At 43.0% G+C, this 288,358-nt stretch overlaps 3 protein-coding genes and 2 long non-coding RNA genes across 12 annotated transcripts; 3 read left to right on the top strand and 2 right to left on the bottom strand.

Annotated features, from left to right (window-relative positions):
* Nucleotides 1-53,976: 53,976 nt before the first annotated feature.
* On the bottom strand, nt 53,977-106,987 carry LOC308581589 (uncharacterized protein). The gene is made up of 11 exons (XM_081184222.1): nt 106,874-106,987; nt 103,927-104,086; nt 101,426-101,517; nt 97,558-97,790; nt 89,846-90,082; nt 88,006-88,083; nt 86,055-86,268; nt 79,848-80,056; nt 77,177-77,249; nt 67,013-67,130; nt 53,977-54,938 (listed from the first exon to the last, which is right to left on the bottom strand). Exons 1-11 carry the CDS (start codon nt 106,887-106,889, stop codon nt 54,743-54,745), a joined length of 1,626 nt encoding a protein of 541 aa, XP_081040348.1. The 5' UTR covers nt 106,890-106,987; the 3' UTR covers nt 53,977-54,742.
* LOC308581751 lies at nt 80,063-85,442 on the top strand. Its single transcript, XR_014005247.1, has 2 exons — nt 80,063-85,022; nt 85,197-85,442. It is a non-coding gene; the product is annotated as an uncharacterized lncRNA (long non-coding RNA).
* A 2,323-nt stretch (nt 106,988-109,310) lies between the features above and the next one.
* LOC308581606 (2-epi-5-epi-valiolone synthase-like) lies at nt 109,311-120,212 on the top strand. The gene is made up of 5 exons (XM_081184269.1): nt 109,311-109,615; nt 112,587-113,220; nt 114,786-115,019; nt 116,632-116,884; nt 118,885-120,212. Exons 1-5 carry the CDS (start codon nt 109,449-109,451, stop codon nt 118,965-118,967), a joined length of 1,371 nt encoding a protein of 456 aa, XP_081040395.1. The 5' UTR covers nt 109,311-109,448; the 3' UTR covers nt 118,968-120,212.
* A 5,830-nt stretch (nt 120,213-126,042) lies between these two features.
* Nucleotides 126,043-267,077, bottom strand: MITF (melanocyte inducing transcription factor). Of its 8 annotated transcripts, none has more exons than XM_081184223.1 (10): nt 266,801-267,077; nt 175,207-175,453; nt 146,427-146,654; nt 142,348-142,434; nt 141,280-141,375; nt 138,397-138,514; nt 136,485-136,559; nt 134,841-134,916; nt 133,290-133,437; nt 126,043-130,828 (listed from the first exon to the last, which is right to left on the bottom strand). In XM_081184223.1, the coding sequence occupies exons 1-10, from the start codon at nt 266,902-266,904 to the stop codon at nt 130,424-130,426; spliced, it is 1,584 nt and encodes a 527-aa protein (XP_081040349.1). In that variant the 5' UTR covers nt 266,905-267,077; the 3' UTR covers nt 126,043-130,423. The 8 variants fall into 8 exon arrangements, with proteins under 8 accessions (XP_081040349.1, XP_081040351.1, XP_081040350.1 ...); XM_081184225.1 differs by having other exon boundaries at nt 136,485-136,541; XM_081184224.1 differs by having other exon boundaries at nt 175,207-175,450; nt 266,801-267,076.
* LOC308582525 lies at nt 182,955-193,886 on the top strand. The gene is made up of 3 exons (XR_014005732.1): nt 182,955-183,597; nt 186,347-186,395; nt 192,404-193,886. It is a non-coding gene; the product is annotated as an uncharacterized lncRNA (long non-coding RNA).
* Nucleotides 267,078-288,358: the final 21,281 nt, after the last annotated feature.

Genomic DNA, 288,358 nt, shown 5'->3' with positions numbered 1-288,358 from the left:
AAACAGCGTTTTAAGATCATTGTGTATGAGTCAGATGTGCTAGGGCGGGGGAATGGCCTCCTCAGAAATGGATTCTTAAAGTGACTTTTGCCGAACTTCCTTTGTTTGTGTGAATGTTCTACTCAGTTACAAAGAGCTCTGGGGAAGACTGACAGCCTGTCCTTCTTAACTGCAGTGCTTTTGGAACAAGCCAGAGGGATATTTCTGGCAATGTCCACACTACAGATAATCACACCTTCTCTAGAAAAAAATCCAATCTCTGGTTCCCTTTGGTTTCATCTGCAAGTTGAAGCTAGCAACAAAATATGTCTACAGTAGTACCTCGGGTTACATACGCTTCAGGTTACATACGCTTCAGGTTACAGACTCCTCCTCCTCCTCTGAGCTCTCTGCTCTCCTACTTTCAATGCTCACCAGATTCTGGGAGGGGGGGTCTGGAATGCTTTCTAAAGACATTGTGTCTGTCAGCTGTCCCCCCTCTGGTGATTCTTCTTCCTCCTCTCCCATTATTTCTCAGCTTTTCCCCTCATCTGCCTCTAAGCTGTGATCTCCCTCAAACCCCTGTTGTAATTCTGAACTGTCTTCTTCTTCTCTGGAAAGGTCAGGCTGGGGAGGCTGTCTCCACCATTCCTCCTCTGCCCAGTCCCTGACAATTATGGACGATATTTGATATAGATATGGAGCCTATCTCATAGATTTAAAATTTGATTGTCCCACACTTGTTTGTTGTTGGTATTGTTCTATTTGTTTTACTTTTCTGTACCCTAAACTTGATGTTAAGAAAAAGGATTGACTCCACCCACCCATTCTTCTTTATTTACATCACTAGTGAATGTTTTTAATCCCAAAACTATGAATGGGAGTGGGCCTCACTCACAACTCTCTGACACAAGGGTAACCAATGTAGTGTTGGAATCTCCACTCAGCCAAGCTGATAAGGCCTCATCTTCCTCCGAGCTGAGCCTTTGAAATCGCCTCCAATGTGTTTAATGACCTTGAGCCTTTGATGAGGCTCCAAGGCACATTCTTCCTTTCAGCAGAGTTCCCAGGACAGGGAAGAGATGAGAGGTTTGGGCTACATTGCAAAGAGTTTTATTTCTAAGCTACACAGTCAGAAAAGACACCCTCTCTCTATGAAAGTAGAGAGCAACCGAACAAAGGAACAAAGGAAACAGGAAACCACCAACATCACATCCCGTCACATCCCATCTCCTTTCCTGTGAGACTGGAAGGTCTCTGGAATGTAAACAGAGTCCTGTGACTCCAAGCAGCTGCTCAGTGGCCAAACAGAAACTAACATGTAGTACTCTCCAGATGTTTTGGACTACAAGTCCACAGCCAGCATGGTCAATGGTCATGGCCAGTGTAGTTCAAAATATATTGAAAGACACCTATCCCAGCTCTGAAGCATCTGAAATGTTCACATTTTGAAAGGGTATTTTAGACTAACGGCATAGTTTTAATCTGTCTAGGTTAAAGGGAACTCAAGGATTTACTTATGAAGAGATGAGCACAGGTTTGCAGTGTTAGTGAGGAAGGAGAAGTTATATGATAGATGCTTTGGCAAAACAACATGTCCCCATACTCATTTGAAGTGTTCACAATACAAATGGAGATGCGATTTTGTAAGCAAACAAGAAAAATTACCATAGGCAACAATAGAAAGATATTCACAATGAATATCCCTCCCTAACTTTGCTGTGCATTTTCCCACTTAGAAATAGAAATGATGGAAGGGGAGAGAGCAGCAGATATTATTAGATCAACTGCATAAAAAGGATTCCATTAGTATATCGCAGATGAGAAATGAAAGGATTTACATCCAATATTAGTATCATAAAATTGTGCAGTTAAAGTAACATCCACTTTGGAAGAGGCTAAGAATTGTTAACAACAGTGCAGGAAAACAGCTGTAATTTTTGTTTATACTTTCAAAACTCATGCTTCATTGCGTGCCGAATTTATCCCTTTGTGGCTGAAAATACTTGTATTTTGTATTGAAAGCTAAGCAATTTGTGCACAGCTGCCTTACGGTAAACTCCTTTGTTCATTTCTGTTCCAGTGAATTATCATTGTCCCCCTCTTTTTTATTTGAGTAAATATAGATGTTCCAAATAAACTATAAAGCTGCAAATCCACCTACCTTGGAATGAGCACAATGGGACTTACTACTAAGTAGGCATGCATAGGATTGCATTGCTTCTCCTAAATTAAAATCAGTACTAGGCTCCAATCCATTTACTTCACAACATTGCATAAAAGTGAATAATAGCAAGTAAATACATCTTTAGTTAATAAATTTGAGGTTACACCATGTGACTTAGTGGAGTATGATGAGGTATATGGATAACTATCATATATAATTACAGCAACACCACTTTCTCTCAGTATCTCCCCACACAGTCTGGTCCTGCTTTAAGGCATTTGCCATAGCGTGATAAAGAGAATGTCATTCCCCCCTCATATTTTTTTTAAAGAAGAAAGTCAACAAAAGGGAGGTGAAGGGGACCAGATTTATATGAATCCTGCAGTCTTTGATACCACCCTAGCCAGTGGCTACACTATTGTGGTGACATGGAGACCTGGATATCCAAAATATCGGCCCCTCCTCAGAAACTGGAAGAAATATCTCCCATTGTGACTGCTGAAGAGTTACACTCAGAGTGAATCAGATAAGTGTTGGAGATCAATGAGACTGAGGGTATGTTCTGTCATATGTGGTGGACCTGTAAAAGGGTAAAAGAGTACTGGAAAATAATGCATAATGAATTGGGGGAAAAAAATGTTTTAAAGTACTTTTCAAAACAACAACAACAGAGTCCTTTTTGTTGGGGATAATTCAGACGGAAATTCCCAGGTGTCAGAAAAGGTTATTTATGTATGCCACTACTGCAGCTTGTGTTTTGTTAGCCCAGTGTCAGGAATGAGCCAGCTCCAAGCGAAGGATTGCAGCCAACAGCAGAAAGTAGCCAGGAACAGAGAGTCTTCAGAAAGGTCATCTTGAGTAGTGATGCCGGAGGCTTCTTAGAGCCGTCTGGAGAAATTTGTTTGTTTTTGCAATAAATCCTCCTTTTTAATACCTACTGTGTTATCAAGCTGGGAACCTGGACTCCTGACACCCAAAAATGAAAAACGAGTGAAGTCCCAACTAAAGAAGAATGTCAACGTAAACTGATGGAATATGCACATCTTGCAGACCTAGCATATAAAATAAGAGAACAAGAAGAACATACATTTGAAGAAGATTGGAAAATGTTTGTTGAATATATGGAGGAAAATTGTGTATACAGTCATACCTCCTATTACGTTTGCTTCAGGTTAAATCTTTTCAGGTGGCGTCCCGCAGTGACCCGGAAGTACCAGAAAGGGTTACTTCCGGATTTCGCCACTTGCGCACGCACAGATGCTCAAAATGACGGTATGTGCATGAGCAGAAGCAGCAAATCGCAACCCGCGCACGCGCAGACGCGGGTTGCTTTCTGCTCATGTTGTGAACTTTGCTCCGGAATGGATCCCGTTCACAACCAGAGGTACCACTGTATTTGAAAACGTGGCAAGCATTAAGATAAACTCAACAGTGTAAATAAGTTTGGGTGGATGTAATAATGGAATTCTGAATGGTTTAGTTTATATAAAATATGCAGGCATTTATGTTATGCAAAATAAACCATGGAAAGAGAAGAAGAGAAGTCATTGTTTAAATGAACATTCTAAAATGTAAAACAGAAAATTTAATAAAAATTATCTATATACAGTGGTACCTCGGGTTAAGTACTTAATTTGTTCCGGAGGTCCATTCTTAACCTGAAACTGTTCTTAACCTGAAGCACCACTTTAGCTAATGGGGCCTCCTGCTGCCGCCGCGCCGCGAGAGCCCGATTTCTGTTCTTATCCTGAAGCAAAGTTCTTAACCTGAAGCACTATTTCTGGGTTAGCGGAGTGTGTAACCTGAAGCGTATGTAACCTGAAGCGTATGTAACCCGAGGTACCACTGTGTATATATATATATAGAGATAGAGAGAGAGAGGGAGAGAGAGAGAGTGTTATGCTCAAGGTCCAAGAAGCAGAAGACGCTTTGAGATTTTGGTGGAAATGGTGCAGAAAGGTGAGGAAGATATTAATCCCTTAGGGATCAATTATTGGACTGTGTGTGTAAACACAGTAAATAGGGATGTGCGTGTGATTGGTGTGAATGAGTGTGAACATAGGAGTGTGTAAATAGGGTGTATCGGGAATGTAGAAATGGGTGGGAAATAGGGATACAGTGTTGATACATAATGGGAAAAGCAAGATATTTCTCAAATTCTCATGGATGCCTACCTGTCTCTGTCCTATTTCTCAACTTGTTAAATTGTGTGCCCCCATAATCCTAAGGACACTTCATTGAACCTAATGAAACGAAATATGTTGCACAAGTGCAGAAAAATCACTGGTAGGATGAAATTTACCCCAGGCTGTCCACAAGAGACCAAAAGACTAAATAACTGACAGAAATCTGACTTCATTTTATAGAAATGAGTAGGCTGTTCTTCACAGGTTTCATCTTGTGAATCAAATGTGCCTTTTCTTATGATATAACCACCACTTATAATTCCACATTTGAATCCGGACTTCTATTATTAAAAGAGAGTTTCTTGTAACCAATACACATCATAAAGCCATTATCAAGTGACAAGGGAACTGGAAAGATCCAGCTACTTTCCAAACGTATATGCGCAAGGTATATTTTTAGCTACATTAAGCCAGCCATATGCAGTTCCACACACTTATGCAATTCCAACATAAAAAAGTAATCCATAATATTCCAGAGGAACAAATCCAATTCTTAGCCGCATACATTTTCATACAAGTCCGTCAAAACCCATTCCAAAATCCTCTCCATCTCTTTGACAGCTAGTGTTGGAGCAAAAGACCGGAGTCCTCTTAAATGGTCGTTGAGCTTCCAGAGACTTTAAATCTAATAGTCCATAGCCTAGCACTGATCCACAAGCACTGAAGTCATGCAAAAAGTATTCTACCTTTATGAAAGATATACTATGCAGAGTTTAGCGTGGAACACAGTATAGTCCAAATCGATTTCCACCCCTCTAACGGATTCCAGCTGGGGGGAAAATCACATTGGTAGCCTTTTTTCAGTCATCTTACAGGTTGGTACCTATTCAGCTGACAGGGGTGTTACTTTTGTATTAAGCAGATGGAAATGATCGCAGTTGTGGGAGCTATTTTCGAAGGTCTGCAAAACAGGAAAAGATTTGTATCTTTTTCAAAGACCAGCTGTCTCAAAATGCAAGACTCAAAACATAGCAAGCCTCATAAAAGATAGCACTACTACGGTGTCCATTGCAGCAGTTGGTGGTATATATATTTCTCCTTTTGGGGTCTGTCTGTGGTGGTTAGATCTATGTTAAGGGCTGCTTTATGACCTGAATACCTCATACTGTGCTACTTTTTAAATTCCAATAGGCTTTATCCAACAAAGTCATTTCATAAGCGGAACAACATCTGGCGGCCCCTCCATCTTTTTCATGTAATGCCCACCCCCCACATTCGTTCTGGGGGTTTGGCAGGATCCAATAGCAGCTTTGGTGGAGGTGGGGGGCACCTTGGGAAAAGAGCGAGAGGACGTTCTATTGCATGAGCAGAAGTTACTCTGCTCATGCAATAATTTCATTGGATAAATTGTTGCATTGTGTATTTCACTCTTATTTGTAAATTGATTTATTTGTGTAAAATGACCAAGAAGCTTGATAAATTGGGTCCTCCTCACAGAGGGCACGTTGACATCATCAGAACTGACCTCACTGTTGGGTGGGTGGGAGTAATTGGATAGCCACAAGAACCCGATTGGAGGTCCCTCAGTTGTTGGGCAGATCAAGCCAATGGGAATTTTGTGTATTAACCAAGGGATCTTTATATACCGCTGCACGTTGTGTTGAGCTTCCTCTTTTCGCTTTGTGCACCCGCCCACCCTTCCCTATATTTAGGGTCTTGCTTTGACCTTGCTTTGCTGTCATGGGTCGTCTGCTTTTGGGGCAGGGGCCCGGTAGGAATTTTCCCATTTGGCTGATTGGCTGGTGCCATTTGGGTTTAGAAAATCGTCACAACTTTGTAAGGTTTGGCAGTTAGGCATTGGTTAAATGGTGGTGTGGAGGGGAGGTCGGAGAACCAGACCCCTCCAGTGGCAAAAGGTATTCTATTAAAGGAATCCAGGGACTCGCCATGCTTTCGTCAGCCCCTTTCTGAGGGGTAGGACCACACAAGAGTCCCTGGGAGCATTTTGGGGTGAGCTTGAGTCACGTGCCTCTACCAATGCTCCCCCATGGTGTTTTCCTGTACTGACGATATGGTGGGGCCCAGTCGTCAGTGCTACACCCTGCTGAGGTCAGGAGCAGCCTAGTCGAACTGATGCCTAAACAAACCACTCACTATCTGTAATCAATAAAGTTGTGGCCAAAATTATGCCAATAACCTAAAACTAAATTCTGTGTCATGTGTGTAATTTATTTATGTGGTAGCTCCTGGGGGTCTTCACATGCGAATAGTAAAGGTGGAATACAGAAGCCGTATTCTGTTTGTAGACCATCAGAAGGCAATCGTTTCTGCAGAGCAGCTTTTCCCAACTTGGTGCCCTCCATATATTTTGGACTACGGCTCTCATCAGCCTCAGCCAATACAGATATTGGGGACTGCAGGAGCCAGGAGTGGAAGAAGAAGTCCCATCCCCTGGATATCACCCAAAACGTCTACTGCTCAGCAATGGTACATTAATGCCATGAACAAGATGCCAGCCACCCAGACAAGTGCAGAGCCACCATTTCCCATTTACCCCTGATATAAGGAGAGAGACTGGCATGTAAGCTAAACTAAATGTATTTTTTATATAATTATCCTGTTAACATTGGAGGCTGTCCATTCTTTCACAAGTGGGAGATTGGAATAACCTCAAAAGTGTGGTTTTGGGAGTAGAAACAGCTCTCTTTTCTACCTGTAGCCTGTACTACAGGCAGCCGTCAGGATCATATTCCTAACACCTGAGATCTGGCTCCCCACAGCTACCTAACTTCACATCTTGTTTCTGCAAGGCTAGAGCTGTAAAAGGGAACCCTTTCGTCTCATTTTATTTAATTCTTCTAATTCATTTTGCATGTGTTTGGGAATGAGCACAACTGCTAACGAGCAGTGCTTGGTAAAAGGCATGCTTGCCTCTCTCTCGCACTTTTCTGTTTCTCCAAGGAACTTTTCTAAGCTTTGGAGCATAAAGACAATCTTTACTATATGGGGAAAGTCACCTTTCACACGAGCCACCTTTCCCTATTTAACAGCTATTTAGGCCCCCAATCAAAGTCCCAGCATTAGGTCATTCTCTCTCACTTGTTCCGTCATTTCTAGCTTTACACTTTAGCAGTTTTAAACCGAACTTGCTGATTGAGTTGGGTTTTTAGGGTAAACTATAGTAATATTGGAACTCTGGCACTTGTAAATTCCCCTTTAAAAATACAGGTGACCATGCTAATGCCTACTGTGCTATCAATAAATCCATTGTATGTTGGTCCTGAACTTGTTCTAGGAATCTGAGATGGTCCCCGTGCCTATGGCAACAATAAAAAACTAGGAAGATACAGCTGCTAAGAGCGAGATTTTGGAAATATGTAGAAAGTGCAGACAAAGAAAGATGGTATTGACCAAGTATGGACAGGCACTGGCCATAGTGAGAAACTGACCTATAAACACACACACACACACACACACACACACACACACACAAAACTATTCGGCAAAACTATTTTTCATGCCAATGCTGAACACATCTGTGTGATCCCAGTAAAATGGACCAGCATCTGGAACTTGTAACTGCCTCTCAGTACCACTAAATATGTTCATCTGAAAGACCTCCAAATATCTGGGTACAAAGATAAAAGCAGGCTCATGAATTCTCACTCATACTCCAACCTGGTACCCTCTAGATGTTCTGGACTACAACTTCCATCTTTTACTGACTCTTGGCCATGTTGACTACATCTGATGGGAGTTGTAGTCTTGAGGGGCAGCCGGTTAGGGATGGCTGCATTAGAGTATTAGCTTACTTATTTGATTCATTTCTAGACCACTCGTCGGTTAAGTGGTTTACAAATTTGTTAAAAATACAAAATACAACAGGGAAGGATTAAAAATATTACCAACAACAAAAAAGCCAACCTAAATGCCATCATGGGCACAAGCATCATAAAATAAATATAAAGCAAGCAAAATAAATTAGTGCAAGAAATTAGAAAGCACCAAAAATAGGAAGGTGTGTTGTTAGGTACTTAAAAGTATTGTGAGGCACACCTGTAACAACAACAAAAATTGAATGTGCTAATTTATATGCCTATAAGTTTTGCCAGCTATCTTTGTATTTATTCACAGCTGGGCCAAATTAGGGGAGTTTCACTGGTAATTTGGTTGACAACAGTAAACATCTAGCTCATGTGTGCTATGGGAATTGAAATCAAGAGACAAGTTTGAGATATTGCATCTTCCCAGATGGCTAGCTAACATTAGCATCATTTCTGAAGTAAATGTAACATATTGCTATGATTTCTTGCATCCTAAAACTTCACTTCAGTATCCACTTGTATAGAGCTAGTTTTATGCAAACTGAGATGGAAATTTCATTGGATTATTCTTCCTTTGCAGGAGGGGTGGGAAGGAAAATTCAGCTCATTTGGGGAAGGAGGATAAATATTGCAAAGTGTTTAAGGGGCAGTGCCATTCATCTTAGTGGATTTTGTTGTTGTTTTTATGGTTGAGTATGAGACCCTATTGCATCTAAATGGGTTTTAAACTGGTCTAAAGTCTTGGTGTCAATGCACACTCAGTACAGAGGATAGAGACCAAACTTTTCTTGCCAATACAGTCTCCCTGCTCTCCACTCAGAAATATATTGATGTTCAGTGTTGGCACCTCTCTAAGTTGTCAAAACATGATAGGCCCTGCCAGAACATTAGTAACATATTCTAGATCTTCTATACATCCATCTTAAGAAAAGCAACAACATGTCACCACTATGCCAACTGCAGGCTATACCAGCGTTGACGTATTAGTCTGCTCACCAGTGATTGTTATAAATACAAGACAGCCGCTAGATTTATGCTGATACTACAACAATGGGGAAACATGAAGATGACTGTATTCTTTTTGATACAGGCAGTCAGGGTCATATTTTTTTAAGAGTATTTCCAGGAAGCTCAGGAAAGTGCTGACCCACTGGTGCAAATAGGGCTTGTCAAGAAGCCAACTCAGACCTTAGCTTGTAACATCCTTCTACATAAAATATCATGTAAGATAAACCCCATAACAGCCAGTCTAGCATTTGCCCCCAATCTTTAAGTGAGTCTTTAAATCACACAAAGTTTTAAATCAGGAGTGGGCTCCCCCACCCCTTTATAGATATAAGAAAAGCTAACAGGTCAAGCAGAAATCACAACTCGCTATAGGAATGGCGCCATGGCATTTGCAGGCCATTGTTTTGCACAGATCCTGACATAATAATAAAAAAATGACGCAGTGAAATAAACAGGAATTCTTATCATTTGTCCTTCTGGGGAAAAGGGCCTGTAAAAAAAAAACACAGTGGTACCTCGGGTTAAGTACTTAATTCGTTCCAGAGGTCCATTCTTAACCTGAAACTGTTCTTAACCTGAAGCACCACTTTAGCTAATGGGGCCTCCCACTGCTGCCGCGCCACCAAAGCATGATTTCTGTTCTCATCCTGAAGCAAAGTTCTTAACCTGAAGCACTATTTCTGGGTTAGCGGAGTCTGTAACCTGAAGTGTATGTAACCTGAGGTACCACTGTATGGAGTAAAGCTATGACAGTCTTTGAGGGAGAAAGTAAGCCTTGGATTGTAGAGTTACTGAGTACGTTCAGTTGAATCCAACCAAGCCATTCTACTTGTGCAACAGAATTTCACCTTTTGCTCCTCTGCCTGATCCCTTTCTTCCTCCTTCCCAATCAAATCTTCCCACCCAATCAATCTAAAGGTTGTAGGAAACACCAGATCAGATCTGGGTTTGTGGGATGCACAGAAAGAAAAAAGAGATGTCATCCCGTTCATGCAATGGCTTTGTATTCTCAAACTTCCAGCGAACCAATTTAAAAAGTTAGCAGCCACAATAAAGAGACTGTTGCAAACAGAGGCATGTGGCACATCTGTGTAGGGGATGTGACATTTGAACAGCCACCCTACCTCCCACAGCATGCACCAATTACATGGAGAGCCTCTAAACCACAACTACATGCTTATGACAGCTCCTGGGACTAGCGTAAAGAGTAAGGAGTAATCTAGTTGATGAATCTTGGTAAGGAACACTGGATTATTGTGTATTTGATAAGCAATAATGGCCCAGAGATCTTAGAGTGGGCATACTTGCACTATCCTTTGTAGCAGTTACAAAAGTGCCTGAAATACATCTAAGTACCTTTCAAAATGCTGCAGCTCCCACGTTGAGCTGCCGTTTTCAACAACCATAATTACCATAACCATTAAAATCTACCGTGTTTTAAGAAAGGGGAAATACAAAATATGCACCCTGAACTGAACAGCTGACTTGATCTCCAGTCATTGCACAGAGATTTTGTTCCTCAAGTGCTCAAAGTGGCTGGTTTCAATAGCTAACATTTTAATCGAAAGCTCTGATTATCCATAGTCCCTCTCCAAAAATCTCTGTTATCTAATAAAACATGAAACTGTGAAGGTTGGCCTAAAATAAGCCCAGTAACCCTGCAGCAATAAACAGATGCCATTTGTGCTCCTTTTCATGGAATGAACAGGGTATGATTATGACGTTAAAAATAAATTTGTGTTCCCCTTTCCTTCAGATGGATGCAGGTGGAACTATAAAACCTTTCTTATATGAGTCAGAGAACCACGGCTGGCAGGGCTAATGGCACAACTTTAAAAATAGAGCAGTAATTAAATGAAATAACAACTAGAGAGAGAAAAATGTCTTTCTTTTTCCAGAAACTGGTCCAATGGCTATTGCTTGAAATTAATTAAAAATATTTTACCTGGACCTCTATCATAAATGCACTTAATGAAAAGTTGGCTGAAACTACCCAAGAACAAACTACCAGAAAGTCTGTTTAGTAAATTCAGTTCCTGAATGAGAACCAACTAAATCGGTGTTATATGTTTCCTCATAGATACTGGATTCTTTAGGCTGAAATTCTGTACTTATGTAAGTCAATGGCACTTAACTTCTCAGGAGGTATGTCTAGGACTGCACTGTTAAGCTGCACAAGATTTGTGTGGAAAAGCGGGTAAATGAAGACACTCAATGATTCATCTTAGAGCAGAAATCATTTGCCGCAGGACACAAGAGGCAGCACAATGCAGGGATGTGTAACTTGTGTACATATGAGCCCGTTCTCCAACTGTCGGATTGGTTTGCACTGCTTGTGTGAGTGGAAGTGACTCCATTGATCGCTATCAGGGCTTTCCATGCAACTAAGGGCTTCCACTCAACCTTACCTTCTAGGCATGGGTCCAAGCAATTTCCCCCTTCCCCTGCTCCTTTCCCAGGGAAAGCCTGCTCTTTTTGTGCTAAATTGGAGCAAACATCAATCCAGAGAAAGCGAGAGCCAGTGTGGTGTAGTGGTTAAGAGCAGTAGACTCGTAATCTGGTGAACCGGGTTCGCATCCCTGCTCCTCCTAGTGCCACTGTATTCTGCTCTGGTCAGACCACACCTGGAGTACTGTGTCCAGTTCTGGGCACCACAATTCAAGAAGGACACTGACAAACTGGAACGTGTCCAGAGGAGGGCAACCAAAATGGTCAAAGGCCTGGAAACGATGCCTTATGAGGAACGGCTAAGGGAGCTGGGCATGTTTAGCCTGGAGAAGAGGAGGTTAAGGGGTGATATGATAGCCATGTTCAAATATATAAAAGGATGTCACATAGAGGAGGGAGAAAGGTTGTTTTCTGCTGCTCCAGAGAAGCGGACACGGAGCAATGGATCCAAACTACAAGAAAGAAGATTCCACCTAAACATTAGGAAGAACTTCCTGACAGTAAGAGCTGTTCGACAGTGGAATTTGCTGCCAAGGAGTGTGGTGGAGTCTCCTACTTTGGAGGTCTTTAAGCAGAGGCTTGACAACCATATGTCAGGAGTGCTCTGATGGTGTTTCCTGCTTGGCAGGGGGTTGGACTCGATGGCCCTTGTGGTCTCTTCCAACTCTATGATTCTATGATTCTATGATTCTATGATTCCTCCACATGCAGCTGCTGGGTGACCTTGGGCTAGTCACACTTCTCTGAAGTCTCTCAGCCCCACTCACCTCACAGAGTCTTTGTTGTGGGGGAGGAAGGGAAAGGAGAATGTTAGCCGCTTTGAGACTCCTTCGGGTAGTGATAAAGCGGGATATCAAATCCAAACTCTTCTCTTTTTCTTCAAATTGCTGTTTGCTCCAATTGGGCACTAAAGAGCAGTTTTCCCTAGAGAACAGCCATGGAGCCACTGTGGATAAGCCCTACATTTTATTCAGAGCAGGGACGTGGGTGGCACTGTGGTCTAAAACACCATGCCTTTTGGGCTTGCTGATCAGAAGGTCGGCCATTCGAATTCCCATGACAGATTGCTCTGTCCCAGCTTCTGCCAACCCAGCAGTTCAAAAGCACATCAGTGTGAGTAGATAAATAGGTACCGCTATGGCAGGAAGGTAAACAGCATTTCCGTGCGCTCTGGTTTCTATCACGCTGTTCCATTGCGTCAGAAGCAATTTACTCATGCTGGCCACATGACCCAGAAACTATCTGTAGACAAACGCCAGCTGCCTCAACCTGAAAGTGAGATGAGCAGTGCAACCCCATAGTCACCTTTGACTGGACTTAACTGTCCCGGCGTCCTTTAACTTTTTAAATCTTTATTCAGAACAAACCCACTGAAATGAATGAACACGACTAAGGGTGTGTTCACATTACAGTTTACTGCGTCTCCAGTGCACTTCCACCACTTAGGTTCACAAGATGTTAGCCTCAACCCATTTGTATCCTGTAGCTTTTTGAGAAATACTCCTCTTTGAACCTTTCCCTCTCAAACCAGCTTCCATCTAATACGCTGTGGTTCAACTGTGGTGTGAGCAGTTCAGGCAGCATTTGAACACGTGCAGGTGACGGCCCATGCACAGATGAAAGCTTCACTGGAGGAAATACTGGGTGCTTGTGTGCATTAGCCTTTGTAAGGGTTTTATGATAACCGCAGTTTGTTTAACAAGAAGCTTCATGAACATGTTGAGAACAGGCCCCCTCCTTCCTGTAACATTTACCAAATTACTTCGACCAAAATCACCTGCCAACAGGCAAGCGATGTTATTTTTCATCCTGCCACTTTGCGCACAAAGAAAGGGCAAGGAGCTTTTGAAAAAAAGCCTTTTTTGAAATGTAACCCACTCAGGCTACAATCCTATTCATGTTTGCAGGTGAGTTAGAGCCACTGAAACCAAGTCTTTCTTCTGAACAAGCACGTTGACGATCAGCTAGCTGTCAGGATGTATTATGATTATAGAATCATAGAATCATAGAATCATAGAGTTGGAAGAGACCACAAGGGCCATCGAGTCCAACCCCCTGCCAAGCAGGAAACACCATCAGAGCACTCCTGACATATGGTTGTCAAGCCTCTGCTTAAAGACCTCCAAAGAAGGAGACTCCACCACACTCCTTCTTATTATTACCTATAGAACATTGTGGTATCATCATGCACAAGCAAAACATCTGTGTGAGATAGTTTGAGCGACTGAGGGACTGGTCCTGACAGGAAGCAGTTTTCTTGAGGTCTAGAGCAGATGCCTATCCCATCTCCTGAAAACTGATCTTCTTGATGGGACGTTTTAGTGACTGAACCTGAGACCTCCTGCATGCAAAGTGTGGGCTCTGCCACACTCCCAGCACACAGAACTGCACTGCACAGGTATGAAATACAGCTGTCACAGCCAAACACAACAGACAGCTTTCATCTAGTCTGCCATCGCTTGGAACGCTTCCCCATAGAGGTGCATTACATGCTCATCAGTCAAGTCACACTGAGTGATGTACACATATGTGTCTGAAACTGGCTCCCATTCCCAGCCATGAGCTTTAGCCCTTCGCCTTCCTGACGACATGACGTGTTGCAAAGCATTCATTTCAATCCCCTCTAATAAGCTGGATACTACATGGGATTTTATTTACGGAAGTTTACTGCTCGAGGTAATGAGGGGTGAAATAAAAATCTATTGACTGTGGCTCATGAACAATATGAGCGCAGCCATTTTTATCGTTGACTTTACTACAGATGAAAAACTCATTGATTATCACTTTATTGTTTATTGTTAGTGCTTGTACTTAAGGCGCCTGAATCCTTGCACAGAAGTATCATAAATAATAGCACGGCTGTTGTGGATCCGGGATATAACTTGGACCATAATGTTTAGTGTGAGTAGTAAAATATTGCTAAGATGATGTGGGGGTGGTGGTGTGAGGGAGAAGGAAGGAAGGGGTGAGCCCCCTCCCTTTAAGGGGAGCCATTTCTTCCTGCAGGACATTAATGGCAGATGCAAATTAAAAGACCACACTCTTTTATAGAGAAAAATCACGCTCGTTCCATCATTGTCAATGACAGGTTTTTCAGTGCTCTATCACGAATCAATTTTAGCTTTAGATGGTCAACATAAGCACTACAGAAACCAAATGGGAGAGGGATTTGGGGGTGTGCATTTCAGATGATATATTACATTTTATATGGAAAGTTGAATGTTCTTTTTCCAACCTATTTCATTAAAGGAAAGTAATTAGTGAGGCATCATGGTATTTGACCCCATGTAGATTATCTAAGATGTTTAGGGTGCAAGTGATTGGTAATGCAGGTGCAGACAAAAAAACAGGGACATGTACAATCACAGAGAATAAACACAGAAAAAGCTCTCAGTCTCTACCCAAAGACCTTTTCAGGTGAGGACACCCAGAGGAGGGCTCCAGTGGTAAATTAAGCAGCTCAGCATATTCACACACATATATATACAAGCTCATGGAAAGGAGACCGCAGCTTCAATCCACCATTTAATTCCAACATTTTATCTGGCAAGAGTCTTTTAAGAATTGTTGCCCTTCCTTGAACTCACCAAGAAGCTATTTAGGGCAACAAGATGAAATCTCCTAGAATCATTTTAAAAGGAGGCTAGCTATAAAAAGAATGCAAGGCATCATTCCAAGCTCAGAGTGTGCATTGTTGTCTATAAAGGAAGCTATGTCTCCTGCACATAAGGCCCAGTGGCATAGTGGGGGGGGGGAGCATGGGGGCCGTAGCTCTGGGCTCACAATCGGGGGGGGGGGCATGAAACCAGGCACACACACACACACACCACCGCAAAGACCCCTCTCACGCCTTGCCTGTGGTGGGGGGTGGGGAGCACAGAGGTTGAAGATCACCCTCTGCATGTCCTGCCCCTGCCTGGCATGCTCTCCTTTGCCAGGGTCAGTCCTGACTCAGGGACAGAGAGAGGCTGTGGCATGTGAGGAAACTCTTGCTTCCTCTGGCGGAGAGAGGGAAGTGGGCAGCAATGCTGGACTCTCCTAAACTGGGGTGCCAGTGCCGCAGCAGACTCCCTCTTTGTCCGGCCCCCTTTGGGGGGGCACCCTGCACACCTGACCCAGGCACTATTTAGATACGCTCCGCCACTGACTAAGCCAAACTATGGCTTCATTCCTGGTAGTTCAGCAAGGGAAGGGTGAGTGAACAAGCCACAAATTTCTGACTATGCTTGCTTGTTTATTCTTAGCCACAGTTCGGCTTTCTGGCATGTGAGAACAAGGCCAGAGATAGATACAGATATATATATCTGTCATATATATGTGTGTGTGTGTGTGTCTAGCATGTCTGCCCATCCACCATTTTAATTAATTCACTTTGGGTGCAGCCCAGCCAGACTGAAGCACTTGTAGGTCCTCCACGATTAACCCTTCCATTGAAACCAATGGGACCTAAATGTTTACGTTTGTCTAGATCATGCCCCATTTGTAGAGAAACACCTATGCTTCATTTTAGCCGCTATGATTATGTCATGCAACTAGATTTTAGCTGAAAGTTAACACCGCTGGCTTTTTACAGAGTTTGGGATGGGTCATAAATTCGAATCAAAAGTCAACTCGCACTGTATTTCAAGGGTTACATCATAAGAAACTAACCAGTTCATTTCTGATGAGTGGTAAATAAAATATTTCCAACATCTGCACAAAACATGTCTATACTCATTAGTTCCATTTTCCCAATTAAACTCAGCTTTTAGTGGTCAGAAGGCGTAGATCTCAGTCAATTCACTGATTTGGTTACAAAAATAATGAAACCCCCAGTAGTCTACTCAGGCATTTTACTTTGAGCACGGAAGCATTTAAAATATCAAGTTATCCCAGTATTTAATGCATACAACTTGTTTCCAGAGGTTTAAAGAATGTCATAATCAGCCAACACACCACAACTGTTCTTAAATGTATTATTCAGTGTAAGTTTGATGTTTTCTGAACCTGAACTGTTTTCTATGTAGCCAAAGTCAATAACCTATCTAATCAAAGCCCTGCAAAGCAATAAGAACCTCTAGGTTTCTGCTCCTATTAAATGCAGCCCACTCTAGCCCCACTTTTCCAAAACTATCTTAACTCTAAATTTATTAGCCTGCTCTGCCAAGGTTACTTTTAAGCTGGCATGAATGCTGTATACTGCCAGCATTTTGTTACGGAGTAAATTATATTCTGCAATTATCAGAATGAGTGAGCCAAAGCTATAATGGAAGGCACAAAGCAGGAGTGGCCCCAGGCTGGATCATCCATAGGTGCATTTCCCACCACAAACTTGATAACAATGTGCCACAAGCAGAGAAGAAAGCACTGATCTGCCTGCAAAGGAACAACTGTTAAACGTATAGAAGAACAACTCTTGCTGTGGAAGAATCAGCATGGCTTCTCCAAAGGGGAGTCCTGCCTTGCTAACCTTGTAGAATTCTCTGAACATGTCACCAAAACATGTTAGCTGGAGTCATCTGATATACATTATATATTTGGACTTCCCAAATGCTTAAAACAAGGTGCCTAACTGAAGTCTTCAGGGTGAATAATCATTGGGTAAGAAATAAAGGCCTCTTATATGGTTAAAGAACAGGAAACAGAGATTAGGGATCATAGCTCTTTCTCACAATGGAGAGGAGTAAGCAGTGTTGTCCCCAAAGGATTTAACTTAGTGCTATTTCACTTATTTGTGCCTTATCTGAAATTCTGGATACTGCAGGAGCCAAGTTTACACATAACACCAAATTATTCTGGATGGTGAAAACTCAAGCAGTATTTGACGAGTTCCAAAAGGACCTCTCCAAAATGGAAGAACGGGCAGCAAATGGTACTTCCTGAAACAATATGCAAACCAAAATGCAGCTGTCCTTCTAAATTTACACTTCACTTAATTTTGTCAGTGTCGTTCTCCAACCCAAAAATGTGCACAGAATGCAGGTATTTGAGGAAAGCCTGCATAAAAATGCCTATATTAGTGAAAATAGCATTGAAAATTATAATAGGAAAAAGTACTAGAAATGTACATGAAAATGCTGGTGGGTTTTCATGAGGACACACATACAGTGGCCAGTATTCCATAAATGCATTAGATTATTGATTAGTAGCTCTCCTAAAATACATTAATTTTATCATTGTGATGATTGACTAAATTCTATCAGACCAGGTTTTTTAAAAGTTATGGAAGTTCACCCTTCCTTCCTTCCTTCCTTCCTTCCTTCCTTCCTTCCTTCCTTCTTTTGCAATACAGACCTTAGGAGCAGTCAATAACTTTAATACCACTTCCAGATCTGTGTTTGGTACTAGATTCATTTAAATATAACCCAACAGGATAGTTTGAGAATCTTGTTTATAGGCTTCCTGGAGGCACCTAACTGGCTCCTGTCAGACTTGAATGCTGGACTAGAGGGGCTCTTAGCCTTCCTAAAGTTTCAGTCGAGATGGAGCCATTGGATTAATTGAAAGGGTGATTCTTTCAGTTTGACTAGACTTGTCACATAAAGGGGAAATGAATATCGGCATTTGATCATTCCTTAATTCTACATTAAAATGACAATAATCTTACAGGCATTTTAAAATCAACAAATAAGAGATTCAGCCATTCTTCCATATGTTTAGTTCTGAACCATGAAAAAATCATTCTCACCGTAAAGAGATCAGTGAGCATTATGTATTCCTATGATATTTTAATCAGTTTCATGCCAAACCTAGTGAATTCTCATAATATTGTAAACCTCCTATAATCTCATTAAATCAGTGACCCTGAAACTGTAAGATACACACACACACACACACACACACACACACACACACAGAGCTTATCATCAGAGACAGGTTTATAAGCCTCAAATTGTATAAATTTACCTTTCCTCTGAAAAATCAATTGCACTGCATTCGTATAAACACAGCATGAGTCTTCTTTAGCTTTTTCCAGCTGGTCCTATTTACTAAGCATGACACAACACATTTCTCCTTGTTCAGACTCTCATTTGCTTCTTGAAAAAAGAACTTTCTTTGAATGTGTTCTTTTCTAAGCTCCAGCAGTATTGTATATTCATGATCCCATAGTCCAAAAATCAATAGTTTCTGTGGCTCCTACTAACTTGAAGTGATTCTTCAAACCCAGGGATAAGAGCAATATTAGCAGATTCTTAAATGAATTCCACCTCTGTACCCATGAAGTGCAACACCCAGATTTTAAAGATCAAAGAGCTACACAGCAGGGATGTAGCCTTTGCTTATTCCTTTGGTACAGACATTCCTTGTCTGAGTGCTAATTTCTGTTTATCTGAAAGAATGGCTGATGAAACGCACTAGATGGAGTATTTCCAGTAAATAAAACTTAACATGGTTTAAGCAAGTGCTTTATTTCCTTGACTCCAAATGAATACCACAGTTTGTGTGTTGGGTAATTTAAAACTACGCACATTGCAAGCAAACACTATTAATGTCAATTATATCCACTATGTCTCTCTAGGCAAAAGAACTAAACCCTGCATAAATCCAGAGTGGAGTCCCTAAGATAGTTGGATGACATCTTGTACGCCTCCTTCTGGCAAGCCTGCAGCAAAGCTGGTGTGAAATGTATTGCTCTGCTTTCCTTTGGACCACACTAGCAAGGCTTTTGAATTATGGTGCTGGAGGAGACTCTTGAGATACTCTTGAGAGTCCCATAGATCAAACCTATGCCAAGAGGGGGGTTTTGTGGTCTGGGCAGTCAAGGACCTCTGTACACACTGTCCAGGCCTGTGCTCTTGCAAGGTCACTGCTGATAGCACAACAGTTTGACTTCACAGTGCACACTGTTGTTTCTCGAGACAGATGGATGCCAACAACATTTAGGAAAGCGTCTATAGGATTGCAGCCTAAGAATCTTAGAATCATAGAATCATAGAATCATAGAGTTGGAAGAGACCACAAGGGCCATCGAGTCCAACCCCCTGCCAAGCAGGAAACACCATCAGAGCACTCCTGACATATGGTTGTCAAGCCTCTGCTTAAAGACCTCCAAAGTAGGAGACTCCACCACACTCCTTGGCAGCAAATTCCACTGTCGAACAGCTCTTACTGTCAGGAAGTTCTTCCTAATGTTTAGGTGGAATCTTCTTTCTTGTAGTTTGGATCCATTGCTCCGTGTCCGCTTCTCTGGAGCAGCAGAAAACAACCTTTCTCCCTCCTCTATGTGACATCCTTTTATATATTTGAACATGGCTATCATATCACCCCTTAACCTCCTCTTCTCCAGGCTAAACATGCCCAGCTCCCTTAGCCGTTCCTCATAAGGCATCGTTTCCAGGCCTTTGACCATTTTGGTTGCCCTCCTCTGGACACGTTCCAGTTTGTCAGTGTCCTTCTTGAATTGTGGTGCCCAGAACTGGACACAGTACTCCAGGTGTGGTCTGACCAGAGCAGAATACAGTGGCACTATTACTTCCCTTGATCTAGATGCTATACTCCTATTGATGCAGCCCAGAATTGCATTGGCTTTTTTAGCTGCCGCGTCACACTGTTGGCTCATGTCAAGTTTGTGGTCAACCAAGACTCCTAGATCCTTTTCACATGTACTGCTCTCAAGCCAGGTGTCACCCATCTTGTATTTGTGCCTCTCATTTTTTTTGCCCAAGTGCAATACTTTACATTTCTCCCTGTTAAAATTCATTTTGTTTGTTTTTGCCCAGTTCTCTAATCTGTCAAGGTCGTTTTGAAGTGTGATCCTGTCCTCTGGGGTGTTAGCCACCCCTCCCAGTTTGGTGTCATCTGCAAATTTGATCAGGATGCCCTTGAGTCCATCATCCAAGTCGTTGATAAAGATGTTAAATAAGACCGGGCCCAAGACAGAACCCTGTGGCACCCCACTAGTCACTCTTCTCCAGGATGAAGAGGAACCATTGATGAGCACCCTTTGGGTTCGGTCAGCCAGCCAGTTACAAATCCACTGAGTGGTAGCAGAGTCAAGACCGCATTTTACCAGCTTCTTTACAAGAATATCATGGGGCACCTTGTCAAATGCCTTACTGAAATCAAGGTAGGCTATATCCACTGAGTTCCCTTCATCTACCAGGCTTGTAATTCTGTCAAAAAATGAGATCAGGTTAGTCTGACATGACTTATTTTTCAGAAATCCATGCTGACTATTGGTGATCACAGCATTCCTTTCTAGGTGCTCACAGACTGTTTGCTTAATGATCTGCTCCAGAATCTTCCCTGCTATTGATGTCAGACTGACTGGGCGGTAATTATTTGGGTCCTCTCTTTTCCCCTTTTTGAAAATAGGGACAACATTTGCCCTCCTCCAGTCTGCCGGGACTTCGCCTGTTCTCCAGGATTTCTCGAAGATGACTGCCAGTGGTTCTGAGATCACATCTGCCAGTTCTTTTAATACTCTTGGATGCAGTTCATCTGGCCCTGGAGACTTGAATACATCTAAACTAGCCAAATATTCTTGTACTGTCTCCTTAGTTATTCTGGGCTGTGTTTCCTTTGCTGAATCATTTGCTCCAAATTCTTCAGGTCGGGCATTGTTTTCTTTATCGGAGAAGACTGAGGCAAAGAAGGCATTGAGGAGTTCAGCCCTTTCTGTGTCCCCTGTTTGCATTTCACCATCTTCTCCTCTGAGTGACCCCACTGTTTCTTTGTTCTTCCTTTTGCTACGAACATACCCATAAAAGCCTTTTTTGTTGCTTTTAACCTCTCTAGCAAGCCTGAGTTCATTCTGTGCTTTAGCTTTTCTGACTTTGTGTCTACACGTGCTGGCTATTTGTTTGAATTCCTCTTTGGTGGTTTCCCCCCTTTTCCATTTTTTGTACACATCCTTTTTTAATCTTAATTCAGTTAAAAGTTCTTTAGATAGCCACCCTGGCTTCTTTAGGCACCTTCCATGTTTCCGTCTCATTGGTATTGCCTGACGTTGTGCTTTTACTATCTCCCTCTTAACAAACTCCCAGCCATCATGAACTCCCTTTCCTTTTAGTATTGCTGTCCATGGGATCTCACCCAGCACTTCCCTAAGTTTTATGAAGTCGGCTTTCTTAAAGTCAAGAAATTGAGTCCTAGTATGCTTGGCTGCTCCTTTCCGCTGTATAGTAAACTTCAGAAGAGCATGATCACTCGCGCCTAATGATCCTTCCACTTCTACCCCACTAACCAGGTCATCAACATTGGTTAGGACCAGATCTAAAATGGCTGTTCCTCTTGTTGCTTCTCCCACTTTCTGGACAATGAAGTTGTCTGCAAGGCCAGTGAGGAATCTGTTTGACCTTATGCTCTTGGCTGAGTTTGACGTCCAACAAATATCCGGGTAATTGAAGTCCCCCATTACTACTATCTCCCTTCCTTTTGCATGCTTGGCCATCTGTTCCAGGAAGGCATCATCTATGTCCTCCGTTTGGCTTGGGGTTCTATAGTAAACTCCCACAATGAGGTCTCTGTTATTCTTCTCTCCCTTAATTTTGACCCAAATGCTCTCACATTGGCTTTGAGGTTCTAAATCTTGGATCTCTTCACAGGTATACACATCCCTGACATATAACGCCACTCCTCCTCCTTTCTTGTCTGGTCTGTTTCTCTGAAATAGATTGTATCCCCCCATTATTACATTCCAATCGTAGGACTTATCCCACCAGGTTTCAGTGATGCCTATTATGTCATATTTAGTTTGCTGTACCAAGAGCTCAAGCTCATCTTGTTTATTTCCCATGCTTTGCGCATTAGTGTACAGACATTGAAGTCCATTAATCATTCCCCCGTGTCTCTTATTTAAGGATTTTTTCCTCCCACCACTAGGTCCGCGTGCTGTTTGCTCCATTTGGTCTATGACATTTGGATGATCATCTTCATTAATTGATAGACTCCTACCTTCAGGAGCACTGTCTCCCTCCCCCACATTAGTCAGTTTAAAGCCCTCCTGATGAGGTTTCTGAGATTTTTGGCAAAAACATTCCTCCCAACCGTTGTGAGGTGCAGCCCATCACTTGCCAGAAGTCCATCTTCAAGAAACTGCAGTCCGTGATCTAAGAATCCAAACCGTTCCTGTTTACACCATTTGCGAAGCCAGCTGTTCACTTCCACTATTTTCCCCTCTCTCCCTGGGCCACGTCGTTCAACTGGGAGGACAGACGAGATGACAATTTGTGCATTTAGTTGCTTCAATTTCCTGCCGAGAGCCTCGTAGTCTCTTTTGATCTTCTGGAGGCTATTGCTTGCAGTGTCATTGGTTCCCACATGAACCAAGAGGAAGGGGTATTTGTCAGTGGGTTTTATGATTCCTTGCAGTCGTTCAGTTACATCTTGGATCTTAGCCCCGGGGAGACAGCACACTTCCCGAGACATCTTGTCAGGCCCACAGATCACTGCTTCTGTTCCCCTCAGTAGGGAATCCCCTATCACCACTACACGCCTCCTCTTGGGTTTGGTCAGGGTTCTTCCGTGAGCTGTCCGTTCCAAGGTCGCCTGCACATTCCCTGAGGACTGACTTTGCTGCTCGTCTTCATATACCTGATCGACTGTAATGAGGGAGAGATCCTCAAATGGAGTCTGCTCTTCGTCTTCCATGCTAGGGGAGAGGACCTCAAAGCGATTGTGTATTTCTAAACAATCAGAGTGAACCCTGGGCCTCCTACTTCTTTGAGTCACGTTTCTCCATATATCTGGCTCCTGTGTTGATGAACTAGCCTCCTTCTCAGGGGAGTCCCCTGTCTCCTCCTTGGTGGGGACGGTGTGCTCTGTTGCTTCCATCTTAATAGGAGGCACACATTGGGCTGGTTCACAAAATGATGTGTCAACCATGGAACAAAACACAATGTTATTAAGCCAAAGAATTTCAATAAATTGGTAAGAGAAGATACCTCAAGCAATCTCTCAGAAAACTGAAGGAGACTGATTTCTCAAAATGCATTTTTATAGCATCTATTTGTACAGCTAACTTTTTGCAAGAGGTGACCTGTTCCTTTGCAGTTCTTCATTCTCTTTTGTCAGTATGAGGGTGGAGTAACATCACGCTGGCTAGGTCTGATGGGACTTGGAGTCCAACAGCAGCCAGATGTCTGTGCAATGTATTCCAACACTCCCTGGGGTTAGATTCACCCCAAGAAAAATGCTAATGAGACAGCCAAAGGTGTGTGCATGTGAGAGGTCACAGCCCTCATTATGTCAGTTATGCTTTCTGGAATTGGAGACTAGAGAATGGCAAAGGCTGCCCCTAGATTCTGTGTTACTTACCTTTTCCACTGCATTTTATTAGAGTTCTTAATGATGCATGTTTATGGTTGCTCCTGTCATTTATCATGTATTCTGTGGTTAAACATATGTAAGCTGAACATAACAGCAAAGCAGACATTGATGCAGGATCGTCTTCTGAAAGCATTGCTCTTGAACTGTCTACAGGTCTCAAGATTAAGTGTGAAATCTGACAGGGAGTATACATATTAAGAGTACATGTTGACAGAGTGATTTGGTTGATAGTTTTAACAGTAACACATCAATTACATTTCCATATTATGCCCCCTTGCAGCATAGCTTATTGGTGTTTGCATTTCACATCTTACATGGGCACACTTTTTCCTCAGCGCAGGATGCAACAGGCACTATTTTCCCCCTCATGGGTTCGCAATTGACTCCTAACTAGGTGACTGAGGTAGGGGCAATGCTAGCTCAAGAGGTGAGGGGCCTCCCAGTAAAATGCTTTTTGGTGGGCCCTCTGGTCAGTTGGCCCTTTGATTATGACCCTACATGGTGCCAGTGGTGGATGGCTGGGAAGCTGCCATTTTGAATTTTCCTCAGTGCCCGGTATATCCTTTTGAAAAATTTAAAAGGCCCACCCCCACCACCCCAGCAAAGGACATCAGTGCCAGTGGGCCATACTGGGATGCTGGAGCCCTGGCAGCTGCCCAAGCTTGTTTGGTGCTGATGAGTTGTGACTCTCCTTAGAGCTGATGGTGCCATTCTTCTCCAGGCACTTTCCAACTAAGCAGAATAGGTTGTAGCAAATATCCCCAGAGTTACTTTCACAGAGTCCAGAACGGTGCATGTGAGTGGGGGAATTTAGAGTATGACTAAAAGGAGGGGACATGGTCTCCTCTTGTCCTGACTCGTTTTATATTATGAAATATGTTGTTCTTGTATTGTGGCATGCTAGCTGCCTTGAGAAAGTAGGTGGGAATTAAGTTTTTAAAATAAATAATAAGAGGGAAAGACCAATCCAACACTTCCTTTTGGGAATGGAAGAATATGTTCATTGTCATTGGGCAATTTCTTGGCAACTCGTTATACCTTAACATAGAGAGTTAATGGAGCAAGTTTTATCTGATATTATTTCTTTTTAAAAGATAAAGGTCTTAAACATTAAACCTTCAGCCAAAGACCTGTCTCTTAATCAAATGAAGTTGCTGCTCCAGCTATGGGTTTATGTTCTTTAGAAGGATTCCAGATTGCATGTTGTTTTTATAGTCTACCTGCATAACTACCTCCTACAGTATTTAAATTTTGTAATTTTCCGCTCCTAATGCTACCTAAATGCACACAGAACACTTTACATGTATCCATTTAATATCACAATTACGTCTCATTTAAATATCTGTTTTTCAATAGCTTATTACTTGTAAATGTTTTTCAACAGATAAATGCTTAAATTTCATTTGATGCGGTTTTTTAAAAAGATTTTACAGAGGAAAATGATTAATGGTCCAGGAAGATGTATTTATGCTATCTGTTTATCTGCTTCACCCAGATATATCAGTGTTTTGAAAACTAAAGTACTTACATGCCGTTGCTTTTTATAGATGTTGGATTTTTAAGGCTTTAACAATATTGTTCATGTGAAACAAATTCCCTCTTTATTGCCAGTGATAAAACAAACATGACATATAAGATATGCATCATGTGTTAATGCAGAATTGTTTTTCCTCCTAAAAACTATTTCATATCCTTTAAAACAAAAACAAAACAAAAAAAGCAGGGAGATGGGACGGGATCTCCATTTCCCATTAGATTTCTGCCAGTTCAAAAAATACGAGAGGGGAAAGGATGGGAAATGGTGGTAATTACTGTGGCAATGCATACAACTATTATTAGGGCGTCCCACCACCTTCCCCTGCTCCAAATTAAGGTTTTCATGGTGAAAATGTTGTCTGAGCATGTGGCCATGAATTTAGCTGCCTCTTCATCATAAATATTTTCAGTTTTTGTTGAACAAGGTCGCATTCACACCGTATATCTAAAGAATTCTTGTACTGCTTCAACAGACACTGCACCATGCAAAGAATGCTGGGAACTGTTGCTAAGGAAGCTGAGAATTATTAGGAGACCCTCCTCATGACTTATGGACTCAATTCAAGGTGTTGTTTTAAGACTCTGTGGCACTCCAGATGTTGCTGGACTACAAGCTTACTTGGCTGCTAATATCTCCTTCATTGGCTCCTTCTGTTGGCATGGGGCCTTTTCAATTGTGGCACCTCGGTTCTGGAACATTCTCTCCAGGGAACAGCATGCACTATTAGTTTATATCTTGCTTTCTTTGTATGCTAGGTGGGTCTTTTTCTTTGCCCGTCCCTGCCTGATTCTACCTCTGGCCCAGCTATGTTTACTTCCAGCTCAGGTGGAGGTGGAGCAAGGACAGAGATCAGGCCCGCTTGTCACAGGCCCATCACACAGACGTTTCATGTTTCGGCTAGTTCTATAAAAGGCTCTGGTAAACTCATCTTAATATTTATTTAATAATGAAGATTTGAGTGTGTGGATATATCTTAAAAAAATAAAATACCGACTGGTGAAAACTTAAGATTTTATCAGTCCTATCAAAATGGATCTGGATGAGCCACCTTAATCACTAGGAACATTAATATGCATCTTATTTCATGTGATACCCATGATTAAGAGAAGAAAGAGGAATGCTTGATTGGAAGATAGGCCTTGCTAGCTCCCCTACAAGCCAATTTGACTACAGCAGAGCTAATTAAAGATGTCTCCTGTATATAAAATATATCATCTCCAGATAACAGCATATTGCTAAATTTTTCATCTTATTAAAAGCTTACATTAAGGTTTTCCCAACATAAATTTTGACCATGGACAGGTGCTATTTGAGGAGCCTGACAATGGGGATAACTTAGATTAGGTTGACACTGCCAAGAGATGTATCACCCACAGCTGTCTTAAAGGGAAGAAGGATGAGGAATCCATTCTCCATTATTGCCTAATGCTGATGGGCTGACATTATCTCCAGAAAGCTGCTCTTCCTTTCTCCCCTCTCTTTCGGGCAATTGCGCATACTACTCTAAGCCTAAGAGCTCTTTCCATTTTGGATTTGATGGAGAGGCATGGGCTCTCTGGAATAACACTCATGCCTCAAGGAGCGAGGCAATGTCACCTCTGGAGATGAAACATGCCACTCTTTACACCCAGTCGCAAATGCACATGTTGCTTAAAAGCAATAGGGAGGCGAAGCAATGGAGATTTACCCACCTCTTCGTCCCTATTAATTCATTCCTTAATTAAGCTGAACAGAAACGAGAGTTGGACGAAAACAGAAGGGCAAGGTTAGGCATCGTGTCTTTGACCTGATGCAAAATGTATTAGTTTTGATATGCGTTCTGGCTTTATGTGGGTTTGATGCTCCCAGTGTATGTCACAAGGATGGAGGAGGGGACAGTAATAAGCCATAAAATACATTATGGGCTTCGGGGTCCCCATTCTTCAACTCTTTTATGTGGAAGAAGACCCCTTCCAATGGGGAGTGGAAGAAGAGCCCACCTGGGTTATCTAATCCCAAAGACTGATTGCCACAGTTGCCAACTGGCTGGTGTTCCTCTGATGGTAGGACTCCAATAGCAATAGGATAAAGGGTGGGAGGTAGGCCATACCAGGGGCATGCAGGAAGAACCAGCTTCACAAATATAAGATGGGGAGGGGGACAGGTACCTGGCTTATTAATAGTACATGTGAAAGTGATCTAGGGGTCTTAATAGAGCACAAGCTGAACATGAGTCAACAGTGTGGTGCAGCAGCAAAAAAGTGAATGCTATTCTAGGCTGCATCAACAGACATCTAGCATCCAGATCAAGGGAAGTAACAGTACTGCTCTATTCTGCCTTGGTCAGACCACACCTGGAATACCATGTCCAGTTCTGGACACCACAATTTAAGAAGGATATTGACAAGCAGGAATGTGTGCAACCAAGATGATAGAAGGTCTGGAAACCAAGCCTTATGAGGAGCACTTGAAGGAGCTGGGTATGTTTAGCCTGGAAAAGAGGACACTGAGAGGAGATATGACAGCCCTCTTCAAATATATCAAGGGCTCTCACATGGAAGATGGAGCATGCTTGTTTTCTCCTGCTCCAGCGGGTAGGACCCAAACCAATGCCTTCAAATTACAAGAAAGGAGATTCTGACTAAACATCAGAAAGAACTTTCTGACAGTAAGAGCTATTTGACAGTAGAACAGACTCCCTGGGAAGGCTGTGAACTCTCCTTCCTTGGAGGCTTTTTTTAGCAGTTTGGATGGTCATCTGTCATGGATGCCTTAGCTGAGATTCCTGCCTTGCAGGGGGTTGGACTAGATGGCCCTTGGGGTTCCTTCCAACTCTGGAATAAGTCTACAGTTCTATGACCAGCCCTTCTGTTCCCTCAACACTCTCCCAGAGCAGTGGAAGGAACTATGCCAGTGTTGGAGCTGGCATAATTTCCCTCACAGTGGGAGCAATGGAAACAATAGGTTTCTAGAAAGACAAACAGGCACAAAAGGCCATATAAAAAAGGAAATCCAATAAATAAATATGGATGGCTGAACTACTGATGAGGTATTTTATGTTCAGCATTTACACTTGATACTGACATCAGGCAGGCACATTCACTGTACTCTTTTTCGTGCCTGCTAAAAACATTTTTTTTTTGTTTAGACAAGCCTACCCAGTTATGTAGATTGTTGGCATCTGTTTTAATTTGTTTTTAGATTAGCACTGATTTTAATTATATTTGCATGTTTTAAATAGCTGTTTTTACTGACAATCTTATTATTTTATTCTTGTAGTAAACAGCTTTGAAAGTGTGTGTGTTTTTAAAAATAATAATCAATATATAAATTGATTGAAATAAAATAAATATTTCTGGGACACACAAAGCATTAGAGTAAGAGGTCGCAGTAGTTTCGTGTTGCTTGGTATTGTGTGAATCATTTTACTATAGGCAGTCAAACTTGATCAGACAAATCCCAAGTAACAGTATAATCACATCCGCAGTTTTACACTTTCAGACAAGCTTTTAAGTTTGTATGCATAACGTTTGAAGTGGCTAGATGTTCTTTGACTGAGATTTATGGGTGGTGGGTGGGTCGGTGGACAAGCAGCAACTATTTGAATATTCAAGAGAGAGGAAAATACTTTTTTTGGCACCTGATAAAGCTGGGGTCCCATACATTAATAGGGAATCTGCCATTGACATCAGCACTGGCATTGACATTGTAAGGTTTCTCAGCATTAGACATTTGATTGACATTGTGACGGCTCATTCAAAGCGCAGACAATGCGAGCGCAACCGTATTAAGTTCTTTTCTTGACTTATATAACAGCTTTTTCAGAAACGTTTTTCTCTTCTTCGTAAAATTCCCAGTGACATCCCAAGGGCAATTGTATTGATAGAGCAATGCATCTCTTACAATGCCAGGATATGCAATGTTTGTTAGGGAACTAGGGAGGGGGGTAGGGTACATCTTCTGTTGCTATTAGTACTATCAATCATCAGTATCATATAGAGCCTATATCAGACTTCCCCAACCTGGTGCTCCGCTTGTGTTTTGGACTACAAAGCCCGTCATCTCATGCTGGCTGACAGCAGTTGAATTCAAAACCTCCAAAGGACACCCAGGGAAGGCTGCTCTGTAAAGAGAGAGGCTCCGAACTCTCAAACTCTGTAGAGAGAGAGGCTCTCAAACCGTAAAATCAAATTCATTCAGATACATTCAAACTCCTACACATTGCCCCAATGATAGAAGAGAAACAGGAAGTAGTTGTGTTGATGCACCAGTACAGTAGCTCTTCACAGATACCATACCAATCCTGCTAATTGTGTGGACCAACATTTACTGAAACAGAGCCCCGTGGTTTGCTGGAGAATGGTGCTATGACTTAGGGAGCTATGAGTTTGCAACTGTTTCTGCGGGGAACCACTTTTGCTTTCAGCTCAGTATGGTAGATGGACTTCCAAGAATGGGGGGGGGGAAAATCCATTCACTATAAGTTGGGGGTATCTATCTAAGACATTACCCTCAACCAAGGTTTCAAACACTTTCCTCCAATAGTAAACAATTACTTATTAACCTCTCAGGAACAGAATGGGACAGAATTGAAGCTTTGGGGAAAATGTTAAGCGCATTGCGTGGGATCCAGCTTCATCGGAAACCACTGGTTTTTAATTGGAAGTAGATCATCCCCTTTGTTCTTAATTCAAAAGAGAAATGGATCCTCTCTCAAACCAGCACAAAGCCATCCACGGGCTTGATCACGCAAGCAGTTATCCACCCATCACCCCGAATAGCATTGAAAACAAACAAGCAAATTCAAATACTTTAAAAAATATTCACCCAGATATGAGGCCATACATATACTAGCCAGTTGGGGGAAAGGCTCTACGCGTGGGTGTTGTGTGCAATGCAGTCACTCAGTAGCCAATGTATAACCCTGTAAATAAACTAGCCAAAACGCCATGGCATAGGGAGCAGCGGACAGTGAATTTAATCCAGTGCCTCTTCCCAAACAAATGCACTGTGGGACTGGAGCCAAAATTGGACCAGTACAAATGTTTGGATCCAAACTGGAGAAAGGCAGATAAGAAGAGCTTCTCTATTCTGCAAAATGTAGAATCAGGCCTTTAGGGTTGTGGTGCTTACAGCTTGGAATTCCCTCCCCTTAAATGTTCACTGTCTCTGTTGTCTTTTCAGCACCTCCTGAGGAATTTCCTCTTCCAACGAGTGCAGTTTCCCCCAGTCTGCATCTACGCTGAACTGGCTCGTAGGGGTTTTAGTTGTTTTTATTATTTGTGTGCTTGGCATACAGTGGTACCTCGGGTTACATACGCTTCAGGTTACATTCGCTTCAGGTTACAGACTCCGCTAACCCAGAAATAATACCTCAGGTTAAGAACTTTGCTTCAGGATGAGAACAGAAATCGTGCTCCGGCGGCGCGGCAGCAGCAGGAGGCCCCATTAGCTAAAGTGGTGCTTCAGGTTAAGAACAGTTTCAGGTTAAGAACGGACCTCCGGAACAAATTAAGGACTTAACCCGAGGTACCACTGTCATTAATTAATTAATATTTATAATACTAACCCTGCTAGTTTCAAGTAGAAATGGATGAGCTTGCCCTTACTAGTGTCAGATCAACTTGGAAATGAGACAAGCTACCCCCCCCTTGCCTCGAATCAGAAACAACCCATTTTCGGACAAGTCAAGACAATGTGGGGAACATAGGTTCATCCCCTCCCAGCCCCCACAACCCCCCAAACATCTTCACCCTTGAAAATTTACCAAGTGGTGAGGGGAGCAGCAGCGGTGGATAGAAAGAGGTAAAGAAGGAAGCTCATTCTCTTTCCCCTCCCTCTCAGGTGGCCTGGCACAAAAGAGGATTGGACTAATTCATGCAGGACAAGGCAACCAATGGCTGCTAGCCACAATGACTATATTCTACCTCCAATGTCAAAGGCAGTATGGTTCTGAATACCAGCTGGACTGGAGCAGAGTGGAGAGTGCTGTTGTGCTGAGCTCCTGTTTTCGGGCTTTCCTTAGCCATCTGGTTGGCACACTGGAGAGCCAGTGTGGTGTAGTGGCTAAGAGCAGTAGTCTTGTAATCTGGTGAACCGGGTTCACTTCCCCGCTCCTCCACATGCAGCTGCTGGGTGACCTTGGGCTAGTCACACTTCTCTGAAGTCTCCCAGTCTCACTCACCTCACAGAGTGTTTGTTGTGGGGGAGGAAGGGAAAGGAGAATGTTAGCCGCTTTGAGACTCCTTAGGGTAGTGATAAAGCGCGATATCAAATCCAAACTCTTCTTCTACTGTGAGAACAGGATACTGGCCTAAATGGGTCATTGGCCTGATCCAGAAAGGCTCTTGTGCTCTTATGAACCAGTGGTCTGATTGGGCAGCTTCCAATATTCCTGTGCAATTATTCCTGTGAAACACATGTGTCTGCATCCGAAGGATCAGTAGGGGCACAGTTTAATAGATAGATACCAAGAACAAAGGGTAGAGGGCAATTTGAAATCATTTTCGTTTTTTCCGAAAGGGTTCTTATCGTTGGGAAGGGAAGTAAGAGCTACTTCAGTCTGGCCGCAAAAGTAAGTGACACTGATGCTGAGGTGACATAAACATGAAGATAAAGAAAGCATTAAGTAGATTCTGAACTGGGTTAAAAAGTATTAGTCCTTTTTAAGATAAATATATTACTGTTAGCAACTCAAAGACGAAAGATGTGCAACTCTGTTTTAACCACAGAAATAGCTTGTTTTTAAAAGCAATATCTGGATTACAATTCAAATTAACTTTGTAGGGAAAAAAACCTATAGGATTCCTCGCCCCCGCCCCAGTACATAACGGTATCTGTTTTTCTGTGTTGTAAATAGAATTTATTTTGCACTTTCCCACTTCAAATGAACAGTTGTAAGTTTATTTTTAAACAAAGGAATAGAATAAACATTGGTCTTCTACATTTCCATTCAGGATCCTTTTATCACGTACAGTTATTGTCTAAAGCTTACGTTTGTTAGAAATAGTCTCCTCAGTGTTTAATTGTTTAATTTCCTATAAAGAGAGGTGCCCGGGCTCCTTTTGACCCATTTCATGGTTCATTTAATTGGGGGGGGGGGATTTTTAAAAGGTAAAGGTCCCCTGGACGGTTAAGTCCAGTCAAAGGCAACTATGGGGTTGCAGCACTGATCTCGCTTTTAGGCTGAGGGAGCTGGCGTTTGTCCACAGACAGCTTTCTGGGTCATGTGGCCAGCATGACTAAATTGTTTCTGGTGCAATGGAACACTGTGACGGAAACCAGAGTGCACGGAAACGCCATTTAACTTCCTGCCACAGCGGTACCTATTTATCTACTTGCACTGGCATGCTTTTGAACTGCTAGATTGGCAGGAGCTGGGACAGACCAACAGGAGCTCACCCCGTCGCGGGGATTCGAACTGCCAGCCTTCTGATCGGCAAGCCCAAGAGGCTCAGTGGTTTAGAGGTGAAACAGCTTGTGCACTTTAGAAGGGAGGGTCCCTGACCATGGAGTGGGTGGTTATGGCTTTCTCTGAATTAAGTGGGGCTTAATCCCAGGCAAATTGGTACAGGATTGCAAAGTAAATCTCAGGTCACACATGCCCAGCCAACCCAGCTCGAGATTTTCAAAGGACCACTGACTAGCATATTTCACTTTCCCAGTTATCACTCTCAAATGTCTGTGGCTCCAGACCATTCTACAGACCCTGAAAGTCACTCAGCACATACCTTGTCTGAATGTTTAGTGCTTCTTTCTTCGTTTGTTTTAATCCCAGGCTCATATACTTCTGCATGCTTTGGAAATTCCCAAATTGTACAGAATCCACGACCTAGTTTTGCGGCGGTGCATTTCGCTGGTACTGAAACACCCAAGTTCAGTCTTAAAAGGGATTTTGAGGGTGGACTGAGTCAGAATACGAATCAATGAAAATGCACTTTCTTCAGTTCTAGCTTCCCCACGGCTACTATATGTCATTCTACAGGTTTCATCAGGATAACAAAGAGGCAGCTTATTCATTAACATTTTAGCATAATAGGCCAATTTGCTGTCCATCACAGCATGGCTAGCCTGTATAATCAATACTGCACATTGTGTAATGATAATGAAGGCTAAAGGAAAATGCTAAAACATTTTAATGGGATGGTTTGGTGAAAAGTGCCAGTCAACCCTTTCAATATATGTTACTGGTGAGTTCAGAGATATTAGGCAGAGAGAAGGCCTAATACATGATATATCCATTTTGGCTTACCTGAGACATCCATTCTTATGTATGCCTTTCCTGCTAAAGTGTGGCTTCCCCCCAAATATATGGTAAAGCCAGGGCTTTAGAATGCTCCATATGTTCTTATATCATCTATCAATCTAAAACTTTTCTTGATTAGCCCTGGGTTCAAAGACCAGCCCGGGCACCTCACATTTCTGTGAGGTGTTCAGACTTGGATTTTGGTGAGTCTGCCGAGTAACAGGCAGCTGCATAATTGTGGGTCAGTTATGAAGAACGTCTCTCTCTTTGTGCACCTAAGGACTGAATATGGTACACAGATGATATAATTAGCGGGGTGTCAGTAATAGTAGCAGTAATCAGTGCTTTTTTCTAAAAAAATGTTTAGGGGTACTCTCATTTTGACTCAAGAAAAACCCCATTTTATGATTCAAATTGGGGAAAATAAATACAGTAAATGGACAAAAGTACAAAGAACATGCATTACCTCATATTGCACAGCTGACAGCTCACAGTAACTTCCACATTGCCATGAGGTTACACCATACATCCACATTCCACACTGCTTCACACATTAAACGCTCGCTTCCATCTGAGGCTCAGGAAACACCTGGATATGAAATGAAGCCGCCATTGGAGGTGGTAACAATGAAACTGACAATTCACCATGCTATTCAGTGGAACCAACGATTCACCATGCTAGAGAAGAAACTATTTTTTTTAAAAAAAATCTCCTGTTAGATTCACAAAATGTTTAGGGGTATGTGTACCTCTGCGTCCCACCAGAAGAAAACCACTGGCAGGAATGTATTTATTTCCTGCCTTTCACCATAAGGTCCCCTTGTTGAATGTCTAAGAGCACATTCAGTGTGACATATTCAACTAACATTTACTCAGGGGAGACCCATTTACATTAATAGCCACGACTCACTTAGGTCCATCAAATTCAGTGGCTTAATTCTGAGTAAAAGGTAGTGGATACAAACCAAGGTTTTCAACAGCTACTAGCCATGATGGCTATATTCTCCCCTTACTGAGAGCCAGTGTGGTGTGGTGGTTAAGAGAGGTAGACTCATAATCTGGTGAACCGGGTTCGCTTCCCATGCAGCTGCTGGGTGACCCTGGGCTAGTCACCCTTCTCTGAAGTCTCTCAGCCCCACTCACCTCACAAAGTGTTTGTTGTGGGGGAGGAAGGGAAAGGAGATTGTTAGCCGCTTTGAGACTCCTTCGGGTAGTGATAAAGTGGGACATCAAATGCAAACTCTTCTTCTTCTACTGTCGGAGGAGATGCGCCTTTGACTGTCAGTTGTTTTGAATCACAAGTAGGGAGAGCACTGATGCACTTGTGTCCCTCTTGCAGGCTGTCAGAGGCATCTGCTTGGCCACTGGGAGAACATGATGCTAGACTACAGAGTTCCTTGGCTTGATCCAGCAGAGTTTGTCTTATGTTTTTCAAAGGTGGAATCATGATCACACCTCTTTTGAAACAACCTCATTAGCTCCCTGTTCACTTCCAAATATTTTGCTGGAGCAATTACCAATTGGCCGTTGCAGGGTGGGATATGCATTTAAGAGGAATGCAAAATGCCAACAGGATACTAGATGCTGTCCAATATGTGCATGTCAGTGCGTGTGTTTTGGTGTGGCTCATTGCACATTGTAAGCAGTTATGGAGAAAACATCTTCCCATTGGTCCCGAGTAGGAACATGCAAGGGGGAGCTGCTTAACTTGTCCTAAACGTTTATGGGCTGTTAATCAGGGTTGAAAAAGGTGACAGGAGGAGCACATTTCCAAGTGTGCATTTGTTTGTCAATAAGGCTTCATGTGCTATCAGTAACCTCTTGGTCATGCTGCTCATTCTGTCGATATTTCATAGCGGCGTAATGGTATTATATGACTGACTAATGGGAATGGCCATTAACGGCACTGATGCAGCTTGAAAATAGCAATCTATATTTTATGGACCGGAAAGAGCCCAAACCTTTACCTTAGACCTCAGTGAGAGTAACAGAGAGTGATAATATGAATGAAATGTGTGTCCTCGCATCCCCCAGGTAGCTCGTAATCAAAACCAGCTTTATTTCATTTGCAGACTTACACAACACTGTGTGTGTGTGTGTGTGAGAGAGAGAGAGAGAGAGAGAGAGAGATTTTTGCTAAAGGAGCATGGAAGCAAATGATTGACACATCTTTTTCTGCTTTTGAGAAACTCGCCCTTTAGTGGAAGGGAGAGGATGGGGTCTTCCTGGGAGCCAGTGAGGAGAGGTACATGAGAGGACCCTTGCTGAACATCAGATATGGAAAACGTCCCTGGCATCTGTTTAAAAGTATGCTGGAAAAGACCTGAGCCTTAAAGAGTTCATACAGCAGGACGATGCAGCCTGCCACAGAAGCCCACAGAGTGAGACAGGCCAGAGTTGCAGAACTGCAGAGCTGGTCAGTTTGCTTCAACAAGGTCTGGGGTCCAAAGGAGGCCTTTTACGCTACCAGACCCTACAAGTGTGCTTATTTTCCAGGGACATCCCTGATTTAAAGAAGCTGTCCCGGTTTCTGACTTGATCCTGGGATGTCCTGCTTTTTCCTTAGGATGTCCCTATTTTCATCGGAGAAATATTAGAAGGTATAGTAGGATGTCCCTATTTTCCTCAGAGAAATTTTGGAGGGTGTGCAGTTATCTGACCCCTGAGCCATCTGAAGGCAATCCTGTACAGTGTAGCAAAGTTTAACGTTTTATTATGTTTTTATATATGTTGGAAGCTGGCCAGTGTGACTGATGCAACCCAGTAAGATGTGCGGGGTATAAATAGAAAAATTATCATTATGGAATGGGACGTCCCTCTTTTCATCAGATAAATGTTGGAGGGTATACGCTACTCAGCCCAGCTGCCACATTGTCTTTCCTGGACAATGGTGAGCTCAAAGAGCTAGCCTCCTAGTCTGGAGCAGGAAGTGACTTTCTAGGGGTTGTTGAACCAATACGCTTCCCAGCAGTTGAGTCACCATTGCTGGTGCTTCTAGGCTTCTGCTCTGTGTCAACCTTCCCAATTTCTTTCTCGTCCCTCTTACCGTCCCATTAAGCTACTGTGATCCATCACCCGGGAAGCTAGTGTAGTGAACCACTTTTGTCTGGAGCTTAGCATTCTGTCTGTTAGTTTTCCCCCTGGCATGTTGCCTTTATTGGTGACCTGGCAATGAGGAGATCTCCATGTGAAGGTCTCTTGGTGATCTGTCTCAGTGTCAGGGCTTTTGTCTTGCTCTGACCCTCCAGAGACCTTCACTGTGCATCCTTCTTATGTGGCTGGGCCCGCCTCATCTAGGTCAGAGTCAAAACTGCTGCTCAAGCTGGAGGGGTGTGTGTGTGTGTGTGTGTGTGTGTGTGTGTGTGTGTGTTGTGATGCTGCCAACATGGGTAGGCAGCACTGGTCAAGATGCACTTATAGCTGGCCTCAGTGTATGGCAACTTAATTTGTGCCTTGTAGCAGTTATGAGTGCATTTTCCTCACTAACTATGGCTAGTTTTCCTTAGAGGTGGGTTGTTGTTGTCTTTTAAAGGCCTTATTTTAATTTCCTTTGCCAGAAGAATGTTCAGTCTTCCTCTGTGGTCTTTTTTCCAGCTGCGATCACTTCCAGAGGTTTGGAGGGTGACTCTCAAAAAAGTTTTCTGCAGTAATAATAAATAATAATATTTTTTTATTTATACCCCACCCTTCCCGGTTCAGGAAACCAGGCTCAGGGCAGCTAACAACAAATTTAAAACACTTAATTAATGCTATAAAAAACCCAGCATAAAATATGGTATAAAGCGTAAATAACAATAAAATCAAGAATAAAAAGTCAATTATTTCCTTGGTTGTGAAGCATCCTCCTTAGTCCCCAGGCACATTTGCCTAGCTCAGGAGAAGAATTTATTCCTTAACGTGATTGCCAGTGAGCAGATCTGCAGATCTCTATTTAAGACAAAATGCCTTTAGATAATAGACAGGTATCAGAGGCAAGCAAACCCTTAGAAGTGGCATCCTGTAAACCAGAGGAATGCCTCGTCTCAGAAAGCGCCCACAGGTTTTCATTCATTTATTGGATTCAAATAATTAACCATTTAAAATATCTGTTTCCTGATTCATCGGGGTTAGATTTTACGGCAAACCAAATGCTTTTAATAAAATAACCATCTAAAGTAGCCCTACTGGAAAGTCTCTGGCAGGCCTAGCTAATGTGGGGCCTTCAAGAGATTCCATTCCAGTTCAGTTCAATTGATGTATCCCTTCACATTGCCAGGCATCTCAAAGTGATTTATATATGCTATGTGTAACGATACCATTCAAAACAGAATATAAAACAAAAGTACATTAAAACAAAACATATATACTATAAGTATTTATCTCTATGGAAGAATCACCAGTGACATAACATGACTACTCTTCTTACCCAATGTTGTTGTTTAGTCGTTTAGTCGTGTCTGACTCTTTGTGACCCCATGGACCAGAGCACGCCAGGCACTCCTGTCTTCCACTGCCTCCCGCAGTTTGGTCAAACTCATGCTGGTAGCTTCAAAGACACTATCCAACCATCTCTTCCTCTGTTGTCCCCTTCTCCTTGTGCCCTCCCTCTTTCCCAACATCATGGTCTTTTCCAGGGAGTCTTCTCTTCTCATGAGGTGGCCAAAGTATTGGAGCCTCAGCTTCACGATCTGCCCTTCCAGTGAGCACTCAGGGCTGATTTCCTTAAGAATGGATAGGTTTGATCATCTTGCAGTCCATGGGACTCTCAAGAGTCTCCTCCAGCACCAGAATTCAAAAGCATCAATTCTTCGGCAATCAGCCTTCTTTATGGTCCAGCTTTCCTACCCAATAAGCTTTCCTACCCAATAAGGAACACCAAAACTAAGGATGGACTCCCGCTCCCATCAGCCTCAGCCACCATGACCAATGGTTAGGGATGATGGGAGCTGGAGTCCAACATATCTGGAGAGATGCAGCTCCCCCCCACCCCCGTGACAGAAAATAGCAAAACCATGAACTGAAAGCCATTATCTGATACCGAGAACAGATAATGATTTTCACGAACTGTGAAACTTTACTTATGAAATGTGGCTGGATATTTCCCTCCTCCCCCTCGTTCCTCTTTACTCCAGATTCCCAACTCCCATCAGCCCTGACCAGTATCAGATAAGGCTTTTTGGACCCTAAGTGGATTGACTTCATCGTTACACCCATTTCTGCCCAGTTTTGTACATGGAATCAACTATAAGCCTTCCCCCCGCCCCACTACCACGAGCGAGATATGAGAGCCTGGTTGTTAAAGAACTGAGCATTTCATATCACTTAATGATATCATTTAGCTCAGAAGAAAGCTAATTTTGGACAGTAAGTGGATTGACTGACCAATTTGTGTTTTAAGATGATAATTCCCCCACGTACTGCACTTCAACGCGCTCCACGGAGAACCGCTTAACACATTCTGACACTCGGCGGAACAGCTCTGCCTTCCGCGACGAGTGTGGCGGAGATGCAGGGAAGAGTTAAAAGTGAAGCCTCTGCCTATTTGAACTGTTTTCTCAGCGCTGCGTGTACACAGATACACTTTTGATGTGTTAACTAGAAAATCTGACGGAAGAAGAACAAAGCAGCTGTCACTGAAAGGAAGACGCTGATGAAGAACCACACAGCCTTTTATTGAAGAACTGTCAAGATTGATCCTGCAGCACTCAGTTTGTCTGTAGTATTTATCAAAGACCCAGATCAGATGAAGGAAATTAAAAAAAAACAACAACCTCTCTCCACTGGACAGTTATTAATGGTATCTCAGATTGCGTTGCATTTAAAATGTCTAGGGAGGGGTGGCTGTATTTTCCTTTTTCTTCTTTGAGGGTTGGAATATGTGCACAACAAAGCATAAACAAATAGCTTTTCATAACTGAGCAAATTACTTAAGGGTGAATTCATGCCTTTTAAATGGATGATTATCCTTTTCTGGATCCCACATCCATGCTAGCTTCTATACCAGCTGATTCACTTATTTATATCGCAGCAGCTCCTGGAACAGGGTGGATGTGTCACTCTGTAATTTACTCTTCAGCTTCTCACCATGGATTAAAAACAACAACAAAAAAACAACAAAAAAACAAATAGTGATGCCTCATTTGTTTATTGGGGTGTGTGGTGTGTTAGAGGAGGGGCAGTAACTCTTGTGAGGGATCTGTCATGTTCCTTCTGGGTAGTTAACCCACCTTTGGTCCCTACCCTGCACTCAGTTCTCACCAGTGGTACATAGAACCTGTCAGCGTGTCACAGAGGCCACATCCCAGAAAAGGGCTTCGATTGGTTGGCTAAACCCAGTGAGGGTAGCCGATGGGCCTTAAATCATTGGTGAGTTAGAGACTTGTCTATCGCCTGCATGCGAGGACAAGTTCCAACAGACTGAGGGGACGAGGCTGATAGTGGGTCCAAGGGTCAAGCAGGCAGCTTCTGCATGTGCTGTTGAGGGAAATGAGGGCTCCCCAATCTGGGAAGGTAGTCCATGAAGGAGAAAGAAAACCTCACTGCATCTACTGCCTTGTAGCTATACAGTGGTACCTTGGGTTAAGTATGTTTCCGAGCACAATTCAAAGTGTTGGTGCTGACCTTTAAAGCCCTAAACGGCCTCGGTCCAGTATATCTGAAGGAGCGTCTCCACCCCCATCATTCTGCCCGGACACTGAGGTCCAGCTCCGAGGGCCTTCTGGCAGTTACCTCACTGCGAGAGGCCAAGTTACAGGGAACCAGGCAGAGGGCCTTCTCGGTAGTGGCGCCCGCCCTGTGGAACGCCCTCCCATCAGATGTCAAAGCGATAAACAACTACCTGGCATTCAGAAGACATCTGAAGGCAGCCCTGTTCAGGGAAGTTTTTAATATGTGACATTTTAGTGTATTTTTAATCTTTGTTGGAAGCCGCCCAGAGTGGCTGGGGAAACCCAGCCAGATGGGCGGGGTACAAATAATAAATTATTATTATTATTATTATTATTATTATTATTATTATTATTATTATTATTATTTCATTCTGAAGGTTTGTTCTTAACCTGAAACTGTTCTTAACCTGAAGCACCACTTTAGTTAACGGGGCCTCCTGCTGCTGCTGCGCCGCCAGAGCACAATTTCTGTTCTCATCCTGAAGCAAAGTTCTTAACCCGAGGTAATATTTCTGGGTTAGCAGAGTCTGTAACCTGAAGCGTATGTAACCTGAAGCGTATGTAACCCGAGGTACCACTGTACTCATTTGTGAGGAAGGCTTTCAAAGTAAACCCTGAGGAACAATCCATATTCACTACCTTTCAGGACATCTTTGGGAGAAGAAAAGGCCAAGGAGTCAAATCCAGAGTGGAGCCCCTAAGGCAGTTGGATGGCACCTTGTACGCCTCCTTCCGGCAACTCCTGCAGCCAAGCTGGTGGCAAACCTATTGCTCCGCTTTCCTTTGGACCACATCAGTGAGGCCGAGGGCGGGGTCGTCTTGTCATCTGGGCAGCCCAGGATTTCCATAGACACTGTCCAGGCTTGTGCCCTAGAAAGGTCACTTCAGTGCTGCAATGGTAGCAAAATCAATGCGAGAGACAGCACAATATTGAATTCCAGCCTGTATCTACTGTATTTTTCTGTGTATAAGACGCCCCCCATGTATAAGACGACCCCTATTTTTTTTAACCCAAACTTAAAAAATTAAGTTGTTTAGCTTTAGGGGTGGGGGTGGAAAGGTCACTTCCACCAATTGCTCACCCGCCTGCCTGCCACTGCCGATTGCTTGCCACAGCCACTGCTGATCGTATACATCTCCACAGCCGCCAATTGTCTGCCTGCTCACCGCCACCAACAGCCCACCCGCCCACTTGCTGCAGCTGCTAATTGCCTGCCTGCCTGCCTGCCTCACCACAGCCGCCAATCACCTGCCCAATTGCCACAGCCACAGCCAATCAGCAGCAGGCCTTGCCGCAGCCACCAATCACCCACCCACTCGCCGCTGCCAATCTCCTGCTTGCTCCCATTAATCACACGTCTCCCCTCTGCATTCACTATCTGTGTATAAGACGACACCCAATTTTCGCCTTTTTTTTTTAAAGCAAATACGGTATATTGATACTTAAACAAAGGTCTCACTGAGTTCATTGCAGCCTACTGCCATGTAAGTTTGCATAGGATAGCAGTCCAAGGCTGCAATTGTATACCCATTTAACTGAAAGTAAGTCTTGGTGAACTCAGGTGGACCTACCTGCAAGTACACATGGGTAGGATCATACTGTTGGTGTCTATTCTTGCTTGACAATGCAAACATTTCCTCTTTGCCAGGTCTCAGAAAACTGATAGAAGCCCTTTGTGGGAAATGAAACTGGCTGAACTACAAACTACTGTTTTATCCATCACTACCTGCTGTAGTGCATTGGCCTCTAGAGCAAGGATGGGAAACCTGCGGTCCTCCTGATGTTGCTGGACTACAACTCCCATCATCCCTCACTGTTGGCCATGCTGGCTGAGACTGATGTTAGTTGGAGTCCAACAGTATCTCGGCAGCCAGTCACAGGCCCTCTGCTTGGAGAGTGGCTTTTATTGCTTGCCTACCATAAATGTAAGTGATCCTTCAGCTATTATTATTATTATTATTATTATTATTATTATTATTATTATTATTATTATTATCTTCTGTTTTGCTTATGGCATTTCTTGCTGAAATTGTTTTAAATATGTCTTATTGCTGGCACATATTGTTGTCTGTACTTCTCCATAGACTGCTGCTTTTTTAATTGTATTTATTATCATTCTAAGCTGCCTTGAAGGCAAAGTGTAAAAATGTTTTTAGTAAATAAATATGTCCAGAGGGAGTGAGGTTAGTGCAATTATTATGCCTGTTTTTGATTGGATCGGTTTCCAAGTAAACAACAAATAGATATCGGGAAAACGGTTCAGTTTGAGGAAACAGTAACACTGGGGGTAGCTTGTATTAGGCTGTTCATCTCTTCTAAGAAATAGGCTGACACTTAGCAGGCACTGACATCGCACAGGAGTTTAGAATACGAAATATAAGCCATTTTCATCTTGCCACTGTTCTGAGCAGGGTTGGAAACATATTGCCCCCAAGCCATATGAACCTGTTTCTTCTTTTCCTTTCATGGTGATTGGAACCTCTTGAGCAGAACCTCAGCTCATGCATGAACTCAGGCCTCCCATCATTAATATACAGTGCAAATCCAGACTGGTTTAGAGGATGTTCATGGAAGTTACTTAGGCAATGTACGTGAGGTACTCTTGAGAGTTTGGGAGAACTTCCCCATGACTATCACATGCTATCAGCACAGTCCTACACATGTCTATTCAGAAGGGAGTCCTATTAACTTCAAAAAGTAAGTGTGTATAGCCGGGGTAAAAAAAAACAACCTAAGATCATGGCCACTGGTCCCATCACCTCCTGGCAAATAGAAGGGGAAGAAATGGAGGCAGTGAGAGATTTTACTTTCTTGGGCTCCATGATCACTGCAGATGGTGACAGCAGTCACAAAATTAAAAGACACCTGCTCCTTGGGAGAAAGGTGATGGCAAACCTAGACAGGATCATTAAAAGCAGAGACATCACCTTACCAACAAAGGTCCGTGTAGTTAAAGCCATGGTTTTCCCAGTAGTGATGTATGGAAGTGAGAGCTGGACCATAAAGAAGGCTGAGCGCCGAAGAATTGATGCTTTTGAATTATGGTGCTGGAGGAGACTCTTGAGAGTCCCATGGACTGCAAGAAGATCAAACGTATCCATTCTTAAGGAAATCAGCCCTGAGTGCTCACTGGAAGGACAGATCCTGAAGCTGAGGCTCCAATATTTTGGCCACCTCATGAGAAGAGAAGACTCCCTGGAAAAGACCCTGATGTTGGGAAAGATGGGGGGCACAAGGAGAAGGGGATGACAGAGGACGAGATGGTTGGACAGTGTTCTCGAAGCTACAAACATGAGTCTGACCAAACTGCGGGAGGTAGTGGAAGATAGGAGTGCCTGGCGTGCTCTGGTCCATGGGGTCACAAAGAGTCGGACACGACTAAACAACAACAATAGCCGGGGTCACCTGCAGGTGAATATATATGAGCCCGGCAATACCTTCTCTGGCACCCTCAAGGTCTCCTTCCTCGGTAAAATTAGGCTTGAAAGAAGCCTTCCATTGCAGCCAGCAGAAAAGGTGGTGTTGTGCAGATGGCACCCACTACCTTTTCTCCAATATGTTGTTGTGTCCACGAGTCCAAAGAGGCCAAAGCGTTATCGTTTGTTTTGGACAATAATTTCTCAGTTTAGAGAACAAAAACCATTCAGTGAGAACACAGTCTTTCTGTTTCTGTGAATATTTCCGTTGGCCTTTGTAGTGAGACGCTTTTGCCAAAGGGGCTGCATTTTCTTGTCGGGAGAACTTTCTACACTAGCTTACAGAGCTCCTCTTTGGGGTTTCCTTTCTACCTTTTAATACACTTTCATAACAAAATACAAGCGGTCATTCAAACAGGTTTATTCATGGGCAATGCTCATTCATCTGCCAGCAACCAGAAAGAAGCAACACTGCTTTCTCCATTCAGAGAATGAATACGAAAAGGCCGCCAGCTTTCAGGGGAAGTTTGGTGGAAAGCACATTGTGGCTAGGAAGAGGTATCCTTTTCTTTCATGTAAATAAATAGATCACTTTACAGCAGATTTTTTTAAAATAGAGAAATGAATGCAGCCTATTCCAGGGCACTTTATTCAGTTCAAGAGTAAAATGTAAGCAGGCTGAAAAGAGAAGGGGTGGGGACAGAATGTTCATTTTCAAAAAAAGAAATAAAGAAAGATTGATACACAGGAGACAAATTTACATATAAATACTCTATTTTTAAGATAGAGAGAAAAGTCAACTACTAATAGGACGTTGTCTTGCACTGATTCAAACTGTCGGTCCACCTAGCTCAGTACTGGCAGCAGTATCCAATGGTTTTTAGGCAAGGGAGATTCCCAGCCCTACCTGCAGATGCTGGGGATTGAACCAGTGTTCCTCTAAATGTAAAGGAGATGATGGTGGCCCAAGACATTTTGACACCTGAGGCAAACCACACAATGGTGTGTCCTCCCGCCTTGACAAGGGACAGAGGGCTGAGTGAAGATCTACATTGGGAACAAGGGTGGGGAAATCAATTTAGCCTTTCCCAGCAGCTGAAGTGGGAATAAGAGAGCCATCGTGGAAGGATGGAAGAGATCCTCTCTAAATCACACCAGGCAGTTGCGAAGCCTAGGAGAGCCCAGTGTATTCCCTGAGAGGCTGCTGTAGAGGTGGAATTGGTAGGAGGCTGCCAAGGAGAAGGCAGATCCAGCCTCCAAGGAGCATGTCACAGCCATCGAGACCACTGTAGCAGCAGCAGCAACAACAACAGCAGTGTGCAGTGCATTCCGATCTGCTGACCCTGTGGATACTGCTGCCTGAAGTGGTCGCCTCAACTTACCTCATGAGTGGGCCGGCCCTGAAAGAAGGAGGCCTGCCACTGAGCTATGGCCTTTCCCCATGTAAAATGTAGATAATAATGATAATCTCCAGACGGCCTTCAGTTTCTCTGCAGCGAGTGCATCATGGTGAAGGAAGAACTTTTTACAGATCCCCTTGCAGAATATGTGCCTTTGGAGCAAGTGACAGGATACCAAAGCAAGGAAAGAAGGCTCCCAGAAGCCTGTTTTCATGGAAATTTACTACAATGGGAAATTTGGCACAGATTTGAAAAATGGCTCTTCCCTCCCCCATTATTATTATTATTATTTGTGAAAGATGCAGATTTTGAAATGTTCACATTTGGACTATAGATTTTGTTTTTGGAGAATTCACTGAAATGAATGCTTAAATCTTACTTAGTTTAAATAAAGTTTAGGTCTTTATTTAGTCTTATTTAGTTTTTAGGTAACACTATCAGGCACCGGCTCCCAACGACAATACACAACATTGTTCTTAAAATTCTAACATTATATAACCGAGACTTTTTATTGCAGCACAATACTAGTCCTCCTAAATAACTTGCAGACTGTGGGTTATATCAATGTTAGTCTTACTCAGCGCAGCAGACTCATTGAAAGTAATGGACATGACTAACTCAAGTCCATTAAGTTTGATGGGTTTGCAATGAGTCAGGCTTAGTTGGATGGATGCAGCCCCGTGAGCACGATCCATTCCTGACTGGGCTCAGTTCTGCTGGCCCTTGAATCATTTACACAACCGCACGTTGGTCATTGTTTGTAATGGGGTGCCCCTATTTGGGGAGAGCTGGCTGCAGTTAGCATCAGTCCTGTTTGGAGAGTAGGATCATGGTGAAAACGGCAGAAAAGCGAATGGATATCTCAGTTGACATCTTTTAATGAAGCAGAAATATAGAGGGCAATTTCAAAACAATGTAGAAAGTAAGCTGTAGTTCTGTATCACCCATTGATAAGAAGAGCCTGCTGGATTAGACCAATAGCCCAGGCATGCCAACTTGAAGAAAATATGGGGGGGCACAGCTAAGCCCTGCCCTGCATAATCAATCACATTGTGGGGCTCACCCCACACCATCTGAATGGCAATGCCCACCAGTTTTGTGGGGGGGGGGTCAGCCCCCTCCAATATTTATTGGGGGGGGCTGGAGACACCTCAGCCCCTAGGAGTTGGCTCCTCTACAATAGCCCATCTAGTCCAGAATCCTATTCTCACAGGGGGCATCTTGTTTTTTAAGCTGTATTTCAATCAATTGTTTTTATATTTGGTGTTAGCCACCCTGAGCCCGGTCTTGGCTGGGGAGGGAGGGGTATAAATAAAATTAATTAATTATTTATTTATTTATTTATTTATTTATTTATTTATTTATTTATTTTTATTCAGAAGCATAACTGCTTTCAACCGTGGAGGCAGAGCAGCACAGGGAAATGGAGAAAACAGGTTGTGTGGTGGCAGTAAATATATATTTAAATAAGTGATTGTATTTTTCTTTTAAACTGTTTTTAAGTAAGAAAAATCCGGTGATTGTTTACGGAAACAAATATTTCACCTTTAAAAATGAAGTAGAGGGACTAAGTGATAAGATCTGGAACACAGTTTGCTTCTGCACGGCATTTCTGTTTGTGAAGGATTAAACTAACAAGAAGTGCGCTGTTCATAATGTCTCTCCACTCTAGGCTTAATTACACCCAATACTGAATTTTTGTTTTGTTTTTCAAAGTACGTTTTCCCTGTTCCCTGGAAAGAATCGCTCGAGGACTAAGATAAGCAATCATTTAACATAATTATTCAAGCCACTAATTGTACTTAGCAGAACAAACTTTGTAGAGTTGGCCAAGGCCCCTTCTAGGCTCAATCCCACAAAAAATTAGTTGTGCTTAAGTTAAGACCTAACAAGACGAGTTTCCCTGTCAACTCCATTGTTGCCTAATTGACTCCCTTAAATAAAAGGCTGGAACCTTTGCTTCCTAGCTAATCGGGAACCAGAATACTGTATGTGAATCAGCAGCTGGCTAGCTTACACCCGTCATACCTCAACAGGATATGAAAACACGGGTTTCAACAGAGACAGAAACCCGTATCCACCCAAGAGGGATATTTCTGCAGGACCGTTTGCCTTCCAACATTATGGCACCATGCTACAACATCTCAGAGCAATGAGTCCCACAGATCAGTTTGTGCACTGTTTGGGAACAAAATGTGTATGGATTAAGTATAATGAGTGCTTTCTAACTGGGAGCTAGAGACAGTGTAATTACTTCTTCATATGAAGATATGTATAAAGGAGTCTAAAATGTTCCTTTCAGTTCTTTTCTAACAAAACATTGTTTTAATCAGAAGTGTAATAAAAGCATTCTGAACAGTCCCTAGCAAATAATCTCACTTCCACATCAATATATCATTTGTGCCACAGTTTATACATCTGTATTTCCTCAAAGTTTCTAAAAAAAAAGCCCACTTGTTTTTTTAAAAAATTACAACAGGGTTTTTTGGTTTTTTATTAAAGTGTGGAAAAATTACATATTTGCAAGTTTAATAGCTCCTCTAGAAACGGTTAGAGCCTATCAAACAACATGCCCAGCCCCGCCAATACGGTTAATGAGAATTGTAAAACCACATGGCGCATATATGTAGCTCAAATAATATAGGAATTGTAAAGGATAAATTTGAACTCCTCAGAAAAAAATTGCAGACAATGGTTGAAAGGATACACCAGGAGTTTTGATGCAGGAGAGGACATGGCAACTGGGAAAGCACAGGTAAGTTTCTTTTTCTTTTCTTTTTTAATACTGTTTTTATTTACTTTCATGGTACGGAAGATAAATTCTGAGAAAACCATTGTTACAACAGTAAACGACAAATAACTTGTCCTGATAAAATTACACAATTATCACGCCATGTGTTAAAGTTTCATTTGATTACTCTAACAGTGGTTCTCAACCTGTGGGTCCCCAGATGTTGTTGGACTACAACTCCCATCATCCCTGAGCTCTGGCCTTGCTAGCTAGGGGTGATGGGAGTTGTAGATCAACAACATCTGGGGACCCACAGGTTGAGAAAGGCTGCAAGAGATCACGCCACATTTTCCCATGAGTGCTGAGCGGATTCCTGCCACAGTCTGAACAATGTGTGTATTCAATCAACATTTGCCATATGTTATAAAAGGAATATGGATTGTGTTTGCCCTTTGCCGCTCTCACCTGGCATGTTCGTTTCTCAGCCAGTGCTATCGACCATACTCTGCTATACCAGGAATCAATGTTCAGCCCATCACTGGTTTTCCAACATCTGGCCAGGTAGGTTTCTGAAAGGTAGATTCCCACAACCAGATCCCTATGACTTGCACTCATTTATTTTGGTAAGCCCTTGCTATCTCAAGGTGTTAGCATGCATATGCTCCAACTGTCCTGATCTACCAGGAATGTGCTCTGCTTCATGGTTCCTATTGCTATGAATCTGTTTTTGCTCTTGGGTTGTTAACATGGGTTGCTAGAGTCTTCATGTTTTGCATTTCAGGCCTTTTCCCCTGGGTCTCTAGCACGTTGGCATCAAGGTGGAAGGTAGGATACCCACTTAGGCATCTGCAAAAGAGAAGGTGGCAAAGGAAGCCAGAGATTTGACTAGGATTTGCACCCACTGATTTATGACTGCACATGCAAATTCAGAAATAATTATAATTTAGTTTGAAATGTGATACATCTCAACACAGTCTGAAAGGCCTGCTTAGCCTGCTCTTCAGGTTCCAACTGCAAGACCGCTGCTCTTTTTCCTCCTTATGGCTCTTTATCTTTGAGCTGGAATTGGGCAGGGCAGCCCTTCAAACATAGTGCATCAGATGTCGTTGCACTACAATGCCCATCATCCCCAGACAGTTTAGCCAGTGGGTCATGGACGATGGGAGTTGTAGTCCAACATCTGGGGAGCCAACATCAAGGGACACTGAAACAGAGGATTCCTTCAAATAGAGGACTAAGACACATGGCTACTCTAGTCCACAGGTTGCACTCTGTCTGAGTCCTGGAGCTGGCACTGTTTTGAGCTGTCTGTGATTGCCAGTTTGATGGTGGCAAGTATCGCTCAGAAAAAGGACACAGAAGTGAGTGCTTAACTTGACATAGTTCAGTGGCAAAGCATCTGTCTCCAGCTTCTTTCAAGCTTCTGCTTGAACCCCGGCCAGCCTTACATGGAGTCAGACCATTGTCTCATATAGCTCAGTATTGTCTTCTCTGACTGGCAGTGGTTCTCCAGGGTTTCATGCAGAAGCTTTTCACAGACGTAGCTAGAGACACAATCAGCCATAAGGGAAATGACCTGTGCACTTGATTGTGGTATTATTGCCCATACAGTTCAATACCTTGGCATTGAAAGCAATGGCCAAGTCTGAGCCCTGATGCAAATTAAGGCCTGCCTTTCTGTAAAGGGACGTGGGTGGTGCTTCGGTCTAAAGCATTGAGCCTCTTGGGCTTGCCAATCAGAAGGTCGGTGGTTCGAATCCATGCGACATGGTGAGCTCCCACTGCTCTGTCCCAGCTCCTGCCAACCTAGCAGTTTGAAAGCATGCAATTGCAAGTAGATAAATAGGAATCACTGCAGCAGGAAGGTAAACAGCATTTCCGTGCTCTCTGGTTTCCATCACAGTGTTCTATTGCTCCAGAAGCGATTTAGTCATGCTGGCCACGTGACCCGGAAAGCTGTCTGTGGACAAACGCCGGCTCCCTCGGCCTGAAAGCGAGATGAGCACCACACCCCATAGTTACCTTTGACTGGACTTCACCGTCCAGGGGTCCTTTACCTTTTACCTTTTCCTTCTCGCTGAGCTCTTGCTCCCTTCAGGATGCTCACCACCAGCACCACCCAGTCACTGAGAAGCCTTTTATGTGGGATGGGAACAAGCACTCCATTTGCACAAACTCTTCAAACATCAGGGGTTAACGGAAAGGGCTTCCAAATTGAAGGAGGAAACAGATATGTTGGAAGCAGCAAAGGTCCTTCGTGGAAATGGGTGTGTGTGTGTGTGTTCCAAAAGTACCATTACAGGCTGACTTTCCTTCGTGATGCAGCTTGAGTGAGAAGAGGTCATCTGGCCTCGTATCTCCCCTACTGGGGAAGGACTGTGGTGGAATCGTTTTAGATTTTCCCTTCGGATGCCAAACAGGCCCTAACGCTGTGTACACCCTGCCAAAGGCCTCCTTCTGCCCATTCCCTTCTCTGCCGCGATCTTAAAGAGGTTACTCTCTTATTCTTACAGAACAAGCTAAAACAAGAAAAGTGGAATTTATCCATATTAAACATTAGCTTGGCCCATTTCCTCTCAGGTTTGCACACACGTATATCTACACCAGATCTCAGTGTGTCTAAAATGGCTGGAAATCGTGCTTGCGTGCCCGCTTAGCACAAGGGATAGGAGTCCTGGATCACAGAACATCACCCAGGATGCTGACTGCCATCTAAGGTGTCAGCTTGACACTTGTTTTTAAATGTGGCCATTGATGGATGGATGATCTGGGTATGAAGCAAATATCCTCCTTTTCTCTCTCTAAGGCAGGCGTAAGTTCAAATCCCACTTTCATGTCAAGTTTACGGATACAGCTCTTTACATATGCAAGGAGGCTGCTTTCCCCCCTACCCCCTACCCTTAAATCTAATGTTATGCTTCTGAATACAGAATTTACCTAAGTAAATAATTATTTTTAAACCTAAGATTTAGGCAGCATTAGGATTTGATGTTATGCTAATGTTTGACAATTACTAAATGTGGGTATCAGGCAGTATTTTTTTTAAAGTTTAATTTAAAGCAATTTGACATGGAAAGGTTATTACTTTAGTTGCCAATAAAAGCTGTACTTTTAACATAAGTGTACACTAGACCCTAGGGTATGTGACTATTATCTTTTCTGCAATTATGTGGTGTTCTACATAAATGCTAAAAAAAAAATTAGAAATATCAAAAGTATGAACTTAGATACAATATAAAAAAAAAGTTGAATAGATAAAACCAGAAAGCAAGTTGACATGAACATAGACAGGTTGAGGTTTCCCCCTAGAGGTAATATTTGGAAAATCCTGTAGCATTTCGGTTAATACATGAATTCAGATTTTAAAATTGGCAAAAACATAAACTCTGGTCAGAGTATTGCTTTGTCTTGTAGATTCGTAAAAATAAACAAACTGTGAAATACGGATGAATCTGTCATGTAGGCATCCTGATATCTGTAATCAAGTAATTTCCTTTCAGCAACCCAGAGTAAGGCAATCCTTTACATTTTACCACATCCCCTCTCAGTTTTACTGGACAACCAACTTGGCGAAGAGCTCTGATGAACTCAAAAACTTGCTCACTTTTTTGGTGGCATTTTTGCGGCCTTAGATTGATTCTTCTTGTATCAACGCGATGTGTAAATTTTGCTGGCATCCCACTAAAGCAGGGCTTTTTTCCATCTGGAACTCAGTCCTGGCACCTCTCTGGTGGGCACCATTGCCATTATAAGAGAACAAGGGTTCATGGTGAGTTCCAGCACCATCCAGCCTTAGGTGAGATGGGTGGTGACTGAGACAGAAACTTCTTGGTTGTGACACCCAGCTTCTGATATTCCTTCTGGGACTGCTCACCTGGCACCTATATAGATGTCTTTTCAATGCCAGGCAAAGGGTTCTTTATTTCCCATGACATCTTTAACACTGAATTGCACTGTTTTGTTTCTGTTGTTTTGCCTGCTGCTATTGACTGTTGTATTATTTTAGCTTGCTCTGGGGACTAGGAAGGGTAAAGGTCGTTGTGGAAGAGGAGACAGGCCTTCCCAGGATCCTGAGCTTCAATCACCTCACTCTTGCTCGCATCCAGTTGAACAAGAGCGCTCACCTTTGCAAGTGAATTCATGTGACATCCCTAAAACACTGATCTCAAATGACTTGGACAGGGGTCGGGAAAAACTTACATCAGGTATCTGTGGAGTAAGTGGACAAATCCTGCAAAGGACTGGTAGCTGGTTAAAGAACAGTAAGCAGAGAGTAGAATTAAATAGTGAGATGCTGGCTCAACCCTTGGTGCTAGATGACAGCCTTTACTGTGAAGGGACAAAGGGAAAATCCCCCTGCCAAAGCAATGCCCCTTTAGCCTTCTTAAATAAGTAGTTGTGGTTGTGGTATGTGAAGAAAGGAATTCTACTCCCTCCCCAATGCTTGATTACAATGAACCACCTTTAACATTTTAATGCCTGGTTTGGGGATTATTATTTTTTTGGAACAACTTGGTGTCATCAGCAATAACTCCATATTATTAACACCAGTCCAAAAGGAATCAATCCCAGTGCAGAGCTTTGGAGAACCCTGCTTCGTACATCCCTCCATTACAAGAACTGATTATTTTCCAGGCTACTCTGACATATTGGTGAGGGTATGCCCCTCTCCTGTACCCATGAGGTTGATCCTTTACACCAAGGTTTATGATCTATAAGCCACGATTTGGGGATTTGGAAGCCCCTTAGTTCTACTTAGTTCAGAAAATGCTGTGGTGTTACAGACCTGTTGGCATATTTATAGCTCAAGGAGCTAGTCCAAAAGATTACTAACCAATACCACTTTACCCGCCATTACTATGAAGAAGTATATACTCAAACGATATTGTTGGTGGAGGAAGGGAGAAGCACCATTGATTTGAACAGGAGGACTAAATTATATGGTCTTATGACTACAATGTGATTCATATCATAATTTTGCCCCAGATGTTTCCAGTTTGAAAGTCGGATAAGTCATTATTGGACATAAAAGGTTGGTTCGCAGTCTGCTTACTCCATAGTCTTTCCACTAGGTCTGGAAAAAAATAAGGCTTTTTTTCTTATTATTATGCCAATTGCAAATGGTGGCTTATGTTTCAAATTAGCTGAAGTTTGTTATTTTTCCCTCTTAGGTAGGGTCTAAAACAAGCTGTTCACAAGAGGTCCAGCCACAGTATACAAGTCCCCCTAGAATTAGTTGGAAGAACTCCTGATGAGTTCACTCCTGTTTGTACATTAACCTTGGGATGAAAGGCCAGCCACAGTCATGTGAGAATCAAACCAAGTTTTCCAAAGCATGACACAATTTGATGGAAGTGTACAGGGCTCACAGAAAAATGTTTTGTGAGCCCAGAAAAACAATGAGAAAGCTTTACGTTTTTAATGGTTCCACTTGAAGAATTACTAAGAGGTTGTTGACTCCAGAGGCCACACTGTAATGTTTGGAAGAAGAAACAGGTCAGGGAAGGAAGAACAGCCAACTCAGCTTGTGATGGGCAGTAGAAAGTCATGAAGGTGGGTGGAAAATTAGGCTAAGAATACAGCTCATCTGCCCCGCTCCATATCAGTATTTGCTGAGAGCAAAAGTTAGTATCCCAGATGAATGTTGGTGTTTGCATAGGACTGCATCCATAGATTTGTCAGATATACAACACTTTATGCAAAGAAAATATAAACTCCACATTTATAGCAGTAAAGGGCAATGGAAGGGCAACTGTGCCCTGCAGATGGACAGCTTTCCCCACCATTTCAAGAGCTGTTGCCAGCCTACAGGTGCATCACAAGTAAGGATGCTTGAGGAATTCGACCTTGCAATGCAATCGTTCTCATCCTCACTTCCTGGCCTGAAATCCGGACTAGAAATTAGTTTATCCCCCAGCTATCAGCCTTCCTAAATATTTTGCTGCAGTTCTCAGCACACCTGCAAAAATCAGAGCTACACTTTAAAATGTGTGTTTTGAGAGACACTATGTTTAAAAATGTGTATTTAAAATGCAAACTTTGTGCAGTTTTTTAAAATGGGATGCATGTCAACCCTGGGCAAGAAGACAGAAGACAGCACACAGTTCTTCCACTGCCTATCTCTGCATTATGGTGCAAGGGAAAGTGTGCCACTGCTTACAAAATGTGGTCTGAGCATGGAGCACCACCAGAGCAAATAACAAACGACAATATCAAAAATGAATAAGGTAAAGAGATTTTAATTTTGTAGTGCAGAATGCAATCCCAACACCTTTTAGAGCAATTGCTGGAATCATTTCCATTTAAAGCTGGGGGTGGGCGGGGGCTACAACACAAACCGACAAACATTGACTGTCAATCCTCAGTTTACTTTCTCAAGACAAAATCCTGCTGCAAGAATAACTTAGCATTTCAAGCATTTCTCTTCCCACCCCCTGTGCAATTCCCCCCCCCCATATTTGACATTACAGCTGCAGTAGAAGTATCAACAAATTTTCTTGATTAATTGAAGCAGTAATTTAGCAAAGATTCAAACACAACATTCAAGCTGGCAACAGGACGTCTTCTCTGTTGGCTAAAATATAGGATCCTACTTTATTTTTCTTTTTTTCAGTACAAAATTATTTGCATAGTGGCAATCTGTTTACTCCACTGAACTGAATGTGTCGATAGAGGGGAAAACAGTGTGTGTGTGTGTTTGTGTGTGTGTACTAGTATAGCATTCAGTCTAGGGCAGATTATTTTTTTTAAATAAGCAAACCTCTACATGCTGACTTTTGTTAAGACAAGAGCTGCTGTAGATTGGGTCTAAAATAGCAGTTTGGAAATTAAAAGCTCTATTTTTTGGAGGAAGGAATTAATGGACAATGTCAAGAGAGAAGCTGAACACTCGTAACTCGTGAGGAACTGCAATGTGATCAGGGGAGTCTTTCCTGTGTGCCTGTCATTCCTCTGTATGCACTGAAAGAGCGTTTCCATTCCTTTTCTACCATAAGCTTTGCCCTCCTTCAATGACTAAGTTGTGGCCAGTCATATAATCTGAAGCTTCAGATGCCAAGTATACGACGGCAGCTTGCAAGTCTGTCACTCGAGCCAGCCTTCCGGCTGGGATGTCCGTGAGCCAGCACTGCACAAGAGGTTTCAGCTCCTCAGAATGGATGAGCGGTGTTTCGACAATCCCTCTGTATAAACATATAAGACACAAACCGGCTTGTTATGGCTTCTTTCTTTCTTTCTTTCTTTCTTTCTTTCTTTCTTTCTTTCTTTCTTTCTTTTGCAGCACAAAATTGCAACAATACAAAAATAGCCCTGGGGGTACTTTTCAAACAAAGGATGAGAAAGATTCCAAACCTCCCTGGCTAAAAGCCACCAGAAACTTCAAACATGATTCCCGTTAAATGTCTTTCTAATATAGTTTTTATGTATCATCATTGTCTCCTTCATTTATTTCCACATTAGCGATACATTATTTAGCATAACGTCCCAATTGAAAGATTTGCCTCACAAACAATCACATCATCTAAATTGAAAGTGACTTGCGAGCGTTTACCTACAAATAGATTTTTTGGAACTGGACATAGCAATTATTCTATTCATTAGGAGACACTGCGAAAGGGGGTCTACAATATGTTCAGCGAATGCAGGCGGTTCACGTGCTATCATTTCAAGAGGAAGGCATAACCATTATTTCTTTCTTTTCTAATTTTAGAATAAAAGTTCACCTTCACTAGGACTTTTCCCGAAAAGAAAATGTGAGTTAGTAAAAAGCTTGAAGGAACTGGCTCCTAATATCTTCCAGCTTAGACACCTTCTCTGCAATATGACAGAGAATTTATCAGGAAATGTTTGCATATATATATATCCCCAAAAATATATATGAATGAGAGGCAAAGAATCCACAGCACTCCATAAACATTTGGTGGGTGTTTAGGGCTTTAACAATAACTGATTTGTCACCCTCCTCCTTAGCAACATATTTGTATTTTGAGAAATGTTATAATTCTCTCCCCCCCCCCCCAGTCCCTGTATAAATATATTTACATAACTGGGCCTAACAAGAAATTACATTTAACTTCTCAGAAATGACAATAACTAAAACCTGAGCTGCCAATTCCACTTCATTAGTGTGGTAGAAATGCATTCCAAATGTTAATAAAAATTCCAACATGCTGATAAATTAGTGCTTCTAAGGAACATGTGACACCTTGGTTAACATATTCAACCTCAATTATATTTCTCTTCAGCACCCTGTTATCTGGAACCTTTGCTGGCAATCAGAGGTGCTGTTTTTCAGCGGCCAATTTTCTAGATAATGTAGCTTATCAACACTGTGGGTAAACTTGCCAATGAAATCAGACTGCACTGAACCACACACGCGCTAATTGCATCTCTTTTTTATGCATATTTACAGACTGTCACTTCAAAGAAATCAGTGGCCCATTGAGGCAGCCAGTTAGCTGGAAGAATTGCCTCTTGCAAATGAAAATTAGCAAACAAGCTAGTGATAAATATGAAATGAACAAAGTCTCGAAATGCCGTTTTGTTCTCAAACTTCATCCTCATCCCAATTTATGCTTCCAAAGAAACAGGGTTTAGAAACACTGAATTCTGGGAACGAGAAACCCCCGCCTTGTACTTTTGTTTTAAAAGAAACTCTTGCGATATTGTTTAATGGATGTGGTTCAGACTTTGCTCTCTTTCTCATATACATGTTTTAATTTTTTTGCTTAACCGGGGCACTCTTCCACAACCCGACTTTCTTTTCAGTCTGAAACTGACAATAAACAGGATAGCTATTCAGAAATAATACCACACAAGGGCAACACGGTTGACCTCTGGCGCTATCCTGCATTCCAAAGTAATATTCTAATCACAATATTATTTTCCCTAAGTAGTTCCCTATCCCAGTCTTCTCAACCCCTTGACTCGAGCACATGTTTTCTACGAAAACAATTTGATTTTTCAGTTGCAAAAGAATAGCAACAGGCTTATCATTTACTGTTACTCAACAACATTTCCCCCCATATTTATTAGACACATGCACACACACACAAAATATGAAACAATACTAGGCTTGGATCACACTGATAATAATGAGAATAACAACAATAATAATTATCAGAATGTGCTAGGTGCTCTAGGGGTAGTGACGGATGATCCAAAGAAGGCCAGCCATTTTATTTTATTTTACTTTTAGTAGACATTTGGAGACTGGGGGGTGGGGGTGGGGGCGGAACACCAATCCCATTTTTTCAAGCATTTCCTGTGAATCTCTGATTACAATTCAGTGCCAGTTTTATTTGCAAATGTTAGCAGGGTGTGGCCTTAGGCTTCATGCTACATCATTTTATTTTCTATTCATTAGAAACTAGATAAACAGTCTGGCTTTGATCATTTAAACCAGATCCAAGCAACATCTCTTTCTATGTGGAGATATATTAAATAACCAATTGTGTAACAAATAGATAGATTACTCAGTTTCTTTACCTTTTCACTATACAAAAGGTTTTTTAAAAAATAAAATAAATGAATGGGTTTATTCAAATGAAGAATAACCACACAGAGATATTTGGTGGGGTATATATGTGTGCAGTGATGCAGTTTGGTAATTTTAGACTCTGGAATCAAGGGGAAGAGCTCCTATTAATTCTGCTGAGTATGGCCCTGAACGTCTGCCTGAAAGTCCAATGGCACCCTTGCTGGGGGGAGAGGCACAGTCATCTCCGACAAGTCTGTCTACCCAGCAGTATGTATAGTGGGGAGAAGGGAGAGCAAGCTTAGCTTCTCCCCACAACAAACAATACTGAGCAGGAGGTTTCTGCAGTAAGATCTTTGCAATTCTCCACTAGGGAACAAAATAGGATGAAGTAGGACTGCTTGAATGAACCTTTCCACCTCTCTCCATTTAACAGGCTAAAAGGATCGTCAAACCTATCCATTATAGTCCTCTAAATTTCTCCTTTTCCAATCTTAAATTCAGTTCTCCACATTTCCACAAGGTTTTGTTTTTTTAAAAAAAATCCTCATGAACGTTCATCAGCATTTTAGTGTGAATTATTCCCAATAAACACATTTTTTTTGTATGCAGTTTTGAAAAACGTACACATTTTTGCAAGCAGTTCTTCTTATTATACTGCCTTTTAATGCGTTGTTTTCACTGCTATATGCATTTTTAGAATAGAATATCAATATTTATTGTTTGGTTGTCGAACTGCCTCACAAAATTCAGACAAGCGTGCTTTTTGAAGGATAGCTGTGTTTGGTTCACACATTGGTTCAAAATATGTGGGTTAAAATATGTGGATTTCTTAGTAAAATAAACACAAAATTCAATTTCGTCCTTAATAGCGGGACAACAACCAGCTTTCTGAAAGGAAGGCCTCGGAACCCCTCCTGAACATATAGAAGTCCTGTGGATAGCGCTGCAGCCAATGCCTCCAGGCAAATAAAACCCAGCAAAACTGAAATTTCTGAAGTTAATTACGATATTCATAAATTATAGAGCACAGTACCACATAGTAGAACTTAGGCCTTTCGTTTAATTATGCTGGCGGTGGGAGGAAATTGAACGTTTTATTCTAAAGACAGCATAATTTAGGACGGTTCTGGTTTGGAAAAATAAGCAAACGAGAAAAATAATAACAACAACAACATAGTGGCTTGTAAGCACGCTTTTGGGTTCTTATACAAATATTAGATATGCCCCAGTATACAGCACATCTTCTGGGAGAGGCTCGGTGCCAAGATGGGCAATTTAATGCTGGAGATGGAAAAACCCTTTTAGGCAAATGTGCGTTGGCTCTTAACCATTCTGAGCGGTGACAAGTGCCAAGGCGTTAATTCTCTGCCTCATCTGGAATGCAATGCTGTTGCATAACAATGGCTTATCACACTATCTAGGTTCCCTTCACGGGAGATGCAGAACTGACATTTCGCTGCTGATGGCGGGTTGATTTAAGACTCAAGTAGCCCCCAAACGATCCCACACTTTATGCCAGTGGATATGTTGGTCTTTGAGTGCCCTGTTTATCAGCTGCTCCCTTAGAATGGTTGCAAGAATTCTTCTCCCAAAGTGTGTGCATTTGTGTGTTTTGGAGAAAGGGGTTTCCATCTGTGTATAAGTTGATTTCTTTCAGATGAGTTATTAATTTGAATGATTTAAGTACACTTCAATTACTCAGGAAGTGTTTAATCAGTAAAACCCACTTAATTGGGACATCTCCCAAGAAACTACATGAAAGCCCAGAGATATTTAAGAGCAACTGCTGTTGCTTAATGGGGATGGTAATACTGGTTAATTGGGATGCCTTTAAGTGATAGGGCTTTGCTTGGTTCTTCCCTCTGGTGTCCTTTTATGCCAGTTCCATATACAGTGGAACCTTGGTTCCCGAACTTAATCCATTCCGGGAGTCTGTTTGATTCCCGAAACAGTTCAGGAACCATGGCGCGGCTTCTGATTGGCTGCAGCAGCTTTTTTGCAGCCAATCAGAAGCCAGCCGTTCGGCTTCCAAAGAACATTCAAAAACCGGAACAATTACTTCTGGTTTTCGTTTGTTTGGGAGCAGAGGTTCCATTGTAGGCACAAAAACTTATTGCCCGTCCCCCGTCAGTGTGAAGATGCTTCATCCTACCCTGAAAACTTTAGCATTCCAGATCTATTGCTGATTTTGTTGATCCAGATTGGAGAGCAGTGTTTGGATTGCTAGAATAATCGTTCGCAATCCAGCTGTTCTCAGTTGGCCTTGTCATTCACATGTTAACACAAGAACCGAAGGTGCGCTTCCAAAGGAAGCTTCAGCTGTATTTATGTATGTACCTAACCACATCAGCAAGGGATCTTTATGCACAGAAGTGGAAGGAGGAAAGAATACCCTCAAAGGAAGAATGGCTGATAAAAATCATGGAATATGCAGAGATGGCAAAACTGACGGCTCTGATAAGAGACGCATTTAGAATCTTTCAAGGAGGACTATAAACTTTTTCTATATATTTTTTAAAAAATTTCCATATGTGAAGTCCACAGCAGGGTTTGAAGTTTAAGAAAATAAATAGAATATACTAAGATACCTGTTAAAGAGGAAGAAACTGTATATGATGGATTTTTAAGACGCAATCGTAAATAATTGTGATTATACAAATTGAGGATGGGTGAGTATTTTGGAATAAGCATTATAACTGCTGAGTGATAAAAATGTAAGTTTGAATCTTGAAATAAAAGAAAAAGAAAGTGTAAAAAAAGAGAGAGAGCTGTAGGGGCACTGAACATTATGGTGTGGTTGAATTCCCTTTGGACATGATCATGGGCTAACTGTGGTGAGAAAAAAGCAGCAGATGTTACCAACCATGGAGACCACAGTCAGTGGTTCACAAGAGCACAGAAGCTGGTTTGATCACAGAACCATAGTGAGGAAATGCGGTTGGTTTCCTGGAAGTGTGATTGAGTGGGCAGCCTCCATAACATGCATTCCTTCTACAAAGTTATTCATGCCCACAAACCAATCTCCTTCCAACTCCCAAACCCAGATTTCTCTCAGACCAGGAATGGGAGACTTGTATCCCTGCAGATGTTGTTGGACTACCACGGCCATCGTACCTGACCACTTGCCATGCTGATGGGAGTTGGAGTCCAAACCAACATCTGGAGAGCCCCTGGCTCAAATTTTCTGGGTTCTGAAGCTAACTGCCTAGCCCAAACAAAAACCGCACAATATCCTCTTTATGCCACATTCACCCACCCTTCTGGGGAGCCTAGGAAACCCAAATTCAAAGTGTTGGTGCTGACCTTTAAAGTCCTAAATGGCTTCGGCCCTGTATAACTGAAGGAATGTTTCCACCCTCATTTTTAAGCCCGGACACCGAGGTCCAGCTCCAAGGGCCTTCTGACGGTGCTCTCATTGCAAGAAGTGAGGTTACAGGGAACCAGGCAAAGGGCCTTCTCAGTAGTGGCACCCTCCCTGTGGAACGCCTTCCCATCCAATGTCAAACTGATCAGCAACTACACAACTGACCCATCTGAAGCAGCCCTGTATCAGGAAGTTTTTAATGTTTTGATGTGCTTTTGATTATGTTGGAAGCTGCCCAGAGTGGTTATAAGTGATTAATCCTCCTCCTCATCACCCTGGTCATTTAGTTTGGGAGGCCCTATTGTTGTAAAAGTGACCCCATGATTTCCTCTTTATCAGCCTGTCCAGTCTTCCCTCATCCCTGCACTATATCTACCACTAATTGTGTGTTGTATATTAGGACATTTCTGTTGTTTTATGCATAACTGGAAACAAAACATAAATGCACAAGCAGATATGCATTAGTTAAGATATATGCATTAGCACTATCATACTGCAATAATTCTGGCAATTAGATATTACTAAAGGAAGCCTTAGGCACCGACACAGCTATAAATATGGATTCTCTTGTAAAAAATTTAGTTCAGGAACGCATTTCCTTGTGGAGCTGGAGCCTGTATACTTCTTGCTAAAACCCTGTATAGCTTTAAAAAAATGTAACACATAGGGAATAGTGCATGCGGGGCTCATGTATTCACTTAGATAATACAAAACTGTGAAACATGTCAAAGCTTCTGCCAATATAGCTATTACAGTCAAGGTAAAAGAGCGAATCACTTCAAAGTGCTTGTTGTTGTTGTTTAGTCGTGTCCAACTCTTCGTGATCCTATGGACCAGAGCACGCCAGGCACTCCTGGCTTCCACTGCCTCCCACGGTTCGGTCAAACTCATGCTGGTAGCTTCGAGAACACTGTCCAACCATCTCGTCCTCTGTCGTCCCCTTCTCCTTGTGCCCTCCATCTTTCCCAACATCAGGGTCTTTTCCAGGGAGTCTTCTCTTCTCATGAGGTAGCCAAAGTATTGGAGCCTCAGCTTCAGGATCTGTCCTTCCAGTGAGCACTCAGGGCTGATTTTCTTAAGAATGGATAGGTTTGATCTTCTTGCAGTCCATGGGACTCTCAAGAGTCTCCTCCAGCACCATAATTCAAAAGCATCAATTCTTCGGCGATCAACCTTCTTTATGGTCCAGCTCTCACTTCCATACATCACTACTGGGAAAACCATAGCTTTAACTATACGGACCTTTGTCAGCAAGGTGATGTCTCTGCTTTTTAAGATGCTGCCTAGGTTTGTCATCGCTTTTCTCCCAAGAAGCAGGCATCTTTTAATTTCATGACTGCTGTCACCATCTGCAGTGATCATGGAGCCCAAGAAAGTAAAATCTCTCACTGCCTCTATTTCTTCCCCTTCTAATTGCCAGGAGGTGATGGGACCCCTGGCCATGATCTTAGTTTTTTTGTTGTTGAGCTTCAGACCATATTTTGCGCTCTCCTCTTTCACCCTTATTAAGAGGTTCTTTAATTCTTCCTCACTTTCTGGCATCAAAGTTGTGTCATCTGCATATCTGAGGGTGCTTATTGCCTGGTAAATAATGGAGGCCCATCAACAGGAACACAACAATCTTTTTTTTTAAAAAAAAAATACAGGTAGGCATGTTGGCCCATATGTAAAATTCCAAAACTCATCTTAGGGTGACACCTTTATTAGACCAGATGGCAACAACTGTGCAAGCTTTTGAGTTTGACAGGTCTCTTAATCAGGCTAGATGGCAAACAGAGCACTTGGGGTGGTGGTGGTGGGGATACAACAGGAGATCACAGACGTTCCATGAGGTTCTTTTGGACCTTTGTGCTTATCAGGTTAAACCTAGGCTCTGCTGGCATAAGGGGTTCACCTGGTGGGGCAGAGCTGCAATACTAGCTTTCCCACAGAAGAGTCGCTGTGACTTACTGGGAGGGAAGGGTGGTGCTTAGGGTGTATGGGTGCACTGGTGCGAGTGTAGTTCAGCTCCTCCAGTGTGCTTGCACAGCACCGGCCTCCATAATGCCTTGCCCCCTCTTCTGATGAGCGTCAGAGACTCCACTGATAAGAAATCAGGTACATGGGGTATCCCTGCCACCTAAATCCACCTCCATCCTGAGGTGGAACATGCAGGTTCCTAGATAGGTGGAAAACATGACTCAAGAAAAACTGGATGGTCTTCATATCAGCAAAAGTGGACATTAATTTTAAGTGGTGTGCTAAGCCAAAAAGAAATTGTCAGAAGCCAAACTGGATGGCTTCTCCGAGCCTTTGTAGAGAAGGTTTCCTCAGAAGTAAAACCCTCCTTCTCTAGTTTAGGATTCTGCTGTTGAACACCTCACTTCAGTTGTTGTTTTTTTCCAAGTCACATAAAGGTGGCCATGTTGACCTATAGGAAAATTCCCGAATTTGCAAATGTTTGGTCCTAGTTGATATTCTTTCTGTCTCCTAGTATCCGGATAATATTAGCACAGAGATGGAAAGAAGACACAGTGCCTACCAGAGAAGAATGGCAGATTAAGCTGATGGGACTGTGCAGAAATGGCAAAACTGACCGGAAGAATTAGGAATCAGGAAGACCAACATTTTAAGAAGGAATGGGGAAACTATATAATTTACCTTTAAAATCACTGCAAGCTATTAAAATTATTAGTAGGATTGGAATGATGCTTGTAGTTAAATGTTAGACTTTGGTTGTAATGGAGATTTAATACAATTGTATTAACAGAAAAGATGCAGGAGAAAAAATTAACATAAGGACCCACAAAGGGGAGGGGGGAAGTCTATGGGAATTTATGGGGGGGGGGAATATTTATTTGCTTGAAGGTTGTTTGTAAATTTGAAATATGTTCATAGAGACCAAGCGGGGTTTCTAACAGGTAGACAAATGTGGTGGGAATGTAAATGCATTAAAAATATTGGGAAATGATATACTATGAATTGAAAAAAATGTTTAAAATGAATTTTGTCAAACACCCTGAAGCCTTTTTGTTAGGTATCTCAAATCAAGAGCTACCAAAAGGAAAATGGACATTATTTATGTATGCTACAACAGCGGCAAGAATCTTGATTGCACAGTATTGGAAGATGGAAGGAATACCATCAAAAGAACAATGGCAAGAAAAGCTGATGAGCTATGCAGAACTGGCTAAGCTAACAGACAAACTATGAGAGGACAAAAAGGACTTCAGAAGAGTCTGGGAACCATTTACAGTTTACTTGCAGAAACAATAGAATGGACTGGATTCACTGGCAGGATTTGAATAAACTTTCACAACTTTCTTTGAGTAACAGATATTTTAGAGAAATGATAAGGGATTTTATTTTTGTGTAGGAAAAGCAGGATACGATAAATAAAACTAAATAACTCAGCAGAGGGGGAGTGGAGGGAAGACCAGAGGAGGGGAGGGAGAATAATTGTAAATAACATGATGAATTAATTGTTATAAAATTCAATAAATATTCGGGGGAGAATGAAAATAAAAGAATTTTTTTAAAAAGATATTCTTTCTGTCTCACCGCTATATTTTGAAGTAGGGGGTTGTTCTGTAGCTCCTTGTGCTATTATTTGTATTCATGTTGGCTACATTGTTTGATCTTATAGTTTATTATGTTTCTGATACACTGTATTAGATGCTGTGAAGGCCTCTGAGTGGGGTAAGTGGCCCAAAATTATGCAGGCAAATCAATAAAAAATAATCAGGCCTTGTTTTGAAGTAGTACCAGGCAGAGGGCCTTCTCGGTAGTGGCGCCCGCCCTGTGGAACACCCTCCCATCAGATGTCAAGGAAATAGACAACTATCTGACTTTTAGAAGACATCTGAAGGCAGCCCTGTTTAGGGAAGTTTTTAATGTCTGAAGTTTCATTCTGTTTTTAGTCCTCTGTTGGGAGCCACCCAGAGTGGCTGGAAAAACCCAGCCAGATGGGCAGGGTATAAATAAATAATATATATGCAGGTTTTGGTGTTTTCGGGTATCTTCCCGTGTAAGAGTTGGGGTGTCTAGGCGACGTTTCGACGAGGTCTCACTCGTCATCTTCAGGCTGGTGCTTTCGGTTTCTTGTTACTAGAACAGAGCAGGATCTCAGTGTTTGAGTTCAGATCCTGCTCTGTTCTAGTAACAAGAAGCCGAAAGCACCAGCCTGAAGATGACGAGTGAGACCTCGTCGAAACGTCGCCTAGACACCCCAACTCTTACACGGGAAGATACCCGAAAACACCAAAACCTGCATTCCTGTACCCGTGAAAATCTACGAAAGCAAATAATATATATATATATATATATATATATATATATATATATATATATAGCTGACACTTACTCTGAAGATCCACTGCTCACATTTCACAGTCAAGAGCCCACTTCCCTTTAAAGAGAAGTACATCTTTCCTCACTGAATAGGATGAAAAATTTAGGTTGCATATTTTCATCCTGTTGTGTCTGATGGGACTGTGTGTCTGTGGGGCCTTAATGGTGCTAGTCTATACATTTCCTTCTTCTTTTTTTATTAACATAATTGTAACATATTCTTCTTATTATTGCTTTTTGCCCAAATTCAGTAGCAATGGTTGTTATTCATCAGAATCAACTAGCATCTATTTTTACTTCTACATGTTCTAGATTCAAGGCAATACCAGTGTTGTGTAAGTCTAAGTAGCCATGATTTGTCTAGACGTCACTTCAGGGGCAGTGAGGGACTTGCAAGATAATACTAATACCTCTCAATATCCATGGATGAAGCTTTACTGGATGGTTATTTCAACTACTGTGCTGGGGTCTGAGACAAGCCTTCTGCAATGTGTGTGTGTGCGTAAGAAAGTAAGGTGGTTGCCAATTTGAAGTTGGTGAAGCAAAGAGATGTGTGTGGCCAGGAGCATTGTTTGGGTGCAGTTGCTCTCTTTGGAGCCCAGGGAGTCCATTAGAAAGTTAGTGTGCAGTGTAATGATCAGTGCCTTGGCCTTAGACTAGGAAAGACCCAAGTTCAAATCCCAACTCAGCTGCAAAGCTGGCTGGATAACTTTCAGCCAGTCCTGTGGAGTCAGCTACATTACTCATGGTGCAACGCTATAACTGTGTTATAAACATGCAACACCAGATGGCACCGTAGAGCCCAAAACTTTGCCTATGCGATTTTCCATAGAATTCCCCCCCCCCTTTCATTATAACTTGTGCTTTTTTCTGGGGGGGGGGTACACAGAGGTATACATACCCCTAAACATTTGTGAATCTTTGTAATTTTGTCCATTTACTGTATTTATTTTTCCTGATTCAAACTATAAAATGGTGGTTTTCTTGAGTCAAAATGAGAGCACCCTTAAACATTTTTTTTAGAAAAAAGCACTGGTTATAACCATTTAATTTCTGACTTATTTATAGCAGGGCTCCCCCCCCCATGTGTAGATCCAGCCACAGTCTCTCAGCCTAATCTAGCTGACGGAGATGTTGGGAGAATAAAAGGCAGACAGTGGATGCTGCCTTGGGGGGTCAGTCCAAGACTTTTTTCCTGCCTCAGGCAAAGGAGAAGATGTTGCCCCTCCCACTCCAAAAATATCTAGAAGCCCACCAGATTCACAGTTGAATTTTACTTTACACTGATGACAAGACAATGTCCTCCAACATACTGGAGGGCTACAGGGGGAGCTTAGGGGGAGCCCAGGGCACGTAGTGCGACACACACAGCTCAGGTACTCAGTGTGGAAAAGAAATGTGTGCGCACGCACACACACGCACACGCACGCACACACACACACACACACATGCACACACACACACACACACACACACATGCACACAAGTCTTGTATATTTCCTTTTCAGAAATTCCCACCTTTAAGCCTTCAACAATTAGGTAATATGCAATTGATAATGAATATATTTCATAAAAAACAAAAATTATACCAAGCTGACTTATAATTGCTACCGCCGAATGGAATTTCAATGATAGTAGTATAATGACGCCCCTTTTAAAGTGCCTGTATATTTGTCTGAGGTAAAAAGAAGGGTGAGGGGGGGACTGGAAGGGGGGGTAAGTATTGTCTGTTAAGTGTCAAACGCCTTTTCTTTCACCACAGATGACTTGGACAGTAACAAGGAAATATTTCACCTGGGAAAGAAATGTTAAAAACAACCCTTCACAAAATTAGAAAACCTGTTATCAAATGGCATAATCTTTTCAAAAATCCCAGAACATATACAGCAATAGAGATGACTTTTTGCTACACACTTGGCATTTGTGTTATGCTTGAGAGTATTCCCCCCCCCTTATTTAAGGAACTGAAGTTTCGCTAGCTAACAACTTTGCTTTCTTACATTTTCTTAACTTGAGAACTTCATTACATTCATGCCTTATTTCCTCCACCGCCCCCCCCCCAAAAACCCCTACATGTTACTTACGGAGAAATGCAGTTCACTCTCACTCCTCTATCAATCCACTCCGTCCCCAACGTCTGAGTTAACTTTACAACCCCGGCTTTCGAAGCATTGTAAGCTAATTGCTTCTGTGGGTGAGGAACTGGGTGGTTGGGAAGGGAGAGAGATAGAAATTTAATTATTACTTCCCAACAGAGAAAGAGTAAATAAAAACTGAAACAGTTATTTGTAGAGGTTTGGCAAACAGGCAGGCATACCTTTTCATTGTATTATCCTGACTTTTGGATCAACATATGGAAAACGGAACAACTGCAAACAGACCCCCATAAGTATCTACATTTTAGTGTTACATATAGCAAACCTATATGCTATTTAAAAGAAACTGTCACAGTAAGACTTATTATTCCCATGTAAGTGTGTGTATCATATGCCAGCCTAAAACTTATTATACCTGCAGATGCTTATTAAAATTAAAACTCAAACTATAAAAAGGCAAACAAGCACAAAGTTATAGAGCATGGGTAGGCAAACTAAAGCCTGGGGTCTGGATCTGGCCCCATCGCCTTCTAAATCCGACCCGTGGATGGTCTGGGAGTCAGCATGTTTTTACATCAGTAGAATGTGCCCTTTTATTTAAAACACATCTCTGGGTTATTTTGGGGGCATAGGAATTGGTTCATTTTCCCCCCTTCAAAATATAGTCTGGCCCACCACATGGTCTGAGGGACAGTGGACCAGCCCCCTGCTGAAAAGCTTTGCTGACCCCTGTTATAGAAGATCAGACATTTAAGCAGATATTGGTACACTTCTGTCCCGGAAACGCCAATCTCTCAAAGCAACTTGACTGGGTGGATGCTTTGGATGGGTGTGGGGGGGGGGGAATGCACACATGTCACATGTCAGTCAGAAACTAAAATGATCAGCTTTGTTAATTATAACGTTCACGCTTACAAGCGACTTTGGTATATTCTCCTCCTCCTTGCCCCTTTCCTTAAGCTGATATACCTGCAAAAAGACAGCTTATTTTTAGCAACCAAACCATTCTCGTGACATTTTAAAACAGAGTTTAGGCCCCACCAGGCAGTATCTATGAATTGATTTCAGAATGTATTTCAATTAATTGATTGAGATTTTATGTAAACTGTGTTACTTTTATTGTTGTTAGCCACTCTGAGCCCGGCTTCGGCTGGGAAGGGCAGGATATAAATAATTTATTATTATTATTATTATTATTATTATTATTATTATTATTATTATTATTATTAATATTTTTCCCTGAGAGGGAAATAGGACCATATTATAGGTCAATTTCATAATTAACATGAATTTGTTGACAAGGATGTATTTTAGACCCATTTTTTTGTAATGCACATACAGAACTTTTCAAAGTTCAGACCATCATCCCACCCAGAAATACCCTTTTTAGTAATCTATTCTTCATCAGGGCTATTTTTATTCCCTTCCCCTCAATTTTATTCTGGCGTTCATTCATTTGCTTCAGTATTTCCATGCTGACTTTTTAGGGCCAAGCCCTTGCAAGGCAACTTAAATAAAACTGTCATAAAAATCATTAAGAACAGTGGCTTAAAACAGCAGTGTTTTGAATAATACACAGGTGAGCAACATATCATTGCAACTCAGCTAAAACAATTAAATCAGTTTCAGAATGGCAACAAGTATAAGACATATTTTTGTTTAATTGTTCTTTCGATAATTATTGGGGTGGGTGCAATTCTGCCACAGATCACAAGTCTGTGGAGTTTAACCATAATCTCCAATAGTGCTCAACCAGATCCTTGCATCACTACATTCCCCAGAAGTTCCATATCAGGCCACGAAACACTCTTGCAAATTTTCTTTTTTCAGTTTTTCTTTTTTTAATTACAGTAATAATAATATGCTTAAATGGTTGGAAGTGTGGTAAGATTTAGGATTTTTTATTTCTAGAAAGAATAAGAAAATACAAATAAAAAGAAAACAAAAAAGCCCCAGAAATCAAGAGTTAAATTATTACTGCATGTCAGAGTGGTTTTCATTTAATTGGGAGCAGTCCTATAACAAAGTCAGGAGAATTTGACCAAATAAACTAACTTAGTAAAACAACATTTTAAAAGGCTGTAGCAGATTTATCCTTCCAATTCATGTATTTTGCTTGCCTGCCTGCTTTCTCGCCGGTTTCTTAAAATCAACACGGTGGAAAAGAACGTTTTTGTTGAATTGTACAAAAGCATGTAAAAACATACCACATCTTGAAATCACTTAAATAGACATAAGACTGTAATCCTAGCCAGCCGTTGCCTCCCTTTTTCCACTGCATAATAAAACTTGATTAATAACGATTTTTAAAAAAGAATCCCTTTGCTTTACAACAGAGAAATCATTTTTACAGACCCAACATATTTATTCAATAAGCTTTCATTACAAATATTTTCCCTCTTTTTGCTGTTGTTTGGTCTGGCATACCGGCAAGCAGCACTCCATGTGGGCTGGAGAAGAGGAGAGGAATCTAATTTCTTGATTAATTACTCTACTCAAGATCCAAGTTACATACAACTTTGGTAGTTAACCCCATCGCCCTTGCAAAAGTAGCACCTGCTAAAGTTTCCAAATATGCCTGTTTATGATAAATTACTGCATGTTTGCTTAAAGGGGCCAAACACTTTTGCATCTTTCCCATCTGAGAGTCTTTGTTTCCAGAAAAGCAGAAACTTATTTATTTATTCAGGCAGTTCTCTGACCTCTAATTCTGAACAGACCTATCAGGTGGCTTCCTGCAGTGCTTATCATACATTTTATAGGAGAAACTTTTGTGACTTCTTCCTACTTCATCCCACCCTTGACAGCATAAAAGTTTGTTATAGAGATGAACAAATTTGTCAATTTCCATTTCTCATGTTTTCAGTCTTAAGTTCATTCTCTTTCCCACATTTCTGCATCACTTTGCTTATTCATTTATTTTTAGATCCTCATTCAATAGCATTCTATGAATATACACATTTCTGTAGGTAATTTTGCCTGACATTTTTGCAAGCAATCTCCCCTGATATAATGCATTCTATATGTTCTTTTCAGCAACATACACATTTTTTGCACACATTACTTGTCTGGAAAACCGCGTTGCAAAATTCAGAGACGTGCAAATTTCGAAGGACGGTTTTGTTTCCGTTCGTGTAGCATTTTAGAAATTGCAAATTTGGGAGGTTTGCTCTTACACCGCATCAATTATTATCGGTGATACAGTCGGGGGGGGGGAGCTATGAAAGGAAATCTCTCCTTGTTGAGTGAGATTGTGTGTATGCTTCAAGCTGAGCAGCTTGCAGAACGAAACTGCAAATTGGGAAGAAGGACCATGCAGAAGGTCCCAAATCCTATCTCCAGTCGAAAGGATCAGATAGCAGGTAAAGCGAAAGAATTCTGCCTGAGGTCCTGGAGAACCACAACAGCAACAAGAAGAAGAGTTTGGATTTGATATCTCGCTTTATCACTACCCTAAGGAGTCTCAAAGCAGCTAACATTCTCCTTTCCTTTCCTCCCCTACAACAAACACTCTGTGAGGTGAGTGGGGCCGAGAGACTTCAGAGAAGTGTGACTAGCCCAAGGTCACCCAGCAGCTGCATGTGGAGGAGTGGGGAATCGAACCCCGTTCACCAGATTACGAGTCCACCGCTCTTAACCACTACAACACACTGGCTCCAACTTGTCAGAGTGGTCAGTACTTTCATAGACAGCCAGCTAATATGATCCGATCTAAGGCAGCCTACTTTTTGGGAAACAGCCATGCTTAAGTCATTCTCACTATTTCTGATGCTTGTGCTGGGAGTGCCGTTTATATAGCCCAAATGAACATAAAAGAAGGAGGTACCAGGAGACTTGGAGGAATCTTGAGGTTTAGGGGGAGGAAAAGTCCTCATGGCGGGAACATCCTGAAACATCCCAATGAGGATTGAATTTAGGGGTGGAACTTTCCAAAAATCTCAATGTTATGATTGTCTGCATGGATTCTTTTCTTAATTCTCATCTCACAGCTTGATCTCAATTACAAGGGAATTATTCCTCCCTGGGTCCTTTAAAAATACAAACATTATATGCATTATTATGTGTATCATTATAAATATAATGTTACACACATATTTCATACATATACCACCCCGGTTTTCCTAAAGTAACCAGCACATAAATAAATATATACAACAATGCCTATAAAAATACTTAAGGATTAATTCCTTAACGCTGCAGAAATATAATACCACATGTGGTTTGACTATTTCATACTTTTTATACTCTCTGCAGGTACCCGTATTAAACTGTCTTAGATGCCTCCTAGAAAACTTTTTTATTTGAAGAAGCCTACCCAAATACATAATTTAGACTTGTATTTTAACGTATGCTATTTTACCTATGTGTTACTGCTAATGGTTTTATGCATTTAGAGGGTTGTTTTTGTTTTAATTAAGTGTCTTACAAATCTTTCCTAATAAACAAATAAATATGAGATGTAGTTAGCATATAAAGGTAAAGGGACCCCTGACCATAGTTAGCATATAATTCCCCATATAATGTGCCAGAGTGGCTGGGGCAACCCAGTCAGATGGGTGGGGGTAAAAACAAAAACATAAGAATAAGAATATTTAAATAGTCAGACTTCAAAAACAAACAAAGAAACCGACAGTTTGCAGGTGGCTCAGACATAAGCAGGCACTCTGTGCAAGAGGCAGTCCAATGTGGGCAAAGCTCACCAAATCCCATATGTAAGGGCATAAAGCAAGCCAATGTAAGTTAAGCCAGTGTAAAGATACACCAGATATACCAAACCCTGTTCAGCAGTGGAACACCTGCTGCTCTGCCTAAGCCTGGCAGAGGGAAAACAAGCCTTATTAAAGCCGTGTTTGTTGGTGGTCATGTGACCAAGGAGAAAGTACCCCCATGGCCCACGAACAGCCCCTTTTAGGGACTTAACACCAGGCTCAACTAAGCCAGATTTGGCTCACCTGGGATGAGCCCGTGATGCTGTCATATCGTTGGCTGAGCTGGAGTTGGGGACCGTGCCGGTTTCAGGTGCGATCTTGCCTGTTTGGGGTGAGATCTCTCCCCAAATCACACGGGAGCTCATGCACTCTGCAAGCTCCCGTGCAATGATGACGAGATCTTGCCCGAAATCAGCACCAATGTCGGTGTCGCTTCTCCGCCTCATCCTAAGGCCTACCTACAGCGTTGCCTCCTCAAGGGTTTCCGCTGCTTGAGGCATTGGCCTCACTATTCCTAATGGGTGGGCCGGCCCTGGACTTCAAGCTGGCTGAGCCAGGGAACAGAAAACGAAGGGAATGAAAGGGAGAGGATGGAATCCTGACCTCTACACTCCACACAGCAACACTTGTGGCATACTACATGCATTTCTGAGTAGTATTTTGTCAGGGTTGATATCTGAGAACCCACTCTTGCAGAGATATGACATTAAGAAGATAAGAAAAGCCTTGTGGGATCAGGCCAAAGGCCCGTCTAGTTCAGCATCTAGATCCCTATAGGATGCCCCCAAGCACTGGTGGAGGAAGAGGAGTGCGGGGGAGCGCACCGCCCCCAGCAGCGCAATCCCGGTGGGGCGCCAACGTGGCTGTCCCCCACCCGCACTGGGCGCTATGCCCCCGCAGGTGGCGTGCCACACCCCCAGGACTCATGTCACACTCCTGCAGGCGGCGTATCACGCCCCCAGGATGTGCACCACGCCCCCTGGACGCGCACCAGCCCCACCCCACCCCACCTGCTCTCCGCCCCCCGGTGCCAGAGCATGAAGCTCCGCCACTGCCCCCAAGCAGGACCCAAAGGCTTGAATTTATTGCAGACTTGAATTGCTGTTTGTTTTCCAGCCGAACAGTGAACCCGTTTCCAGTGCTGATCTTTTCAGTGCTGCAAATTTAGGCAGAAGTGTACTTTTAAATTAAACATTTCAGAGCAGAGTTGAAAAGAGATCAATGAATCACAGTGCTGAAAATGCCCTTCTCACGCTTTTAATATTATTAACAGGATCTCTAATCCAGTCGTATTATGGCAACAATGATATCAGGAAATTGTTTCTGGAAATGATTTTTCAGCAGCAGTGGATTACTCTGAACATGTCGGTTCAGCTCAGAGGAGTGCCGCTTTGCCTCTTTCGTGAAAAATAATAGTGTTTGAAAACATCTCTCTATTACCCTAATCTGTTTTGCCTTCCCAGAATTCCTGATAGCTGTCTTGAAATAGTTGAAGGGGAGCTAGTATAGAAGATGGAGTGTGTTTGCTCTCGCTTGCTCCAAAGGACCAATGGGTGGAGGAGGCAGCGATGGCCAACGATGGACAAATTCATGAAGGATGGGACTATCAGTGACTATTAACTATGATGGCAAGGCTCTACCTCCAGAGCTCGAGGCAGCTTGGGCCCTGCTTTTGGGTTTCCCACAGGCATCTGGGTGGGCACTGGGAGAACAGGAGGCTGAATTAGAAGGGCCGCTGGCCTGATCCTGCTGGTTCCTCCTATGTTTGTGGGTTCTCCCAAAAGTAAGAGTGGGAACACAGTGCCTTGGGAGATGATGGGCTCTCCTTCACTGGCGGCACTTAAGCAGAAGTTGGATGACCATCCTACTGTGGACCATGTAACTGCATTGCTGATCCTGCAGGATGTTGGAACCGATGACAGTACAAGATCCCTTTCAACTCTATAATCATTACTTTAATTCCTGCAGACATTGGTGCAGGGAAGAGACTGTGCTAGACCATCAAGGGGTCATGTTTTATACCTGCCCTGCCCCTACCCTCTTCCTGAGACGCTTACAAGGAGGAACTGCTCCCTAAGGATTTACTCCTGCTCTCTCTGACATGTTTGTGGGGACTGGCCTTTGCCAGGACCATGGATTTATTTGGACTTTAGTCTTTTTTTAAAAAAAGAAACATAAAAAAGGTTTGCATTTTGTTGTCTTAAACTTTTGAAGAGTATATTTTCCCTATTGGAATTTTATTCTCGTGTGTGAACCTTTGTGAGCTGCCTTGGGAACCTTTTTGGCTGAAAGGTGGCATGGAAACCAGCCCTAACTATCACAATCCCATTAATTCAAATAGGACTTCTACAAAAGCCATATTCAAATCTGGTGCACTGTAGACCTCAGCCTTCGCTTTCCACCACGTGTTCTGGGTCAGGTATTGGAGAGATCACCGTTTATTGTACATTACCACTGAACAATAAACAATACAGGGAATGCATTTATTTATTTTTTTACTTTAATTCCTACAGGACTTGTTATTGTCCTAAACTGAGACCAGTATTTTCCTCCCCTTATTAAAAAAATAATAATCTTATTTTTTTTTGTTTGCAGAGAATGCCTTCCACTTGGGCAAGAGCGACATCTCTGGTATTAAAAACCGTAAGAGAAACAGCTGGTAAAAGCACTTGAAAAAAAAATTAACAGCAACATTATAAATGCATTTCCCCCCCTGAAGAAACAGTTAAAGTTACTAAGTAATAAACTGAACAGAATGTCATAGAATGTCAAACTGGGCACAGTAAAAATAAATGTTATTCCCAAGGAAAATAAAAAGACTGCATATTTATGTAACATTCAGCAGATGGACATGATATTAATATCGAGCTTTTCAGTTGCACTTCTATAGCTACTGGATTTCTCTCTCTCTCTCTCTCTCTTTCTTTTTTTTGCCTAACTTGGCAGCCCACAGGCACCATTTGATTTTTGGATTTGGACAATCCTGCAACAGATGTCCAGACCAATAAAACAAATTCCTAAAGGGCTACGCTTAATTTGTGTAATTGATCAATTTTTGTTACATGGGCCTCAGTTCACCAGCATGTAACTGCCTTCCAGATTAGCTCTGCAGTTGGGATTTCGTTCCATATGTTGCAATAGTTTATTGGCTCCTTGACGACGTGGCTGATACAACAGCGCAAGTGGGGAGACACCTGTTGGCAAGAAGCATCAAATAGAACAATTGGTATTAGAGCAGAGGCAAGAGAGCCCAGCTGGCACACTAGGGTACACTCACAGGCATGGGCCCAAGGCTGGGAGCGGAAAGGTCATTGCCAATAACAAACAAAGACCATCTTCCAAGGCCAAATGGGCCTGGATAGACAAGGCAAGAGGGCAGAGGGTGGGTACAGACATGGGTGTGAATCAGCAGAGGCAAGTGTGGCCCAATTTGGCTCTAAGAGGTAAAGCTGAGGTGGCTCTGATGCACAGCCTGCACACGTCACACCTGGAATAAGGCAGGAGGCTGCCGTATGATGAGTCAGACCACTGGGTCCATCTAGCTCAATATTGTCCACATTGATTGGCAGAGACTCTACTGGGTTTCAGGCAGGGGATAGTCCCAGCCTTGCCTGGGGATATCGGGGATCGAACCTGGTACCTACTGAATGCAAAATGTCCTGTCACTGAACCACGGCTCTTCTCCTTCTGGAACCAGGAGCTGGTCTAAGGATGCATCAAATTGTCTGAGCAGTTCAAAGGACGATGCTGGAGACCAGTCAGAGCTCAATTTCCATATACAGTGGTACCTCGGGTTAAGTACTTAATTCGTTCTGGAGGTCCGTTCTTAACCTGAAACTGTTCTTAACCTGAAGCATCACTTTAGCTAATGGGGCCTCCTGCTGCCACCGCGCCGCCGGAGCCCGATTCCTGTTCTCGTTCTGAAGCAAAGTTCTTAACCTGAAACACTATTTCTGGGTTAGCAGAGTGTGTAACCTGAAGAGTATGTAACCTGAAGAGTATGTAACCAGAGGTACCACTGTACAAGGTGGCTCTCCACCTGCAGTATTTCGGGGCTGTTCTCCCCAGAGAGCCAGTGTGGTGTAGTGGTTAAGAGCGGTAGTCACGTAATCTGGGAAACCGGGTTCGTGTCTCCGCTCCTCCACCTGCAGCTGCTGGGTGACCTTGGGCCAGTCACACTTCTGTGAAGTCTCTCAGCCCCACTCACCTCACAGAGTGTTTGTTGTGGGGGAGGAAGGGAAAGGAGAATGTTAGCCGCTTTGAGACTCCTGAAAGGGAGTGAAAGGCGGGATATCAAATCCAAACTCTTCTTCTTCTTCCACTATATAGAATGCAGTGGTAGAACTATGGATTCCACCATGTCAGCCTTAAGGTGGGCGTTAAAGAAGTATTATTATTATTATTATTATTATTATTATTATTATTATTATTATTATTATTATTATTACAGTCGTACCTTGGTTGATGAACGCCTTGCTAGTCGAATGTTTTGGCTCCCGAACACTGCAAACCTGGAAGTGAGTGTTCCGGTTTGCGAACATTCTTTGGAACCAAAACATCTGAAGCGGGTTCCAATTGGCTGCAGGAGCTTCCTGCAGCCAATCGGAAGCCGCACCTTGGTTTCTGAATGTTTTTGAAGTTGAACGGACTTCCAGAACAGATTCCATTCAACTTCTGAGGTATGACCGTATTATGTATTTAATTTATATACTACCCTCAAGTTCTCGAGGCGATTCACAAGATAAAAAGGCAGGATAGAAGCACAAAAGAGGTAGTTGAAACAAAACAAAACAAAACAATAACCCCATGCTTGTATGACTTCACTTCTTATACTGCATAAAAAACTCTCCAAGTGCCATGAAAACAGCACATTAGGCAGAACTCTACACTGTTATGCTCATTCCATACTCTTGCAGGAAGCTTCTCACATGGGATAACTTTTTTTTTTTACTAAAAACAACAACTATACCTATCCTACCTGCAGCCTCAAGTGCTGCTGTTCAGAATCCTACCATTTACCACATCATTCTGCATAATGGGTAGATTGGCTGTGAGCTTCCCGGGTGCATCGTGAGGTGGAAACATCCACCAACCAAGGCAAGGGACTTGAGTTCCGGTCCTGTATATAAATGGCGAAAGGATTAACACGCCTTTCACTCTGAGGGTGAATGTAGATTACACCCAACACCTTTCTTACATAATAAAATGTGTCCGCTTCAGAGGGCTTTAACCCCACCTCCTTATAGGAGTAATAAGTGCTCTAAAATGGAGAGGACAGATAAATGTTGAAAAATGATATCAATAAAATTTTTGTAGTACATTTTCCCTAATACAAAATGTCAGTGATTTACTTCTGCGCAATACAGGTTTAATTGATTCAAATAGCATCGGCAGTAATTAAAATATGGATTCTGAAGCACAACTGTTAGCTCTCATCACTCACCTATTAAACTTGCCATAGATGCTGTGTTAATTATCTTCCCATATCCTTGATTCAGCATAATGCGGCCTGCAGCCTGTGATAGAAATTAAAGGAAAGACCAGTGACCCCTTTTGTGATTCCGCTAATAATGACATGATAATAAATTAGTACTCACTTTTCAGAAGAGTTTATGTGCTAACTAATTTTCCCCTTCTCTAAAGTGCTTGATGTAAAAACTTGATATGGGGGAAATGGTTAATGCGGGAAAGTTTACGTAACCATTTTACTGCACTCCCAAAGTGTGGCTCCCAAAAGCCATCAGCAAATTTGGAGTCTCTGCTTTAAGTCCTTAGAGCCGATGCTGAAAATACGGGGCCTCTTTTAAAGGACTGACCCTGTATTAGCTTGAGTTTTTGTATCATTAGTAAATGCATGATGAATGAAGCACCCCCCCCAAAAAAAAAATCTGTACCCATTGCATTGGTTGCAAGCCCAATTCAACTTGCTGGTTTTGACTTTAAAAACCCGAAATGTTTGTAGGCCACATGATTTGAAGGGCCACCCGCCCCTTTTCAGGCGGCTGTAGAACTACCTTCTCATTGAGCTGTGAATGGTCTCATTCCCAAGTGTTAAATGGATGTCTAAAATACACCTCTTTAAATCTGCCTTTTATAATTAAAGCCTTTCAAAAGAGCTGGCCCTAAAGGGAGAGTTTTTGAGTTCTGATATTGATGTTTGGCTGTTCTTTTAAATTGTGCTAAAATGATTGTCTGCCACATTGCTGCCACTGATGCTTAAGTTTTATATTTTGCTATATTGAATTCAATATTCTCATGGATTTAGGAAAGAGAAATCAAGAAAAGCCATAATTTAATTTAATTTTGAAGTGTTTATCACCCACTCTTCAATGAATGTTTTCAATCTCTGAATGAGAGTTCCACGGCAATTCCTTACATGTCTAGTCCTTGCTTTCTATGTTTGTAGCTTGGACTGTAGATCTTAAAACCTCTAGAAGCTGAGCCATAGCAGTGGGATGTTCTGTTACTGGTCTGTGCTTCTGTACGCTTCTGCTCTAGTGGATAAAATATGGTGACGCCTAGGTGGCTGGTCTGATCCAATAAGATGATTGCGATATTACTGAATGCTAACAAGAGGCGATTACAGACGGAAGTTTATTGTGGAATCGGCGCCGTTCTTGCATTGTCCACATGACATCATAATCACAATGCCAGCCTGATATTTTATTTGTTTAACATTTAATCTAGAGTTCTTCTTTGAAAAACTGGTAAGTAACAATAGAGCAGTTTTTGGGTGGTGACATTTTGGTGAGTGGTCTCTATAGTCACATCCGTATTTTTGCTTGTGCCTCACCTGAGCACAGCCAGCCATTTTGTTTTTAGTGACCCAAATGATGCAAGCATAACTCCCTCCACCAATTGCCACATACCAAAGGCATTTCAGAGTTTCAACCACTCAGACAGGAGGAGCTATTCTATCAAAATCTCAGCACATTGAGAGAGACTATGTTGCATATTGTGGTCAATATCCAATTCTGTCAGCTCACAGATTTCTGGCTGTACAACAGAATCTACTTTCCCTCCCTCTCCCTCAATCATCCTATAAATCTGTTCTGGGGGTTACTGCAACCCTCCAGAGCGAATCTGGAGAGGATGAAGGGCACACGAGGAGAGCTGTCCCTTATGGGGGTCAACCTTGCAACCTTGATGTTATCAGTACCATGCTCTAACCAACTTAAGCTATCCTTGTGTTAATACAAGGTAACAGCCTGTAGCTGTGGTACATACATCAGGACCTTTAAAAAAAAATTAAGTCAGAGGCCTTGTGCAAGACCTATTTTATCAGAATTTCAATCCAGCTAAATATCAGACTTGTGCAAGATCTCTCTTTCCTCCTTTCCCTAGCCTTTGACACTTGAGGAGCCTATTTTTATGACCTGCCCTATTCCTGTGACTGTAATTTGTTACAAACAGTTTTTATTGTTATTTTAAAAATTGTTTTAAACTACCCTGAGACCTTAGGGCATGTAACAAATCAAATAAATTAATTACTAAAAAAAAAAGTGTGTTGTCTTTTAATTAAACCCCTAAAAAATAGCACAACCATCCATTGTGCCCATTGAGAAACCTGATAATTAATGGGTGGTGATGTTTCTCTTGGGCTCTTTTGCACACTTCCTGCACAGACAGATATAAAAATTGCCTGCACATCTGCAGATCAGGAAAGTAGTGTATAGTGGAAAGATAAGCAGTTGCTATTGAGGGGAAGTTTCAGAACACAAATCACAGAAACATTCCACCAAGGATCACCCATGGAAACAGCATTATAGCCATGCAAAGCAGATGGCCCTGTGCTTGTGTGTGTGTGTGTGTGTGTGTGTGTGTGTGTGTGTGTGTGTGTGAGAGAGAGAGAGAGAGAGAGAGAGAGAGAGAGAGAAGGCCCTCACATGTCAATTGTGCACAAAGAAAAATTGAGATCCGGGCAACTCAATTACAAGATATACCGTAACTTCCATCAAGAAACGCCTTAGTAAATATAGTTTTGGCAAATTATTATTGCTAGAACCTTGTAAAGTAGTCAGGATAGTGCTAGCAAATGTCTGATAAATATTGTTTTGAACGCTTAAAAATGGGAAACATGTTTTATGTAAAGCATTGCAGGGTCCAATACTCACCTGGCAACACAAAAACAAGCCTCGCAAATTCACATTGAAAGTTTTGTCCCATTCTTCCAGGGAGGTAGCTTCACTTGGTGAATTCATGTTGATCCCTGCATTGTTACATGCAATATGGACTGTGCCCCACTTATCTACGATCGTACCAAGCATCCTCTGCACATCTTCCGGTCTGCTTATGTCTGCTGCTATAGCAATGCTTTTTATCCCTAAATGAAGAAGCAAAACAAACAGAAAACATCTGACTTGCTTGCGGTTTTGTTGATGTTGTCATTGGTTTGCTCTTTCAACCCTCTTAATTACTGTGTGTCATTGCAATTAATACAGTAGTGGTAATAATTTGCAGATGCATAATTTTCAAAGAAGCAAAACCATTTTCAACTGTGTACACTGGTACCTCGGGTTAAGAACTTAATTCATTCTGGAGGTCTGTTCTTAACCTGAAACTGTTCTTAACCTGAGGTACCACTTTAGCTAATGGGGCCTCCCGCTGCCGCCGTGCGATTTCTGTTCTCATCCTGAAGCAAAGTTCTTAACCCAAGGTACTATTTCTGAGTTAGCGGAGTCTGTAACCTCAAACGTTTGTAACCTGAGGTACCACTGTATGTGGTTTTTTTTAAAGTAACATTTCAAAAGGGCTAAGCACAATCAACCCCTTGCAAGGCTTTTGGATTTTGGCCGAAGCTTTGAATACCCCGCCATCTACTGGCAAAGGATTTCAACTGCAACTCTTCTACTGAAACGTTTGAGATGCTGCTGTCGGTTGTTGAAATCTTTATTTGCGTCTCCTTCTCACCCCTCTTCAATTTTAGAATGCAATTCACTGTATTTGGTGGGTGGGGTGGGGTTGTCTCTTGGCTGCAAATATATCTGAGAATGCCAGTACCCACAGCTGCCTCAGGAACCAGAGCTATGGACACTGCGATTCCAGAAGGAGACTCACAGCTTTCAGGTTCTGTGTTCGAGGGAAGAAGTTTGGGGAATGCCATTCAGATTGTCCATTTGCACTTATTTCAATTTATTAGAAACAAGGTTGGAGGCCTGAACTTCCCTTATGTCTTGAAAACTGCAATGTGGGAAGTGACCTTTACTTTTTCTTAGGGTACTTTTGCAACGTAGTTGGACAAGGGTCAGATTAATTGGCCCACCCTTCAGCCAGGAATTACATTTGGCAGTTGCTGCTCTCTGCTCATGCTATGCTGCTTTTTGCAGGCTCAGTCTGGGAAATGCCTTTCGCGTGATTGGGGATGGTGAAATCTGACGATTTCAGCCTCCCTCTATTTCTGCACTGCAAAATTCAGAGAAGTGTGAATGTCAAAGAATGGCTGTGTTTCGGTTTGTGGATTTTGTAGGTCCATATTTACATGTGAACTGAATCTCCCCTGTCCCTCACACGCCCCTTTTCTGACAGTAAACAAAGAAGACAGCTACTTCCCCAAGGTATTTGCTTTATTTCACTTCCTAACTTCCAGGTATGTGTAAATGCACCTAACAACTATGAATATGGTTGGGTACTGTTGCCGCCAAACGCAGACCCCACCATGATTTATTGAGGTAATGTTGTATTGGGGCATTAACTGCTTGCTGAATCCACAGTCAATCCTGGCTGAGCTCCTTACTCACCTGTCAGTAATGCTCAAACCCTTCTCTTTATCATCTACGATTGACCCTTGTGAAAAATGGGCCCCACAAGGTAGTTGCAAGAACGAAATTAGGTAAGGATTTTAAAAGTGCATCTCAAAAGTGCCCTATAGTTGATCATAATTTTGCTGGTTGCATATTGTGCCCATTCTAGGGTCAGCCAGCTAAGTCGGGCTCTGAGATCATTAAACTGGCTCATTCTTATCAAACTGTAACAAGCAGATAGCTGCTCCAGGATTTTAAAAGAAGAGATTGGGAAGCCCGGGTTTCCTCGCTTCCTGATCGACACAGGCCTGGGCAGCTGATCCAATGGCCAACTACAACACATTTCAACACTGAGCTAGTTAAACTAAAGCAGGGCTTATAAGGGTGAAATGCTCACATTTTGCTAATAATAATAATAATAAGAAAAATAATAATATTTCTTCACATATTCCTACATGAAACAAATCTCTACAGAGAGTTAGAAAAAATAAAAGAGTGGGGATGAATGGGAAAGAGAAAGAGAAAGAAAACACAGGTACAGAGCAATAGTATTGAAAGTGTAACTGATTAAATAAATAAAATGTAAACATAATTATAACGTAACAACAACCACACCATCAAAGCTAAATTGAATATTGTATTGAAACATCTTGTATAGAACCATTTTCCAATACATTTATCATTATGTTGGCCTCTAGATTAAGGTGGAAAAAACTGTCAGTTTTGGTTTCACTCAGTTTCTCATTTTGCCCCTTCAATTCTCCACATTTCCACATCTGTTTGTGAATATATATACTTTTCCCCTCAAGGAAATCCATAACTGCTTTAGAGTATGTTTCTCCTAATATATGCATTTTTGTATGCAGCTTTGCCTAATATACATATTTTTGAAAAGCAAATTCCCTACTGCTATAATGCATGTTTGTTATTTTTACTAGATGCACATTTTTATCCGCACTTTACCCTAATATAAGCATTATTTGGCTGCAGATTTGCTCTGCAGAATTTGGAGAAGTGCACTTTTTGAAGGATCTTCGTAATATTATATTACATGTTTCCCAAAGCCAATCTACCCCACAAGGCAGAGAGAGAAGGTAGGGACCACACTGGAATGGGAAAACAAGCCTTTTGCCTTGTGATAGGGAAGAATAACCATCCTCTCTATGTCTTCTCTAAAGTAAGCCCTGCTGAATTGAATGGGGCTGACTCCCAAGTAAGTCTGAATCAGATTGCTGTCCTAAATCCTTATTCACTTGTATTGATTTCATCTGAAGACATTTACGTATTTGAAACCAAACTTAAACCAAGTTCAACTGCTGGTTCATCTGGCCCAATCCTTTCCAACTCCGTTTGGCAGCAGCTCTCTAGCTCAGGCTTCCTCAACCTCGGCCCTCCAGATGTTTTGGACTACAATTCCCATCATCCCTGACCACTGGTCCTGTTAGCTAGGGATCATGGGAGTTGTAGGCCAAAACATCTGGAGGGCCGCAGGTTGAGGATGCCTGATTTAACTGGAGGAGTCAAGGACTAACCCTGGGATAGCTATCAAGCAATGCTCTTTCACTAGCTATGGGAGCAAAGGAGCTCGGGTTCATCAAGGTCTTCTTGCAGAGTTTTCCTTGCAAAGGAGCTCAAGTCTTGCACAAATGTCTGCCTTCACCCAACAGTGCAGCTTCTCAGGTGCTCATTTTCATGAGCAAGCAAATGATTGGGGAGATGGCTTTAATGACATTGCTTTTAAAGCCTGAATGAAGATGGTGTTGACTGGGCTAGGGGTGTGGGAAGAGAGGCAAGGTCAGACTGAATTTCAAAGCCAGAGGCTCTCTCTTGCTATCAGGTGTCCTCTCAGTATGAGAGAGATGGCAGGTCTGGATCCCATGGAAGCAACCTGATTTATTAATGCCCCCCTAGTGGAGCTGAGCCAGCATTTTTGATCCGGCAACCATTTTACCGTGTGCGATGCGCCCGTAACAATTTGCACATGAAGGTAATAAAGAGCCCTGGATGGCGTTTGATCAGAACTGGCCCTAATTTGTTGTGGCTATGCGGATGTGTTCTCTGGTAGCATAAAGAGCAGGGAGAGCAATAGCTGCTGTTTGGCTCCACTTTGTTAGGGAAAAATCTTAAATGCCACAGCTGACACATGATTTATTGTATGGAACACCTTCTTTTGCTGGCTGATTGATGTGTATTATATAGAACCGGTTAACAAAAGATTGCTCTCCTCTGTTCCCGTCAGTCATGCCTCATTGTATGTTATTTTTCCTTCAAGTACCCCAATGAAGAATTCTATATAGGGTAATTTGCTTTCCTGGTTGAATCATCTCTGCTAGGCAACAAGGATCCGGCTAAGCTAAGTTAGTCCTTGTTTACCAACAAAGAGTTGAGGCAGTAGCTTTAAAAAACTTGCTTTATTGTTCAAAACAATCCCTTTGGACGGAATATCTCTTAAGCCGCAGGTCACACACACCCGCCCAAATGTAGGGATTCACCCGCCACCCCCAGTCTCTCACCTGCAAGGTGAGTGCCATCGCTTTATGTAGCCTTAGAGAAATCTGACTGTTTGCAGCAGGACAGAAAATCTTTGGGATAAGAACCTGTAACTGAGGGTATGAGGAAGCCAAAAAAATAGCCCAATGAGGACTGAACAATCTCAGTGGCCACAATATATCGACTAGCTGTTGGAGAGAGCAAAAGGAAGTTGGGGAAACGGAATGGATTCGACTGGAGTGGCTGGCACGCTGACCGGCAACCCTCTGCGCTGCAACATTTTGTTGCAGTGTCCCACTTGTGAACATCCCACCTCTGACCTTTCCATTGCTGTTCTAAGAAGAAACATATGCAACGCCTTTGTACAACAGCCATGCTTGGGAACTGAAATATGTAAACTGGCCAAATGACACTGAGAAAGCTCGAGGCGGCAGACGGCAAGAGCAGAATCGTTGCATCCCAGACTAAGGATGTTACTGGCAATTGCTGGTCTGTGCTAACAAATGTTCTAGCCAAAGACAATGAGAGGTTTGTCAAGGCAAGCAATGCCTGCTGGGCTGCCTTTGCTTTGCTGGGTTGCACAAGGTCCATACAATTGCATTTACAGGAACCAGCGCTGACGGCAAATGTTGATGTCCAGGTACACGCTAAAAAGTCAGAGTTGTGTAAAAGATGCTGCGTTGGATTTGGGTCAGTGACTTTTGGCACTCGCTGTTTCATATGCTATTCTCCCTCGCAGGGCTGTTTTGAGGACGAAATAGTGGGGAGCAATGTATGCTAGCCAGAGCTCCTTGGAGAAAGAATTGAGTAGAAAAGTAAAGTAATATATAAATAAAGTGCATAATTGTTCTGAATGGTGTCCAGAACATTGGGGGCGTAGAAGATTATACTGTCTATCCAGCTCAGTATAATTAACACTGACTGGCAGCAGTTGTCCAGGGCTTCAGGCACAGATCTCTGTCTGGAGATGCCTAGTGTGCAACTGGGTAAATTTAGATCCTGGATTTAATCGTCTTCTGCTCCTGCTCTTTGGGTGGCCCCTCAGTTGTGAACATAGCTGTCAACCTCCCCTTTTTTTGTGGGAAACTCCCTTATTCCAGCACCGTTTCCCGCTGCTTACCGCTGCTATCCTGGATTGTTAGATATCCCATAGACTGTCCCCGGGACAGGTGAGGCTGCTGATCCCTTATTTTCAAATCTGAAAGTTGACAGCTATGATTGTGAAACACACAGCATTTCCCTTCCTCCTACCATGCTTTACAACTACTTCTAGATGTCCAGATACATTAGAACAGGGTTTCCCAAACCTGAGTCTCCAGTTGTTTTTTGGACTACAAATCCCATCATCCCTAGCTAGAAGGACCAGTGGTCAGGAGTGATGGGAATTGTAGTCCCAAAACAGCTGGAGACCCAAGTTTGGGAAACCCTGTGTTAGAACAACTACAGCAACAAAAGACAAGCCTGTTTGTTTGTTTGTTTGTTTGTTTGTTTGTTTGTTTGTTTTTAAAAAGTTACTCTGAACATGTGTTGTTTCACATTTTAAGCTCGCTTCAATCTTAGCACCGTAAAGAGTTTGTTTCTACTGTCCTGGTGCTAAGAACGTACTTGCTTGGAATAGGCACTATTCCAAGGAAAGGATGATCCATATTTTTAACAGGAAAAATATATTAAAGTGAGCCTATATACCCAATTACATAGCTGGGCCCCTGCTTTTTATTAAATTTGCGCACTGCCCTTCACCCGCAGATTCCAGGAGGGTTTGCAAGATAAAATTACAGTATAAACAAACCAATAATTCCCCCTCCCACAACACATTTAAAAGGCCATTGGATGTCAATCAGCCAAAGGCCTGGGTGAAGAGGAATATTTTCACCTGGTGCCTAAAGGTGTATAATGAAGGCACCAGCCAAACCTCCCTGTTTGCTGTTGCCTTCTGCATCTGCTGTTTCTGGGTGCCATTGGCTAGGGACCATAGGATAGGGACCTTGCCCCCAACCCAGCCCTAGCTGCACCACTGGAGACACCAAGGATTGAGCCTGGAACTTCAGCACAAAAAGCAGATGTTCTCCTGTTGCTATCTGTGTTTCATACCTTTGAGCCTCAGCTCACATGCTACTGCCTCTGCTTTGGCAAGCACCAGGTCCGCCACAGCTACTTTCGCCCCTGCTTCCCCCAGCGCATGGCAAAAGGCTCGGCCGATCCCCTGGCCTCCTCCGGTGACATAGGCGACTTTGCCGTCCAGCTGCAGGCGGTCGAGGATGCGGCGGCCACGGTGGCCCCAAAACACGTCGTCTTTCACAACGCCCTTTTGTAACCAAAACAGAGGAGTTCGCTGAGGCACGAAGGAAGCAAGCGTGACATGTAAAGATGAGCCGACACACTCTCACTTTCAAGAGCTTGCGATCAGGAAGCTCGGCAAGCCTTTCACCGTTAATGTGTGTATACATAGTGCCCCCATATGGATAAGACATGGATTTCTAGCATGGACATTTTTCCATGCTTAGAAAGAGTTGTATTTGCTGCTGCAAGCTTTAGGAAGGATTCAGCCAGTCCAACCCCCAGGAAGCGTAATCAGAATTAGCTCAACAATTGCAATGGATAATCAACATTTAAATTAGGAGGAGGACTGTGCCTTTCTCCCAAACTTTATGCACTTGCTCAAGCTTTTTTTTCTTTACAAAGTTGTTATTGCACTTCACCAGATCTTAACCTATTACAGGAATTGCAAGATTGGATTCCAAATATCATTGAATTTATCCATGGCAAGTCTGTGTTTATGTGCAAGTTGTTCATATGTTGCAAATTTGTGTAAGTCTTCAATCCAATCGTAGAAGGGAGCCACATTTTTACTTTTCCAATTCATCAGTATCAGTCTTTTTGCCGTGGTAAGGGCACAGAGAGTCCAGTCATATTGTCCTTTTGTAAGGTTCCATGTGCTGGGCATATAATTCAAAAGGATATTTTGCTCTGTAAGTGCAAGGTTGTTCTGTACAGTTCTGTTGATAGTTTCCATCAGTGCTTTTTTCCCCTGGGGGGACTCAGGGGGACGCATACCCCTAACCATTTTGTGAATCTTTGTATTTTGTCCATTTACTGTATTTATTTTTCCCGACTTGAACTATAAAACGGTGATTTTCTTGAGTCAAAATGAGAGTACCCCTAAACATTTTTTTAGGGGGGGGAAGCACTGGTTTCCGTTACCTTCTGCCCAGAATCTTTCAATATATGCACACACACAACTTGTATGCATCGGTTGACAACATTTTTGACGCAGTGGGCACATTTCGAGTTTTGAGAAAGTGCCTTGAATGCCAGTCCCAGAATCATAGAATTGTAGAGTTAGAAGGGACCTCGAGGGAAAGCTAGTTGAACCCCCTGCAATAGAGGAATCTCAACATACGGTTGGTTCCTCCCCTCCAACCAATCTGAAAACATGCCAGACCTGGCTTGGCTTTGCAAATATGCTAGCAGTTTTATAAGGGAACACGGGCAGGAGCTCACTGTTGCAACCACAGAGGTGTGCCAAAACAGCTGCAACTTCACTACTGCCCTTCCCCAGTTCTAACTAGCTGCAGCAATGCCGCTGTTAGGAGGCAGACTCCTTAGTGCTACCCCATCACATGTATGACTACTGCTCAAGATAATATGGCGCTATCGTGATTAGTGGCCAGTGGCCACTGGGTACTCAGGACTGTGTGGCTCAGGATTGCTGGTTAGGAAGTTTGACTTTATTTCCTTAGTGTAGATTCATGTTTTGTTTTATTTGTTTATTAAAAAAAAATATTTATATGCCACTATATCACAACACTATCAAAATTCTTTTAGGATTATAGACATATATAATAAAAAATACAAATTAAAAATCAGAGGCCATCAACTGGGGGAGCAAAGTTCTGACTGGGAGGGATGCAAATGTGTGAGGCCAACCTTACTGGCAAGTCAATGGCGTGAGGGGAGAAACGGGCCAGATGTTTTTTTGTTTCTTTCTTTCAAGTTTGAAATGCACACAAATTCCTTTAGAGAGAGAGAGGCAAATACATACTCCTAGGTTAGTCTCCTCATCGGCACATATCCGACTCCTTTGGAGAAGAATCAAGCCACCTTCCACAGGGAGGACCACCTTGATAAATGAAAACACACTTCATGAAACATTTCAGATAAAACCTCATCCATTCACTTTGACCCCAGTCATGGCAACTATTTCAGAGAGGAGTGTCAAAAACATTCGCAATGCCCCTTCCTCTCCCAGTAACAGGGGTCCTTCCCTCCCGCCGTGGTCTCAGAAAACACTTGTTACTTCATCAAACCACCTTTAGATACAGCAACGTCAGTTTTGAAAGGGATCAGTGGAAGGTTTTCTTCTATCTTGGTGGCAGAAACTAGTGTGTTTGCTGCTGGTCTGAACTGGGTCTGTGGTCTTGGAATGCAAGACTTCACAGTTGCCTGGCTTCTCTCAGCTTGAAGAGGGAACATAGAAGTGAGTGGGGAGAAGAAGCCAGTATGGGCCTGGAGACCTAGGAGTAAGCAGGGCTCTCCTAAAGCTGTGCATGTTTGAGTTTACCTGAAGTGTCTGGAGTCTAAGGCAGGCAGTCCTGCTGGGCAACAGCACACCTGTGTCTGCTCTTGACTTGAGACAGAGAGCACCCTTCCTTCCCTATCTTCCTTCCTTCCCTATTTCACACCTGTGAACAGTGTGGAAGGATGCCCAGTGACAGCATGAGGGACATTCCCTCAGTGATGAGTGAGGAATTCGCTCGATTTCTTTGCCAGACTTACCCTTTCTCTCAAATTCGTCTTTTGCCCAGAAGCACCAGCATTAGACCCTGTCTGTGTCAGACTCAAGGAAAAACCCTGGGACCCACCAGAAACCCAATACAATTTCACAGGCCTATAACTATCTGATATGTAGGAAAGCCAGATTGACAGCTTCATCTCATTAGTGCCACACTAAGAAACTTACAGTGAAAAGCTACAGTGATAACTTTTATCTGATTTCATCTAGTCTCCCCCTGCCCAATGAGGCAGGCATCTCAGCTATCTTGAAACTTGTGGATCCGGCAGAGAGAGAAAATAAGCAGCTCTTAATGTATTTATTATTTAGTTTTACAGTGAATCCCACCAGAGGTTTCCTACCACTCTTTTTTTTACACACACACACACACACACACACACACACACACACACACACACAGAGAGAGAGAGAGAGAGAGAGAGAGAGAGAGAGAGAGAGAGAGAGAGAGAGAGAGAGAGTCTTATACAGAGGCACCTTGGGTTATGAACTCAATTCATTCCGGAGGACCGTTCTTAACCTGAAACTGTTCTTAACCTGAGGTACCACTTTAGCTAATGGGGCCTCCCTCTGCCGCTGTGTGATTTCTGTTCTCATCCTGAGGTAAAGTTCTTAACCCGAGGTACTACTTCTGGGTTAGTGGAGTTTGTAACCCGAAGTGTCTGTAACCCAAGGTGTTTGTAATCCGAGATTCCATTGTAACAGCAAAAGAGAGCAGCAGGCGTACTTTGAATAAGCACTAAAAGTACCAAACATACTTTTAAAACTAGAACACATATACCGAATCAAAAGGCCCGGGCAAATAAATTTGTTTTTACCTGGCACCAAGGCACCAGGCAGAGCGTTTCAGAGTCAGGGGTGGGGGGAGAGAGACAAACAAAGAAGGCTCAGTCCTCAGTCACCACCCACCTCACCTTAATGTGATTATAATATATTCCTATTAGCGAGGGAAGCTTATATAAAGATAATCAGTATGTTTATGTCAAATGGAAGGGAGCAAGCAGAAGCGCCTAAACAAACATAGCACTTCCACCCCGAAACATGCAGAAAGCTATTATAATATTGATGTCACCCTTAATTGTATCGCACTAACCTGCTCCGTGTGAGGATCTGAATTAATTACTTGATTCAGTTTTTTGACACCTAATACATTTTCATCTGCCGTATTCTCCAGGTAGGCCTCTCCTTTCATGAGGGCGTTCTCTATGCAGAGCGTCCCATCCATCCTCAGCAAATGGTTCTCCATGACAAAGCGATAGTACTCTGCAGGGTTCCTTTGATCGGCATCAATAAAGACTATATCAAAATCTTTCCCCACGGCTGCTAACTCCTGGAATCAAAAATATTATAACCATGTCAAAGGAAACATCATAGCTATGTGTTATTTGGCCCCGAGGCCAAAACAAGTCAGGTGTCCTTGCTTTTAAACAAGCAAATGTCTTGCCTGCTTGCTTTTAAAAAAATACATAATAAAATCCAGCTGCCAGATAGTTCTGGTCAGGTCTAGACATGTTCTTACAACTCTCACTTTGTGGCTCAACATGACCTGAGCTAGCATTTCTAAGCTTTGCAAACTTAATACACAGTGGGCTTCACCCTGCACTGCTAGTTGACAATGGCTGGCAGTGGCTGGTGCAAAGACAAGAACGGCGCTCAAGCTGGTATTGCAGAGACACCTAAGGAAAAGAGACCTGCCGTGCTTTGAGAATTCAAATGGGAATCTGGACATCGCCCAACAGCCCAATCAGACACTTTCAAACATGGCTATCTGGTTTCCTTTAAAACGAACAGACAAAGGATGGATTCTAAGGGAAGGCACTTCAAACCCACTGGCACACAATCCAAATAACTTTTCCGTACTAGTCGCCGGCCATGACAAATCTGAATAAAAAAACAAATACACATAAAGGGATGCGGTGCCGCAAATAATAGTCTCTATTTAGATCTCTGCATCTCCCTTACAGTTCAATGATGCTGTGTTGTCCAGGGTCTTCTTTCTGATCTTTTTGGCTGCCAGAGGAAAAAAGGGTGACTTTATGAGTCAATGAAGCGTTTACATCGCTAAGAAGCCACAGGACCTTCTCTGCTGTGGGGAGAGACATCTTTCCTGTACAGATGGCAGGGTGAGAAATCACCTCCTGGGTCCAATGTATAGCGGGCAGTATAGTAAATAGGGCAAGAGGCCCTCCACCTGCGGTTGCCCACATATAGAGAGTCTGTCTTCATACGGCGCTGGTACACCTTGGTGATTTCCAGTGATGCACCTTGTTCTTGACCTAAATGAGGTTGCAATTCTTCTACACTGTGGAATATATAGGATATGGCACAGGTAGCCAAGAAAGTGCACTACAGATGTTGTTGAGCTATAGGTCCAATCAGCTATGGCCAATACTCAGGGATGATGCGAGTTGCACCTCATTGGCTACCCCAGGGGCACCTAATATACCTGGGGGGAAGCTCACGGCCCTTTCACTGTATGTGGACATCTACTCTTGTTGCTTCTGGATGCTATTCTATTGAGTACAGTTTATATTCACTGGCAAAGCTAAATCTCGGGGGAAGCTAGAGAGGGAATGCAATTTCTAGTAATAACAGCTCACAACAGTGAATACTATCCACTTATCCCCACAATTTCCAGCTATTTTGGACTCCTTTCTGAATTAACCTTTCATATCAAAAGGAGCAATTCTGCACACTAGAGACTCCGACACAATTTCATGCATAATTTATTCACTCAGCTCAACATTAAACGTGGAGTCCTTGACTTTGTCAAGGTGGATTCTGTTGGCAGACTTCACAAGCAGCCAAACAGGGGGAAATGAGATCTGCGCTTCAACCTCTTCACCTAGCCTGTCGAAGAAACGAGAGGAGGGGATGACAAAGGCAGCAAAGTCCCTCGCGCACGTCCACAGCGGCGCTGCAATTACCAGCAGCTTTTGCAAATGCGTCCTTATTACTTCCCGGTATTATCTGGTTAAGGCTTTCAAACGGAGCGATCTGAAACTGCGCCTCCATCAAAATAATAATAAGCCTGGAGGGCATGAGGGAAAAGTTCCAAACCCGCTAGATAAATAAATAACATGTTACAACGGTGCCTTACACGATGGGAACCCTGTGGCATGGCACCAGGACGATAATGTATGGTTTCTGCCATAATCAACATGAGGGGTATCAAACACTCAAAATGTTGAGTGGTTGTTGTTGTTGTTGTTGTTGTGTTTATTCTCATTATCCTTTTATTATGAGGCAATTGTCTCCCTTTATGGGCGAGGAATTAAGATACAAGGCAAAGGAAACGCAAGACCCCTGTGGCCACCACAGGATATCAAGAGTCTGGCTATATCAGCAGCTCCTTTAACATGGCCTGGGTGTCTTAAAGAGAAAGGAGAGCATTCACGGAAGGCCGTCGCATATGTTCTGCCCGGCATCCAAGCAAGCAGAGAAAGCCTGTGCAGCAGGAGGCTACGGGATAATTTTGCTTGGCAGCTGTTCAGAACAGCATCTGCAAAGGGATTGGGGAACGTGCGAGAGTAGGTCCGCCCTGTGTGCACAACCATCTGCTAATTCCCTGCCTTGTGTACCCAAATCCCTACTGGGGCACCTAGGCAACCTGTGGGCTGCCCTATCCTTCAGTCTATGATCTGCGGCATGAATTAGAGCTTGCCTCCTTTGACCTTCTGCAAAGCATATCCGCACAGGAAATCTTTGGCTTTAGCTTATTGGCGCGTCCCTGCGAGACAATGAAAAGCTCCACGTAGCCAAGTCTCATATGAGAAGAAGAAGAGTTTGGATTTGATATCCCGCCTTTCACTCCCTTTCAGGAGTCTCAAAGCGGCTAACATTCTCCTTTCCCTTCCTCCCCCACAACAAACACTCTGTGAGGTGAGTGGGGCTGAGAGACTTCACAGAAGTGTGACTGGCCCAAGGTCACCCAGCAGCTGCATGTGGAGGAGCGGAGACACGAACCCGGTTTCCCAGATTATAAGCTCATATAAGCTCAACAGGGGCTGGCCCGAAACATTTTGATGCCTAAGGCAGCAAAGGAGAAGACAGTGCCCTCTCCTATTCCAGGTACAGAAACCGACCAGACTGGCAGGTGAATCTTGCTTTAACGCTGGAAATGGGAAAGCATCTTCCTAGCTCCCCGGGGGGATGACACGTCTCTTCCTTCTGCACCATGCCATCTTTTATACACAGCCAGTGTGGTGTAGTGGTTAGTGTCTCGGACTAGAACCTAGCAGACTAGGGTTCAAATCCCCACTCAGACTCCTTAGGCCAGTCACTGCCTCTCAACCTAGCCTACCTTCCAGGGTTGTCAACCTGAAGACTGGTGGTTCGAGCCCCCACAGCGATGCATGTGGGCAGGATTCCTGCATTGCAGGAGGTTGGACTAGATGTCCCTTGGGGTCCCTTCCAACTCATCAATTCCATGATTCTATGAATCATTGGAGAAAAATGTGGGGGTAGAAGTGAAATAAATAAATACTAGTGGCTTTCTTTGAACACTACTTTCTTATTCCCCATTTAGTAAAGCCATCTTGCATAGGGTTGCCATGTGTCCTCTTTTTCCAGGATACGTCCTCTTTCTCAGGGGGGGGGGGGGAATTACGACAAATTGCATTTATTTGCTTTAAATGGCCACCATGGCGTCCTCTTTTTTTGCTCTTGTTTCTAGAGTCTAGAAACAAACATGGCCTTATCTCAGGCACCATAGCACTGTTTGGGCAGAGGGCCATGTTGAACTCCTTAGAAAAATGCTGAACTCCATAGTAGGGGAACACCCTTATGAGCCAGCCTACTGTCACAAAAGGGTGAGCAAGAAGTCTTTTGCAGGCTGGATGTTGAGCAAAGCATGGGAGAGGGGGGAGGAACTGCCTTGGTGCTAAAGCCATGAAATCTGTGTTGGAAGACTGTGGCCAATTTCAGTCAGAGTCTCCCATTACTATTACACAGGTGGCTACTCCACACTGCAGGGGCCTGATCTGGTCCTCCCAAGATCTCACCAATTTTGGCCAAAAGCATAGGCCCCAACTCCTAGGGGATGAGGTCCCTTTCTCTCCCCCCCCCATAAAATATTTGAGGGGGCTGCTGCCCCAAGTTGATGGGCATTGCCATTCAAATGGTGTGTGAGGGCTACATCTTGTGATTGATTATGCAAGGCAGGGCTTACATGGGCCTCCTCAATATTTTATTCAAATTGACACCCTTGAACAAAAGGGGGGGAGTATAAGAGACATAACACCGGGATGAGTGGAGCTCCGAAGCCCGGCAGAGATGCAGATGGATCCCTCCCATCAGATAAATTATTTAATAAGTAGAGATAAGGCAGCCACCCTGATCTGCATGGAACAGCTGAGGAGGGGGGACTGCGCACCTCTCTCCCCCCTCTCTCTCTCCAGTTCTTGGCTGCCAAATACTGTGCTTAGTGCTGTGCTGACCCATAACTGCAAATGCTACTATTCCCACTTAATAAGCATCGAAAGCATGCCAAGTTATGTACCATCCTCTTATGCCATGCCTTTGTGCTTTCATAGGATCCCTTCCACTTCAACCAAAGCTTTAGCTTGACAAATCTTAGTGCCAGGGTGTTGAGAGCCTTAGCAGAAGTGGTGAGATCTCCATATCCGCCTATGCGCCCAGCACTATATGCTTCTTCTATTTGATCAATTAATATCTTGCCCTTCCTCCTAAAGAAGCCCAGGGTAGCAAAATAATAATAATTCTAAACATCTAAAAATAATTCCTTGTATTAACTTTTTAAAAAGCTATAAGCACCAAAAAAAACAAGCAGCAAGACAACTGTGTGTTAATGATCCTAGAAAGAGATCTTGAACAAGCTGGCCAGAGCAGTCGCCTAAAATGGACAGGCCCATACAAGAGCTTCCAGGTGCTTCTTATTTTGGGGGCTGAGCAACAGAAGGAGAGAGAAGGCTCCTGCTCTTGGTTCCAGTCCTAGTGTGGCCATGGCAGGCAGTTCTCTTGAAGGAGTCTTCTATTTAAAGTGTTGCCTAGCCCAAGTCCAGTTTAAAGGTAAAGAACTCTAAGAGGCCTTTTGCAGTTGCCCCAAAACAGTCAGCACACCTCAGCAGGCTGAAGAGGCCACCTGCGTCACCTGTTCACAGACCTTCCCACTATGGCGAGGAAATCGCAGGAGCTATTTCTAAATTTGCACATTAGCATATACACAAAATTTATGCAAACTGTACCCAATTTTTTATGCGATGGGTAAGTGTCCGCCCTGGAGTTGCCTCAGTTTTGCTTTAACGTCCCAGGCCTCATTTGCCTCTATGTGATGAATTATTTTTCAGTCTTTTGGCTTTGTCATCTTAAACAACCCTCCCCTCCCCTCCACACACACGCACACACAAACTGGCAAGGAACAAATCTGGCAAGCAGGCAGAACACATAAGGCACCTCCATATGGCACTTATTTGAGAAGATGGCTCTACACACACTCTCTCTCTCTTCACTCTCTGAGAGCAACTCCATCCCTCATTCAGTATTGTGATCTTCTTGGCCCATCTAACCAGAGTGCTTACTGCAGCTCATCTTCAGTCTGAAGAAGCCCTTTTCTCCCTTGAATGGGCGCACCTTCAGGCACCAGGAAACCTCTCTGCACTAGAGAGGATGTGCTTGCTCCAATGCATACAGATTAGTAAACCCTGTGTTTGTGGGAGTTTCAGTGCTTTAATGATCATGAATGAAAGCTAACCACAGATATGGGATAAGCCAGAAAGGGGCAATAGGAGGACAGGGAATGTTGTCTCTAATGCTACATCAATCCGATCCAATGCACAGCTACTAACAAGGAGATCCTATGAACATTCTGCTGAATTTCTACACGAAGAGGGTTGCCACCTGAAAGGATGTGGCTGCAGCCTCTCCCCGCTGCCCAACCACATGAAAGGTGGTTCAGATCCCAGCAAGGTCCACTACCACAAGACCTTCAAAAGCTCAGATGTAATCGATGTCCAAGGTGGAACCAATCACAACAAGAGCTCAAAAGTGGGCAAGAATATTTTCAGTTGATCAGTGTGTGTATGTGTGTGTGTGTGTGTGTTTGTGTGTGTGTGTGTGTGTGTGTGTGTGTGTGTGAGAGAGAGAGAGAGAGAGAGAGAGAGAGAGAGAGAGAGAGAGAGATTCCTGAATGCAATACAGTGGTACCTCGGGTTAAGTACTTAATTCGTTCCAGAGATCCGTTCTTAACCTTAAACTGTTCTTAACCTGAAGCACCACTTTAGCTAATGGGGCCTCCTGCTGCCGCCGCACCGCTGGAGCACAATTTCTGTTCTCATCCTGAAGCAAAGTTCTTAACCTGAAACACTATTTCTGGGTTAGTGGAGTCTGTAACCTGAAGCGTATGTAACCTGAAGTGTATGTAACCTGAGGTACCACTGTATGTTTGGTGGACAATGACCACCATGGGTAAGACATGTGGTTAAATATGTATTCCTCTTTTGGCATTTCCCGGTCTCTCTCTCTTCCCACCCTCCATCTTTGGGAGCCTCTGTTCCCTCATTCTGGATGTTCAGGGCTGAGAGAAAAGCAGCTGTGCTAAATGTGCTACAAAGAGTTGTGACTCTTTCCAACTTAACCCCACATTGGAGGTATTGAAAACGTGCTGCCTTCTGGCCGTGTTTGACAATCTAGATCACTTAGCCTTTCGCAAGGGCTGTTTACAGCACGCCATTGGAAAATCAACCGCAGCGCTCTCCTTTAAAGGTTCCATTTTCATGTCTTCGCTCCCATCCAGGACCCTTCTTTAATCTTCACACTGCATGTACTCTGCTTGCCTCTAGATATTTTTATTCACAGTCAGTTACACTGAATGAGCACTAGAGAGCAACAGCAATTCAATTAATTTCACACTCTTTGCAGGGAGCCAAAAGGATTTTTAAAACCTTGCACCATTGCAGGTGATCTGTAACGTTCTCTCCCCACACCCCCACACCGCTAAGTGTATCTGCCAAAATCATTGTATCGAGGTGTACATATTTATTTCCTGTTAAGCACACAGCGACAAAAGAGTCTGAGAAACTTGCAACCGTTTAACTGAGAACCAAAGGGAAGGCAGCAGAAATAATGCAAAAGAAGGCTGCAGTGAGGAAGAGCAGGAAGAGCATATAAGGAACTCAGTTAGCCCTAACTAAAGCCCAGCCGGGTAGTGAAATGTTGGGCCTTTTTCAAGCTGCATCGTTGACTGGGAGGCCTGATCTCTAGCAAGCCCACCAGAACAACTTTATATCCTCCTCCTGAACTCCCATATTTCTATGTACGGTGGTACTCAAGAGTTCAGATTTAAGGCAAGCAGCATGGGGAAATCTGAGGACTGGGGGGAAAGCAAATAGCATCCTTTTCCTTTCGACTCTCAAACCTCCCTCCCTGTGTAGCACAGATAGGTGACCTTTACAACCACAAAATGTGCATCTTTCTGATCCTAATTCTACTCCAGGTTAGTATGAAGGTCAAGGTCTAGAAGGCCAATTTCCTCCCCTGCATTTTATGTAAATCACCTGGAGGCTCATGAGCAAGATGATTAATACATACATTTTCCCCCTCCCCTGCCCAGATAAGACCCTCAGTATTTTGCAGCAGTATTCTGCACCAGGCAACTTGTTAATTGCAAGGGTGGGGTAATCTTATGAGCCTAGTCTAATTTGTATGACCTTCGTTCATGGAGTCAATCTTCGGTGGGTCTAATGAAGCAGCAAGGGAATTTAGAATACAGGTGTATGTGAAGTTTTGCAATAATTAACAGTGTTTGTCACTTAGATTCAACAAACAGTTCTTAAAGCAAAACCGTACCTCCAAGGAGTCCATTATTGGTCCTATTTGTGCCCTCATTTTGTTGCCATGAGCTGAGAAATCTAAGGCCTCCTGGCTGGATTCTCCAAAATGGGGCTGTATGGCACATATGGTCATGCTGCTATCTTCTGGCACCAGTTCAGCCATAGCCAAAATGGATGGGACTTTTAGCCTTCCTATTATCAAAATCGTTTTGGCTCCTGTCATACGCACCAGCATCCTGTGAAGTTGCCCTGGGCAGAAAGGAAAACAGGATGCAAATACATCACATTTCTACCATTTTGATTTCACATACACAAGTACCACTGGCAATGTCCAAAGCATGAGACTTTTCTATTTATACAAACTGACTAGAAGCTGCCTGGGGGGGGAAAGCTGTGATTCTTAGATTGGCAATTTCCATGAAAACAAAACACTCTTCTAGCCCTTGCAGTGGAGGTCTTGGGGAATATTGTGGGATGTGTGTTTAGTATCTGAAAAAGGCTTTAAAATGGTTCAGGTCTGTGTAGGGCTTTCACAGATATTGCTTTGCGGTGAGCAACTTGTGACCTCTGTTGTAAATTTCTAATATCGGATTGTTTTGTTATGTTACATTTTGTCGTTGTGCTTCCGCAGCTTATAGAGACCCCAACATAAGTTATAAATTATGGCTCCCAGGGAGTTTTTTTGTGGGGGAGAAGCCATGTCTGTTAAACATGGTATTCCTGTCGATCTACAGTGTAGCTGGGGCCAGAGTTTCACTCAAGACGTACTCAAATGGCAAGCGAAGGTACAAGAACATTTCAGAATTGGGACTATAACCACAAAGTGACAGCATCAACATGGAGCTTCAGGAAGTAACAGGCAATCATTTAAAATGTTAAAAGCCTTTTTGATAAATGCCAGCTAGCATTGTTCTAAAGCAGGGCCTGAACTGCTAAATATTTGAATATTAGCCCCTGTGAAAAAGGCTTCAAGATGTTTCACATATCATGTTCCTGGGACATGTTAAGTCGGTGGGGGGTTTGAGAATCACGAGATTACCTTGCATTTGCTCTTAAAGTCATTATCCCCAGACAGCAACATCATTTAAGAGATTTATCATCGCTGCTGCCCTTTGAACAATGTATTCCTGCTATACGTTTCCAGGGCACTTTGTTTCGATGATGTATTACTCAAAAGATGGCAACATCTGGGATGCACGAACCTGGCGATTTAGCGTAATAACTTCACAGAGGAGCAAAGGCACCGAGTGTTGAAATAATCTGAAATGGACCAGTATTCATCCCTGACAAATCATCCTCTATAAAAACACCCAGATTTTTGCAGGAATAAAAATTTGACTCCTCCTTCATTAATTTAATATCCTTACTGCCAGCAAAATAAGTAAAGATGGCTTGAGGGGGAAAGGCTGTTCACTCATATCAAATGCTTGGACTGTGCATTCTTCAGGAACGGAATAGGTTGCTACTGGTGTGATGGCAACAATGGGTTGGATCCAATGTTAATCCTACTCAGAGTAGACACATTAAAATTAATGGACACGAGTAACCTAGGCCCATTAAAACTTCGTTGTATGCAACCCTATATCTCCACATCTTTATCTCCCATTTGCATGATTTTGAATTTATACATGGAAGCTTGTTGAAGCTTGTCTTCAGCCTGCGGGTGTGCACACCTATTATGTTTTATCTCTTTGTGGGGCACAAAAAAATTAGAGTACCTATGAACTGTAATAGATTGCAAGCCCTCCTCTGAGACTGCATACTTATAATTTTCAGCGTGTTGATGCAAATCATGGAAATATCTGTGGGAAAGTACCGGTACCTCTTTTCTAAAATGGAAGTATGACTGCTACTACGTAGAATATGCAACCATTACAGGTTGTAGGATCTGTGGCGGAGCTACCTGCTCCGGCACCAGGAGCGGCATACATCCAGGGGCGTGGCTGGCGTGCGTCCCAGAGGGTGTGGCGCGCCGCCCACGGGGGTGTGGCACGTGTCAGGCATGAGTGTGGCAAGCGGTGTGCATCCCGGGGCATGAGCGGCAAGCATCCCGGGGGCGGGGGCGGCTGTGATGTCACCCCCCGTGATGGCACCCGGGGCAGACTGTTCCCCCCACCCCCACCTTCGTCTGCCAGTGTGTAGGATTGCCTCCTTTTGTGGCAAGGATAGGAAGGGAGGAGAAAGAGAACTGTGGACTCAATTGTACAAAAACTGTGGTTTCTGCTGTGTATGATCCATACAACTGACCGCCTTCAAAACTGCTGTTTAGATGTTGCCATAAGCAGTACCCAGAATGCTCAGTTGGCAAGCGTGCTTTTCACCAGCTTTAGTTCACCATTTTTACGCTTTTTTAAATAGAAACAAGTTAGTACAAGTAAGTCATGATTTGGTGACATCCACTAGACACTTTAGTAACACACTTTAGGCAGGGTGTGGCTTTCAATGGGACTACAGCTGCCAGGTGGCTAACTGTGCAAACCAAATGCTTCTTTTACATGCGCTGGCTTCTAGTTGGTTTCTGGACCCAATTCAAAGTACAGTGGTACCTTGGGTTAAAAATGCTTCGGGTTACAAACGCTTCGGGTTATAAACTCCTCTAACCCAGAAGTAGTATTTCGGGTTACAAACTTTGCCCCAGGATGAGAATGGAAATTGCACGCCAGTGGCGCGCCAGCAGTGGGAGGCCCCATTAGTGAAAGAGCGCCTCAGGTTAAGAACGGTTTCGGGCTAAGAACGGACCTCCGGAATGAATTAAGTTCGTAACCCAAGGTACCACTGTACTGGTTTTCACAAAAAGTTTCAGACTAAAACTCCCATCACCCCCAGCCAGCATGGGGGTGGATGGGAATTATAGTCCCATAAATCTGGAGGGCACCAAGTTGGAGAAGGTTGTCATAAGTGGTCTAGGTCTGGGATACACTAAGGACCATTTTCTTCCAAATGGACCTTCCCACACATTGAGATTTTTCTTAAATTCCCTGCTCCATTTATCCCATTTTTTTATGAAGAGGGTAGGGCTTTCTCTATTGTGCTTTATTGATTCTGCTGTGTGTGCTTGATGTTGGTGCTGTGTTTATTTGTTTTAGTTTTTATTGTGTATTATAATGTGAAATGTTTTTTTCAATATTAGCCAGCTAACTTATAGAATCCATAAAATGGAAAGGCAGGATATCAATATTTTAACAAATGAATGAATGAATCAGGCAGGCAGGCAGGCAGGCAGTCAACATTCACAACATTTTTGAATAAAAATGTACTGGGGGAAAAAAACATTCACAACATTCACTAGATGATGAAGAAGAAGAGTTTGGATTTGATATCCCGCCTTTCACTCCCTTTAAGGAGTCTCAAAGCGGCTAACATTCTCCTTTCCCTTCCTCCCCCACAACAAACACTCTGTGAGGTGAGTGGGGCTGAGAGACTTCAGAGAAGTGTGACTGGCCCAAGGTCACCCAGCAGCTGCATGTGGAGGAGCGGAGACGCGAACCCGGTTCCCCAGATTACGAGACTACCGCTCTTAACCACTACACCACACTGGCTCTCTAGATGTCTGCAACATTCCACAAGAAATAGTTGTTGCAGCCTATACACTACATGATATTGTAATAAATACAAACTACCCTGGCATAAAGCTAGTCTACTCTTGGGTATAAATAAATAGTGCAAAATTATAAAACATGTGATCACATATCTATGCTTGCAGGTATGCATCTCATGGTTCCTTGGTTCTACCCAGGATTTGGAAATCCATATATGCTTTGTGAGTAAACATATAGGATTAGATGAAGCCTTTGTTGAGGTATGCCAAATTTTACCTGCATGCAAAGCCTAAACTCCATCATCAATGTGCAAAACATAGTTATTTCATAATGCAAAAGACTCACCTTCTGCATAGTTTGAGAGCTGCTCTTCATTAGTCTTGACCTTCATTTCACTGAATTGGACATTCAAAAGGCAATCCTTGGATGATGTTGTCCTAATAAATGGAAAAATAAGAAAAGGACCAACTCATTGGAAACAGATTTTTTTTGTACCCCTTTCTAAGAAATCCTTAGGCTATGACCCTAGTGTTTAAAAAAATCAATTTGCTACCTCAATATATCTTGATGAACACAAGCTTAGCTTGCTTTAGATAAATTTGTGAAGGACAGATCTCTTCATGGATACTTCTGGTTTTCAGGTGCCAGGAGCAACTAATAGAACAGGTGTGAGGAACCTTTGAGTCTCCAGATGTTGCTGAACATCCATCATCCCTGGCCATTGGCTATGCTTGCAAGGGCTGGTGGGAGTTGTAGTTCAGCAACATCTGGAGGGCCAAAGACTTCCCACTCCTGTAATAGAAGATGGCCATGATCTTCAAGTCCTACTTCTAGGTGGCTTCTCAGAGCCACCTAGTTTGCTGTTGTTGAGCAATAATACGTTGTTGCATGGAACTCTGGCCTGATCCAGCAAGGCACTGCTTATATGACTATGGCCACCCATGTATAAGAATAGTCATTGTCCAGGCACAACAGACATCAGAATGATGAACCCCCAAAGAAACTGTAAGCTCTAGATCAGTGGTTTGTACATTTCGGTGGGATCACCCTGCTGAAGCAGAGCATTGAGGAACCATCTTGTGTAGTTGGTCGTTTTTGGCCACCTAATTGGCAATGCTTGACAATTTTACATGCATTTATTCCACACTGAGCTAGTGTGGTGTCATGGTTAGAGTGCTGGCCTGCATCCCTGACTAACCTAACTCACAGGGTTGTGGTGGGGAATAAATGAGGAGGGGAAGAACCATGTACACCACCTTGAGCACCTCAGAGAAAAAAGGCTAGGCATAAATGCAATCAATTAATCAATCAATGTAGATAATTAGTATCACTCTATGCAGCTGTTTTTTAAGGGGGTCGCAACATCAGCTGCAATGTTCGAATAGCCAAGCATTCCTCCTCCTTTCAAAGAAATGAGATCTCTCTCCGTGGAAGAAAGCAGAACCCCAGAAGGCTTAGGTATGAATACCTCCAGGCCAGCATTTGAAATAGACATCATCTGTTCCTGCTCTGCTCCCCACACAGTCTTCCATAATATAAGAAAAAATTCATAACCCATAACAGATATGCTCAGCTACTCCAAGACTGGAAGAGTAAGACATTTTGGGTAACCTCTTTGCTGCCCCTCGCCAGTGCTTGAACAACTTTAATAAGATAATGTATAGCTATTATCACCAGCAAGCGTTAGTCAGACAACTACCGACTATTATTTCAGCAACAGAACCAACACTCAGTTTTCCTATAACCTACAGACTGGAACAGTTTACACATTGGTAGCTCCTAAGAAATGAACAAACTTTTTTCTCTTCCCCCCATAGCAGAATATATGCTGATAAATGGGAACTACTTAGCAACCCAGGTATTATTGTTATAGCCGAGAAAGGAATAATGACAGTCCCAGTCAGGCTGCTGAATTAATGATACCTAAAATTAGCTTAATTAATTAGTTTAGTTACTAAAGCAATTTAGTTAGCAGATTAATTAATGCTCGCAGAGTAAGTTATTTGAAGACCCAAGCTCTGGTGCATCTAAAAGCACAATCTTAGAAGTGTCTAAGTGTTTAATGGAGTTTTATTCCCAAGATAAGGCTGAAATCCTAACCCCATGTATCTGGGAGTAAGCCTGATTCAATAGGTTACAATTGCAACCTGTGTAATATTGTAGCCTAAAATAATTGAATAACTGGAGTGGGCCCACATCTACTGCGTATTTGTTTTGCATACTTTTTCAAAGACTGAAATAAGAGCCATGCTTCACCCATTAAACTTTCTGATCTCCATCTTTTCCTGATCTCCATTGCTTGGCTTGAGAGGCACGTGAGTAACAATTTTACTTGCATGTCTTATTATTTGCATCGTTATATGATACGAGTTGGTTTAAGTTTGTCATTATGAGCTCCCCTAAATAATTCTTGCTTGAGCTGAGGAATATAACTGCCCTCTCAATGCTGCAATTTGGCATGGGAGGGAAGCTGTAATATCCCAAATAGTTTCTTTTGTTCCTTCAGACACAAACAGACATGTACACAAACACACCAGCCTTTTACTAGGGGTAGGTCAGAAGTGTCGCTCTCACCAAACTCTGATTCTTCTCTCGTTGCAAAACAATCCCAACAGAGACTATCAAGAAAACATTTTCTAACAATTAGATTCCATGAAGAGAAATCACCTAACCATCATGGGCCATTAAGAAATATTAATTTTTTTGTCCAGATTTCCATCAAAACATTTGTGATAATCCCACTCATGGCAGTAACAATAGACTGAACTATACATTCACAATGTAGAGAAGGTAGCACAAGATAATTTGACGCACTTTCTGTCACAGCCAGATGATAAATGTGTTACCTGTTAGAACTTGCCTCTCTTGTCAGGTAAAGGTCCAAGCCTCCTGCTGCATCAAGAGCTTTCTGCAGGTAACATCCTAGCTCTTCAGGAATTCCAGGGCGACCATGTGCTATCTCTCTCGCTTTCTTGAGGTTCTCAACTATAGACCCAATGGATAATTCTAAAACAAAAGACCGAAGGCAAGAGGTTTTAAAATGAAATTCTGCGAGAGATCTCCATTGCTCAGGCACCTACGGGTGATGGTGATGAAGACGGAAAACTTGGTGTGATTTTTGAAGGAAAAAATAGATTTGTAGAAAGGAGTTGGCAAAACAATATGGGTTTACCTATTGCAGATTGACATTTTCTAAGTTTCAGTTAAAAAAAGGAAAGAAGAACGGGGACAAAAGTGTTTCCTTTAAAATCAGTGATTTACATAATTTACCTACAAAAGCACAGCTAATTGCTAACCGTGCCTTGCTGCCCATGAATTATGGCCTTGGCATCTGTAGTTTTATAACCCAACTCCACCCTTATGGGTTATAACACCAAATGCAGGTCTCTAACATGGTGTGGGAATGATGACTGTCAAGCATCATGCTTGACTGCATAATAAGATCAGAAGTGAACATGGCATTTATATATTCAATATGGCATTCATAATGGATATTACACGTGCAGAAGTCAATAGGGCACCACATCCTAACACTAGGCAACAACGATGCGTTTCTTTATGCAAGCCCATAAACATGAGCCACTGAGGCATCCCCAGACAACGTGTTCAAATGGGACCTTATCTAGACAAGAATTTATGCAAACATTTGTTAATATATCTATTAACAAGCCCTGAAAGCTCCATTATCAGGTGCATTCAGTTGTTTTGAGAGGGGAGATCATGTCTAGCTTGTTTCAGAAGACAGCTCTTTTGCAATAACTAGGAGCATCTTGGAAGTAGGAAGCTATTATTCAAACAAGAGTGACACAATCATGCAATAAACGTTAGCAATTCAGATTTCTGACAGTACATGGAATATAAAGCATGAATGTATAATATTCATACCCCCAGAGCAATGAAGACTAGAGGACATTCTAAGAGAAAACAATGTTTTATTACAAATCTTTTAGGCGGCAATGTTTTATCAGCAATCTTTGTCACAAAGTCATATTTCCCCAACATGAAATATTTCTTGCAAAAAACCCCAAGGTGCATTTATTTTTAGTATTAAAGGTAAAGGACCCCTGACAGTTAAGTCCAGTTGCGAATGACGCTGGGGTTGCGGCGCTCATCTCACTTTACTGGCCAAAGGAGCCGACGTTTGTCCGCAGACAATTTTTCTGGGTCATGTGGTCAGCATGACTAAGCCGCTTCCGGCGAAATCAGAGCAGTGCATGGAAATGCCATTTACCTTCCCACCGGAGTGGTACCTATTTACTGTTGTTAGCCGCTCTGAGCCCAGCTTCGGCTGGGGAGGGTGGGATATAAATAAATTATTATTATTATTTTTATTATTATTATTATTATTATTATTATTATTATTATTTACTTGCACTGGTGGGATGCGGGTGTCGCTGTGGTGTAAACCACAGAGCCTAGGGCTTGCCGAGCGGAAGGTCGGTGGTTCGAATCCCCGTGACGGGGTGAGCTCCCGTTGTTCGGTCCCAGCTCCTGCCCACCTAGCAGTTCGAAAGCATGAAGTGCAAGTAGATAAATAGGTACCGCTCTGGCAGGAAGGTAAGCGGCGTTTCCGTGCACTGCTCTGGTTCGCCAGAAGCGGCTTAGTTATGCTGGCCACATGACCCGGAAGCTGTACACCAGCTCCCTCGGCCAATAAAGCAAGATGAGCGCTGCAACCCCAGAGTCGTCCGCGACTGGATCTAATGGTCAGGGGTACCTTTACCTTTACCTTTACTTGCACTGGTATGCTTTCAAACTGTTAGGTTGGCAGGAACTGAGACAGAACAACGGGAGCTCACCCCATGGCAGGGGTTTGAACCGCCAACCTTCTGATCAGCAAGCCCAAGAGGCTCAGTGGTTTACACCACAGCGCCACCAGCATCCCTATTAACAAGGTACTAAGGACCCAAATAGGCAAACGTGGGTCAGGTCAGCCTCATGCCCCCCTGCCCGCCCCCTGAAGGTCTCAGTAATACAGACTTAGGCTGCTGCTTCATCCACAACCAAATTGTGGATGACTGATGTTTTATTATGGGATGACCTAGTGTTCAGGATCAGCACACACATATCCCATATACAATGGTCTATTGATGTTCTAATTTCTAATTTCTTTTTTTTATTTTCCCTTGCTTTAAACTTTTTATGATTTATTGTCTGGTTTTATGTTTTCATGTAGTTGTAAATTGCTGTGATACCTTTTTTATGATAAAGTGGAATTTGGATAAATAAAACACAATTAGGAAGGCTAACATAAGAGCCTAAATCTTGTTGGGTGGGAGAAGGACCAGAAAAGGGCAATAGCTTCCAAATGTCTAAAGCCCCTCTCCTTACATAACTAGTCTTACCTCCAATATCATACATCCCTCTAGAAGCCTCAATGAACCAAGAATTACTTTTTCCCCTTTTGATCACCCAGGTACTTGTCAGGCCCTGCCTTACCTAAAACAACCAACAACTAGATCAAAGTCTGTGACTGCAAATAACGGTTAAAAGACGGACTAATAACAACTGTTGGAAATCATGCCCAGGGAAAAGGCACCATTACCAATACACTCATCTCCTCCCAGTCCACAACTCCATCCTTTCCCACCGCTCCTGGACAGAGAAACAAAACAAAACAAAACAAAACAAAACAACAAGGCTTCAAATAAAATAAACAGTTCAACCAAGGTAACGTGTCACAACAAAATGTCTTCTCCCGCCCCCTTTCGTGATGCAGACCCAACTTTGAGGTTGAAAGACACCTCTCAAAAAGAAAAAAAAGTGAAACACAAGGAAGTTGCTCAGAAGTACCTGCAAAGTGTGGCATTGTGGTACCCTTCACCCAGGCTTCTGGAGATGTTGCGGCTGATTGTACGAGATCGGTTTTGCAGAGCTGGGGAGGGGTGCATATCTTTTTGTCCACGTGACGGGCAGGGCCAATTATGCCAGCACGTTGGAGCCTGTGGGCCCTCTTACAGAACGACTTGGCTGAGGTGCAAGATCAGCAAGACTTTCTGCCGCCCTGGGGCATTTTCAAAATTTGCTCTTTGGCTAAGGAGTATAAGGACTTCTGACAGTATCACACGGCAGCGGCGGCCACAGCACATGTGCTTGTTTGCTTTATATAAGCTGATATAAGTCGGTCTTGGAGAGGGGGCTCTCATTGAACAAGATGTGTGCCTGGAATCTGAGGGAGGGGCCAGCAGGTGTACTGAATGCAAAATGAGAGCATTATACTGGGCGTCATGAGGCAGGACATGCAGATTAATTACAGTTGGAAACTGATGGGTTGCTTGTAAGATTCTTGGGGGCTGCAAGAGACTGGCCAGAGATAGTAGTAGTCACAACAAAGCTTTGATCTGACCTAGTGCAATGTCAGTGCTTTTGCTTTTGTCTTACGAATGCTGAGAACTTTGGATCCTACACATGCATTACCTTTATAAAGATGGTCACTGCTCCACATGTGATTTAAAAGGAAACAAGAAAGCATGGGTTTTATAAGGTTACAGGGTTCGCTCAACAAGTTGCTAGCTTGTTATATGTTGGAAACTACCCAGGGTGGCTGGGGCAACCCAGTCAAATGGGTGGGGTACAAATAATATGTATTATTATTATTATTATTATTATTATTATTATTATTATTATTATTATTATTATTATGTCATTTGGGGTGTGCCTTGAAAAGCCCACAGAGCTGAAAGAGGAAGTGACAAAGAGTGCCACTCTTTGGACTTCCTCCTTTCACTCAGTGCTATTTTTCTAGAAAAAGAGCTGCTGGAACTCACCACGAACGCTTCCCTTTTCTCTTATAATGGCAATGGCGCCCACCTGAGAGGTGCTGGAAGTGAGTTGCAGCATGTTCTGGCTGAAAAAAGGCCTGCTTCCACTCTGTGTATTGTTCAGAGGAAGGGGCAAAGATAACCACCCTCACCATTTCATGATAAAGGGGACTATGAGTGGGGTTCAAGGGAAGTCCTCAAGGGCAGCAGTCCACCCAAGGTACCACACTGGCAACCCCAGGGCTTTGGGAAGGTGGCGCATCTTGGCCCATGTTCTGTGTCTGTGGAAATATATTGCATACTTGTATAGGAGAGAGAAATCATGCAGGAGCCCTGAAGAAGAAGAAGAGTTTGGATTTGATATCCCGCTTTATCACTACCCTAAGGAGTCTCAAAGCGGCCAACAATCTCCTTTCCCTTCCTCCGCCCACAACAAACACTCTGTGAGGTGAGTGGGGCTGAGAGACTTCAGAGAAGTGTGACTGGCCCAAGGCTGCATGTGGAGGAGCGGAAACACGAACCCGGTTCACCAGATTACGAGTCTACCGCTCTCAACCACTACACCACACTGGCTGATCACTCATAACTCTAGATTAGAATGGAAGACTGAATATTTTAAAAGCACACTTTGTTTTTTGAGATGCTTTGGACTAGAAGACAACGTGGCATCAGCAGCTGTGTGACAGTATAACATAGTGGATAGTGCTGCAATTTGGATGGGAAGACCTGCCCTCAAATCACTGCTTAGACATGACCTTGCATGACCTTGAGGCAATTAGTTTCAGCCATGTTTATTTCATTGGGCTGTTGCATCAATAAAATGAGGTGGGGGAGGCAGAGGTGTATTACTCTGGGCTGCACTAAGGACAAGTGAGCTACAAATGTGACAGAGATGAGGAGAAAACAGAGATTGAGAATTGTCTTGAAGATGGTCTCATGCATTTATTTTATGTACTGCATTTACAAACAGCTTCATATTTTTTTAAAAAAAATCTCTAGAAGTGCACAACATAAAACAAATGATATGCTTAAAAAACACAACATAAAACCAACAAAACAGGAGCACAGAAGCCCATAAAAACAAATATAAAACACACAATTCAGCAGGGCCTTAGTATCCAGTTCTAACAATAATATGTGGCTCTATCTCAAATACCATCAAGGCTTACATAAAGTTGTGTTATAATCAAAAGGGTCAGGAAGTTGAGATAAATTCCTGGAATCCTCCTTTTTATGGCATAGAAATGTTTCAACATTAATCACTGCCGTTTCGTTGCAGGGCCTCCTGTTAGAAGTTAAGTGCACTCTAATTGTACTTTTTGATCATTATAAAACTATTGAGTTATACAACCCTAGGCTCTGCATTTTCACTGTACGTGTGTGTATGCACACGTGAGCACGCAGGTCCGGGTGATGTGACCACCCCTCTTTCATGTGTAGAGATTAAGTAATGATAGTTTTGTAATTCCACCCCCCCCCAGCCCAACCTTTTCACTCCACCAGGTGAGGAACACCTCCCATTCCAAACAATGGTCCCCGTGGAGCTTTTATAAGCAAACAGCAAATCCCCCTCTTACCAGACACCTCTTGAACTAGACATTGCAACCATGCCACAGTCCAAAGAGATCTTCTTGGCTGATACAAAATCTGGAACACAGGGTTCCAAGCAAACAGACTTCCAGCTAGTGCGGGTCAAAAATACTTGGTGCCGAATCAAGAAAGATGAAACCATTCATGATGCTGAGAATGAGATCGTGGTCTCCCAGGCTAAAATGTAAGTAGATGAGGTTACTACTAATAATAATTTTATTATTTATACCCTGCCCATCTGACTGGCTTTCCCCAGATACTCTGGGCAGCTTCCAGCAAAATATAAAAACGTAATAAAACGTCAAGCATTTTATTTGTACAATACTCTGTAATGTGAAGCAGCAGAGACACTGTTCTTCTTATTTGGGTTAAGTAATCATTCATGGTCTCTGGAATGGGAAATCATGGAGGTATTAGATGTTGATGCCTAGATTATTTGTTCTCAAATATTGTCCTGACGAGTGTCATTGCTAAGCTTTCAAATTTAATATCAATATTGACATGCAGCCCAATCCTAGGCATGTTTACTCAGAAGGAAGTCTCCCTGTGGTCATTGGGGCTTATTTTAATGTAAGTATTGTACTGGGCTTTCTTCTTGTTGATATATATATATATATATTGTATTTGCAAATTTAACAAGGAAAAGGATAAAAGATAAAATATAATTAAAGGAGAGAGAGAAATGGAAAGAAACAAAATAATAATATACAAACAATGCTGATAATATGGGTAGATCGTCACCAGCTCACACTGCGGATACATTGGCCTTCAGCACACAAATATTAAAATTAAACATACATTATAAGCCCTCCATGTGTCCGAGTAGGTATCCACGCAATATTGATGCCTATATGTAATATGCTTTAATTTAGCCAAGGTGGTAAGGTTCTCAGACAACTGTGTAATAAGTGGTAGCTATTTATCCTTCAAGGCTTAGAGTACATAGGTCTCTTAGCCATCCAAGTATGGCTGAAGTTGGAGACAACCTTTTGAATTCAACAGGGTTGAAGCAGCCTGTGGTCAGATCTGCAGCCTAATCAGAATAAGAAACAAACCAGTTTCAGTTGAGCATAAGTACTGAGGCACAAAAAAAGGAGACTGCAGTGGCATGACTTAATGACGTTGCCTCTCTCATTGTTGTGCTGAAGCTTTCTCTAATGCTTGGAAAGTCTTTTGAGCTAAAATGGAATTTGATTGGGGTTGGGAATTGAACAGAGAAGGGATTTTCGATAGCAGACATTTCCAAATTCACAGACACGGGTAATGAACTCCAGAGATGGGGGAAAACAAATACAGTGATACTAAAAACCATCAGCTTGATCAAAAAGCATAATGCATTTGTCATAAACTTCAAGTGAAGTTTGCATCCTGCAGCAACATTAAAGGGGGAAAAGTCACAGATGGGTGAATGTCTGACAAGTTTTCCCCTAAGGACAAACGTTGCTTTCTGTGCAGGAAAGTCATCTCTCCAGTTAATTAACCTTTGAGTGTAGGACAATTTCCTTCTTCTTGCAACAGAACACATTTGTGACCATTAAATATTAACCATGTTGTATTACTTCACATATTGCAGATTTCCACAATATTTGCAGTTGTGTAAAGATCATAATCATCTTTGTAGAATCAAGATGAATTTTGATGTAGACCATCAACGGTTACAGGTTTTTAGGCTGCATTTTACAAAGGTAGAAACACACTTCGGTTCCTGTTCATTCCGAGCCACTGTGGAGCTGGCAAGTTCTAGCAGTGCAATGACTCTGATAACCTTGCCAGCAACAGTGTGAGTGAACTACAGAGATTCTTTGACTGTTGCACAGAATTTATGACAGAAATAATGTGTTTGATTCCCCTCGTCCCCTGCCAACTTGCAATTTTATCCTTACAACAACCTTGCGAGGTAAGGTAGTCTGAGAGGTGGTAACTGGCTCACAACCACTCAGTGAATTTTTCACTGCTGGGTTCTTAAGCTTTTCTCCACTTCCAAGTCTGACACACTAACCACTACACTGCACCTAATCAGGCCCACCAGGCCTCCCCAGTTGGTCTTGTGACATGGTTTAGCCCAAACCAAGCTCACCTGTCCATCGTCTGACAACACACAGCATCAGGAGCAAGGCAGGAAAAAACTGAGCCACTAAATTCAAAAGAAAACAAGTCATTCCTTCCAGCTGCTGCTTGACTTCAGCCTTTTTAAAAGTTGGCACCTTCTTTTGTTGCCCTGCATAGCGACAGAAAAAGACATCGAGTTCAGAAAGTGCTACATAAGAACTGAAAAGTAAAAAAAAATTAAGATCACACCGAGGCCCCATCAGCGGCACACATTTAAGGCAGACCACTTTAAACAAACATGGCTTCCCCCAAAGAATGCAGGGGGAACTCTTGCTTGCTAAGGGTGCTGAGAATTATTAAGTAGCCCTCATTCCCCTCACAGAGTTACGATTCCCCAGAGTTCCCTGGGAAGAGGGATTGATTGTTAAACCACTGAGAACTGTAGCTCTGTGAGGGGAATGGTGGTGGGGTTCCTTCTTACAACTTGTGGCTGTGGTAAATCAGGTATTTCTTTTCACAGTAGCTAGAGGTTACCATTTTGGTCTCCTCAGCATACCCCTGTGAATGATGTTACTTCCTCTGTACATGATTTTGTACACCCCACGGAAAGAAAAAGAGAGAACCCAAGGCTTTAGAAAAGCCACAGAAAGAATTAGCAGAGGAGAGAGCAAAATACAGAAGACTGAAGAGAAATCTAAGAGAGCTTATTAGGGGAAATGGCAACCCCTCATTTGTTCACCCCCCCTCCCAAAAAGAAGTGCCTCTGTCCTTTAGAAGGACACCACATCTAGATGTTTCATAATGCTAGGTGCATTCCAAGGGAGAGAAAATGGCAGCCAGAAGAGGGGCCTCTCTACCAGGAAGAGCTCCAAGGTGGCATTGAGAGGGCAGTGAGAATAGCTTTTCAAAAAGATTAAAAGGAAATGATGATGCTGTCACTGAAGATAAGAGTGGGTCTGATTTTCAGCAGGGTCTCCATCAAATGGACTCTGCCTTTCATGTGCAAATGTGAGAGTGAAAACTGTGGAGGGCATTTTGGCTCAGCCATAGACAAAACTAATGTATATTCCATACTACTCACCCCCCACCCTCATAATTCCCAACAGATCTGAAACTGTCTCAGATGGAGAGATATCCTGGACAGTGGAAGCACCTATCTACCTTTGCTATAAGGTGGTGGAAACACGCGGTCTTCTGGATCCCTCCAACAAGACATTGCTGTACGGGCACATCAGAGATCCAAAGGAACTGGAGAGAGCCCTTCACAACAAAGAGGCCCAGAGGCGTTTCATTGTAATCGATAAGACGGTCGATGACTTGTATGGCACCGCAGTCAGAGAATATTTTGAAGCAAACTTGGTTCAGTATAAAATCCTTTCCCTGACCACCACAGAAGAGACCAAATCCATGGATTTGGTGCTTGATATCTTGCAGGAAGTGCAAATCTTTGGCATCGACAGGCGCGCTGAGCCTATTATAGCAATTGGAGGAGGGGCTTGCCTGGATATTGTGGGGCTGGCAGCCTCGCTTTACAGGAGGCGCACCCCTTACATTCGGGTCCCCACCACCCTCCTGTCCTACGTGGATGCCAGTGTTGGAGCAAAGAATGGCGTCAATTTCCTTCAGTGCAAAAACAAGCTCGGGAGCTACGTTCCTCCTGTTGCCACTTTCCTTGACAGAGCCTTCCTCAAAACAGTCCCCCGCCAGCACATCTCCAATGGACTTGGGGAAATTTTAAAGGTACGATGGTTTTGCTGCAGAGACTCCTTCCTCTCTTTCACCAACTGCTTCCACACACTCTCTGCTCCTTGCAAGCTCATTTCCACAGATGCTCCCTGTTTATTTATTTCTCTCACAGTGATTTTTGCTATGTGGCTCTTCAAGAGGAAACTGGAAGGACAGGCCTCTTTCATTTATTGTTTCTGCATCTCTCTGCGACTCCTAAAGTGGTACTTACAACACCTGTTACCCCTTCCTGTGCACATCCCTCTACACATGGAAACGAGTAGTTCCATGGAGCTGCCTTTTGCTGATTGGTTATCTCTTTAGCTCAAAAGAGGGTAACAGGAGGGGTGCTCACCTGACCTCCCATCAGGCACATTGCTGCTGCTTTCCAGGAGGTATACAAGGTCGGGAGAGGCAGCAGTGAGGTTAGTGTGGTGCAAACACACCAGCAGAAACACCAGGTTGACTCCCCCAGTGTGTTTGCACTGCAACAACTTCCCCACTGTCTTTTCACTCCTCCTCTACCTCCCAGTAAGCAGCACTGATGCAGGTGACAGGAAGACCGGTGAGTGTCTCCACCCCATCAACTACTTGGCAATAGCAATCCAAGCCTTCAGGTTTGGGTCTTTCCCAGCCTTCTTACCTGGGCTTCTTTGCCTGGGCATGCCAGGGATTAAATTTAGAACCTTAAGCATGCCAACTATGCACTGTACCACTTAGCTATGGCACAAGTCTTCCTGATCTTGTCCTCCCCAATTCTTGCATATCCAGAGTCACTCTCAATGACGCTACCTTGCTATTATATCCTATTCCCTGTACAGTGGTACCTCTGGTTAAGTACTTAATCCATTCCAGAGGTCCGTACTTAACCTGAAACTGTTCTTAACCTGAAGCACCACTTTAGCTAATGGGGCCTCCTGCTGCTGCCGCACCGCCGGAGCATGATTTCTGTTCTCATCCTGAAGCAAAGTTCTTAACCTGAAGCACTATTTCTGGGTTAGCGGAGTCTGTAACCTGAAGCGTATGTAACCCAAGGTACCACTGTATTGGAAACATCTTCTCCCTTCTTGTATTCATTGCTTATCTTTTACATATTCAGAGTCTCCCCACAAAACCCACTCCATCCACTTTCCTGGATCACTGCATGCAACTGTTACACAGAGAGCACCATCTCCCTTCCTTTCTCTATCTGTACCTTTGTTGTTTCTTAATCAAGCTCTGTCTAATGTCTTAGCATTTGTTTCATATATCCTATGCACAATAGCTTTCACTGCATGCACACCTGTCTTCTCTTGTGGCTCATGTACCACATCTATTATGTGGTCTTTTTGGGTGAAACATCTACAGGACAAAGCTGTTGCTTCCTTTTCCCCTGTGACTGAGTTTCACTCCCAAAATATCAACTTTGTGTGCATGCTAAAGCCGCTCAAATTGCCTATGATCATCTCTGAGATCTACTCAGTCTCTTGTTTTATGTGTACAGTGTGAGGTCCATGCTTTCAAAGCAAGCCTCTTCCTGGCATTATTGTGCAACCCTCATTCAGTCCACTGCAACCCTTCTTTCTTTCATTCTGTTCAAGATGGCACTAATGAAACACAAGGGCCTGTTTGACTTGCTGAAAAGTCATGGGAAATTCTTACTGGATACCAAGTTCCAGTCACACAGCAGCTTAGCTGACCATGGTGACGCAGCACTGAAGACGACCAGAATTGCCATAGAAACCATGCTGGAAGAGCTTGCCCCAAATCTGTGGGAAGATGATCTGAACAGGCTGGTGGATTTTGGCCACCTTATAAGCCCAGAACTGGAAATGGTGAGGAGGAGATAGCATATTTATTGTTGAACAACATTTCTATCCCATCTTTCCACCCAATGGGCTTACAATAATAATATCTTAATTGCATGCTTCCGCATTTTCAGCTTGTGACATATCACTACTTGTACCCAGAAGTGTGTGATGATATTGGGTGGAATTCAGTGTCACAAACTATTATGATTGTTCTGTAAGTGCATGGATTTCTGCTTGCAGGTGAAAAGATCCCCCCTTGCCTCCCCGGTGCACTATTTGGGGGGTTCTCCTGAGCCCCCTCTGGGAGCTAGTTGTGGGGGCACAAGGGGAGGGGAGGGGGCAGAGCCGAAGTCCTAGCTCTAGCTCCCGCTAGTGCAACTATTTAGCTGAACCCAACCCTTTGCTTTTATATAACCCAAAATATTAAGCAGGAAGCACTCTTCACATGATAATCACATGTACAAATGAATTATTGTTATTGTTATATTATTATTATTATTGTTGTTGTTGTTGTTGTTGTTGTTGTTGTTGTTGTTGTTGTTGTTGTTGTTATTAACAACTTATACACCACCCATCTGACTGGGTTGCCCCATCCACTCTGGGCTGCTTTCAGCATAATAAAACCACAGTACAATGTCAAACATTAAAAACTTCCCAATACAGGGCTTCAAGGGTCTGTTTGACATCTGATGCAGCCCCACAGCCCCACTTCCCCCACAGATGCAGTCATCATGTGAGGTGTTTGACAGGGGGCTGGGTTAGCATTTCCTGCCTTCTCCCTTAATATCACAAACATTGGTTTCCTTGGGAAGGAGGTTTATGATATTTTGACATGTTTGGGCTCATATACAAATGTACAGATTGAGCATAGGTGGAGACACAGGTTAAACACACCAATAGGCAAGCCCACTGTTCCCACATCAAATCTCCAGAGAGATGAAACATAGCCCTCAAACACTGCTAGCTTACAGAGTCCAAACTCAACTCTTGGAGTCACCTTCTCCAGATCACAACTGCATTTTTTTGTTCGCCACTCTCTAGCTTGCCATGTCCCCCTGGCAAGGGGAGGGAATATGAGTGAGTCTTATTCTCTGGCCATTTCCTCTCCTCCTTGAGACATTACATATCTAGCAATGTTGCCTCTGAGTTATCAAAGAACTATTGCAATCCTTCTGGCCCCATGAAACCTCTCCTGTCTAAATTCCCAATCTCACAACAATATTGATATGTTATAAAGGTAAAGGTATCCTTGACCATTAGGTTCGGTCGCAGACGACTCTGGGGTTGCGGCACTCATCTCGCTTTAGTGGCCGAGGGAGCCAGCGTTTGTCCGTAGACAGCTTCTGGGTCATGTGGCCAGCATGACTAAGCCACTTCTGGCAAACCAGAGCAGTGCACGGAAACGCTGTTTACCTTGCCACTGGAGCGGTACTTATTTATCAACTTGCACTTTGACGTGCTTTTGAACTGCTAGGTGGGCAGGAGCTGGGACCGAACAACGGGAGCTCACCCCATTGCGGGGATTCGAACCCCCGACCTTCTGATCGGCAAGCCCTAGGCTCTGTGGTTTAGACCAGAGCGCCATCTGCGTATATGCTATACAATGTAATAAATGCTTGTGTGTCCTTCATTTCAGAGAGTTTTACCAACGCTGATGCATGGAGAAGCTGTGAATATTGATATGGCTTTCATGACTTACCTGTCCCACGTGAAGGGATTTTTGAGTGACAGTGAGAAGGCTCACATCATTCAGTGCATGGTCGCTTTGGAGCTCCCAGTGTGGCACAAGAAATGCACATGGCATCTTATCAAAAAGGCCTTGACGGAAAGATTGAAGCACAGTGCTGGGCACATGAGAATGCCTCTTCCAACTGGACTAGGAACAGCAGGTGCGTCATTGCTGGGGTCATCCGCTTTAAGGGCAAGCTGAGAATGGTGTTGTGCTTCTTTCTAAAACACAATATTGTTTGTATTTCGTTCTGAAGTCCAGACCATCCTAAAGGCTCAGGATGTGGAGCAACAGAGTGAAAAGCAATATGTAAAACAGATGATAGATAGATAGATAGATAGATAGATGATAGAGCACAATGGGGTGAGCTCCTGTTGCTCTGTCCCAGCTCCTGCCTACCTAGCAGTTCCAAAGCACACCAGTGCAAGTAGATAAATAGGTACCGCTGTGGTGGGAAGGTAAATGGAGTTTCTGTGCGCTCTGGTTTCCGTTACGGTGTTCCGTTGTGCCAGAAGCAGTTTAGTCATGCTGGCCACATGACCCAGAATGCTGTCTGTGGACAAACGTCAGCTCCCTCGGCCTGAAAGCGAGATGAGCGCTGCAACCCCATAGTTGCCTTTGACTGGACTTAACCGTCCAGGGGTCCTTTACCTTTCCCCCTTTTTTTAGATAGATAAAGTAGATGTCTCACTGTTATCTTCCATCCAGGATGTGCCTGGGTCAACGTGGAGAATGTGTGGGCCCAGTACCACCCACACATGCCCAATGAGGGAGGAAAGCCCCCCCCCCGAAGAAGCCCTCTCAAACCCTGCTCACAAGGAACTTTTCGGTGCTCTGCACTATGAGTTCATTCATACATTTAGCAGATATATGAATAAGCTCTTGCCAGACCTTTTCTCCTGGAACTCTGGTTGCAGTCTTGAAACCACTCACTCCAGAGCAGTTCCAACAGAGTTCTAATCTTGGTTCTTATTTGACACTGGCAGTGTTTGTGGGAAGAGGGAAATGGTGGGGTGGGGAGAAACCTCTGCACCTGAAATCTCAACCATTGCAGCCCCACAAAAGGGATGAGGGATAATACATTAGCATGCCCGCCACACAATTTGCAGTTCCATGCTTATAGTTTTAATTGGGTTTCCCTTTTAATTACAACCTTTAAATAAACTATGACAAAGCATTTCCTTCAGATATTATACAACCACCAGAATTATTATACAACCTCCAAGATGTAATTAAACAGGCAACTTCAAGTAATTGCATTAGGGTTGACTAATTCCCTTTGTAAAGCTTAGCGGGTATCAAAAGCATTCAAGCAGCGTGTGTAATTCCCATTACAAAACCAGACTTAGGCTCCAACCCTGCTCACACTTACTTGGGATGAAGGTAACCTAGTCTGGAAAGACTAAGATTCTGATAGTGGGCAATCTGAAAGAGCCAGAAAGAACAGCTGACAGAAAATGCTTTCTTCATCTAAGACAGGGAGAGGAGTCTGTGGCTCTCTAAGTCCCAACTCCCATTAGCCTCGGCCAGAATGGCCAATGATCAGGGATGATGGAGTTGTAGACAAGGAGGACCACAGGTTCCCCATGCCTGTTCAAAGATGTACAAGCACTGCAGATGGATGCAAATCTCTTGCCATCAAGTGATAGCACCCAACCCTGAGGCCACCTTAGCTCTACCTAACAGAACCATGTCACGAGCACAAAGCAAGAACTCAGAGCATTTACAAAGAAAATGTAAACAGGACAAGTCTATCTGCAGACTGCCCATCAAGTCACATGCATAGCTCTCTGGTTTTTTGAAAGGAAATAAGCATTCAGAAGACATTTAACCACAGTGGGCAATACTGAGGAGAGTCCAAGGATCACCAGTGAATCCATGGGCAGAACACAAAATGCACACATAGCCAAGCAGCAGTCAAGGAAGTGAACAAACTTAGCTGCAGACCATGGATTAAATAATGATATATATTGTATGGTTAATTAAGCATTCACAAAACGCTTACTCAAGGCAAAAATGTACACACTCAAAACGCAAATATAGAACTTAAGCACAACAAAACAACTGCTCAATTTTCCAGAAACAAAAAGAAACTAGATAACTGTACAAATCTTAGTTTGGCACTATTTTGGATTACTGATTGGAACTTTTGCTTTCCAGATATATTCAACGACATCAGCGAGGAAACCCTGGAGAGGGCTTACATTCTCTGGACCAGTGAATGCAAAAACATCTCTGCATAAGCATGAATACAATGGAAGCAGATGAAAACAATAAATCACCACCAGAGCAACAGGCAAATTGGGAATTCAGATAAACAGCCAATGGGCACTTTTGAAGGACCAACCATTTGGCAAAATCCCAATACCTGTCTACATGAAGAATGGCAAACAACATGGATCCAGAATGAAATACCACCAGCCACTCCTTCTTCCTCCTTCTCCAAGATGGCTCTTAGGACTAATCCTTATACTATCTCTGTAGTATGGTTGGTTGTAGTCCCCATCTGATCAGGTTAAATGGGGAGACTTCCTGAGAGAAGCAATGCCAATACAGTGGTACCTTGGGTTACAAACGCTTCGGGTTACAAACTCCGCTAACCCGGAAGGAGTACCTTGGGTTGAGAACTTTGCCCCAGGATGAGAACGGAAATCGCGCGGCAGCAGTGGGAGGCCCCATTAGCGAAAGCGCGCCTCAGGTTAAGAACGGTTTCGGGTTAAGAATGGACCTCTGAAACGACTTAAGTTCGTAACCCGAGGTACCACTGTAGCATGGAAAGAACCCTGTCATCTACCTGCCTCAGATAGTCTTCCTCCCATATGACAGAATTGGCAAAAAAAATCTCTACTCACTGAATACTGCTTGGGCCACTCCCAAACTTTCACAACAAACCATCAACTGAAGAACTAATTAGTTAAATAATGTTTTTAGATTAGCAATGTAGACTCCATCTTTTCTTTTCGTTTATAGTTTATAGTTTGTTTATAGTTTTTTGCTGTCTTTCTTCCAATTTTTGTTCCACACCTCGCAGTCTATCTCAGAGTTATTATGTGAACTGCTATTCAGTTCAATCCAATTCACCATGCAAGTCTTCACAAGCAAAAGTTTGACATCTAACAGGCGGCTTGTCAACTTGGGAGTTCAGATTTGCCCTGAGGAATGCGATTAATCTGATTTTGTAGCAAGGAAGCATTTCCATTTTGAGGCATTTTTTTGTGTTTTCCTGTAACTGGTGATTTGTGTAGAAGATGCGTACAGACCGCCCCCCCCCCCTGCATTCGATAGCTTATGCGCTTCAAAGTAAAGAGAGCAAGCAGCCTGGGTGATGTTTGTGGCACTTTTTCTGATGAGCTTCTTTTAACATGCTGAGATACGAGAGTCAGGTGGCTGATTGTATGCATTTTTCCCCCTCCACGAATGCTGCTTCTTATGTGCATTGTACTGTATTGTATTTTGTAGCTTTCATTAAATCTCCAAAGGTTGTCTGAGGTTTACGGAGTTCATTTGACAAACTCGTCTGAGAGTATTAAGGAAGCAAACTTATCTTATTACTCCTGTTAACCTTTCAGCCTGAAATGCTACTGAGATTCTACCTTTCTCTGGAGGAAAGGAGAGGAGATGGGGAGGTTCAACCAACTCTGCCATAAATCTGAAGTAGTTCAGCAACCTAAGCCAGCAGATAGGGGCAGCTTCACTCTTCTCCTGCTAGAATGCTGAAGTGATCCCATGGGGAGAGAGGGGGTGCAGGAAGGATGGTGTGAAGTCTTCCTAATAGCACAGAGAGGGGAAACAGAGCCCAGGGACAAGGCAAAGTGGATAATTCATGACTAAGAGATAAGGAGGAGAAGGGGACAACAGAGGACGAGATCGCTGGACAGTGTTCTTGAAGCTTCTAAAATGAATTTGACCAAACTGCGGGAGGCAGTGGAAGACAGGAGTGCCTGGCATGCTCTGGTCCATGGGATCGTGAAGAGTCGGACACGACTAAATGACTAAACAACAACAACAAAAGAGATAAGGACTGAGGGAGTGATTGATATACAGTGGTACCTCGGGTTAAGTACTTAATTCGTTCCGGAGGTGTGCTCTTAACCTGAAACTGTTCTTAACCTGAAGCATCACTTTAGCTAATGGGGCCTCCCGCTGCCGCTGCACTGCCGGAGCACAATTTCTGTTCTCATCCTGAAGCAAAGTTTTTAACCCGAGGTACTATTTCTGGGTTAGCGGAGTCTGTAACCTGAAGCGTATGTAACCTGAGGTACCAGTGTAATGAACTGAAGACCATTTGGCAGAGAAGTAGGATATGGTAAAATCAGCAGCAGAGGATAAAATTATTAGGAGTACAGTGGTGCCCCACAAGACGAATGCCTCGCAAGACAAAAAACCCGCTAGACGAAAGGGTTTTCCGTTTTTCGATGCGCTTCGCAAGATGAATTTCCCTATGGGCTTGCTTCACAAGACGAAAACGTCTTGCGAGTCTTGCGTTTTTTTCGCTTTCCCCCCTTTTTCTAAGCCGCTAAGCCTGCTAAACTGCTAAACCGCTAATAGCGCTAATCCACTAATAGGGTTGCTTCGCAAGACGAAAAAACCGCTAGACGAAGAGACTTGCGGAACGGATTATTTTCGTCTTGCGAGGCACCACTGTACTTTCAAACAGTTCACAAAATCTGGTATAAATCAGATTACCTTAAGGAAGTGCCTCATTCCATATATCCATAGCAGTCAATTGTGCTCCTCAGACAGGGCACTGCTAGAGATCCCACATGTGCTCTTGGTCTGGACTAGAAATTGGGCCTTTAGTGTTGCAGCTCTAGCCTCTCGCACACTGTTCAAGGGGTGGTGGTGGTGTTCCCAACCCCTGGAGCAGCTTTTAAGGGAGCTGTCAAGGAGGGGGGGGGTTGTCAAAAACCACCACCCCTCACCCTTCTTCCAGACAGATATAAATCAGGCATTCTTGTCCTCAGTGTTCAGCCACTGTCTGTCTTGAGCCGAGGCTGCCGGTGATGCAAATTACATGCTACATCCAGACAAAAGTACTTACAAATTGGAGTATTAAATCACGATTCGCATTAGAGCAACATGAATTTCATTGGGTCTTCATTGGATTAGAACTGATCATATGGAACTAATCTAATGTGGTGTGTGGATGTCACATTAGTTCTGCATTTGTCAGAGAAATTATGCAAAGCCGCAACGTGCAACAGAAATAACAAATCTGGCATGCTGGGCCAAGCCCGCGAACACAGATCTACCTTCAACTAAAGCCTCAGGCATGACAGTTACCTGCCACCCACGGTCATTCCTACTCCCCGTCTGACTTCCCTCCAATAAAAGCTTGGCTGTACCTTGAGCTGTGCGTATTGTGAAAATTTGCATCCTTTCTCCAAGTAGAGAGCCAGTGTGTGGAATGCCAAACTACAACCTGAGAGTCCAGGGTTCAAATCCCCACTTACTGGGGGACCTTGGGCCCGTCGCTGCCTCTCAGCCTAACCTAACTCACAGGGTTCTTATGGGGATTAAATGAGAAACAGGGAGAACCATGGACCTCACCTCAAACTCCTTGGAGAAAATGTGGGACATGACTGCAACCAAGCAATCAATAAAGATATAAGTAGTATGCAGGTAGAGCTGTGGGTTAAACCACAGAGCCTAGGACTTGCCGATCAGAAGGTCAGCGGTTCGAATCCCCGCAATGGGGTGAGCTCCCGTTGCTCGGTCCCTGCTCCTGCCAACCTAGCAGTTCGAAAGCACGTCAAAGTGCAAGTAGATAAATAGGTACCGCTCCGGCGGGAAGGTAAACGGCATTTCCGTGCGCTGCTCTAGTTCACCAGAAGCGGCTTAGTCATGCTGGCCACATGACCCGGAAGCTGTACGCTGGCCCCCTCGGCCAGTAAAGTGAGATGAGCGCCGCAACCCCAGAGTCGTCCGCGACTGGACCTAACGGTCAGGGGTCTCTTTACCTAATACAAATTACCACTCCTTCAGGTCTATTCCTGGCTCTGTCTCTCATTGGCTCTGTCTCCACCCACTATTAGTCTCCTTGCCTTGCTCCCTACCAGTCCCATGGCTCACCAATGACTACCGGCCTGAGGATTCCAGGAATTAAGACCCCCAGTTCTGGTTGCCCCAGATTGCTATCGTTTGATTGTAGCAGCCGTTTCTCAAGAACCATGGGCAGTAGAATTTGCTTTTTTTCCCCAGTTCGTGGCTTTGGGTGTTCCACTGGGAGGAAAAGGCAGGAAAATGAAATGAGAAACCAGCTGGTTCAAACTGGCCTTCTCTGATACACTCATATATGATGACGTGGAGGGATTTGACACTCTGAATGAACTCAGTTGTTAGACGCTTGCTATATTGCTCCCCCCCCCCCCGGCTGTTACATATACAGCCGCCATTTATGTCAGAAGTCACCAACCTACTGCTCATATGTACTCAACATACTGCTCATTGTTCTACTCAAATTACTCAATTCAGGTTTGTGTGCCTATTTCACAGTTTATTTTTAATGTCCTCCAAGCAAGATGGTGGCATTTTAAATTGTGCGTCAGTTTGAATAGAATTGTATCATTAGTCAGTGTTAGATTACACAGCCAACACTAGTTTCCACTAGTTGTTTAGTGGAACAAAATTATGAATAATTATGTTTCTCTATCTTATAAGGCGCTCTGGAAAATGGCAGTTGGTTTGTGCCATGGGGCTTTTTCAAACCCATAAAAATAAGCAGTTTCTGAACCAAGATTTGGGTCTCCTGGATGTATTTCATATGGTTAAAAAGGTTGTACACATTTCTCGCTTTGCCCAACATTTCGCACCATGCATCTGTAATACTGGCCTGAGCCCACCAGATGGCACAAATGAACCTATGTGAAACAAATAAAATGTGCATTAGCAGCAAGATGGCTTTCTTATTTTTAGGCAGACTCGATTTCAGTTTTGGAATCACATCTATGGAACTGCAATCCCAGTGCATTTCAATGGTATACACAATTATTTGAGGTAATTCTAGTGCACTCAAGTATTAGAAATCACTTTGGGATTCAATTGTTGGCATGAAGTTACATGAGGAACCCTCAACGAACTGGGTAACCTGGATCCTTGAATGATTTACTTATTTTGTTGTTTCTTGACCATGTCTCTGTGTCTAGGAGTTCTTTAGCCCAGGAGATGCAGGGACAGGGTAAAGGGACCCCTAACCATTAGGTCCAGTCGCGGACGACTCTGGGGTTGCGGTGCTCATCTCGCTCTATAGGCCGAGGAAGCCGGCGTTTGTCCGTAGACAGCTTCTGGGTCATGTGGCCAGCATGTCTAAGCTGCTTCTGGCGAACCAGAGCAGCGCATGGAAACGCCGTTTACCTTCCTGCCAGAGCGGTACCTATTTATCTACTTGCACTTTGACGTGCTTTCGAACTGCTAGGTTGGCAGGAGCAGGGACCGAGCAACGGGAGCTCACCCTGTTGCGGGGATTCGAACCACCGACCTTCTGATCGGCAAGCCTTAGGCTCTGTTTTATAGACCACAGCGCCACCTGCGTCCCATAGGGACAGGGTGGCCTGATGCAAAAAGGAGACAAGTTGCAGCTGCTGAAACCTGCACCTCTCTTCTACACAATTGTTATAAGAGCAGCAGCCCTGCCCTCTTCCATCTGGACATGGTAGACCTCAGAAGTGGGAAAATTTGTGCAGCCTGAGGGCCACATTCTCTTCTGGACAGCCTTGTGAGGGCCACATCCAAGTGGCAGCCAGGGCCACAAGCAAAGGTTGGCAAGAGCAATGGGTGCAAATTATTACCTTTTTACAGTAGGCTAACACACACACACACACACACACACACACACACACACACACACACAGCTATCCTCCATCCCCCAAATGCATGAGGTATTACCAGAGTTCAAGGACCCATTCTGGGCAGGCAAAACCATTTGGTGTTGCAAAGCAGAGCCAATAAGCAGAGGGTGGTCTGTAGAGAGAGGGGGTGGCCTGGGAATGATTTGGAAGCTGTTAAACACAGGGGTCATGAAGAGTCGGACACAACTAAACGGCTCAACAACAACAAACACGGAGCAGTGGAAAAACCCTGCAGTTCAAGAGAATAAAATGTGGAAAGGCCTCGTCTCTTAGCTCGATGCAAAACAAGCAGCACTTCAGGGAAGGGGAGAAGACTATAAAGCTTCATTTGTCTACTCAGGCCTTGTCTGTAAGGCTTCATTTGTCTACTCAGAAGTAAACCCATCTAAATTCAGTCTGGGTACTTGAAACAATGGGATAATTCATACCCCAGCCCACCCCAACATTTTGGGAGGGCAATTTGGAGCAGCCCCCAACCTGCTGACCCTGTCCCTCGTGTATACCAGTGTGATATAGTGGTTAAGAGCAGTGGACTCGTAATCTGGTGAACCGGGTTCGCTTCCCCGCTCCTCCACATGCAGCTGCTGGGTGACCTTGGGCCAGTCACACTTCTCTGAAGTCTCTCAGCCCCACTCACCACACAGAGTGTTTGTTGTGGGGGAGGAAGGGAAAGGAGATTGTTAGCTGCTTTGAGACTCCTGAGGGTAGTGATAAAGCGGAATATCAAATCCAAACTCCTCCTCTTCTTCTTCCCTCCCTGCCACCAACCCCTTCCTCACTCACCCACTCCCTCCCTCCTTTTTCTAGTTGTCCTTCTCCACAGCACCCAGCCTGTGCCATGTCGGGAGGAGACAGCAGGCCAGGCCAACCTTCTAGCAGGCCAGCCGCCTCCCGTCTTTTGGTCCCTTGCTCTGGCTCCCGTCTTTTGGTCCCTTGCTCTGGCACAACCAGTGTGAGGGACCAAAATCAGGACATTCAGGATTGGGAACAGAAGCTGGGGCGGCTTCTGCCGATCCGTGATGTCCCGACTAAATCAGGATACTCGAAGGGTCTGGATAATTTGGGAGTGGGAGGGGTGCAAGCAGCTGCTTAGGCAGAAAGCTATCACCCTCACACACCGCAAACTCAAGTGTGAACTTTAAAAGCGTTACCAGCATATACTGCATTCAAATATTATATATAAAAAGGATTGCGAGAGAAAGGTTCTGCACGGTGTGCTGAGTTGTCAGTTAAATGGATCCAAGGGAAGACTAAATGGATGCCGAAGAGACAGTGTCAAGAAGTCACAGGACAGATGGTGCAGGAACAAAAGCTGGTCCCTTCTTCTTCAGCCCGATGCTTCCTTTGTCACACAAACTCACACAAAGCTGGAAACACAGTCCATTGGTTCACACAATGCTAAGTATTTCATTTGCACCGTGCACAAATTATGTAGCCATTGTGCGAAAAACCAAACGCTTTAATCCATCTATTAGGAACAGTTCAAATTATTTAATTGGCTTACATTAATATTGATCCATAATTTACAGTGCGATGGACCATACACAACTTATTGCTGTGGCCGACAGCAGGTGAAAAGATCACTAACAGCATGGTACTAAGCATCCAGAACAAGAGGCAGTCATTTATGTCACTTTTTCAAGATACAGAGGCCTTTGATACCATCAATTTCCATTTTTCACCAGTGCATTTTATGTCCAAAAAAATAAAAATAAAAATGGTAAGTGCATTATTTTGTGCTTTGCTTTGTTTATTTTTCTCCATATATGCTTCCTAAAGGCTTTATAGGCATCAGAGTTAATATTGCTTTATCTATCTATTTATCTATCTATCTATCTATCTAAGTAGTAAGGAACATGTTCATGGCACTAATATATCTTGCATGGTTTTGGCAACAGTTAAAATTGCTTGGTACTCTGTGTTACCTAGCTAGCCGTGTCATGACTCGCTCCCCGGTTTTGGCATCTGGGCTTGTGTAATCATTGTGGTTTGAAGAAATATCAGAACAGCCACACGCTCCATGATTTCCTACCACTTAGCAAGTGTCTCCAGCATCTCTTCCCCTGTAGAAGCACCACACTTTAAGGCCTAACAGTTCCGCAGCTCTTGGTTCAAAATAAAACAAATAAAACGGCTTCATTCAAGACCTTAATTCCAAGCTTGCAATTCTGGAAGTCCTACTCACTTCAAGAGATTTCAGTGTTGGTGATATGAAAACTCCACCTTAAAAACAGAGGGGCTCCAAACATAATTTGAGAAGAGAGAAAAACAAAGTAACCAAGGAGAATGTTGATGTGCAATGTTGAGAAAGCCCAAGGGATTTTGGAAACGCATGATCCAGCTGAAAAGAGCCATAAATCTGATCCAAGAGAAACCTAAACTAGGAAGTTTGCATTTCCCAATGTGCCATGGCAAAGCATGCCTGCAATTCAGTCACAGAGTAGGGCTCAATTTTATCAGGACCCAAGTGGTACACTAAACCTTTATTTCTTGATCCAAAAACACTGCTGAGTTGAACCCTGGCAAAAAAGCTTTTCTTAACTGAACAGTTGCACTATGTCTCATTTGTTATTACTAATCAGGGCTTTGTATTTGCAATCACAAAATATGGTACCTAAACATGATACAAAGCATCCTATAAAATCTTAAACTGCTGCTGTTATCGTTGTTAAAAGCAGGTTTCTAGTCCTTGCTGTGCAAAGACAGGCTTGACAGTGTGAAAAAATAAATAATGCCTGAAGCCTGAGAAAGGATGTCCAGTGTTCTGAGGAACAGGGCTGGGGGTAGGTCTGAGCTTCAACATGCCCACTTAAAGTAGACACCTTGTCGCAATGACAAATGAAACATAATAGATTGTGCAAAACAAGCAAATATGTAAGCTTGCCTAATGTGCCTATTTTACATGGTTTGCATTGAAGTAAAAAAAGAAGCCAATATCTAGAAAAGCTAATATGTACAGGGTACACACAGCTGTAGTTCTCTACTTTTTACTTCTAAAGATACAGGCCACTTGCATTGTTAAGGATCAAGACTTCACTGAAGCAGACTGGGATAAAATTTGAACCCAGTTTTCCCATATCAGGGGGGGGGGGAAATAAGCTTCCTTTCCACAATGAAATTCTAACTAGCTTCCAGCTGCTAGTATGCCTTAGGGATTGGGAATCTGCAGTCCTCCAGATGTTCTTAGATTCCAGCTCCATTAGCATGGCTAGAGGTCCAGTAAGATGGGAGTTGGAAGATCTAGAAGACCACAGGTACTCCATCGCTTGTAGATGGCAACAAACCTTTCATGAGCTGTAACTTGCACCACATTGCTAATGATGGGCCAAACACCCGCTTGCCTCCACAGTCACTTATGGACTCATTGTTAAAACCGTGTTTATGGAAGACAATCTTACTCGGCTATGAGTGATCGCCAAAGAAAGAAAGAAGAAACAGGTCAGGATTCTTAACTCGCTGTGAAAGCTAACACTGCAATCCCAATCACGCTTACCTGGGAGTAAGCCCCATTCAGTTAGATTTACTTCCAAGCAGGCATGGTTAGGATTGCGCTGTCAGCACTAAGGCAGTTCAAATTTTGACTCCTACATTAACAGTCACCTGTGACCATTATCACTGGCCAGATAATAGTCAAAATGGAGGGGGGACCCCTACCACATGCAATTATTGAGTTGGAAGATACTTTGAGGTTAGGAGAAAATGCCTTCCTGATCCTTCAAACTAGAGTTCCCACCTCTGGTTATTTCTCTCTTTTTTTGTTTACCATGGCCTTTCCCAATCTGGTGCACCCCAGGTGTTTTAGACTACAACTCCATGCTGGTTGATGCAAGTTGTAGTCCAAAACATCTGGAGGGAGCCAACTTAGGGAAGGCAGGTCTATGTGGATTCTTGGCGATGCAAAGATGAGGCCCAGGTCTTGCTCCCCCAAGTTAGTGGAGCATGATTTGGCCTTAGTGGTTTCACAGATGTTTAACCAAACTACACAGCAGCTGTTTGCTTTTGAGACTCGTCTACCTTAACATATCCTGATTGTCACCCTAGCGTTCTGAAGAACTATCAGCTGCCTATAGCTTGGGTTTCCAAAGCGCAGATACAAAGCTGGAGCAGCAAAGAAGTCCAAGAAATAGTGTCAGAATTCGTACAGGCTTGGGTGAAAGAGTTGGGTGCTCTTGCTTCACGTCACGAGCGCCGTGCCCCACCCATCAGCCACCATCAGCAATCCCCTCCTCCCAAACCGTCTTGGGTCGCACACTTCAGTCAGTGCTAGTTCACGGAGACTACGGCTAAATTTAAGGCACTTCACTCTGAATGAGATATGCTTCCCTGCCATTGGCAAGTCAGCTGGGTGGCTGCTAGGGCGGGAAGCCAATCACTTGCTCAACTGGTAAGACCACACAGCCACTGTATAAAATATTTAGGCATGACAATCATACAAGTATCACTACTGTTATTGCATAGGACTACGCTGGAGAAGATAATGCATGTAACATGCTCTCACGACAACACTGTTGCATGGTTAAACTTGACAACGTTGGGATCAAGTAACAGTTAATACCTGCAGATATAGTAAAAACCTCTTTCAACCTGAAAAATCTAACAGCGCACTAAAGGATATAGCAACCGTGTTTCTCAAGCATATTTCTATTTGTCCTGTATCACTAAAAATAAATACGTTAAGTTTGGGGTTGTTTTTTTTTCCTATTTCCTTTTATGTTTTTTTAAACGCAGAGCATCGTCTTGTTAACTAGACCTAAATCTGTACTATGATTTAAAGCTCTGTCGGTGTCAAAACATTTCTTCCAAGTGAGACTGTAATATATAAAATAGTCACAAAACCACTCTTGAAAAGACAGGAACCTGCACAAAAGCTTACTTTGAAGTGTGTACAAAGAATGCAGAACAACCCCCTTTGTGGGGTTTTAAAATGTTAAAAATAAAATCATTGCGATAACTAGAGGCATTTTCTTACAAATAAAATACAAATGTACTCAGAATGAGAAAAAAAGTGAAAAATCCATGCAAATCAGGTAACTGTACAATGCAATTAAAAAAAAAAACAAAATCCAATTGGTTATATCCAATTGACAGAGGGTACTAAGATTTTTTTGTTAAGAGCTTGAAATATTCACCAGTCTTGCATTGTTAAAATACCAGTATAGATTTCTTACCATGATTAAAAGTGATTTCTTAAAAAAACACACCCTGAACCATGATTTAGAAGGTTGTCCACTCACCGGAGACCAGAACAAAAATAACCATATGCCAATGTCATTAAATATCTCTCTGTGTCTCACCCTACTTCATTCTAGCTTGTACTTTGTTCGAGATCACCGTGAGTTAGTTTCTGTACAGGTGACCCGCTGACATACATATTATATTTAATGCCTTGGGAAAGATTAAATTAGATTAACAAGTACTGTATCTTTAAAAGGAGGCACTATTAAGTCAACACAAAAAAATAGTTTTACAAAGCTAGTCCTTTTTTTGGTTTCTTTACATTCTTCTACGTTTCATTTCCACGTCAATGGGTATCATTTACAGTTATACAGGAAGTTTCACCTTTTGTGGATCATGGACTTGGTGATCAGTCTAACTCTATTGCTTTCAAGTAGACATGAGCTCACTTTGGAGCTCTTGGCGAATCTGGTTCACAGATGCAGTACAATACTTTGGAAGCATTGGTAGTTTTAAAATAAAATATACAAGTCTCTGCAAACATTAAAAAAGTCACATACACTGGGCTATTTGAAGGTTTATATTAAAAGATAGTTATTAAGAAAACAGAGCAAATTACTTAATCTACTGATCAAGAAACAAAGAAGTCCACGAAGAGCCTTTCTAGTTTGCATTCACTAGCAAGCGTGGTCAGATTCCTCCATGCTCACGCTGCTCCTTCGGCTACTTGTTTTCGACGCCCCGGGAGACAATGAGGAAAGGAGCGGGTCGGTCACCCCGACAGGAGAGAGGGTATCGTCCATCAAGATGTCTTCCAGTTTGGAGCCCATTTTCGTAGGGACAGCATAAGTGCCGGCAGCTGACTCAGTCACATTGGCCAGGCTGTCGTTGAAAGTGATGGTGCCGTCGGTAAGGTCGAGAGTGGTTGTGCAAGACAGGTCGGGGTGGCGCTGCAGGACCTCTTGGCTGCAGTTGTCGACGGCAGGCTCCTGCTTGATGAGCCGGTTCACCATCTCGGGCGAGCAAAGGCCTGTGGACGGCACGATAGAGAGTCCGTGCGCTCGAGCCTGCATCTCAAGTTCCTGTGGTGGAGAACCATGCAGAACAATAAACGTGTTTGAAGAACAATTATGAATTAAGAAATGGCAACTCTGGAAATGGACACTTCCCTGCAAAATAGACCATTAAATCCATGTGTCAGGCTTCAGGGAATCTCTCCTATTCTACGTCATCCCTGCGCCGGCTTACCTGTGCTTTCTGCCTCTGAGCTTTTTGTTCTACTACTCTCAAAGCACGCCAGGTCCTGAGAAGGGTGTGAGTGTCAGGAATGCTGTCTTAAGAAACTGAGTCTGTCAGCTGTCTCTCCCCTGGTTTCTTCTTCCTGCTGCTCTCCCAACATTTCCCAGTGTCTCCCCTCTGTGCTATGACCTTCTGTAAACCACTGTTGTAATTCTATACCATCCTCCTCTTCTCGAGGAGGTTCAGGAAGGGGGGCATCCCCACCATTCCTCCTCAGTCCACTTCCCGACATCATGTTATGTTTAATGTATCTGCTTGTTTTTAAAGACCTGTTCTGTGTGTGTGAGTGGTGGGGAGGGCAACCAGGCTGGGAACCAGACTACCACACAAACACAAAACTGCCCCTAGAAGCTGGTATTTGCACCGGTATTTGCAATTTTTGTTGTATAAGTTTCACTCTGCTGAAAAAGCAGAAGCTTGGCTTGATTTACTTTGTAAAGGTTTGCCATGTTGCCAGTGGCTATTCGCCACTGTTGCTTACTGCCACATTCTACATCCTACAAAGTCATGGCACAAGTGGAATGACCACACAATGGAACGTGCCCTCCCTCTTCTCCTCCTGTGTGCCTGCCCCCCAAATCTACACTGGATGCAGCCACAACCCTCTAGATCTTAGCTTGAGGTAGGGAGGCTTGGAGGGAGAGGAAGTTGCTTCCACAGTGACTTGGTTGGATTCAACCTTCTGCGTTACAGATTGACACAATGACCTCAAAGTGGAGCTAATATGCACACTATTGCCTTTTTTTAATGTTCCTGACACTTTTGTGATACAAACGGGGGAGAAGTTCTGTTCAGTTCACATTTAAAGGCACATCTACCTAAGCCACACTTTGCAAAATGACGCACAAACCAAAACAAAGTCATCCTTCGAAATCTTCCCTTCTCTGAATTTTGCAGTGCCAAGTAATGTGTACAAATTGCATATAACTAGGGTAACGTGTGCCTGGATACGCATATATAGTAAAAACAGCATACAAACATCCAGTTTATTAGAGAAGCTGTTTTGCCAAAATGTGTATATATTAGGCAGAGCTGTGTACAAAAATGTGTCTATTAGGAGAAAGAGGCACAAAAAGGCTGGCGAATTTTCATGAGGGTGTGTGGGTGTGTGTGTGTGTGTGTGTGTGTGTGTGTGTGTGTGTGTGCTTTAAATGACCAACTGATGTGGGGGAAATGGAGAGAAACCAGAACTGACAGGTCCACCCATTCATATCCTACAGTACACTTGTTATGCTCTCCTGCATTGTAGCCCATTCTGATCTCTAGGTAGAAGAATGAGCCTAAGCATGTTTAATATATAAACAAAATGTAAATAAATAATCCGAGACCTCCTTTACCATTCAGGTATAGGGAAGTACACATTGCTTCCCACACTTGCGCTTCTGGAGCACTGCCTGGTGTCGCAGAGAATGAGGCCATGACTTCTATCTCCTTGGTTACAGAACACAGTGCACGTGAGAGGAAGTGGGAATGGGGGAAACGCCCCTTCACTGAAGTTGCTCTCTTCCCCTGAGCCACAGTTCTATCTAAACCCTTTTAGATCTCTTTATTTTGTGAAATCATTCAGCAGGGCAACTTTTTCCTGCAAGGATTCTGCTTTATGTGTTGGTGGTTTATTAAGATGTTCCGTATCTGTAATGTAGTGCCCTCCAGATGTTGTCGAACTCCAACCCCCATAGGTGCCGGCTCACTGGAGCCCTGGGTGCCTGAGCACCCACAAAATTCCCCATGAAGGGGCTAGGCACCCACAAAGCCCATGGCCCCAGGCACCCACGGCCAAACTGGCGCTCTTGCCAACTCCCATCATTCCTGAGAGGAATCCTGACCACAGGCCATGCTGGTCCTGAATACTGTATCCATTTATAAAGCACATATTCTGCCTTCTGGAAACTATTTCCATGTTGCCTTGCTGACTGCACCTGGATGGTCATACCTTGTTTTAACCATGCAAGATGTGGCTCAACCCCTGGCTTGTTCTGAAAGTGGTGACCATCGTTTCCAGTTTGGACAAAACAGGAAACTATGGTTAATTGAAATGTCTTCATTTCATTCTGCTGTGTCACAATGGGCGAGGAGAAAGAGATGGATGCACAAGCAAAAGGCTCATCCTACATTGCCTGAAATATGATCATTGGAATGTAGTTCTTATGATTGCTGTTTCAGGGCAGACTAATATTAAGGGAGCAATCTGGAAAACACACACACATCTGAAGTGCCATTATATTTATGCATTAATCAGCAAACCTGTATTCTGAGCAAAAGGTGCCTGTTGGCATGTTCCAGTTTCTTTTGTCTGTTCTCTAGTTCTTTTGTATGTTGCTGTTCTCTTTGCAACTTGCGGATGTAGTCCACAGAGGCCTTTAAAATAGTTCCCTTATTCCAACGCATGTCCCTGCAAGATGGAATGTGAATAAACAAATCTGGAAAGAAGCAACATTGAGGGGATGGCAGGGGGAGACATTTGTAATACAGAAAATGCATTTACATTAATAAGATCCATTTTAGTGTAATCCATCTTTTTTTTTTTAAAAAAAGTGAGGATTTAATAGGTTTGCACTCAAACAACATAATAACAAAGCCTACTTTTTTGGTTTTTGCTGGGAAGCGGGGCTAATCAATGGTTTCTCATAGGAAAGTCGCCTTCTGTTCTTTTAGGCGGACATACATTGCTTTTGAAGGGACACGGTTGGCGCTGTGGGTTAAACCACAGAGCCTAGGACTTGCCGATCAGAAGGTTGGCGGTTTGAATCCCTGCGACGGGGTGAGCTCCCGTTGCTCAGTCCCTGCTCCTGCCAACCTAGCAGTTCGAAAGCAGCCAAAGTGCAAGTAGATAAATAGGTACCGCTCCAGCGGGAAGGTAAACAGCGTTTCCATGCGCTGCTCTAGTTCGCCAAAAGCGGCTTAGTCATGCTGGCCACATGACCCGGAAGCCGTACGCCAGCTCCCTCGGCCAATAAAGTAAGATGAGCGCCGCAACCCCAGAGTCGGTCATAACTGGACCCAACGGTCAGGGGTCCCTTTACCTTACCTTTACATTTTATGCTTGGTATGTAAAGCAGCAGCAGGCAATGGTATTCAACTAACTCAGAGTAGACCCACTGAAACTAATGAACATGGTTTAAGGAGCCATCCTAGGTATAGGAAGGCAGTGTAATTTATGCCAGTTAAGCCAGCAGATCCAAACTCCATTCAGGAGCAGTGCTGCTGCCAGTTGAGCCCACCAAAGCCTGGCAGAAGGAAAGCAAGAATTTAAAACAGAGTTTGACTTACACCACCCTTTTTCCAGGGGAGAACGTCTGCCAAGTTAGGACCCAACCTAAGCTCCCCTGCCCCTGCCCTGCAATGCCCATTTTTCAGGGCTCACGTCAGCATAAAGGCCACTAGCCTGGCTCTGCAGGGATGAGACAAGGTGAGCATAACTTGGCTGCACCGGGAGTTGGTCGGCTGAGCAGGAAATCCAATGCATATTAACTTGCTTATCCTGGTGAATCTCAGCTTTGCACTAAGTTAGTTCCATTAATTTCAATAGCTCAACTCTGAGCAAAACTTTGACTACTATCCACTATTTTGTTGTGTGGCTGATGTTGCCTTTCCCTGTAAGTTTTGAGGAACCCAGCTTATGTTTATTAGTTAAACATGTTCATAGAACTGGCAATGCAGTTGGATTAAATGCAGCTGGATTAAATGCCCTATGTCACAACAGTATTCCAGAGCTTAAGGAACATCCACTAATTTCTCAAAAGAATTTCACCCCTTGCATTTGATAACCCGTTCTAGGACATTGACAATACTTACGGGTCGTTCGACTTGGGTATCAAAGTGCCAAGTTCTTTTATACGATCGTTAATGTTGAATCGCCGTCTTCGTTCAACTTTTAAGGAATCAAAACAAATTAGTAATCAGCGACAGTCCAAAAGGTAACATAATTGTCAAAAGCATCTTGCAAAATACAACTGCAGATATAAGAATTTTACTTAAGTAGAGATGGGACACAGAGATGCATTGATTAAAGAGCAAGAAGAAAGGAAGAAACCTCATTCTGCTCTTTTTTTAATTGCCACAAAAGTCTGAGGCCACATCTGTTTTCCAAGCACATCATCCAACTCCCCCATGGGAAGTTAGTGGAAAGTTCTGCTGATTAATCTGAGTGACCTAGGAAGGGTATTGGAGGAAATCTTTTAGAACTTACTAGCACATGCTTATTATCCTTTACTGGTTTTTAATCTATGACTAAAGATGAACAAGACTAATCTTGTTTTGCTTTAGCCACATACCCAATGTTTTCCTAAACCACAGACCCTCTTTTCTGGTAAGATTACACATCCCCAAGCATTGTCTAAATTCAAACTTGGTCCTATCAAATTCTGTTTTCCCAGTCAGGAGGTTGGTGTCCATTCCATGAATGGAAGGGTTGTTTCCATTCCTAGAAATGACTGAGATCCAGCAGAGGCTCCCACATGAGGACAGGAGCATGCAGTTCATTGATAATCCCTTCCCTCTATAGTGCCCCATAGCCCCTCCTATAATGTTACTGAGAATTCCCAGAGAGGCGCAGGATGCAAAGGAAGGGCAACAAGCATATTTTATTCCTTCTTCCTGCAGAAGCCTCCTATGAGTGGAAATCGGAGGAATTATTGAACCAAGCCCAGGTCTGTTATGCCATTTTTCTGCAAGAATCCTCACTTTTGATATGGTTTTTGAGCTGAGAACTGTGTTGGAACATTTGGGAAGTACGAGCACCAGTGGTTTGCCAAGGTCTGATTTGCACACTGATCTATGAGGTCAGTTTGCATCCAAATTCTTCAAGGATCTCTAGGTAGCATCTAAGGCAGCCTTTCTCAACCTGTGGGTCCCCAGATGTTGTTGAACTACAACTCCCATCACCCTTAGCTAGCAAGGCCAGAGCACAGGGATGATGGAAGTTGTAGTTCAACAACATCTGGGGACCCACAGGTTGAGAACCGCTGATTCTAAGGCTTCTGTGACTTGCATTTGAAGATCCTTCAGAATTACATCGTCTTCAGCAAGGCACTTGGCTGACCAAAAATTGTGCGAAGTACAAGGCACTGGAATTTCAACTGCACAAGCATTGCGGAAATGGGTGAGTTTTGCTTCTAGATGGGGGCCTAATCTGCAAAGAGTTTTGGTTATTTTAAACTTACTCGATTTTCCCTGGAAAGGGAAAATCCAAATTAAAGGGTAGGGGAGAATAGAGGAAGGTATGTCATGTTGCTGCAACCCCCCCCCCCAAAAAAACCCCTGCATGGCTGATGAGCACTGTTCTTACAATATACACTAATCTGGAAGTACCCAGGAATTAAGAGGGCAAATTTAACCTATTTCAATATGGACTGTGTGGTAAAGGTAATTCCAGAACATGATGTGCGAATATTAAACCCCTATTTTCACAAATTAAATAATGAAAAACAAGAAACTTACTCAAATTGTGATTGTCTTTCTTTTGTCTCTCTTTGGCCAGCGCTCTCGCCTCTGACTCTGTTGGAAATACACATGCTATGCATGTTAACGAAGTAATTAGAATTAGAGATATGTAAGAAAGGCAGCGCTAAGCCAAGAAAACATTCACACATTTCACATGCACTTTTTGCATGCAGCACCAGCACAAGACCCTTGCAATGCTTCTTGTTTACTATCACAGAATATTATCACGCAGTACTATTTAGTACGCCCCATCCTAAATATTGGTGCAGGCTGTAAGATTAACAAGTTTGGAACATAAACTTTCAGGGCCAGGCACATGGCTACTAGTCGTTGGTGAATAAGTTTTCCAAGTGGACAAGGTACATTTCCCCTTTAGACAGCAGTGAAGCCAGGGGTATTAAAGCTCTTGTCCTTTTGCATGGAAGCCATTGGTTTCTGCAGTGAAATAAAGCCAACATCTCTTGCGCCTAAATATGAAAACCAAGCTAGAAAGGGCTACATATGCAGGAGTTAACAAGTTTATGAAGGTCAGGCACACAAAACGTATAGTACATCTTTTGTGTAGGCCACTTTTAGTTTATGTTCCAAGTTAGCGCAATACAGGGCCCTTTATTATAAAAACAAAATAATGAACAAAAGCAGCATCTTCCTTGCTGATGCTGCATACAACACAATGGTGCATTATCTCTGCCTGCTGCGAGTCTTGTTATTTTTCCTTCGTTAAATAAAACAGGCAAATGGTAGACATTATGGAAGCGCCGCTCTGCACTCATGACTTGTCCCATCCATTCATAGATGCAACTGCAGCTCGGTACAATGTGACTGGTACAATGAACTTTCTGAGAGAGCTTGACATTTCACGTTTCAACACAGGATCATTTATTTTCAGAGTACACTATGTGAACTGCTTCGGGATACGGTCTAACCTTGAGCAACTTAAAAGATTATTTAAAAAGGCAAGCGTCTAACCGCCCATTTGCCATGGGTCTGACCAGCACCGTCTTCACAGATTCAATGATCTACGATCATCGAGTCTTTCCACCGCTATGTAGTATGAATGGCAGAAGTAAGAATGGCAACCATTAAGGCCAGCCATAGCGAGCCCAACAACAAATTAAGTTTTATTATCAAAGTTTCTCCTTATTCCCTTAATTCCTGCCCGCCCCCCAATGTATGCTTGCTCCAAAAGATTAACGAGCAGATTTCCTTCTCCTTGACCGTGCTCACTGCATCCCCACTGCAATTACACTTTTGTGGCAGATTGGTAGACAGCACCCCTAAGTGTCCACTCTGTTACACAGCATCCTGTGGCGAGTGGTTTGGACTTAAGAGATGCCTCCTGAGATGCTTTGTACTTCGATACCCTAAAATAAAATGACATGTGTGCAATGCTGGTCTTTTCTCCTTTGAAATATACATTAAGCAGCAGCCCAATTCTTTCCCATCGCAACCAATGTTCTTCTTAAAAGCTGGAATCCGCAGCTTATAGACATCTGCATCCTTGTGGTGCTTCATACATTATGGATTAAAAATGTGCCTGATGTGTATATTCAAAGCACCAACTAACTTGAAGCACTTTTAAGACCTGGGAAAAGGATGCTAAGCTGTCCGGTCCAGCAGGGTTTTGATTTGGAAAGGGCTGTAGCTCAGTGGCAGAACATTTGCTTTCCGTGCAGGCGGCTCAATAAATGGGATCTCCAGGTGAGGCTAGAAAACATGGAAACTTTGGAAAGCTGTTGCCAGTCAGAGTAGGCCATGCTGAGCAAGGTAAACCACTGGCCTGATTCAGCATCCAATGTTCCTGGTATAAATGTATTACTGGTAATTTATAGGTTCAGCAGAATTCTTAAGTTCCTAGGAGCACCTTTATCAGAAAACGCACATTTTGAAACATACTGTTCTAAGTTACCTGTGAGTTCCCTTTTTATATTAGGAAGGTTAGCAGGACAAGAGTTGCTGATGTTGAGTCCGGGGGGAGGCATGCCTTGATTGCCATAGAGGTCCACAAGATTGCCAGAGACAGGTAACTGGGGGAGACAACGGAGGTTATGGATTATTTCCAGTGTCCCATACGAGACCCTTGGATGCAGAAAGCTGAAGCAAAATGACAGCTAACACTTTTTGCACTGTTGGCCACTTGCTAATGCAATTCTGCATAGGACACACACCAGGGCCGGCCCGCCCATGAGGCAAGGTGAGGCAACGGGCTCAGGCGGCAGGGTCCATAGGGGCAGCAGATCCCCATTCCCCACCTTGTTTCTGATATAGAACTTCAATCGCCTATTCTTCCCTAGTGGGTGCCACTTTGTGATTTGCCTCAGGCGACAAAACATTTTGGGCCAGCCCTGATACATACTACGTATGGATAAGGAGATACTGGATGCATGCTCAGAAACAGCAGCTGGTTCAGAACACAGTTTAAGAGTGGGCTGCTCAGAGTGCAAACTTCACTGGCTTCCCTTGGGTTTCTGGGCACAATTCAATGTGCTGTGTTTGTTCTATAAAGGTCTAAATGGTTCTACGTGGCTTGAGGCACAGGGGTCACATTCAATGAAAAGAAAAACACCCACACCACCCACAGCCACCTTTCAAGAATAAGGCAAGCTTGAGCATGCACCCACCAAAATTGTAAAGGTGGGTGCCCAAAGAAAGGGACAGGGCGAATAGAAGCAAATTTTGGAGGAGAATAAATTTTCCGGGAAATTGGAAGGAAGGTTCCAGCAAACCACTAGTTAAACTTATCCACAGTTTAGGTTTCCGGCATAACACTAAACCATGGTTAATCAAAAACAGAAGTGAAAGTTTCCAATCTCCACTCACCCAAGAGTGCCAATTTGAATAAAATATTGGAGGAGGCAGGCAGGCAAGCCCCACACTGAATAATTGATCACATGATGTGGTACACGCACACCACTTCAATGGCGATGCCCATCAACTTTGGGGGGTGGCCCCCTCAAATATTTTATTGGGTAGGACAAAGCCCACTCGGCCCCTATGAGTTGGCTCCTATGCAGCCCCCCCCCATACACACACTTGTCTGGTTCCAATCATGAAAAAACATGGTTTAATGTGATGTCTCCGTGCAGCCACTTGTGACCTTAAATGAGATTTATGACAGAGATGAAGGGCCAGTGCAGAAGTATATAATGCTCGCATTTCATGCTCCTAGTGTAAATGGCACTTTAATTATCTCTATAGATGCTTGAGTAGCAACTGAGCACAGCTTGCAATGTAACAAACAGGGGCTAAACCTTTGCTGCAAAACAAAGGAATCTTTGTTCTTTCTCTCTGAGTGTAGAACTATTTATAGGCTGCAGGCAAGCTACTTCCTCTGCAGGGATTTTGCATACCTCCTGTTTAGGAGCCCAGACATCTTACCACTGATAATGTTAAGACTGAGAATGCAAACAGCTCTTAGGGAAAGGCACTGAACGTCCAAAGCAAGGTTAACTTATCCTGGATATTACAACTTGTTTCAGGCAAAACACTGCATGAATTGTGGCTGTGTGTTTCTAGAGGTTGAAGCTTACTAAGACTTGGCGTTACTCTTGAATCCAGTCCCTTCTACTTATTGCACACAGGGCCAGTATTCCTAGTCAATAGCTCATCAAGGCCTGTCCTAGTCATTGTTGTTTCACCTACCATTTTGTGGATAGGAAAACAGAAGGAACACATAAAACTGTTTAACTACAACTACTTCTCTCATGTGCATGTTGATAGCGGTGAAACGGTTGGGAAATGCCTAATCCAATGCTTTTCTTCACCCAAATCCAGAGGCAGTGCCTTGTCAAAATCCTTTCCAAAATAACAAAAACACCTTTCCAAAATAACAGGAAAAGGGGAAGCCACAGATTTCAAGGATGTGTCTAGAAACTGGTTCTAAACACTGGCCCTATGATCAGAGAACTACAAGAGAGTCACTAGAATTCTATCAAATAAATAAATAGTGTTATGGGAATGGGGAGGAGCAGGCTCGCCACAATCTCTAGGGTCAGAGCTGAAATTTGAGCCAACTCATAAATTCATGAAGCAAGCAAAGGCTGGCTAATTAAAACTAAGCCAAGTGCTGTTGCATTCCATTTAGGATCAGAAAGCCCAGGCATCTTCACATAGCTAGCCAGGGATAAGCCACTTCATTAACATGACAAAAGGGGTTGGTGGCCTTTTAAGAGAAATCCACTGGTCTGGGCAGACAGAGGTTGCCAAGGTGTTGGGGTGTGTGTGTTTGAAGTGACAGGAAAAGAGTGTTTTTAGCAAGGTGTGCTGGGAAGAAGAAGGAGCGGGAGGACGAAGAGAGAACCATCTTAGCAGACTGGGTGAAGGGAGGCTGCGAAAGATGCCTTGGGCTGCAGTGCTGCACAGCTGTGGGGAACAAGCCCCTCTTGAGATGGCCATCCAAACTCAGATGTAAACATGCAAATAATTCTATTTCTTAAAGCTACAACAGTCTCCACTGTGTCTTGAGTCTCAAAGAAACAGAGACCCTGGGTCAACGCCTGGAACCCCCTGGAATCTTGCTACCAATCAGCGGAGGGATAGGGGCTCCCAACTTTTGCAACAATATGGTTGCTTTCAGTAAACAGGCATTGTTATTTATTTTAGATTAGACTGAATTACTGATTACTCTTTCGGCTGGGGAAGGCAGCTAGTTAAAACATGCCACATTTAAACAAACAAATAAACTCAACTTTCATCCTTACAGGCACTCTGAAATAGAGGTGCTGAATAATACAACAGCAAAACAAACAAACAAACAAACACCCCACCAAAACACAAATATAAACACAAGTACCGTATTTGCTATTTGTAGGGCAGGATCCATTAAACCAAATATTTCTTCATTATAACTTGACTCCAAACTGATAATGTCGTCAATTACATCATCCATCTGTAATGGAAAAGTGGGACATGTAAGAAATAGGAACTATGTTCAAGAGGAGGCATACTAATCTACCAATGTGAAGAGAGAAACACTAACCAGCAAGATGCCCAGAACTTTAGCTACTCCCAATTTAGTGGCTAGAGCATTAATTGCATAACTGGTGGCAGTGTAGGGGTGGGTAGGGAGGAAGAGCTACAAGGAAGGGAGAACTGTACCCTTAAATTCAGAGTCAAAAGTACATGCAAGGTTTTCTCCTTGTCCTTTTAAAATAGAGTAACAGAAGGAACAAGCCCCTTGTACCGAAAGGTATATTAGTGAAATACTACAGGCATTTCTAGTCGTTAACACACTAACAGCAACAAAACCCAAGAGTGACACTGATGGTTTGTTTGGCAGAAAACCTTAGCCAATTCACAACCAGTTCTGCGATATGTATGGTCTGTGCTTTATGCCTGACTGCAACAGTCACATTTCACACTTTTAGGTGTACATTAAAAAAAGAGAGAGTCTGGAATGGACGCTGTTATTTCTGATTGCAAGGAGACTTTGTATCTACCATCCTTTTTCCTGCTCCTTTGTCAAATAGTAAAGGTAAAGGATCTCTGGACGGTTAAGTCCAGTCAAAGGAGACTATGGGGTGCGGCGCTCATCTCACTTCAGGCCAAGGAAGCCGGCGTTTGTCAACAGATAGCTTTCCAGGTCATGTGGCCAGCAGGACTAAACCGCTTCCAGTGCAATGGAACACCATGATGAGTGCCAGGGCACACGGAAACGCTGTTTACCTTCCTGCCACAGCGGTATCTATTTATCTACTTGCACTGGCGTGCTTTCGAACTTCTGGTTGGCAGAAGCTGGGACAGAGCAATGGGAGCTCACCACCGCAGAGCAGATTTGAACCGCCAACCTTCTGATCGGCAAGCCCAAGAGGCTCAGTGGTTTAGGCCACAGCGCCACCCGCGTCCCTTTGTCAACTAGTACCTGCATGCAAGATGCTCGAGAATGTGTGTTGAGAGTCTGGCATTCATTCTCCACCCTGTTGCTTTGCTCTTCAAATTTATAAAAGCCCTGTAAACATGAAAAATGACAAATATAAGGAGAAGAGGCTAGACATGTGCAGGGGTTTACAGTTAAGCGGGTCGGTCTTCCTTAGAATCGCTGGTGTCGTGAACATACCAAATGCCAGAATAATAACTAGAGAACTATGAACCACAGTTTAAAATAACTAGGTAGGCCAGGCCCATCCAGGCTCACCCTGAATGCCAATTCTGCAATTGACTTGACATATAGCAGCTATTCCTATTCTCTGTACCAATTATGTGCTGAATGCATTACAGCTATGTGGAAATGGACTAATATGCACAGCCCTAAATGTGACATGAAGGCTGGCAACATCAATCCTGCCATATGGGAATCCCTTGCAGACAACCATAGTGCCTGGAGAAAGACAGTCAGGTTGTGCATCCACAGCAGTGACTAGAGGAGGAATGACTGCTGGGAGGAGTGCAGTGAGAAGAAACTCCATGGTGCATCTGTCGTAGCACAACTGGATGCCTTTATACGCCCCAGCTGCAACAAAACATGTCTCTCTCGTATCAGTCTCTACAGCCACAGCAGGTGCTGTGACCTTTCAACAGTTAGATTTCGCCCACAAAGGTGTATTCCTCCATTGTCTCCAGAGACGGAAGGATGCCAACAATTTGACCCAAAGGAAGTTTTGTTGTTTAAGACCATTCATCTAAATTCCAAGCTAGGTGCTCATTTCGACTGCAGCTTCTGCTAAGTTTCTCCTTCATGCACCCACCGATTCCTTTCTTTGTTAACAAGGAATCCTAAGAGCAAATATCCCCCCCCCCATGTTATGAAATCCCACAACATTTACCTTTTTTTGTGTGTGGTTCAGTTCCACAAAATAACTCAGGTATAGGCTAATATGCACAAGCGCAAAGGCAGATAATAGGAAGTACTTATTCATATAGCTTATAGTTAAGCTATGGAACTTGGCCCCATAGGAGCCAAGTTGACTTTACAGTGCTGTTCTTGACTTTTCAAGCCTTATTTAGCTTCATACCAAGTTATTCAAAGGGCTGCCACAGACTGAAGATCAACTAGGGAGACAGAAAGGCTGACAGGCCGGAGGAATCTGGCCTTTTCCATGGTGGCCCCACCACGGTGAAATTCACTGCCCTAAGAAAGAGGATCGGCCCCTTCCATGCTATCATTTAAAAGGTAAAGGTAAAGGACCCCTGATAGTTAAGTCCAGTCACAGACGACTCTGGGCTTGCGGCGCTCATCTCGCTTTAGTGGCCGAGGGAGCCGACGTTTGTCCACAGACAGTTTTTTTGGGTTATGTGGCCAGCATGACTAAGTCGCTTCTAGCAAAACCAGAGCAGTGCACGGAAACGCCGTTTACCTTTCCACCGGAGCGGTACCTATTTATCTACTTGCACTGTGACGTACTTTCAAACTGCTAGGTTGGCAGGAGCTGGGACTGAACAACGGGAGCTCACCCCATCGCGGGAATTCGAACCGCCGACCTTTTGATCGGCAAGCCCAAGGCTCAGTGGTTTAGACCACAGTGCCACCCGTGCCCCTATGCTATCATTTAGGTGGGCTCTAAAAAAACTTTTTGTTCACATAGGGGCTTCTGTTTCGGTGCGGCAGTGGGTGGGTGATGGAACTGGATTAGAGAAAGTGAAATGTGTTTTGCTGCTTCTGTTATTAATGGTGTGCCATTTGATATGTTATAGGGATTTTTTAATGTTTGTATATTAAAATATTTGGACTAGTGGCATACAGATCCATTAAATGAAAACAATAATACAGGGAAGCAATGTTAAATATGCAAGCAGTCGTTAGTACAGAAGGTCGGCAACAATAGGGTATTTAAAACAGATTTTAATAGTTAAAGCCAATGGGTGTATAAATAATGGAATGGTTGGACATACCAAGCAGCAAGTTAAGGAATATATGGCAGTCCACATAGACACTGGAGCGTTAGTGGGTAATTATCATGAAATTACAATGTTGGGTCACCTAATGAAACTAGCAACCAGACAATTTGTTAAAGGCAGAAAAGTGTGTATCATTTATTTAAAACATTTATATGTTTTTCATCAGGATAGATTCCAGAGTGGTTTGCAAGCATCAAAACTATAATAACAATATGCAAAATACTTTGGCATATCATAATTAACTTACAGAATTTGCCATTATAAGATGCAGAAATTACCACTGGCTTAGTTTGCTTCAATAGGGGATTAGAGAAATTCAAAGAAGATAGGTTTATTAGAGGGTAGGGATGAATGGATTGTCAGTTTTAGCTACACTGTTCCTCGTTTTTCTTAACTTCATTCATCCCATTTCTTCACGTTGGTGATTTATAAAAACAGCCCACACAATAACTTGTACGTAATTTCATGTGCGCTTCTCTTAATATACACCTTTTTAAATTTAAAAAAACCCACACGCATTTATTTATCATATATAAATAAATATCAATTATTTACCTAATGCTAGTCCTACTCAGAGCAGTCCCATTGGAATTAATGAACATGACTAATTTATCTCCGTAGGGTCTACTCTAAGTAAAAATTAGTTGTAATATTTATTATTACAAAAGCAGATTCTTTGTATGTTTTGCATTCCTATATCTTACATTCCAAAAATCACAAACTAAAATAATTTGTACACATTGCGGTATAGATTTTGGAATATTTGGAAGCAGTTCCCCACGATTTAATGAATTTTGTATGCATTTTTGTGTACCCTTGCCCCTAGCATAAGAGTTTTTGAAAATAGTTTTTTAAAACCGAATGTTGTACAGTATTACAGAAGCAAATTTCAAAGGATAGCAATGTTTCAGTTTATGTATTTGTTCGGGAAGTTCGCTTAAAAATGCAAACCAAATGAATTGGCCCCTCCCTCCCTATCAGCAAACAGCTAAATGGAATCTCTGTGTTTGGAGGAAGCATGCCACTGATTGCTAGTTCATGGGAGATGAACAACAGAAAATCTGGTTAGTCACTGTATGAAATAGGATGTCATTCTCTACAGACCCACAGTCACATATAACAAGTCTTTTCTTATGTTCCAAGTATGTGCCCTGGCAGGCAATTCAAAAATGTCACTGTGTGGTGGAATCCTGCCATCTGAATCCACCCCGAGTCACAATAACATTTATCCCAGAAAGTTTTGAAAGAAACAAGAAGGACATTGTATGCTAAAAGGTCAGTTGCATCCTTCCACACAGTGTATGCTAACACAACACAAAGAAAATCTAAATAATTTCGCTAAGGGTTGGCACAGGGTTTTTTTTTGGTTGTTGTTAAGCAATGCATATTTTTACACCAGACACATTCACATTAATACCGCGACTTTTTCTGCCTTCTTAAAAAATGAGTTACATAATTAGCTGTTAACAAGAGTAAATTAAAAAGTAGCATTCACGCATTGTAAGGAATACACAGAGGGCTCCTGCTTAACTCCTCCCCTTGCGTGAGCGGGAGCAACAAACAATGATCACTTGCTTAGTGTTTGTTCCAGGTGTACAAAGCATGGTTGGTTTGAGTGAAACAAGTCATGGTTCCTGGTTTCAATGTAACGGTAAATGGAAGGAGTGAAGTGGGAGCATTTTGGTAGAATATTCCATTCCAGGCATGATTGTTGTATGTCACATGCCTGTTTACACTCCCACACAGCACAGCTTGCTGGGATCTTCCGTTTGTGTATAGCTTTTGCTTATGCTGTTTCCTTGGACACGAAGGGGAGAAGACATGTTTTTCCCTTCATCCTGATGCTGAATAAACTGCCTGTAAATACGCTTTAGACAGCCTCTATCTGTCACTTCTTTTGCATGTTATTCACTCTGCTGATTAGAGCGTGCTCAAGCTTCGAAAGGTTTCTGAAGCTGTGAGTCGCTGTTTGATGCTGACCAGAGATTGCCCGGCTGTAATAAATCAGGATGCGTGGTGTGTGAACCACTGCTATGACATAAATATCTGCATGTTTAGATGGAGGAGGGGTGATAACACAAATAGAAAACGTAAAATCTTCCTTACCTCCTTTTCACAGTTGGAGTTGAGCGTAAGCATGGCCATCGGGCTGTTTGGTGCGCTGCTTCCAGTGCCAGGTGGTATAATATGATCCCCTGGCTGATTTGGGCACGGTAAGCTTAGCGCCTGGTTGGAGTGCTTGTTTCCTAATGTAGTAGAGAGGTACTGCTTGACTTGCTGCCGTTGAGCTTGTTGGATGTGGTACTTGGTAGGGTTTTCCAGGTGAGTCTGCACCTGCAAAGGCATAATAAAAAGGTGGTGGCACCTAGTTAGCGTTCATCATTTCAACATCAGTCTCTGTACATTCATCTAGCGCTGAAAATTCTTAGGTTGCGCCTGGAAATACAGCTCATTTGCAAGTTCAGATGTTAAAAAGAAATGCATGTAAACAAAGGCAAACACATCGCTTATAAATAAAAATCAAAGGCAGATTTTGTAAAAGGCGACAGGCGGACTCCTACGAAGTAAGAATTTCAAAATGTCAGGAACGTATTGAACTTAGGTAACGGGAAAATAAAGATGAATTAAGTCAACCAGAAAGTTCAACTTTCCTTCCTCAAATTGCTGGAAAGTAGACAAAATCTGTATCAAGCGTCATCACACTTAAGACATTAATAGAAAATTACGTTGACAAGGAATACAAGAAATATTTGACTTATCCACAATTATTTATGTTGGTTCTTATAGTAGAAAAATGAACTTAACAAACATTAAAGCTCATATAGTAACTGCACCATGTATACGCAGAGACTTAGGCTCAATCGTTTAAAAATGGGCTTTATTTGATTCAATTGTTTATGTTGGCTTTCAGCTGAATAATGAAGCGAAACACAAAGAAAATGCTCATTCCATTAAATAAACTATATAGGCACAAATAGGAAAAAGTGTATTACAGTATGTCTCCCTTACTATTCTACTTTACGGTAAAAGTTGTATCGAATGAAGTCACACTCCGAGTAGACACACTGAAATCAACAAACCTAGGTGAGTCGTGCCCATTAATTTCAAGAGGTCTGAGTCTTAATTAGTTGGCTATAACTCTAAGATTACAAACATTATAACGCAGGAGGGTGTGCATGTACCCATAGCCCCAAGGAAGTAACTGGGTTTAGGCATATGCAACTGTGCAGAGATTTTTAAAAAAATAAATATGGTAACTCACCTGGTAATGATTATACTCAAGCATTTCCAGCATGACATTTATATACTCCTAGAAAACTAGACAACCAGTTTGGCAGCTTTCCTTTAATTTTCTCCTACTCCAGTTCAAAGGCTCATCCACGGACGTACTGTAAACAAGTTATCCCCAAAATGGCACAAGCAACTAGGGTATAACATCTCAGGCTTATAATAACCTAAACTAATTAGTTATGCATGTAGAGAAACTGTTCACACAGGGGGGTTTTTTGGAGGCTGTGCAACTTTAGCCTGACATTTTTGGGATTCATGATTTTTTTCCACGGCTTTTGACGTCATGCTTTTTCATAAACATGAAAGGGCCTTTTAAAGTGATGGGTTATCAAAGTCAGATTGATAGTTTGCTTAAGGCCAATTTGCCATTCAGCTTTCGTTCCAGTCATACTAGCAGACAATGGGATTTTTCTTTGGCAGTACCATTACTTGTTGTGTGTCTGCCGCTAAAGACGACACTGCAGGAAAACCACTAGGCGAGTTTGTCCACTATGCACGCTACAGCTAGGGATCGCTGCAACCTCCTGTCGGACGGTGCTAGCCGTCTCTGAGTTTCCACAATGGTTTGTTGGGCTTACTGCATTCTTACTCTGGGCAGAATGCGGCTACGGTAGGAGTGCAACTCGTGCACATTTAACTTGCGTGATCCATTCAGGACACCACTGGAAACCGTGGAGAGCTGGGAGAAAGCCCACCTTATTCTGTGTTAGCAGAATTCCACTCTTTAAAAAGATACTTGGCCATACATGGTAGCATACCCAAAAGGTGCTGATAGTACTCTACTAAAAATGTGTTTTGGCTTTGTTTGCATTATTTCTCCACTTTTTTTACACTTACGCCACAGAAGAGAATCTAACTCCCTGTGCATACAGAGATCTTCAGGATGCAATGTAAGCCAGCCTCATTCAACTGTAAATGTGAAAATTCACAAAAACCAGCTCAACATGTATTTAAAGTGTGCCCTACTGAGCTTGTATAGGGAGTGATTTATTGTGACTTTATTTCAAAAGTTAAAACCACCACAGAACAGACTAAAACAAAGTAAAAGGAAAGAACGAATTTTTAAATTGTTTCCTGATGCTAGGAGTATAGCACTATTTAGAATTAACCCTGTATTTTTGCATCAGCAAGTGATGTTCTGCCTTTACTTTCTACATAAGGTAATTCTAAAAAATCAAGACAATTATTTAGATAGATGTACCTATAAACCAAAGTGAGGAAAAACCTCACTTAATAAAGCCCAACCAAGTTTCTTTCTTCATATGTAATTTAGCTAATAGGGGCAAACATGGTCAGAAAAACATATCGGATTTCAAGTAAGACACGTATTCAAAGGGAGGATGTTTATAATAATGACCTTTTGTTCCTATTAATATTGCCCTAGGAACTGGGATTTGCGATTATAAAAAAATAAAAAAATCAAATACTTTTTTAGCCTTTGCTCTCATTTCAATGGAACTTTTGTTTCAAAATGTCATGGGATATAAAAGAAAAGGTTAAAAATTTAGGTTTCTAACAATTAATGATGCCAAAACACAAGCCCCACCAACCCACATCAACTAAAAACATTTCATGAACTATGCAGTGCCTTTAGGGTTAGGCCAATTTCATTAGAAAACCAGTCCAGTCAACGAGACGGAACTCAGTCCGGAAACAGGACTGCGAAACAAGGCTTCAACCCACATTAAAGTGGCTTTTAGTTTCCAGAAATGCAGAAAGGAAGCCTCTAAATGGTCTTGTAGTTTTGACTCCATGCTTGGTGACCAGTCTAACAATTCATGGTCCTGGCCAGTTTGCATTTCTTAGTACAGAAAGTATTGATCCGATGTGTAGAGATCTTTGCTATTCTAATTAATTCAAGAGGGTCCTGGAAGCTTCTCTGTGTGAAAGAAGCAAGCACAAGGTTCATGGTGTTTGGGTTATTCCTTCAGAGAAGCTGAGTACAGCTGGCTTAAACTGGTTCTGTTATCTCTTCTGTCAAGGTCATGCTGACTATAATAATAGGCCAGAAGGAGCCTGGGTCTTCACTTTCTCTTTCTATCTCTCTTCCTTCTTGTTATGTACTGAGTTGAATAGGATCCAAACTGCAGCAGTCTGATTGGTCCTAGAACAATAGGATCCAAATTGCAGCAGTCTGATTGGTCCTAGAACAATAGGATTCAGAATGCAGCAGTCTGATTGGTCCAAGAACAATGCAGCAGTATGATTGGTTGGCAGGAACCACCCAATCATGCTCCAGATAGAAGTGAATCAACAACCTGATTGGCTTACAGTAGAATTCCAGAATTAACCAATCATGTGCAGCCCATTGTGTAAATAATGTATATAAAGCAGATACTTTGAGGGGACTTTCTTTCATTCCTCCTCACCACTATGAGCTGAATAAAGAGCATGAAATCACTTTGCGACTCTGAGTATATTTCACTTCTGGTGTGGTGTTTCGTACATAGTATACTTAATGGTGTGGCCTCATGACCCGGAAGATGTACGCCGGCTCCCTCGGCCAATAAAGTGAGATGAGCGCTGCAACCCCAGAGTCGGTCATGACTGGACCTAATGGTCAGGGGTCCCTTTACCTTTATACTTAATGGTAAGGTTTAGTCTTATTATAAGTTATTGTAAATTTAAGAATGCTGCAACTGGATTTCTTATGGACAGTGCCAATCCTGAATGTATTGGATTTGTGACCATTATGCTCATTTGCCTTCAGTAGCAGTAAAGCTCTGCTGGGTGAAATACAATTGCCTTTGGTCTATTTTGGGGGGAATCCTGCAATGTGTGTAAGTTTTTACTCTGCTAACTATACATTGGAATCTGATCTGGATCAATACTGAATAGAATTTCATGACAATAGGTAGGCTGCTCCAATGCTGCTGTTTTGCTAGACTTTGGTCTGAGCAAAGGAACTTTCCCATTCTCTCCCCTGCAACCCCATCACACACCCTTAAAATCACTTCCAGAGGGTTGATGGACCCTCCAGAGCAGATTCTGAGGGTGAAGATGGGGAGAGGAAAGGCGTGTCCCATTGCATAAGTAGACATGTGAAGCAATGGATACAATTCCGAGTCTCCAAATCTGAAGGGCGCCTGGCTCTAACTTTTAGGAGCTTCTAATAAAGGTCTTCTAATCTAAGGTCTTCTAATAAAGGTTCATACAAAGAACTCTGGGGATTCATAGAAGTTCACTTCAAAGGAAAACGTTTTCGGGGGGGGATCTTCTCTGGCTCAGATCAAAAATCTGATGGCGAGGTGGAGGAAGGGATGCCAGGTTCCTTGGATGGGATATGCTTTACAAAGACGCTCACAGCCTGGATCATGGGGGCATGACAGCTCTTCTCCCAGGCGATTTCCTGGTTTGGCCTGTATTTTGAGACTGTTAAATTCAGTGTCTGGCAGCCCATCTTAACACTCCAAGCACTGATTAAACGCCAACACCCACTAGACCCAGGAATGTAGGGGAGTCAAGGCACAAACTCATAACTACAACAATACTCCGCAACAAACTCATTACTACAACAATACCCTAAACGAATCAGCTACTCTCCATGTTTTATGATAGGATCTGGAAGGTGCAACAACAACAAATGACAACCAGTCATCACATTTTGCAGCATCACACAATGAGAAAAAACTAATGCTGCTTTGAGATGCTGTTTCGGATCAGGTAGCCATCCACAGACAAAATAATCCATGTGCATTTGAATAATAAAAGCCACCATTATAGTTCTTAATGCAGCATTTTTATTTTTTTATTTTTCCAGTACTGTCCACAGCACAAAAGACCACTTGTTTTATCAGTATGACCATGTTTTCACGCTACATGCTTTTGCAGTGAATATTAAGTGCCACGGGAACAATTTGGCAAAGAATGGGAGATTTTGTTAATTCAAAACAGTTTTGTGCCACTTAAATGACTTTAGCTATTAGACATCATAGTTAATAATAAAAATAAAGCAAGCCAGAATCTACCCTTCGTTGCCTGCAGCCTGTAATAGCTTTTATGTCAGCATCAATACCGAGAAGGTTGGATAAGCAGTAGCACAAAAAAACAATTTAAAGGCTTTCATTTTATCACACGATTAACATAATCATTAAGAGATTACCTTTTTTATTTTTTAAAAAATGCTACCGGTATTTTACGGCGAGCATGTACAATGGTTTCCTACTGAATTGCTTGGTTTTATTTCTCTGCTTAAATGAGCTGTGGTGTTATTTATGTGCATACTGAGCCCACTGAATTATAATAAAATACTTTTGGATACATCGCTGAACTTGATGATCAAGCACTAAGTGCAGGATTATCGCAGTCACCTTCATGGAAACTCAGCCGATCTGTTTCATCTGCTGAATGAAATAACAGCCTCAGAAGTACTTGCATCATGGAAATATAGTAAATAAACAGGAAAACACTTTGCAAAAGGGTTAAAGGGAGTGAAGAAGTACTCAACTTCAATGGCTTGAGTCAGCTGGCCTACAGAAAATGGAGTTCTGACCCATATTGCTATCTAAAGAAATTACTGGCTGTACACAGTTGCAGATTAGTTTTTGCATTATCTATGTTTGTGGCAGCTAGCATACTGTGTGCTATGTTCTGGAATCTCCCAAATTCCATCAAGCAAGGAATGGCCGATTCCCTTTTTTGGCCCAAGCGAAGTCTAAAAAAGCCAAGTTAATAGCAATAGTTCAACTGAGGGTCAGGCAAAGCAGTACTGAGCCACTTAAAATATTCACCTCTCTTTACTAGATACTGGAGTAAATGTTTTTGAATAATGATTGAGCAGAATCTATTTTCAACTGTAAAGCCTTGTTTTGTACATTGCATAGTTGCTTAATAAAGCGAAGAAATGTGATGAATAGGTTGCTTTGCAGGCCTTTATTTTCAACAGCAGCAAATCTCATGAGATAATGGCTTGAATTCATGAATGAGCTGCTACAGAACAGAGGTTTCCACTTAGATGGAAGCAGAGATAAATTATTAAGTCACCATTTTGAATTTTGTCCCATTCGTGATATATGAGCAACACCTTGATGTCTATGAAGGGGCTTCTGGGTTGGTATATCACAATTCTTCTTCCTTACTTCTTGTTCCTGCCTCTTTTTCTGCCCTATGGGTCCAGTGTTATTATTTTTAGAAAACAGCAGCCAGGTCATCTTCATAAAATGAACCCAGCCAATGGGTGATAATACAAGCAGTGTGACATCACCATGATATTACCTAGCTGGAATTCATGGTGTGACAGCATCATGAAGCCAAATCAAACTGAGGGCAATATTTCCTGTACTTACTCTGAATAGGCAACAATTTTTGCCCCATTTTACTGCCAAAACAATTGCCAACATGGGGAGGGGTGTGATTCGTGGAGGTGAAGAAATATGTTCCCTTTAGGTTTCACCTCAGTCCTACAAACAAAAACCCTCCAAACCTACTCAGCACGGTAAACTGCATGTGCTGCTGAAATACTATGAAAAAAATTCCTTAGTAGCTATTCAAATTCCCATATGAGGCCTGAGGGATTTGTGTATCATGACAATTAAAACAATAGTAAAATGACCTCTTGTACACCAGGAAATAAAGTTGATCCATAATTTCAGAGTAGAATAATAGAATCTTAAGAGTTGGAAAGGACCCTAAGGGTCATCTATTCCAACCCCCTGCAATACAGGAATATCAGCTAAAGCATCCATGACAGATGACCATCCAACCTCTGCTTAGAAACCTCCAAGGAAGGAGAGTCCACCACCTCTCGTGGGAGTCTGTTCCACTGCCGAACAGCTCTTACTGTCAGAAAGTTCTTTCTGAATGTTAAGTCAAAATCTCCTTGTAACTTGAAGCCATTGCCTCGAGTCCTACCCTCAAGAGAAAACAAGCATGCTCCCTCCTCAATGTGACAGCCCTTAAGGTATTTGAAGATGGCTAGCATATCTCCTCTCAGTCTCCCTTTTTTCCAGACTAAACACACCCAGTTCCTTCAAACGTTCCTTGTAAGACCCCTAGATTCATTTCACATGTACTGGTAGTAAGTCAGGTGTCCCCCATCCTATATTTGTGCATCTGGTTCTTCCTGCCTAAGTGCAGAACCTTACATTTATCCCAATTGAATTTCGTTTTGTTAGCTTGTGCCCAGTTCTCCAATCTGTTAAGGTCATCTTGAATTCTGGTTCTGTCTTCTGCAGCATTAGCTACCCCTCCCAGTTTGGTGTCGTCTGCAAATTTGATGAGCATCCCCTCCATTCCTTCATCCAAGTCATTTATAAAGATGTTGAACAACAAAGAACCCTGTGGCACCCCACTTGTCACTTTTTTCCAGGATGATGAGGTACCATTTATGGTTACTCTTTGGGTTCAGTCAGTCAACCAGCTACAAATCCACCTAACAGTTACCTTGTTCAGCCCACACTTTGCCAGCTTCCTTGCGAGAATATCATGGGGGACTTTGTCAAAAGCCTTACTGAAATCAAGATACACTATGTCCACAGCATTTCCCTGATCCACCAAGTTTGCAATTCCATCAAAAAAAAAAAGACAGCAAGTCACTAAAATAAACAGAGTCATTTTTCCTTGTTGTGTGAATGTTTCCTATGTATGCTCTGACAATACAGCCCACAAGTCATATCTGAGAACAAAATATGTCAGAGTGATGTTCCAAACCATTACAAAAAGAAAGGTTTAGTAAAGTAAACTGAGAAATTACTGAAGGCAGTTTTGCAAAAGGTGTTATGTGAGAAGATCATATTACACAGGATATGTTTTGATATTAATTCAGTAGGAAGGAAACCAGAGCTTGTTTTTCAAAGGATGGCTGATGAATTATTAGGCTTCAACTAGATTTCTCTCTGTGTGTGTTTGACTTTCTAGCACAGGCAAACAAAACAGCGACTTCTCACTTTGCTGTTAACAGCCAGGAACCTCTTAAGTAGGAGGAAATCCTCATTACACGCTTGCTTGTGTGATTCTGAATATAAAGCAACTTGGATGCCTTGCTGACATTAAACCCTTAAGTAAGACATTTGGTCACATTTCTGAGGGTGAGAGCAAAGAGGTTTCCATTGGTTTCAGTTTTAAGCCAAGCATATCATACTAACACAAGAGAATTTCAAAGATGGGGAATTATTGGCGCAAGCTTAAATGAGCAGCATTTCATTTAAAATAGCATCTAGTTTCAAGCAGGAATAATTAATTCTAATTGGAACAAAGACAATAAGAGAAACTAGAATAATTACAGGGATTGTTTAGTCAGGAGAGGAATAAAAGGTAAAAAGGATAACAGAACAAGAGATAGAGGCTGCCATTCAGAATATGCAATTGGGCAAATCTCCAGGACCAGATGGACTGACTTCCAGATACTACAAATCGTTGAAGGAATGGTTGATTCAACCATTAAAAGAAGTCTGCAATGAGATCCTAGAGGGGAAAAAGGCACCTGAATCGTGGAAAGAAGCATATATTTCACTCATACCAAAGACAGAGACTGAAAAGACTCAACTGAAGAACTACCGCCCAATATCACTACTTAATGTGGATTACAAAATTTTTGCAGACATTCTGGCAAAAAGATTTTAAAAAGTGTTGATGGAAAAGATTCATAAGAATCAAGCAGGCTTTCTCCCAAAAAGACACCTAGCAGACAATGTAAGGAATATAATAGACATTTTGGAAAAGCTAGAGGTGAATATAAATACTAAAGCAGTACTGATTTTTGTGGATGCGGAGAAAGCCTTTGACAATATTTCTTGGAGCTTTATGACAAAGAATCTTCATGGGATGGGGGTAGGCCAAGGTTTTGAGAATGGTATGGCTGCAATATATTCTGAACAAAAAGCTAAATTGATTGTAAATAATGTAATAACTGAGGAACTTAAGATAGAAAAAGGAACACGACAGGGGTGCCCAATTTCCCCATTGCTCTTTATTTCAGTTCTGGAGGTGTTGCTGAATATGATTAGGAATGACCAGCAGGTTAAAGGAGTGCAGGTCGGAGCTAAACATTATAAGTTAAGAGCATTTGCAGATGACCTAGTATTGACTTTGCAAGAGCCAAACACTAGTACGAAAAAGGTCCTAGAAATAATCCAACAGTTTGGCCAGGTAGCTGGATTTAAGTTGAATAAACAAAAAACCAAAGTTCTAGGAAAAAATTTAACAGATACGGAAAAGGAGAAATTCCAAGAGGAGACAGGGTTGACGGTGGTCAAAAAGGTGAAATATCTAGGGGTTTATTTGACATCTAAAAATGTGAATTTGTATAAGGATAATTATGAAAAATGTTGGTCAGAAATCAAAAAAGATCTAGAAATATGGTCAAATTTGAAACTGTCAATGTTAGGCCGAATTGCAGTGATTAAAATGAATGTATTGCCTAGAATGTTGTTCTTGTTTCAGACCTTGCAGATTCTTGACAAGATGGAATGTTTTAAGAGGTGGCAGAAAGATATCTCAAAATTTGTCTGGCAGGGCAAAAAGCCCAGAATCAAATTTAAAATATTGACAGATGCTAAAGAAAGAGGGGGTTTTGCCCTGCCGGACTTAAAATTGTACTATGAGGCAGCAGCTTTTTGCTGGCTGAAAGAGTGGATGCTCCTCGAGAACACAGACATTTTGGATCTGGAAGGTTTCAATAATGCTTTTGGTTGGCATGCATATCTATGGTATGATAAAATCAAGCTGCATAGCGCCTTTAAAAATCATATTGTTAGAAAAGCATTGTTCAATGTTTGGATAAGATATAAAGATCTGTTGGAAAACAAAACCCCCAGATGGGTGTCACCAGTGGAGGCTAAGGCAGTGAAGAAACTCAATATGGAGGTCGGATGGCCGAAGTATTGGGAAATTTTGGAACAGGAGGGAGATAAATTGAAATTACAAAGTCATGAGAAAATGAAACATAAAGTACAAAATTGGTTTCAATATCATCAAATAATGGAGTTTTTCAAACAGGACAGGAAAATTGGCTTTCAGGTGGAAAAATCAAAACTAGAGACTGAACTGTTAGAACCCAATACTAAGAACTTATCAAGAATGTATAACTTGCTGCTGAAATGGAATACTCAGGATGAAACAGTTAAATCGGCTATGATTAAGTGGGCACAGGATGTTGGTCATAACATTATGTCTGCTGACTGGGAATGGTTATGGAACACCGGTATTAAATTCACGGCATGTAATGCCTTAAAGGAAAACATTATGAAAATGGTTTATAGGTGGTACATGACCCCAGTCAAGCTGGCAAAAATTTATCATTTGCCCGATAACAAATGTTGGAAATGTAAAGAGACTGAAGGTACCTTCTATCACCTTTGGTGGACATGCCCGAAGATTAAGGCTTTCTGGGAAATGATCTATAATGAAATGAAAAAGGTACTTAAATGTACTTTTCCTAAAAAACCAGAGGCCTTTCTCTTGGGCATTGTCGGCCAATTGGTGTCAAAGAGGGATAGAACTTTTTTATGTATGCTACAACAGCAGCAAGAATACTCATCGCAAAGTATTGGAAGACACAAGATCTACCCACTCTGGAAGAATGGCAGATGAAAGTGATGGACTATATGACATTGGCAGAGATGACAGGCAGAATCCGTGACCAAGGAAAAGAGACGGCGGAAGAAGAATGGAGAAAATTCAAAAGTTATCTTAAGGACTATTATAAACTTGATGAATGTTAGAGTGTTGTGGTTTTTAGGAATAAAGGGATACAGTGATATAAGGTCAGAATACAGAGATGACTAAGATGACAGAGGTTGGAAAGGAACAATTGGGAGTTGCTATAAAATTATGGACATTGGGATGCAGAAAGGGGGGGTATGGGGGAGTCTCAGAAAAGAGGTCTATGAAAAAAGGTTATGAAATTATACGTGTTTGTATGTCTTTTTAAGTGTTTGTTTGTTCTTTAAAATTCTGTAAAACCAATAAAAATTTCATTTAAAAAAAAGGAATGCTCTCCCCAGGGAGGCACCAGGCAAAAACATTTCTCTTTAAAAAAAGGAATAAAAGGTAAAAAGGTAAAGGACCCCTGGACAGTTAAGTCCTGTCAAAGGCGACTATGGGGTTGCAGGCCGAGGGACCCGGCGTTTGTTCACAGACAGCTCTTCAGATCATGTGGCCAGCATCAAGAAACCACTTCTGGTGCAATGGAACACTGTGACAGAAACCAGAATGCACGGAAACGTTGTCTACCTTCCCACCGCAGCGGTAAATGAAGTAGAATGCTGCAGTCAAAGAGAATTCATTCCCAGGCATTAGTCTCTTACAGGAAAGACACAGAGACTTGTAGCCCCTTATTACACATGAACTTTCATGGACTGCAGTCCACTTCATCAGGTGCATGAGCTGTTATCCTGAATGAGATAGCACTTCAAGATAAATCAAGGATACTAAATACTTCACGCTTCAGATGAAGCGGGCTGCAGTCCACAAACACTTATGGCATAATAAGTGTTTAGTCTTTAAGACTCTTTGTTGTTTCAGGGAAATTAGTTAAGTTCCGGCTGATATGCAGTTTATTAACTTTTGCTGCCCAATGCATCAAATTTATTTATTTATTTGGTTATTGCCCTTCAGCAATAGGTTCCAAGCCTTGTAATAACAATCTAAAATGGAATATTAAAAGCAGTTAAAAAACAAATCCACAGGAATACAGTGATTTCATAAGACACCTATCTCTGGTGTCAAAGGTTGGGGCAGACAGGTTTGTTTTCATCATACAACAAAAACTGTATAATGAAGGTGCCAGACACACCTCTGTGGGGAGGGAATTCCATATCTAGGTGCTACCACACAGAATGCCCTCTTCTCAGGTAACTATCACCTGAACCTCTGAGGGCAGCGGAACTACCAAGAGGACCACCTCTGCTGATCTTAACATTCAAGAGTGCCTATAGTGAAGGGGGTGGTCTTTCAGATATTGGGGGTCTAAGTCATTTAGGGATTTAAACACCCATGTGAGCACTTTGAATCAGGCCTGGAAACAAACTGGCAGCTGGTTTCAAAGCATAAAAAGCAATAATAATAAAAGTTTTCTTTGTATGTAAGAACATGAAAAGAGATGTAATGTAGCATAATTAATCAATAAGCAGAGGCCATGTATAAACTGCAGATCTGTGGAATATATCTTCAGCAGCTGCTTAGAAAACAAAATGAATGGCTGACCATCTTGGCAGTGAGACAGGAAAGACCTGCTCTCTGCCTTGCAGGCCTTTTTTCCACCAGGTCCCTGACTGACTCCAGCTCCAAAAGCTGAGGCTGCTGTCGACGCCAGAGACCATCTTGGCTGTCTCTTAGTACAAACTCAGATCATCAAGTCTGAGCTTCCACAGCTGCTGTCCGCCATGAACAACCATGGGTGCGATTGGCAACAACAGCAGCAATATACTATGCTTATGATATTTCTTGCTAATTATGCTCTTTTAGATGTGGGTTTTTTTTAAATTTTTGACTTCCTTCAGCGACGTTTTCTTCTGAAATGTTTAAGGCGAGCAATTGTTCACCTTAAACATTTCAGAAGACATTTCAAATGGCACCCGCCCTGTGGAATGCCCTCCCACCAGATGTCAAAGAGAAAAATAACTACCAAACTTTTAGAAGATATCTAAAGGCAGCCCTGTTTAGGGAAGCTTTTAATGTTTAATAGGTTATTGTATTTTAGTGTTTTGTTGGAAGCCGCCCAGAGTAGTAGTATTATTATTATTATTATTATTATTATTATTATTATTATTATTATTATTATTATTTTATTAACTTTGCTGTGTTAAATGTGCATTCTGCAGTTTACCTTTGTAATGTTTTAAAGTACCATTTTAATTCCCTGTTAATTATGTTGCTTTGAATGTAAACTTTATATTTGACTTTCCTCAGCGATGCTTTATTCTGAATTGTTTTATTCGGTATTTTAATGTAGGTTGTAAACTGTTTGGGTCGCCCCCCCCCCTAAAAATAAAAAAGCAGTATAAAAATGAAATGAATAATAATAATATCTGTATGGGGTGTTAGGGAAGGGGTAGTATCTCTGGTGGGCAACACATCGTGCTCCTTCTGGGGGAGTTTCAGGGGCAGAGGAAGGGGATGCGGTGGGTGCGGTCCACCTTGGGTGTCACCACTGAGGGGGGTGACAAAATGCCGGGCGGCACTCACCGTGGGGCCTGCAGCAAGCCTGAGCCACGCGTCTCTCCTGGGACAGACACAGTGGCTTGGGTGTGAAAAAGGCTCCACCCACTGCCTCCCCCCCCAGCTGTAGGGCAGCTTAGTGGGAGGAGGCAGGCAGACTCCAGAGGCCCCGCCCCTATGGGCGGATCGCCTCGCCCCTGGGCATGCCGCCCCAGGCGCCCAAGTGGCTTCCTCCCCTGCTGGGAGTTTGTCCACCTTTGCTCCCCACCCTGCACTCTGTTCTCACCTGTGGCTCCTAGAAGCTGTCAGCATGTGACAGCGGCAACACCTCAGGAAACAGTTTCAGCTGGCTGGCTAAACCAGGTGAGGGTAGCCGATGAGTCTCAAACCCTTAGTGAGTTAGGGATTTCCCCTGCATGTGAAGACAGGCTCTGGCGGATTGAGTGGAAGAGAGCAATAGTGGGTTCAGCAGTCAAGAAGGCAGTTTCTGCACGTAGGAAGTAAGGGGCAGATGGGGCTCTTCAACCTGAAAAGGCAGCCCATCCAGGAGAAGGAAAACTCTGATCCTAAACTTTCAGTGCCTTGCAGGATGTCTTTGGGAGAAGAAAAGCTAAGGAGAAAACCCTACATAAATCCGGAGTGGAATCCCTAAGGCGATTGGATGGCATCTTGTACGCCACCTTCTAGCAACACCTGCAGTCAAGCTGTTGCAAAATCTATTGCTCTGCTTTCCTTTGGACCACATCAGCAAGGCCAAGAGGGAGGTCTTGTCTTCTGGGTAGGCCAGGACCTCCATACACACTGCCAAGGCTTGCGCCCCAGAGAGTTCACTTGCGTGCTGCTAACGCAGCAAAAACAACACAGGAGGCAGCTGCGTCTCTGCCGCCACAGCAGGCGCTGTGATTCTCTCGCGGTTTGACTTCACCACCAGAGACCCACTCCATTGTTTCCCAAGACAGACAGATGCCAGCAACAACACCATTTCAGAAAGTCAAAAGTAACAAAATAGAAAACTCATCCCTCTTCTAAAAACCCATTCTTCCCATTAAATCTTCATCACCCCATTTGAAACACTCCACAATTACTAAAAAAAAAAAAAAAAAAGAGCAAGGGCACAGCATTCTAAATGAAGCTTCTCTATTCATAGTACAAAGTTCTGAATTTATATATGTTTTTAGGACGCCTGGATTTTAACAAAAATGGGATTGGTTTCAAAGATGTCAAAGGATCACAGTCTTTAGGGCTGTAGAATCCTCAGAATAGCTAGAAAACAGCAGCAGCAGCAGCAGCTGAACTAGAGAAGCTTACAAACGTAAAGTACATTGCCCCACGGCAGTCGGGGGCGAGGGTCCTCCGTCGCTTTTATATCTTGGTTTGTTTAAAGCACACAGAAGAACACTTCAATATGCTCCTTTTCAAGACACGACGCAGATTCTGAAGAAGTCAATAACAAAAAAGTTGCCGTCTGAAGCTATTTGTTCCCCACCCCACAGCTAATGGCAGCTTTAGGGTCTTCCAAGGTCTTCTAGCCTAAGTGAACTTTTTTTTAATAGTACAAAGGATCGGTCTTCAGCTTTACATCACTGAGCAGCCACGTGCTCCCCCCCCCCCCCGCCACCCTCAATGACAAGTTTTTTATATATTACTTACTGGATACAACACTTTCTAGACTCACTCTGACAATTCAACAAAGAAACACTGATGTTTTAAACTAGGGATTGGGGAAAACAAACACAAGAGATACTTATAGTTACTTAATAATAATTTTCACCACGGCTTCCGCAAGTTAAAATTCCCAATCCTGTGCAGGTTACTCAAATAGTAAGCCCCACTGGGCTTGAGGAGATCACTGTCAAATAAGTATACAGCAAAAAAAAATATTTTTTGGGGGGGGGGGTTGTTTGCTTTTTTAGTTTTTAAACCATCTACAATGTCCTTTTCCTTCAGCCCTAATCCCCCCGCCCTGTGGGATAACTGCAATAAACTGTTAGAGGTCTTGTGCAGGCTATCTCCTTTTCACTTCCCATCTCCTTCCTTCCCACCCACCGTCTATGGCACCTCAACATTGTATTTAATATCTTGGAAGGAACAATCTGCTTTTGAGCTTGCTGTTTTTAATTATCCTGTTAGGTTTGGTGTAACTGTACAAAACTTTCTAGCCGTGGAAATGCATCTAGAAATGAGATACTGTAGTTTTCCGTGTACGTATAAGACTAGTTTTTTTTTTTCCTTTAAAAATTGTGCTAAAAAGTGGGGGTCGTCTTATACATGGATAGCGCATAGGGTGGACGTTTGATTGGTTGCCTCCGTGGCTGTCAGTGGCTATTGGGCATGTTATTGGTGGCTGCGTTAAGGACTAGTGTTGATTGGCTGTCGTTATGGCAATAGGGTAGTCAATTGGCAGCTTCTGCCGGCAAGGGGACAGACGAGAGGCAGATTTTGTGATGTGTGCAGGTGAGCAATTTTCAGCAACCCCCCCTAAAAAGAGCTCAACAACCCTTGGCAACCCCCCCAAAAAGCTCAACAACTCTGTGCCATCTCCCCCCCATTTTCTTAAATTTCAGTCCCCCAAAATACATGGGGTGTGTCTTATACAGTGGTACCTCGGATTACAGACGCTTCAGGTTACATACGCTTCAGGTTACACTCCACTAACCCAGGTTAAGAACTTTGCTTCAGGATGAGAACAGAAATTGTGCTCTGGCGGCGCGGTGGCAGCAGGAGGCCCCATTAGCTAAAGTGGTACCTCAGGTTAAGAACAGTTTCAGGTTAAGAACAGACCTCCGGAACGAATTAAGTACTTAACCTGAGTTACCACTGTACATGGAAAAATACGGTAATGAGCATAAATGACTAATCAACTGACCACTGAGCGTATGCAGGAGATAAAAGATTTGAAAAGCACACTGTGAAACTGCTGCTACATCAGTCCTAAAGATATGAAAAGGGATGCAATGGCAAGCTGACTTGTACCAGTGCATCCTGAAAGCAGCAAGCGGACGATTCCTGCAATGAAAATGCACCACAAGCCTATCATCAAGAGGCGAAGAGGCCGTTTAGTGTGGCATACAAAAGAGCCGTCCCCAGTCCTAAGGCGTTCTCCTCATCCCAGAAACTTTCTACAAATCCGACAGTCATGTTTCATTTTATTTTGGTTGGTTGGTTGCATTTACACCCACCTTCCCTCCAAGGAGGTCAAGGTAGAGAACACATTTCTCCTCATTTTATTCTCTTCACTATTATCAGGTCAGGCTGACACTGACTGATTCATCTCCCATGTCCTAGTCCAGCACTCTAACCAGTACACCATGCATATACATTGACAGAATTTTTTCCAGTGCTTTATTTTTCCATGGGAAAAACCCACAACCACCTGCAATTCATAATAATCAAAGGACGGCAAGTGCTAATAATGTGGCCAGCTTGGCAGCTTCAAAGCTTTTAGTTTTGTTTACTAAATACATGCAGAATAAACATGCTAACTTAAAATCCCTCTCCAGGGCATCGGAACAACTTCCATCACAACCTGATTTTTTTTCCTACATGAAATTCCTCTCATTTGCAATTTTTCTGAAAACCCCACATCGCTGGCCATGTAACAAATTGTTTGCAATATAGCGCATCGGGGCTGCATACTTGCTTTGAAACTTGTATTTTTTATACACACAAAAAAACTTAGTGGTGTACAATAAACTGTTAAAGCCTGTAAACGAAAAAACCTCCAAAACTTTAAAATCCTCAGCTGTATTACAGAGCAACAAAAGCATCAATGGCCACCTGTCACTTTCATTTCATGTTTTAAGCATAAAGTTGCTTTTTGTCCTATCATAACAGATATCAAAATGCAGAATCAAAACAGTATTAAAAAAAGTGTAAAAGCGGTTCTTAAAATGCTTTTATGTGTTTTGTCGGCAGTAAGTGGGAAATGCTACGTTTCAAAACACTTAATAAATCAAATTAACAGTTTAAGAAACAGCATCTCTAGGAAGCACTATCGCCATCTGCCGACTACTTCAGGAAATACTATTGTCTGGTATTCAAGAGAGGTTTGCATGACCTAACAAGTGCTAGACTGACTACAGATCAGGAGTTAATGTTTAGTAGCCTTTGAGAGCAAAGGTGCCTATATAACAGGGTTTCACAACTCAAATTGCTGTGATGCACACTTTTCAGTGTTTTGTTTTGTTTCTTTTAAGGTCATCTACAGACGAGGGCAGGGGGGCGATTCAGTTCAGTTCACATTTTAATGTGAGCCAACCTAATTTGAACTTGCCAAAACAATATTTGAAACCAAAACACAGCTATCCTTTTGAGATTTGTACTTTCCCAAATTTTGCAATGAAGTTTGCAAAAAATAAATAAATGCCAAAAAGGGCACATATACATGCATGTTTTGGTACCGCTTTTGTTGTTACAGAACTAATGATTACTCTATATAAAAATGCATATATTAGCAAAAATAGCATACAAAAATGTATTACATTAGGAAAAACTGGTTGCAAAAATGATACAGAAAAATGTCTATATTTGGAGAAGTTTGCACCAAAATGGTGTTTTCATGAGGACTTTTTTTTTTTTAATGCAAACTGATGCAGAGATTTGGTGAACTGACCTAAAAAGACTGGAACAAAGGAGAAACTTATAGAAACTCAAATGGGAAGACTTGTCAATTGCTGTCAATTGGCTGCCAAGAGGAGTTGCATCAGCGTTAAGGGACAAAGCCATGAGTCGGAACTAAAGAGCAAGTCAGCTCTGGAGGAAAAACTAGAACGCAGGATAAAGAAACAAACCAGAATGCCAGGCCTGGAAAAGGATAGAGAAAGGCACCAACAGCACAGGAAGAGAGTGCTGCTTGGGCAAAAGGCTCAACTGGGACAAGAAGCCATTTTATGTACCTTCCTGGTCAAGGGGATTCAGTGGCCAGCAGGGTGGGAAAAGTACTTCATTGCAAACTTCTTGTTTTAATGAGCCAGAACAATTTAGTGTTGTCAGCAAACTTAGCCACCTCACTGCTCATCCCCAATTCTAGATTTTTTATGAACAGGTTTTATTTATTTATTGAATTTCTGTCCCCAAGGAGGCCAGGACAGCAAACTACAGTTAAAAACCAAAGGTCCCAATACCGATTAAGCGAGGACTCCACTTTCTATGTCTCTCCAACTGGAGAATCGTCCAATTTCCATAGCCATACCACACATGGTCAGAAATCTGAGGTGATGAGAGTTGAATCCCAGGGAGGCCAAAGGTTTCCATTTCTGGTGTAGAAGAAGAGAAGAGCGAGAAAGACCACAAACACAGGGAGGGGGTAATTATTCAAAAGGAGCCACTCTTATAGGGAGAATATTGCAGCACTAAAGTCTGGTTTATAAATGCACTGTAGTATTGTTTTTGTTTAAGAGCTCAGCTATGCCTATGAAACACCTCAATCACAGTCGAGCGGTCATTATTTTCAAGCAGCCAATTTTATGAAATGAAGCTGAAATGGGAGAGGTTGGGCTAATTGCAAACATTCCTTGATGTATTATCTAGTGGTGTGTGGTAAAAGCAGTGTGTGTCTCGATCCCTCTCCCCCACCCAAATCTAACCCCTTATTTATTTCTCAGGAGGTTAAAGGACATGGGGGCTAATTAAGGCCCCAAATGAATGAAAGAGAGAATCATTCAAGGTAAAGACCTGGGTTTTACACACTTTCTGCATCTCTGCCTGGTACAACTTAATCTTTTCTTTCTTTTTTTACACAACCATTACGAAGGGGTTGGGGGTAGAGAGCGAGAACGCTAATCTTGTCACGGTCAAGCAGGCTGAAATCGCCATGTAGTACTGGGCAAAATGCTACATATTTGTAATTTAGCCAATAAGAAATTCCTTAAGCCTCTCCTGAATGGCAGGAATGTTTCTGGCTTGTCACTTTCAATCCAGTCATTCTACAGGTTAAGCTCCGAAGGAAATAATGCTCCCCAAAGCGGCTATCTGAAAAATAATAATAATAAAAAAGAAGATGGTAGCAGCAGAGGATATCTGAGCTGCATTTAGTTCTAAGAGGCAGTGTGGGTAGTGGTTAGAGGGCTGGACTGGAGCTGAGGGAAATCCAGAACGAATCCCTACAAAACACAGTGGGTGATATTTGGCCTGTCACTCTAGCCTACCTCACAGGGGTGTTGTGAGGATAAAAGGGAGATAACCATGTATACCATATTCTGAGCAACTTGAGGGACAAGTGAAATATGAAAAAAAAACAGATTTAAAAGATCATGAACTATACCAGCTTTGTAGAATAGGGACTCACAATTACAGTATTGAGATACATGATACGTGAGTAATTTCAATTCCAGTTCCAAACACAGCAGTGTTTCCAGAGCATTCTAGTAGCTTCTAACATCAATTTCAAGGATCATGACTGTGGGGCAAAAACAACCCAACTATTGCTCTATTTCCATTAGCAGCTCTCTTTTTTTGAGAAACGGGAAGAAAGCCAGGTGTTCAGAACTATCATTTCATGTTTAATGAGATATCTATGCTGCCCTCCTGGGATCCCTTGGAAATGTGATTTTCTGAAATCAATAGTTCAACTGTTTAGGACACTGCAGAGAGTTTCAAATGCTATTTGCTGATGACACATTGTCACCAGCCCTCTACCTGCCAGTTGGGCCCCACATGAGTTGTCCATGTTTTCGTCACGGCAACAGACGTACCCATTTTCACTTCACCCCTGGCTGTTCCTGTCACATGGCGCTCCTTGCGCAATCCCCCAGTTCTTCTGCTTTTGTTATTGAGGGAAGAAGCCTGTTTCGCTATTAAGAGGAGAAGCATGCAGGCCTCCTCCGAAATAAATAACTCCCCATTGGCCAGATTTTGTTAACAAACTGCTTCAGTGTTATTTCAGCACAGAAATGAGCTGTTCTCATTTTTATCTGTAAACCGCCTTGGCTCCCTGTCAGGGAAAAAGGTGGGGTATAAATAAATATCATCATCATCAAAAGTCTTAGATATGCCTGGCTCTTTATTGCTCTCTAGCTGCTCCCACAGAGAAATGTCAACGCAAAGTCCCACTGATTGTGCCTCCAATTCAGTACAATGGTACCTTGGTACTCAAACAGCTTGGCTCCGTAACAAATCGGCTCCCAAACGCCGCAAACCTGGAAGTGAGTGTTCCAGTTTGCAAACTTTTTCAGAAGCCGATAGTCCGGCGTGGCTCCCATGGCTTCTGACTAAGTGCAGGAAGCTCCTGCAGCCAATTGGAAGACGCGCCTTGGTTTCCGAACCGTTTTGGAAGTCGAGGGAACTCCCAGAATGGATTACGTTCAAGAACCAAGGTTCTACTGTACTCTACAGTCGTACTGAGGCTGCTTAAGGATCTGACACAGATGATTACTGGTATCTTTCTCAAGAACCTGGACCTCCTCATAAGAAGGAGTGGTTGCCTCAAGGGAACATTCTACACTTTTCTGAATTAAGTATTGGGCATCTCTCAACTAGGACTCATTTTAACGTACTGACCTATTTGAAATGATCACAGTTGGAAACATTGACACTGGAACTGAATAATTTAACCATTTGCACAATATGTGCAATGGGTGTTGATTAGCAAACCATTCTTAGCACAGAGCTTGGCATAGGATACGGGCTTGTACTTCACCGTGTTATAAAGTACGTTATCAGGTAAACGATAAGCCTGTAGACCAGGCATGGCCAAACTTGGCCCTCCAGCTGTTTTTGCACTACAACTCCCATCAACCCTAGCTAACAGGACCAGTGGTCAGGGATGATGGGAATTGTAGTCCTAAAACAGCTGGAGGGCAAGGTTTGGCCATGCCTGCTGTAGACAGTAGGCAACCATCAGGGCTTGGATGAATGGGACCGACTGAGCTAGGGTATCCATCACATAGCCTCTTGCACTGCACTGATTTGAGAGCTGGGAACAGGGTTTGAAACTCTTGACTTCTGACCCAATGGAAATAGTCCCTGGAAAAGGTAAGAAATTTGCACCTTCTTCGTATCATGTCTGGGTCCCCCAGACCATACTGGGGGTTTCAACAGGAATGAGAAGCCAGTTGAAAATCAAATGTGTATGTGTGTGCACCTTGTTCTTGGCACAGTGTTGCTAGTTGTACAACAGCGTTCTCTATAAATACTCTAGCTGGCATAGCATAGCCTCATTAACATACCTTTCCATAATCCCTGCATATCTTTTTTTTTGGGGGGGGGGGAACACTACGTTCCACATGCTTGCATTCTTGGCATGATGTAACCACCTCTGTAACTGGGATAAAGTCAGGTTTTCCTACCAAACAGTCCCAAAGTTGATAGAGACATTAATTTGCTTCCTGATGAGATTTAAGGCAGCTCACAAATCTCTTTGCTAATCTTCTGTCTTTCAAAACAGAACAGTGCTTTTTATTTTTTTTAAAAAAACCCACCACCAGGGATCACAACTGAAGACATTCTGGCACAGGAGCCACAGCCTGAGGCCTGAGGGGGAGAAAGCTTCGCTCCTTACACACATTTTTGAAAACGTTCTCAGTTAAAAAAGAGAGAGCGCTTTCAACTTTGTCAAAATCCAAGCCCAAGTTCAGCTATAGCTTTAAGTCAAGGGTGTGCTGGACACTCTTTCAACATCTACATTTCATTATTCATAATTATTTGTTTTAACTATCCGGGTTTGTTTGTTTTTTAATTTACAAAGCAAGAGCACATGTGTGTGTGTACACACACAGACACACAGACACAATCTCTTACCAGTGAAGATATAGCTAATCTGTGCTCAATAATTCTGCCTGGTATCAAATCTAGCTTAGTATTTGACTACACCGACTGGCAGAAGCTTGCCAGGGTTTCAGACAGGGGACATTCAAAGCCCTACCTGAAGATGCTGGGATGTCTTCCAGGATGAAATCATGGTAAACCTAGTCTGGCATTAATTGTATGAATCCCAGAGACAGGAAAGCTAGGTTGTACGCATTCTGCACACACTTGATCTACAGAAACATGGTAGTAACCTGCATTATACATTACAAGGAAGACTAAGATGCCAAAGAGGTGGAGCACAGGAGAATGACCACGATGTGCTATACATGAAACCCCCTGCTGCTGCTCCACTTGCGGAGTGGCTCTTGATCCAGCAGAAGTGCCTGCTAATGTAAGAGGAAAGGAGACAATTTTCCCAGCACCCCACGTCACCTTCCACACTGGTTCCACAGCAAACCTCCGAAAAAGATCTGGGGAGTGGGTCACAGTGCAAAACAGCAAATGTTGCTGTTGTTGTTAACTTACTAGTCACCCAAACAACTGACATTGAATGACACATGCATAAATACAATAGAAAAGAAAAATCAAATGAAAAGATTTCATACAGCATGTTAGAAAACAAAAATAAGTAACAGCCCCCATTCCATAACAGCGATAACTACATTGGCAGCATGGTGACAAACAAACCAAAATCTCCACCCAAAACCATAGGAACATAGGAAACTGTCTTATACTGAGTCAGACGGTAACGAGTCCATCTAGCTCATGCCTGTCTACACCAGTGATGGCCAAACCTGGCCCTCCAGATGTTTTGGGACTACAAATCCCATCATCCCTAGCTAACAGGACCAGTGGTCAGGGATGATGGGAATTGTAGTCCCAAAACAGCTGGAGGGCCAAGTTTGGCCATCACTGGTCTACACTGACTGGAAATGGCTTCTCCAGGGTTTCCACTAGGGGTATTTCCTAGTCCTACCTGGAGATGATGGGGATTAAACCTGGGACCTTCAAGTTGAACAGCAGGTGCTCTGCTACAAACCACCATACAATACTCCCACTCACTAACCAGAAAATAAAAATACAAACTCAAATACCAGCGGCCCCCTTTCCCTAGCCCAGATATCCCTGACTCAGAATTCAGCCACAACAATACAGCGTTAGTTTGTTTGTTTTTCATCTCCCCCCCCCCCCTTCACCCATCCATGTTAGTGGATATCTCTGCTGGATCAAGTTGTTCCAAACACTGGATTTCACCCATAGTGAAGGGGTACACAGAACAGGTAGGATTTCACCCATAGTGAAGGGGTACACAGAACAGGTAGTTCCAGACGATGCAAGCAATTTGTGGCCCTAAGAATCTTCAGCTGCAAGATCCATAAGACTTTCTTGACATTTTCAGAAGTTCTCCAGTTTCAAAAGTCAAGTTTCTAGTGTTTATGGCAGCAAAACTATTTGACATGTGATAAGGAGACTACTGGGACGCAGGTGGCGCTGTGGGTAAAACCTCAGCACCTAGGACTTGCCGATCGTCAGGTCAGCGGTTTGAATCCCCGCGGCGGGGTGCACTCCCGTTGCTCGGTCCCAGCGCCTGCCAACCTAGCAGTTCGAAAGCACCCCCGGGTGCAAGTAGATAAATAGGGACCGCTTACTAGCGGGAAGGTAAAAGGCGTTTCTGTGTGCTGCGCTGGCTCGCCAGATGCAGCTTGTCACGCTGGCCACGTGACCCGGAAGTGTCTGCGGACAGCGCTGGCCCCCGGCCTCTTAAGTGAGATGGGCGCACAACCCTAGAGTCGGACACAACTGGCCCGTACGGGCAGGGGTACCTTTACCTTTTTAAGGAGACTACGGGATGGGAATACACTGTAACTGGAATCTTTTTAACTTCCTCCACTGATAACAATTTTAGTTTAGCATAGGAAATTTAGTTTCCTAAATTAATTTGGGAAATTCATTTTTAAAACTGCATGCAGCACTAACTTAATATATTAACATTACATACACACAGACAAGATATGCAGCTTAGCTTCAGCAATCTAACTCATTACGTTACTCTTGGGCCCTTACAAACAGTTCACCCATTGGGTTTCAAAACCAGATTCCTATCGCACTGTTGGAACACATACTTTTTGTTGGAGGAACTAGGCATTAACATTTGATCTCACTTGACTTTCAGAGTGTGTTAATTAATTCAGCTATATAGTGTCTAAGGTTATGATCCAGGATGGAGTGGCATACAAAGGATGAACAAGTTAAATCAGTGATGATAGATTGGGCAAGAGATGTATGACATTACATAATGTTTAAGGATTGGGAAAGATTGTGGAAGAAAGGGGTTAAATTCACTGCATGTACAATGTTAAAGGAAAATATAATGAAAATGATGTATAGATGGTATTTGACCCCTGTTAAACTAGCAAAGATGTATCATAATTGTGATAATTTATGTTTGAAATGTAAAGAAAAAGAAGGTACTTTTTATCACATGTGGTGGACCTGCCCCAAGGTGAAGGACTTTTGGGAAAAGATTTATAATGAATTGAAAAAAAAAATTGAAATATACATTTATAAAGAAACCAGGGGCCTTTCTTCTTGGAATAACAGGTTTGGAATTGCCCAAGAAAGATGTTAAATTATTTTTGTATGCCACAACTGCTGCTCGAGTTTTATTAGCTAAGAAGCAGAAAATGCAAGAAGTACCAACTGTGAAAGAATGGCAGATGAAGATGATGGATTTTTCGGAGCTAGCCGACCTGACCAGAAGAGTCCGCGACCAGAAGGAGGAGGAGTACCAGGAAGAATGGATGAAATTTAATGATTATTTAGTTATATACATTAAGTTAAATTAATTGGAAAAAGCTTGCAATTACCAGATAGGCTTAGGATTTAAACAAGTTATGTGGTGAATTAATATGTTTAATGCTGAATTGGTAAGATAGAATGATGTTAAGTGATTAAGTTAAATTTATAAGAACTTTGATTTGGAAAACTGTTAAAATGATATGCATTGAAATTCGACTAGGGGGATACGAGGAAGTCACTTAACAATGTTAATAAGATTATGTTTTATGTTTGTTTCTTTATTTGTTTGTGTGTTTATAATTTTGTGAACATCATTAAAAAAAAATTGAAGGGGGGAAAAGGTTATGATACCGGAAGAGGGCCGGCCCACCCATGAGACAAGATGAGGCAACTGCCTCAGGCAGCAGGATCCACCAGAGTAGCAGATCCTGATGTCCATCTTTCTTTCCTCCCTTGTTTCTGATGTAGATCTTTCCTCACCCTTTCTTCCCTGGCGGGGAGGAGGGTGTCATTTTGGGGCCTGCCTCAAGTGCCAAAATGTCTTGGCTACGAAGTTCCCAGTTCAAACGATGAAGCCTCACTCTCTCAGACTCAGCTCCCACCTTGCAAGAATCCTGCCTCTTGCGAAGATTTTCATTGTAATTATTAGAATTAGAGCCAATACGAAATTCTATTAAAAGAATTATTAAGTTCAAACTATGGTGGACCTTGGGGAGTGAAATATGACCCCTGAACCTCATATTGTCTATTGCAGCCACCATCTGTTTCAAGATTTGGGAGCTACAATTTTGCTCCCTGACATCTTAGTGGCTGGAGGTTACTGTGTTTCTGTTCTCAGGATTCTCAGAGAGCAGGAATAATTGTCCTCAGGAATGCTCACACCAGTAATCCATGAAGAGTTTGGATTTGGATTTGATATCCCGCTTTATCACTACCCTAAGGAGTCTCAAAGCGGCTAACATTCTCCTTTCCCTTCCTCCCCCACAACAAACACTCTGTGAGGTGAGTGGGGCTGAGAGACTTCAGAGAAGTGTGACTGGCCCTAGGTCACCCAGCAGCTGCATGTGGAGGAGCGGAGACGCGAACCCGGTTCACCAGATTACGAGACTACCGCTTTTAACCACTACACCACACCGGCTCCCATGAAAAGGAAACGTGGTGGCCAACAACCAACCATAGCAATGTTGTGGTGCACCATTGCTACTGATGTTCACGGCAAATTTCACCACTTTTTGTATCCTTCCCAAATAGCCGAAAGTGCCCTAAGTTCTGGAGCCTGTAAACTAGGGAGATAAAATTAGGAAAGCATTTTGGCTCAGATCTAATTCTAAATTGCACATGTCCATAAATTAGCACTCCTTCTAGTTGCATAGGATACAATCCAACACACATGATTACCTGGAAGCAAGTTCTATTGAATCCAATAGGACTTATTTCTTGGTAGACATGCATAGGACCTCCCCGTAGTGTTTCAATATTAAATTCATGCTGGGTGGACATATTGCTTATTGGATAGACAAATCACTTGGTGGTCTCGTCAGTTACAATTTACTCTTACTCAGCAAGAATTTACAACATTTATTTCAGTCCCTACATTGGCATAAGATCTGTCATAGTCAAGATCAGACTGATGGAGAAAGAGATGACAAACCATTTCAGATCAGAACTGACAGGCAGGCCCCTGCTGAATTCAAGAGAGTTCAAGGATTAACCGCAGGATTTTACGGTATAGAATTAAAACCTACATTAATCTAAAGCGTCTAATTATAGCTTCTGCACAAAGACTTTATGGTAACTATTTTCCAACTCTAAACAAATGTACTGCAAAGCTTTAAATCTCACGCACTGAGGTTGTTCACTTATGCACAAAAATATTCACACCCTTTAAAAGTTTTAATTTCAGACTCATGCTCTAGGGGGGTTATTGTTTTGCTGTTTTTGTTTTACTCATTTTCTTGTTTTTATCCTGTATTTTACACTGTGAACTGCCCCGAGATCTTTTGATGAAGGGCAGCATATAATTCTCATAAATAAATAAATAGTCATTAGTTGCCGTCACTTCACTACAAGAAATGGACACAGCACATACAGAACACACATGGAATGGAAATCAATGGTCAAGCTCATAACCTATATGCAACAAGTCCCCAATCCAATATCTGGCCTCTTTAGTTAAAAGGATTTTGGATAGCAAGACTTGTATTTGTATTTGTATTTGTATTTGTATTATTAGTCTCTGGAGACCCTGTGGAGTGCAACACTGACCTAAGTAGACCTATGGTCTGACACTGTATAAAACAGCTTCATTTTTTATGTTAATTTATTAGGGAGGTAGCCATTTTGTGAATGGACACCCTCTGGGGCAGCAGTTTTTCAGAGCAGTCACAACATTCCCTCAAAATTCCAAGTTTGCCTGTTGGTGATCCCTGGCTTACAAAAAGGGACACATTTTGCAGATCCCCCTATCAGTGAGCAGAATTGGCAAAGGTCTGCCTCAGAATGAGGCTGCTTCATATATCCACATGCCCATTTCTTTTCATTGGAATCATTTACTTTCATCCGAGTTCACAAAAGATGACAAAACCTTCTCAGAGTGCTTTACCCAACAAGGAACAAGACAAAAGATCAGGTTGTGTATTAGATGCAGTACATATGTTCTATGCAGTTTCTAGACCATGGTCTTGCCTTGCATTCCATCAAAATCTTATCCCACACATCTCACGTTCCAAGAGTATGATCCTGTGCAGCCACCTTCTCAGACCTAATTCTACAAAGACATGTAGGGTCGACTCCTGCAAATTCACCTGTGACCTTGCTTAGCCACCTAACATAACCAATGCCACCACAACAGCCATTGCTAATATTTGTTAATGTGCTTTAAGTTGGGGGTGGAAAACGTGTGTGTTCCAGATGGTACTGAACTACAATTCCCATCATGCTTGGCCACTAATGATACTTGCTGGGGCTGATGGGAGTTGTATTTCAGTAACAACTGGAGAGCCACAGGTTCTCCTACCCCTGCTTTAACTGAAGTAGTCTCTCTGCATTTGCAAACTAAGCTTTACTTTTAAAGTACCCAATTAACTATATTGTTGGAGAGCCATAGGCACTGCTATATTGCAGCACACATGTGGACACACAGCAGTGAAAATTACCCAACCATCAATTTAAGTGGGGAAAATACGGTTTATATATGTCGCAGGTGCAAAAGCGGGGCGGGGGGGGGGTTAAAACTAACACCCAATTGCAGCATCTCTTCTGAATTTTGGAGTTACATAAATTATTTTCAAATTCTGAGTGTCGCTTAAAAGTAATTGCGCTACTCTGCGGTAGCTGGTCTAACCCAACTGCGGTGAAGTGAAGAAGTCTGCATTTCTGTCTGTTCCAGATACAGATTCTCCCCAGTAATTAGGACACTGGACGAGGAAAGAGCACAAAAGCTACAAAAAGAAATGAAGTCATTTGAGCAAAAAAGGATTACTAGTGGCAAACAGCAAAGGACCGTATTCCAGATTAAGGCTTTCTGAAACAATCCTTTGTGCGGGATCTTTCCTAAGTTTCTGAACAAAGCTATTCGCCGGTATTTTTTCTTGCACAGAAACCAGGAAATCTGAAAATGCAAGAATTCGGGTGAGTCCTTCTTTTTTAAATGTCTGAAATTTGGGGGGGGGGCAGTTTTTGAAACCGTGTGTTTCACATCCATTTTTTTCAACTGAAGAAAAACTCCCCCTTTTTGTTCTTAAATGCTTTTCTTTTTCTAAAACGTAGCTTTCATTTCCCGGCCCTGGTTAGACTTACCTGGGGAAAAGCACAGCAGCTGCAAAAAGGGGACGGGCGCTGAAATTGATCACACTGTTACAGGTGAACCACTTTTAGAAACACTCATGCTAATTGTATAGAGAGAGACAACCTTCTGAATGGAGCTCCAGAGCCCCACGTTGGAAACTTCACATACCTTGAGGACTTCCATTGGCACTTGAGTAGCAGGAGGGAGACTGGCTGGGAGGCTGACGTTGATGGCTGGTGTCTGACTCAGCGCCACTCTCTGCTGCATGAACTGGGCTGCTTGCTGTTTCTGTTGCTGCTCTCGGCGCTCCTGCTCCTGCATCTGCTCACGCATGAGCTGCTGTCGTAGCAAAATCCGTGATGTCATACTGGAGGAGCTTAGTGGGGGCTTCGAAGCTCCAGGGTGCTCAGAGCTGCTGGGGGAAAAGACCAGAAGACACAGATAGTTCCATTACTCATCAATTGCATTGGCTGGACTCGGTAGACTTGCACTGGGGGTGGGGGAGACCACATGCGCCAGGGGAAGGGAATCTTTGTCAAAGCATACATAGCAAGGGCTGAGAGTTTTAACTAGTTGCTCGGTCAGTGGGTCTTAGCAGCCTGGTTATGTAAAATTCATACCTTTCCCTTTCAAGTTCAACTCTGAATGAATCGTTCAAAACTTAACGCACAGCTCTGATATGCATAGTTAAATACTGCTGCATGATAAGCACTCAAATGATTTTATAACCACTATAGTTTAGGTGCATGTCTCATAGAATCATTAGAATTGTAGAGTTGGAAGGGACCCTGAGAGCCCTCCAGCCCAATCCTCTGCGATGCAGGAATCTCAGCTAAAGCATCCATGACATATATATAAATGTGTTTTCTTTTTTTCTCCTTTCGAACAAGGTTCCTTTTTGTCAAAAAGTCTGGTGGTGGAGCTAACCGTTTCAAAACAATCAAATCAACTGTGCAATCCCTATACATGTCTACTACTAAAAAAAAAGGTTTGATTTCAAAGGAAATTGGGTATAGGACTGCACCCTAAATTACCATTCTGGGTCCCTTGTTTTGATTGATTTCATATAGTGAGGCAGAAATGCACCCTCACAGCTGATAAAATGACAAACATAGAAACTGCTTTTTTATTATTAATATTCTGCAAGGGAGTTATTGCCTGAGAAAGCCACAGTGCACATGGACTATGCATGTATTTCTGGGTCATGGCCAATCACCATGAGTATATTTTTGACCTTCAGATACTTTTTAAACAACAACACAATCCTAGGACTACTGTAAATATTTCGCCCTAAATCTCTGAAAAGACCTCCAGCAAACAAGCACACAAGTGCATTCTGGTCTAAATTTAATCTGCTGGCATATTGCATCAAAGCATATAAAATTGGAAGTAACCCAGTACCACACATTGATTCCACAGCATGTAAACAAAGAAGCCGATTGCCACTTATGTGAAGGGGAGAAGTTGTGGGGTGACTTTTCGCTCACTGAACTTGAAAGTGAGTTTAAGTCTGCAGTCAAACCTTGGTTCCCAAATGCCTGTTTTGGAACGTTTTGGCTCCTGAACGCCGCAAACCCGAAAGTAAGTGTTACGGTTTCCAAACATTTTTTGGAAGCCAAAAGTCTGACACGGCTTCCACTTGAGTGCAGGAAGCTCCTGCAGCCAATCAGAAGCCATGCCTCGGTTGTCGAAAATTTTGGAAGCCAAATGGGCTTCCGGAACGGATTACGTTCAACAACCAAGGTTTGACTTTTGTGTGTGTGTGTGTGTGTGTGTGTGTGTGTATGAGAAACCTTTATTGCGGTCTGGAGTTCATACCGATAAGAGATAAAGTATTGATATACTGCCCACCCCTAATATATATATATGCAATTAAAATAGAAATTTAAATAAGGGAGTTTTCAGAAGTGAACATTAGGTGAGCATTTCCACCTCTGCAAAAAATGAAGTTCAGCCTATGGTTCTCTTTTAATCAGTACAGTGGTACCTCGGGTTAAAGACGCTTCAGGTTACAGACTCTGCTAACCCAGAAACAGTACCTTGGGTTAAGAACTTTACCTCAGGATGAGAACAGAAATCGTGCACCGACAGCGCTGCGGCAGCGGGAGGCCCCATTAGCTAAAGTGGTACCTCAGGTTAAGAACAGTTTCAGGTTTACAACGGACCTCTGGAAAGAATTAAGTACTTAACCCGAGGTACCACTGTAATGACTTTCAGGGAACCATACAAATTTCTCAACAAAGGTAGGTAATATTAAGGACCTCCATGGATTCTATCCCTATAGATTTTGCTATTGAAAACAAATTAGGATTCATTTCTAGGAGGGAAAAGTTGTGTATGTTTTGAGAAAACCCCCAAATAGGGACAGAAATTGTTAAGAGTGCCCCACTAGACATAAAAGATAGACAAACAGAGCAAAGTCTCATCCTCCCCAATTAACATCCAGAGCTGTACATTAACATATCTAAATAAGCATATTTTTATTCTTCACGTCAATAATCTGCACTTTGAAATGTATTTCAAGACCAAAAAAAGTTTAAACCTACATTTCAGACCGAACTATTTTTTCCCCTCCAACATCCCGCCGCCCAAATGGATGGGGGTAGGGGTGGAGAATGATGACCATCTTGCTGTTTCAGGCCTGTCAGGTTGAAACATTCCCAGGGAGACTGATCCTTTTGATAAAACAAGAGAAAAAACCTTTGCGGTGAAACTAATGCAGCTGCGGAATAATCGCACTAATTAGCTGCTCAAGAGAAGTCACTGACTGTGATACTCACAGAGAAAAGGGAATACTTTCAATTAAGGGCGAAGTGTTCTCATATCCTACAATGCATCACAGGGAATCCCTAACTTTTTAGTGGGAAAGTTCATACCTTAGGTAAAACAGCTACTGATTTTCATCAAAAGGAAAGAAGTAGAACAGAGAATGCTATACAGTGGTACCTCAGGTTACATACACTTCAGGTTACAGACTCTGCTAACCCAGAAATATTACCTCAGGTTAAGAACTTTGCTTCAGGATGAGAACAGAAATCGTGCTCCGGCGCTGCAGCGGCAGCAGGAGGCCCCATTAGCTAAAGTGGTGCTTCAGGTTAAGAACAGTTTCAGGCTAAGAACGGACCTCCGGAACAAATTAAGTACTTAACCCGAGGTACCACAAATCCCCCAACAAGTACCATCTTCTTGTATCCAGCCCAGGGCGGGGTGGGGAGAAAAACGTGTTGCTTAATTTTACGTTAATGTTTACAGAGTGACAGATCTAGCATCATCACCTAGCTCAGCCTTTCCCAACTTTGGGTGTTGGACTACAACTCCCATCAGCCCTGCCCACTGGTCCTGCTAGCTAGAGAAGATGGGAGTTGTAGTACAACAACAGTGGCGGGCCCAAGGTTGAGAAAGGCTGGCCTAGCTGTTCACCATTAATTAAGTTGAAGATCTCCCTCAAGCAATTTCAAAACCTACCATACTCCCTTTCAAAAATCTGTGTTTTATATAACAACTTCAGGAGCAGAAGACTGTAAGAATGTGACACGTTGAGGCAGTTTTGCAACGTTGATAGACACAAAGGTTAAATAAATAAATACTGTAACAGTATTTATTGACAAACAGGAACGTGTCCAGAGGAGGGCAACCAAATGGTCAAAGGCCTGGAAACGATGCCTTATGAGGAACAGCTAAGGGAGCTGGGCATGTTTAGCCTGGAGAAGAGGAGGTTAAGGGGTGATATGATAGCCATGTTCAAATATATAAAAGGATGTCATATAGAGGAGGGAGAAAGGTTGTTTTCTGCTGCTCCAGAGAAGCGGACACGGAGCAATGGATCCAAACTACAAGAAAGAAGATTCCACCTAAACATTAGGAAGAACTTCCTGACAGTAAGAGCTGTTTGACAGTGGAATTTGCTGCCAAGGAGTGTGGTGGAGTCTCCTACTTTGGAGGTCTTTAAGCAGAGGCTTGACAACCATATGTCAGGAGTGCTCTGATGTGTTTCCTGCTTGGCAGGGGGTCGGACTCGATGGCCCTTGTGGTCTCTTCCAACCCTATGATTCTATGATTCTAGTAATCTAACATTTTGACTGTTGCACCTTGAAAGATTCATAAACTGATCTCTTGTCCAAGCACAACCTCCAAAACATTTAAACACAGAGTATGAAAGGAAAATTCAAGATTCTAGGCAAACCTGTAACATCAGAACCAGTTTCATATTTAGGGAATGCTCCAGAGCAAATTTAGAGAGGGGGGAAAGGGGGCTGCAATGGTAAAAATTGGCCCTGCTCTCCATTCTGCTGTCAGGTTCCTTCCATTAGTGGGCAAACAGCATGATATCACCCTATGAAAGCTAAATGAATTTAGCTTCCATAAGGTAAATGTATAATATATACAGTAGGGTAAATATAATAATATGGAAACTAGCTTCAACACTTCCCAAACCTATGGCAGATGTTTAGGTGGTTGGTGCCAACTGAATACCCAAGAAAGATAAATTGCCCTTCCATAAATTGCAGGTAAATACTACCAGATTTCACATTCTACTGTCAGTGGAATAGACTCCCTTGGAAGTTGGTACGCTTTCCTTCATTGGAGAGGTTCTTAAGCAGAGGTTGGATGGCCACCTGTCATGGATGCTTTAGCTGTGATTGCAGGAGGTTGGAGTAGGTGACTCTCAGCGCCCTTTCATAGAATCACACCACATCCCCTGAAATGCAGGGATCTTTTGCCCAACGTGCTGCTCAAACCCACAACCCTGAGATTCAGAGTCTCATGTTTTATTGATTGAGCTAAACCTGTCCAAAAACTGAACCTTGCTTACGTCTCCTCTTTTCCTACATGATCCCTAAAGCAGGTTTACACAGAAGTCAGTCACAACAAGTTCAATGGGGCAGTGGTCCTCAGCAAAGGGTTATCAGCTCCAAATGCAATTCTATTATTATTATTTTCAGGTGTAAGTAGTGCCATCATTGCTCCAATTAAAGCATTGTGGTGGTGGTTGCTACATTAGGTGGTTGCTATCCTTTGGTGACTCAAACTCCAAGAACTGAGAAAGAATGGGCACCAAGATTCCATTTGGATCCAGATCTGGCATTTCAAAAAAACCAGTATGCTGCAGTCCAAATAATTTTTAGAACCTGTCCAATTTGGATCAGGTTCCGTGTGTGAATCCGCTTTGTAAAAATGAATCTTTCTACTTACCCCATTAACTAGTATTATGGGGGGGACGGGACAGCTGCAACTTCCCGTCTCCCCCCCCACCCCCTTTTTCACAGAACTGGATGAAATTTACAGACATAATAGCCCTGACCGCCTGCCACACAAATAAGCCCAATATTATTTGGCTAGACATATTTTAATGAATAAATACATAAAAGAACCATCTATAACTTCGGCAGAATGGTATTGAATTTGAAGGTGTGTTAGCCCCCTTCCGAGAAGATGGAGCCTGACAAATTTCAGAACTGGGGACCCTTGAACCAACCCTGCTTCACCTTGGACAAGCGCAGAATCCCTCTAGGGCGCCCCACTTCAGTTCAGGATTTGGTATTTGTCAGAATACACTGCACACGCTGAGTTATGCGCTGTAGTTATTGAGGCTGGGGATCAGCGGCAAGCATCAATGCACAAGAGGCCTCAGGTTTTTAACTCTACATATAAGATTTTATGATTGCTACCCTCACTGTTAAGTGTGTGTTCCCACATATGGTGGGCCCACAACTTACGCTCACTTTACATACATGATCACAACCTTAATGTGTGGGGCAGGTGTGTTTCTGTGTAGATAAATAAATGGAGAGTGGGGAAAACCCACCATTGCCTGCTCTCCAATTATTTATTTTCCTCACATCACTCAGTTGGTTAGAGTGTGGTGCTGATAATGCCAAGGTCATGGCACCCTCCCTGTGGAAAACCCTCCCTTCAGATGCCAAGGAGATAAAAGAACCACACAACTTTTATAAGACATCTCAAGGCAGCCCTGTACCGGGAAGTTTTTAATGCTTGATGTTTTACTATGTTTTAATATATGCTATAGGGACGCGGGTGATGCTGTGGGTTAAACCACATAGCCTAGAGCTTGCCGATCAGAAGGTCAACGGTTCGAATCCCTGTGACAGGGGATGCTCGGTCCCTGCTCCTGCCAACCTTGCAGTTTGAAAGCACACAGTGCAAGTAGATAAATAGGTACCGCTCTGGCAGGAAGGTAAATGGTGTTTCCGTGTGCTGCTCTGGTTCGCCAGATGCGGCTGTCATGCTGGCCACATGACCAGCTGTACGCTGGCTCCCTCGGCCAGTAAAGTGGGATGAGCACCGCGACCCCAGAGTAATCCGCGACTGGACCTAACGGTCAGGGGTCCCTTTACCTTTACCTTTAATATATGCTGTAAGCCGCCCAGAGTGGCTGGGGAAACCCAGACAGGGGTGGGGTATAAATAATAATTTTTTTATTAATATTATAAGGTTCAGTCTCCGTATGGGACAGCTGCATATTCCTTCATTGAAGAACGCTGGACTAGATCCCTCCCAACTCTACAATTTTAGGGTTCTACCTGCACACCCACTGGGTTTTCTTTGCTTACAGGGCTCTGGGAAGGAGGTGCAAGGGCTCTGGGTGTGTCCCACAACCTTTCCCGAGCCTAATACACAGCCCTTCACCTTGTGGGGAGGGGGGCGTCCCACTATTTTGCTTTTGTGCACAGAGCCCCAGAACCAAACCCTCGCATAAGTGGCGGGCCAACTGTACTTCAACTCAAAGCGCCGCCTGAAGCCTCCAGGACTAAAAAATTTAAAAAGCTCTAGATAGTCAGACAGACATATGCTAAACCAGGGCATCAGGTTGCAACACATTCTTAAGACCTTGTATTTTGACTGGAGGTTGCACTTTTTTCAAGATCTTCCGTGCATGCAAAAAGCTGTATTATGCAACTGTTTTAACACACATAAGTGTATGTGCCTGAGCACACATGCCTCTCATCATCAAAATCACAGACCTGGAGAGTAAACTGGCAACCGGGGAGAGACTAAGTTGATTATAAAATGTTCTGCTCATCTTTGGTAGTAAGGAAAGAGCCAGAAACAGATTTAGCACAGACAGAATTTGAGATAAGCATAATGTTGCTTTTATTCATGCAAATAATGTGGAGTATTCCGTTACCACGCGGGCATAAAGAGCATTTATTAGGTGTGAAACTCCAAAGTGGAGAGACATTCCGTTCCCATTCCTTTTTCCAGCTACTGCCAACAGTCCCCCCGGCACTGCTCCACCCACCTCAAAAATTAATTTTGGGCTAAAACATTCCCGGTTCAAGCCAGGCCTCCTTTGGCAAGCAAAACAGATTCGAATAAACCAGGACTGTATTCATATGTCCTAATAAAAGCTGCACACTTGCATTGTATAATCTCCTGGCCAGAAAAAAATAGAGTCTTTAAGTTTGAAATTAATAGATCAATTATATATTAAAAAATACCATCTGCATTACACATCAAACCTTTTGCCAATATTTGGATAAAGAAAGCCATAGCAGTAACAGGTTTGCTGGCAGAGCTTGGCCTTTGCTTGGGACTCTCATGTCAATCAAACCCTCTGACATTAAGCATTCTAGTAACACCACAGTATTATGCTGATGTATGGCACCTGTTACTGGCTAAACTGGGTGGGGTGGGGACAAAAGACAAGAAGCAATGATGAACCTCAGGAAATACTGCACTGCACTACTAAAAGATCTGTCTGCTTCTTTTAAAAGTATATAATGTGCCCTAGGAATAAACAATAATTATTGGGGTGGTAGGTTGTTCTAAAAGTATCTATTCTGCAATTGCATATTCCACTCACTTTTCCTTCCATCTGGGGGTTATACTGCGGCCTTCAAGTTAGTCAAAAAGAAAGAAAGAGAAAAAAAGTCTGAGTAAATTAAAACCTTCCAGCCACAGTTACAAGAAAGCAAGTCTGTCATAGGACGCATTAATGTAAACATCCTGCTCCCCAAAAAGTAAAGGTCTGAATTGCATTCCCAGCTCTGAAGAAAAGCCGAAAGCTTTCACTAAGGAAGATTTATCTCTGTGTTGCTTGAAGGGGTGTGTGTGTGTTTTAACCTATTTGGCTTGATGCGCCATAGACATGTCTATTGTTACATCTAGTGTACGAAAGAACTAGATTAGTTTGGAATGTGAAGGGGTGAAAGGATTAAAAGGCGCCCTTCTGTTCCTCTCTACACCCCCCCCCAATATCCAGCCAATCTAAAGCTAATCTTCAGGCTACTGCCTCGAGTTTCCAAAGCTTTTGCCATTTATGCTTCAAACAAGCAACAGGAAAATATGAACCACTGATTAGTAGTCAAACAAGTGGCACTGGGGAAGAATTCTGTTCTGAAAGCCTGGTGCACCAGCACAGCTGAATCCTGAAAGCCCTGTTCATCTTCACGTGCAAAAGATCGAGGACAGAGCCTTGAATGGGACGAATAACGTGATAGCTCTCCTGCTGTACCTCATACTGAAAGAACGTATCTCAGCTACCTAGTAGACATCAATATGGTGCCTTCAACTGAACTCTGTTGGGGGTTTTCTCAGGTAAGCAACTTATCAAACACCACTTAAGGTAAATTCGGCCTGAGGGTTTAGTCACTGCTGTTTTACTAAAGGTAGGAGGAGGACAAAATGGTGAACTGATGGTGCAGGGCAAGTTGAAATAGTAATAACAGAGCTTTCAAGAGTTGAGCAATGCACCCCTCTCGCTAAAATTAATGAAGCAGCATTATTCAGCCAAGATGAGACACCAGTCAAATGTTTTAAGTGTCTGGGAACAGCATAACACGGCCTAAATAATCTTCTGATTAAAGGCAGCTGTCTAAGAAGTCCAGTGGTAAGTGAAGTAAAAAAACTTTTAACGTATCTGCTAACTGATTCATATTTGTTGGGATGGAAAGGGGCTGCGGTTACACACAGTCCACACACAGAGAGAGAGGGTGCAATCCAGGTAAAATTAGAAGTTTATACTATGTCCCAGTGAAAAACTATGGCATAGTTGAATGCAGTTAAATCCAACCAATTTGAATTTGTTTAGGGTTGATTAAACCTTCTGCATCATATAAACAATCTATTTTGTGAGTGAAGGAATCCATATGAAGACACAGGGATCAAACTACCCAATGATAAGATGGGAGCTCTATAATTCTTTTCTCTTAAGCAAGAGGAGCTTGAGCATTCTGCAAGCCTGAGCAGAGGAAGGTAGATTTGGAAGAGACTGCTTAAATCTCCCCTCCTTGAATGTGTTCAGAATTGCTCTTTCCAAACTGTTTTCTAATGTGTTTTCTAATGAGTAATTTGGAAGGAAGGATGGATCTAGGGCAAATTTCCACTGATGTTGCTTTCCAAAAACATTCTCAGATGCCCACCTCCATAGATACGTCCCTCAAAGAGTGAACCATGTTGCACAGTTCACAACTTTGTCACTTCCCAATAACTGCACTGAGCTTAGAAGGGCCACCACTCAGGGGTAGACCATATGCTTTGAATGCAGAATGCCCCTGGCACAACCCCTGGTAACTTCGCAGGGCCATGGGGCGGGCAGGGGCAAGAGAAGGTCCCAGATCTAATCACACTGTGTAGAACTTTGGTTGCCTTCAACTCTGCCACCCCTCCTCCTCTTCACGATAGTTGCAGCGGCGTCCCCTCCTTTCCCCGTTTGGTTTGCTTCTCCCTCTCTCTTTGCTACACTTTTAGCAACAGCTGCAGCCTCCTCTCTCTTTCCGCTCCCCCCCCCATCCCACTTTTTGGCAGCAACAGCAGCTGTGGCAGTGTGGTCCTGTGCCTCAACTTCCCTGCCTCTTGGCTCACTCTAGAAAGGGACGTGTTGGAGAGCATCTTTGGGAGGCAGCTGGTTTGGCCAGGCAGTGGGCTGTTGACTACTGCTGCTAGTGCTGGGCACAGCCCCCACCCCACCCCCGCTGCCAGTACATCAATCCTACTTACCATGCAATGGACAGTCCTGTATCTCTAAGGTATATTAAGGAGTATCGCCCATCTGAAATCCCAGAGAGCCAGTGCCACTATTAGGGTTGCCATATGCCATCGGGAACTGCATCTGGGCAGGAACCCCTTTAATATCAGGAAATTTTGTCTGTGGATATTTCTGTGGTTTTTTTTGGGGGGGGCTCTAAAACTCTTTTTTTGGGGGGGAACCACTTTACTTAAAAAAGCTCAACGACTTTTCTGTTCATACAGTGGTACCTCAGGTTACATATGTTTCAGGTTACAGACTCCACTAACCCAGAAATAGTACCTCAGGTTAAGAACTTTGCTTCAGGTTGAGAACAGAAAACGTGCGGTGGTGGCGCAGCGGCAGCAGGAGGCCCCATTAGCTAAAGTGGTGTTTCAGGTTAAGAACAGTTTCAGGTTAAGAACAGACCTCCGGAACGAATTAAGTACTTAACCTGAGGTACCACTGTATTTTCACTTTCTGAAATATGGCAACCTTAATCACTACAGGCAATACAGCACCGAGCTATATGGACCATGAAAAGGATCTAGGAGGCTTGGTTGACCACAAACTTGACATGAGCCAACAGTGAGACACGGCAGCTAAAAAAGCCAATGCAATTCTGGGATGCATCAATAGGAGTATAGCATCTAGATCAAGGGAAGTAATAGTGCCACTGTATTCTGCTCTGGTCAGACCTCACCTGGAGTACTGTGTCCAGTTCTGGGCACCACAGTTCAAGAAGGACACTGACAAACTGGAACGTGTCCAGAGGAGGGCAACCAAAATGGTCAAAGGCCTGGAAACGATGCCTTATGAGGAACGGCTAAGGGAGCTGGGCATGTTTAGCCTGGAGAAGAGGAGGTTAAAGGGTGATATGATAGCCATGTTCAAATATATAAAAGGATGTCACATAGAGGAGGGAGAAAGGTTGTTTTCTGCTGCTCCAGAGAAGCGGACACGGAGCAATGGATCCAAACTACAAGAAAGAAGATTCCACCTAAACATTAGGAAGAACCTCCTGACAGTAAGAGCTGTTTGACAGTGGAATTTGCTGCCAAGGAGTGTGGTGGAGTCTCCTACTTTGGAGGTCTTTAAGCAGAGGCTTGACAACCATATGTCAGGAGTGCTCTGATGGTGTTTCCTGCTTGGCAGGGGGTTGGACTCGATGGCCCTTGTGGTCTATTCCAACTCTATGATTCTATGACCAATGGTCTGACTCTGTATAAAGTGGCTTCCCATATGTTCAGCCTGGAATCCTTCTTAATAAATGGATCACTAGCTTGTTTCTACATGAAATTATAACCCTTTAATAGCATTTCATTGTTTCATTGTTCGTAGAGGCAGAAATGAACTTTTAAATGGTTGTAAGGAGCAAATCCTCCCACTGGTAAGTACATACTTCAGAATCATTACCTACTATTCATTCCTGCCCCTTTTAACCAGAAATGTAACAAACCCTGATTTGTAAATTGTGCACTAAGTGTACATAGTATTACTAGTGTCTACTGTTGAAATACCCATGGAATACCCTGTAAAAGATAATAATGGAAGCAGTTTAGAAGAGTCAATACATTTGTAGTCGGCAATACACAACAACACACACCAGTGTTTTTCTTCTTATATCTATTGTAACATTTTGTGCTTCATTCCTAAACTTAACAATTGATTGCAGGCTGTACTGAAACTGGATTCAACTGTCCTGTTAGCTGGCATGATCTAAACTAGAGCCATTTAGATAACAGCAACTTTGCATTCAACTTTGTCCTTTGCTGCCACGGATAGAACAATAAACCTGGCAAAAATTGTTTTTATACGCGGATTGATAAATACATGCACTATGGATAATAGCTGCTGCGCTGCAAGTGTCCCACAGAATATAGGATCAAAACACCTGATAGAATAACCCAGTGCTCTGGAAAGCCTCAACAGTTAGGATAAAAAAATCACAAGCCTCAGCCTTCATGCCAAGATAAAGTTTTTGCAGAATTGCAATAGGTGCCCCAATATGAGACCGCAGCAAGGAAATCCAACTGTTATTTCCACTCAGCTAGACTTTAAGACCCAGACCTGAGTATATAGCATGCAGGACTGGAATGCATAACAAGACTTTCATTTTAGAGATTAAGGGCCAGGAATCAAGATGCTTTGCGGCTTCTCTTAGTTTTTTTTTAAAAAAGATTTGTGATGTGCAAGTGATGGACAGGGTATTTTTTGTGTGTGTTTTTAAAATGATATTTATTAAGAGTTTGAAAGTTACAGAAAAAGAAAAAGAACAATAGAAAATTAAACAAAACAAAACAATACCTTGCAATACATAAAAACACAACAAAAAACAATGCAATAAAACAACGATAAAAAAGAACAAAAACATTTTAAAACACATCCAACCTTTCCATGTCTTTACCTTTCATATACTTGTTTCATCGACCTCCTCACACCTCCCTTCTTTCTATTCTAGTTCAATTAGCTATTTCAGCAAGTCCTTTCCATCTTTCTCAATTTTCGTTCTAAAATTTAACTTAAGACAGTCTAACCTTAAATTTTCCACTTTGATCCGTTAACAATCTATTTTTACTTAGTTTTTTATAACATTTCTGCTAAAGCCATCAAATCCTTTCCATCTTTCACTATTTTCTGTCATTTAATTGTCTTAATTTATTTTAACCTTATCTTACCATTAAAATCCTAAAACTTATATTTACTTAACTCCTTATAACATTTCTACTAAAGCCGTATAATTTCATTCCAACAATTTTTCTAACACTCATTAATTTAACAATATTTCTCTGAATAAACTTTTAAAACTTTTTTCCAATCTTCTTCCACCGTCTCTTCTCCCTGGACTCAGATTCTGTCAGTCCTTTCTATCAATTCCATATGGTCCATCAACCTGGTGATCTTCTATCCGAGGCTCTTAACTCTTTTCCATGTCCCTTCTGCAGGTCTTCTTCATATCTATACATGAGCTTCACTTTGTCTTCTGCTGATCTTGTTCTTAGTTTCCTTCCTTTGGCACTGAGGAGTGGGTCTCGGGGAAACTCCAACCTAACAATATCATTATTCCTTCTCGACAGGTCAGCCCATTCTCCATAGTCCGAACTAAAGTCCAAACGATATTTCAGAGCGTGTTTCAAAGTCATTCCAAAGCTAAAGGCCCCGACAACTCCAATCTCCCCCTGACCCAAATCCAGATCCCAAACCTGCATAAGGGGATCTATCCAACTTTCCTTCTCCAATCCAAATGGGACTCCATCCCTCCAAATCTGGCTTTCTCTGGAGTCAATCGTAAATGGCAACAGCTTATGTTCGTCAAATTGCCTCTGTAAGGCCAGGGCTCTGTCCACTTGAATTACTTGAGGTTCAACAACAACTTTCTCCTTCTTCTTCTCCACAGCTTGCAATGTCAATACAGATTCCTGAATCAAATCCTGAGTTATTTCTGTATAGGTATTCACTTTTAGTCCCAACTCAGTCATTTTTTGTCCCATGTTGTCAATTTTAATAATCATCACATCCGTCTTCTTATGAAGCTGTTCCAATAAAGCACTTGTCTTGCAAAATGCAATCACTAGGGCTTCTTCTGTCAACATTCTTGTCCAAGGTCAATCTCAATTTCCCACGGTCTTTAATCTCTGCAGCTGGAAAATTCCCCAGATCTACTCCTGCAACAGTTTCAAAAACTCCCTCTAGAGGAAACAGTTTCTGTTTGTATCCGTCCTTTTAAGCAAAAATCCAGCAACAAAGTTGGATCAATTTTCAGTTACATTTGCTTCTTTTCAAGTGCAAAAGGAAACAATGGAAACAATATATTTCTCTTATTTAGCTATCTGTCAACATACGTTATTCACAGTCAATGATCAATCTTACTGACAGCCCGTTCCCAGGTTCAAGGCAGTGGTAATTTATCTTCCTTCACTCTCTCTCCTGCAGGCTTAGGCAGTCTGAAAATTTCCCCCCTCTTCTCCTGCTTCCAAGGGGGGTTTAGTAGTTTTAACCGATGGAGATTTAATCCTTTACAAAAGGCTTTCCAGACTTTAGTTTGCAACGTCTTTGCTTTAATCTATATACAAAAGGGGAAGGCGGACTTCCTGTTTGAAACCTTCCCGTTTCGATGCCAAATTACGATGTTTAAAAATCCAATTTTCAGTTCTACTCACGGGTAGTTGTTTAAAATCCAATTGTCCACAGGAAAAAGTCAGCGCTCTCCGGCAACAGCAATGCGGCTTCACTCCGTGAAAGAAGCAGTTGATTCAAAGCACCGCGCCACTCACCCCACGTCGCTCCGGAACCCCGAAACCGGGTTTCCCCGCGAGTAGGGAAGGCGCAGAAGGTGCCAGCCGAATCCCACGTCCACAGGCTTCTCCCGCCTGTGGTTTTTAATGGGTCTCCGCCTCGCCGTGGTGGTCCAGACCCTGGTTTCCATGGAGTGGATTCCTCCCGATCAGAGGAAATCCGCCATTGCTGGTGGCGCTAACCTGGAAGTCTGGACAGGGTATTTCTTTTGAAAAGGATAGATCAAAACAATGTGCCCTTCATGTACAGGTCTGCATCCTTCATCATCTCATTCGAGTGGGAGGTACTAGGGGTGAAGGAGGACTTTGTTTTGTTTAGGATTTAAATGCGTACCTCACCTACGCAAACACTATGTGATATGAAACACAGCTATCCCTTCTATATTCACGGTCTTCCAGCTTTTGTTGCGCAGCTCTCCAAGTCGAAAATGTGTACAAAAATATGTACCCATATTTGAAAACTCTGCATAAAAATGCACATAATAGTGAAAATAACATAAATGTTCAAAGAAATTGCTTGCAAAAAATGTGCACATTAAGAAAAGCTATATGCAAAAATGTGTGTGTGTCTATTCAGAGAAATCTGTACTAAACTGATGAATTTTCACTTTTTAAAAAGAAATAAATCACAAACTGATACAGAAATTAATAAATCGCAAACTGATACAAAAAGAGATGAACTTAAGACTGATCCATCCCTAGTTAGTAGTGATACTTTTTATTATGTTTATAATTTTTAGCATGTTACAACCCATCTGTTTCCCCAAAACATGAAAATGAGCTCATGTGTAAATAGTCACTTGCTAGGCTGCTTATGACAAACAAGAGGTCATCTCCAACAGCAGGAAGTTTTTGCTGAATTTTGTTTCATGTCATGAAGTGTGATAGAAGAGCATTCATGTAGGCTTGTACATTTTATATGCTAGTTTTAACAGATGCCATTTGGAGAGAATAGTTTCACACTGAAACAACTTTGAACAGAATTCAACAAGCTTAGTATGACTCAACAGTATGATGCTGCAGCAAAAATTAAAAATAAATGTTATTTTAGGCTTATTTCGCTGTCTTCTGTCTTGGTCAGACCACACCTGGACTACTGTTTTCAGTTCTGGGCACCACAGTTTAAGAAGGATATTGAAAATCTAGAACGTGTACAGAAGAGGGCAACCAAGATGATCAAGGGTCTAGAAACCAACCAAGCCTTAAGAAGAACGGTTGAGGGAGTTGGGCATGATTAGCATGGAGAAGAGCAGACTGAAGTGATATGTTAGCCATCTTCAAATATCTAAAGGGTTGTCACATGGAAGACAGTGCAAGCTTGTCTCCTCCTCCACCAGCGGGTAGGACCCAAGCCAATGGATTCAAATTACATGAAAGGAGATTCCAACTATAGTAGTAGTAGTAGTAGTAGTAGTAGTAGTAGTAGTTTCCCCAGCCACTCTGGGAGGCTTCCAACAGAATATTAAAATACAATAATCTATCAAACATTAAAAGCTTCCCTAAACAGGGCTGCCTTCAGATGTCTTCTGAAAGTCTGGTAGTTGTTCTTCTCTTTGACATCTGGTGTAAGGGCGTTCCACAGGGCAGGTGCCACTACCAAGAAGGCCCTCTGCCTGGTTCCTTGTAACTTGGCTTCTCGCAGCGAGGGAACCGCCAGAAGGCCCTTGGCACTGGACCTCAGTGTTCGGGCAGAACGATGGGGGTGGAGACGCTCCTTCAGGTATACCTGACCATTTAGGGCTTTAAAGGTCAGCACCAACACTTTGAATTGTGCTCAGAAACGTACTGGGAAACTAAATATTAGGAAGACCTTTCTGACAGTAAGAACTGTTCAACAGTGGAATAGAGTATCTCAGAAGGTGTCAAACTCTCCTTCACTGGAGAGTTGAACGGTCACCTGCCATTTAGCTGTGATCTTGCTTTGCAGGGGTTGGACGAGTTGACCAATTGCGTGTCGAGGTCCCCAAGCCACCCCCCAATAACTCACACATCACACATCAATTTTGGTTTGGGTTTTTGGCACGATTTTGGCCACAACTTTATTTAAATACATCCAAGTGAGTGGTTGCTTAGGCATTGGTTCCAACTATCTGTCCTTGCCCAGGGGACAGAACTGGACTTCCGGATTCCAGCGAAAGCCAGTGCGGGAAACAATTTTTGGGGAGAAAATGAAGCTGGGCCTCAGTCCCTCACTTCTCATCCTCATGCTCCTGGTGGCTTGCACGGCCCAAGTCCGATGCCAGGGACAAGGACGAAAAGAATGGCAAGCCCCTGGATTCCTTTAACGGAATTCCCTTTCCGCACCACCATTGGAGGGGTAGGCACTTACCCCTCCACCAACCAATTTGAACCAATGCCTAACCGCCAACCTTACAAGTTGTGACTATTTGCTACGCAGTAGGCAAAACCAAATGGCACCAGCCAATCAGCCAAATGGACAAATTCCTACCAGGCCAGGCCCCTGCCTCAAAGCAGACAACCCCATGACAGGCATAGCAAGGTCAAGCGAACAACCCCCCCAATACAGAGAGGGTGGGCGGGTGATCCGGTGCAAGCAGCCAAGAGAACGCTTAAAGTTGGGAGACCAGTATTTAAAACCTCTGACCCCTCCTTCAAAATTGGCCACAAGCAGTTCTCCCCAGCGGCCCAATTAACCAATTCACTGCCTGGATCCCTCCACAAATCCGCCCAGCAACAATGGGGTGGCTTGTATCCCCCACCGCAACATGCACTATCTGCTAGGGAGAACACGTTTTCTACAATTCTATGATTGTTGCATGCACAGAATGAGATCTGCTTGCGCAACAGTGCTCTTTTCCTCACCTCTCCACCCACTAAATCTGCTCTGGAGGGTTCTGCTCTGACACATCACCTTGGTGTGTCATCCAGTCCTAGAATATTGACCTGAGACAAACTCTCTCCAGTTTCAAGACAAGCCAACTTTGAACCATTGACCAGAATCAGAAGAACCTTTATTTGCATCAGCCACTAGCCATAGCAATAAAATAAAATAAAATAAAATAAAAATGTACTGAAGATGGAGGTAAAAACTTAACTATACAAAATACATTCCAGAGGTTCTAATCCCCCCCCTTTTTTGCAGTTTTTGCTGTCACCTGATTATCTCGATCTGGTGGAAGAAAGAACACAGGAGCAATGGTTGAGCGACCTGTGACTATACAGCTACAAATAAAAGTTTTAAATATGTTGTAATGTGCAATCATACAAATGTGGCACCAGATGGCGATAGTGCGCTATGCCAAATTCAATGTATTTTTTCAAAACCTTTTATAAAAAAAGCATTTTCACAGTTTTTTTATATGTGTGTATAGCGGTAATAGCCTCACTCCTCGAATATTTAGAAGGAGCACAAGCTAGAAGCACAGGAGCTACTGATTCAGTACTGCCACCTACACATGGCACAAATGTATGTTTCCAGCGGAATTTTTTGAAATCGACCCTCAAGTACAGCTGAAGGCAGCACATTTAATCTTGCATAAGTGAAAGAGCACCTGTCCTTTGGAATTGTTAAATTTTGCAAACAGGGTGCCAATGTATCAGTTGAACCGCTGGTCACGAATCCAGTTTGTGTAACCAACCAGTGTGTTTATATGTGCATGCACAGTCACACACTCACAACACCCTGTGAATGCTCCCGTGGCATTTAAAGCTATTTTTTAAAAAATAAAATAATCTACCATCTGCTAAACAATTGCAAGCATTTAGTATTTTTCCATTTCCCCTCCTTCCTGCCTTCCAAACACACCTTCACAAGCTGCTAAGCAATAAAGCTTTTGCTACTCTAATGAGAGCCTTCCTCATGACCCAAGAATGTTCACTAAATAATTATTAAACTCTGGAGGTGTGGGTTTGGTTTGTTTTTTGCCCGAGTCGCAATTCAATAAAAGGCTGCAGGTTGATTTGCTTCAATGCTTCATTCTCTTTTCGGGACTGGTGGGATACGTATCACCCAAGAGGTGAGCAACAAGCAACCGCTGAAAAATTCCTACTAGCCAGACCTGTAGGAGATTACTTTCCTACTGACTGGTAAGCAATCCACCAACAACTTTGCTGTTTCCCCCACTGTTTTTACAGCCCCATACATTGAGCTACCACTCAGAAGTTTATTTCTTGAACCACAAAAGGTGGTTCAAGAGCAGCACTGGACAGAGAGCCCCGAAGATCAGACCCTAAGAGTCTGAGACTCCTCTGCTTCCAAACCTCATAATGAAATGTGCCACTGCTTTACTTTTTGTCTGTTACACCAGTGGTAATAGATAGGTTAACTGCAACAAAGCAATGCCAACTGCAATTGTGTGTGTGTTTTTTAAGAAAAAAGATTTTGCAGCTAAAAATATCTCAAATTAAAAATAAAACCGTATTATTCTGTAGTCTTCCTCATCCAGAAAATATATATTCACACAACTCCTAAAGGAGATGCATTTGACATCAGAAAGTCCACCATGTGTTTCAAATTCAGTATTTTGTCTGGGCTGTAAATTCATATTACTTTAACAACAAGAAAGCCACGAAGAAGATATATCACTTATCTGTTCTCCGCATTTTAAGTTATTATCATTATCTTGCTCAGGCAGACACGGCTGCTGTGCCTTTTAGATAGCAAGAAGCTGAAGCAGCAACAGTAGGTTTAATCTCTCATAATGTTCTTTTTTTATGTGTATGTACATATATATATATATGTATATAAACTTATCACCATGTTAAAACAGAGAGCTCTTTGCCCCCCTCAAATGAAGTGTCACTTACAGATAGTGGCTTTGAAAGGAGCAAGGAATGAACATCGGGATTCTAAGAGCTTCCATCTTCCCCCCCTTCCTGCTTAAGGTGCTCTGCAAAGCCCTTGGAGAAGAGTCAAAGTCAAAGCAAGTCCTGGCACTGGATGTGTCACTAGGGGTGGCTCTTGATAAAGGCCATGGCAACTCCAATCCAAACACAGCTCAGTGCTGAAATGGTGCCCGGGTGTCTCTGCATTAGCAGACCTGTTTAATCCAGCACCTACCTGAATAATATGAGACAGAGAGAGAGAGAGAGAGAGAGAGAGAGAGAGAGAGAGAGAGAGCACTTTGTTTTACCAGTGGAGGGAGATGTTGGCTTGGGGAGGGAAAGCGAAGGAACTTGTAGAAGTGAGAAGGCATCCGGCTGAAGACAGGACGCTATTTCAGCTGCTTGTTTTGTTCTCCTGAGCTACTGCACAATATATAGCATCTGGATGACTGATATCTTTGGGTCTCTTTATGGTGATGTGATACACACACACACACACACACACACACACACACACACACACACACACTGGTACCTCGGGTTAAGAACTTAATTTGTTCTGGAGATCCGTTCTTAACCTGAAACTGTTCTTAACGTGAGGTACCACTTTAGCTAATGTAGCCTCCCGCTGCTGCCGCGCGATTTCTGTTCTCGTCCTGAAGCAAAGTTCTTAACCCGAGGTACTATTTCTGGGTTAGAGGAGTCTGTAACCTGAAGGGTTTGTAACCTGAAGCGTCTGTAACCCGAGGTACCAGTGTGTGTGTGTGTGTGTGTGTGTGTGTGTGACCATATTCTTTATGGTTTGTGTGTGTGTGTGTGTGTGTGTGTGTGTGAGAGAGAGAGAGAGAGAGAGAGAGAGAGAGAGAGAGAGAGAGAGAGATCATCTATCATCTCTCTCTCTCTCTCACCATAAAGAAAGAGACCCAAAGATGTCAGTTATCCAGACCATACAGTGACAACCCAGGTGTGAAGCACCTAGGCGTACACTACTCAGGACTTCTTAAAAATCAATTGACTTTAGCAACGTGGGTGAAAGAGAGATAACATCTGAAAAACACGTGTCAGCATTTTACTGCATTCACCTGTGCTTTAGTGCAGCAAGACCAAATAGATACCAGCACAGTTTTCACACAAGACACTGGGGTTTTGTTCTCACAATTCCTGCAAGCAGTGCTTTAAGAACCCAGTTTAATTTATGGTAGCCCAATTATTGTGACATGGCTGTGGATCTCACTGCATTTTGTGGAAATGCTATATTAAGCTATACCCTTGATTGTTGGTTAATGAATCTTGAGAGTTCTTGCAAACATTAATAATTATTTGTATCCCCAATCCATACTCTGGAGCAGCCTTTCTCAACCTGTGGGTCCCCAGACGTTGTTGAACTACAACTCCCATCACCCCTAGCTAGCAAGGCCAGAGCTCAGGGATGATGGGAGTTGTAGTCCAACAACATCTGGGGACCAACAGGTTGAGGGTCTTGGCAAAGTGGGAGAAGTCGATTCTTTTATTTTTCTAGTCTAGGCCAAGGAGGTAGCCAACCTTCCTCAGTAGGTGGAGCTGCCAAATTTCAAAGAACCGTATATAAAATGACTTCCTTATAATCAAACAGAAATCTGTACAGTATAATCCTGTTGCCAAGCCCAAATTATCTTTGTGCATTTTAGTGTCTGTAACACTAAATTTGCTGGTGTGGGGGAGAAGTGTTGTAATGGCTGGAGGAGGACGGAGAAGAATCTGGTTGTAAAACAGCCTTATTACAAGGGATTTGACTAACAGGATGAAAGTAACACAGGGTAGCATCAACAGAAGTTAACTCAGACCCAAATAAACTACAACATAAATAAGCTTAAAATGCTGTATTTCTCTGACAGATCAAAGCCTGCCGCTTTTTAAAAGGAAAGAGTGTTCCTCTTTTAACAAATATTAAAATGCAATGTTAAAATAAAATGGGAAGAAACTGAATGAATGTATGCAAACCTGAATAAAGCCTGAATGACTAAAACAAACTTCTGAATCTGCCTGGCCAGGCAGCATCCTCTCAAGTACTGTCTCCTTTAATCGGTTATTGCAAATAGAAAATTCACCCAGCACAAACAGTATAGACTCAGTATTGCTCTCTTGATGACTTATATAAAGAATGTGATACTATAATATTTACAATATCTAGGTTTAAACCACAAGGACAGGTACAGTCAAAGTATGGCACACTCTTGAGCATTGCTTGCTAAAACAACTGAATGCATCAGAATTAAATGAGCTTTAGTAAAGGCCACCCTGTCTTTTAATTTATGCAAGTCCTTAAAATAACAAGGTTATCTTTTTTTAAATGCAAAGGAAATTCTCAAACAATGGTGCTGTTTCATAAACCAATGTGGTCGCTTGTTCCATCTGAAGGGATACATCATACAATCTCTGCTTCAAAGGCCTATTTTAAAGCAAGCTTCCTCCCCATAGTTTTTACGTACAGTTCAGAAAAGCCTAATGTCACTGCTAGGGATGAAGGAAGCATTTTTCCAAGAGTGATTGTCCATTTCTTCAAAGGCTACCTGAACAGAACAGCAAGACGCACTAAAAAAGCTTTTTTAGCCAGAAATTTAACATCATTTTATATGTCACTGTTTATATTCTATATTGCCAATTTAGCTCTGCGCAAATCAGAAATGACCAATAATGGAAATATCACCAGGAAAGAAAGTATAGATTTGTCTTGGAGTACAAGGGCCTTAAAGCCTCAGAGGCCCACTCAAAATTAGAACTTTTCACATTCTGTTGCAGAGATTATATTGACTCATTGAGAGTAGTACTGTTCTCTTCAAAGCAATTAGCATCCATTGGGTTTTTTACAGCTATTCTCTTCCATTCATACTTTGATGTTTCCAGCAAACGGTTACATCATGCATTTATTACTACAGCTGTTAGAATACATTTTTGGATTGCTGTTATCTTTAGTTTTTAAGAAATGTGTCGTTTATTTTATCTTCCACTGCGTTTCCAACCGAGTATCTATATATCTGTATCATTACATGCACACGCAAGCCCATCCTCAGCACAATGCACACAGCTGACAAAAATATGAAAGTCCACACCACAATAAATCAGTTACAGCGAGCCTGCTCATGTTTACTCAAACATATGCAACTCCGTATGGACACTGCAAACAGGGAAGTGGGCACAAATTGAAACTGCTTCTCTGAAACTGTGGCAAGTCACAGTTAGGCAAAACAAGTCAGGTACTGGCATCAGGATTCTCATTTACCCCCTGCCGGAACTAATGACAGCTTTTCCAGAAAGCAATTTCAATCAGGAAAGGGTTAGAAAATGCCTTTCTCTCCAGTGCCACAGATTTGGTCCAGAATCAAAGTTCCCTGAAGCTTTAAGTTAAAACAAGGTTGAGAAGTTTGATCATGGGTGCACTCAGTGCTTTTTTTTCTGAAGGTACGCATACCCCTAAACATTTTGTGAATCTAAGTTTGGCCTCATTGAGGGGCAGTGTTTCAATTTGAGTAGGAAAATAAGAGTACCCCTAAACATCGTCGTCGTCATCATCATCATTAAAAGCACTGGGTGTTTGCCCTGTTATTGAAACACAACTGGTCATTTTCATTGGGCATACATAGCAAAGGCTACTGAAATTTCCACTGGGCTATCAGAAACTTTTGCTCTGCATGCTCCAAAAATTCTTTAAGGCGAAAGTAAGGGCTCTTGGTTCATACGAAATGAGCGGCTATCTAATCGGACTGGATCAGTGAACAGCATCAACTAGCAGTCCAGCGCCTGGCCTGTTTTTATTTTTATTTTTAGAGGAATTGTGGTATTGCCTCCTTGATTACTGTAAATGAACAGAGAGGGCTGTAACAAAATACTTTGATAGTTGGAAATCTCTTTTTAGCCTCAAAGTACAGTTTGGGGACACCACACCCTTCAGAGCTGGGCGGGGGGAGGAAAGGTGGGGGGACAGCCTGGGGCTACTGTGGCAATCTAATCTTTAAAGCAGTGGTGAGGAAATTGTGCCCCCTCCACCGACATTACTGGAGTCCCAACTCCCATCATCCCCAGCACGGTGATGAGGAATGATGGGAGTTGTGATCCCAGAGCTTCTGGAGGGCTACAGATTCCCCTACAAGTGGGAGCCTCATAGCTTACCTAACTCGGAGTGCTTACGACACATCATTTGGATATTTGCGATAACATTAGACGGAAGTCTAAAGGCAATTTCCACGTAAGCGCAAATGATGCCCTCTAGGTCTAGGCTGAGCAGTAGAGCTTCCCACCACCTCTCCTTTTCCCACGATGAAGGAACCAGCGCTGCCTTTCAGCCAACCCTATCCACAATGGTGGTAGTTCAACCGGTTTAGTTAAGTTGCGAAACCAGTGTTGCTACTACTGCAGGAGCCACATGATTGATCAGCTCTAAATATGCTTTTTGTCACTTGGTTTCCAAAGGCGGGGAGGGGTCTGAAAATGATGGATTTCAATGAGCCTTCTCCTGCTTCCCTCCGGGGCGGAGTGTAACAGTCTACACAGAATTGTTTTTACTTCTTTAGTTGTTTTTAAAAAGAGAGGCCTAGTTGGAACAATTCACATATGGCAATGATGAAAAGCCTTTTTGTGGCCTAAACACTGGAGAAATTGTTCCCCCTTATATAGCTTTGCCAGAGCCGTGGCGAATTTGCGTTAGCTGCTACGTAAATCGCCAAGAGGGCAGCTGTGACTTGCGACCTTTGGAGGAGGAGGAGGAGAAAGGGAGAGCGTCTTTGCATCTTGCTAGCGGGCGTTCTGTCCCGCTAGCATATCATGTACCTAGTTTGAATTATACAAGAATGATAATAGGAGTATTTTTAGCAGGCAATAAAGTCTGGAAAAACAACAGTCGGGCGGAGGAAGAGGAAATATACCATACACTTGATTTATACTGCAACTAAAAAATTTGGTCTAAAACAAAACAAAAAAATATTATCTTAATATGTGAAGGCTAGGGTCCCGCCCCCCCCCCAATTGCTTGCATCCCAGCCAGGGCCGGATTAAGGTTTGATGAGGCCTTAAGATACTGAAGGTAATGGGGTCCTTTATATGTCCAGCTGTCCTTTATCAACAACAAATTGTCGCTGTTTTTTGTGTTGAATATATGCTACATTTATGGACCTATCTAAAGCCATTTACCCATAAGAGAATACTGTATGTATTTTATCAAAGTAATTTTTGAACTGAAATACAATTAAGAAGAAGTATATTAATTGTTGTTTAGTCGTTTAGTCGTGTCCGACTCTTCATGACCCCATGGACCAGGGCAAGTATATTAATAGTGAAATAATTATTAAGCTCTAACTTAAAATGATTGGAGGCCCATTACTTACATCATAGGAGCCTACACAACACAAAACATTGTTGCTGCATGTAGGGGGGCTTTTATTTGTTTTTTATCTTATATTTTGGAAAGCTACATCCAGTTTCCCCCCCCCCCTTTAAACTTTTTGGGGGCCCCCCAAGAGAGTGGTGCCCTAAGCTATAGCTTGTTTAGCTTATATGTAAATCCGGCACTGATCCCAGCCTGTGGGAGGGAATTCGATGTACAGTGCTGCTTTTCATGTGGAAGCTCCTGATGACTTAGAGAGTTCCCATGCATGCCAAGAAATAGATGCCTCCAGGAATGCCCAGCCCTGGTGAGATATTTATGTCTGCGTCAGATATTCCTAGGGGCATCTTCTGGCGGTGGTGTGATAAAGAGTATTATGCATTACACTGAAATACAAAAAAGGGGGAGGGGCGTAGCATCAAAATAACTCAAAAGAGTGACCTTCAAAAAAATATATATGTTAAGAAAAAGCTTCGGGTCCTAATGCATTTTGATAAAAGTTATCCTGACAAAAGATTTTAAACTTCTGAGAGAGAGCCAGAGTGGTGTAGTGGTTAAGAGTGGTAGATTTGTAATCTGGTGAACCGGGTTCGCGTCTCCCCTCCTCCACATGCAGCTGCTGGGTGACCTTGGGCTAGTCACACTTCTCTGAAGTCTCTCAGCCCCACTCACCTCACAGAGTGTTTGTTGTGGGGGAGGAAGGGAAAAGAGAATGTTAGCCGCTTTGAGACTCCTTAGGGTAGTGATAAAGCGGGATATCAAATCCAAACTCCTCCTCCTCCTCCTCCTCCTCCTCCTCCTCCTCCTCCTCCTCCTCTTCTTCTTCTTCTTCTTCTTCTTCTTCTTCTTCTTCTTCTTCTTCTCCTCCTCCTCCTCCTCCTCCTCCTCCTCCTCCTCCTCCTCCTCCTCCCCTCTACAGAAAAGTCACTGAGCAAAAGTCTTGGTAAGATCATGGACAAGGCTGTAGGCTCAGTGATATCTGCTCTGCATGCAGGAGGTAGCGGGTTCAATCTTTGCTATAGCCAGGTAAGGCTGGGAAAGAGTCCTGGCTGAAACCCTGGAGAGCCTTCAATAGTCAATGTAGACAATACTGAGTTAGAGGGACCAATGGTCTGATTTGGTATATTCTAAGAATTAAAATGCTTGTGAAAAGGACTAAACTATCAGAGCTGTGCACATGGGGAGGGAGCACATGGCTGAAGGCATCTTCTTGCCCATGAGGAGAGGAAATGGCTAGGCACATTCATGTCTCACTAAGCTATTGTTTGGAGCATGGGTAGGCAAACTAAGGCCCGGGGGCCGGATCAGGCCCCATCGCCTTCTGGCCAGCGGACGGTCCGGGAATCAGCGTGTTTTTACATGAGTAGAATGTGTCCTTTTATTTAAAATGCACCTCTGGGTTATTTGTGAGGCATAGGAATATAGTCTGGCCCCCCACAAGGTCTGAGTGACAGGGGACCGGCCCCCTGCTAAAGAAGTTTGCTGACCCCTGGTTTAGAGTGATGTCTGAGCGCGAGCAAAGACCTTAAAGTTAAGACATGGAACACAATGCTGCCAGCAGACAACTCCTTTGACTGAACAAATCTTACAGTATAAAATACATATTTTAATAGACTTCTGCATATTTTTCTGTCTTTTTAAACTTACCTTTAAGTTTTAACATTTTTAATTATTTTTGCTGCATTACTGAAGCAAGAATCATAGCACAAAATTCAGAGAAGTTCTGTAGTCTCTCGCACTATGTTCCACACATGAGTTTGGGGTGTGTGACTAAGTTTGGTTCACTTTGATATGTGAACTAAATTAAATCCTTGCGTATCCATTATGCCTTTCCATGAAATGCTGCTCAATATGGCTAATGGTAAAATGTCAAACATTCAAAACATGCCGATGTGAATCAATACTCCAGAAAATCTAACTTAATTAAAGAGAGGTCTCTAATGTCACCCCTTGTGCCTATTCTATTTTATACAAACCTTAGGAGTCCACTTTTCCGCATGAGCATTACTAATTACTGTACGTAAATCGCATTTTGGCTGATTCTGCTTTTTCTTTAGACTCCCTCCACTGGAAAAAATACTACACCTGTGATTTTTGCTATTTATATATAGAATGGGAAGATGGATAATACACCTGCATTAACAATGCAAGTGACTCTGGCGTAAGTTGTTTCAGCAATTATTAGATATATTTATTTCAGAAATATGAGGCTCTGATTTTCCTAATCACATCCTCAAGATTTTTGTTCTGGGTGATTGCTCCTGAGTAATCCATTTGGAAATGGCCATCTTAATCATTTAGTCCTTGTGGAGAATCAACAAAGTCCAAGATCAAATATTGCATATATGTAAGGTAAATATAAGAACCAGAAGGTGAAATGTAGTATTATTGTGGTTATAACTGGGTAACAAGTGAGAGGTGAAATGGTTATCTCTAATTATAAGCTTAACTGTTACTTTTTATGGAAGTCTTTAAGTGGTCAGCCTGATGTCACTAAAGTTGCTACACTTAATAAAGAAAAACTTGTTCTTAGTAGTTCACAGGTAAGTCCTTGTCAATTTACATATATACAAGATGGGAAAATCCCACAAAGTCAGGTTTTGATAGGCCAAACAATGAACATTCTGTTAGCTCTCATTGGCACATAAATATAGGCCAATACACTGGCAGATACAGTTGTACCTTGGAAGTCAAACAAAACCCATTCCAGAAGTCTGTTCGACTTCCGGAATGTTCAGAAACCAAAGCGCGGCTTCTAATTGGCTGCAGGAGTCTCCTTTCATGGAGGTTTCTAAGCAGGCCATCTATACTGGATGCCTAGTTGAGATTCCTGCATCGCAGGGGGTTGGACTAGATGACCCTCAGGAGCCCTTCCAACTCTGCAATTCTGTGATTCTAAGAATCAATTAAAAACTCATTCAAAACCACCATTCCCCAAAATCATACATCAACTGCAGCAGAATAATCCTATAAAACAATAAACCGTATCAAAACAGAGATTAACACACAAAGTCAGCAACAATGGTATGTTTTAAAACATAACCTAACATCCCGTATTGATTCAGTATCTGATGAGTGTTTGGGTGGTTCTGTTAGTCTTCAGGGTGTCATGCTTGGACAAGTATTAACTGAAACTCAAACATCTGGAAGCATTAGATGTTACACCACTTGCAAAATAAATAGTTATTAATTTCTATTTAAATCAAGCTTGCTGAAGTTTTAGATTTCCTCGGAAGATAGCTTGTGCCAAAAGAAGTTGGTAGGGAGTACAAACTAATAATCTTATGGAACAAGAGATGATCTCTTGCAATTGTTTTTATTCATTACTTTACACCACCCATGCAATTTACAACTCCCTTAGGGCAAGTAACATTCCACTTTCTCTGCTAGCTCTGTTCCTTTACCACAAGTTACCTGCAGCAGACTATCCCCTGTTACTATAGTCACTGCAATGTCTCATTTACTAATCCTTTAAAGACCTGGTGTGATTTAAAAGGAGATGCACAGTTGTTAAAGGGCTATCCACACTATTTTTTACTAATTGTTTTATCTGCCAATCTTCTGGGGAGCAAGAATAGGGAATACAACAGAGGGGATTGGCAGGGGGAGGGAGAACGCCACGCCATGGTTCTGCATTGCAATTTATGAAACATAGCATCTATGGCAGGGGTGCCATCTTACCCTCAGGATTGTAGGTGCCCACCACTGCAACGTGGACATGCGATGTCACACACACACACATACACGGGCTTGCACGGTAATTTACAGGCATGTGCACATGACATCACACATCCGCAACAGTGACTCCTCTTCCTCCTATCCACAGCCAGCGAGGCCCCCTTTTCCGTGGAGAGGAGCTTTGCCTCTGAGCCACACCACACAGAAACTGACTGAACTGCTTCTCTCTCAGATGCCGCACCACTGTCGTTTGCTAGCTTTTTTCATTGACTTTGTGGATGCCCGCCCCCACAATTATATTATTGCGGGTGCCCAAGCACCCACGGCCCCCTGGAGTTGGCTCCTATGATCTACGGTAACAGATACGGTGAAGGGAGTCCAGTGGAAGCTGGGAAGGAAAGATGAGACAGCAGAAGAGACTGGCAGAGGACAAGGGGCCAATTTCCCTCTCATACGAGTTTCAGGCACCAGTGCTGATTTTCAAGGAACAGTAATACCACAGTGATGTTGCAATTGCTATTAGTGCCACAGGTACTGTATCACAAGTGCAAATTTTATGGGTTTGTTTTTATGCTCCATAATACAGTGCTTCTTGAAGCAACACAGGACTAATGTCACTTAACACCGCACTGTGTTTAATACTAACACAAATGGCTTGAGTTAGAGTTGAGCAGCAAGGTAGATGAGATAAACAAGTTTGCCGATGGCACCTAATTGTGGTTAAACAAAATGGATTGTGAGGTGCTACAAGCAAGTGTAAACTAATGCACTTTGGGGCAAAAAACCCCACCCCACCCTAATTTCATAGATACACTTAATGGGTTCCCAACTAACGGTGTCTGGGATTGTGGTGGATAAGTCAATGAAGATGCATGTCAGCTGTGAAAATGGCAAATCCCATCTTAAGACTCATTAGGAATGGGGTCAAAATTAAAACTGCCAATATCATAATGCCATTACACAAATCTGAGGTGCAAAGCATTGTTAGAGGCAGTAAGCCTCTGAATACCATTTGCTGCAAACTTCCCAGGCCATATCCCATAGTGGTTTAACAATCAATACTTCTTCCCAGAGAACTCTGGAAATTGTGGCTGTGTAAGGGGAACAAGCATTTCCTAACTCCTCTCAGCACACTTAACAGACTATCGCAGGCTTCCTCAACCTTGGTCCTCCAGATGTTTTGAGACTTCAATTCCCATCATCCCTGATCACTGGTCCTGCTAGCTAGGGATCATGGGAGTTGTAGGCCAAAAACATCTGGAGGGCCGAGGTGGAGGAAGCCTGGACTATAGCTTCCAGAAATGTTCAAGGGAAGCAGACTCTTAAAGTGGCGTCATAGTGCTTTAAATGTATAGTGCGAATGTGGCCTCAGCATCAGCTGGTAAAAAGAAAGAAAGAAAATAAAGCCCTGAATACACACATAATATTTAGCGAGTGGATTAACATGTCATTAGCACATCCCATAGCTGTGAATTAACATTCAGATGTTTAGGAATCTTTCTTTGAGATTCCTCAGTCCCTGTTCCACATCCTGTTCAAACATGTACTGTTGCCAAAGTTAACTTTGACCGAGTCAGCTTTATGAAAATTAAAACATGTTCCTTAGAGGAAAACAAGCAAATTAAAAAATTCTACAGCACGGACTCCTGTTTCTAGTAATGATGGGAGGTTAGTTTGTTCAGCCTGTGCCATGCCTGTGCATTTTAAGCTGTTTTGCAGAAATATGGGGAAATGAAAACATTTCTGCTACTATCCCACCAAAATCTACCTTTCTGTGATTTAAGTCCCTTAGATGTAGTCCTATTCCTGGGCGCAACAGATATTTTATTTTACTTTTGTTCCCTTATATGTAGCAGACCTCCGCTTACCATTTTCCATTCTGCAGGTGAAACATAGCCAGTTATATCATTCTATTTACTTATGTAATAATGTTTCTTCGCCTCTTGCATTAGAAAAAAATATCAAAGTAATCCACATGGGACGTTGCCAGTGCATGGATCACTGTGACAAACTCTCCCTGCCCAGGAAAGGGCATGCTTGGTGCACCAGCCACAGGTGGTACGGTAACTGGCATTCTTGGAAATAAGTGGCATCTTATTTATCCCTTCAATTTGGGTTGATCCTAACGGCAAGATATTCTTTTTAACTGCTAAAGGGAATAAACCAAACCCACACATCAATATTTTTTCATACATACAAGTGCAAATGTATACATACAAACTTTTGTTTCTAAACAGATGTTTCATATGTTTGCAGAAATACTTTTTCCTGTGTGGTAGTGAAACTTTCTACCGGTGCCCTCAATAAAGCACAAACTACCTATTTGTTAGGGATGAGAATTACTATTATTTTCTTACAAAGCACTGTGGGCCCTGAGCTAACATTTCAGGGTAGGGGCAATGCAAAATACAGGTGGTGCCACATTCTCTCTCTCTCTCTCTCCCCCTCCCTCTCTCCCTCTCTCTCTCTCTCTCTCTCTCTCACACACACACACACACACACATACACATACACAGAGGCCCAGGCACCCAACATCTACAGCACTAGAAGTTTCCCCCCATACCTAATTTCCAAAGGAAGGTGATCTCAGCCAATGAAAATCTCAGCATATGGGGAGAGAGGCATGAATTCTTCCCCATTCAGCTGCATCTCCACAAAGACTGCCTCCCCCAGAGGTGATTTTTGGAAGGAAGTTGCAGTACATGAGGTGGGGAGAGTTAACCCTCCACCCCCTCATGTGTTGTGATTCCTCCCCCCCCCCACCCCCCACAAATTCTCCCTTCTATAAAAAAGGTTGAAAAAAGGTCCATCATCTAGTCTTCCGGACAATAGCTTCATAGAATCTGGTGGGTATTACTTATTTCATAGACCTGTAAGTAGCACAGATTTGCCATCACAAACATTGCCATTAACCAGCTGCCAGATCTATTGGGGAAAAAAATCCTCCCATGCATAGGAAAGCACAAGCACAAAATACAGAATGCTGGGATATAAAGGAAAGGCCTGCTTTAAGGATTGCTGCTCTAATTTCCAAACTCTTTCCTAACTTACCCTGAGAAGCCATTCTTTGAATCCAGCAAGGAAGCCTTCACTCTGACCCTGTGGTTCTGTTTCCAATGGCCCAATTCCAGCATCTGCACTGTAAAGTCTCACTAAGCACTAGCTTCCACTAACTGTCTGCTCTCGCTCCTACTGCCCACCCCTTAACCTCTGTTACTATAAGAGAGAACTTCTGCAAAACGAAAATAGATGACTAATGCATGCTGCTTTACAACCACAACAAAAAAACTCAGAAAACTCAGTGCTAGTAATTGTCCTTCATTCTTACAATTAGCAGACCCTCCAAGTGTCCCTGTTTTCCAGGGACGTCCCTGATTTAAAGAAGCCATCCTGGTTTCTGATTTTATCCCAGAATGTCCCACTTTTCCTTAAGATGTCCCTATTTTTGTTGGAAAAACGCTGGAGGGTATGGAGTTATTCAACCCCTGAGCCATCTGAAGCAATCCTGTATAGGGGAGGTTTTTAAAAAATTGTTTAATGCTTTATTATGTTTTTTATATATGTTGGAAACCGTCCAGAGTACCTGGGGCAACCCAGTAAGATGTGTGGGGTATAAATAGTAAAATCATCATTATGGAATGGGACGTCCCTATTTTCATGGGAGAAATGTTGGAGGGTATGCATTAGACCTCAAAATATTCTTTTCAAAAGCACAAAGCCTTATCTATTTGATCCTTGGCCAAAGAAAGACTCGGAAACCCATATTAACAAAATAGTAAACCACATCATATTTTTCAAAATGCCATTTCAGCTTTGGTGCATCGCTCTGTAATGCAAAATATCAGGTGTGCAAGTGTGGTTTTTTTTTAAAAAAAAAACACTAATTCAATATACTGTTTTTACCATTTTAAAAGCAGAGGTAATGCAGTGCAAACGTCTTCCTGTAAAAGGGCCTAACTACTTTCCTCCAATCCTACTTAATACAATTTCCCTCCCCCCCCCGCTGCCCCCCCCCCAAATAAGCCCTCTATAAGACAGCAGTGCTTGCATATACCATACTGCTTGGTTTGCATCCTGGAAGTGTTTGAAAATAAGCAGATCATCATTGGACATTTATCCGCTCCAGCTGCAACAAAACATGTCTCTCCCATATAGCCACAGCAGGTGCTACAACCTTTCAACAGTTTGACTTCACTCCCGATGGCGCACTCCTCCACTGTCTCCAGAGTCAGATGGATTCCAGCACATCTAACCAAGCATAACTCATAAAAGTATCACTAATATCTGTAGAGAAACACAGGCTTAATATTTCCTGTTTGATTCACAGCTTTAACTTTTGTGGATTTTTTGTGCTTGTTTCAGGTTGCAAACGCACCCACGTTTTTAGCAGAATTTTGAAATAATTTCTGCTGCTTGCCATGCATCCACACTCAGTGACCACAAATGGCTCTTTAAAGTCCCCCAATGCTGGAAAAGCAAAAATAAGTCAGAATTTGGGGATTTGTCACAATAATGTTTTAAAGGAAACATGCCACCTGTATGCATAAACTGTTCCCACCTCTGATTTTGACCACAACCTAATTGAAGAAGAGGGATGTGCTTTTAACAAAAGTGGCTCTGCTTCCTGATGTGTTATAGGAAGACTGGAGGGGGAAATGCAGAAAAGGAACGGCTCTCTAAACATCTGTGTGTGTTCAAAGTGATGGATGAAATGAGAATGTAAGGATGAGAGACACTGGAAAACCATGAGCAAAGCTCTCTTCACACAAAAGCAGAGTGTGATTCATGCAGCGCGACAGACTTTTCAGTAAATGCACTCTGATTGTCCGGTTACAATAATTTGCAGAAATGTGGCTTATAAGTCTAAAGTTTAAATGCTTGGCCAGGATGCTACCTCAGCTCTGCTCTAGAGAGCTCACCTCTTCGAGAGGAAACCTGTAATGAGGCCATACTGAAGTCCTGGTTTGCCATACCAAACAAAAAACAGGCATGGCTGCTTCAGATGAAGAAGTAGAATGGTTTTTTGGAAGATGAACATATCCAATTTAAAAAACATTATTTTCTTTTATTTCCCACCAACATGACTATTGATTCCCCTAGGTGCCTAAGTAGCCTGCTGCTGTTGTACTTGAACTCCCATATGCCAAATGGGGAGGGGGCAGGCAGAATTGTAGTCCTATCAAATCTGGAGGACACTGCTTTGGCTACCTTTGCCATAGGTGATTTTAAAGGTGATTTCGACTGCGTCAGACCAACACGGCTACCTACCTGAATTTAAAGGTCATGATCATTGTTACCATGCTTACGAGACACTGGGATGGGGTGGGGTTATTTCCTAAACAGCAGGGGATCTCTGGAGGGTGGGAATTGAACCAGTGGCTTCAAGTAACAAGAGAGGAGGTTCAGACTAAACATCAGGTAAATCTTTCTGACAGTAAGAGCTGTTTGACAGTGGAATGGATTCCCTCGGAAAGTGGTGGGCTTTCCTTCATTGGAAGTTCTTCAGCAGAGGTTGGGTGGCCATCTGTCATGGATGCTTTAGCTGAGATTCCTGCCTTGCAGGGGGTTGGAATGGATGCCCTATCAACCATGCAATCCCATGATTCTACGAAAAAGCATTTCCCTCCACCCCAAGCACTCTCAAAAAGTTGGCTGCTCACCAAGGGCAATAGTATATACCAGGCATGTCCAACAGGTAGATCGTGATCTTCTGGTAAAGGTAAAGGGATCCCTGATCGTTAAGACCAGTCGCGGACGACTCTGGGGTTGCAGCACTCATCTCGCTTTACTGGCCGAGGGAGCTGGCGCTTGTCCACAGACAGATTCTGGGTCATGTGGCCAGCATGACTAAGCCGCTTCTGGCGAACCAGAGCAGCGCACGGAAACACCGTTTATCTTTCCGCTGGAGCAGTACCTATTTATCTACTTGAACTTTGACGTGCTAGGTTAGCAGGAGCAGGGACTGAACAACGGGAGCTCCTGGTAAATCTCAGGCCCCTCAGTGATTTCCTCACCCCCACAGCCAAAAAAAAACAAAACTCAACAACTTTGGCCTCCTAAAAGAAGCTCAACAACTTTGGTCCATCCAACAACAATGGGCAGATCACTACCAGTTTTTTTTATAGTGTGAGTAGATCACACTATGGATTGCGAGTTGGATGTCCCTGGTATATACTATTAAGATCCTTAATTCTTGTGAAACAAAAGACTTGGCTTCATTTGGTGTTCATGATTAATTTCCCATTAAACTACACATTAGATGCAAAGATGTACAATGGCAGCTCAACAGCCCTTTTTACTATCAGGGAAACGGCTTAGAATGGGATGGTTGGAAGAAGAGAAGTAGATGGATAAATACTAACATGTCCTCAAGTTCCCAGCCACTTCCTTACACAGAAGTTTTTCCAACAGTAAAGCGGCCATTAAGCAACTATTAGGTGTATTTACATATAACATGTAGCACAATCCAATCCATTAAAAACCTGTCCTTTTTGCATACGGCATTTAATTATAAAAAGGAAAGCATGCATTGTAACTAGGTAATAGCTTCTAAAGTAGGCACGGATGAACCAGCCTGTCTCCAATCTATGTATCACTTTCACATGTCTTCACCGTTAAGTCCATCCCAACCCTTTTTCTACATATATATGTGTGTGTATTTAATCTGCACAAAAATATCATTAAGAATTTAAAGATGCATGTCAATCTCAACACATGCATTTCTAAATGCACTTTGAGCCATGTCAGAGCATTCACACCACAAAGCTCTAGTCTGCATTAGTCTGGAAGGTGCAGATCGGTTTATATCAGGATTCACATTCTAAGCTTATGCTGAAATGAATGTTCTACATCCTTGTTATGTAAAAAATGATTAATCTAGGCTCAAACCGGGGCTTAAATGTGTCCCAAAGTTCATTTGATGATCATATCCTGAGTTTGGGAAACTGGTAATACTGAGAGATCCTCTGACCAAATGCATTGTGCACACCCAACACCCCCATTAAGATTAAGGGCCAAGGCTTCCACAACATGGCTCCAAGAAATGCTACTACCATGTTTTTTATTTTTTAGGGAAAGAAAAAAGAAAACAAAAACTCTAAGTACGTATATCATTCATACGGGTTTCATACTTCCAAGCCAGGGAGAGAACTTACTAGACTCCAATATACAAAATTTACAAAATTCCCCATGAAGGGGCTGGGCTCCCACAAATTTCAGCGCCAGGGCCAAGTTGGCACCCTTGCCCATCTCCCTTTCCATAGCAGAGCAAGAGTACATTGTAGATGGGGACTTGCATTCCTCTATTCACCTCCCAGCTAGGAGAACCAATTGGAAAAGGAGTATTATTAGGAGCGAGAAGTCTCTTCTCTTTCGTAATTCCTGAGGTGGTGGTGGTGGTGGTGGTGGGAAATCACTCTTGCTGTATATTCTCTTGCTGCAACCAGACTGCTTCAGACCAACAGAGTTTTCAGGCCTTTAAAAATCCCCTTCACCTCCTTTAGCATGACTAACCATGAAGAATCTCAGCTCTCCCTCAAAACCAAGACCTGGCTTCTTAAAATTAATTGCCATGGTTGCTCATTTGAAGCATGTGGGAATTTCCTCAACCCAGAAATAGCTGCAGGCCCCCCAATATACACCTAGTGCTTCTCCACCCACAAAGGGGACCCCCATTCACCTCTACATACATAGTGCAGACCACAATACTGAAATTAATTGCAGCTTTGGTGCTGTAAGAAAAAAAGTGATGCTTAAATGAACAGGACAACCTGCATGCACGTTTTGAGGCTGCAGTGTCTAGATCAGGCATAGGCAAACTCGGCCCTCCAGATGTTTTGGGACTACAACTCCCATCATCCCTAGCTAACAGGGATGATGGGAGTTGTAGTTCCAAAACATCTGGAGGGCCGAGTTTGCCTTTGCCTGGTCTAGATCAGCCTGTTTCAGAACTTCTGTGCTCGTTGGACTAGCTGATCCACTTCAAAACCCCTGGTGTTCTTCGATCCATCAATTTCACAGAACTGCCTCTTCCCGTCAACACATACCTTCCAAATTATGAGAATCCTTAAATCCTACATACTTCACAAAGCGTGCAAAAGCAAATAAGTTATGCTACATGAACAAAAGCACATAAAATGCCCCAAACAGTTACCATTTTGTTTTGTGCATGGCATGTTTGGTTCACAGGATTTTGGATTTTTGTTTTTTTAAAAAACAGACTTGGCTGTTCCAACACAGAACATGATATTTTGAATCAACTGTTGATGCTAGCCAAAGGAAGCATCCGCTAGCTAAGAATGAATAAAATAGTATTGTATGTGGAAAATGACCAGAACATAAGCAATTTTATAGGCTCTAAGGAAAAAAACAAAACCCTGATGTGCTCAACATTCTTAAGCGCACACATTTCCAGCAAAATATAAATGTTTGATGTTGTGTCGTTTTAAAAGGAGAGTTTAAAAGCAATTGCACTATAAGTACGCCTAACACTGATTCATTATCTGCCCATTTTGTTACTCATACTATCTGTACAGGACCACTGTGGAAAGCATTTGCTTCTAAAAACAGAACAAGTCAACAGCAAGGATGCGGTCAGATTACATGCAACTCAAAATAAAGGGAGGAAAAGGAATATTTTGCTCATGGCTCACATCATAAATCTGTCATGGGCTGGAGAGACAATATGTACGAATTTGCATTTTTTGGTTTAGTTTACCATTTTATTTTATTTTTGGTAACCCAAACTTAAGGTTTGGTTTATAAATATTTTCCCCCCATAAATACAGCAGATATCTGACAATAATTGGTGAACATGCTGCCATCATATGTGGTGGCCTACGGAGGCACACTTGATTGTCTCTCAAGACAGATTGATGCCAACAACCACTAGGTGATAGAAAGAAGAAACCTCCCATTTTTGCAGTCCCGTCAGGCATCAAAAACAGGAGGCTTACTGAGCCCCTCACAAACTGCAATATTGCATATAAATATGTGTATATTAGGAGCAATTGACACTAAAATGCTGAAGAATTTTTATGGGGATTTTTTTTTAAGGTAAACTGATATGGAAATGTGGAGAACTGAATTTAAGACTGGAAAAATGAGAGATTGAGAGAAACTGAAATGGACAGATTTGCCCATCTCTGTGCACAGAGGAAATAAGGCATAGGGATGTAAAAGGCAGAAGTGATTCAGCAATAAAGTGGGGGAACTCCATTCATGAGAAACCATGAAATAGAAGAGAAAGCCAGTACTAAGAAGTGGACTTGAAAGGGCAATAACAGTGCAATGCGGCAGGCCATGAAGGTCATGAAGTCCAAAACATAAATGTGTTTCAAATTAGGTGAACAATACTTGAGTCTACAGGCTTTAAATGGTCATTCACTTTCTCAACTCCTTCCTACAACAGAGTGTTATTCACTAAAATTATGAGGCCTACAGAACATTTCTGCCACATTACCACTGTTTGTACCAAGACATATTTAGGCAACCACTTAAGGAGAGGGAGACAGAGAGCTGGAAAACGCATTACAGTGGTACCTTGGTTCTCAAACTTAACCCGTTCCAGAAGTCCGTTCCAAAACCAAAGCGTTCCAAAACCAAAGTGCGCTTTCCCACAGAAAGTAATGCAAAATGGATTAATCCGTTCCAGACTTTTAAAAACAACCCCTAAAACAGCAATTTAACATAATTTTTACTATCTAACGAGACCATTGATCCATAAAATGAAAGCAATGAACAATGTACTGCAATCACACAATCCATCAATCAGTAGCTGAACATAAAAGCAATACACGAGCATGCTGGATCAAGGTCGATGGTCCATAGAGTCCAGCATCCTTGTTCTTACAGCGGCTGAACAGGTGGCTATGGCAAGCATGCAATAGCGCTCTGCCCTTCCCAGCAACTGGCATTCAGAACCACAATGGAGGTAGAATGTAGCCCCAGGTTTAGAAGCCACAGAATCCCTCCCTGAATTTGTCTATTCCCCTTTGAAAGCCATCCAAGTTGGCAGCCATTGTGGTCTCTCGTGGGAATACGCACTGTGTGAATAAGTACTTTTCATCCACCTGTCCTGGATCTCCCAACATCCCAGCTTCATTGAATGTCCCCAAGTTCTTATGTTATGAGACGGGGGATGAGGGGACTTTCTCCTATTCATGCCATGCATAATTTTATATATACCTTTCTCGCGTTGCTTCATACTTGCCTTTTCTCCAAGCTAAAAAGTCCCAAACGTGGTAACCTTTCCTCAAAGGGGAGTTGGCTCCATCCTTTTGGCCGGTTTGATTGCCCTTTTCCAACTCCACAATATCCTTTTTGAAGGTGTGGCAACCAGAACTGTACACGGCATTCTAAGTGTTCTCTGTAGCCAGCGGCATTTATCACGCATGCTGAGATCATAGGTGGCTCCATTCCCTGAAGGGCTACCGCCATGTTAGTTTTTCTAAGATGAAGTGCCTGACACACTGCATGCTGGGGAATCTACCATGGCAGGTGTCTGGCTCAAACAGAGCCAAGCTCATAATAACAAGCACTGCCCCCCATAGAACCACATCAGTGGGGAGAAGGCGTCTGGTGGTGGAGGCAGCAATAGAAGCGCAATACCATACTGCAACTCTGATAGGTGCAAGGATCCCAATGGCATTGGGGCAGCACCTCCAGGACGGGCCCTTCCAAGCCACTGGGGCCTCATTGCAAAGCACCAGCCCTGCATGCTCTTACTCTTTCCTTAGGATTTATAAGTCGATGCATTTGAGGACAGGGCAGGGGTAAAATGGGATTTCTTAGGCAGCAGCAGATCATGCTAATGATTCATTTCATATTTTTATTTAATTTAATTTATCACACTGCATTGTTCATTTTAATGTGATCCTATTTTTTCTTTCATTTGCTCTTTGTTTTTAAAACTTCAGTGGGAGTCCTTTTGAGGAATGAAGAGTAAGACACCCCATAAACATGAACTACAAAGGAAGAAAGGAAGTCTCAGGTCAGTAGCTTCCACGATAATCTCACTGTTGAAAAATTCCTTCAAGCGACAGACCTCCTTGTCAGAGGAAGAAGAAAAAAATTGAATGCACCAAGGTGGAATGGTGGAAGGTACTTAACCCACTTCAGTTTCTCTTTCAGAATGAAGTATGAGCTTGCACATCGGTGTATTTGCAAAACTCGTGGAAATACCCCACTTCCCCTCTGGAGCACAAACTGTTTCTTCATCTGACCCAGACTTTAAATAACCGCAACTTCTGTGGCTTTCACAAAATAACACTTCAGAAAAAGGCTTCTGTCTGAAGCCTTACAGGTGTGTAAATATACATGCATAGAACTCCCTCGGCGGACGATACAAAAACCCATTGACCGGGATTTGTGTACTCCTCGGTGGGAGCCCTACACACATGTAAGCGTAGGGCCGACTCCACAGTAACGCCGATCATGCATTGACTGAGGATATGGCTGAAACATGCATCAAAATCTAGGTGAGAGGTTTGTGCAAGCCCCTTTACGTGTTTATACGACCTTCTTCATTATGACTTATGTTGTTCTCCCCAAAGGCTCAAGGCCTAGGACAATAGTTGCCATGGCGCCCTTGTGGGATTTGCCAGTTGGTCAGGGGTACCACAGGGAAGTCCTCCTTCTCTCAACATCTGTGTGAAGCTCAACAACTGTGGTGGTTTTCAAAGCGCAACAACTTTGGGGGTGTCAGGAATTTTACTTTTTGAAATATGGCAAGCCTAGCAGTATCATAGAAGTCCAGAGGAGAATGCTTGTTATGCTTTAGGATTACAGCTACCAGAGCTTAGGCCTTGTATGTAATAATACACAGTGGTACCTTGGTTTACAACCATAATCCATTCCGGAGGTCCGGTTGTAAGCCAAAACACGTTGTAACCCAAGGCGCGCTTTCGCCAATGGGGCCTCCCCCCAAAAAATTGGTTGTAATACCCCAAAAGTGGGTTGTAATCCAAAAAAAAGGAACACACACATCCGGGTTTGACGTGGTTGTAATCCAAAGCAATTGTAATCCAAAGCGGTTGCAAACCAAGGTACCACTGTATTTCCATAGGTTCCAGGTGGAGTTCTGGCAATCACCAGTATAAATAGAAAAATTCCACAATTTATTGAGGGGGTGAAAACCCTTGAAGATGGGGGAACGCATGCCCTTCAGCACCGGCCATTTACAAATGAAGAGAAGTGGCTTGAGGTGGGGGGTTATGGGGCAGCAACAGAGGAAGCTGTGTAAACTGGAGAATTTCACCAGCATCTCAAGTAAATGCCTAGAGTCAGGGCCACCACACGACACTTTGGCACTTGAGGCGAACCACAAAATGGTGCCCCCATCCCCTTTCAGAGACGGAGGTGTGATTGAAGATCTACATCTGGAACAAGAGAATAAAAATCTACATTGGGATCTGCCGTCCCTGTGGATTTTGCCGCCTTGAGGTGGTTGCCTCTCCTTGCCTCATGGGTGGGCCAGTCCTGCCTAGAGATCAAAAGATACCTGGAACTTCTTCAAGGCAGACATACATACAAAAGCAAAAAAAGGCATCAGACAGAGGCTTTAAAAATACATATAGGGCACTTTGATGTAGGCATCGGCGGTTTCAGAAAACACAATTTCTAAAGAGTTCCATAAAAAATCTAGCACACAAGTGCAATTCATAACAGCACACAAGTCCCTGCCCGCTTGGGTCCATGGTCTTTTCCATTCACAAAGAGGCACCACAGTATTTTGAAGCGCAAATAATCAAATTCTGATTCGACATTTCAAAACATTAGGAAAATAGGCCTAGCAAATGGTTTAGGAAACTGCCTCCCAAAATTAGTTTCACCCTTTTTGGAACGGGTGGGGAAATGAAAGGGAGGGCCAGCCCTGCAGTCACAAGAAAATAAAGACTTCCATTCATGCTACAAACCACATAAAACCGACACCACTTGTTATCAAAGACGCCAGAATTTCAAAGCCATTTGTTTATTATTTAGGAGACTGCAACTTATAGGTGCTTTAAGGTCTGCACTCCCTATTGTTGTTGGGTTTTTGTTTTGTTTTTTGTTGTTTTTTACACAAATCAAGCTGCCAGATAAACTTCTTAGACTCTGCATACCCAAGCCTTTTTCCTATGAATTACATGAGCCAGTATACCTAAAGGAGCGTCTCCACCCCCACTGTTCTGCCCGGACACTGAGGTCTAGCACCAAGGGTCTTCTGGCGGTTCCCTCACTGCGAGAAGCCAAGTTACAGGGAACCAGGCAGAGGGCCTTCTCGGTAGTGGCACCCGCCCTGTGGAACGCCCTCCCATCAGGAACAACTACCAGACTTTTAGAAGCCATCTGAAGGCAGCCCTGTTTAGGGAAGCTTTTAATGTTTAACAGACTACTGTCTTTTAATACTTTGTTGGAAGCCACCCAGAGTGGCTGGGGAAACCCACCCAAATGGGCGGAGTATAAATAATAAATTTATTATTATTATTATTATTATTATTATTATTATTATTATTATTATTATCCGCTTGGGTGGATTTTCAATTACTGAGTTTGATTCTGGGTAGTGTGAGAAAAATTCCACTCTTGCAATGGGGCTTTTCTAACACCCTGTGTTGTAACCACTTGTATCTCCTGAAAATCTGCCCTTGATGGGTACAGGGCCCCTCCAGAGTACTTTGGAATTAATTAATTACGTTTATATACCAGTTTTATCTTCCAAGGAGCTCAGTGTGGTGTACATGGTTCTCCCCCCCCCCCATTTATCCTCACTACAACCCTGTGAGGTAGGTTAGACTAACAGATGGTGTCAGTTATGACCTGTGAGCTTCATGACTAAGTAAGGGGGTTCGAACCCTGGTCTTCCAAGTCATAGTCCAACACTCTAACCATTATGCAACACTGCTAGGGGATGCAGCACAAAAGGTGAATTTTCAGAATTTGCACACAAGGCACTTCTGGCTTATTATTCATTTGCTTATTGAATTTCTATACTACCCTTTACCTGAGGATCATACTGAGCGGTTTACAATATAAAAACACAAAAATACATAACATAGCAGCAAACAGAAGCAATGACCAACCCCTGCTACACGCGCACAGTTTAAAAGGCCATAGATTTATTACTATTTATTAAATCTCAGACCCTCAACATATAATATGTATTTTACAAGATATGTTTATGTACATGTTGAATGCTGCAATCCATTAGAATTTGGGGGAATGCGTACATAGGGCTGTATCCAACAATGGACCCACAGAGTTTCACTTACGCAATAGACTTCCCCTTCCTCTTCCCTCTCCCTGCAGCCCCCCCCCCCCGCAACTCCCAGAAGCATATTTTGAGGTTGCACAGGGGGCTACAGGGGAAAGGAAAGGAGAGGGAAGTTCTGTTGCACAAGCCGAAGTATGTTGCACAAGCAGAACGGCAGCATTAGGCGCAACTCATAGACACAAAAGTCCAAAATATGCACACAAGCAATCCCAGCTTCACAATCAGACATTCACATAAATAAATTCCCAAGATCCAGGAAATCTATGTAATACGGAATAATGGGATAGGGGAGAAGGAAATCATCGAAAGGCTACCATATCCAGCTTGTCCAGGTTCCAAAATATCACATGCTCCCTTGAAATGTAAGGAGACTTTCACAAAACATCCAGCATCATCTTAAATATTAGGAGAAGGAAACCAGAACCCCATTCCCAATGATGTGTCAGTTGCTGGGGATCGTGAGCTGAGGGAGTGCTCTCGCACCCAGGCCCTGCTTCCCACAGGCAAGTGGTTTGCCACCAAGAGATCAGGAGACTGGACTAGAGGGGCCTTTGGTCTGATCTAGCAGGGCTCGCTGTATGTTTTCACAGAGGAAATCGAAGCATAGACATACCAGGAACAAAAATTGCAACCAGTCCTCAGGCAGGTTCTTCCTCCTCTTCATCAATACCTTGTTCACAGCAAATATGTCTTCTTCCTGGGCTCTCCCTGTCCCTTTTCTTTCAAGCTGTAACTCTTGACTCTTGAACCTCAGCTGCTGATGTTCCCTGCCACCCTCGTCTTAATTATCTCTCGTCTCGTTTGAGTCTCCCAAAGACAAGCGGTAGAGTATAAAACAGACATAAGACGCACAACAAGCAGCTTTAAAACAACTTTTCAAAAGATAAATTTAACAAAAACAGATAAGAAATTGCCTTATCACACGACATGATGGCTCCATACATATAATCTCCCTCATCTCTTTTTTTTCTGAGGAGGACAAATCACACAAGTTGAGACATCCCACATACAAGCATCTGTAAATGGTAGTAATGGAGAGGTACATAACTGGGCAAGTGTTTGAACCAGTCGCAAGCTAGCAGTCGGCAAATATATGTGCAGATGGTTCCGACTGCCTTCTCTGAGAAGCCACTGGCTGTTTTGTCACTTATTAAGGCTAGACTGACAGCCCTTCTCCCAGCTTTGAAACACCACCAGACCTTTGGTTAGGTGCACAGTCTGTTCCAGCGGCAAGCACTGTTGGGCATCTGCTGAGATGCTGGCCAACTGCTGGGAGTTATAATGTTAGAAAACTGCAACCTATGCTGCTTATAGAACTAGTACGACTCATGCAACACATTGGCCACTAAGATACAGACAATAATTACCAAAATGATTATACATTCTTTATCAATCTTCTGAGAAAAATACAAAACCTTCTCCAAAGCCACAGAGACTTGCGAACTACCCAACCTAAGATGAACTTATAATGTCTGATTTCAATGGATCTTTCAAGTGCTTAACTCAGTCTTTCGTTTTCTTTATCTTTTTAGGTAAGTTCATGAAGATACCAACAAAAGGTAAGTTTGGTGTTGTTCACAATACCGAGAGAAGCTAGTGAAGTTGTAGATGGATGTAAATGAAGTTGTAGGCAGGGTGCCGGCGTTTTGCACCTGTTTCGCCCTGGCAGTCCAAGTAATCGAGAGGCCACTGTTCTCCCCTGATGGGGCCCTTTTACTAGGTGTGATGGCCTGGGATTTGGACTCAGAGGCTGAACCTGAGGAATCCCAGCCTGCACAGGAGTCTCCGCCTCCAGAACCAGCTGAGTCGGGGCTGGGGCCTGAGCCTGAAGGGTCCTCACCTGTGCTGGATCCTCAGGTGCAGGCACCAACTGAGTCTGCTCTGGCCCCTGAGGTGATGGAGGACCCATTGCCTGCCGGTGCTCCACTCTCAGCCCCGTCAGGGGAAGCTGAGGTTGCCTCTGGATCCAGTAACCCTCCAACCTCTCCTGAGCTGCAGAGGCTCAGTGCAGAGAGGCGGAGGGAACTAAGTTCCCGCAGGAGGAGTGCTCGCCTCCAGGCCAGGAGAGGCAAGTCACCTGTGGACCGGGGCCGCCCTATGCCTCAGGGCAGATAAAAGCCAGCCAGCCCCAGTCACAGGTTGTGGGAGCAACATTGTTGGTAGCCTGTTCCTGCCTGCACCCTGTCCTGCTCTTCTGCCAGAGTTCCTGACCTCACCCGACTCCCTGCCTTGGGCCCCGCTTCAGCTTTGATGGACAGCCTCCATACCGTACCCTTGACCTTGGACTGGATTCGGACCTCACCGCACAGTTAGCCCTCGGGACCAGCATACTAGGGCTTGCAGGTACCACACTCCCAAGGTAGTTTTCCAGACTTCTTCAGTGGTCTAATCTCAAAGCCTTGATAGGTATATTGATATTCAATTTCATAGAGAATACTATTTCTTGGCTTAAGCTTAAGAGACTGATTTGCTTAGCCTTTGCATAGAATCATAGAATCATAGAATCATAGAGTTGGAAGAGACCACAAGGGCCATCGAGTCCAACCCCCTGCCAAGCAGGAAACACCATCAGAGCACTCCTGACATATGGTTGTCAAGCCTCTGCTTAAAGACCTCCAAAGTAGGAGACTCCACCACACTCCTTGGCAGCAAATTCCACTGTCGAACAGCTCTTACTGTCAGGAAGTTCTTCCTAATGTTTAGGTGGAATCTTCTTTCTTGTAGTTTGGATCCATTGCTCCGTGTCCGCTTCTCTGGAGCAGCAGAAAACAACCTTTCTCCCTCCTCTATGTGACATCCTTTTATATATTTGAACATGGCTATCATATCACCCCTTAACCTCCTCTTCTCCAGGCTAAACATGCCCAGCTCCCTTAGCCGTTCCTCATAAGGCATCGTTTCCAGGCCTTTGACCATTTTGGTTGCCCTCCTCTGGACACGTTCCAGTTTGTCAGTGTCCTTCTTGAACTGTGGTGCCCAGAACTGGACACAGTACTCCAGGTGAGGTCTGACCAGAGCAGAATACAGTGGCACTATTACTTCCCTTGATCTAGATGCTATACTCCTATTGATGCAGCCCAGAATTGCATTGGCTTTTTTAGCTGCCGCGTCACACTGTTGGCTCATGTCAAGTTTGTGGTCAACCAAGACTCCTAGATCCTTTTCACATGTACTGCTCTCAAGCCAGGTGTCCCCCATCTTGTATTTGTGCCTCTCATTTTTTTTGCCCAAGTGCAATACTTTACATTTCTCCCTGTTAAAATTTATCTTGTTTGTTTTGGCCTAGTTCTCTAATCTGTCAAGGTCGTTTTGAAGTGTGATCCTGTCCTCTGGGGTGTTAGCCACCCCTCCCAGTTTGGTGTCATCTGCAAATTTGATCAGGATGCCCTTGAGTCCATCATCCAAGTCGTTGATAAAGATGTTGAATAAGACCGGGCCCAAGACAGAACCCTGTGGCACCCCACTAGTCACTCTTCTCCAGGATGAAGAGGAACCATTGATGAGCACCCTTTGGGATCGGTCAGTCAGCCAGTTACAAATCCACTGAGTGGTAGCATAGTCAAGTCCGCATTTTACCAGCTTCTTTACAAGAATATCATGGGGCACCTTGTCAAATGCCTTGCTGAAATCAAGGTAGGCTACATCCACTGCGTTCCCTTCATCTACCAGGCTTGTAATTCTGTCAAAAAACGAGATCAGGTTAGTCTGACATGACTTATTTTTCAGAAATCCATGCTGACTATTGATGATCACAGCATTCCTTTTCCTTTAGGTTTTGTATTTTTCTCAGAAGATTGATAAAGAATGTATAATCATTTGGGGGGTTATAATGTGGCTTTAATTGCTTAAAATGGTGAAGCTGTCTGGCTCAGGGCTCCACAGCACTTGTCAAAGACATATTTGGTAGCATGGCTCCTTGCCTCCATTTTGCTGTATAGCATAGATGGGGAACCTCTTTGATTTAGACAGCCAGCCCCTGTGGGTCCACTTTGACAGGTGGGTGGGACAGCCCACCTTTCAATCACTTGACGTCAGATGACTGTCAGCTAGAGGAAGGCAACCAACATGTCAAAGTCACTAGCTCAGAAAACAAAAGTTGCTTGCTCAGCATTTTCCAAGGGCATCACAGCCAACTGGTTGTTGGCTGCTTAGAAAAAGTGCCCATCATGGGTCTGGCAAAGCTACTTTCTTCAGGGATTGGCTGGAAAATCTGCCACACAGTGAATCCAGCAAGCTTGAACTCACCGCCCACCAGCTGATGGGTGCTGACTTCAACTCCGCTTTTCTGCAGGGATTGCTTTGTGATAAGAGTTTCCCTGCCTTTCATTGTTTTCCCTTTTTTTTTACAGTCGCATCCAGCCACATTTTCGTCACCCTGTATACAATTGATCTCTCATGGAAGCCTGCTTATAACAAGCAGACACCAGTACAATTAAAACATGACTCTGCAGCTGACCTACAATTATCGTGTGTGTGTGGCTGCCTCCTGTTTATTGTCTCAATTTGTAAATATCTATCCAATTTGGACATTCCACACTTGGAAGTTATAGGAAATGAGTAGGGCAACAAATATGTAATAGGTTTGAAATAGTTGTGTGGCATGGTTTAAATGCCACATCATTCTGAAGCCATGTTTGGGGCATAGTTTCTGGCATTTTTCTCACTCAAACCATCACTGGTTTATATATATATTTATATATACACAGTATGTGTTTTGTAGCAAAGCCCCTTAATATTGCATTAGTTTATTACTTTCTGAACTGCGACAGCTTTCCTGAAAGTAGCCTTACCCATGCTGGTCAGTGATTTGTGCATAGTGAGGAGTGAAAAATTATTTCAGCATTGTTTTTAGGATGGCATCCACCTACAACTTTGTCACCTTATGTAGCTTTTTATATATAATACTTTAATTTTCAATTACAATCCAATAATAGCCTCATTATAACAATACCAAATTATAATACAATTATTAATACCAATCATTCAAATACCAAATTTAGATGGGCCCCCATGTGCTAGATTTGATGGTTTGATGGTTTTCTTTATTTCTACGTTCCAAAATCTTATTAATTTCAATTACAATCCGGTCAAAATAATAATCCCTTATACAACAGCTTCAATATTAATAACTTCCATTTGTGTTGACACATTAAATGATTTATAGAACTGCAAGTGAGGCACTCAAACTATATCCATGTTCTTCCTGTGTGTGGCAATTATTCTGTCTGTGATGTTTCTTCCTGTCCTTGTAAAATGTTACGTCTGTCTTTTCCCAGTTGTTGTTGTTCTCTATCATGCCTTGGGCGGAGACCTTATGTAGAATTGATCCCACATGGCTGCCTCCTTGTAACTCATGGACTCACTCATTTTCTAAAGCACGTTCTGGATGTTCGCCAGTCTGCTACAAGAGCAAGGGAACAGGTGTGGCATCCATCACATGCCTTGAACTCTAGGCAGTTGTGTGGCTTGGGCCCAGAGGGAGAGGACCCCCAAAAACTGGAGCCAGAATTAGGGGGTAGATTTGTCTCAGACTCATGGCCTGCCCCACAGCAGTTAGATCTGGAAACCTGCCCAGCACTGGCTCATGAGAAATGAAATGAGAGCCAACAGTAGCATCCTCCCACAAGTGTCACTACACTCATCAAAACAATGATGGGACGAGAAGAGAGAGCGATGTTGGAGAAGCTGTCAGTGGTGTGCATGAATCTATGGGGCTCTCCCAACCTTGCCACCACCTTCCTCTACTCCATTCCCCTGCCTCTGCCCCTGCCCTATGAGCCACTGCTGGGTCCCAATTTAATTATCATCCTAATTTGGGCAGAGAAGAGGTACATGTGATCTTCCAAGCAAATTCCAGAAGAAGCAACTTAAACCATCGCTCTCTTATATAGTTTCATTTCCAATTGGATGGGGGGGTGGAATAAGTACACATTTCTCTTTGTGGAAGGGAAGGGAATCCCCCTCTCCAATGAAAGATCTCACAGTTCTGAGTGGTCTGAAAAGTCGGCTTAATTCCATACAGTTTTGTAGCACCCAGCCAATCCATGCAGCCATGCTCTTCAGCTACACTAGTCAATAATAAATCGATGATTCATGTTTTCCGTGTGCTGTGGTCTTTATTAGGTAGCATTTCCATTACTGTCTCTTAAAAGGTCTGTCTGGGAGCCTGACACACATTTCCCCTTAATTATACATGCAACTATATTTGTCTCTGCAGCCCAGATACAGACTCTTAATTGAGTAAGAGTATAGAGCACCCTTGATGATGCAGAGTTTCTAACAAGGGGACTTCCCAATATATAGGCCCATCCTCCACTGAGAAACAAAATTATCCACCCATTTTAAAAGAGAAACAAGGTTCCATGGTGTCTCCTTGAGTTCTTAAATAGTGCAATTATTAATGGAAACCTTTGCTAAAGGAAATTATATGTCCTGGCACAGCACTTTTGCATGTAAAACACAAAATTTAAGTAGTACAACATGTCCCAGGAACATGTACTCCTAAACTGTATAATTTTGATACCATGGCTATTGCAAGTCTATTTCTTCAAAACTTTATTAAGCAACATTACCATGGAACTGCTAGATGTACATAGGGATAGGAGCAACAACAACTAAAACAAACCAAATGTGTCACTTTACAGAATCCTGTGATCAACCACCAGCTGATCACTAAGTCCTTACTTACTTCATTACTCCTCCTCACAGCAATCCTAGGAGGTAGGTCATGTCCTCGTTTTTTTATAAAGGGAAGAGAGGCACAAACCAAACACGTTCAGCACCCGAGGGCAGTAGACCAGCGTAGGGCAGTGGTTTTCAATGAATGATGGTCGGGTTGCCACGGGCAACCCTGGTCTCTGTCCCTTTTTCCTTCCCTCCCTCCTCTGATGGCCTCTCGTGTCTCTGCCTCCCAAAGGCTTGCACGGCTGTTTGTTGTAACAGCCCTGGCTACAAGCTCCCCAGGCAAATGGTGCCTCTGGGGCCGGCCAGGGGGTGCTGGTTGCCAGGAGCTGAGGTGGTCTCAGAGTAAGCAAACAAGGGGGCGAGGGAGCCCAGCCAGTCAGTCCGCCAGCCCTTGCTGTTGGTAATGGACAGACAAGTCCTAGGCCTCTGTGGGGCAGTGTGAGGCGGCACCTCTCTTTGGGGTGGGGGAGGCAGCCCAGAGACTGGGAGAAGGGAGAGAGGAGGCTGATGGAACACTCCACAAGGGAGCGTGTTCAGAAAAGGGTGAGAGGCTGCCAGCTCCGCAGGCAAGGGGTAACATAACTAGGCTCCTGAGACCCACAGAAAGAATGTAGTTGGTCAAAGGAGCCGTGGACTCAACAAGGTTGAAAACCTCTGGCTTAGGGGCTCGTGGCAAGGGCATGTGCCACAGCAGCTCTTTGTTCAATACAACACAACCCATTGCCTGTAGAGTGGTACCTCGGGTTACAGACGCTTCAGGTTACAGACTCCACTAACCCAGAAATACTACCTTGGGTTAAGAACTTTGCTTCAGGATGAGAACAGAAATCGTGCGGCGGCGGCGCGAGACCCCATTAGCTAAAGTGGTACCTCAGGTTAAGAACAGTTTCAGGTTAAGAACGGACCTCCAGAACAAATTAAGTTCTTAACCCGAGGTACCACTGTATCCGTCCACAGCCATTGACTGAACCCAAGAATGTAAGCAGTGATCTGCTGGATCAGGCCATTGGCCTATCTAGTTCAGCATTTCGTTTTCACAGTGGCCAGCTAGATACCGATGGGAAACCCGCCTGGGTGCAACAGCATTTTCCCCACTTGCCTTCTCTAACAACTGCTATTCAAAGGCATGCTCCCTCTGACAGTAGAGGTAGAATATGTTGGAAATCAAGCCTCTATCGGGAGAAGCTGGCAACTCTCCCAGGCACCCGGCTTGGTCTCCGGTGACCTCCCTGGCTGCATTCCCCAGCAAGCTCAGGCTAGGTCTCAACAGGCGACACTTCCCAGCGTGGGAAGAGCACACCCACTCCCTCCTGCTCCCCCGGCAGGGAAAGGAGATAGCCAGAAACATGTATTTACAGTGGTGCCCCGCAAGGCGAATGCCTCGCAAGACGGAAAACTCGCTAGACGAAAGGGTTTTCCGTTTTTGAGCTGCTTCGCAAGACAAATTTCCCTATGGGCTTGCTTCGCAAGACGAAAACGTCTTGCAAGTTTGTTTCCTTTTTCTTAACACCATTAATACAGTTGCGACTTGGCTTCGAGGAGCAACTCATAGAACGCAGTGTACATAGTGGCCTTTTTTGAGGTTTTTAAAGACTTTGGTGATTTTTGAAGCTTTTCCAAAACTTCTTTTGCAGCCATTTGGTAAGTTAAGCTTTTAAAACTTTTTTTTGGGGGGGTTGGATTTTGGGTTGGAGTGTTTGGAATTCAAGGACTTGGTGTTGGGAAGGGGTTTGCAAGAATCTGGAAGCTTGTTTTTTTCTGCATTTTTATGATTTTCTGTGACCATTGGGCCACTCTGCTGTTTTTTAAAAAAAATTCTGGGTTTGAATTTTGAAATGCTCTTTACAGTATGTGTGACTTTAAAGAGCATTTAATAAACTCTTGTTGTACCAAATTTGGCTTTGTTTGGACTTTTTTTGACCATAGGAACGCATTAATTGATTTTCAATGCATTCCTATGGGAAACCGTGCTTCGCAAGATGAAAAATTCGCTAGACGAAAAAATTCCCATCATTCCTGACCACTGGTCCTGATAGCTAGAGATCATAGGAGTTGTAGTCCCAAAACATCTGGAGGGCCGAGTTTCCCTGTGCCTGCAGTACTCCAAGCCATAGTTTTATATAACAGTACTATGATAAATGGGTGGTTTTATTTTCCATCCCTCTTCCCAATGAACTCTAGTGTCAACTTTGCCTTTTCAGAAACGGTTTAAAATTACCAATTGTTCAGCAACAGCAAATAAATTTTTGTGTCCCGTACCTGTACCCCCCGCTATTAAAAATGCTGGTTTACTGTGGCAGAATGAACAGCTCCACACCCTGGCATGCATGAATTTGCTCCCCACCCCCTTCATAATTTGAATTCTTCCATGCCAGATCTATGAAATCAAAATTATAAGTCAAAGGTCTAAATGTTTCTGGCATGCTAAAAGAAATGGGAGTTGGAATGGGGAAGGTGCCTTCAAGAGGAATGCATGACTCACATCAAGCAAACTACTCCAAAAGGCTGATCTTCTCGAATTGAGAAATTTGTACCCGGTTTCTAATGCAATACTCACATCTGAAATCATTATCTTGAGCCTGCAGCACGTAAACAAGACTATCATTGGAATGCCTACTTATTACTGATATTCCAACTCAGAGAGGAATCGATCTGGGTGGCCGATTGGCTCCCTTGTTATGCAAAAGTCTGTATACAAATCCTATTCCATCCAGATTATGGGACAATTAAGTTTGAGCCTCTGAAGGCTGAAAATGATTTTTAAAAACTATTAATATTAATGTTTGCCAATGATGCTGTCTACGTTTTGTTTTTTTCTGTCACATTGAAAAAGCAACCAGAAACAGGCAAGACCAAATTAGGTTCAAGTCCTCATATTCAGGAAACAAATTTCAGGTACATGGAAGAAGTCAGCCAACCTAAGCCATTCCTTCCAGTAGCACCTTAAAGACCAACTAAGTTAGTTCTTGGTATGAGCTTTCGTGTGCATGCACACTTCTTCAGATATCAGTTGGTATCTGAAGAAGTGTGCATGCACACGATAGCTCATACCAAGAACTAACTTGGTTGGTCTTTAAGGTGCTACTGGAAGGAATTTTTTTTATTTTGACTATGGCAGACCAACACGGCTACCTATCTGTAACTGGAACCTAAGCCATGTTAGGGGAAAACACTATTTCAGTACTTAGCAACTTCTTTAAAAAGTAAACCAAGTACATTTCCACAGGCTAAAAAACTGAAGAAACACACACACACACACACACACACACACACACACACATTTCTATTGTTATTATCAACAAATTGTAACAGTAAAACAGGCAGAGTACAAGGAAGATTCATCTGCATAGAATAAAAACGAACAAAAGGTTGAGGGTTCACCATTGTCTTTCTTCATAGGGCACTGTTAAAACAATGCATAGTCTGGGCTTTTCTTCTTCTTTTTGCAATTTATACAATCGTACCTTGGATCTCAAATGCCTTGGCTCCCAAACAAATCGGCTCCTGAACAATGGAAACCCGGAAGTGAGTGTTCCGGATTTTCAAACCATTTTCGGAAGCTTAACATCCAGTGTGGCTTCTTCAGCCAATCGGAAGCCGTGCCTGATTTTTTGGATGGTTCCAGGAGTTGAACAGACTCCTGGAACGCATTCTGTTCGACAACCAAGATGCCACTGTATATCGCTTAAATTCACAATTGTCTCTAAGGAGTGTATGAGAATCCCCATACAACGAAAATAAAAATCAGTTAAAATTAGGTTTTCGGTTAAAATGCATGCCATAATAATAATAAAAATATTAAAATATTCCAGTGACCAGAAGTTCAACAGGGAGCAGCGAACTCCACCCCAGAAAGGCAAAACAAAATACACAAACTCAGATTCATCAGAGCATTCCCCATAAAGGCACAGAACATTAGTCGAAAAGACTCCCAGACATGCAGTATAGACGTAATAATGAACAAGGTGGATGCATCCATACATAAAACCACAGGCCTACAAATAGCTGTGTTACTATTACTTAGCCCAATGTAAAATCCAGCTTGTGGTGTTGGGAGATTTAGAAGAATGAAAACTCAGGTTCTGAAAACTTTTAAAAAACTAGTAATTTTTTTAAAAAAACTAGTAATTTGGAGTGGGGAGTTCACAAATTATGGTATGAGACATGAGAGGGCCTTGGAACCCTACTGAAGAAGCGCCCACAGTTGAAGAATGTGCAGGTTACAGTATTATAAAATGAGTTTCATTTGCCATTCACCTAATCTAACCACTACAAAAAAGGCTGAATTAAAATTGGCCATAAGTGCATCAGTGCTTAAAATAAATATGCAAGACATGGGTTACCCATGTGGCAGAACATGTGCCATGAAGGACTTCTTCCCAGGTGCCCACGGCGTCCTCCTATCTCACTACAAAAATATATTTGGCTTGCAAAAAGCCTTCTATGGCAACCAACTACTGGTGAGCTGTAGCGAATTACTAGTGAAGTAGGGAGAGTGTGTGTGTGCATCTGTGTTTATATGGTGCCCAAAACAGCTTCCTCAGTTTGCAAATGTACCCACAGGCCCAAAAATTTGGCAACCCCAATTCGAGATTTAATTTGATCCTACGCAAAGATAGCATTATTCTATCAATGGGCTCACCAAAAGGGTATCATTTGTGTTTGTCTGCTCAGTCATTTAACATGGACACACATGCACATACAGTGGTACCTCTGGTTACATACTTAATTCGTTCCGGAGGTCCGTTCTTAACCTGAAACTGTTCTTAACCTGAAGCACCACTTTAGCTAATGGGGCCTCCCACTGCCGCCGCGCCGCCGGAGCACGATTTCTGTTCTCATATTGAAGCAAAGTTCTTAACCTGAAGTACTATTTCTGGGTTAGCGGAGCCTGTAACCTGAAGCGTATGTAACCCGAGGTACCACTGTACACGTTTCTCCTTTTCACACACAGCTTAGGCTTTATTGCCGATATGGCCCTTTGTCGCTGATGAAATTCCAGATTCAAGCCACTGAGGTAACAGCAAACAAGTTCTATAGCAAAGAGTTTCCGTAGGATGTTGCTTTGTGCCAGAAGAGTTGGGAGGGAGGGTCAGCGCCAGTTAACATGTGTTTTTAGCAAGAAGTACGAGAACAGGAACAAATTTATTATTTCAAAGAACTGCAGCAACTTAATTTCCAGGTGGGCAGCCTTTTTAGTCTGCTGTAGCGAATGCAACAAAGATTCTTGTGGCACCTTAAAGACTAGTTAGGATAGGCTCAGTCTTAAATCTCAGGGTCAAGGGTTCAAGCCCCACAATGCATTGCAGGGTTTGGACCAAATGACCCTTCCAACTCTATGATTCTATGACCTAAGCCTTAGTAGACCAGAGGAAATTTCCCATCTAACGAAGTAGCCTTAAATACGTTAAATGAATGAAATCAAGCCCACTGGTTTCAACAGATCTGCTCCAAGTATTATTTAGCTGGAGGTCACCCCTTGTCTTTACACTGTCATAAGACACTGATGCTTTTGCTGCAACAACTTAAGGCAGTGAACAGGAAGAAAAGGGTGCTGTTCCTAATCTTGCCAGTAAGTGTAGCTGTTTGACAGGGGAGACGATACAAATGAAGGACGTTCTTTAAAAAAAATGTTTTAAAAGAAACAGCATAAGTTTCAGAGTTCTCTGTTGTACCAGCCACCATGCACACAGGGCCAGTTATTTGTCTGCTCATATTTATTGCAGATTCAACAGAACATACGTAAGAGAAACTGTGTGACAAACCAGAAAGGGCATTATTACTAAGGACAGAGCAGCTATACATAAATATAGTACCGTATTTTTCGCTCTATAAGACGCACCAGACCACAAGACGCACCTAGTTTTTGGAGGAGGAAAACAAGAAAAAATATATTCTGAATCTCAGAAGCCAGAACAGCAAGAGGGATCGCTGCGCAGTGAAAGCAGCAATCCCTCTTGCTGTTCTGGCTTCTGGGATAGCTGAGCAGCCTGAATTCGCTCCATAAGACGCACACACATTTCCCCTTACTTTTTAGGAGGGAAAAAGTGAGTCTTATAGAGCAAAAAATGTGGTAAATAATAATAACAACAACAAATTTTATTGTTTATACCCTGTCCATCCAGATGGGTTTCCCAGCCACTCTGGGCAACTTCCAGCAAAATACACAAAATAATAAAATGCCAGGCATTAAAAACTTCCCTAAACAGGGCTTCGAAAAGTCAGATAGTTGTTTATTTCCTTGACATCTGATGGGAGGGTGTTCCACAGGGTGGGCGCCAGAGAAGGCCCTCTGCCTGGTCCCCTGTAACTTCACTTCTCACAGTGAGGGAACTGCCAGAAGACCCTCAGAACTGGACCTCAGTGTCCGGGCAGAATGATGGAGGCGGAGACACTCCTTCAGGGAGCATCTTAATGGCCCCTGCTGTGAAATCCAAAACACCGTGCAGAAAAATACACATTTTGCGTACACACACACACACACACTTCTCTACCAGTTGTGTGAGATGAAATCTACAACATCAGTAAGCAAATCAGACAGTGAAAACATATTGTGCAACATGTTCTGAGCAAAAATGTGTGGTTTTTCCATCTTCTGAATGTTCAATGCCGTGACACTCCTCAAAGGACCAATGCAAAAAAAGAAAAAAATACAGTTCCAATCTGAATCAGAATGTAGTGTCAGCATTGTGAGAGTGGGGCTTCCTTTCTGTAGCCCCAAAAGTGCAGATAGTCTCACATCCACCATAAAGATCGATATTTTTTTACAGCAATATATATTTTACAAAAGGCCACATCTGTATATCTATCATGGAGATGAGCAAGGCACCCTTAACTTCATGACTTAGTCATGCAATTCTAGACAGGGCTGGGACAGGTCGTTCAGAGGGCTCTGTGGAGAGTAAGTATGTAAAAAGGAATTTGGCCTCAGCTGTATCAAAGTCAGGAATTTCACTGCCGCCTTTCTCTCAGAGCTTGGGAAATTGTGGACAAAGGTTCGTTCAGAGACTGCACAGTTCCTTGAAGTAAAATAAAATAATAAAATAAAATAAGAATTACTCTTCGCAGGCTTCTGCATAGCCCCATCCAAGCTGTCATGTTTAGTGGTCTGGATGAGAAGTTTAACAAAAGATTCAACCTTAGTGTGTGCTATGTTTTGGCATGAAAATTGAAACTCTGCCCCCAATAAATACTAGGACATTAGCATTCCGGTCAAAGGAGTAGTGCATTTTGGTCACTGTACAAAAGTTTCCAGCCAAAGCAACCAACCCGAGAGACATTAGGTTGGGTATTTGGATATGTCTTCCCACAATCCCAGCATAGGTACAATACCAATAATCCTCTGCACTTAAGCAAATACCCCTCATCAATTAAAGGAAAGCAATCTCAATGGATTGTCCCTCCCCCCCCCCTCGGGGGGGGGGGCTGTCTTCCTTGGCACCAAACACTTTGCTGGAAGTTTCACAGGGACAATTGAATATTCGTTTTTGTGTGTGTGCGTGCCTCAGCCATGAGGGGAGAGAAAACCTGGATCTGTGGGATACTGATCCTAACACAACAGGCAGCTGTGGGGCAGAGAGAGGATCAGATTTCCAGAATCAGCCTATATGACCCACCTTTAGCAAACAGTGAGTCACTCGTAAATACTGCAAGCCCTATTCTAAAAAATTATTCTTTCTAAAACTTCAGCTCTGAAAGCAAAGATGAAAAATAAGGACAGGAAACAGAGAACAGGGTACAGGGTGGGGAGAACCTGGAAGAACAGAGGAATCGCTACTTGCCATCCGTGTTGCCATTATCAGAGATTCTTAAGCACAGCTCCAGCAACCCTGGTGCAAAGGCATACCTAAAATGTAAGTTGTATATTTTCACAATACTGTGCATACATTGCATGGCTGTGTTCAGTAAGGGGGACAACTAAAGTTTCCAAAACTTTGACAAGCTATTAAAAACAGGGTACAGGGCCATGACAGGAATCGCTAGGAGCTAGGAAATGGCAAAAGTAGGATGAGACGATGAATATTTTTAATTAATTGATATACTGCTTATATGACAAAATGGCAGTTCACAACTCTAAAAACCAATACATAACGGAAATATACAATAACAAATCCATCGGGGCATTAAAACATACCTAATTAAAATCTATAATAAATATCAAACAGTAACACGCATAGCACAACAACAAAACCACAAGTTCCACTCAGGGCGACACTTGCGTAAACAGGTGTGTCTTTGGGACCCAAAAAAATGCCAGTGCTGATGAAGCCTCTCATATTTTAGCAGAGTGGAAATTCCACAACACGGGTGCCACCAGTAGAAAAGCCCACCTCCATGTTAATACAAGCTGGTAATCATTAGGCTGTGGCAAAGCTAACCAGCTGCAGCAAAAGAGAGGAGAGAAACGGACCGCTCCACCCAGCTCTAGCAAGAAGCCAGCTCCGGCAGGATTTTTGTCTCCCTCAGTTGTCATCCAGCAGCAGTAGCTGCCACTCCATCCTCACTCAGCAGATGAAGAGGGGAGGTAGTGTGGTGTAGTGGTTAAGACTGTGGGAGCCCAGGGTTCAAATCCCCACTGGGTGACTTTGGGCCAGTCGCTGCCTCTCAGCCTAACCTTCCGTGCAGAGTTGTTTGTGGGGCTATAAATCCGGAAGGGGGAGAACTATGTAAAAAGGGAAGGTAAAGGACCCCTGGATGGTTAAGTCCAGTCAAATGTGACTATGGGGTTGCAGCGCTCATCTTGCTTTCAGGCCGAGGGAGCCGGTGTTTGTCATCAGACAGCTTTCCGGGTCATTGCTTAACCCCTTCTGACACAACGGAACACTGTGACGGAAACCAGAGAGCACGGAAACGCCGCTTACCTTCCCGCAGCAGCGGTACCTATTTATCTACTTGCACTGGCATGCTTTCAAACTGCTAGGTAGGCAGGAGCTGGGACAGAGCAACGGGAGCTCACCCCGTTTTGCAGATTTGAAACGCCGACCTTCTGATCAGTAAGCCCAAGAGGCTTAGTGGTTTAGACGGCAGCGCCACCCGCATCCCTACAGAACCATGTACAGTGGTGCCTCGCAAGACGAAATTAATTCGTTCCGCGAGTTTTTTCGTCTAGCGAATTTTTCGTCTTGCGAAGCACGGTGTCGGAAAAGTTTTGGAAAAGCTTCAAAAATCACCAAAAACCTCAGAAAAGGCTACCACACCGTGTTCTATCAGTTGCTCCTCGAAGTCAAGTCGCAACTGTATTAACGGTGTTAAGAAAAAGGAAACAAACTTGCAAAAAACGCAAGATGTTTTCGTCTTGCGAAGCAAGCCCATAGGGAAATTCGTCTTGCGAAGCAGCTCAAAAACCACAAAACCCTTTCGTCTAGCGAGTTTTTCGTCTTGCGAGGCATTCGTCTTGTGGGGCACCACTGTATGCCACCTTGAGCTTCGAAAGAGGGGATATAAATCCAGCAAATAAATGAGTAAGTGAAGCAGGGCCACTCAAGTGGCTCAACTGAAAGATGGGCAACTTTCAACTCCTCCCTTCAAGTTCTTTCTGCTCCAGCTGGTCATTATAAGAACTTTATAACTAAGAATTAGTGCCTGAGCTTGCTTCCCCTCCCAATCCTCCTTCCCAATCCCTTTTCCTTTTGTGTCGTATCTCTTAGATCACAAAACTGAGCCCAGGGATTGTCTTGTTACCTATCTTTGTAAGATGCTCTGAGAGCCTGAGGATAGAAAGAAAAAAAAAGGCTCTTAATAAATCCAAGTTAAGAAGAGCATGCAGTCAGGATGATACTGTTGCACAGAGGTGCCCCACTGTCTTATTATCACGTCTTAATAATTAACTTTTCTGTATGGCTGATGTATTCCAGTAGCATAGCCCGATCTAGAAAAGCGAAGCACAACACACCACAACAACCCCCCTGCTTTAGGCACAAATCTTGCAACGTGCATGAATTTGTGGCTGCACACCATTAACAGAGGCTGGGTTTCTCTTCCACCAGCAAAACAGATGCTGGTGAAATATTGGTTTCTATTGCTCGCAACCGAAGAGATTTATATCATCTGACATTCAGAGACCACTGTGGAAACCGTTGTAACCACAGCATTTACTGCCGTCCTTCCAGAGTTCTGCCAGAAAGATAGCAGCGCAAGACTACCCTTTATTTGCAAAAAAGAAAAAAAGAAAAGGCGACAATATTTTTGTTCCCTGCTTCGTCAGTCCTCATGGCAACAGTCAGAAATACCCTTCAATAACCCAGGCACATGTCAACAGCTTTGTTACATCTCCAGATTGAAATGTTTGGCATAACTGTGTTTCACAAGCCTCCAGGATGACTGCAAAATCTGGCAACGTCGAGTATATTTCCCTCGATTTCAAAACCAGCTTTGGAGGCACTGAAGATATTTTCCCCTCTGAAACTTTTAAGGATGTCTAAATTTAGAGAGGGACTTGGAACACAGATTTAATTCTCTCCTTTTCTGACACTACAGCACACAGAAATGAAGGCAGCAGAGCTATCATGACATAGCAAACCTGCCAACCCCCCCCCACTCCCCCCCAGAATTGTGAGAAAGGTTCATTATCAGAGGGTGGCAAGTTTTGCTATTGTTTATTCCCGAGAGATTCCTTGGAGGCTCTGGCTTTATCCCAATCCCAAGGTTTTACTTGCTGCAGTGGGGTCTGAAGAAGTATATTGGTAAATACCAGAAGGTGCTCAAATTGAAAAACAAAATGTGATGTCCAAAATGGCCACTGGTAGAAGGCAACCTTCCCCAAGCTGGTGGCCTCCAGATGTTTTTAACTGCAACTCCCATCAGCCCCATCCACCATGGCCAATGGCCAGGGATGATGGAATTTGTAGTACAACATTTGGAGGGCAACATGTTGCAATACTCTGGCATAACAAACATTATTTGACAAGTCATTCGTGTACCAGAGCACATCTTTGTTCTTTTTTCACAGCACAACTACAATTAGCATACAAATGTTTAAAGCACCATAGGTGCAAACGAAATGTACACTTGTGGCTACAGTACCTCCCTAACTCTAAGCTGCATTTGTTCTCAAAAGCTTATTTAATTCTACACAATTTAGATTCTGATTCCCCTTTGATTTCGTTCTATCTGTGGCAGCAGGCAAGTGAGAGATCTAAATCTGGTAGGCACTCAATTTAAAAAGCATCTGTCCTTGCAGTTGCTAGTAAATGATGGAAGGTGTGGGAAGGAGCAAGGCTGGGCAAGATTTGCAGAAGTCAGAAGTGAGGCATTAATACACTCTATTCTTTCTGGCATGGATACTCCTAGTGGTTCCTTTGCCACAGCCTTCTTTCTTTCCATGGTTTCTCTGCCATTCCAATTCTCAGTGGAAATTTTTTGATTGTTCTGAATCACAGATGCAGATGTGTTAAAAGATTTGCCCGCAAACGACTCCAACAGCAGTATTCTACTTCCTTTGGTTCCAAACTTCTGCTTTTGTTGGCGCAGGAACACCCACAACCCAGAGGGTTTTTTGTTTGTTTTTTAAGGTCACTATTACAGATTATAAAACAAGGTGGGGTTGCAAAACATGCTTGGATGACCATTCAGTTCAACTGTATAATTGGGGAAGGACCCATCTGATGGAGAAAGCCATCGCATAGCAAAATGCAAGGTGGGGGCGGGGGGAGAGAACTGAGCAAGGAACACTATTTTCAAAAGATAAAGCAGAAGACATAAAAGGAATACATTTGGTAAATGGATCCCAGATGGCCCAAATGCAGTACTATAAAAAGCAGCAGCATGCCCGGAGACCAGCTCTGTGCAGACTGGGCTCGACATAATATTTCAAATTCATAGAAGCCAGGAGGCACCGATCCTCTCTGAGACAGGTGCACATAAAATCTAGCACGAGCATTTTCCCTAAGCGAGTAGTTCGATCCCGGAAAAACCAGGGCAAGAAAGGGAAGAGACGAATTGCAGCAGCAAGCAAAACAACAGCAACAGCAACAACTCAGTGACCTGACGCAGAAGGTGAAGGCAGGTCGTGTAACGCCATATTTGGCATTCTAACAGTACCATGAATGAAGCAGGCAGATGTGGCACAGGGATGAAAGGTCCATGCATTATCAAGTGTCTGCTACCGATGCACTGAGCTGCTGCTTCCAGTGTGGCATACTGGATTTAGACTGGATAGAGATGGGGTCAAATTCTCACACAGCCATGGGGTTCCATGGGGTGGCCTTGAGAAAGACATTTTGTCTCGCATCTCCCTGACATGGTTATGGTTATAGAGGTGGGGTCATAATTTAGTAGGGGAGCACACAATTTGCACAAGGTCTCAGATTCAGTCACTGCCATGGCCAGGCAAAAGGATTAAGTAGCAGTTGCCCAAGACCCTGGACAGCCATGGTCATTCTAAGTAGACACTAATGGGCTAGATGGACAAATAAGCATATCTGGTACAAGGCAGCTTCCTATACCCTTTCTCCATTGTCTACGCCATGCACCCAACCTTCACTTCTCAACTCTTTGAATTATAAAAGGGAACTGGCCAGCCGCAGACCCCTTTTCAGATTGATAGTTATATATAAACAAATAAGACAATGTACCAGATCCAATGTAGCTTCCCTCTTTGTGCCCTGACTGTCGTGAAACTCAGACTCATGTTCTTCCCCTTCCTCTCATTCATATACCAGGAGGGAATTGGGAGCATCCACTCCTCTTTTAAACTAACCACAGTTCCCTGGAATATACTGAAATTCTGCAAATTGTTGTTTATTTAAGCTATAGTGCTAGAACGAGCCAGGAGCAAACCATGGTTTTAGATTACGGGTTGTTCTAAACTCACAGTTGAATCAAAGATGCAGTTCCCCTGTTCCATCCAAAAATGGGAAACTGTGGTTTAAACACATCAGGATCGATGAAGCAAAGTGTGCTGTAGGGTGTAGGGTCAAGCAAGTGCCAAGGCAGAGGTTAGCAAACTCAGTGCTTGCAGCCAACTTAATAAACTATTAAGCCAGAGACATTACGCCTGAACTGGAATGTTTGAACCTCTCCATTGAAATAGCCTCTCTTAGCCAAAGAAAATGCAAGATAGCATCACGGGCAGTAGCTAAAAATACTACTTGGACAAGTAGTAATAATTCTCGTCTTGCATGTAAAAGACCATATTAAGTGACAATGTTGGCAGGAGCTACCTAGACAAGCGCCAAATTGAAACAAATAGCCATAACAACTGTGAATGTAATGACTAATGCCAGTCCCAGAGGGGACAGTATGAACATCTTTTCCCCAAAACAAGATTCTGTTTGCTCATTTACCAAAGAATTCCCCCACAAAGCATGTATTGAGTTCCCATCACCTGAAGTAAGACATTCTGAGTTGCAATGTAGTTTATGATGTAACTGCCCAACAGCAAAACCCACCAAGGCTGGATCGCAGGAAAGCTGTATATCAGTTTTCATACCCATGGAAAGACTTTTGCATCGTTTCTTTAATTCATGGCGGGAGAACAGAATGTGAAACAGGTTGGCAAGGACCTGCCAACACATTAGAGTTATTTGAATGATTCATTAGCCTAGCTCTGAGGCGTTCCCTGTTCAAGGTCTAAATAAAAAAGCTATTTAAGAGCCAATTGAGGGGGAAAAAATGAGGAGAACAGGTCAAAATTTGCGTAGCATCTTTTATTAGACATGGAGCACATGTCAATGCAGTTCCCACAACTGCAGAGAAAACTGCCCTCTCCTGCAGCACTGCTTCTGGTACACAGAAGAAAGACCACAAGACTCACGTTAGCATGTTTCATCCTAGCGAAACTATGGTACAGCTGTGCTTTAGTGCTATTTACTTCTCATTAATTAGAGTTGTTTTTCTGGGCAGCTGGAAAGGAGGGGAGGAAAGACATCAGATATCCAGCAGAGGTTGGGATACGAGAAAAATCAGAGCACATTATGAGGCTATCTAAAGGGAGAATTGGTGGCCATGGCAGCAGAAGCCATAGAACAAGGAAGAAAAAATAAGCAGGCAGCCACAGACGTCGTGTTGACGGCTATTCTTTTAGGCTGCTAAAGGAGGCTCTCTCTTTGTGACAAGCCCATGGAGGGTGGGAGTTAGGTTATAAGGTGCACATTCCTCAACCCCAGTGACACCTTCCCTGTGTGCCATTTCAGCAGCTTCTAACTCACCACTGAAAAGTTTCCTGTCTTCTGGTAGATGTAAGGACCCTGGTAATGTCACTTCCCATGAATTCATAGGATAGCAGCCTCCCCAGTGAGCCTTCCCATCCCGTGGGGGTTCCTTGTGCTGGCTGAAGTGAAACGAGCTGCAAGCCTTCCCAAGAATAATTCCCTGAAAAGGGGCAGAGTGTCTCTGTCATGGCTACCAAGACTCTCATGAAGCCACCCCTAGGCTCAGATGTTGTTGTTGTTGTTATTTGGTACCTGTCTGTCTTCAGAGACAATGGAGGAGCTGGACAAGCATATTGGCAAGGGAGCTATGACAATGGATCGCCTCTCCCAAAGAATGTGATGTGTGAGAATGAGAATGTGATGCAAGTGATATGAATTGGGGTGAGCAGAAAGTAGATAAGCATCAACCAATAGGTCTCCAGATGGTTTGCAACAGATCAGCAAGGCTTTCTGATCCCTTTTCTACAGTAGCAAGAAATCCCTTTATGAAGGAGGTTGCTGAGCTAGAGAAAGGTTGAAGGGAAAGCAGTGGGGCAGGACTGTGAGCTCAGTTCTGATACCGAAAACAAATTCCTGGATTGAGCATGTGCTCACAGATGCTCTGCTCCTTAATTGCCCACCCCAAGCCACTATCTTGCACCTTGCTCTAGTTGGTGGACCTGGGTAGATCCTGGAAGCCTGAAGGCTGCCCAGTCCTGATAGACATATGCAAATGCTACCTTCTTCTTTCTTGTATACGTACATCCAATGATGAGCCAATCAAACAGCCTCAGAGACTTTATAATTTTGATATACAATACCCTCATGCTTACCCGTTTTCTTTCGTTGTTGATTTGCACCAAGCAAGCCTACACTAAATGCTGGCAATGTGAATCAAGTACTATCACAGGAAGTTACAGATAGGTAGCCGTGTTGGTCTGCCATAGTCAAAATAAAAAAATTCCTTCCAGTAGCACCTTAAAGACCAACTAAGTTAGTTCTTGGTATGAGCTTTCGTGTGCATGCACACTTCTTCAGATACACTGAAACAGAAGTTGCCATATCCTTCTATATATCCTCCTATATAGTGAGAAGGTGGGGAGGGGTATTACTCAGAAAGGTGGTGGAAGGGAAGGTGAATTTCTCACCTTCTCACCCCTTGCCATTTCCTGTAAGACCTATTACAGTCGTTAAGAGTCGTCAACAGGCTCATCTCAGCTATCTGCCAATCTCCCATTCCCACCACCCTTCTGAGTAATACCCCTCCCCACCTTCTCACTATATAGAAGGATATGGCAACTTCTGTTTCAGTGTATCTGAAGAAGTGTGCATGCACACGAAAGCTCATACCAAGAACTAACTTAGTTGGTCTTTAAGGTGCTACTGGAAGGAATTTTTTTATTTTGACTATCACAGGAAGTGTATAGCATCCAAGTTAGTTTGATTTTAAAAAGAAAAAGGATGCAAGCATTCTTGCTTTGATGTAAGTTCTAATAGCTCTGCCAATGCAGTTTTGAAATATATCAAAGCTAGATCTGTACAACATACTAAAGCACAGGTAGCCTCCAGCTGCAGGGACCTCCAGATGTTGTCGGACTCCAACTTCCATCAGCACCAGCCAATGGTCTGGAATGATGGGAGTTGTAGGCCACCATTCACAACATGCATTTACAGCACTGCGATGCCACTTTAAGCAGACATTGCTTCCCCCAAATAAACGTGGGGGCTTGTAGTGTGTTAAGGGTTCCGACAGTTGTTAGGAGACCTCTATTCCCCTCCTAGAGCCAAAACGGTATATATGAAACAGAAATGACCATTAAACACATGTGTACGAACAACATTAAAGAATAAAAATAGAACATTAAGTAAAATATCAGCAAACAACAGAACAGAGCACTGTGGTGAATCTTACAAACAGCACGTGGGAGGATGAAACAGAGAGTGGGTGCCGCTACTGAGAAGCTCCCCTTCTAAGAAGGTGCAAGATGGCATCCTGCCAACTGTGGTATAGTCAGCAAGGCCTTACTGGGAGACCTGAGAGATCAACCAGAGAGGGAATGGGGAAAGCTGGTCCCAAGTTGTTTAGGGCTTTATTATATGCCAGCAATAAACTCTTCAGCCACAAATTATCTTCAACCAACACAATTCTGGAGTGTGCAACATCATGATCTCTGTCCCACTGTGTTGAAACAATTTTTAGATTCAGATGTAATTGTTCTGGAGGAAAATGCAGACAGTGACATAACATGCTAAGTATTTTGGCACCACCTGCTGAGAAGCATGAATAAGCAGACTTAACCGCCCCTAGTGGGCAGACAGCATATTGATATCATGATGCCTTCAAACAAAATTTGAAATATTGGAATCAAGTTGACATAAATTTTTAGGGAGGGCTTTCAGCATGGGTGTAGCCAGGAATTTCATTAGGGGAGCAGTACTTTTATTAGGGGGGCAGAACAGATGGGAGTGGTCAGTTAGTGAAGTATTTCTATGGTTTTAATTGATCTTGGGGCAGCTGCCTCGCCTGTCACCCCCTTGGCTATACCCATGGGCTTAACACAGATGAAAATCCGCAGTTGAAAAAGTCCTCTTCCCTTGCCATCACCCTCCAAGCCTCCCTCAGAGGTGGGACTTGGAGAAGGGCATCAGAAGAAGCGTAGCTTTGCGAGGGGCATTCCAGAAGATAATGGGGAGCTGCACCACAAAGAATTTTGGTGTTTATTATTAAATAAATAAATAAATAAATTTATATACTGCCATTCATTCCAGAGATCTCAGAGCGGTCCACAGGATAAAAAATACAGGGTAAAAGCACATAATAAATAGCCAAAACAAAACAAAAACGCTTCCCCAAACACCACAGAGTATTGGTCTGGTTGAAGAGGAACATTGCTGCCTGGTGCCTAAAGATATATAATGGAGGTGCCATGCCAAATGAAACTCCCTGGGGAGAACATTCCACAAAATGGGGAGCCGCTGTGGAACAGGCCAGTTCTCGTGTTGCCACCCTCCGGAGGCACACTCTTGTTTAATCATAGGCAGATAAATTCAGACTCAAGTCAATTAATCAATATACAGCATCTTGAATTAGGTCACAGCCCTAAATTGATGCAAACAATGCGAGTCAGTGACAAAAAAAGATTAGGAACCCTTATCCGTGCGATAAATTAAGACTCGCGCTGTGTCTACTCAGAAATAGTCACCCTGAATTCAAGAGGACTTACTCCCAAGTAAGTTTGTATAAGGCTGCTTCCTTGGCAATGTTTTCCTGGTTACATCACAGTGCCTTTGACCCAGGGCTGTAGCAGCAGCTTGTGAGCAAAATCTACTGACTCTTATCTAGAGCGGACACTGCAACATTTCTTATATCCCAGTGCAGCACCTCTGCCTTCCCCCCTCACCAGAAAAGTGTGGCTCGATATACTTGCGGCTGCTTAATTTAATCCCCTTCACAGAGTGTTGTGCCATCTTGCAGAGATGGTTTTCCCCTCTCCCTCCTTCCACACTAAACAGCAATCTAGGCTAGCAGTCTGAATACTATAGCAATATATTTGGTACTAAACTGAACAGACAATTAATCTGAATACATTTAGTCAATATTTAATTTGTCTTCTTTCACATCATTGTCATATTTTTATGGGTATCTTGTATTATCAATACAGTGGTACCTCGGGTTACATACGCTTCAGGTTACAGACTCCACTAACCCAGAAATATTACCTCGGGTTAAGAACTTTGCTTCAGGATGAGAACAGAAATCGTGCAGCAGCAGCAGCATGGTGGCAGTGGGAGGCCCCATTAGCTAAAGTGGTGCTTCAGGTTAAGAGCAGTTTCAGGTTAAGAACAGACCTCCAGAACGAATTAAGTTCTTAACCCGAGGTACCACTGTATAGATATTAATATTCGCAATGTGACACAAGTAAAAATAAAAGTAGTTAATAATAATAATAATAATAATAATAATAATAATAATAATAATAGGCTATGAAGTAACTAGGGCTGAAAAATTATGACTGCCCAAAGTAACCCAGTGAGTTTCACATATACTGTCCTGGTGTCATCAAACATTTCGGGCCTAGGGGCACATTTACAAACTGGATAGTTGCCATGGGCACCAAACACACATTGCAACAAAGGGCATATCACATGTTCTACTGGCTACAATAAAAAACTTCTTTTAAGCCCAATTTCAGTAGGGAGGGAACCCAGAAGGCACCAGGAAAGACCTCTATGGGTGCAAGAGCCCCTACAGACACCGTCCCAACAACCCCTAGGCGAGTCCAACCTCATTCACTAATAATGTGATTCTGGATGTCGAAGTCTGAAGATGGTGTGCCAATACCTCTCCAGTATCCATCTCCTTTATTTAACTTGCTTCCAAATACCATGAAATGGTGCAAAAATGAGATACGAGTCCATGTTATCAAATGAAAGTCTGTTCCGGCTGTCATTAATAGTCACTTTAAAAAACCCCGCCTCATTTCTGACCACTCTGAACCACAGGCCAATTGTCAGAAATATCCTCTCTGTGACTCTGTCTCATCTCCAAAGGCTTTCATGTTTTAATTCTCACGATATTAGATTTGACACACCAATCTGGTACCTAATATAAAAAGGCAGGCTAATTACTACAGCAGGTTTATAAAAGTGAGAGCAAAACTCTTAATTTAAAAAGCCTAAAGCAGTGCAAAGATTGAGAAGCTAATTGCATGAAGTCAAGTGCTGCAGAGAGTTAGCGTTCCTACAATGATGAGGTCCTGCCTGAAGGTGAAGCTTCCATTGTGTGGCCAACCTTGAATGGAAAAAAGGGTGGAAGGATTTCCCCCTCTCTGTCAGACTGTCAAAAAACCCCAGAATACTTAACGATCAAAATGGAAGATTAGGGCTAATGACACAGCTTTTTCTAATAGATCATTGTTGAAAATATTTCTTAACATGCACAAGATGTACTGTACATTAAAACCACCACTACCACCACAATAACAGATACTATTAACAGAAAAAAGCAAAATTTTAAAAAGTGACAATGCATTCACTCTTCTAAATGCTTTGAGGAATAAGTTATTGTTCAGCGCTTTGCATGCAACCCATCCAGATGGGATGGGTATAAATATTATTATAATTATTAAGGTAGCAGTCTGTCTGGATGTGGCCATATCTCTTAGACCTTCTATGATTGTTAGCTCTTAGCTTGTTGCCTATGTTGTTCTGTATGCAGCAAATCAAATATTTATTACAGTCAACCAACCAGTACAAACTATAAAAATGCATAATCACAACTTCAGAAGAACAGAGGTGTAGAGGCCAGGGATTGAATTCAGGACTGAACAGGGCCAATTGAGAATTGAACCAGAGAAACCCAGTGCATGTAAAGCATACGAGCTACCACTGAGCTACAGCCAGTGTTAAAAACTGAGATACGAAAGCTAGGAGCTAAATGGCACCTTAAACCTAGGTTATGGGCGCAACAATGGAATGTCTAGGCACGCTTTCTAATAAGAAGAATACAAAGCTGAAAATGAATGAACTGTAACTAAAATACTATGTTCCTTTTTCACATAGTCTAGTCCTTCCCCTGCCCACCCACCAAATATTTTTCAGAAGGTCTATTCTCCAGTCTTCAGAGAGTAACTGGAAGTGGGGAGGCAGAAAAAGGACCTCCTTTCCTTGAACTTTGCAGTTTCAATCTGAAATCTTAGGCGCAGTACTGCGCCCAGAGCTCAGAAACATCCCACACTAATGAAATTCCCTGTCGCAAAATGCACCTAGTTTTGAACAATGGGAGTTTTGAACACTGACTATAGCGTTAACCCATGACTAATGTATTGATATGAAGGACTGGGTCAAGAGAAGACATATAACCATGGGGGCAGCAACAGGTCAATGGCCACTGCATGATCACACCTTGAAGAGGGCCCCTGCAGTTCCATTTTCATTTATTTTTATTATTTCCATGCTGCCTAAAACTGAATAATAATTACAAAACAAGCCATCAGGGTCCTTATAGTGAGAGGATATGGAGTTTAAGAGCTGGCACACAAAGTTGCCTAAAGCCTTATGAGCTCCTCCCTTGCTTGGATTTATAGCATGAGATGGAAGTATGAAAACATTCTTTATGAAAATTTGGCTCCCCATTTACAAAAGGAGTCTTCAGTGTACCTCTCAAAAGGAAAAAAAAAAGACTTAATATGCAATACAAAAAGCCAAAGGCTACACTTACGTTATTGTCAAGTCATTTCAGCAGTGCTACAGAAATGCTGCTGTGGCTTATGCGCTATAGCTATATATATATATACACGGTGTGTACACACACACACACTTGCTATTGAGAACCATTAAAACAGACAAGTTAGTGCTCGCTCAAATAGCTCGAGTACTTTCATTAACACCTCTGCATTATGATGCACACTTCAGCCAGAAAGCTAATGTCATGAATAATAATAATTGTAAAGGCACTGGAGCAGCGATCGCAGAAGCATGTATTTGTTCTTCTGAGCATACCCTGCTAACACAGAGAGCCTGTCATTGAGAGGCACCTGCTGGGCAGGGAACAGAATAGAATTCCAAATGCATTCCATTGCACTGGCTGAACATAATGTTACCCTGGCGCTGCAGATTTCTCCTGGTGTTGGGTACCGTTGATGGAACAGTAACACAATACCAACAGTGCACAGAAAGGAGCAAAAATAAGGAGAGTTGAAGAAGTGCCGGGAAGAGTAGCGACACTCAGAAGTCAGTTCCACCACACACAACGCAGTAATGCCATGCTTAAGTAAAAACACTGCCATTTTTATTCCATCAGTTGAGACACCTACAGATGACTTCTCCGTTCCCAATGAACATCAGAACATGCAGCTCCAGTTCAGGAGCCAACGGCAACACCACTAGCATATAAACCCCAAGAAGGGAGCACAGTTTACTTGATAAGGTGTGCAACATGGGACCGCATCACTATTCCCTCATGTCTACGGAAACATGGGCATCACTTTGCCCTCGTGTCTACAGAATAGATAGGGGCTGGTGATTGGGAACTTCAAGAAAGGGAGTATGTTGCACAGGCAAGAAAAGAAGGACAGTTGAATAACAACACTTATCTTCCTCCAGAACTGCCAACAGAGATCCTGCTTATGGCCTTTCCACAAGCATCTGGTTGGTTATGGCGGGAACATGAAGCTGGACTAGATGAGTCTTTGGTTATATTGTCATACAGCTATTTTGCCTTTGGGCTCCAGACATTAACACCTAGCAGGAGCCTCGGCTCCACTGTTGCAGCCACAAGGACAAGTCATTCCACAAAAATGTAAACAAAAGAGAACCTCAAGAGTGAGGCCGTGCCTTAAAAAAACACCACACCAATCCTGAACATCTCTCATCCACCCACTGCAAAGCACCCTGAAGTATACAGAGCTCAAAACATCCATAGCCCAAAACGGCCTTCCATTCCGCCCCCCATTTTGGAAGAACTAGAAAAGCCAAGAACACTTTCAACAGTTCGTAAAGTGACAAGGGACCACAAAGGTTGAGCATCTTGCTGATACAGGAAATATGCAGCCCTAATCAATGTCCATCCAGCCTCTGCTTAAAAACGTATTTTGAAAGTGTCCATCGCCTTTCAAGGCTGCCCGTTCCCTTGTCATTAGCTCTTCCTAATGTTTAACTACAGCGTTCCTTCTTGAAATTTGAAGCCCTTGGTCCAGGTCCTAGTCCTTGAAATATTAGAAGATGGTCTCTTAAACGTCTCTTCTCCAAGCAAAATATATCGATAAAAGCATTTTTTGTGAGGACGTGGTAGCATGGTCTTCCACACAAGGGGCACAGGGTTTATATATACACTGTACAGAAAACAAGGTCCTCAACCTGACCATTGATTCCATCACTCCAGGAGAAAGCTATGGGAACACAGCCACAGTTGTTGGTGAATCCAAAGCATCTCACTTCAGTGAAGTGCTAGCAAAACATTTATGGTGTGCTCTTTTTCTGCATAAGGAGCAGAGTACGTAAAGCAGACAGAGTTCCAAAGCTACCAACAACAGGCTGGATAGGCAAGTATTGTCTTAATGACTGCATTATCTTCCCTGTATTTCATAAACTGTGCCAAAGAAGAAAGCTAAGTGATGTGCTTGCAGAGAAAGGAAACACACTGCCGCCCCTAACTGGACCTGGGATAAACTTCCTTGCCCGTTTTACAAATAGCGGGCACCAGACACTGACTATGAAGTAAGAACTGTTTAGCTTTTCCCAACACCATATGAAATTAGGAGAACAGACACCTTGAATTAAACCAGGTGATTCAATAACCATCTGCCTCCTACCTTCTATTGCCAAAGAAACAGAAACCCAGCCACATCAAGTTTCAAAACCGGAAACCGGAAAGGTTTGATTCTCAAAAGTTACTCACAGAATTCCAATGAAGCCTTATTTCCTCGGGTCCACGGGGTGTGGAACTACTTCTAAGGAGTGTATACAGATACCTAGGACAGGGTTCTCTCCTCAAGATCCAGTTCCCTGGGCTAGGTCATGGCAGGTGCAGGCTACAACTTGCTTTGCTTGCAAAAAGGAGCCATCCCTGGCATTTCCACTTAAGCAGGGTCTCACGTTTCAACCCCTGCCCTGTGACTTGGTCAGCATCTACCAGGCTGGGATAAAAGGACCACTGATCTGACAGTAGAAAAATTAATCATATAGGACTCCAAGTTCTCTACAATTTTTGGATGTGTGTCATATTTTTTAAAAAAGGAAATAGTGTGAGTCTAATTTGGAAATCAAAGTTTAAGAATGGGGTGACAGGTAGCAAGGCTATCTATCATCCAATATAACACCTGGAGGAGTAGGTATGGGTGCTCTGTCACAATATTTCAGCATCACACAACAGACAGACCTGTTCAGGTCTCCTTGATCTTCAGTTTCTCCACAGTCACCCTAGACAATCTGTTTTTGTTTAGCAACTCCTGTGTTTAAAACTTGCCCCCAATTTCACAGTTGCCTAACGGCTCCCAATTCCTCTTCTACAGCCAGATTATTATTTTCTGCCCCAACTAAATACTTTTCTGTATTTAATTTCTGTATGCAAAAAGCAAGTAATATGATTATTTCCCAAATGTAGAGCCTGTAAAGCCTTCAAGTTGCTTCTACTGCTCCAGAAAACAGGCCAACCTTTGGGCTTATACTCCGTTTCACAGATTTGGAAATTAAATATGATGACAGAACAAAACATGGCCTGTTAGCCAAAAAGCAGGGTGGGGCGAGGCAGGAAATGTCCAAATGGTTCCTCTCATTCCATAGAAAACAGTATATGAACATGTTGCAGAGGATGGAATTTTCAAAAAATAATAATATGAAAAATCAAAGTGCAAGTGCTGAGCCCACCATATTTTTGTTCTCACAGGAACAGTAAAAAAAGCCATTCGGCAATAGCCTTCAGAACACCAAACCAGGTGCTGAACCACTCAAAGCAGACACCAAACAAAAGTTGCATACAGCAACTATGAAACCCAAACACTTTTAAAGACCATTATTGCATTATTCAGATCAGTTTGAAGCTTCTGGCATATTACAGAATCACAGAATTGTAGAGTTGGAAGGAACCATTAGGGTCATCTAGTCCAACCCACTGCAGTGCAGGGATCTTTTGCCCAGACCCACAACCCTTAGATTAAGAGTCTCATGTTCTACCAACTAAGCTAACCCAACTTTCCCTTTTCCAATCGATCAAGCTCAGAGGTAGATTTTACAACCATTCACCAACACAAGAATCCTACCTCACAGAAAGAGTCCACTGATGGGGAAAACCCCACCCCAAACCAGTTTTCCTTTCTACAGTCTAGTTTACATTTATTGTAAAGGTACAGCATTGTGATTGATTCTGAACTGGATTTAAAGTGATTGACCCAAATCTATCTTCAGAAAGCCTCCACAGAACCACACCAAATAACCATATACACCACTTAGAGCAGGCTTCCTCAACCTCGGCCCTCCAGATGTTTTGAGACTACAATTCCCATCATCCCTGAACACTCTTCCTGTTAGCTAGGGATCATGGGAGTTGTAGGCCAAAACCTCTGGAGGGTTGAGGTTGAGGAAGACTGACTTAGAGATTTTTACATATTATACAGTTTATATATGCATTTAAATAATTTAATAAATCAAAATTTAATGGCTCTATAATTCACAGTACATTCATACATCTCTTAATAGTGCTACACTTAAGATATGCCCCAAATAGTATTAGATTTTGTTTTGTTTGAACCCAAAGTTGTCCTGAAAACCTCTCATTAGATTTCCTCCTTTGTGCTTTCTCTACTACACCAAGGCTAGGAAATCTGTGACCCTCCAGATGTTACTGGCCTACAACTCCCATAATTCCTAACCACTGCTCATGCCAGCTGACGCTGATGAGAGCGGGAATCCAACAACATTACTATTATTACTATTACTATTAATTGGTACACTGCTCTTCATCCAAAGATTGTGGGGCGATTCACAACATAAAAATACATAATAAAACAAAAACAAACAAATAATCCCCTTCCCACAAACACATCTGAAAGGCCATGCAACTAGCCAAAGGTCTGGTTAAAGAGAAACATTTTCGCCTGGTACCTAAAGATATGTAAGGAAGGTGCCAGACAAGCTGCCTTTGGAAGAGTATTCCACAAACAGGGAGCCACTGCAGAAAAGGGCCCTTTCTCATGTTGCTATCCTCTGGACCTCTTGTAGAGGAGGCACAAGAAAAAGGGCCTCAGGTGATGATCTCAGGGGCCAGGTAGGTTCATATGAGGAGAAGTCTGGAGAGTCACAGGGTCTCCATGCGTGCTAGGTTTACACCATATTAAAGTCAGCAGGCATTATACATATTTGAGATAAACATAACCCACTGAAATATACCGCCATAATAAAATGCAGGGGCTGTTAGAAACAAAAGGCATGCTATAGCCATATATTTCTACCCAGACTGGCTATAATACGTGGCATAGACTGGTATAGCAGAGCTCAGTAGCATTATAATACCCTGGAAACAATTAGGGACACCTCAGGCCTTCCCCTTTTCCTCTCCATTGAAATTCTTGTTGAACAAAGCATACATCCTGTAATCAGATAAAAGTACTGTATCTTGGTTCACAGGTAACATATGGAGGAGGATTTATATAAATCAGATTTCAGTTTGGTGCCAAGACAATTCAAGAGACTCTTTCCATTTAAATGCGTCCGGATAGGACTACAATAAATACAAGTGACAAGCTGAGATGTTACATACCTTCAAAACCACGAAGACAGCTATAAAACAAAGCTCGCGCGATACATTCACAGAAACCGGAGCTCACCGCCACAACTGAATTGACTGGTGGAACATTTCAAGTTGTCAGTCTTGCCTTCCCCGCCCAATCCTTCCATGCTCTCCCGATCTACCTTACTAACAGGTGCCTGAGATGGGAGCTTCCCATCTCAGGCTCCTGGCTGCAGGGCATGTTACTAATTCTCCCCAATCAGAGCAGGAAGAGGATGAGGTGTCAGCAAGTGATGAGGCAATGTTCTGCTAGCATTTGATTCACTGCTACGCTCATTAGAGACAGAAAAATTCAAGGAAGATAAAACTAAGTTCTATTTATCTTCTTTGAATTTTTCTAAGCTCATTTTAAAGCAATCAGCGGATGCAAGTCATGACAGTTACATACTTTCTCTCTCTCTCTCTCTCTCTCTCTCTCGGTTCAAGGGACAATTTCCCTCTGAATACAAGATGCTGAGAAACATGAAAGGGCCATTGCCATTGTGCTCAGGTCTAGCTGGTGGGCTTCTCAGAAGCATCTGGTTCACCACTGTGGAGAGCAATCACTTATTTTTGTAACTATGGTTCAGTCGCTGATGTTCAGAACATCAGCAACTGAACCATAGTTACAAAAATAAGTGCTGCCTGCAGGAAGACCACAAGGCCTCTCTGCTGTTGATCCCCAGCAACTGACTTTCAGAGGTAAACTGTGGCATTTTTCACGCTATGGGAAATCATGATAAGGTGAACCATTTGAAGCTGTCTCCATCATGCAGCCATTAAAGGCACAGGGCTTCTGCCACAAATGTTGAACCCAATTGCAAACTCAGTAGTCTGCTATCTCTGGTACATGCAGGATCCTAGCAAGTTATTTGGCACCTCCACTTTTTCTTCTTGAACAAGTGTGGCTGGGAGAAACGGAAACCTCTTGCCAGCACTCTGTATGGAGAGCTAGGTCCTAGCTACAAGAGCAATCAAACTTTTGATGTTGACTCTGATCCAGAAATGCATTAAACTGCAGAGCAGACTCAGAGCATATTGCAAACTCCACTAACTCCACCTGCAACAGGTGAAGCAACTTAAGCAACAGATTATGAAGTTTACATTTCAGAGGTTATCATAACTTCCACAACAACCGAGGAAGCCAAGGGGAAGTCATTACCAAGTTTAAATGCAATCCTACAAGGTGACTCATGCTTGTCAAAGCCATGTGCTCACGATGACACTTCACACATTAATTACACAGCTATTTTTAACCTCCCAAACTGTGTGGGCCCCATAGCATCCTCCCTACATCCCTTTTCCACCACTTTTGGAAGGCCAGTGGAAACAACCTAACTGTGTCTGTAGGAGTGGTTCTTGCTATTGAAGGGAATCAAGTCATTTCTCATTTGATTATTTACTCACCAAAGGCAGAGACACACTTTTCATCAGCTATGCTTTCTTGCTTGCTCCACAAGGAGAGATGAGTCAGTCTACTAGAGGGACTTTTTATATATATAGGAGGAATGTCTTATCCACACCCATTATCAGGCAATTTACATTTGTATTTTTAGCTTTTGGACCTAATCCTGTTTGTACTTTAGCCCATTTAGAGATGAATGAACTCACAATGTGGATCAGCTCTGTGCAGCAAGATCTTAAGTTTCTTGGAGTTTATAGATTTTATTTTTATTTATTCATTTCATTTCTATGTCACTTTATATTGTAAATAAAAACTCTAGGTTTACAACACATCAAAACATTGAATAAAACCATCCAGAATAAAACATTGCTGAAGAAAGTCAAAGATAAAGTATACAAATCAAAGCAACATAGCTAACAAGAAACTAATATTATCTTAAAGATTTCAAAATAAAGCGTTACAAAAGAGGTCTAATAAGAGACATAGAGAGGGCCTTTTCAGACCTTGCACCCCATTTCCAAGAGTCTACCTATCATATCACTCTTTCATTTTCAGCACCAGGCAGAGACTTATTAAAGTGATACCCGAAATTTGGTCTTATTCCATGGTGGAAGGTATTCTGCTTTTTGCATAATTTAATTTTTTTATTCTGCTGCTTACCAGTTTGGGTTTTATTGTGCTAATCGTTAGTATTGTTAACAAAGCTGAAGCTTGGATGATTGGGCGGCATATACATTTTTTGAGCAATAAATAAACTAAAAGAGTAAGAGAAATTAAAAATACATTTGCTAGTTTCAATAATTATTAACAACAGGCAATGACCCCGGAGCTCTGTGTTCCAGGCACAGCTGGACGATCTGATTCAGACACACACACAAACGAACAATATAATCACTTCCCCATACAAGTTGCGCAGACCTCACTGCATATAGCTTTAAAACAAAAGGAATCAACGCTGAATGTTAATTTAAAACAGAGGCAAAGCAGTCAATAATGCGCTTAAACTGGAGAACAGTGGGGAAAAATACACAGGGGGTCCATGTTTAGATCAGAGAAATTAAACCTCCCCTCTTTGGCTGAGAGTTGCAGTTTCGGGGGGGGGAGGGTTGAGGGGAGAGATCCCTTATATTTAGTGGGGTTAACATGTTATCCAAACCTTAAACGATTGTTAGTGTTAACTATGGTTTCCTGAGACAACCCTAGCCCTCTTAGGGGATTTAACATAGACATGTGAAGACTGAAGAATCATAGAATTGCTCCAGTTACAGATAGGTAGCCGTGTTGGTCTGCCATAGTCAAAATAAAAAAGTTCCTTCCAGTAGCACCTTAAAGACCAACTAAGTTAGTTCTTGGTATGAGCTTTCGTGTGCATGCACACTTCTTCAGATACACATATGTTGGTAACATAACTTAGTTGGTCTTTAAGGTGCTACTGGAAGGATTTTTTTTATTTTGACTATGGCAGACCAACACGGCTACCTATCTGTAACTGGAACCATGGAAGGCACCACATTGAGCCGCATGAAATGGAAGTCCATAGAATTGCTGTAAAGGGATATGGGTGTGTGTGCTCCACCTGCGATATATCTATGCAGGTTTACCAGCTGCACTCCCAACCTTTTTGCAAACTTAGCACGAAAGCCTGAAGAGGGTTTGATAACACCTTTGCCTGAATGTGCTCACAAGCCTCCTCACAGGGTTGTCGTGGGGGTTACATGAGGAGGGGCGGAAACCACGTAGGCCAACCTTGAGCTCCTTGGAGGAAAAGGCAGAATAGAAATGCAATTTACAAAATAAACCGTGTAGAAGTATAGCTCCCAATGAAGATCCAAATACACAACTGGGTGGGCGAATGTACTTAAAGGCTGCCTTCAGCCCTCTGCGCCAAATATACAAAGGTGGGGTGCAGGATAAAGTAAGCATGCATGAAATACAGTGGTACCTCTGGTTACGAACTTAATTCGTTCTGGAGGTCTGTTCTTAACCTGAAGCCATTCTTAACCTGAGGTACCACTTTGGCTAATGGGGCCTCCCGCTGCTGCCGTGCGATTTCTGTTCTCATCCTGAGGTAAAGTTCTTAACCCGAGGTACTACTTCCAGGTTAGCGGAGTCTGTAACCTGAAGTGTCTGTAACCCGAGGTGTTTGTAACCCGAGGTACCACTGTATTGGGGGTGGAACCGACATACATGCCCCCAACACTCTGTATGCTTTTGCCCTTACAGTTCCATGCCAAACGCCTGAGAAGCTAAGGTAGCCTCAACAAACCATCGTTTGTAGGCATGTCCCTATCCCTCTTCACACTTCCACCTTCATATGTCCAGGGCGAATGCCTGAAGAGAGCTCCTCATCCTTTATAAAACTATGGCTTCTTTTTCATCTTATTTTTTTTATTTAACAAATAAATTGTCAAAACCTTTTAAGTGGCTTCTCGTAACAAACCAAAGCTATGATTAAGCGGGGTTTACCCACCCGTGTTTGGCCATCGAGACCAGCTGCACCTAATCAAAGATGGAAGGGGAAAGCTGCTAAACTCCTCCTTGCGGCTGCACAGGAGGAAGGGAGGGAGATAAAGCACCAGGCTCATTTTTTTTAATACTGAGGAATGTTCAGCATTGAATCTGAGCAAGCCACAGTAAATCTAGCAACCCGACCCACTCTGTACAGAGCTCCCCTTCTAAATGACACGACCTATCCCTTCCATCCAGCTCTTTTTCTGAGAAGAAGGGGTGTGCACACCCTTTGGGTTTTGAAATCTGGATATGCTTACATCTGCCTTTTGTTCAGCTGCTTTATGCTCTACGCTCTATATTTATCGTCTGAGGTTTCTTTATCTAGTTCTTATGATGATTCAGTGTGGCCGTAAACAAAGCCTAATAGCCTGAGGAAGCCAGATTTATAGCTGTCTTGCCTCACTGAGGTGGCAGAAAAGAGCTGTGAACCAGTGAATCAGGGTTTTCTCGAGTCTCATTAAAGCTTCCTATAAGTTTCGTGCGCCAGTGTCAAAGTTCCCCAAAGAGCCCCCCCTGTATAATCTGCTTCCAGTTTCAATCACTGTTAACAGTAAGGCAGCAACAATCGGACAACTTGACAAAATTTGAAGACCTTCTGTCTGCACCATGCCTTGAACCAACCCGGTACTCTGATTTCCCTCCCACCTCCCTCCCCCTCACACACTCTGAACAGGGTTTTATTTTAATTGTCTTTTTCAGTTTATTACAGAACAAATTTTAGTTATTTAAGCACACTCCCCATTTCCATACCATCTTTCTATCAAATTCCCAGGTCACTTTACCAAAAGAACAGGGCTAACAAAATATTCACATTTATTATTGTTATTGCTATTAGATTTATACCCCACCCATCTGGCTGGGTTTCTCCAGCCACTCTGGGGGGTTCCCAGCGCATATAAAGGCATAATAAAACGCCAAACATTTAAAAAAAACTTCCCAGTAAAAGAAGAGAAGAGGGGCTCCTGCAGACATCATCTTATCAAGAGTTCCCTACTATGCGATGGGGCAATTGGACGTTCATTGTGGCAGCACCGAATCTTGGAACGCCCGTCCCATTACATATCAGAAAGGTGCTGCCTCCGTGGTCCTTTTTAGCAATTATTATTAATGACCGTCCTTTTTCAACAAGCATTTCAGGTGCTTGTTTCAGAAAAAATAAAATAAAATAAATATCCCAGCCTATACCTGTTTTAAACTGTTTTGCATGTGTTTTTGCTGGCTATTGTTTATTATTATTATTATTGTTGTTGTTATATATTGCTTCAAAAAGTCTCATGGGAAGCAATTCACCATCAAAAATAAATAATGAGCTAAAAGCCACAAAGCCCTGTATCCAACAAAGTTGTCCTGTTAGCATAAGAATTTACCCATCCCCCCACACCTCTCTGTGCCCCCAATCTGTTCTGGGGATTCCCCTAAAATTCTGGAGGTTTGGGGGAGAGGAAGTCCTGTTGTGCAGACAGACGTCCTGGCATGAACAGGACAACTTCATCGGATATAGCCCAGACACACAAAAGTAGGGTTAAAATTCTTGAATTTTATCCTATGCATGCGCATATATATACAGTGGTACCTCTGGTTATGAACTTAATTCGTTCTGGAGGTCCGTTCTTAACCTGAGGTACCACTTTAGCTAACGGGACCTCTCACTGCCGCCGCCATGCAATTTCTGTTCTCATCCTGAGGTAAAGTTCTTAACCCAAGGTACCCGAAGTGTTTGTAAGCTGAGGTGTTTGTAAGCTGAGGTACCACTGTATGTATGTATATATATATATATGCTTTCGTAGATTTTCACGGGTACAGGAATGCAGGTTTTGGTGTCTTCGGGTGTCTTCCCGTGTAAGAGTTGGGGTGTCTAGGCGACGTTTCGACGAGGTCTCACTCGTCATCTTCAGGCTGGTGCTTTCGGCTTCTTGTTACTGGAACAGAGCAGGATCTCAGTGTTTGAGTTCCTATAAATACTGTTGAGGGGGCTATACACCACACCCCCTCAACAGTATTTATAGGAACTCAAACACTGAGATCCTGCTCTGTTCCAGTAACAAGAAGCCGAAAGCACCAGCCTGAAGATGACGAGTGAGACCTCGTCGAAACGTCGCCTAGACACCCCAACTCTTACACGGGAAGACACCCGAAGACACCAAAACCTGCATATATATATATATATATATATATATATATATATATGCGCATAAACCATCACAAGGCTGTACCCAAAGAGAGCATGTGCACTGAATGCAATTCTCTTATGATCAACATTTAAATGAAGCAATCACCACAACAAGCACTTATGTTGACTCATGCCGGAAGTGGTAATTGACATGTGGAATTAGTCAAGCTCTCCATGCTTGATGGGCAGGTTGAGAGAGAGAGAAGAGCAACTGGAAATGCAGGGAGATGTGAAGAAAACCTAGCAAAGTTTCTGGATTAGAAATAACCACAACAACTATACGCTATGTCAGAGGCCCAAAGGAAAGAAATGGTTTTAAAGTGAGTGGATGCTTAAGAAACTGAAAAGGGGATATTAGACAGAAGCAGATACTCTTAAGGGTAGCAGGCACTGTTATGAAGCAATAACTGAACTATGTTGATTAGGGACAATTGAACATTAAACAGTTGTGCTCCTTGGGGCATTCAGCAACATGAATGAAACTATTACTAACTCCCACACCTTTTTCCCTAACAAGAATCTGCTGCCCAGACTAAAGAGGTAGGTGGCACTGGTACAGGGCCATCCCTGTGAATCACCACTGGTAGAAAACCACTACTGTCTTCTGCAAACTGTAATACATCTACAGTATTTAGAATAATATAGAGAAGGAAGCCACACTTGGGATATGTGCTAATTCCTTATCCCCCTTGTGCAGATATCCCAAGTGTAGCTCTGCTCTTTATAGGAGGATATCACCATTGTATCCTTCTAACGGATGATTTTGCAAATGATATTTCCCCTCAAATCTTCCTTGCTGGCTCCTGAACATTTCCTGCCATGGCTGCTGGATTCTGCAGCGCTGCTGCGATAGGTAGAATGGAGCATGGCCCTCGCCCAGGTGCCACATGCCCCGTCGTAACCATGCTCACTCAGCCCACGATCCCACCGCTTGGCAGGCCAAGAGGAAGAAGAATGTGCATGGGCAGGATGGCGCATGGGTGTGCGGCTGCTAATCCTCTCCTCCCCAAATGCATGCTCCCCATGAGTGGGTGAATGGCTCCACCTACTGCTGGCTCCAACCTTTCTCACTGCCATGCAACCTAAAGCCACATGGCTCTTGGGCTTAAGAAGGCCACCCCTCCCCTTCCTGCAATATACACATCCACACACGAAAGCCATGATTCTGTAAAAGCCCCCGGAGAGAGGCGCACACGAAATACTTCTGCTTAGAGCTGGGAGATGCAGTACTGAAGCCAGCTCACAGGCACATGAGTGATCTACTCTGTAACATCAGGGTGGAGGGAGGGCTATCGAGAAAGACGCAATATTTCTAATCACCGATCTTGTGATTCTTCAAGCCATGGAGGAGGAAGCACAAGCTTCTTTGAGTTCCCCCTCCTTCAGTGCATGGACTAGCTGGTTGCAGCAACTTCTGCCTCAGTTCTTTGAATCACATCATCTTATCGCTCTGAGCAATGAGAAGTTCCAGGGACAGAGTTTCCTTTGGAAGGCGAAGGAGAGGGTGTTGGAACCCAGTCGCCCTCCCTGCTGCTAAAAGTGTGTGAAAGGGTGGAGAATGTGAAACCACCACAACAGAAATCAGGGTCCCCCCACTGTGGGCCTCTCCATACATTCTTTTTCCACTGTTCACTCATGATTACTTGTGCTCATGATGGGCAGCTATGCTTCCAATATTGCTTTGTGCCTGCAAAGGGTTTGAGGGCAGACACGCTGCTTCATTTCCAATCAGTGCACGTCCTTCCTGCTGAAATCCTGTAACCTTTTATACCACTCATGTTCTTGTTTACAACTCTTGTTGTACTATAGTGCAAGTGGCTCCTCCAGACATCAATAATGTAGTAACATCAGCAAAGCATGACAGAACCACTGTTGTCCAGCAGGGGGAAGACCTTCTCGTTCCAACAGGTTTTTGGGAACTGACTGCTTTTAATGAAAGGACTGTGATGCTTTTATTGTAATCATTGGTATGTTTTTAATAGATATTTTATATTTATATGTAGTTTTATTTCTATTAACATTTAATTGTTGTTTAATGATTATAGGGAGGTTTTTTCCTATTAATATTTTATCTGCAGGCTGCCTTGAGCCCGTCAGGGGAAAAGGTGTGGAATAATGATGATGATGATGATGATGATAAAGAATGTGTGGACTGTCCATTATAAATATACAGTACTACTAATGCACTATTACTGTGTAAATAAACATGCTGCAGAATGTATCTGCCAAAAAAAACCCCAGACTAGACAGGCCCTGTGATTTGATGCCTCCTGCATTTCTGCATTCTAGACTCACCACCCAACATTACTTGCTACTAATTCATCAGAGTTTATTTGAGAAGTCGTGTACAGTGGTACCTCGGGTGAAGTAATTAATTCGTTCCGGAAGTCCGTTCTTAACCTGAAACTGTTCTTAACGTGAAGCACCACTTTAGCTAATGGGGCCTCCCGCTGCCGCTGCACAATTTCTGTTCTCATCCTGAAGCAAAGTTCTTAACCCAAGGTAGTATTTCTGGATTAGCTGAGTCTGTAACCTGAAGCGTATGTACCCTGAAGCGTATGTAACCCGAGGTACCACTGTATTCCTGTTTCCCACTTGCAGAGCATTAAAAGTTCTCAGGAGAAGAACATTTTCAATCCCTGAATTCAGAATGAAAGCAGCAGCAGAGGAAATGTGATGGCAACATTATTCTTTGTAACTGCAGCATGCATCTAGAGAAATTCATGTTCCTAGACACCATGAAGCTCTGGAGTGCTCACTTTAGGCATCATTTTACTGCCACTGAAGATATAGGCCACTTGTTGTTGTTGTTATTGTTGTTGTTGTTTAGTCGTGTCCGAGTCTTCGTGACCCCATGGACCAGAGCACGCCAGGCACTCCTGTCTTCCACTGCCTCCTGCAGCTTGGTCAAACTCATGTTTGCAGCTTTGAGAACACTGTCCAACCATCTCGTCCTCTGTCATCCCCTTCTCCTTGTATCCTCAATCTTTCCCAACATCAGGGTCTTTTCCAGAGAGTCTTTTCTTCTCAAGAGGTAGCCAAAGTATTGGCTTCTCTTTAATGTAACTAATACAGAAAGTTTCTCATTAATCGCCCTTCTGCCCAACTACTGCATTCATAAAGAGTTCATTATAACAACGTTAAATGGTAACAAGGGATTTTTTTGGGGGGGGACCTCAGCTTTTGCTTCTGTTCCTTTACGAAGACACATTTTGTTACACTGTAGCTCTGTTCCTCAATATAAAGCACATGTGACCTGTTCTAAATAAAGGATATTTTCCACTTCTTGCACAACTGGAACAGATATAAACAGTAGCCTGGACAAACTGCAGTGCAAAACTACTCAAGAGGAAGAGGCTCCACCAAGGCCAATTTAAAAAATAATAATCATTTATATATATATATATATATATATATATATATATATATATATATATGGGGAATCACATTAGATCAAATTATTGATTATACTAATGTCATTTAACAAATGCAATTCTATGAAATCTAATCACACATTACAATTAATCACTAGCATAGTAAAGCAATTTAAACTACGGTAGCTTGGTTAAGTTTCAGAGCCCGTAATTGTTGAAAGATCGCACTTAGACATCTTTGGGACTTTTCTATTGCTAATTTTAAGCAGAACTTCACAGAACAACTTCTACTTCTGTTGTTACTTTTTGAGGACAGAACTTTTCATTAGTGATCTTAAACTATTATTGCACACCAGCCCAATCTCCACAGCAGTGCGAGATTGCAGGGACTTCCAGGGGCATCTACCCAGGGTCCTTGTTTTCTTTTGAAAAAGAGGTACAGCAGAGACAGTGGTGTCTTTATGATATATGGCTTATTTACACATATATACAACCTGTACCTATGACAGAGGGGTTCCCAGCATTACACTTCAAAAGGGTCTTGCCTTCTCCCTTGGATTCAAACAGACATCAACCATCATGCCCTGCCAGCTGCTTGGTGTCTCTGTCACATCACACCTTCTCCATTTCTCTAACCTTTAGCTTTATCTGTAAAGGGGCCTCACCCCTTTGATGCTTTGTGTTCTTATTAATGCCGCATTCCCAGGTTATCACGTCACACGGGAAGCCAGCCTGGCTTAACACATGCTGATTCCAGAGGGTTACCATTGTCTAGCACACAGTTTGATACTTACTGGTCTGGCCTAATACATATGAGGCTAATACACACGAGTTTTGCTATTTCCCAGTTTTAACACTAAAAGTATCAATTAAATTCTGACATTTGTTTGATCCGGTGATCACAGTGGTCTATCACCCATGAATTCCTAACACTATGAATATTAGATTTTGCAGAAGATAATGAATGAAGAAGTAGGCTCCAGAATGGATAGAACAAGACACTTTATCAAGGTCTTTCTGGAAGGGGTAGAACTGCTTTAGATTAAGGATACTTCAAGGCTCAAACATCCAGATATGAAAGATGGTACTTCACCTTCTCACAAATCACATTCTCAAACAGATTGTTTTTAATTTCTGAAAAACTGATAGGCAATGTTTTAGAATTCAATATTGAACCAATTGTATGTGCTGATCGGAGCTTCATATCAGTGTTACATGAATCTGCTTCTGGGCACACAAAAACATATTCACAATGGAAATAAGAATTATATTGTACTACAAGACTTACATTTTACAAAGGACTGAAGAAAATAAAAAACATTTCGTTAGAAAGAATAAAAATGGTAGATGCTCAACAATAGTTTTCTGGAACTCTGGTGAAGCCCTTACAATGTGTGTCAAAGAGAGGGAGGGAGGGAGAGTTTAGTATTGATAAATGAGTTAAATATATTAAGATGTAATCCTCATCTGTGTTACACTGGCTGAGGGACTTTAGATTTTTGCAGAAGCCTTGCAACTCTTTGCACTATCAATAGATGAGTATGCCCATGCTGAAGACAGCAATAATATATCATGCTGAAAGCAGTAGAAAGCTGTAATTCTGGCTACTGGGGAACAGGGGAGTAAAGAGTATGACAAAAACCAACTAATTAAATTGACCTATAAAGCCTTATATAGCTCAGGACCAGCAGGGCCATTGCTTTTCATCCTCTGAGGCCCTGGTCTTTCTTTGTGTGGCTTCACCAAGGGAGATGCCGATGCTGAAGACACAAGAATGGTCCTTTTCAGCGGTGGCTTCCTGTTTGTTGAATGCTCTCCCCATGGAAGCATGCCTGGCTAAAATGGCCCACCACTAAGCCCCTTTAGCCATTGGCTACGCTTCAGTTTATGTCATGGAGTGTTTACAAGCACACCAATTCCCCAGAATAAAGCCATCAATAAACAACAGTTGATAGATGAACAGTGCAGCTTCTGAAAGGTGAAAGGAGAGATAGGTTTTGATGGCAGGCGTGCGTCACAGGCAAAACTCTAGCAAGAAAAAGCCTTGAATAACACAAAAAAACACTCCTCATTGTTAAATGTTACTGACACTGAATATGCAGGTTTCAACCCCTGAACATGGTTGTACGAGTGGGCAGCTGAAAATCAACTGATGCTCTAATTCTCAAACAAAGCACAAGTGTCAGTGGCTGCATCCCTGAAACTATTAGCTATTTGATTCTGCCGACCTGGGCAAGGGCAGAACCCCTGACCATTGGCCATGTTGGCTGAGGCTGATGTGAGTTGGAGACCAGCAAGCTCTAGATGGCTGCAGGTTCTCCATTCTTGTTCTACAGTGAGAACAGCTCAGATAAAGAGCAACCCGCCCTTAGTTCTGAAAACAGGGGACTTTAAAGTCTCCTGCAATGCATCACTAGAATCCTAAGAAAATTAAGAGAGGCATGCTGGAGAAAAGTTTCAACAAGCCCAGGTCCCTGTCTCTTGCAGTGGCAAACCAGATTCTTATGGGAAGCAACAATGTGCTGTTTTGATGTTGTTGGCAGCACTGATTTTGTCCTGATGTGTTTTATTATTTTGAAGTAAACTGCTTTGAACACCAAGAAAAGCTTCACAGAAATTTGTTGATTAATAAAATGAATACATCAAGTGTTTTCATAATACAGTGGTACCTCGGGTTACATACGCTTCAGGTTACAGACTCCGCTAACCCTGAAATAGTACCTCGGGTTAAGTACTTTGCTTCAGGATGAGAACAGAAATCGTGCTCCGGCGGCGCGGCAGCAGCGGGAGGCCCCATTAGCTAAAGTGGTGCTTCAGGTTAAGAACAGTTTCAGGTTAAGAACAGACCTCCGGAACGAATTACATACTTAACCTAAGGTACCACTGTAATTTCCAATGCAGTTGAGATTTTGGGGGGAAGGGGTGGGTGAAAAGTACAGCTCTGATGAGTTGTTCGTTTCCCACAGTGAGCCTACTTAACAACTGCCAAATTAAGTCAGTCAGCATTTATATTGATTCAAGTCTGCAATATTTTCCATTTATACAGCATCATCAGTGTGTGGCTCTTTTTCAGAACGTTCAGAGAGCAGATTGCTGTCTCAAAGAGTTTCGTGTAGCCCAGGTACCCAGTTTTTAATTGAAAACGTACTCCCAGAAACAGCAATACTTCAAAAGAGTTAGTAATTACAAAAACAACATAGCGACTTGGCTTGCTTTCAGATCAGATTTAGAGACTGCTGACAACAAAAAAAGATCCATATTTATCATTGTTATTAATTTCTACAGCACTTTTTTAAAATAAACGAAGTGCTTTGCTGTTCTCATCTTATTCATTACTTGGATATGTCATACTGAGATCACATTTCTCTTGTTGGCTTTTGGGCTGTGATAGGCACCTCCAGATGATGAACCATGTCTCTCTAAATGTTGGACTACAACTCCCATCATCCCTGACCAATGGCCATGCTGGCTGGTGGTGATGGGCAGTACAGTCCCAAGCACATGGCCACAGATTCTCTATCTCTGCTTTAGGAAGTTACAGGCTTTATAGGGAAGTTTCACAAACTAACAAGCTTAAGTTCTTATCACAGTTCCCCAACATTAGCATGCGATTGTAGGCCCCCAGTCTATGGCCTAAATGAAATTCATCATAAGCCCTCCTTTCCTCATTGCCCCCCCCCCACACACACCTCAACCCCCAGACCACACAGTCAAAGGAAAAACCTCCAGCATGAGAATCGCTCTCCTTCAAAAGAAGACCAAGGATACTGCAGGAGTATTACAAAGTATTTTAATTTTTCTTTGCGTTTGAAGAAAAAGCATTCCCAATCTTTCTTTCTTTTTTTACACAGTATGTAACACTATAGCACACTTTGGTTACAAAGGACCTAATATTTTGCACATAGTTTAGTGATATGTGGGGAATTATCCAAGATCATCCAACAGGAAGCCATGGAAAACAAGCGCAGCACGAACACGACAGATCTATCTGCAGCTTTTAATTCAGGAAGCAATTGAAAGCGGCATGCTTGCCAAGAAGAAAACGCTGCAAAGTAGAATCTTGAAACATTCAACAAGGGACAAGCCCCCCCCCCTCCTTTCATAGTGCTCTTAGAACATGAAACACATGCATGTTCGTAGAGAAGGTAGTAAATTTCATTTATTTCAATCCTTTGTTTTAATAATGTATTTAGGGGGGCGATGTAGTTTTGAAAATGATTTTACAAGAAACCAGGCAATGGAAGGAGGGAAGTCAAAATCAGTATGTATGTATGTATGTATGTATGTATGTATTGTTTTATGTAGAATTGTTGTTAAACTGAAAAATAAAATTTATATTTATTTATTTTATTTATTGAATTCATATACCACCCTATAACCACAGGTCTCAGGGTGGTTCACAGAATAATAATAATAATAATAAATGTATTTAAATTTCAGCAAATAGATCACAATTACAAAAACAGGTTCCACCTTTCTTCAAGGAATGTTGCCCAGCAGTAGACCAACTTCTGCGTACACACACAAAAAGTCCTCAACTCAATCCATAGCATCTCCAGGTGAGGCTGGAAAATATTCTTGTCCAGAATCACAAAGAGCTGTGCCAGTAGGGGTAGGCCAGGGATAGCTACCAAGAGGGCATTCAGGTGTTGACTCATATCACCCCAACCATTGGCCATAGGCGCTGCACATGCTAGGGTTGCTGGGAATTGTAGTCCATGCCTGGCTTAGTGTCATGGGGTAGTTGGCTCCTCCTGGCCTGCATATTCAAGATCTGCACAGAAGGCCTATCCAAGTTAACCCCAAGGTGGTTAGGCTGCAAGTCCACAAAGGCGTTCCTGTCCCATATCCTGTCCCAGATCCCTCTAGGCACAATAGCTGGTCTGAAGGAAACTGCTTTCACTCTCCTGGGGCTTAACACTACCCTTCAAACCCACACTGACATTGCCAGGTGTAAAACGCACAGGGAGAGGAGATCACAAAACAGCCAAACTCGAAAGCCATAGATAGGCCTGATCCATGCATATGGCACCAAAAAAAATTAAAATCCCCAATGCAAATCGGGATCAAAAGGGTGGGGAAAGGAGAGGTGGTGACACATCGGAAAGAGAGGTTGCTTACAGGGGTGCCCAAACATTTTTCAAAGAGGGCCAGATTTCATGAAGTGAACATGCATGAGGGCCGACCAAAGTTGTTGTGAGCTGTTTTTAGGACTGAATTTGCTGAGGTTTTTTTACAATTTTACCACAAAGTTGTTGACTTTTTTAAGGATTGAAGTTGCTGAGCTTTTTTTTAGGATTTTACCCCAGGACATATACTGCCGCAGGGGCTGGACTAAATCGACCAGCAGGCCGGATTAGGCCCCTGAAACAGACTTTGGACATGCCTGACGTAGAATTATAGAATTGTAGAGTTGGAAGGGACCAACCCCCCCCCCCCATGCAAGAATATTTTGCCCAACATGGGCCTCAAACTACCAACTGGGCATGCCTTCCTTGAACGCGTTGCCTGTCTAGAATGTGCCTTTTAAGTACGATAATACCTATTGCTTGCCTGAATACAACGTGTGTGTATAGAAACCTGTGGCTTTTGTGTAACAGTACAGAGATAGAAGTCACACCACTTCTGTACCCGCCACTGGGATGTACCCTTGCACAGGAGGGAATGCAGCCTTTGAGCTGGAAATGTTTGCCCCCTTCCCAGTAACATAGCTTTGCCTGGCCTTCCTCTAATACTCCCAGGCACAGTACGGAATGTGGCCATGCCATACAAAGTTGCTCCTCTCCATTATGCCAAACAAAACAGTTCCACAAACATCCCTCCATTCACATCGGAGTAACAGGAATAGGAGCAGCAACAGCAGAACATCTAAATATGCACCAGATATAAGGTCTATTATATTTATTGTGGACCTGCACAAAAAGAGAAGCTGACTAACCAGCCCCTTTTTATTTCCGCTTTGCAGCAATTCTAAGAGGGTTTTAAAACGCTTGACTTTATATTTACTTGAGCTTGAATCTACCTGTAATGCGAGTGCATGCGCTTCTAGTTTTCAATCTGCCGTGAGTTAGCAACATTTACACGGAGCACAAATGTAATAGTCAGTGTAATGCATACTTCGGAAGAAAGTAAAGAGCACTATTTAGTTTCATGGCTCTAGCTCATTATCCTCATACAGTACAATCTGGCCCATCCATCTGAAACATTCCAGAACCTTGCCTTACCCACCCACCCTAAAAAAACCAAAAAACCACAGTGTTTATTTACATGGCCACTCCTGGATGGAAAGCTCACAATTCAACAATATAGAAAATTATTGCAATTCAAAAATCTGCCCGAATCAGCCAGTCCGGGACATTCACTACAAGGAAAAGGGGTGGGGGGTGGGGGAAGATGAGCCGTTCCTTCTCCACTCTGCTTTGCTCCATACCCATTTAACTATTAGTGGAAGTCTGTAACTCCTAGTCAAGGCCAGATAATGCCTCTGGTGAGAATGTCTAACAATACCCTTTACATAATACCAGCCACAGGGCTTGGCCCCTCCTCCCTCGCCCAAACAGTAACACACACTAAACAAAACTGCTATTATGGCAGGAACCACTCGCTAAATGGCTGCCTTTATATAGCTTCAATCTGTAAAAAGATGTTTCATTTCAATGTATTTAGCCAAAAAAAAAAAAAAAACTTTTACAAACAGCCTGATTCAGCAGCACAGAAGTAAACAGCAGGCACATAGTTGCTGGGTATATATTTCTTCTGTAACATTCCCCTCTTTTCTCCTCCTCCTCTTCTCCCCCCCCAAAAAAGAGACACCAACAAATAGCCCCAACGCGGGGGGGGGGGGAGCAGGCGTGCTCACGAGCTGCTGACACCCTCGGTCTGTTTTGCCACGCACGCTTCTCGCACCTAAGTGAAATGTGCGCCGACGCCGACGCCTTGGCACCCTGCGGAGCCGTGCCAGCCCACACACATTACTTACACACACACACACCCCTTTGCAAAGAAAAGAAAACCCAAAAGGGGAGGCGGGGGAGCCTATGCAAACTGCTCTGAGGTGTCGGAGCAAAAGAAGTGGAGCCAGAGGCGGAGAGGGATACTCTCCACAGGCGCTGCCAGGGAGGAAGGGGGCGGAGGGCAAACGACGACCTGTCATTTCCCCCACCCGCCAAGTGAGCGAAGCATGCGTGTGCGTTGTTGTTGTTGTCGTCCTGCGATGAAGTTTCTCCTTCTTTCTCCCCGGAGGCAGAAGAGGAGAAGGGGGTCGTAGGGAGGGGGACTCCCGGACACCGGGCAACGGCTCGGGTTTGCAAACAACAACAACAACAACACACCCCGACTTCGGTCAAGGGGCTTGAATGACAGCTGGGACAGGAGGTCCTACGCAGAAGGCGAGGCGCCTCGACCCGGAGAAGCGAGAGGAGATTATTTGACGGGGTGGGGAGAGTGGTATGGGGAGACACGGCATTGTAAGGGGAGGGGGCGTCGGAAAGATGGGGGAAAGGCAGAGGGAGGTGCAAGAGAGAGGAAAGTTGGAAAGAAGGGGGAATTTGCAGAGAGAAAGAGAAAGAGAAAGGAGGGGCTTAGGGCAGTAAAAAAAAAAAGGCGCACGGTTGCTGTAGCACTCTCCCACCCGCAATTCCTTCAGAAAGGTTGGCGATGGGCTGCGGATCTGCACCCGCGTCCTCGAATTCACACAAGCAGGGCCAGGTCGCCCTTCCAGATTTAGTCCAGAGTGGCGCAGGGAGGGGGTGGGGAGAAGAGGCTGGACGGTCCTGCTCTGGCAAGAAGGGCAAAGGAAGATAACTATATACTGTATACGGTTGGAGGGAAAGGGTGGGGGTGGCGACGGACGGAGGATCGCGCCCCGGACCGCAGGGGGCCCCCCGCTCACCTGTTCTTCAGCGGCTGGCTCTTCAGCTCATAGTAGGTCTTGGGCTCCTCGTGGAACTCCTCGCCGACCTCAAAGTCCGGCACGATCCCCGACTCCGCCTGCATGTCTCCGGCGAGGCGAGGGAGCGAGGGAAGGACGGAGAGGCGAGGGAGGCGAGCCGCGCCCGCCCCGAGCAGCGCAGCCCTGCGCCCTGTCTGTGCGCCCCGCGGCTCGTAGAAGCGGCAGCAGCTCTCCAGCCCCGACACTCCCGGTTTGGATGGACTCGGCTGGGCTCTGCTCTGCTCTGCCCAAAGCACAGCTCCGCGCACACCTTCCTCCCGGCGCCGCCTGGGATTTGTAGTTCTTCGCGGGGGCGCTGCCTACCAAGCCCGATCGCCCGCCGCACTACGACTCCCATAAGGCCGAGCGGCCGTGACGTAAGGCCCGGGAGGGTGGGGCGCGGAGAGGCACCGGCGCGCGCCCTGTCAATGTCAGCAGAAAGCCGCTCGCCAAGGGTACAGCGGCGGCGGCGGCAGCGCCCCGCTTCGGACGCGGGAGGCGCCGGGGCTCAGGCCCGCCGGGCAATCGGGCCTTGTTCCCACGAACAAAGCTGGCGGCGGCGGCGGCGGTCATCGTTCGCAGGGCCCGAGGTGCTTGCACTCTGCACGTGCTCAGACGTGCCCTCGCCTTCGCTACATTCCACGGGCTGCTGGTCCATGTTCACACACCGGCAAGGCCAAGGCGCTCTGAACATGCCCTGAGACCTCCGGATATAGGGCGGTATATAAATTCAGTAAATAATTTGAATTATGCTTTTGAATTATGGTGCTGGAGGAGACTCTTGAGAGTCCCATGGACTGCCAGAAGATCAAATGTATCCATTCTTCAGGAAATCAGCCCTGGGTGCTCACTGGAAGGACAGATCCTGAAACTGAGGCTCCAATACTTTGGCCACCTCATGAGAAGAGAAGACTCCCTGGAAAAGACCCTGATGTTGGGAAAGATGGAGGGCACCAGGAGAAGGGGACGACAAAGGACAAGATGGTTGGACAGTGTTCTCGAAGCTACCAGCATGAGTTTGAGCAAACTGCAGGAGGCAGTGGAAGACAGGAGTGCCTGGCGTGCTCTGGTCCATGGGGTCACAAAGAGTCGGACACGACTAAACAACAACAAAATAAGAAGAAGAATGCTCAGAGGCACCTTCACTTTCGTGAGGTGTGCCAGGAGTCATGCTCAAAAAGCCTGTCTGGAAACACTTCTGTTTGCCTGGCAGTGTTCCCACATGGCAATGTGAACACTTGCTCTGCACTTTGATCGCCACTGTCTGCCGTGTAGTCCGCACTGAAAGTTGGTTGCTCAGCAAAGGGCGCGTGGTAAAGCCCTGGTTCGTTCGCATTTAGACCTGCCATTGGGTGGGGGTGGGAAAGCTCTCCATCCTGAAACGTTTTGGGTATTATTTTGTCACAAGTGCATCCATGAACACACTGAATAATGCTTGCTTCATGAGCTCAACGGGGCTTCTGTCCTCTGGCCAGATGCATTTCCCAGCAAGTTGGCCAGCCTAGGAATAGAAAGGCTATTCAGTGCCCAAGCGTGGAGTCCAATGCAAACTTGTAACCACCTCCCCAACCATGCTACAAAAAGGCCTGTTTTGAAATACTGGAGGATTGATTGTTGTCATTTAGTTCCATGTCTAGCATGTTAGCCTGAATTTTTCAACCTTGTGGTAATGGGCTTGCAGTCCAGGCCAAGCCTGCCTGTAAATTTTAGTCCTGCAAAGTGTCCTCTTCCCCCTCTGCCCCACCTTTTGGGACTATCTAGTTCCAGCAGAGGCTGCAGGTGATTTTTTTCCTGAAAAGATTTGGCATAGCTTGATGCTTAAATCCTGCTTGCTGAAAATAGATGAGTGTGTTGACATATTTAAAAGATCTCAAGCTCACTCCTTCTTTTTACTTTGGATTAATCCAGAATAATAATCATGAACTATTTAACAATCAAACAAGGGTCAGAATGCTTCTATTCCAGCATAAACAAAACCACCCTTTTAACCCTTCTTTGGGTAAACGCGAATGACCACATATCACAGTAACTTACTACAGTTTGCACTTCACCTCTTGATCAACAAACCACTTGTTCAGATCCTCCTGGCAAGGGAAAATTTAGCTTCCACTTCTACAGATTTCTGACCGTGGGTGGAAATAGGGTAAAATTATCCATATCACTACACGGTGATATCATTATATGATAAGTTTTCTCTCGATAAGTAGGATTCTATATTGATCCTTCTAAGCACCCTGGAATGTGATCAAAAAAATGTACCTGCTCTGACTGTTAAATGATCCGTAGTGCATGTTCTAGAAACTGGCAGTTACTCCCTCTAATTTCTGATACCCAGAGGTGATTGCCATTCCTTATGCAGCAAAATGGCAACATCCACCCAAAACAAGGAGGACTGGGGAAGCCTCAAGGTTTGCAGAAGTACAACAGAACATTAGGGGGGGGAGCCCTAAGAGAGAAAACCATTCAGTCAAATATTGATTCCTCTTCCAAATCCTTGCTCCCAAAACAGCTTTTGAAAACCCTTTTTCCATCTCATACAAGCCGTCCCAACTACCCAGCTCAGTGTACATGTGTGCTTGCAGGGACAAAGGTTCCAGTTTAACATATTTTAACATTACATTGAAGGTTGGGCGGCAGAGGTTGGTCATGGATGCTTTAGCTGAGATTCCTGCATTTGCAGGCGGGTTGAACTGGATGACCTTCAGGGTCCCTTCCAACTCTAGATTTCTATTATCCCACAGCCTGCATGTCCAGTTACAAAAGGACCCCAGGTATCAGGGCTGGGAAGGACATCTACCAAGGACCCTGGAGAGCTGCTGCCAGTCAGAACAGATGATCCAGGCAAGCTCATCCTACAGAGAGTAGCACAGAGTAGCTAAATGGGGTCACAGGCATCCAAGACACATATGAAATGAGTAAGGGGACAGAATAAGTAGATGACAGGAAGTGGTTTCCATGTGCTTTTGAGACTTGGAACCTCTCTTTTATAAAGCAGACTTCTGGAGAGGTGTGTGTGTTACAGAGCCAGGCAGGTCATGATTCAATGGGGGAGGAACAACTTCTTTTTAATTCTCAATTACATTTTTTTCAAATTCATACATTAACCATTACACCCATACATTGACTTCCCTTCCCCCTTCCATGGTTCATTTTAAATATCTATTACTACTGCAAATTCTAATTACTCCATATTTTTTAAATTTCCCTTTCTCATTGTATCTCTGGTTAATTTACACTGCTGAATTTACATTGCTAACATTTTGACCTGTTTACAATGATGCTTCAGATATTCTACAAACATTTTCAAGGAGCAGCTTATTTTGGGAAGAGTTAGTGTCCATCCCTCGCTTTCTTTTAACGCCCCTGGTTTTCGTCAAGGGACAACTTCTTTAGTGATGTGGCCGTGTCTCTCCGAAGTGACTAATCTTATTTTGAATTCAAAGTAGATGATGTAATATATCCTGCACTGGGATAATTTATATTTGGATATGACATGTGCAAATGTTTGATTTTACACAGAGTTTCCTTATCGGGCAAGTGTGGTCTGGTGAGTAGGGTGGGAGCAGAGTTCTGACTCTAAAAATGCTGCACGGTTTGGGGCCAGTCACATCAGTGCTGCCTCAATTCCTCCTCCCCCCTCCCTGCCCCCTGTAAAATGGGAAAAGCTAACAACTTGCTCTGCACCACTATTGTGTTCTTCAATATAGTAAAGAGTGTAATAGGCATATAAAAGCCAGATGCCAGTATTCCCACTCACTTCTATTGTGCCCAGAAACAAAATCTAGGGTGCAGCTATGCATGCAGATAGCAGCAGACTTTCAGTTGCAATGGCTGGGGATGCAGGAAATCTCCTAGGAAATACAGAACATTACAGGTTAAACCATGTCCGTGGTGGTGTCCCCAACTATTTACATCTACTGTATATAAATAGTTGCCATCGAAAGATAAATAGCATATTTGATGATATTGCTACAAAACGTAGGGCGTATGGGGTGTTAGGGTAGGGGTAGTACCTCTGGTGGGGGGGACACATCATACTCCTTCTGGGGTAGCTTGTCCACATTTGCCACCCCCCTTGCATTCAGCTCTTACCTGTGCTTCCAAGAAGCTGCCAGCATGCGACAGCAGCCCTGCCCCAGGAAGCCGCTTTGACTGACTGGTAGCCAGTGGGACTCAAACACTCAGTGAGTTGAGGATTTCCCCAGCATGTAGATGAGACCAATAGTGGGTCCAATGGTCAATTAAGTGGTTTCTGCATTTGCTGTAGAGGGAAGTGAGGGGCAGATGGGGCTCATCAACCTGGGAAGGTAGCCCATCTAGAAGGAAAACTCTGATCCTCAGTCTCCGCTGCCTTCTGGGATATCTTTGGGAGAAGAAAGGGCTAACTAAGGAGTAAACCCTACAAAAATCTGGACTCCCTAAAATGGTTGGATGGCGTCTTGTACACATAGCTGTCAACTTTTCCCTTTTCTTGCGTGGAATCCTATTTGGAATAAGGGAACTTCCCTTAAAAAAAGGGAACCATTGACAGCTATGCTTGTACACCTCTTTCTGGCAACTCCTGGCAATATTCCAAATCTCAAGTCTCTGGTCACACCTAGGGCAAGAAGTTCCATTGTCTTGTTAACGACCCACAATGGCTCTCTTAGGGGCCCTAGTTTGGCCAGGCTATCCAGGAATTCCTTTGCAGCTTATATTCTCCCTTCATATCACAAATAACCTAAAATCCTAGCATTTATTAATTTTAGTGTTTAGGGGGACACCCCCCCCCAATTCTGTAACACCATGTTACTCCATAAAATGTCAAAATAAATAATAACCGCCACCCTTGATCATTACTGGATTGTGGCACCTCTGCATAGCTGAGAAATCAATAGTTATAGGACTGAGGGGGTTGGTATGGATAATGACTTTGGGTCCCAATCAAGCCTGTGATTTTGTATCAATAAGTTTGTAGTTTGTAGTTGGAGAATGGTGAAGCCTCTTTCTTAATGGGTCTGTTAGGCATCCATTTACATGGCTAAAGACTTGGTCAAGTACAGATGTGTTGCCATAGGAACAGCTGCCTAGTGATGTATTTTCACAAGCACTCACCTGGCTGGAGGCCACCTCATTCCTATAGGCCAGGAGCTAGCCTTTGTCTAGCAAGCTCTAGAGGTGAGAAGACATAGAGGCTTGACTTGCTCACTGTGCTGAATCCAAAGCTTTGGCTAGAAACCTAATGAGGAAGCAAGGTCTGTTGGAGTGTGTATGCCGTGAGTCCTTCCAACTTATGCTGGGGTTTGTATACATGTGTAAATAAATAAAACCATATGTTCTAAAGATATCACTGTCTCCAGTGACTTTCATCCCAACGAAATCAAACCCTCAGAGATTGGAGAGTGTACAGCAATACATTTCGAATAACTTGAATCTATACACACTCAATTGTCTACGAACGTTGGCTCAGTAAACCATACCACTTTACTGTTTTGTATAGGGGGAAAGGATATGTCTACATATTTTAGGTATGCTTCCTGACATCCGCTGCAATGTTATGATGCAATGGCACAACCATCCTGCTCTCTCCCTTCTATGTAATACTATTATGATGATGGCGATGATTTAATAGTTAACAGCTTGCAGTCCAGAGTGCTAACAGGCACATAATGAGCTGATGGTGACATAGCATTTCGATGAGCTTGAAGGCAAGTTCTGCTTCCAGAGCTTCGCCTTTGACAATGTGTTTTGTACAACTTGGTAATGAAATTATGACTCCTCCGAAAGGGAACAGCAGCCACCTACTAAGTTTGGCTGTGCAAGATGTTAAGGAGTTCCCCCAAACCAATGAGCCACAACACAGGTGGAACAGATTGCATAACAACGAAAAAGGCCGTCATCTTTGATTATATAACATGAATGTTCTCTTTCCAATTTAAAAATTTGTGATCGTTCATTAGTTAACATTTGGCAGGGAGGGGTGGGGAGAGAGAGAGAATAATTCAGATGCAATACTCTACAGCCAAGAAGAAAGAAAGAGCAAGCAAGCAAGAAATATAAGAAACTGAGGGTGCGAAATATGGAGGAACACATTTGATTTGGTCTTGGACGAGATAGTCAACATTTTTATCAAGGGGGAGTGCCCCGCATGTACCTCCCACATCCTCATATGTTCACGCAGAAGCGGAGAGTACAAAAAGAACAGGGAGAGTGACTCAGCACTTCTTGTCTCCCTGCTTCTGCACTTAAACGTGGGAAGTGGGGACGGGTTATTTACATGTAAAAAAGCCCCACTTCCCACGTGATAAGCCGAGGTGGGAGAAGAAGAAACACGAGGCAGTCACGCTGCCCTTGGCTTCCCATTTCTGTGTTGCAGACAAACTGTCTGTCGCTTAGGAACGTGTCACATGGGATTGGGTCAAATGGTGGGGAACCCTCATGAAATCTTCATAGCATTATGAGTTTTGGGGTGGGGGAAGGTTTAGCCCCTTGTAACCCCTGGACCCAGCATGTGTTGGAATATAAGCCAGGCTAGCTTAGCTTCCTGAACCCCTGGATATAGCAAGTGCTAAAATCTAAGCCAGGCTATCTTCCTGTGTTGAGGTGATTGCCTGGGTGATGGTCCATTAAGAGAAGAAAGGATTAAGGGGTTCAGTGGGGGGCCCTCCCTCAACAGACAAAGCCAGAGTTTGAAGTAGAATTTGGGGGGCTTTGAAGCAAAGCAGCAAGCAGGGGCGGGGAGAAAGAGAGAGAGAGCGCCATGGTGGATCTCTACTGGAATCCAAAACTGTGGCTATGGGAGAAACAAGGTGCTTTGGGGGGCTCAGGTTGTATAAATGTGTAAATAAAACCATATATCCTAAAGACGCCGCGGTCTCCGCTGTGCCTCATTCCAAAAGGAAACATGAACCCTTGGTAGGCATTTGGAACCCCTAGAATCCTGCACCGCTCAGAGATTGGGGTGGCATTCAACTATATATTAAAATCCATGTGCATTCAACTGCAAGGAGAAGCCTTTTGCTCTGGCGAATGATCATCAGAGCTCAGCAGTAAGAAAAGTTTGCACTGTGGAGTATTCGTGGTCCGTGTTCCAGCCAGCCGCAAAACTCCATTCCGCTCCCTTTCAGTCAACATTCCATGCCTGCTGATCATGTTTAATCTTTATTGAGCTCCTTTGGAGTCATCCCTCCCCACCCCACACTTAAGTTCTCCACCTTCCCACAACTGTTGTACTTCTGCAAACCTTTGGGGTTTCCCCAGGCTTGCTGATACCTTCCTCTTGTGTGTGGGTGGCACTATTTTGGTTGCATAAGGATCTACACGTGGAGAATGAGTTCACTCTTAGTAGCTAGGATGCTCTCTGTGGTGTGCAGGAGATTCCAGCTTCAGTTCATGACCACACGGATCCAAAATGTCTCAGGGGGAGGCAACAGGTCAGAGAAATACCAGTTGGTCCAATGGTATGACTCAGTGTTTAAAAATATTCAATGTGCGTTAGAGGTGTGCAGCAATCACAACAATTCACCTTGTATGTGTAAGCAGATTTGTAGCTGTATCTGTATTTGGAAGCAACCTGATGTGTTTCAGAACCACTCCATGTCTTCCCTGCTCTCACAGCCAAAGTTAATAATAATAATAATAATAATAATAATAATAATAATAATAATAATAATAATAATAATTCATTATTTATACCCCGCACATCTGGCTGGGTTTCCCCAGCCACTCTGGGCAGCTCCCAACAGAATATTAAACAGAATAAAACATCAAACGTTAAAAATTTCCCTAAACAGAGCTGCCTTCAGATGTCTTCTAAAAGTCAGATAGATGTTTTTCTCTTTGACATCTGGTGGGAGGGCATTCCATGGGGTGAGTGCCACTACTGAGAAGGCCCTCTGCCTGGTTCCCTGTAACCTCACTTCTTGCAGGGAGGGAACCGCCAGAAGACCCTTGGAGCTGGACCTCAGTGTTCGGACTGAACAATGGGGGTTGAGACGCTCTTTCATGTATACTGGGCCAAGGCTGTTTAGGGCTTTAAAAGTCAGTGGCAACACTTTGAATTGTGCTCGGAAACGTACTGGGAGCCAATGTAGGTCTTTCAAGACCGGTGTTATGTGGTCTCGGCAGCCACTCCCAGTCACCAGTCTAGTTGCCGCATTCTGGATTAGTTGTAGTTTCCCTTCAAAGGTAGCCCTACATAGAGCGCATTGCAGTAGTCCAAGCTCCTCTCCCCAAACCACTGTGACTGGGGTGCGTTGGGGAAACAGTTTGCCGTGATTAAAAGCTAGACCTGTCTGCGAAAATGAAATATCTCAGCCTCCCCACCTTCTCCCTTCTTTCTACACCCTGTCCCATCACAGGCTTTGAGCATTTCTCATTCAGTTTGGGTTTTACTTCTCAGGGAGGATGGGGGCATGGCTATAGGGAGGAAGAATAGCCCTATGTGTTTAACTTTATGGAAAAACCTGATCTGTCCTTCCTTCCTTCCTTCCTTCCTTTTAGATTGCACTTTCCCCCCTGCCTCACGCAGGTGCTCAAGGTGGCACAGATAGTTCTCCCCCTCCTGATTTAATCCCCACAACAACCCTGTGAGGTAGGTTAGGCCAAGGGGCAGTGACTGGCCCAAGGTTACCTCATGGCTGAGTGGGGATTCGTACCCTGGTCTTCCAAGTCCTGGTTCGACAATCCTAACCAGCTCTCCTTGTTAATAGTGCAATCGGTAGTGTGAAGACTATCCTGAATCATCCCATTCACCTCATTATTCAGGGTACACACAAAGCTGATGCATTCCTCTATTAGTGATTTTACGCATGTACATACACATGCACACACACGCACACACAAGCACACACTTAATTGGTAATTCTATCCAATAAGGAAATTAAGAATACAGCTTGTTAATACATCCATGCTGACCACTCCCAACCATTTGGTACACTCTGATTCTCTATACACTGAATTGCTCGTAACTTTGGGGAGTATAAAAATCACATCAATTCCTCTTTCCTTTATTAAGGTAAGAGGTTATAGATGTTTTCCTCCACCGGAGCATGTATTTCTTGCTGGGTTGGATCAAAGGTCCATCTTATCTAACATCTCGTTTTCACATAGAGACTAACCAGAAGTTTCTGAGAACTTTGAAAGCAGGACATGCGGTCAATAACACCCACTGTTTCACCTTTCCTCATCTGTGAAATAATTGTTTATTTCAGTCTTAAACAACTTTCAAACGACATTTACTTCCCTTGACTATTTCCATTTTAATTAATTCCCTTATTTCTGAGAAGTTTCCTTTTTTGCAATCAGTTATGACGGGGTTTGGACTTTTGGGCAACTTTCCACTTACATAAATGGAAAGTGAATTTTAAATTCTGAGACCTGTTTCATTCAATGCGAGTTCACATATACAGTAGCAAATCATTCGGAGATTCACCTGAGTAAATATTTCAGTGTTCGTGGCTTCATTTCTTTATCTCCCGCTTCTCTGAATGTATTCCTATTGTCACATATTGACTGCTGCCTGTCAGATACCTTCTGCAACTGCCAGGTACCGTTAATGTCGACAACCTCTGCATGTCAGCTGTTGAAAAACTACCACAAAGATAACTGGTACATGTCAGGCAAATACCGAGTGCTATGGCAAGCCAGCTGTTAGAAACCGTCAATCCTTGATTGCCACATGTCATCTATCATCAAATGTTGAGTAATATGTGTCAGACATTGGAAAACTGGCTGTGATGGCACGCTAGCAGTCAGATACTGTCCAATATCGACTGCTGCTGCATAATCTTTGGGTGTCAAAAACCACTGCTGAGTAGAAAGCAGATGGTTGATATGGGAGAATCTCAAGAAGTTTTGCCATGAATATGATGGCAAAAGCCAAGTTCTGATTAATTCCCAACCTACCTCCCCCCCAAACCCACCAAAAAAACCAGAAACCCTCAGTAATGTGAATTTCAGCACCATTTAATGTTCCATAGGAATGCAGCTCCTTTATAAAGATTGGAACAAAGTAGCTATTAGCTCCTACTCCTTTCCCATGAGATTTATTAGAATAGTCATACAGGCATACTTTGTGTAGGTTAACGATTTTGTGCCAGAAATAGGTTCGGTGCATAAATAGGAACCTATTGTTAAACTGTGCGCGGCGATACATTTTTGCTTTTCAGGGCAAACTGGAGGCAATTTCTTTCCGGCAAAGGCCTAATCTCCACAGAGATGATAAACCTGTGCCTAGGTTGTACCACTTTAGAGTACAGGTGGCTCACGTGACTATACACTTCTCCATATGCAAGCACATTTTACCACCTCAGAGAGAACTATGGTCGCTTCCAGACTGTCTATATTTTGTGGGAGAGATTCAACTGCATACGAGAAATTTAGGTTTGTGAAATTAACTGGATTAACCACCTTTACTGGTTATGAAAGTAGCAGGGGAATACACTAGAAAGTGTGGGATAAGCTATGGATTTATGGGAAGATGTACGAATATTGCGCAAGCAAATCAGGATGAATGCTCAGTGTCCTATAACTTCCCTGAAAACAAATCCGTACGGATGCTCAGTAATGACTGGGCATTGCACAACTCCCACATAGGCTTTGTGTGCAAGCAAATCAAGATGGACATTCAATAAAACAGGTCATCTGGTGAAAGACTAAACAAAACTACCAAGTTACCACGGAAGACTTAAGAGCAAAGCTCACACAGGTAACAAATTCTCCAGTAAGCCATATCACACTGTTAATGTTGCAGGCAGATTGCTTTATTTTTCACTGTTTTCTAAGCAGCCTATTAAAGTGATTTCAACATTTCCGTGCCAGAGGCAAATGGTGCGTGGGGGTGTTTTTCAGTAGCCTTGTATATGGTAAATACATTTATAGAGGCACTGTCATACTTCTGATGTCTTCCAGATTTAGGGTTTCTTGTAGCCATCAGCCATCAAATGTTGCATAATAGGACATTCAGGGCAAAAGAAACTTTGGAAGCCACATCCACACCATATGTTTAAATCATGCCTATCCCACTTTAACAGTCAGGGCTTCCTCTCCAAAGAAACCTGAGACTGTAGCTTATTAAGTGTGCCTGCCCCTGACTAGACCTGCTAGATCTTTTAGACCACCTGTGGGGGTGGGGGAGTTATTCACGGTATTGTACCCTATAGGTATCACAAGGAAACATTGCTGCAGTGCATTATACATTGGGCTGCCTCTGAAGATGGTCCAGCAACTTCAGCTGGTACAGAATTTGGCAGCCAAGCTTCTCAATGAATCAAGACAGTTTGAGCATATAACACCAATCCTGGCCCAACTTCACTGATTGCCAACTAGCTTCCAGGCCCAATTTGAAGTGCTGATTTTGACTTACAAAGCTTTAAATAGCTCAAGACCACAATACCTCATTGCCTCTCCCCAGTGCTATTTTTCTGGAACTCACCATGAAGGCCTCCCTTATCCTCTTATAATGGCAATGGCGCCCACCTGAGAGGTGCCGGAACTGAGTTTTGTCAAGTTCTGGCTGAAAAAAAGCCGCATGTGAACCAGCCAGGACCCTGTGATAATCATCATTTTTCATGTGCCCTCTCCATGAGAGGTCCGGAGGGTGGCAACACGAGAACAGGCCTTTTCTGCAGTGGTTTCCTATTTATGGAATGCTCTCCCCAGGGAAGCTTGCCTGGTACCTTCGTTACATAACTTTAGGCCCCAGGCAAATACATTCCTCTTCCTCCTCCAGGCCCTTGGCTATTTAAACAATCTATGGCCTTTTAAACTGAGGGAGGGTTTAGTTTTTTGTTTGTTGTGTTTTTATGTGTTTGTAATTGGCCTTAGCTGAGATTTAGGAGAGAGGTATAACATGGGCAGGGAGTGGTTCTCAGATTGTGGGCAATTATGATGTTGGAATCTCCTTCCTAGCCTGGAAAATAGATGGCCACCAAACCTGGGTTCCCCCCAGGCTCCCAGGACCATCGTCAGAAGGAAATTATTCTACCTCTTACCCATCTCTATTTCCAAGCACTCCTACAGTCTGCCAACATGATTTTGCATCTGCTGGTAAAATGACAATATGTGTGAGTCACACAGAACTTTCCCAGTCAAGCATTCACAAGAGCAAACGTGGGGTGACCAGATGCAAAGGAGGCAAGAGGACTGTTGTTTTTTTAACTAAGCTGCACCATTTTTGTTGAAACAACACATGGGAGTGTATTTATATCTCAGCTGTCACAATAGGACAACTAACAACAAATTGTAAAACAGAACTAGAGGTACAGATCACCTGTGTGGCACATATCAGTTCCCCAGCATCTCCCTTCTGGTAGAACAAATACTTACACTCTTTCATTTAAAGGTAGATGTCAAAATAGGATTCCAGGTGGAGAAATCGAAATTAGAGACAGAACTGCTTGAGCCAAAGACTAAAGTACTTTCAAGAATGTACAACTTGCTGCTTAAATGGAATACTCAGGATGAGACAGTCAAATCAGCCATGATAAAATGGGCTCAGGATATTGGGTATAACATCATGTTTGAGGACTGGGAAAGGTTATGGACCACTGGAATGAAATTCACAGCATATAATGCCCTGAAGGAAAATATTATGAAAATGATATATAGGTGGTACATGACCCCAGTCAAGCTTGCAAAAATATATCACCTGTCTGATAATAAATGTTGGAAATGTAAGGAGGCTGAAGGGACATTCTTTCACCTCTGGTGGACTTGTCCAAGAGTGAAGGCCTTCTGGGAAATGATCTACAATGAGTTAAAAAAGGTATTTAAGTATACCTTTCCCAAGAAACCAGAGGCCTTCCTCTTGGGCATTGTTGGCCAGAAAGTGTTAAAGAAGGATAGAACTTTTTTTATGTATGCAACTACAGCAGCAAGAATACTCATCGCAAAATACTGGAAGACACAAGATCTACCCACACTGGAAGAGTGGCAGACGCAATTGATGGATTACATGGAATTGGCTGAAATGACTGGCAGAATCCGAGATTTGGGAGAAGAAACAATGGAAGAGGACTGGAAAAAATTTAAGGACTATTTACAAAAACACTATAAGTTGTATGAATGTTAAGAATTTGCACGATTTGGAAACTTTAGCTTCAGCAATTAGATTTGGTGAACAGGAAACTAAGTTATAAATAAGAAAAGGTTGAAATTTAAAGTAATATTATGTTTAATTTAAGGTATAAGTAATTGATAAAAAGTACTTTAAATCCAGAAATATAATATTTGAAAGGTACAAAGTAAGGCATGAAACAAGGTAATAATTTGCTGATATCTTTATTGTAAAGAACGCAGGGTGAGGGAGATGCGGGGAAGTCCAGTTGGCTATGTAAAAAAGTTTTGGAAAGTTGGATTCCTTCTTTCTTCTTTCTTTTTTTCTTTTACTTCTTTTCTATATTTCTTATATTCTGTGTATATCTCTGACTTTGTATCTGAAAAATGTAATAAAAATTTTTTTTTTAAAAAAAAAACATTTAAAGGTAGATGTCTTGCCATAGCTGTCAACCGTCCCTTCTTTGGCGGGAAACTCCCTTATCCCAGCGCCGTGTCCCGCTGCTGTCCCTTATTGATGATGTCCCTTAAATTTCCCGGGTTTCAAAGGAAGCAGCTCCTCTCCCTCCCTCCCTGCCGGCCAGGTTCCAACTGTATTGCTTGACTGCCTGGCCCGCCCCCCTCCAGCCTCCTCTCACCAGCCTCGGCCCCCGGGAGCCCCTCCCCGCCATGACTGGCGGGAGCCTCGGGCACTTCCGCCACCATCCTCCTCGCGGCCGCTGAACTGAGCGTCTCTGCCTGGGGCCTCCCCTCTGCCCACCGCCACCGCCACCGCTCCCGTACTGCGGCTGCACCGCCGAAGGACCCGGATGAAATGGGCAGCCTGGCGCGGCCTATGAATTGCTGAGGAGCCTTGAGAGGAGAGCGAGGCCAACCATAGAGAAAGCAGTTCAGAGAGAGGAGGAGGAGGCAGAGGCGGAGGCACGGGCAGGTGTTCCAAGGGCTAACCTTAGAGGGGGAAAGCAGAGGAAGGACCACAAGTGCTTCTCCCATAGATTTGTAGTGGTAGACTAGCACAGATGGTCTGATCTGCGGGTTTACTTCAGGCGCTATTTCCCCCCCCCCCTTCCTCCCGCCCTGCCTGATGGAACTGAGAGCTGCAGATGGAGCATGAGAGAAAAGATACAGAACTGCAGCAGCATCTTCGTAGCTTGGACTTCGTTTTGCGCGAAAAGTGGTTGCTGCTTGTAGTTATTTAATTGCCGTGTTTCATCAGTTGGTGTCTTGAGCAGCAACCTCTGGAAACAAAGGTCTAAAAACTGGCGCTGCTCTCCAAAATTATCTGGTCCCTTTTAACTTTGTATTTCAGCTAGTTGACCAAAATCCCTTATTTTGGCTGCTGATCCCTTATTTTCGAGGCTGCTGGTTCCTTATTTTCAAATCTGAAAGTTGACAGCTATGTGTATTGCAATGCTCTCTATGCTGTGAAAGCATAATGCATCTAGCCACTTTACAGCACTTTCCCTTTGCCTTTTTCTCTCAGCAAACCATTACTCCTTTATGCTGTCTCCTTCTTTGTCCTGAGGGAATGTGATCTTGTTCTGAACCTTGCACAGCCAAATAGGCAACCTCACGCCAGCCTTCTGCCAATATAGTGTGAGCCACCCAGTGCTATTCTCAGAGCTGTACTGATTCTTGCTGACGTGATTGCTGATAGCTCACAGATACCTCACGGTGGAAAGCGGAAGGATGCCGGCTCCCAAATGAATAGGAAACAGCCAAGTACTGTACAAACTTCCCCAAGCACAATCGAAAGGAAAACGAGTGCAGAGGGATAGTCTCAGCTTCTAGGGACATCAAGTGTTTACGTTAGCATTAAGCACTGCAGAGAACAACTGTTGCCAGCAAGAATTTAACATAATCTTAGGAAATGTTTAATACATTTCCCCAACCTGTGACTGACCCAAAAAACACCTGTAAGTTCTGTGCAAATGATTAAGAAGGGCAGATCATCTTGGCCTGTAGCGTGCTAGCAATACCACCATCACCAACGCATGAGGTATCACTAACATGCCATATATTGCCACACAATCCATCCTAACCACAAGGGTATGGGAATGTTCAGGAGCACTTGACATTCAAGATGTCCACTGGAGTCCCTAGTTTTCTTTTCTGGGCTAGAAATAAGCAGGTCCATCAGCCTCGCATCTTGTTATGTGTTCCAACATTGCGGCTACTCTAGTAAAGGCATGGATTCTCCTGCTGAGACCTACTCCAACGTAATTCTGCAAACACTTTTATTATACTAATCCAAAAACAGTAAATAGGCACTGATCTCTCACAAAGAGTGGGGGGGGCACAACCATAAAAGTCCCACTCCTCCATTTATATACCTGCCTTTACTTTAAATATCTAGATATTGTTTGTTTGAAGCATGTTTATTTATGTCTCCAGACAGGAAAAGCTCCTCATACAGTAAACCTCAGTGATGCTACAGGTCCTGGTGCTTGCAACCGAAAACACCAGTGAAGAACCTTCAACCTGTAACCCTAATTATACCCTCAAGCCTTCCCAATTTGTACCAGGGGACTCTTTTTCCAAAGCCACATGCACCTGCCCTATATGTCATAAACTTCTTCTTCTTTAGTGATCACTCAAAGTCTAGTAAGATTGTCTTCCATAAACACGGTTTTAACAATGAGTCTGTAAGTGACTGTGGAGGCCAATTATGGATCCACTCGTCCTTCCACAGTGGGGACATTGGTTTCCGGGCAGGAGTTGACCACAGTGTGGATTTTCCAAGCTTACCTTCCTCCTAGCACGTTTCTCCCTTGCGCCCTGAGTTCGAGTGTCTTCAAAGCCCATGACACCTTTGGTAAAGGCTGTTCTCCAACTGGAGCACTTGCAGGCCAGTGTTTCCCAATTGTTGGTGTGTACACTACATTTTAATTTTTTTCCCTTGAGACAGTCTTTAAACTTCTTTTGTTGACCACCAGCATTGCACTTTCCATTTTTAAGTTCGGAATAGAGTAGTTGCTTTGGAAGACAATAATCAGGCATCCACACAACATGACCAGTCCAACAAAGTTGATGTTGAAGAATCATTACTTCAACACTGGTGATCTTTGCGTCTTCCAGTACACTGGTATTAGTTCACCTGTCTTCCCAAGTGATGTGTAAACTTTTTCTGTGACACCGTTGATGGAATCTTTCGAGGAATTGGAGATGGTGTTTATAAGTGGTCCATGTTTCACAAGCGTACAGTAAGGTTGGTGTTCAAAGCTGAAATCGAGGTTCAACTACATGCCATGTCAAATCTTCTGTCTCTGAGGGAGTCAAAACTAAAAAGTTTTCTGTTTGGATGGGCCACACAGCTCTCAGTGATGCTACATGTGCTCTGCATGTGCAACATCCCACATCCTTGGCCTCCCCAGCTACAGGCCCTGCCCAAAGCAGAGAGATCCTGCCCGTAAAACAGAAAATACTGGGTCAGATAGACCAATGGTCTGATTCAGCAGAAGGCATTTTTATCGAAATTTGGATTGCCACATTCAGTAAGTCCAAGCACCGTCACCTGAAACATTCCATATGAATGCAAAGGCAAAAGTATCTTCACGATTGCATTCAAATGCATTATAGAAATTGCCTGTGTTGTTGCCATAATGTCACACAGTGCAGCTGGCGCCAAAGCAAGATGCTGGTTCTCTCTTTCTATCCTCATTAGCTAGGACCTGAAATGTTCATTTCATTCCTCATTTCCACAGCAGCACAAGGTGTGCATTACACCTTCGTACTGGCAACAGCTTTTCATTGCCTGCCTGGGAGGGACACACCTGGCTAATCAGGATTTTTTTATTAAAAAAACAACAACTAAAAATGCTGCTATTGCTGAGTCACTTGAAATACTTTATTTCTTACAGCAGGTGCTCGTTGCTTTATACTTTTTTTTTTTTTAATTAGGTAGCTTTCCAGTCGGTAAGCAAAATGCAATTACGACTGAATCCGAGTGGGATATTGAAACAAAAAACAAAAACTGCCAAAAGCAGCCCCAATTGCCATGGAAAGCAAGTATTGCAGATTGGATCCTTCTCTGCATATACTGAATGTGGGGTGAGGTAGAGGGGAAAGGCCGGGTTGAGGTGGTTGCAAGGGGTCCTGCTGCAATTTTCAAAATAGGATCTGCCTTTCCCCCAAAGGAGTGTAGGAAATAAGGTACCATGAAAGTCTATTCAGCATTAACCCATTGATAATGTCATAACCTTTCATCATCTACCAAAAAAACCACACACCTCTGAACAGTTTCACAAGTCTCAGCAAACATTTTTGTTTTATTTTAATGCCAACCTTGATAAATGAAAATACTCTGTGCACTTAACTCATCATTGTTTGGGCTCATTTCCAGCTCAGAATTAAATCCTTCTTTCAGTGTCATAGCGAAGTCCTGGAAATATTACACAATAGTGTCTGCACATGTTTAGAGTTCAATCTTTTCCCGATTTAGATTTGCCTGTGAATCCCCATTGCTAGGAATTGCAGGTTTGGATGGCTACTGTGAGAACAGAGTGCTGCACTTAAATGGGCCTTTGGCCTGATCCAGCAATTCTTCTTAAGTTCTTAAAAATTGTAATTACCTGGCTTCGTATAGCCCTCACCTGTGGAAATGTTCAGGGCAGCTAACAGGCCTATGCCCAGGTGAGAATTGCCAGTCTGGTCCCCCATACAGGGACTGTTGATTCAGTTTCTTCATTTGTGTGATTGCAGTTGGTCAATTAAAGACTAGGAGGCTCTACGTCATACAACTGGCTCCTCCACACAATTTATTCTAAGTTGCAAGCCTGCTAGCCGTACACATTTCTGCAAATGGACTTTTAAAGGGGTGGGCCAGGGCATAGAATTGCATGCATGAATCATTGTCAGTCACTTGGGATCTTCAAGCTCTAAAAAAGGAATAAAAATTACCCTTTTTTACTGTGAAAAGCTATGGGGAATCTGCATCTGTTTTGCTTGCCAAAGGTTCTGGGTTCAATCCCTGGCATCTCCAGGAAGGACTGGTAACGGAATCCGTTCCAGAAGTCTGTTCCAAAACATTAGGAAACCAAGGCGCGGCTTCTGATTCGCTGCAGGAAGCTCCTGCAGCCAATAGGAAGCCATGGAAGCCATGTTGGACCACAATACTCACTTCTGGGTTTGCAGCATTCAGGAGCTAAAACGTTCGACTCGCAAGGTGTTCGGGATCCAAGGTACGACTGTATTGGCAAAACTAAGCTATATGGACCAATGATCTGACTTGGTTAGTGTGGCGTTTGCCGTCCTAGGTGGGTCATAAGGAAAGGGTTAAATGAGTGTGAAGTGTCAGGGAACTGACATCAGAGGCACGGGAGAAGGAGAGGGTCTCTGATTCTGCAGGAGAAGGTCCCAGCGCTAGGGGGAGACTCAGCTGGGAAGGAGGGGAAGAGAATGAGTGTAACACCAGGGATCCAGGAGAGCAACGGGACAGGGAGGTGCAGGGGCTCCAGGACTCTTCGTTGGAAGTTAGTGAGGAGAGCCCAAGCACCCCGCTGCCCACGCCCACCCTGCGTAGGAGACTCCCGCGCAGTGAGAGGCGGAGACGCTTAGGCGTCAAAAAACTCTTATGTTGGCAGCGCTTTAAGAAACGCCCACAGACAGATTCTACGAGTGACTAAGGGCAGCCACGCTGAGATGGGCTGTGCAGTCCGGAGGGTTTAACCAGGCAATCCGATGCTCAAACGGGGCAGGATTACGCACGAGTAACTCCCAACCACTACATGAAGTGATTGGCCAGTGGGAACCCAAGGGGAAGAGTTAGAGTTAGAGTTGGAGTTGTGTGGAAGTCAGTTGGGAGTTGGAGAACGAAGAGGGAGGATAAGTCTGTGGGTTGGTCGAGTTGTGTTGTGAGGGAGTGAGAGAAACTGATAGGAGGAGTCAGATAGACAGTTGGGATAATTAGTTAGCAGTTATTAGGAAAGGTATAGGCCGGTATAGAAACTAAGATTAAGAAACTGACAAGAAAAATTATCTGAAACCATAAACTTGTTAAGGCTTATAAAATAAACTTGCTTATTTGATTTAATGTTAACAACTGTCTGGACTCTGTGTGAACCCGAGAGAAACGGGTTGGTGGCAGCGGAGAAGCAATCGCAGTGGTAGCACAGGGATCAATAGACCGTCAAACGGCCGGGGACCCTGTGTGATCGCCACAGTTAGAAACTGCCAGCAAAAATTATAATTATTTGCGTGTGGCTAGCATTATTTGTCACAAATGATCTTTTTCCTATAACTTTTTAAATCCCACAAGGTTACGTGAAGATTTGCTAATCCTCTGGCAAATCAATTCTTTTATAACAGTTGTGTAAACAGACCCTCAGCCTGCCAAGCACAGAAACATTATTCCCATGGGATTTTACAGGAAGAAAGAAATGAAGCAAAATGAATCGCCAAGAGCCATAAAAACAATCGGTATCAGAGGTAGGATGAAACTCCAGGTAATCTGGCCCCTAGGTAATTTATTTATTTTTTTAAAAAAACACCCTGAACAATGCCTCTTTTCATCTACCAAACAGAAGATTGTTCCTTTGATGCCATTGCAGAAGAAATCGCTGCGTTCTATTGCCAGGGACTCCACACGTACAAATCGTTCATTACTGCTGATTTAGCTCCTGCGTCATGCTGGTTGCAAAAGACACTGATTGGTTGAGATCAAGGCAAATATTCTGTTGATTTACATATTTTCCCAAGGAAGGTGCGTCTGGCTTGCATTCTATCCAAGTCTAAGTAACTGTCAATCACAGATTCACCATTCATCACCAGGGACAACTTCTGCTACTGTGAATGGGCAGTTGGGTACAACTATTTATCTCAAAGGAGGTTCTGCTGCATTTCTTGGCAGATCTGCACACAGTGATCTGGAACAAATGACACTTTGGCTGTTCCGTAATGAATGTAGTCAGGGGGAATATATATAGATAGATAGATAGATAGATAGATAGATAGATAGATAGATAGATACACACACACACACACACACACACACACACTCTCACACACATTTCCCTTCCAGACCCTCCTGCCAAATCATTTCCCTTTCCAACAATTAATTTCCCTCAAAAATTATTCCTCACCTCATTTCCTCTCTTTTCAAAATCCTTTTCTGCTAACATTCCTTTCCCTGAGAGATTTCCTCCAAAAGTCATTTCTCTCCAAAACATTAATCCCCACCCCCCAGTTCTCCCCTAAGCAGACTTCGCTTCCATTAATATACCCAATATTTATTTGTTGAAAAGATAAGTTTGCATCCAGGGAACTTTACAAAAAGTGAGGGGGGAAATACAGAAATTTTGTTTTCACGTTTAAAAAAGAAGAATACATTCACAGTGCAATCCTATATTGGTAGCAAACTCTCTAACTTCAGTGGGTCTTACTCCCAGGTAAGTTTGTGTAGGAGTGCAGGGTTCAATACACTTACAAAGCCTTCAGATTAATGCTTCCAAGTATTTATTCTCCCTTGTGAATAAAAAAAGTTGAGCTGGGACTGTAAAGAAGATCCTTTGCATCCGCTGCTTGAATTCAAGGAAGCATTGGGACCAGAAAGAGTGCTTCTGTACTTTTATTCCCCCCCCCAAATTTTTATTATTTTTCTTTAAACAGCATTTCCAACATTACAATAACAAACACAAAGCAACCTTTTTGCTCTGCCGAGCTTACGACTTCCTTCCTTCCCTTCAACAGGTATCCCATATCACATCCAATCGTGCAATTTAAATCTTTGCTATATATCCACATTGTAGGATTTATTTCAATCCTGCTAGTGTCTTCAAGTTTTTACAATTATCATTCAAATATGCAATAAATTTACTCCAGTCTCTTTGGAATTTCTGATCGTCCTGGTCTCAGATCCTGCAAGTCGTTTTGGCCAACTCTGCAAAGTCCATCATCTTCGCCTGCCACTCCGCAATAGTAGGTATTTCTTGTAACTTCCATTTTTGGGCCAGCAAAGTCCTCGCTGCAACTGTGGCATACATAAATAGTCTTTGATCCACCTTTGCAATCTCATTTCCCATCAAACCTAGCAAAAATGCTTCCGGTTTTTTTTTGGAAAGTATATCTAAACATCTTCTTTAGTTCATTCTAGATCGACTCCCAAAATGTTTTTATTTTATCACAAGTCCATCACATATGATAAAAATCACCATCTGAATCTTTACATTTCCAGCATGCTTTATCTCTCATCCTATACATTTTAGCTAACTTTACAGGTGTCAAATACCATCTACACATCATCTTCATTACATTTTCTTTCAAAGCCATACATGCTGTAAATCTCACATTTTCATTCCGAGTGCTCCTGTACTTTTGAGATTTGTCTCTTTCTTCTGCTGCAAAGGAAGAGCCAGCCACCACTTAAATTCAATCTGCAAGTGCAAAGAAAGAGTCTTCCTTGAAGTTTCCTGCAGCTGACATCATCTGGCACCAGGCCAGAGAAAAGTGAGCAAAGCCCTAAACAGCCCTAAACAGCCTGGCAGGCCA

The sequence above is a fragment of the Podarcis bocagei genome, assembly GCF_964188305.1.
Source record: "Podarcis bocagei genome assembly, chromosome: 2".
NCBI lineage: Eukaryota > Metazoa > Chordata > Lepidosauria > Squamata > Lacertidae > Podarcis > Podarcis bocagei.
This window is presented reverse-complemented; position numbering and strand designations above follow the sequence as displayed.

Coding starts and splice junctions, on each gene's coding strand:
- MITF (XM_081184223.1), bottom strand. CDS start 266,904: ATGCAGGCGGAGTCGGGGATCGTGCCGGACTTTGAGGTCGGCGAGGAG. Junction 175,454..266,800: donor AGCCAGCCGCTGAAGAACAG/GTGAGCGGGGGG, acceptor CTTTTCCCCCAG/CAGCTCTGAGCACCCTGGAG. Junction 138,515..141,279: donor CCCTACAAATAGCAAATACG/GTACTTGTGTTT, acceptor TGTCTCCCCCAG/TTACCTGTCTCTGGCAATCT.
- LOC308581589 (XM_081184222.1), bottom strand. Junction 86,269..88,005: donor ATGAGGAGACTAACCTAGGA/GTATGTATTTGC, acceptor TGGTTACAAAAG/GGCGTTGTGAAAGACGACGT. Junction 67,131..77,176: donor ATCTATGGCAAGTTTAATAG/GTGAGTGATGAG, acceptor CCAACCACCCAG/TTCCTCACCCACAGAAGCAA.
- LOC308581606 (XM_081184269.1), top strand. CDS start 109,449: ATGCCACAGTCCAAAGAGATCTTCTTGGCTGATACAAAATCTGGAACA. Junction 113,221..114,785: donor GACTTGGGGAAATTTTAAAG/GTACGATGGTTT, acceptor ATTCTGTTCAAG/ATGGCACTAATGAAACACAA. Junction 116,885..118,884: donor AACTGGACTAGGAACAGCAG/GTGCGTCATTGC, acceptor TTTGCTTTCCAG/ATATATTCAACGACATCAGC.